The 246,131-nt window shown below is 40.4% G+C and overlaps 2 protein-coding genes and 1 long non-coding RNA gene across 12 annotated transcripts; 1 reads left to right on the forward strand and 2 right to left on the reverse strand.

Moving 5' to 3' along the window:
• Positions 1-30,599: 30,599 nt before the first annotated feature.
• On the reverse strand, positions 30,600-179,821 carry thoc2 (THO complex 2). 4 transcript variants are annotated; one of them, XM_043704869.2, is made up of 39 exons: positions 179,704-179,821; positions 168,664-168,722; positions 164,178-164,269; positions 158,412-158,463; positions 158,240-158,310; positions 144,566-144,687; positions 139,704-139,837; positions 138,933-139,099; positions 137,821-137,913; positions 130,455-130,610; positions 127,922-128,094; positions 119,467-119,662; positions 112,287-112,328; positions 109,888-110,018; positions 109,696-109,797; positions 106,391-106,475; positions 99,570-99,663; positions 96,717-96,797; positions 96,258-96,354; positions 95,794-95,911; positions 94,902-95,081; positions 90,975-91,139; positions 75,889-76,164; positions 75,301-75,442; positions 73,830-73,987; positions 73,609-73,737; positions 73,338-73,469; positions 70,774-70,958; positions 66,249-66,433; positions 65,138-65,243; positions 62,648-63,090; positions 60,604-60,662; positions 59,151-59,186; positions 48,369-48,518; positions 47,992-48,058; positions 45,652-45,815; positions 43,527-43,597; positions 42,994-43,042; positions 30,600-31,313 (listed from the first exon to the last, which is right to left on the reverse strand). In XM_043704869.2, exons 1-38 carry the CDS (start codon positions 179,793-179,795, stop codon positions 43,015-43,017), a joined length of 4,833 nt encoding a protein of 1,610 aa, XP_043560804.2. In that variant the 5' UTR covers positions 179,796-179,821; the 3' UTR covers positions 30,600-31,313; positions 42,994-43,014. The 4 variants fall into 4 exon arrangements, 3 of the variants coding, with proteins under 3 accessions (XP_043560804.2, XP_043560805.2, XP_043560806.2); XM_043704870.2 differs by lacking the exon at positions 179,704-179,821 and adding an exon at positions 179,172-179,248; XR_015758635.1 differs by lacking the exons at positions 30,600-31,313; positions 42,994-43,042; positions 43,527-43,597; positions 45,652-45,815; positions 47,992-48,058 and having other exon boundaries at positions 48,414-48,518; positions 59,789-60,662.
• Positions 179,822-195,265: 15,444 nt separating this feature from the next.
• Positions 195,266-206,335, reverse strand: LOC122557311 (uncharacterized). Its single transcript, XR_006313794.2, has 4 exons — positions 205,053-206,335; positions 200,272-200,367; positions 197,967-198,052; positions 195,266-195,399 (listed from the first exon to the last, which is right to left on the reverse strand). It is a non-coding gene; the product is annotated as an uncharacterized LOC122557311 (long non-coding RNA).
• Positions 206,336-206,547: 212 nt separating this feature from the next.
• Positions 206,548-241,207, forward strand: xiap (X-linked inhibitor of apoptosis). 7 transcript variants are annotated; one of them, XR_015758636.1, is made up of 8 exons: positions 206,555-206,673; positions 220,498-221,558; positions 227,261-227,360; positions 232,181-232,259; positions 237,430-237,478; positions 237,660-237,850; positions 239,562-239,672; positions 240,436-241,207. XR_015758636.1 is itself a non-coding variant. In XM_087991969.1 (8 exons), coding segments are annotated over exons 2-8 (1,431 nt in total). In that variant the 5' UTR covers positions 206,556-206,673; positions 220,498-220,663; the 3' UTR covers positions 240,438-241,207. The 7 variants fall into 7 exon arrangements, 6 of the variants coding, with proteins under 6 accessions (XP_043560808.2, XP_087848096.1, XP_043560811.2 ...); XM_087991969.1 differs by having other exon boundaries at positions 206,556-206,673; positions 237,660-237,854; XM_043704880.2 differs by adding an exon at positions 212,996-213,057 and having other exon boundaries at positions 206,566-206,673; positions 220,546-221,558; positions 237,660-237,854; positions 239,562-241,207.
• The last annotated feature ends 4,924 nt before the right edge of the window (positions 241,208-246,131 follow it).

The raw sequence follows: 246,131 nt of genomic DNA on the forward strand, positions 1-246,131 counted from the left end.
CAAACTGTGCTGTTTTGGTCTCCTTATTTCAGGAAGGGTGTATATGCTTTGGAGGCAGTCCAGAGGACATATATGAGACACTTCAAAAGAGTGAGCTGCTTTTTGAGAAGAGGTTGCATAAATGGGGTTTGGTCCCACTAGAATTTAGATTGAGGGAAAGTTGACTTGAATGAAGTATATAAGACCCCAAATGTTTGCCAATATGAATGTGGAAAGCATGTTTCCTCTTGTGGGTGAGTCCAGAACTAGGGGTCACTGTTTAATAATTACAGGTTGCCCTTGAAGACACAGATGTTTTTTTCCTACTAGACTGTTGTGTGATTTGGTACTCTCTGCCTCAGAATGCAGGGAAACTTGGTTAGTGAATATTCTTAAAGCAGGGTAGATAGATTCATTTTAGATATGAAAATCAAAGGTTATCAGATTAATAACCTCCAAACATTCTTGGTGGTTTGATCCAATTTGGAGTTATGCACCTCATTTTCTCTGGGTAGCTTTTGTGCTGGCAGCTTGTAATTGTTGTTGTATGTCATTGATGGGGTCAGTGACATAAATAGAGAGATTCACCTCCTTTGTTATCATCTTCAACAACAGTGCATCTCTTCAAAACAGTACAAAAACATTTTGATCATTGACCTTTGAGTTAATGTAGTAAGATCTAAAATCATTGAATCATTGTGTCATACAGCATGGATACAGACCTTTTGGTCCAATCAGTCAATGCCAACCATAATCCCAAACTAATCCCACCTGCCTGCACTTGGCCTATATCCTTCCAAACATTTCTTATTCACATTCCTTAAATTTTATGAGGGTTTTTGCCTCTACCATTCTTGCAGGCAGTGAGTTTCAGATTCCCATCACCCCTTGAGTGAAAAATCTTCTGCCCTTACCTTAAATTTATGCCCCATCATCACTGTTCCTTCCATTAATTGGAAATGTTTCTTCATGTCTATACTATCTATGCCCCTCATAATTTCATACCTCTCAATCTTCTCTTCTCTAAGGAAAATAACCCCAGTCAGTCCGACCTCTCTTCATAACTGAAACTCTCCAGCCAAGGCAATTCTCTTCTGCACCCACTTCGGTGCAATCACATCCCTACAATAATGCCTCTTCTTCCATCAGATTATCTGCCTCTGTGACAGCTTCATTCTCTTTCACTCTTTGCTGAAAGAACAAATTAAGATCTATACCATCTTCTGATCGTTATTCTTGTTGCATTCTGTTCCTGCTCCTTCTAATAATTCCTTGAGGAGAAGGGAAAGACCTGCAATATCCTCCTGTGGTTGCAGAAATCGTGCTACTTTAATGATAACTGGTTCACAGTAACTACTGAATTTCAAGCAGCGGTTTTTGAAGAAAACAGATTCAAAGCTACACAAATATCTCTGTTTAATAAAGAACAATATGGATTTGGAATGATTTGAAGAGTATCAATTATGTTTCTCCCATTATAGCAAAGTATAGTCTGGACCACCATTTACATTCTGTAATGTTACATCCTGTAATCTAAAGACGGCTGGAGAAATTGGGGTGTCAATTATGGTTTGTAATATGAAAGAGTAGATATGCCTGTGCCCAATTTAAAATCAGCTATTTTGCCATTAACAATGTCTTCAGTAGCATCTACTTCTTGGATATTTGCAGTTCAGAATGGTATCTTTGGACATGAAGGAAAAATCTCTTGCTGCTGCTTTGGTGCATCATCTTAAAACAATATCTCTTTTGGCATACCTGACACTCGACAGTACTCGCTGGAAGAGTTGGTGCCAATGTGGAACTTTCATATCACAAGGAGAAATAACAGGGGCTACACCCCTGTGTCTATTGTCTTACTGACCCATTGTTAAGTACTCTGATTAACAAACTGGACTGAGTCAGTCAATGGTCTGGCCCCAGAAAAGTTTTCTCCCCACAAATAAAAGCCTCTTTTGCTTATAAAATTCCACCTATCTGGTGAACTGCACTATATGAAATATTATAACGTGGGAATGTAGATTCTAAACTATTAGCCAATGGTTTGGTTTTACTTCTGTGAAGGGGATATCTTTTTCAACAGCAAGTTCAAATCAGCCTCCCCTAGAAAGCACATGATTTAAGTGATTGGCAGGGTACCTGGGAAGTTTGTTGAAGAGTTGTTTACAAAATTGTGACAATAGAAAAGTAGATGGCTGGAATAACAGTTAGAAGAAATGATTAATAGTAGCAGAATGTAGTTTCATTTGTGGAAGGCTCCAGGATAACCTAGTTGGAAAGAACTTGTCAAAATTTCAGAGGTTGAAAGAAGTCTCAAACCGTTTTAGCTGTTTAAGTCTATAGGCTTCTTCCATTGCAGAATAGGGAATATAGTCATTTCTGATCATGCGGCAGTGTACATGGAGGTCAAGACCGGTGGTGGAGGGATAGGTTCTCGGCACTGGTGCATGGACCCTTTCCTCCTGAAAGGTAGCAAGTTGAAAGAGTATTTCTTGTGGGAGTTTAAGATTTTTTGGGATATCAATTCAGGTGTGGCCAGCAACCCAGCGGTGCTGTGGGAGACTTCCAAGGCCTATGCACAGGGTTTGATTATTTCTTACTCTGCGACCTGGAAGTGGCAGAGGGGAGAACAACAATGTTTGCTTGAGGCTCGCCTGAAGGTGGCTGAGTTAGCATACTTTCATTGGCCGTCTATAACTAAATTACAGAGGACTACAGCCTTCAAGGCTACTTTGAATGCTGCACTTACCCAAACAGCAAAGAGGGAAATCTCTTTTGCGAAACAGAGATTATTTGAGTATGGTGATAAGTTGGATAGGTATTTAGTGTACTTGGCCAGAAAGTAGAATACCCCCCAATCTATTACATCCATCAGAGAGATTGCGGGTACTCTTACTTGCAATGCTAAAACGATTAATGCAGCATTTAGAAAGTTTTATTTTGAGCTGTATCAGTCGGACGGCTCTGAGGATAAAATGATGATAATGGAGTCCTTTTTTAAAACCTTGGACTTTTTGGGTGTAACCTCAGAGCTTCTGGAAGTGTAGGATATGGTGAGGCTGCTCCAGAGTGGTAAAGCATCTGGACCAGATGGATTTCAAAGTGAGTTTTATAAGGAGTTGAAAGACAAGCTGGCCGGGCCACTCTTGGATATGTACAATTACTCACTCAGTCAGGGTTGCCTCCCATCTTCTTTGAGAGAAGCAAATATTTCTCTTATTCTTGAGAAAGGAAAAGTCCCAGAAGGTTGCACTTCGTACAGGCCTATTTCCATTACTGAATGTGGATTTTAAAGTCCTGCCGAAAATGCTAGCGTTAAGGCTGGAGAGGGTATTGCCTTTTATTGTAAAGGAGGACCAGACAGGCTTTATTAAGTGTCGTAGGTCACAATAATATTAGAAGCATATTAAATATGGTCCAAATATGTCAGCAAAGAGCGATCCCGGGTTTGGTAGTCTCCCTGGATGCAGAGAAAGCATTTGATTGGGTGGAGTGGTCAGACCTCTTTTATGTCATGGAACGGTTTGGTCTTGGAGAGGTTTTTACCAAATGGGTGGCAGTACTATATAGTGATCCAAAAGCAGCGGTGCTCACTAATGGTATAAGGTCAGATAGTTTTAGCGTCGGCAGAGGCTGCCGTCAAAGGTGTCCTCTCTCGCCACTATTATTTACAGTGGTGATCAAGCTGCTAGCAAATGCCATCCAGACGGATGTCAATATAACTGCCCTAGAGGTAGGGTAAGGCAGGCATAAAATTACCCTCTATGCAGATGGTGGCCTTCTCTTTTTAATCCAATGGCATCTGTGCCCTGCTTAATACTAATGATTAATGTATTTAGTTTCTTTTCAGGGTATAAAATTAATTTCATAAAATCAGAGGCCATGCCTGTGGGGGCTATTACTAGTATATCCAATTTTGGGAATGGAACCTGTTTCCCTTCCGCTGGTCACAGGGAGGTTTTCTTTATTTAGGCATCTTTATTACCCCGGTTTTCGATCAATTTTATAAAGCCAATTATGGGCGATTGCTAGAGAATATAAGGCAGGATCTGCAGTGCTGTGAAGATCTTCCGATATCTTGGTTGGGCAGAATAGCTCTGGTTGAGATGAATGTTCTTCCTCACCCATTATATCCTATGAGAGTGCTCCCTTTGCTGTCAAGGTAAGCACTGCGCAAGCTTTACAGTTGGCTTGGATTTTTATTTGGCATCATAGGCGGCCTCTTATTAAGCTGGATAAATTGCAGGTTCTGCAAGAGGGGGCAAGGTCTAGATTTTCAAGACTTTAGGAAATACCAATTGAGTTCTTTGTTATCCTCTGTGACTGAATGGGCTTGTCACAATCTGCAATCAATCTGCCTAGACATTGAGGCCTCCCAGACAAAATGCCCTCTCATTAATTTGTTGTTAATGGACAAGATGAGAACTGTTATGGATCTCTGTAAAAACCCAATTGTCCTAAACACAGTTAAAACATGGAGAATGATGCGGCAGGGCAAGGGCAATTTACAAAAACTTCCACTTTTATTCCCATAGTGGGAATGTTGGGATTCCAGCCGGGTTCAATGGACTCTGGCTTTAAGCTTTGGGAGTCCAGAGGAATCTCCTGCTTGGGAGATCTATTTGATGGGGAGGTCATGATGTCTGTTGAACAGCTGAGTTAGAAGTTCGAGCTACCCAGGAAAGATCTCTTTTGTTACTCCCAGATTACAGACTTCCAGGTTACCAAAAAAAGACTACATTGATCGGATGTCCTATAAATCGGACATGGAGAGGAGAGTGCTCCAGTCTACGGGCACCCTCTTGGTTAGCACTCTCTATCACTTGTTAGGTAGTAATGTTTCGAAGGGCATTGAATGGCTATATAAAACCTGGACTCAAGAATTAGAGGTGGAAATCTCCTCAGAGATGAGGAAGGATATCTGGGAAAATGTTGGAAAGATCTCAATTTGTAATAAGACCCAGGCTATTCACTGAAGGTATTGCTTAGGGCTCACTTGGCACCAGAACGGCTTGCGAAATTTAAGACAGGAGTGTCCCCAATGTGCCCCAAGTGTAAAATGGAGGTTGGCACTCTTACTCACTGCTTGTGGTCATGCCACAAGCTCTGCAAGAATTGGGATGACATAGCGAGTGTTTTGGCGAAGATTTTTGGGACTGATGTTAAGTTGAATCCGGTGTCCCTCCTTTTGGGTCTTCCAAATCTTCCCTCCCTGGATGTGCATGGGAGGAAATTGTTTAACATTCTTTCTGTGTGAGGAAGAACACTCTAATGAGCTGGGTGTCAGAGAATCCCCTAGGACTCTCAAGTTGATGGAGGATAGTTATGGAACACATCCCCTTGGATTTCCTTACGAGTATGGTGCACCAGAAAACGGAAATGTTTTACAGAACATGGCAGCCCTTTTTAAATTATATTAATGCAGACATATCGGCTATATTATCGAAGGCCATTGGGTAGCTGTGACAGTTGTGTCTGTCGGTCTGGGGGCCCCTTGGGGGAAGAATTCTGAACATGTATGGGTTTACTTACTATTGCTCCCAGTGGTAGGGAAGCTTTGATGAGATTGTACTGAGTGCAGTAATTTAATTGAATATAATTAAAGTTGCCTTGTTATAATGTGGTTTAATTTTATTTTGTTTGTTTATTTATTTTTCTTCTTGGATATTTATTGAATTGTAGTTTTGATAGTTTTTTTTCATGTTTTGGTAGTCTGTGGAATAGAGTAGTAGTTTGTTTTCTATTATTGCTATTATACTATAAAGTTGTCATACTATTTTGTACTAGTTTTGCAATTTTGTAAAAAACCTAAAATCTTTTTCAATAAAAATATTTATTAAAAAAGTACATAGGGCTCTTCCTAAATTTCAGTTAGCTAGGTTAGTGAGTTAGTATGTGCCTTAATATCTCAGGGAGAGCTACTAACATTGGGAATCACATCCAGTGAATATGCAGAGTTTGAAAGGAAGTACTTTCAACCTTGTCAGTTGAGGAAGAAATTAAAGAGTTAAGGTAGGAATGATACTTCACTGAAAAGGTATTGAATCATTCTTTCTTGCACTTTTTGATAAGATCTGTCTGATTGTCCCCTATTTTATCTACCAACCCTTGACATTCAATGGCGTAAGAGAAAATGAAGACTGCAGATGCTGGAGATCAGAGATGGAAATGTGTTGCTGGAGAAGCGCAGCAGGTCAGGCAGCATCTAGGGAACAGGAGAATCGACGTTTCGGGCATTAGCCCTTCTTCAGGAATGAGGAAAGTTTGTCCAGCAGGCTAAGATGGCGTAACCCTTACTTTATCCCCCACTATCATGTCAGAGGCTAGGAATACAGTAGCAAATAACTCACCTCCTGATTCCTCAAAGTCTGTCCATCATTTACAAGGCTCAAGTCAGGAGTGTAGAATAATCCCCACTTATCTGGATGAGTGCAGCTCCAACAACCATCAAAGCTTGACGCCATCGAGGACAAAGCAGCGGGCTTGATTGGCACCACATAAACTAACGTTCACTCCCTCCTTGACTGATGGTCAGTTACAGAATTATCTACAAGATGCACTGCAGAAATTCACCAAAGATCTTAAGACAGCAACTTCCAATCCAATCACCACTTTAGTCTAGAAGGACAAGCAGCACATAGCAACACCACCACTTGCAAGTGCCCCTACAAAAAACTCACCATCATGATTTGGAAATATATCACTATTCCTTCAATGTCACTGGATCAAATTCCCTGAATTCTCATCCTAAGGGTATTTAAAATTTACCCACAGCCCATGGACTGCGGTGGTTTAAGGTGACAGCCCACCACCATCTTGTCAAGGGCAACAAGAGACAGACAGTAAATGCTGGCCAGCCAGTGATGCACATAATCCCACAACTCAATCCTAAAATTAAATATCTACTTTTGAAAGATTTTGTGCAAAAAATTTGTTTTTTCGGTTAAAAACATACTAACAACTTCACATGAATACATTCAGTAACCAAATTGCTAAAACAAAAATGATAATCTATCAAGCCAGATTTCACTCTGGGATCTGAATTGTCTAGAATTACTATCAGATGGAATCATAACAATGGCATTTGTCAATGTTAGTAGTTTTTACACTGCAAAAAATTATTTTAAAACTTCCATCCTGTATCTCCCTACGACCCTCAGCTCCTCCCATGATGCTACCCTTCATAAGCTCCATATTGATGATTATCAGGCTAGGCTGTACAAGTCATTAACAAAAGAATCAATCATTTTCACTGGCTCCTCGTTGTGGCAATTAAACTTCATCTGGGGTCTATAATGAGGCTATTAAAGTAAGAATCAAAGGCCTAATGACATTGTCATTGTGGTGGTTTCTTCATCTATCCCCTGTGCAATGAGAACTACATCATAACTGCTGCTGAGTGCATATAACTATGCATCCACCTGACCCCTCCATGTTTTTTGAGAGCAGAATCAATCCAATATGTGCCAAAACATTGGCACCAGTTGGTCCAATCCACAATCTCAGTGCCCTGGTTGTATCATCGATTGTCAGAGGTGAGATGTCAGAAGGCTGGAGGTTGGCTAATGTGGTGCCACTGTTTAAGAAGGGTGGTAAGGACAAGACAGAGAACTATAGACCAGTGAGCCTGACATCAGTGGTGGGCAAATTGTTGGAAGGAATCCTCAAAGACAGGATGTACATGTATTTGGAAAGGCAAGGACTGATTAGGGATAGTCAACATGGCTTTGTGCGTGGGAAACCATGTCTCACAAACTTGATTGAGTTTTTTGAAGAAGTAACAAAGAGGATTGATGAGGGCAGAGTGATAGATGTGATCTATATGGACTTCAGTAAGACATTTGACAAGGTTCCCCATGGGAGACTGATTAGCAAGGTTAGATGTCACGGAATACAGGGAGAACTAGCCATTTGGATACAGAACTGGCTCAAAGGTAGAAGATAGATGGTGGTGGTGGAGGGTTGTTTTTCAGACTGGAGGCCTGTGACCAGTGGAGTGCCACAAGCGTCAGTGCTGGGCTCTCTATGTTTTGTCATATACATAAATGATTTGGATGCGAGCATTGAGGTACAGTTAGTAAGTTTTGCAGATGACACCAAAATTGGAGGTGTAGTGGAGAGCGAAGAGGGTTACCTCAGATTACAACAGGATCTTGATCAGATGGGCCAATGGGCTGAGAAGTGGCAGATGGAGTTTACTTCAGGTAAATACGAGGTCCTCCATTTTGGGTAAGCAAATCTTAGTAGGACTTATATACCTTAATGGTAAGGTCCGAGGGAATGTTGCTGAACAAAGAGACCTTGGAGTGCAGGTTCATAGCTCCTTGAAAGTGGAGTCGCAGTAGATAGGATAGTGAAGAAGGCGTTTGGTACGCTTTCCTTTATTGGTCAGAGTATTGAGTACAGGAGTTGGGAGGTCATGTGGCTGTGCAGGTCATTGAATAGGCCACTGTTGGAATATTACTCGCAGTTCTGGTCTCCTTCCTATCGAAAAGATGTTGTGAAACTTGAAAGGGTTCAGAAAAGATTTACAAGGATGTTACCAGGGCTGGAGGATTTGAGCTATAGGGAGAGGTTGAACAGGCTGGGGCTGTTTTCCCTGGAGCGTCAGAGGCTGAGGGGTGACCTTATAGAAGTTTACAAAATTATGAAGGCATGGATACGGTAAATAGACAAAGTCTTTTACCTGGGGTCAGGGAGTCCAGAACTAGAGGACATAGGTTTAGAGTGAGAGGGGAAAGATATAAAAGGGACCTAAGGGGCAACATTTTCACACAGAGGGTGGTACGTGTATGGAATGAGTTACCAGAGGAACTGGTGGAGGCTGGTACAATTGCAACATTTAAGAGGCATTTGGATGGGTAAGGGATATGGGCCGGGTGCTGGCAGGTGGGACTAGATTGGGTTGGGTTATCTAGTCGGTATGGACACGTTGGACCTAAGGGTCTTTTTCCATGCTGTACGTCGTTATGACTGGTAAATACAAGGTATTTTCCATTATTGGTCTTGCTATCATCAGCACGGGTAATGGCAAATTGGTCTGGTGACTGCTTGTTCTGGCTGACATCTGGTAGTCAAAATCTTTTTGCTTTCCTGCTCTTTGTCAATGTTGTTTGCATTTTACTTTTTTGTGTTTGTTTGCTGGTCTGGCCTTGAAGAGCCTCACCTGCTGTTCTCCAGTGATGCTAGGCTTCTTTTCAGGCTTCACTCCCTCTGTGTTGTTTGATCGTTGGGGTGCCTTTTGAAATAGGCCAATTGTTGCTTTCCATTGTTGCTAGGTTTCTCTTTAGGCTTTTCCTGGCCACTTTCTACTGTCTTTGTGGATCCAGTCACCACTATCCACCTTGTAAGAATATTGTTACAACTTCTTGGTGCACATTAGATATCTGGGCTGAACACAAACCTAAAGTGCACAATTAGCATTTATTACCAAAAAAATGATGTATATAAATAAATATAGTTCAGTAAGGCTCTGTCATCGGGCCTCAGTTTTTTTTAGAATCCCTACATCATGGAAACAGGCCCTTTGGTCTAACAAGTCCACAACAACCCTCCAAAGAGTATCCCACCCAAACCCATTTCACATTTACCCCTGACTAATGCATCTAACCTACACATCCCTGAATGCTGGGCAATTTAGCTTGGTTGATTCACCTAACCTGCACATCTTTGGATTGTGGGAGGAACCCCATACAGACACAGGGAGAATGTACAAACTCCACACAATCACTCAAGGCTGGAATTGAACCTAGGTCTCTGGTGCTGTGAGGCAGCAGTGCTAACCACTAAGCCACCAGGTGATTTAATATTATGACAACAAATTCCTTGTGCAATTGCTCAGCTATTGCCAGAGAGTTATGGTGAACCATTTATTCCAAGCACTTAAAGAACACAAAACCTACAGAGCTGAGAGAATCAAATGGAAGGATGGGAATAACTGCTTTGCTTTGTAGAACACTGGCATGAATTTCTTGGGTTGAATAGCCTGATGCAGCATAAATGACTCTGTATGGATTTTCAGGGCAATATTTAGAAGTTTCTAAATTACAACATCAGCTTTAAAATAGGAACATATCTGCTATTAAATGGAAACCAATTCTTACCCTTTCATTGTGTGCCCATTTGTGTAGAATCATAATATTAATAACTAATTAAGGTTTTCAATAATTCTCCTTTATCAGCAATTCAACATAAGAACTGAAGGAATAATGGTTCTGTCTCTGTCCAGTGTTGGACAAGGGAAAGCATAATTATTTTATTTAAACTAACATTACAATTAAATTTTGGAGTGTAACTATCAGTCAAGGTTGAAAGTTGAATAATTTACCAGTCAAGAATCTCTTAATTTTTTAAAAACTTCTTTCATGTTCTAATTCTGCCTGTCATGCAGCAGGGCCACCTCTCTATTCAGCATCACTTCCCTCTGTCTCTTTTTCTCTTATCTACTACACCTGCTCCTCCACCCTTTCCAGGGCCTCATAACTGTCAAGGTCCACACTTCTCAGAGGTCATACGATGGATAGCACAGGAGTCATGACTGAGACTCTTGCAGCAGTGTATTGTGAGTGACCACCTGACCAGTCAAGACATTTGACCCAGTACTGTCTGAGTCTGTGATGGCTCTCTGACTGTGAAGCTGCTGTGTTCTCCAGTCTTAGCAAAGAAGGCTTGCTGAGTGATACCCCATTGTGCAATTACCTGCTGACATTCCACACTATTGAGGATATAAGATGTCTGCAACTATTTTCCTAGACAGTGGCAGTTCCATTGGCACTAATTCTCAGTCATCTCTGGGTACCTTCATCACTGCCAGCAGATCCTGTGCTCAGTTAATGTCTCCTTTTTTGGCATCCTAGACCCTCTCCACTAGCTTCCACATGCCCAGCACTCTGTCCTGCTTCTGCATACCTGTGCCCCTCATCTTCTATATCCTCAATTTCTAACAGTGCAGCTTCCATTTCTAGTTGTGTGGGTGCATGGGCAGAAACCAAATAACCTTGCTCACTGCTTTGAGGTTTAAATGATGCCAAAAGGGGGACAATCCCTCAACTGATATGGTGCTTAACAATGGCTCCTCCCCTGACCTGTGATGAATTACTGTCACCTTAACTTCAAAGCATTCAGTCCTTCAAACCAGTGGAAAGTATGAGTACTTATCTGTTAAAAGTTTATGCATCTCTGATTTTTTTTTTTCCCAGTCTTGCCTGCCTTGAGCTTACCTTGGAAAGACAGGCCCAAAATGCTAGCTGTTCTTTGGAAATATCATTCTTTATTACGGAAATTAATGGATTCATAAAGTGAATACATCTGGAATTATGTAACACTTCATTCTCTGAGAGTAGTAGCCACACACAGAACTTGAAACAAAGTAGAAGGTAATGTCATTAATTTTTAAAAGTGCTTGACCATTTTATCTGGATTTCTACCATTGCTTTCTGAACAATCTTTCAGCAAACTGCAACAATTGAAATCGAGGCCCCAGTATTATCTGCCAGTAACTCACTGTGAAAAGATTTACTGCCCACATTCAAAGAGATGGCTAGCTTTGAATGATCAATGCCAGTCAAAGGATTAAAGAGTTGCCAGCTGGTCAGGATAAAACATGTTAGAGATGTGAATATATCCCAGTTTTCTTTACAGTCTCTCTACCAAAACACTGTCATATTATGGATGTAGGTTTGTGCGCTGAGCTTGAAGGTTCCTTTCCAGACGTTTTGTCATCCTACTCGGTAACATCTTCAGTGGGCCTCAGGCGAAGCGCTGTTGAAAATTCTTGCTTTCTATTTATATGTTTGGGTTTCTTTGAGTTAGTGATGTCATTTCCCATGGTGATGTTATTTCCTGTGGTGAAGTCACTTCCTGCTCTTTTTCTCAGGGGATGGTAAATGGACTCTAACTCGATGTGTTTGTTAATAGAAAGCAGGAATTTTCAGTAGTGAGGCCCACTGAAGATGTTACCTAGTAGGGTGATGAAATGAACCTTCAAGCCCAGCGGGCAAACATACATCCAAAACCTCAACCTGAGTTACAAATCTTCTCAAAACTTGCTACTGTCTTATTATCCTCTTTTTTTTTGTACCACTTTATGGCTCTTAAATAGGGCAGACTGATGATTGTCCAATGAATCTGTATTTTCCTGTCACTTTGCTTTTTGGGATTAAATTCTACCACATTGTCCCTTTACATCTTATTTTAAATTTTATCATTGAAATGTTCTTTTGCAAGAAAAATATCAAAACAGCTAAAATGACTCTTCTTATTAAAAAAATATAAATTCCCTATTAATGACCATTTCATTAGCTTAGTCAGACTTCAGGAATGTACCTTTGCACAAATGTTTTTTTGCCTAAATCTCAGACCACAAATACACACACATATTTAATTCTTGTTACATGTAATTTCCTGTAGTAAATTATTTTTCCTGAAGAGAGAGGTGTATATACTGTTACAATCTCAGATGAGAATGCCAAATTGTTTGGTCCCAGCTCTTTGAAGGCTGGACATCAGATTCTTGTTTTGATATGGTTTGGGATGGTTTGATAGGCAATAATCTTTTCAGAATGCATTAAAGAACCAAGAGTAATAAAAGTAGTGACAGGATTTCAAGATGCATCCCAAATGCGAAAAAATGTTTTTCTATTTAGCCTTTATTGTTTTATTTTTGTTCAAGCTGTTAAATAATAAACAGGTAAGATAATGATTCTAAATCATAGCGCAGATTTCCTTCCCTCAATGACATCAGTGAACCAGATGGGCTTTTCTCAACGGTCAGCAATGGTTCTGTGGTCATCATTAGACTCTTAATCCCTGATTTCTTTTAGTTTAACTTCAAATTCCACCATCTACCATTGTGGGATGCAAATCTGGGTCCCCAGAACATTATTAGGTCTATGGATTAACAGTCCAGTGATAACATCATGAAGGTGTCGCCTCCCTTGAACATCCAATTAGTGACACAATTTCAGCTTTTACCAGATAGGTTCACTGAAACGTCACTAATTTCTCTATGCTCCATTTTTCACCCCACTCACAGCTGTACTGATTTCTTTTCCACAATACTGAAGCCACCACTCCCAAGGACTTCTCATGAGCCCTACGTACCTGGCGTCTGCTAACAGTAGCATGTGAGCTACCTAGGCACTTCTTTGAGTTAAGCAGTCTTCCCAGTTTCAAACCGCAGCCAACTTCTTGCAAAAGAGACCCACGCTAATAAAATACAACCAGATAATTTTGTTAAACTTCACTCATCTCCATGAGCATTTAGTCTGTTCAGAAATATTACCTTTAAATGCAAAACAAAAATATCTCTCTAGATGTCATTATTGCAAGCACTGTGTTTCCATCTCAGCAAACCCACCTGCTGTTTCTGATCCTACCTTTCTAGTTGTTAATCTCAAAACAACATGAATCCAACCTTTTACATATACTAGAATTCAAAGTGCTTCATTTGAGGTTATTCAATTTTCTACTATTGAACATTTATTTCTAAAGTTAAATATTACATATTAAGGTACCTTTATCACAAATTAGATATTTGCAACAATATATAATGTTTTAAGCAGTTTATCATTGCATTTACAGAAATGTTGCTGAAGGCAGTCCCTCCTTAGACGGTAGGCCAAGCAGACATTACCTTCAATCTACAAGAATCATGATGCTTTTCATGTGGCTCAAACCTTCCAGGGTACCTGTTTGAAGTACAAGCGTCTTTTATCATTCTACTGCCAATGATGCAGCTGGATATAATAAGCAATACGAAGAGACTGAGAAATTTTAAAATGATTGACATGTGTAGGGATTACTGATGCAATAGGTTGAAATTACTGAAAACTAGAGCTGTAAGCATGGATCAGCCATTTAACACACTCTAAATAAAACCTGTTATACATGGAGATATGACTGTGACCTCTGCATACGTCCAGGATAATCAATATACAGGGCAAACATTCCATCCAGTTTAATCATGTCTGGTGTTGCACTGCTGAATATTGAAACTGAGTGTCCAAAGTGGACATTCTTGTAGCCTTAGCACTAAATCAGAATTAGATTTTATTGTCATGTGTACACAAGTATAAGAACACAAGGGTGCCATGAAAAGAGTACAAAGTCACCATTCTCTGGCTCCATCTTTGTTACAAAAGCAGAATTAGTAAAACAGAAGAAGAAAAATAAATAAAAGCAAAAAGGTAAAAGCAACAGTCTCAAAAAGCAAATTATTAGATTCCCTACAGTGTGGAAACAGGCCCTGCGGCTCAACAAGTCCACACCGACTCTCCAAAAAGTAACCCACTTAGACCCATTTCCCTCCAACTAATACACCTCACATTATGGGCAATTTAGGACAGCTAATTCACCTGACCTGCACATCTTTGGAGTGTGGGAGAAAACTGAAACACCTGGAGGAAATACACATAGACACAGGGAGAATGTGCAAACTCCACACAGACAGTCACCCGAGGCTGGAATCAAACCTGGGTCCCTGGCACTGTGCGGCAGCAGTGCGAACACTGAGCCACCATGCCACCCCAATGCTCAAAACAGTTTTCCCAGAATCAGAGGAGATAAAGCATGCAGCAATGGTTGGAGCTCCAGTTATGTGAATTTTTTTACAAATTAAATGTAGATGCAAACACAATGAAAAGAAGGTAAATTACATAACTTGTTCTTTCAACTTTTCCATTATCTGGGAAGAACACTGGATATAAAGGCTCCATGAAAAAATGCTTTGGCTTCTAAAAACATAAGGTGAAAACTTTTATATATTTCCAAAATGAAACTATCACATGCATCACATTATTTTACATCTAAAAAGCCAATACTTCTGTGGAACCTCATACTGGTAAAATAACACTTACTTATCATTACACCCATGGAATAATCAAATGTAATTATTCTCACTCCCACCCAACTTCACTATATTGAGTGGACAAATGCATCAGTTTAAATTTGCAAAATTAACCTAAACCAGTAATAAAGAGTATAATGATGGACATAGTCTTCCTTCCTTGGAATGCTCTCATGATTGCCACACAAATGGATAATAATTGCAAAATAAAGTTGCTGGGAAAAATACATTGTATGTTGGAGAATAGAATGTAGCTAGGAATATCTAACAACTACAGATGGACTGGACATTTTGTCATTTTGGTATCTTGGCACCTCACAGGAGTAACATTTATTTAATTTGTAGACAATAACTGGAACTAACCCAAAAGAACCTTGGGAGTAAAAAAGATAATATTCCGCACTATACCAACTGGAAAAAATATTGCACAAGAACCATCAGTTCAAAGAAATTCTCAAAATGTTGACTTTTGTAAATCCCACCTACTAGCTAAATGCCATCAATTCTGTGATTAAAGCACAATACCTCAGAAATATCTAGTTTTGAATTATTTTATTCAATTGACATGCACGCTCAAGTTTAGTACAATAATCACAAGCAGCACGGTGGCACAGTGGTTAGCACTGCTGCCTCACAGCGCCAGAGACCCAGGTTCAATTCCCGACTCAGGCGACTGACTGTGTGGAGTTTGCACATTCTCCCCGTGTCTGCGTGGGTTTCCTCCGGGTGCTCCGATTTCCTCCCACAGTCACAAAGATGTGCGGGTCAGGTGAATTGGCTATGCTAAATTGCCCGTAGTGTTGGGGTAAATGTAGGGGTATGGGTGGGTTGCACTTCGGCGGGTCGGTATGGACTTGTTGGGCCGAAGGGCCTGTTTCCACACTGTAAGTAATCTAATCAAAAGCAATGCAGCAGCTACTCAGCATTTTATGACTTTTTTCAATTTAAATTGTAAAGCGCTTTGTCCTTCAGGAGCTTAGCAGCATTTAATACATACTTCACTGACTGTAAAACTTGCACTTTGTCCTCCAAGTACAATACATTTAACACTTGTTTTCCACAAGATGTCCTCAACTGTATCTCCTCTGTTTTATCCATACTCAAAAACAACTGTGCTTAGTCCTTTCAGGAAATCTATGAAGTAAATAAGGATTCTAAATCTAGATCAGTTGGAGTTAAAGAAAATCTGCAGTTTCATATGACTACATTTCATTGATTAACCACTACATTACCCCAAATTTTAAAATGTATGTGATGTGTAGTGCCAGATTTCATTCTGGGTTTGACTTGCATGTAATACCATGAGCTGAGACCATAACAGAGGAGAATGGTTGTTTGAGATCAATCATCTCAGCTCCAGAACATCTCTGCAAGAGTTCATCAATATAATGTCCGAAGTCCAAACACCTTCATTTGCTTCATCAATGACTTTCCTTCCATCGTAAGGTCAGAGGTGAGGATGTTCGCTAATGACTGCAGAAATTCAAAACCATATACTAGTCCACAAATACTGAAACTGTCCGTCCAAACAGACCTGGTCAAAATTCAAGCTTTGACTAATATGTCTCCAAAAACAAGGGTGCAGATATGTGGGAATACCACATCTGCAAGATCCCTTCAAGCCAAATGTATCATTGTTCTTCAGTATCGCTGAGTCAAAATCCTGTTTTGAGAATATCTTTTCCTGGATCTTTCATACAATTGAGCACTATCAGCTTCAAATAACCCCTTTCAATTTTTTTAACAGAACACTTTTGGTCTGGAAATTTTGCTGAACTCCTGACGCTGCAATGATCTAATTCTTAAGAATTGTAACCAAGACCCTTTCTCAAGAATAAGTGCTCTATTCATCCAGTTTTCCAAAACCATGCAAAACTGTTCAAACTTGAACTAAACAAAAAAATCTTTTCTCCATCTATGGATGTTTTTCCTAAGGAAAAGAAATAAAGAATCAATCCCAGACTTCTAAATTGAAGCTTAATGCACAATTGTTTACATTGATTGCAAAAATTCTTCTAGTGTAAACTAAAACCCTTTCCTTTCCAAGATGTTTTTCCCTCACATTGTGTTTTTAAAAGGATCACCATGACTACAAAAAATACTTACAAGTTAGTAATTCAAACACACACAACTTTCATATGCTGCTAATTCAAAAAACAAAACTTAAATATGAATATTAGCTTTTATATTATTCACACACCTTTATAGCTCACAACAGTTGTTTCATGACATGTCCTTGGCAGTAACAGAACTTGTAGGTACCTTTTGAGGGCTCATTGAAGAGATGTTTCTCTAATTTGCTTTTTACCAGACATTGTGTTCTGAGAGGAAAACATGCGGGGTTAGGGGGCGGGGGTGGCGAGGCAGTGGGTGGGGTGACAGTCTTCCAGTTCTCGTGTAAAAATTCATTTTTCCTCTCTCTGCCTCTTTCTTTCATTTGTTCATTTGTGTATCCCCATGTCTGATATTTTTTACACAGCTGTATAATCTGTGGGTAGCTTATATCTGCAGTATGCGAAACAAATCCAGAAAGGTGCAAATCAAATTGGAGGTACAGATCTGAGTTTCAATGTCTTTTCATAGCAATGGTAATTTCAGCTGAGACTGATTCTTGTTTATTAAAGGTTTCACAAAATTTGGCACACCCTAATCAGATGATTACCACAGCATTCTTAATGTTATGCTTAAGCAGGTAAATGGGAAACCTGGAATATTGGTCTCTATTTCAAAGAGAATAGAGTATAAAAATAGGGAAGTCTTACTTTTTAAAAACAATTTTAGTCTATGAAAGATTCCAGGAATTAAAAATAAAATGGTGGAAATCAAAAATTAATAGTCCATTTTTAATACTATCACATCTAGGGTATCACTGTTGTTTTATGTTATATCGTTTAAAAGTATGCAAGAGATTCTGGGTTCGAGTACCAGACAAGGCCTCATTTGACCCAGTGGGTTTCATTTGATGTCTCTCAGCCTCTGCAATTATTCAACAGTTACAAGGTTCTTGCAAGTTATGTGCACGTCAGTGGAAACTACAGGAAGGATGTGTACACTGATGTGATTGAATGAATTAACTTCTCCAGTTGGACAGCTATTACAGAGTGATTTAGGAATAATGATTTTCTTAAAGAAATCGAGTCACCATTTTGTTCATGATAAACAGACTGTATTTTAAGATTTTTGTCCTGCAGATCCACTTATTTGCTGAACAAAATGAAGGGATGGTGTAATTTGGGGAATAGATGCTGTTCTCTGCAACTGAGAGCAAAATTATTGAACAGTTTGTTGTCTGCTCAGTCCCAGGGTTAAGAACATCACCTCAGGGTTGGTGAATAACTTAGAATAGGAGGGGAATCCAGTCGACATAGAACATTGAGTAGAGAGTTGGGATGTCAAGTTGCAGCTGAACAGAACATTGACATTTACAAGGATGTTGCCGGTACTGGAGGATTTGAGTTATAGGAAGAGGCTGAATAGGCTCGGGTTTTTTTCTCCTGGAGTATCGGAAGCTGGGGAGTGACCTTTTTTAGACATTTATAAAATCATGAGGAATTTGGACATGATGAATAACCAAGATCTTTTTCCTAGCAATTTAATAAGGACCTTAGGGGTAACCTTTTCACACAGAGGGTGGTGTGTGCATGGAAGGAGCTTCCAGAAGAAGTGGTAGAGGCTGGTACAACTATAATATTTTTAAAACCATCTGGATGAGAATATGAACAAGAAGGAGTTGAAGGAATATGGGTCAAATGCTGGCAAATGGGACTTGGTCATATTGGGATGTCTGGTCAGCCAGACAAACTGGACCGAAAGGTCTATTTGTTTCTGTGCTATATGGTTGATTTATTGTCATGTGTACCAAAGTACAGTGGAAAGCTTTGTTATGAGCAGTACTGGCTGATCAGAGTAAGCAACAACATAAGGTGAAAAAACAACTTAGAGGCACACAGGTGACATTGCACAACTCGTGCACCAGGTGAGATCAACATTAACACAATCAGCATTATTTGAGGCTCGAGAGTCCAATCATAAGTCTAATAATAGTCGGAAAGTAGCTGTTCCTGAACCTGCTGGTGCATGTGTTCAAGCTTCTGTACCTTCTGCCTGTCAGAAGAGGTTGTAGGAGATCATTACCAGGGTGCAATTTGTGTTCGATGATGTTGGCAACCTTTCTGTGGCAATGATTTGTGTAAAAGGAATCCATGGATAGAAGGTTGGCTTCCATGATGGCCTGGGCTGTGCACACCACCTTCTGGAGTTTCTTACAGTTCTGGACAGCGCAATTGCCATACCATGCCATTGTGCACCCAGACAGATGCTTTCTATGGTGCAGCTGTAGAAGTTGGTTAAAGTCTTCTATGGACATGTCAAATTTCCTATGCCTTCTTGCCCATTGCATCTATGTGGGAAGTCCAAGACAGCTTGTAGGTTAGCGTCACTCCAAGTAACTCGATACTCTCTACCCTTGCAACCTCATTTCCATTGATGTAGATGGGGGCATGTTCTCCTCCTTTCTTCCTGAAGTCAATGATCAGGTTTTTGGTTTTGCCAACATTGAGAGAGAGGTTGTTCTTCCTGCATCATGTCACCAAGCCCTCTACCCCGCTTTTGTATTTTGACTCATCATTGTTAGACATCTGTCCCACTATGATGGTGTCATCACCAAACTTGTAAATGGCATTCATTCAGAATTTGGCAATACAGTTGGGTGAACAGGATGTACATTAGGGTGCTGATGATGCATCCCTGGAAGGATCCAGTATTGAGTGTTATTGTGGACGAGGTGCAATTACCTATCTTCACTGATTGCAATCTGTAGGTCAGGAAGCTGAGGATCCATTGCAGAGGGCAGAGCTGCGACCAAGGGCTCAGAGTTTGAAGATCAGTCTGGCGGAAATAATAGTGTTGAAGATGGAGCTGTAGTCAAAAAGCAAGAGTTTGATGTAGGTGGCCTTGATATCACCCATGTTGATGCCAATGCTAATGAGGGTGAATTGAGGAGCTGAGTATTACTTAAATGGAGAAAGATTGCAGAAAGCTATAGCACAGAGGGATTTGGGAGTCCTTATGCATAAATTACAAAACACTAGCATACAAATTCAGCAGGTAATAGGGAAAGCACAATGAAATGTTGGTCATTAGTTCAAAGAGAATGGAGCAATAGGGAAGTCTTACTAAACAATACAATGCACTGTCTTTTACATCTTGCACTTGTTTCCTTCCACAATTTACCTTTGCTGTTTTTATTGCTTTTGTTCAAAATTTTCTTTGCTATTGAAAGCTTCCCAATCTTCTAGCCCGCCATTGGGCCTGGGACTCAGGTTCAATTCCAGCCTTGGTCAACTGTCTGTGTGTACTTTGCATGTTCTTTCTCTGTCTACATGGATTTCCTCCCAGTCTGAAGATGTCCAGGTTAGATAGATTGGTCATGCTAAATTGCCCTATAGAGTTCAGGGATGTGCAGACTAGGAAGGTTAACAATGGAAAATGTGGGTTACCAGGACAGGGTGCAATGATCTTCATAGGATCGGTGCAGATTAGATGGGCTGAAAGGCTTCTGTGCACTGCAAGGTTCTATGATTCTATGAATATGGTCAACCTTAGTTTTTGTTCTTAATGTCCTTACTTGACCATAGATATTTTTCTTCCCACTTTTACAATATTGCTTCCTTTCTGGAATAAATTTTAGCTCATGGGAATTAAACGCCCCCTTAAGCATCTCACCACTGCTCAACTGTTGTACCTTTTAGTCTTCCCTCCCGAGCACACAGGGCCATTGAGATTGAGTCATTAAGAATCTGCCTACCGCAGCCTTGAATCAGCAAGTGAATCAAGAGTTCTGGGGGAAAAGGTACAAAATTAGACAGAAGTCATGTTCTCATTGAAAGGCAGAAGTGTTCTGCTTCTATGTTATGTATTATAACAAAATTTTAAATGTTATCATTCACTTTTGTAACATTATAAGTACAAGTTTTCTTTATTATTTTTCTTTTGTAAGGTTATCCTATCTAACTACAGCAACACATATGAAATCGTTTTGGTCTTCTGGTCAGAGGAAGGACATTCTTGCTATCGAGTGAGTCCAGCAATGGTTCACCGGACTGATTCCTGGGAAGACAGGACTGACATACGAGGAAAGACTGGATCACCTGGACTTGTACTCGCTGGAATTTAGAAGAATGAGGGGGTTCTCATAGAAACATGTAAAATCCTAATGAGACTAAACAGGCGAGATGCAGGAAAGATGTTCCCAATGTTGGGCAAGTCCAGATCTAGGAGTTGAAACTTATTGCTGGAACAGCACAGCAGGTCAGGCAGCATCCAGGGAACAGGAGATTCGACGTTTCGGGCACAGGCCCTTCTTCAGGAATGAGCAGAGAGTGTTCAGCAGGAGAAGATAAAAGGTAGGGAGGAGGGACTTGGAGGAGGGGCGTTGGAAATGTGATAGGTGGAAAGAGGTCAAGGTGAGGGTGATAGGTCGGAGTAGGATGGAGGCGGAGAGGTCAAGAAGAAGACTGCAGGTCAGGAAGGCGGTGCCGGGCTGGAGGGATTCGGCTGAGACAAGGTGGGGGGAGGGGGGATGAAGAAACTGGTGAAGTCCAAGTTCATCCCCTGTGGTTGGAGGGTTCCCAGTCGGAAGATAAGACGCTCCTCCTCCGACCATCGCGTTGTTGTGGTTTGGCGATGGATGAGTCCAATGACCTGCATATCCTCGGTGGAGTGGGAGGGGGAGTTGAAATGCTGTGCTACAGGGTGGTTGGGTTGGTTCGTCCGGGTGGCCCAGAGGTGCTCTCTGAATCGCTCCGCAAGTAGGCGGCCTGTCTCCCCAATATAGAGGAGGCCACACCGGCTGCAGCGGATGCAGTAGATGATGTGGGTGGAGGTGCAGGTGAATCTGTGGCGGATATGGAAGTTTCCTTTGGGGCCTTGGAGAGAAGTGAGGGGGGAGGTGTGGGCGCAAGTGTTGCACCTCCTGCAGTTGCAAGGGAAGGTGCCGGGAGTGGAGGTTGGGTCGGTGGGGGGTGTGGATCTGACAAGGGAGTCGCGGAGGGAGTGGTCTCTACGGAAAGCTGATAGGGGAGGGGAGGGAAATATATCCTTGGTGCTGGAGGTGGCGGAAGTGACGGCGGATGATGCGCTGTACATGGAGATTGGTGGGGTGGTAGGTGAGGACCAGTGGGGTTCTGTCCTGGTGGCGGTTGGAGGGGCGCGGCTCAAGGGCGGAGGAGCGGGAAGTGGAGGAGATGCGGTGGAGGGCACCGTCGACCACGTCGGGGGGGAAATTGCGGTCCTTGAAGAAGGAGGCCATCTGTGTTGTACGTATTTTGAACTGGTCCTCCTGGGAGCAGATGCGGCGGAGACGAAGGAATTGGGAGAATGGGATGGCGTTTTTACAGGGGGCAGGATGGGAGGAGGTGTAGTCCAGGTAGCTGTGGGAGTCGGTTGGTTTGTAGTAGATGTCCGTGTTGATTCGGTCGCCTGAGATAGAAACAGAAAGGTCTAGGAAGGGGAGGGAGGAGTCCGAGACTGATCTAGGAGTCACAGGCTAAGAATAAGAGGGAAGCTATTCAGGACAGAGATAATGAAGAATTTCCTCACTCAGAGTTGTGAACCTTTGGAATTCTCTCTCACTGGAAGCTGTTGGGGCTAGCTCATTAGACGTAGCCCTTGCGGTGAAAGAGATCAAAGGCTATGAGAAGAGGATGGAAATGAGATACTGTGATTACATGATCAGCCATGATTATATTGAATGGCAGTACTGGCTCAAAGGGTGATATGGTCTACTCCTGCAACAATTTTCTATGTTTCTATGACTAGCAACTGAACAAATCTGCACTGTTTAGCAGTATCAACAGTCTATTCAGAAATCAAGTAAGATGCTTACATAATATTGATACTGTTCAACTAAATGCAGCTTTTAGTAAATTAATTGATAACTATTTCACCTGCAAACACATTTTCTTTTGCTATAATGTTTATATTTTAAAATCCTGCTCCACTAGCCACCTGACGAAGGAGCAGTGCTCCTAACACTTGTACTTCCAAATAAACCTGTTGGGACTATAATCTGGTGTTGTATGATTTTTAACTTATACAAGGGTTTATGTAAAATTTGTGAAAAATCTGAACTGTAATAGACACTTGTATATTGGGACACCAAAATACCCCAAGATATGTATCTAGTAACAGATGACAGGAAGTGCATCTGAAATCAGTAGAATTAATTAGACAGAAAGTAGAAATGCGCGAGATAGTTCTATTGACTAATTTCCAAATAGCATACTTGTACAAGAATTATTGTAAATGCCCTTAGTCAATATCAAATATTGATATTTGATATTGATATTGATATTGAAATCAAGGCAACAGTGGTGAAAGAGGATAATCATGGCATTCAGGAGACTTTGCTTTTGATTTTGTTGAAAAATGTGTTGCTGGAAAAGCACAGTAGGTCAGACAGCATCCAAGGAGCAGGAGAATCGACGTTTCGGGCATAAGCCTTTCTTCAGGAATGATTTTGATTTTGTTTCGTTAGGTGGGGTGACTAATTGAGTAGAACTAATCAGCAATGTGTTACTTTCCATACCATAGACGCAACTCTGATGTCAGATGTACTTCCCACCATTTGTTTCTTTGTTGATGTCTTTGGCTATTTTGTCACCCCTATTCATCTGTAATAATTTAGATTTTTCCCAAATATTTTTGGTTCGGGGGCTTTTAACTAACAACTTGACACTAATGTTTAGGCGAAGCAAATTGCAGGTGGGAGAAGGCATGCACAAAATGATGAAGTTACCTGGTTAGAATTAGCTTGTGCAATATTGCACCAATGTCCAAGGGCACTGATAACTGAATTACATTTTCTATGTAGAACAAAACACTTAAATAGTGCACAAAGTTCTATAAACAACAATAAGTTACAAAATGAAAATGTTATTTGCAATTGGGAGATTTGTATTTACTAGTTTATCTTATGTTTTCTAATTTGTATCATCTTCTTTAGTTGTTTTAATATATGTCAAAGGAGTAAATCTGTAAGGAATATGCAGAACAATTTGTCCATGTAAATTAGGCATTTTAACAGATCCCAGAGAAGAAATCTTGAAGTTACTAATGTTCCTATGCTCTAAATGATTGTTGGTAAAACCTTTGCTCATTCTTCAGAGGGTCGAAGTAGTCCTTCAAGAACAGACAAACAATGTTAAGAGTAAAACTGGAAAATTTAAGAACTGTAAATTGGTTTAGTTTGTTTCTGAACTCTTGCGGGCAAATAACAAAAGGTTACAGAGGGAACAGAAACTAGTAACTTAAAGTTCAGGCAAAATGGCAACAAACTGACTCAAAGAGAAAGAAAATAGCCAGATGTTCCGAGATGCCAAGCATTTCAGAGGATGGTCCAAGTGCCCAAAATAACAATAAACCAGGACTCAAAAGACTTCTTTTTTCCAGACGGCTCACCTTGGAATTTGTTGAGGGCTACATTTTGATTTTTAAAGTCGGTCAGTTTTCAGGGCCTTCTTTTTCAGTCTTATTTACTTCCTTTGTTAAGTTATGTCATCAGTCACTTCGTAACAGTCTATTTGTAATTGAGTTCATGTATTTGCCATTTGGAGGCATGCAGAAGCAGAATTCAGGGGAAAAACACATCCCCAATAATTTCACTGCTCTATTGAACTACAAGGCAAAACACAAGGAAATGATTGATTTCCTACAATGCAACAGTATTTAAATCAACATGGGACAAGAGGCACAAGATAGCAATAAATGCCCTTGTTTTTTTAAAAAAAATATCACACCACCAATGTTCAAAATACATGGAGGTAGTAGACAGAACCAACCTGAAAATCTTCACATCACATGTGCAGATTCAATCCTAGAGATCCACAGCACAGGAAAAAAACCCTTCAGTTATCCATATAATGCCAGCAAAAACAACACCAAACTATTTTAATCCCACGTTCCATCACTTGGCACATAGTTTTGCATCGTGACCGTGGTGCTTGAAAAGCACAGCAGGTCAAGCAGCATCAGAGGAGCTGGAGAATTAACATTTCGGATAAAAGCCCTTCATCAAGAATAAGGCTGAGCAGAGGAAGCAGAGAAATAAGTGGGATGTGGGTGGGGCTAGGGGGAAGGGGAGGTAACTGAGAGTGTGATAGGTAGGAGGAGGTGGGGCACCTGCACTAACCACCCAACTACCGCATGGCTGAACACTTCAACTCCCCCTCCCACTCCACCAAAGACATGCAGGTCCTGGGCCGCCTCCTTCGCCATACCCTAACCACCTGACGCTTGGAGGAAAAACGCCTCATCTTCCACCTCGGGACCCTCCAACCACATGGCATCAACGTGAATTTCACCAGTTTCCTCATTTCCCCTCCCCCCACCTCATCCCAGTTCCAACATCTCCACTTGGCACCACCCTCATGACCTATTCATCTTCCTTTCTACCTATCCACTCCACCCACCTCTCCGACTTATCACCACCTCCATCTACCTATCACACTCTCAGCTACCTTATCCTTCAGCCCCACACCCCCCCCCCCCCTCACATTTATCTCCCCACCCCCTCCACTCACAGCCTCATTCCCGATGAAGGGCTTTTGTCCTCAGATGCTGCCTGGCTTGCTGTGCTTTTCCAGCACCACACTCTTGACTCTAATCCTCAGCATCTGCAGTTCTCACTTTCACAAAGCTTCAAAAGACATACAAAACTTAGATATACGTGTGATGTAACGTTAAGGGTCTCTGTGCTTCTCACCTTTACAGGCAATGAGTTTCAGAACCTTACTACCCTCTGAATGTAGTAGTATTTTTCACATTCCCTTTAAATCTCCTGCCCCTTACCATAAATCTATGCCACCCAGTTATTGATCCATCGACCAAAGGGAAAACTTCCTTCCTGTCTGTGCCCCTCATAATTGCATACACCTCAATCAGAAACCCCCCACTTAGTTTTCCTCTGATCCAAGGAAATCAACTCTAGTCTATTCAATCTCTCCTCATAACTGAAACCATCAGACCAGGAAACATCCCAGTAAATCTGCTCCGCACCCTTGCCAATTCAATTACATCCCTCCTATGATGTGAATTCCAGAACAGCACACAATACTCTAATGATGACCTAACCAACTTTTTATATAGTCCCAGCAAAACCTCCACGCTCTTAAATTCAATGCATTGGCGAACAAAGGCAAGTATATCATTTTGATTTCTTAACTACTATCTACCTGTCCTATCACCCGAAGGGATCAGTGTAAGTCACACCAAGGTCCCCCCAATCCTTGGTGATTCCAAAGGTTGTACTGTTCACCATGCATTGCCTTGCCTTACCTTACGCATCCAGATTAAAAGCCACTTGTCACTGATCAGCCCATCCATATCTTCCTGTAATCTAAGACTATCTTCCTTATTACTTACCACCAATTTTCATATCATCCACAAACTTACTGATCAACCCTCCTAACTCATTTATATATAGCTCAAATAGCAAGGGCCCAGCACTGATTCCTTTGCAACCTCACTGGATACAGGTTTCCAATTACAAGAACACCCCTTGACCATCACCCTCTGCTTCTTGCCACTCAAATCTAGATCCAATTAGGCAAATTTCCTTGGATCCCATGGTCTCTTATCCATACTAGCAGTCTCCCAGCTTTGCTGAAATCCAAGTTGATGACTGAATGCATGCCCACATATAAGATTATTAAAGGATTGGACACTCTGGAGGCAGGAAACATGTTTCCGCTAATGGGTGAGTGCCGAACCAGATAACACAGCTTAAATATACAGGGTAGACCATTTAGGACAGAGATGAGGAGAAACTTCTTCACCCAGAGAGTGGTGGCTGTGTGGAATGCTCTGCCCCAGAGGGCAGTGGAGGCCCAGTCTCTGGATTAATTTAAGAAAGAGTTGGATAGAGCTCTCAAAGATAGTGGAATCAAGGGTTATGGAGATAAGGCAGGAACAGGATACTGATTAAGGATGATCAGCCATGATCATATTGAATGGTGGTGCAGGCTCGAAGGGCAGAACGGCCTACTCCTGCACCTATTGTCTATTATCTGCATACCTGATCATCTCTGAAAAATTTAATCAAGTTGGTCAGACATGACATTCTGTTCTTGATTAATCTCTACTTCAAATGCAGATTAATTCTGTCCCTAAGAATTGCTTCCATTGTTTAATCTACCACTGAAATTTAATTAACTGACCTATAGTTTCCTGGCTACCCCTTTCTTTGAATAAGGATACCGTATTGGTTGCCCTCCAGTCCTTTGGCATCTCTTCTGTGGCTGGATATGAATTGAAAGTTTATGTCTACATTCCAGCCTACACTTCAGTCAACAGTCTATGATACATTTCATCTGGCCCTGGAGGTTTATCTACTTTTACGCCTGCCAGACCACACAGATCCTAGTCTCTAGGCTAACTTCTTTAAATTTATCACACTCCTCCCTGACTTCTATACCTACATTGTGTCAATACTCACGAGAGGGACAAAGGATTAATTTAGAACCCCACCTATGTCCTCTGACTCTATGCACAAATTACTACTGTAGTCCTTCAGTCTTTCTCTCTAGATACTTGTAAATTAACTTAGGAATTTCCTTTATTTTACCTTCTATCATTCTTCCATGTCCCCTTTTTGCTCTCCTAATTTCCTTGTTAAATTTCCCCTTATGCATTCTGTACTCCTCTGGGGCTTCTGCAGTTGAACCCTCAGTATTTGCCATAAGTCTCCCTTCTCTTTATCCAATTCTGTATACGCCTTGATATTCAGGGTTTACTGGATTGTTGGTCCCATCTTTTTTTCTTAATTGGAACATTTTGTCTCTTTTCTTTCCATATTTGTTTCTTGAATGAATCCCATCGTTTGGAGATTGATTTACATCTTCCAGTCCCTCAAATTAAATCATGCAATTTTATGAAAACCAGCCTTCCCCCAGTTTAGAACTTCCATTTCAGGCCCATTCTTGTCCTTTCCCAGAACAATTTTGAATCTAACAGTTATGCATCCCCACTGATACCTGAACCAATTGGCTACCTTCATTACATAGGACACAACCTCCCTTTAGGATCATCTACATATTGTCAGTAAAAAAAAGTCCTGGATGCATTTTAAGGATTCTACTCCCTTTAAACCTTTAATACCATGACCACTCCAGTTAATGTTGAAGAAACTGAAGTCCCATCATTACCCCATTAGCTTTACACTTCTCTGAAAGTTGCCTCCATATCTCATTAAAGTGACCAATCTGTACAAATCCCTTCCCCCAAGTAGAACAGAAATACAAATACGGCAAATGTGAAATGGGAGCAGAAAACAGTGAATCAAGCAATGGCTGGTACAGAGGTAGATGCCAGCCTTTTCCTGTGGGACAGGGAATAAGAGCCAAGTTCAGAAGTCTGAGAACCAGGGTTCCAGATGGCCAAGAGGTGAAAGCTGTAAGTGGGTTTCCTGAGCTGGTGGGGAGTGGAGTGAGAACAATGAGATCCAGGGGTTGAAGCCAAGACAGAGTAAACAAGCAAGGTGGATCTGGGGGAGAGAAATGTCATGACTCAGTGAGGTAGCATGCTATGAATCAAGTCTCGCTATTCACAGAGTCATCATAAAAGCTGGTTTGCAAGAGGTACGTGGTGGCTGGTTCACTTATGAAAGGCTTCCAAATTATCCAATTCAAAATCACAGCATCTGCTGAAGTTAATTTTACTTCTGGCTTAAAGTGGTTTACTGCAGATATCTAAGAGCATTTTTGGCTGTTGCAGACCTAGTTTCTCTTCTGGACCAACTAGCTTCTCAATGTCTTACTTACAGCCCAAGCTATTCAGCTACCTGACAAGCAAGCACATGGTTGATGGCAGATGACCTCTGAAATTGATAGGTAGCCGTAGGTTGCACCAATCAGCATCACATTGTTGCAAAGGGAGATGGGAGTTAAAGGATGCTACAAGGAGATGGGGGAGAAAAGGTTGCAATGGGTTGGGATATAAGGAGGCTGCAAGAGATTGAAGAGGGCGAAGGCGGCAGCTGCAATAAAGAGGAGATAAAATGGGCCGCAAGGAGGCTGTGAGGGAAGATGACGACTGCAAGGACAAGTTAGAATAATTTAAACAAGTCAACAAAGGAATATAGTTGACTTCAACATTGTCTGGACCCCCACGGTGGTTTATTTGATCTTTGGCTGAACGGCTGATTTGTGAAAGAAAGTGACACCAATAATGCCGATTCAATTCCTGCTCTGGCTGATGTTACTAAGAAGATCCCACCTTCTCAACCTCACCCCTTGCCAGAGGCATGGTGACCCTCATGTTAAACTCACCTTAAACAGTCTCATTCTCATGAGTAAGCAGCCTTATGACCTCAAACAATGGCAACTTTACTTCTGGGCCACATAAAGTCGCATGACATCATGTCAAAAATAGGGAAGGAAACCTCCTGATTATTAGATTAGATTAGATTACATTACAGTGTAGAAACAGGCCCTTCGGCCCAACAAGTCCACACCGACCCGCCGAAGCGAAACCCACCCATACCCCTACATTTACCCCTTACCTAACACTACGGGCAATTTAGCATGGCCAATTCACCTGACCCTGCACATCTTTTGGACTGTGGGAGGAAACCAGAGCACCCGGAGGAAACCCACGCAGACACGGGGAGAACGTGCAAACTCCACACAGTCATTACTTATCATCTCCTGTACCAGCTAACAAAACAATTCATTGCCATGTTGAACACCACTTGGGTTGGGAAGGGCACTTAAGTGTGCATTCAGGTCTTCAATATCCATCACTGAAAATAGTTCAGTAGCACCACTGACTGAGATGACAAGGTGGCCAGATCCCTAAGGATACAGCTGCTAGATCAGGTGTGTATCTGAGGGAACAAGAGGGAAATATCTATCTGACCTGATTCTCACCAATGTACCTGTCTTAGATGCATCTGTCCACAACATGGTAAGAATGACTGCTGCAGAGTACTTGTGGAGACAAAATCAAAACTTCACACTCTGGAGATTATCTTTTGTGTTGTTTAATATTGTGACCATGCTGAATGGGAAAGGTCTGAACAGATATAGCAACTCAAGTCTGGACAGCCATGGGGCAGTGTGGGCCATGAGCAGCAGCAGACTGATATACACCCAAGATCACTGCATATTGCCCACTTTCCAACAAACAAGGACAACACAAGGAAAGGTAGTTGTTGTTAAAGATCAATCAACTCAACCATAGGACATCATTGCAGATATTCCTAAGGGTAGTATTCTAGGTCCAACTATCTTCAGCTGAAAATTAATGACATCCTCTCTACCAGAGAAGTCAAAAGAGGGGATATTCACTGATGTTTGCACAATGTTCATCACCATTCACAACTCTTCAGATACTGAAGCAGTCTGTGTCAAGTAACAGTCACACCAGATAAGTGCCAGTCAATGGCATACAAGTGCCAGGTCAGTCAAGAGAGAATAAAATTGGATGAAGGTCAGCATGTGAGATTCTGGGGATTTCAGGAAGAGGCCAAGATAGAGTATCCATGGCATTTCATTTCAAACAAAAATAGTATTTTCACATCAATAAATAAAGCTTTCTAATTCTAAATAGTTTTACAGTATGTCTAAACTTTTAAAAACAAACATTAGAACAATGAAGCAGTTAGGACAATTTGCACTTCATTTGCACACCATCTCCAAATGAGCCAAGAGAAAAATACTTCAAATTGAAAACCATAATATCAAAAGAATGAGCAAAACCCCCATCACAACAGATGACCGACTGAGAAAACTATCCATTTATTTAGAAAAAGATTACACTGGTAGAATACAGCAGATAAAAAATTCAAATGCAATCTTGAAAATTTATGACGAAACATAGGTATTCATGGAAATAGAAATCTCCTGTAGTTGTACAATTTAAACCTAATTTAATCTTTTAAAGGACAACTCTTGCAATTCATTTTCTTCAATGGCAATTCATGGAATAAACACAAGATGCTGCACAGGATAGTTTTAATCAGTAAATTAAACAATGGCTGATTTTAATTACACACAATCACTATACTAGTGTATACATAATATACAAATATCTTCATTGCCATAAAGGTGAAGACAAAAGGTTGTAGACAGTCTGTAGCAGACGCCAGTCCGTTCTCAAAGTGACTACAAAATATACTCTGTGGTTTTGCTGTGTACAGCACATTGTGCTTATATTAAAGAGCAAACCACTTGCTAGTATTATACTGAAAATGACATGCATACAGACAAAACATCAAGTTAAAAGACAACACAACTCAACTTTTAAACGATGGCCAACAGAAATGGAGTGAAAGGAATTCAACAAAATATTTTAATAGGCTTCGGTTAGGTCCTCTGTCGTGATTTGCCATCCTTACAAATGAAGTCCAAGTATCCAAAATTCAGTAGCACAAATAAATCCATGGCAGCAGCTTGTAATCCAATGGGGATAAGGTGGGTGAGGGACGGGGAACCTGTAATAGGATAAAGAAACGTAACTTGGAAGATTAAAAAGCATCACAAGTGCATGCTCCTGGACGATTTTACAATTTTGGATTGGAATTTAAAAAGTACCAGTATATCAACATTACAAACTGGGGGTTCATATTCATTTTGCCACATCGTGAGTTGCCAGTGTCAAGTGAATCTTCAGAGAAAGGCCAAAGCAGAGGTAAAGTTCTTCCTCAAAGGGGCAAAAGGAAAACTGAAGAGGCAGTAATCCTGATCTGCAATTACAGATGAGGCTATAACAAGCTTTTAACATGCAATTAATTTTACTCAATGAATTTTAGTATACGATGAAATCCATTTGTAGCCTTCAAGAAAAGGCTACCAACTTCCATCACAACACCACCAAATTTGGCCCACACTCATTTCCAATGCTTGCCACAGAGTCATGACGACCAGATATCCCAACCTAATCTAGTCACACCTGCCAGCATCCAACCCATATCCCTCCAAACCCCTCCTGTTCATATACCCCTCCAAATGCCTTTGAAAGGTCGCGATTGTACAAGCCTCCACCACTTCCTCTGGCAGCTCATTCCATACAAGTAGCACTGTGTGCAAAAGTTGCCCTTCGGTTTCTTTTAAATCTTTCCCCTCTTACCCTAAACCTTTGCCCTCTAGTTCTGGACTCCTCCACCCCAGGGAAAAGACTTTGTCTATTTATCCTATGATGCCCCTCATGATTTTGCAAACCTCTGTAAGGTCACCCCTCAGCCTCCGACGCTCCAGGGAAAACAGCCCTAGCCTATTCCACCTCTCCCTATAGCTCAAATCCTCCAAGCCTGGCAACATCCTTGTAAATCCTTTCTGAATGCTTTCAAGTTTCACAACATCTTTCCAATAGGAAGGAGACCAGAACTGCATGCAATATTAAAACAGTGGCCTAACCAATGTCCTGTACAGCGCAACATGACCTCCCAACTCCTGTACTCAATACTCTGACCAATATAGGAAAGCATAACAAACACCTTCTTCATTATCCTATCTACCTGCGACTCCACTTTCAAGGAGCTGTGAACCTGCACTCCAAGCTCTCTTTGTTCAGCAATACTCCCGAGGTCCTTACTACTAAGCGTATAAGTCCTGCTAAAATTTGCTTTCCCAAAATGCAGCCCCCCACATTTATCGAAATTAAACTCCATCTTGCCACTTCTCAGCACACAGGCCTATCTGATCAAGATCCAGTTGTAATCTGAGATAACCTTCTTCGCTGTCAACTTCACCTCCAATTTTGGGGTCATCTGCAAACTTACTAACTGTACCTCTTATGCTCGCATCCAAATCATTTATGTAAATGACAAAAAGTAGAGGGCCCAGCACCGATCTTTGTGGCACTCCACTGGTCACAGGCCTCCAGTCTGAAAAATAACCCTCCACCACCAACCTCTGTCTTCTACCTTTGAACCAGTTCTGTATCCAAATTACTAGTTCTCACTGTATTCCGTGAGATCTTACCTTGCTAACCAGTTTCCCATGGGAAACCTCGTCAAATGCCTTACTGAAGTTCATACAGACCACGTCCACCGCTCTGCCCTCATCAATACTCTGTTACTTCAGAAAACTTAATCAAGTTTGTGAGACATGATTTCCCATGCACAAAGCCATGTTGACTATCCTTAATCAAATGCATGTAGTTCCTGTCCCTCAGGATTCCCTCCAACAACTTGCCCACCACTCACGTTACGCTCACTGGTCTATCATGAGGAGAAAGTGAGGTCTGCAGATGCTGGAGATCAGAGATGGAAATGTGTTGCTGGAAAAGCGCAGCAGGTCAGGCAGCATCTAGGGAACATCCAGATTCCTGAAGGGCTAATGCCCGAAACGTCGATTCTCCTGTTCCCTAGATGCTGCCTGACCTGCTGCACTTTTCCAGCAACACATTTCCATCACTGGTCTATCATTCCCTGGCTTGTCCTTACCACCTTTCTTAAACAGTGGCACCACGTTAGCCAACCTCCAGTCTTCCGGCACCTCACGTGTGACTATCAATGATACAAATATCTTAGTAAGAAGCCCAGCAATCACTTCCCTAGCTTCCCACCGAGTTCTAGGGTACACCTGATCAGGTCCTGGGGATTTATCCACTTTTATGCGTTTCAAAACATGTCTTGCGCATAAAAAATTCTTGAAACACATAAAAATGTATTGAAAATCATAAAAGTGGATAAATTAATGTATTGAAACGCTTGTATTCCACTTTACATAAAGTTGCACTCTTGTGTGACATCTTGTGAAACTTCACTAGTTCCATGTGTATACCATTTCAAAAATCCTGGCCTCATCTAAAATAGGCAAACTTCTGGAATATTTTCCAACCTTAAACTGAGCTTGCTTCTTTTCTTCCAGTTCTAGTCTGCAACTTCCCTTCAGTTTTTTTTTGCTGACGGAAGAACCTTCAAGCATCCTGCATTCACATTATGGAAGGCTTTCCAGAAATGGTTGCACTCTATTATGCATCCTATCACCTTCAGAGGTCCAATCTAGAACTCCCTCTGATATCAACAATCTCTAATTTTTCTTGCTTGGTCATGACTGTTACCCAAGAAACATCAGGGGATATTTTATGTTAAATCAATTAAGTGAAAGCTGTTGGTGTCCAAAATTCTGAACCCCACTTATTAACCACTAGTGCAACATAAAAACATACAAATAAGGAGCACAAATAGGCCATTCAACCTCCCCTCTGTCATTTGATAAGATCATGGCTGATCTGACTGGAGCCTGAAATCCATATGCTCACCTATCCCTGTAAATCTTTCACAACCTTGCTTCTCCATGCTTGCCTTACATATTCAAAGATTATGCTTTCACCAGCTTTTCAGGAAAAGTATTCCAAAGACTCATGGTCGCTGGGGAAAAAGAAAATTCTCATCTCCGAGGGATCATCCATTTAAAGCAATTTTAAACAGTGACCACTGATTCTCGATTCTCTCATAATAGGAATCATCCGCTCGACATACAACATTTCAAATTCCCTCAGCATATCTGATGTTTCAATAAAGTCATCTTACTCTTCTGAACTCCAGCAGATATCGACCTAGCCTGTTCAACCTATCCACTCCAGCTATCTTACGACTGTTAAGTATTATCTGAACTGCTTCCAATGCATTTCCATTCTTCCTTGAACATGGTGACCAATAATGTGTGCAGTACTCCAGATCTCATCTCACCAATGTCCTGCCCCTAAGCAATGAGCAGCAGATTCAGAACTGTTCAGCCAAGGTTTACTATACGTATGAGTGGTAAGATTGGATGTTTTATGCAGAACGATCAGACAGACTAGGCTTGCATCCATTAGAGTTTAACATAGCAAAAGTAACTTGATTGGAATATTTAAAGATCCAGGGAGGCCTTGTCAGGGTGGATGTGGTGAGGATGTTTATTCCTGTGGGTGACTCTCGAACTAGGGTCCACAACTTCAAAGTGTCATTCATTTAAGGCAGAAGCAAAAAGTATTTTCCCATAGAGGGTCATGTGATTTTTGAACTCTATCTTCCTCAAAAGACAGCGGTAGCAGTATACTTGAAGGTTTTCAACACAGATTTTTGAGAAGTAAGCTCGTGAAAAGGGGAGACAGGAATGTGAAGGAATCAAATCACCATGTTGCTATTGAATGATGGAGCAGACTCAACTGGCTGAATCACCTACTCCTATGCATGTCCCTAAGCAGAGCTCAACTTTTTGGCACTAACGATGGGGAAAAACCCAGTCATTAACGATGGGGAAAAAATTGTGGCTGTAAGAGCTGCTCCTTTTCTGAGATATTTTAGGTGTTGGAGGTCCTTGAATTCCAGGAGCAGCAATTACTTTTTATACATCATTGCATTGTTGTGGAACCTTGGGGACAAAAGATCAAAACAATGGCACTTCAAAAAGGAGGAAGACAGTTAAAAGACACTGACTACATGGTCAGAGAAAGAAACCCATACTACTGTCTGACACAGGAGTCAATCTGCACATTTACTGTCTTTGCTGTTTGAGTTCAAGTATTTCTGGACATCAGATTCATCTAGGAAAAATTAACGAACACTTAATTTCACAGCTGATCTTGAAGGAACCTGTGTGGGAGAGCTCACAGCACAGGAAGAGATAAGTGCATAGTTTTTTAAGTGAAAACTTGCTATTAATCTACAATAATGAGTACTGTGGGTAGGGGGTGTGATAAATGGCATTATAGGAAGGGAGAAAAGCATAGATACAGTCAAGTAGATGCGTTAACTCGAAGAAAGGTAGGAAGGTTGGGTAGATAATGTCGGAGTCTCCTGTTGCTATCCCTTTCTGAGACAAGTATGCTGATTTGGAAAATGAATGGGGTGATGGACTCTCAGGGGAATATAGCACATACAGCCAAGTTTCTGTTATGGAGAGCGGCTCTAATGTAATGAGGGGTACACCAGGTTCCAAGAAATCGATTGTGATAGGGGTCGCTCTAGTCAGAGGCAGCCGGTGCTGAAAAATCAGAATGGGCCAAGATCAAGGGTTTCTCGGAGAGGGTGCAGAATGTTCGAAAGCAGAAAGGGACCAGCAGGAGATCATTGTACACATTGGAACCAAAGACATAGGAAGGGAAAAAGAAGTGATTCTGAAGAGACAATATAGAAAGTTAGGCAGAAATTTAAAAAGGAGGTCTGCAAGGGTAGTAATATTTGGATTACTCTCGGTGCTATGAGCTAGTGAGGGTAGGAATAGGAGGATAGAGCAGATGAACGTGTGGCTGAGGAGCTGGTGCAGGTGTGAACGGTTTACATTTTTGGATCATTGGAATCTCTTCTGGAATGGAAGTGACCTGTACAAGAAGGACAGATTGGACCTGAATTATTGGAAGGGGAGTAATATACCGGCAGGGAGATTTGCTCAAGCTGCTCTGGATTTAAACTAGAAAGTGATTCCTGGGGGGGGGGGGGGGGGGGGGGGGGGGGGTGGAAGAGTGATGGGCTACAGGGAAATAGGGAGGCAAGAGATCAACCTGATACTGATATTGTTGGGAAAAGGAGCGATACAAACAGTCAGGGCAGGCAGGAACAAAGCAGAGAACAAGGTAGGACTGATAAATTGAACTGCATTTATTTCAATGCAAAAGGCCCAACAGGGAAGGCAGATGAACTCAAGGTGTGGTTAGGAACATGGGACTGGGATATCGTAGCAATTACAGAAACATGGCTCAGGGATTGTCAGAACTGGCAGCTTAATGCCCCAGGATACAAATGCTATAGGAAGGCGGGAAAGAGGGGCAACAGAGGAGGGGGAATAGCATTTTTGATAAGGGATAGCATTACAGCTGTACTTAGGGAGGATATTCCTGGGAATGCATCCAGGGAAGTTATTTGGGTGGAACTGAGAAATAGGATGATCATCTTATTGGGATTGTATTATAGAGCCCCTAATAGTCAGCGGCAAATTGAGACACAAATTTGTAAGGAGATCTCAGTTACCTGTACGAATAATAGGGTGGTTGTGGTAGAAGATTTTAACTTTCCAAACATTGACCGGGACTGCCAGTGTTAAGGGTTTAGATGGAGAGGAGTTTGTTAAGTGCGTGCATGAAAAGTTTCAAGTATGTAGATATACCTATGAGAAAAGGTGCAAAACTTGACCTACTCTTGGGAAATAAGGCAGGGCAGGTGACTGAGGTGTCAGTAGGGAAGCACTTTGGGCCCAGCGACCATAATTCGGTTAGTGTTAACATAGTGATGAAAAAGAATAGACCAGATCTAAAAGTTCATGTTCTAAATTGGAGGAAGGCCAATTTTTACGGTATTAGGCAAGAACTTTCAAAAGTTTATTGGGGGCAGATGTTCGCAGGCAAAGGGACTGCTGGAAAATAGGAAGCCTTAAAAAATGAGATAACCGAGGGTGCAGAGACAGTGTACTCCTGTTGGGGTGAAAGGCAAGGCTGGTAGGTATAGGGAATGCTGGATGACTAGAGAAATTGAGTTTTGGTTAAGAAAAAGAAGGAAACATATGTCAGGTATAGACAACAGAGATACAGTGAATCCGTCCATAGAAGAGTATAACGACAGTAGGAGTATACTTAAGAGGGAAATCAGGAGGGCAAAAAGGGAAATGAGATAGCTTTGGCAAATAGGGTTAAGGAGAATCCCAAGGACAAAAGGGTAACTAGGGAGAGAATATGGCCCCTCAAAGATCAGCAAGGCAGCCTATTATGGAACCACAGGAGATGTGGAGATACTAAATGAGTATTTTGCAGTGTTTACTGTTGAGAAGGACATGGAAGATATAGAACGTAGGGAAGTAGATGCTGACATCTTGAAAAATGTCCATACTACAGAGGTGGTGGTGCTGGATGTCTTAGAGCGCATATAAGTGGATAAATCCCCAGGACCTGATCAGGTGTACCCGAGAACTCTGTAGGAAGTTAGGAAAGTGATTCCTGGGCTCCTTGCTGAGATATATGTATCACTGATAGTCACAGCTGAGGGTCCAGAAGATTGGAGGTTGATTAATGTGGTGCCACTATTTAAGAAAAGGTGGTAAGGAAAAACCAGGAAACAATACACCAATGAGCCTGACATTAGTGGTGCGTAGGATAGAGGGAATCCTGAGGCTCAGGATTTATATGGATTTGGAAAGGTAAGGACTGATTAGGGATAGTCAACATGGCTTTGTGCATGAGAAATCATGTCTCATGCACTTGATTGAGTTTTTTTTGAAGAAACAAGGGCAGAGTGGTGGACGTGATCTATATGAACTTCAGCAAGGTGTTCAACAAGGTTGTTTATGGTAGACTGGTTAGCAAGGTTAGAGCTCATGGAATACAGGGAGAACTAGCCACTTGGATACAGAACTGGCTCAAAGGTAGAAGACAGAGAGTGGTGGTTGAGGGTTGCTTTACAGACTGGAGGCCTGTGACTAGTGGTGTGCCACAAGGATCGGTGCTGGATCCATGCTTTTCATCATTTATATAAATGATTTGGCTGTGAATATTGGAGGTGTAGTTTGTAAGTTTGCAGAAGACACCAAAATTGGAAGTGTAGTGGACAGTGAAGAAGGTTACCTCCAAGTACAACGGGATCTTGATCAGATGGACCAATGGACTAAGGAGTGGCAGATGGAGTTTAATTTCGATAAATGTGAGGGGCTGCATTTTGGAAAGTCAAAATCAGAGCAGGACTTATATACTTAATGGTAAGGTCCTGGCCAGTGTAGCTGAACAAAGAGACCTTGGAGTGCTGGTTCATAATTCCTTGAAAGTGGAGTCGTAGGTAGATAGGACAGTGAAGAAGGCATTTGGTATGCTTTCCTTTATTGGACAGGGTATTGAGTACAGGAGTTGGGAGGTCATGTTGCGGCTGTACAGGACATTGGTTAGGCCAATTTTGGAATATTGCATGCAATTCTGGTCCCTTTCCTATCAAAAGAATGTTGTGAAACTTGAAAGGGTTCAGATAACATTGACAAAAATGTTGCCAGGGTTGGTGGGTTTGAGCTATAGGGTGAGGCTGAGTAGATTGGGGTTGTTTTCCCTGCAGTATCAGAGGCTGAGGGGTGACCTTACGGAGGTTTATAAAATCACAAAGGGCATGGATAGGGTAAATTGAAAAGGTCTTTTCCTTAGAATGGGAGAGTCCAAAACTAGAGGGTACAGGTTTAGGGTGAGAGGGGAAAGCTTTATAAAGGGATCTAAGGGCGAACCTTTTCACGCAGAGGGTGGTGCGTGTACAGAATGAGCTGCCAGAGGAAGTGGTGAAGTTGGTACATTTACAATATTTAAAAGGCATCTAGATGGGTATATGAATAGGAAGGATTTCGAGGGACATGGGCTAAGTGTTGGTAAATGGGTCTAGATAAGGCATAGTCGAGTTGGACGGAAGCTTCCGTTTCTGTGTTGTACATCTCTATGACTCTAATCCTTGTGAACATTTTGCTATCTACCTGCCTAAAGACTGTTCCACCAAACCTCAACTGTTCGTCAAGCCACCCACTGAAGCCAACTTACAGAAATTCATCTATCCACAACAAAATATTCTGCACCCATTCAGTGATGTCATTTATCCTGGCATCAGAAGGGAGGCAACATTGTTTGCCAAACTGTTCAACAGTTAAAAAAAAGCCTGAGAGTCCCCCATGACTATTACATTTCTACACATTTACTGTGATGCAATATTTTCTTCATTGTGGTAAGGCAGAGCTCTGCATCTTCATCAAAATTCGATACTGAAAATCAGTTTGAAAATGCTACTTCCAGTCACACTGGCTGCCTCTTCCTGTTAGCCACCAATTTACTGTGCCCAGGGCTCTACTATTGTAGGTTTGGTTGTTGGAAAATTCACCACAGGAAATTCACAGCATAGCATTGTTCCTCAAAGTTTCCAGTTAGTTATGACCAGAAACCTTGAGCTCAGGTTTGAGAAACTGAAGCACACATGGTTACATATTTTGTCTCTTACTCTGCAAAATTCCAGCGAATACAAACAGAGTTCGACCAATCTTAGAACAAAGAACAAAGGAAATTACAGAACAGGAACAGGCACTTCGGCCCTGCAAGCCTGCACCAATCCAGATCCTCTATCTAAACCTCTTGTCTGCTTTCTAAGGCTCTGAGTCCCTCTGCTCCCTATCCATTCACATATTTGTCTTGATACAGCTTAAATGACGCTATCATGCCCAGCTCTGCTGGCAATGCATTCCAGGCACCCACCATCCTCTGCGTAAAGAACTTTCCACACATATCTCCCTTAAACATTTCCCCTTTCATCTTCAACTCATGAACCCTAGTATTTGAGTCCCCCACTCTGGGAAAAAGCTTCTCGCTATCCACTTATCTATACCTCTCATGATTTTGTAGACCTCAAATCAGGTTCTCCCCCTCCCAACCTCAGTCTTTCTAATGAAAATAATCCTAATCTACTTAACCTCTCTTCCCTAGCTAGTGCCCGCCATACCAGGCAACATCGTGGTGAACCTCCTGTGCACCCTCTCCAAAGCATCCACATCCTTTTGGAAATGTGGCAACCAGAACTGTATGCAGTATTCCAAATGTGGTTGAACCAAAGCGTTATATAACTGTAGCATAACTGCCAACTTTTGTACTCAATATCCCATCCGATGAAGGAAAGCATGCCGTATGCCTTCTTGACCACTCTATCAACCGGTGTTGCCATCTTCATGGTACAATGCCCTGAACACCAAGATCTCTCCATACATCAATTTTCCCCAGGGCTTTTCCATTTACCGTATAGTTTGCTCTTGAATGAGATCTTCCAAAATGCATCACCTTGCAATTGCCCGGATTCAAAACCATCTGCCATTTTTCTGCCCAACTCTCCAATTTACTCAAGGGTGGCACAGTGGTTAGCACTGCTGCCTCACAGCGCCAGAGACCCGGGTTCAATTCCCGGCTCAGGCGACTGACTGTGTGGAGTTTTCATATTCTCCCCGTGTCTGCATGGGTTTCCTCCGGATGCTCCGGTTTCCTCCCATAATCCAAAAATGTGCAGGTTAGGTGAATTGGCCATGCTAAATTGCCCGTAGTGTTAGGTGAAGGGGTAAATGTAGCGGAATGGGTCTGGGTGGGTTACGCTTCGGTGGGTCGGTGTGGACTTGTTGGACCAAAGGGCTTGTTTCCACACTGTAAGTAATCTAATCTAATCTAATCTATCTATATTCTGCTGCATTCTCTGACATCTCCCTTCACTATCTACTACTCCATCAACCCTAGTGTCATCTGCAAACTCGCTAATCAGACCACGCACACCTTCCTTAAGATCATTTATGTGTATCACAAACAGTGGTCCCAATACGGATCCCTGTGGAACACCACTGGTCACAGTTCTCCATTTTTAGAAATTCCCTTCTGCTACTACTCTCAGTTTCCTGCTGTCCAGCCTGTTCTCTATCCATCTAGCTAAAACATCCTGGAGCCCATGTGACTTCACTTTCTCCCTCAGCCTACCATGGGGAACCTTATCAAATGTCTTACTGATGTCCATGTATATGACATCTACAGCCCTTCCCTCATCAATCAACTTTGTCACTTCCTCAAATAATTCTATCAATTTAGTAATACATGACCTACTGTCCAGAAAACCATGCTGCTTATTGCTGATAAGCCAATTTTCTGCCAAATTTAAATAGATCCTATCCCTTAGTATCTTCTCCAGCAGCTTCCCTACCATTGATGTCAGGTTCACCAGTCTAAAATTACCTGGATCATCCCTGCTACCCTTCTTAAATAAGGGGACAACATTAGCAATTCTCCAGTTCTCTGGAATTTCATCCATGTTCAAGGATGTCGCAAACGTATCTGTTAAAGCTCCAGCTATTTCCTCTCTCGCTTCCCTCAGTAATCTGGAATAGATCCCATCTGAACCTGAGGACTTGTCCACCTTAATGCCTTCTAGAATACCCCATACTTCCTCCCTCCTTATGCCGACTTGACGGAGAGTAATCCATCCCAATCTCAAAATCCGTCATGTCCCTCTCCTTGGTGAATACCGACACAAAGTGCTCATTAAGAATCTCACCCATTTTCTGACTCCACTCATAACTTCCCCCCTTTGTCACTGAGTGGGCCAACCCTTTCTCTAGTTACCCTCTTGCTCCTCATATATGAATAAAAGGCTTTGGGATTTTCCTTAATCCTGTTTGCTAAAGATATTTCATGATCTCTTTAAGCCCTCTTAATTCCTCGTTTCAGAAGGATCCTACTTTCCTAATATTCTTCCAAAGCTTCGGCTGTTTTCAGTTGCTTAGACCTTATGTATGCTTCCCTTCTCCTCTTAGCTAGTCTCACAATTTAGCTGGCCTGTGATCCATGGTCCCCTAATCTTGTCATTTCTATCCCTCATTTTCACAAGGACATGTCTGTCCTGCACTCCAATCAACGTCTCTTTAAAAGCATCCCACATATCAAATGTGGACTAACTCAAACAGCTGCTCCTAATATCCCAACATTCCCCAGTTGCTGCTGAATTTTGCTATAGTTGGCCTCCCCTCAAGTAACCACTCGGACCAGTCTCATCTTTGTCCGGGAGTACTCTAACACTTACGGAATTGTGATCACTATTCCCAAATCTTTCTTAAAAGACAAGCTATCTTTTCCATGTATTAGTTAAGTAAACTTGTGCAAATTGCTTTAATAAGGAGGCCAAATCTGAACAAGGTACTTCACAGCATGATCTCACCAAGGCACATGAAGCATTCCAGAATTCCCACATAACACAGGAACTGCAGGCAACAGGTTCTACGATATCTCACTGTTTTACTCAAACTTACATTTGTTTTCAGTTTTGCCTCATTTCCAATTATTGTTAAATTACTGATTTGCTTAACAAATACAAACTGGATCCCTTTATCATTGGAAAGTGCACCCCAAGAAAATAAATTTCAATTGATCTCCTTTTATCTCAGAATTATGATTATATATTTACTGTTGCTCCCTTACTTTAAAATACTTAGCACCTCCTTTGCTATGTGCCTTACATTGCCCAATTCACTAAATTCCTGTCATCACTCTGTTTAGCAAATTGATCGAACAGCCTTCAAGTTGAGTGCACATCACGAGGAAAGAAACAGGGAAATAACAAAGCAAACTCCAAATGAACTAGATTCCGAGATAAGTACTGAAACAAGAATTGATACGTTACATTAAACTGATTTTAGTCTTAAATCGAATCACAAACTTACCATGAGTTGTGTCATTCTTTATTATCTATGTTTTTCTGATGATTTATGAGTATGATTGTTAAGAAAAATCACAATTATACATCCCTTATGTTGTGAATTTTAAGGCAGAATTTTATTCACTAACAGAAGTTGTTTTAGGGGCCTAAATTGGTCAAACCAGACTGAGAACATCAATGTTGAGAGAGTGGTGCTGGAAAAGCACAGCAGGTCAGGCAGCATCCAAGGAGCAGGAAAATCGACGTTTTGGCAAAAGCTCTTCATCAGGATGAAGGGGTTTTGCCCAAAATGTCGATTCGCCTGCTCCTCAGATGCTGCCTGACACGTGGTGCTTTTCCAGCACCACATTCTCGATTCTAATCTCCAGCAGTCCTCACTTTCGCCGAGAACATCAATGTTTTATTCAGCTACTTGACAGTTCAAATCTGGACATATCTAAAATAGCATAAATTTTAATCGACGGAGAAACTTCAATAAATCTATTTTTTATTAGGAGTCAATTTATTTCAATTGTCAAAGGGTCAATAAAAGGATATTGTTTTTTGTCTTCTTTCAAACCTCCACTCTCACGCTTCTCTTTTTTGTCTCCTTTATCATGTCTAGATTCCTGTAAAATATGATAAGGAAAAGTGTTACAAACTTTAAATGTGTTGTACAGATCTAGGTCGCATTAATTGCATTGCCTAAGGGAGAAACAAAAAATATTATGACTGACAAAAACATGCTGTACACACAAACACGTCCAACAATACCACCTGGGCATTTTTTTTTGCTAGCTCATTTCTTTCAAATCTTGCTCATCTACTGAAACATTGCTTTTCTGTCTAATTATCAAAGTTACTCATCTTCAAGATACTATTCTGCTTTATCCTTATTATTCAGTACAGCCATAAGATTTCACAATAGTGACAGCTCTGTTTCCTCCATGTCAGCGCTTCCCTTATGCTGAATGTAATGTTAGAACCCACTTTCCTTCTGCTTCCTCCCTCAAGGTAAATTATAATGATCTGCAAATACAAGAAGCAATGCCCAGAAAATTAGTTAACTTGCCAATATAGCAGCAGAATAAAGTTGTCCTTTCAGTATGAGGCAATACCCCACGTCAACATCCAGACTTGGCAAGTGGCTCTAGAGTAGAATCATAGAGATATACAGCACAGAAACAGACCCTTTCATCCAATTCATCCATGCTGACCTGATATCCTAAATAAATCTAATCCGATTTGCCAGCATTTGGTCCATGTCCCTCTAAGTCCTTCCTATTCATATACCCACTCAGATGCCTTTTCAATGTTGCAATTAATTGTACCAGCCACCACCACTTCCTCTCCTAGCTCATTCCATACACGCATCACCCTCTGCATGAAAAAGTTGCCCCTTAGGTCCCTTTTAAATCTTTCCCTTCTCACCTTAAACCTATACCCTCTAGTCTTGGACTCCCTCACCCCCGGGAAAAGACCTTGTCTATTTAGCCTATCCATGTCCCTCATAATTTTATAAACGTCTATAAGGTCACCCCTCAGCCTCCGATGCACCAGGGAAAATAGCCCCAATCTATTCAGCCTCTCCTTATAGCTCAAACCCTGCAAATCTGCCAACATCCTTGTAAATCTTAAGAATGACAGATAACTCATTTGCGAAGGTGCAATAAGCTGGAACACTGAGTAGGATTTGATAAACTGGAGAAACTGGAGCTAAAGTTAATGCTCAGTAGGGCAGAAAAAACAGATCTGGAAAATACAATGAGACAAGGGAGACAAAAGAGGATCATGCCCACTACTCAAACTTGGTTTCAGTTTAATTCCCTTTCCAATATTTATTTGACTCACAATAAAGCAGTGAACCAATCAACTGAACAGATAAATTCATTAAGAAATTTATGTTGGTAGATTTCATAAGTTGAACTTGTATGACCACTTTCATCAGATACAACCTTAGCTTATGTATTATGCATGCGACATAAACGACAGTTGAAGAGGTGGCCATGACTGTGAGTAATTTAATGAAATACCAGTTTTTTTTGGGGTTAATAATCACGCAACACCAGGTTGTAGTCCAACAGGTTTCGAAGCGCTGCTCCTTTATCACCTAATGAAGGAGCAGCGGCTCCGAAAGCTAATGCTTCCAGTTAAACTTGGACTATAACCTGGGGTTGTGTGATTTTTAACTTTGTACAGCCCAGTCCAACATTGGGATCTGCAGATCAGTTTTTCTTTTGGATATTGGAGGATCTATCATCTGTTCTTAGCATTTTCTGCTTTTACTTCATTTCTGAGAATTGGAGCTATATCAAATTTCACCTCTGGAGAAGAGAAGCAATCCCTCAGAAAAGTTGGCAATTCTGTCAATGCTTCAGGCCAATCATGTGCAAGTGACAATAAAGTTAAGTCCAATATGCATTTTAACATATTAAAATTTCTTAATTTTGCAGATGCTTGCTAAAACACATACTTTTTAGCAAAGTGTCCACTGTGCAATAAAATTACACATAGTAAGTTCATTTTAACAAAATATATATTTTGACATTAACGTTGGATCAGAAATGATCAGCTACTTTGAAAAGATTTTGTAGATTTCTTAGGCATACATTAAATTGCATACTTAATTCTATCCTATAACCAATTATCAAGGATGCACACATTCATATTTACAAGACTATACCTTCTTGCTTGTTGTTGAACTCTTTTCTAGTTTTTCTAGTTTGATGGAATCATTTTTATCCCTGTCTTTACCAGAGCTAGATTTTGAACTCTTATTTTTCTCCTTTTCAGTTGAACGTGGGGAATCTGCAGGACTTGCACTTTTACTCCTTTTTCCAGAGCCACCTGTTAAGTAAACATTGAATCCTCATTTCTCTGGTAGTTAACTACAAAATTTTACAAAAGAGGTAGTCTAATGTTAGACTTGCTTCAATTGTAACATTCTTGCCTTAAGAATCACAAGGTTCCCGATTCAAATCCCATTCAAGACATGAACACACAACATAGGACAACATTTCTATATGATACAGATGGACCATTGCACTGTTGGAGATGTTAATAAACTGATGAATTTTCTCCTGCAGGTGCACATTATAGCTCTCAAGTAATTGTTTTTGTTTCTGTTTCAAAACAGTTCTTTTTCAGAAATTGCTGAAACACTTCAGCAGATTTGGCAGCATCTCTGGTGAGAAAGCACGTTTTGAGTCCAGTGACTCTTCTTCAGAACTGTGTTTCTGTTTTTTTGTTTCTGATTTCCAGTATCTGCAGTTCTTTTGATTCTTTGTTAAGAGCTGTTTTGGGTTCGCCGAATATCTCAAACACCATCATAAAACAATATCTGCTCATATATTCCATGCTGTCACATTTCCTTGCCTTACAACAGTAATGGCATTTACCAGTTTAATCTACTGATTTAGCACTTTCATTTCAATGTATTTCTTATGATTGCTGGCATAGCTGAGGAAGAGCAATATATATCAGTTATCACATTTGAGGAGACTGTGTATCATAAATCATAACTATACATATGCACAATTCACCTTCCATTTCTCTGAATGCTAATTTTGAAACAAAAGTCGGCGAGGTCTACTGGACAAACGTTTTAAGACATTTTTTTTAAAACATGTCCATTGCATTTTGTTTAAAAGGGAAACTGCTGTTCAGATTAAAACAAAATGTGGATTATAAGAAACAATTTGGGCACAAATTGCTGAATGCTTGCGAGTAGGTATTTTATTCAAGCAATGACATTATCTGCAAGAAATTTAATGTCTAATCTCTGTACATAATTCACATTCACACAAAGCTAAATCACTTTGGAAGTGATTCTGAAAGATAAGATTTATATGCATTTGGACAGGCAAGGAATGACTAGGGATAGCATAGTTTTGTGCAAGGGAAATCATATTTTGCAAACTCGATTGAGTTTTTGAGGAGGTAACCACAAAGATTGATGAGGGCAGAGATATGAGTGCTATCCCTTCTCCTCACAGGCACAGACCAAAGAATTTACCCAATTAGTCAGCCAGAATCAATACTGCATAAACAGAGATATAAACCACAACTTAACCAATAATTCACTCGCTAGCTCTGCTTTCTCTGATCTACACAGAGTTCGCCCAAACCTTGCAGCAACCAAATTTCAAAACATTTAGAAATTCATTCCTGGACTTGACCCACTATACAGTTCTTCATTCTTCTTTGCACCCCTTAACAATACTATACTGGATGTGAATCTCTCATTCTCTTTTATCATTCATCATAAATATCTAATGAACAAGTTCCTGTGAACTAAGATTGATTATACACTATGTCTTTGAATCTACCCTAAAAAGCCTCCAAAAGTTCTATTCATTGAATAAACTGAGAATGTGACACTTGCTGTTTTGCACATGTAGAAGATAAACATGGTCAAGAGCAAGGATCAATAATAATCAGATAGATTACAACGGCTACATAAGTTTAATGTAAACTCACTATTCATATTGTTGCTATCACCTATTCACTGTGGGAGTTGATGGGAATGAATGAAGCATCAATGTCATTATTCTAGGATGTTCAACCTGTTTTTCAGTTCAGAACTTTACATCATGGAATAAATCCTCCCAGCCATTTGTTTAATGACATCTTAGTACTCGATATTCCAACTCACTTTACATTGCTCTAAGATTCATTTTGGTCAGGGCAAATACAAATTTTAATGGACGAATCTTTTAAAAAGGAATCTTGACCAACAAGATTTCTCTTAACTCTGACAGGGAGCTGGTTCAAGCTATCAACAGTAACTCCCTCCCATCCAATCCATTTAAACACCTTCAGAAAAATTATTAGACCATGCCTTCAATCAATTCTTCTTATTCTCCTGGTTAAGTAGTCCTTATTTTTATTTCATTGTTCTGTACTCTGGTCATGTTCAGCATTCAAATAATAGTTTGATGTACTCCACTGTTGCAGCATTCAGACAGCTTGGATTTGTCAAGTTGCGCTCAGAATTTAAATAACAACATATATTAAAGCTAACCTGTCCCATTTTCATCTTTACGCCTTTTTGATTCTTGTATGTTCTCTCGGTCACTGTTTGAATGATCCTGAAAGAACAAGACGAAATTCAAATTGAGAATAACAAAGGAAATTCATTCCAAGTATTGTTTGCAGGTGCCACATTATTCAAACAAATCAGTCAGCTATTCCTAACCCAAGCTTCTTCAAATACCAAGACGAACATCAGATAAGTTAAAAAGCAGAAATAGAAAGAAAAATACTCAGCACAGTAAGTAACATTTCAACATAATAAGCAATATAACCGATTCACCAATTTAGTTTGAGCAGACTCACAACTGACAAAATATGTATCGGTCAATCTTTCATTTGCTTTATTTTCATGTTTTTATGTCTTACCCTTTTGCGATCTTTTCTTTCTTTGTCTTCTTTCTTTTCTCGCTCTCTTGAGCGATCCCTCAACTTCTCCACCTCTTTCTTCTCCACCTCCCTTTCTTTGCTCTTTGACTGTGTGCCTGTACTATGGTTGGTGTGATGCGGGCTATGGTGCTGTTAAAAATGATGTAATGCACACTTATGATCATAACATTTCAACTGAACTAAATGGTTTCCATTAACGTCAATGTCCTACAATGACAATCTAAATGCAGAACACATTTGCCTGTTAGTTGGCTTTTAATTAAAAACATACATCTGTATACAAGAGCAATTCCATTCAGGATGATATTGAAAAACTTTTATAAAAATGAAGACTGATCAGAAGTGGTTTAAAACCATTTTTGTGATTGAAGATTACTGTAAAATAGATTTAGTAAGAATACCGAAATTGTGTTTAATTGGTGATAATTGGCAAAGTTAATATTAAACCAATTTCTAAGTTCCCCATTCCCAGAACCAAATCTCTAGATATTCCAAATGATCGATAGTAAAACTTATTTTAAACATAAAGCTTTAAATCATATTCCATCAATTCACCATGACTTTTGTCAGCAAAATTTTTATAATTTTTATTTGTCCCCATATCCCAAACTCACTCTCAGAGGTGCTACTTTATATGGTAAGTAATTAATCAAAACATCATTTAACAACTATCTCAGGAAATTTCTGATTAACTATCCATAATTGAAGGGAACAGCATAATATTTAACTTCCAGGGCCATTGGCATCCACCAAACCAAAGTCAAGTAGAATTTTTATTATATGGTGCTCCCAGAAATTTTATTTCCTCTGAAGATTCCGTTGGAATTCATTTTTGTGAAAACAATGACCTTGATAAATTCTAAACACGGAAATGCTAAACTCCCTCCCTGCCAGGACTTGTCACATGTTCATGATGTTAATCTATCAATGGAGGCCACAATGCTTCTTTTACATTTTGTTGCACATTTCAAAACACAAAACTATGTATTGTCCAATTGTTTAGAAGTAGTAAATTGCAGCACAAATAAAGCCACAATGCTTAAGCAACTGCACACTAATGAAAAACAAACTTAACTCTGTTAGCCTTCTTTCAGAGCTTCGACAATGTTGGTAGGCTACCTGACTATGAAAATCATTGCAGCTAAGTCAGGTTCAATCCTCTCCCCCAAGAGTACTACTTAAGGTTGCCTTTCTTAGCAGGGTCGGGGTGATGGAGGAATGAACAGTACAGACAGGGAATGGAAACTGAAATCTTACAACCATCATGGTTTAACACCACAATATCTGATGGCTTTTGAAATTAGATCTGGATGACCATACGGACTACTTATATAATCACCGTCTGTCCTATTTGAGCTTTAATCTTTAAATGATTATTTATGAAGTCATAGAGATGTACAGCATGGAAAGAGATCCATTGGTCCAACTCATCCATGCTGAGTTTAATTTGGATAAATGCAAGGGGCTTAATGCAGCCAGCTCAAAGTCAGTCCACGGATTGAGGAGGCCTTCTGAATCTTCTGTTTATAACTGCCAACCCAATCAAGGATCTGAGTCAATGAGCTCCACCTGGCCCTGGTTCCAAACATCACACTCTTTATCTTGGTCTTAAGTAAGGCTGTGCGCTCAAGTAAGAGGCTCTCCTACATGTTCTCCACGTACACTCTAACTAAACCTTTCAGTATTCTCTAAGTTTCAATCAAATAACCCCTCATCCTTCTGAAGTCCAAGTACAGACACAGAGTCCTCAACAGCCCCTCAAATGACAAGTCTTTCATCCCTGCCATCAATCTTGCAAATGTCCTGTGGACCTCCTCCAAGGCCAGATAAGCCTGGAGTTTCTCTCAACATTCTAAATGCAGTCTGACCAAAGCCTTAACCTAAGCAGTACATCCGTGCTCTAGTATTCTAGCTCCCTTTATCTCGACTCTCTGCCTTCTGCAAATCAACCAACCCTCTATCCATGACATTATCTTGCCCGAACACCACTGGCTCTTATCTCATCTAGCAGTCTCTTGTGCGTCACCTTGTCAAAAACCTTCCGGAAATCCAAAGAGATCATGACCACTAGTTATCCTTTGTCTTGTTGGCTCCTCAAAGAATTCTAAGATTCATCAGGCATAACCTCCACTGAACGAAACTGTGCTGACTCAGCCTTATTTTACTACACACTTCCAAGTACTCTGCAATCTCATCCTTAATAATGGGCTCTAAACTCTGACCAATGGCAGAGGTCAGGCTATGTGGCCTATCATTTCCAATCTTCTGCCTCCCTCCCTACTGAGATAGGGATTTTACATTCACCATTTTTCCATTCTCCGAGACCCTCCTTGACTCCAGTGATTGCTGAAAGATCACCAACAATGCCTCCACAATCTCCTCAGCTGTCTCCTTCAGATCTCTGGGGACTGGTCTATCTATTCAAGTTTATTTATTCACCTTCAGACCTTTCAGCATTCTCAGTACCTTCTCCTTGGTGATGGCCACCGCATTCACTCCTACCCTCTGACTCTTGAAGTTCTGTTATGCTGCTAGTATCTTCCACTATAAAGACTGATGGAAAGTCCCACCATTTCTTTGCTTCTCAACTTCACTGTCCAGTGGTCCAATACCCACTCTTACCTTTTAGCTATCTAAAACAACTCTTGAAACCCTCTTTTATATTACTGACTGGCTTTCCCTCATATTTCATCTTCTCCACCCCTAAATACATATCGAGTTAACTTCTGCTACATTTTAAAGGCTTCTCAATCCTCTGGTTTCCCACTAATCCTCACTACATTGTATGTTTTCCCTTTATGCTGTCCCTAACTTCCCTTGGCAACTATGGTTGCCATGGCCTCCCGTGAGTATGTTTCTTCTTCCTTTCTGCTGTGCCTCCCAACTTAGCACCAGAAACTCCTGCCATTGCTGCTCCAACATCTTTCCTGCTGGGCTCCCCTTCCAATCAGCTCTGCCCTATAGCGGTTCCTTCACCTTAAGCTCCCGAATCAAGTTGCAATATACATCACCAAATCCAGAACTGCTGGCACCCTCGTGGGATCCATCACAAGCTGCTCAAAAAAACCCAACTCATCAACATTCCATGAATTCCCGTTCTTGAGATCCACAACTGTAATTTTGCCAGACCATCTATATATTGAAGTGCCCAAATGATTACTGTAATATTGCCTTTTCTATCTCTTGATTTATTTTCTGTCCCACATACTGACTATTGCTAGGTGGTTTGTATTTCACTTTAGTGAGGATTTCTTTTCCATTGTAGTTCTTCATCTTTACCTACACAAATTCTATGCCTTCTGACCCTAAATCGATTGCAAGTTATATAATTTTATTCTTACTACCAAGGCAATCTGACCACCCTCTGCCTGTCCTTGCGATAGGATGTGTATGCTTGGATATTTAGTTCCCAGCTCCAATCCCCTTGCAGCCATGTCTCTATCATACCCATCAAACTGCACTAAAAGCTCAAGTATGTTGCTCTTACGTTGCACACATTTAAGTACAACAGCCTGAGGTGACCAACCCCTTTCTCATCGCTGTTCCTTTATCTGCTGTGCTCTAAGTTAGATCTGTGGCCCTTTCCAAACTCTCTAATTATTTGTTCTAGAAACTTCAATACCCTGTCCAGAGTCCTCCTGCCCTTTAACTTTTTCCATAATTTTCCATGCAACTGAAGCTTCCCATCCACCCCCCCCACCCCAAGAAAAATTAGAAGAATTAAAGCCTACTTTAAATCCTGTTTAATAAGTAACCTGACACCTTTGACTCCACCAAACCTAGATATCTGACTTGAGTCCATCTTGAACATTTGGCCTGATCACCTTTAGCTGTCCCAATTCGCTAACAGCCAAATCCCAAAAGACAGCCACCTTATTTCCAACAGAAAACACCCTTTCGTGGGTTGTGTGGACACTGTCAGTGCAGACTACCTGTAATTGGCTTTGAATCGAGGGCTATTCGGACTTGACCCCATTGGTGCCTGCAGTTGCATGTAGGCCCAGACTGGGCGAGGGGCAGCAGATTTCTTTCCCATGTCGGTGAATCCTGATGGGGCGTTTTTAAAAACCACAATCAATGATGGTTGCCTTGGTCACCATCCCCAGGACTGGTTTCCAGTTCCAGATTTAATTCACTGAATTGAAACTCCACCATGGGTCATAGTGGGATTTGAACCAGTGTCCCAGATCATTAGTTTCTAGGATTACAAACACCATCTCACTCTGCTACCATCTGCTTTAGCAAGGGGTCAGGTGTACAGCCAGTAACATATTACTGCTGCAGGAAAGATACTATTAAATTGGAGAGAGTGCAGAAAAGATTTACCATGATGTTACCAGGATGCTGGTTTAGTTACAAGGACAAGCTTAATAGGCTAGGACTTTTTTCCTCAGTGGTGGAGGTGGTTGAGGGGTGACCATATTGAGTTTATAAAATCATGAAGGGCTTATGTAAGGTGAACAGCAAAAGGTCTTCTCCTCAGGGTAGGGGAGTCAAAATTAGAGATCATAGGTATAAGGTAACAGGGGAAAGATTTTAAAAGGGACCCAAGAGGCAACCTTTTCAAAAAGTGGTACATGGAATGAGATGCCAGAGAAAGTGGTGCAACGAGTACAGTTAAAACATTTAAAAGACATTGAGACAGGGACATGAACAGGAAAGATTTATAGGGATATGGGCAAAGTACAGGCAAATATGACTAATTTAGTTGGGAAATTTGGTCGGCATAGATGAGTTGGGCAGAAGGGTCTGTTTCATGCTATATGATTCTATGACTTGTCCCACCTCACCTCAATCAAACTCAAATTCCATACCAATAATCTCTACCCCATACAGACAGATGACTTATTCCTTTCCACTCCCAACAGAAACTCTGAAACCTCCCCTCACCCCCAGATCCAATCTTCTGCTCATCCTCCAACCAGACCTCAAAACTGCCTGCTATTCTGCATCAAAGCTTAAAGGACAGGCCGCAATGGAAGCAGCCAGACTCCAAAAACAGAAGAATAATAAGTGGACATTGTGCAATGTGATGACTGCCAGATGGATCTGTTCAGATGATAATCAGAAGTTCTGCTTCAATATATTTACTTTTGTTAAAGGAAAAGTTACGCTTCAGCGCACCAGTATAAAGCTGATACACTTCCTCTGCAAGTAGATAAAGATCCCAAACAACAGCTCAGAGAACTTAATTTGAACTATTTGTAACTCATACTGTGACCAGTATTGGGAAAGAATGTGTCAAATAAGATGCCAATGATAACTGTCATTAATTAAGCATCAGCAAAACAGCAGATTCAGAGTTAAATGTTAATATCCAAAAGTTGCTGAATGTGCTGGGATGACGGTTAAACCATTATTTTTGAGAAAATGACACAGTCGCAATGCAATGGACGGCGTTAAGTTGCTGTATTTGCACACTGGATATATACTAAACCCACTATATGCATTTCAGGAGAGAAATTACAAGCATATGTCTCCTATTAACAATGTGATGTGTTAATGACTGTCAATTAGGCTCTTTGGCACCAAACATGAGGAAAAAGTATGTGATAACATCCTAGGTTTTCAAATCAGCAATATTTGAATAAATGTGATTTTTGAATAGCTTTTCCTTTGATTCCTCTTTGCTCTTTCTTTACATGATTGGATATTATACTCAACTCCTTTAATTCATGTTTCTCTTCATACCTCTGCTGTTTATTTCCCAATTATTAAACTTCATTGATTAAAGGGATAATGTCTGGAGTTGTCTATTCATTTAAGCCTCAGATGCCCTGTTTCCCTCTCTGATCATTAACAGCTCATTTATTTAATAACTTGTCAAGGAATAAACCTTCAAGTTTAAGAGTATAGAGGGTGTTTTACAAATGCCCATCCATATGAAAGTACAGTCCATTGTGTTTATCGAACTATACAACAGTCAAGGCCCAATATTTTGATAGAAAAGGAGAATATCAACAGTAAACACCCACAATCATTGTCTTTTTTATTTAAAGCTTGTTGCGACAGAAAACTAACCAGTGCTACCTCTAGCTTGGAAAGGAAAATAACGAGGTGAAAGATCTCACCCCATATTGATTGACAACCATTAGAGTCCAAGACCTGGCTCAATTCGCCTGTTGGTCAAAGTCAAAGTAATCACCTTTAAATTATAAGAAAAATAACCAACATTTTTGAATAGCACTTCTTATGGATTCTCAATTGTACAGCAGCTCTTTGACAGGACACACAAAAGCAATAATGTGTGCTCCCTTTTTGGCATAAGTTTTTTTTAATACTTGGGGAAAGGGGAGGAGAGTGGGATGGGAAGAGAGGGAGGGAGGGGTTGGGGAGAATGGGATAAAAAAGGGTGGGATGATTAGGAGAAAGGGACAGAGACAGAGACAGAGGAAGAGAAGAAAAAGACCGAGAAAGAAAATAAAGGTGAAAAAGAAAGCAGAAGAAGAAAAGGAAACAGAAGTATGCAAGCTAAGAAGAAACAGGAAATCAAATAAAGAAACAGGAAAATTGGTTTTTGAGGGTATATTCATTTTTTTAGCAAAATTCTAAGTAGGAACTAAACTAACCAAGCAGGGTATAATGTTAAATCAAATCTAAAAGTAGAAATACTGCTCCTCCTTTTCAAATAACAACATAATGTATTCCTCAGAACAATCAGCTAGAAGCAACTCAAAAATAAGTGCCACATCAGTCACCCCCATACTAAGTGTAATCTGAAATTTGAATGCATAGTTGATCCCTCTTAGAAAGAGTTATGACCACAATCTGAGGATAACGACAATGTCAAAATTATTTAAGGATCTCAGAGTTTTGATGAGGTTCTCGCAGATTCTATGAGTGCAACAGTCAGAAGAAGTGAAAACACCATGCAACCTGCACAATGCTCAAGTGAGGAAACTATCAGGTCTCCTTCTGAAACACCATAATTTCAAACTTCAGTTGAAAAAAGCATCAGCATTTCATAAGTTTGCTAACTGTTCATTCACTACAGCATATACATTAGAATTTCCCACTCTCAGATTTATAACTTTAACTATAGAATGTGGGAAATCAAATTAAGAAAAATATTCCATCATTGGAATGAGCCAAATCATCAGTTTAAAAGATTATGTCCATCCAATCTAATGGTCGGTGCAGTGTTTAAGTATGTATTATACTTTAGAAATTAGACTTTGAATAAAATAATGTTCAACAACTGCACTTATCTACTGATCTTTCAATAAGCCAGTTTGAATTGGCTGAATAGCAGCTCTTTCAAAAAATAAGTGACTGGGGCAAATGTATGGTACACAAAATTAAGCCGCAAAGAATGGAGAATCACGTTTGCCCTATCTGTGCAAATAAACCAGAAAAGCTCATGGTGCAGGTGGCAATAGATTGGCCTGAATAAAAGACTGCTTCCTGTTAGCCAGCCAGAGAACAGGCCTAAACAGGTTAGCTTCAGATTAGTAATATTGAATGATTGGTGTGCCACAGACTTCAGAAGTCTCCATTTTTTTTTTAAACCAACGGACAGAAGTTATAGGTGCTAAACTTGATGATGAGTCAAGGACAGGTAAGATAACCACCAAATGAAGGAGCAGCGCTGCGAAATCTAACGCTTCTAAATAAACCAGTTGGACTATAACCTGGTATTGTGTGATTTTTTAACCTTGTACACACCAGTCCAACACTGGCACCTCCAAATCAAGAGGTAAGAAAATAAGTTGTGAGGAAGCAAATATAAAAAGATACTGAGTGGACAAGTATGTGGCAAAAGCAGTATACTGTGGGAAACTGGTACAGTTTGGCAAAAGAATGAAAAATATTATCAAAGTCATGAGGGATTGCAGAGCTCTAAGATACAGAGTATTTGGGAATCTTAGCACACGAATTGTAAAAGTCGTTACAAACCAAAGTAGGAAAGCTAACATGATGTTATCCTGAATGAAAATTTTAAGAACTGCTGATGCTGGAAATCTCAAACAAAAACAGAAGGAAATTCTCTAACTTCCCACAACATCCTAGAATACACTTGATCAGGTGCCGGAGATTTATCCACCCTTATGTTTTAAAACCTCCAATACTTGCTCTTCTCTCATGTGAATATTTATTCCTCCCCACACCCACTGAGTTCTCTAGCCTTCCATTTCTTTCGCCACAGTAAAAACTGTCACAAAATAGTCATTTAATATCTCTCCCATTTCCCAAGGCTCAACACAAAGACATCCTTATTGATCTTTAAAGGGTCTGATTTTCTCTCTAGTTGCCCTTTTGTTCTTTATGTACTTGTAGAATCTCTTTTGATTATCCTTAATTTTATCTGCCAGGGCTCTCATATCTCCACTTTGCCTTCCTGAAGTCTCTCTTAAGAATCCCTCTACACTCTTTGTACCCTTCAAGAGATTCATTTGGTCCCAGCTGTCTATATCTAATGTACGATTCTTCGTTATTCTTGACTAGAACTTCATATCTTTATTCATCCATTGTTCCCTAATCTTACCATCCTTACCTTTTACTGTAACAGAAAGATCCTTTCACAGACATTATCACTATGACATTATCCCAACACCCCCCCCCAGCTAAACTAAAATAATTAGAGATACATAATATCTGCAAAAGTATTTTATGTAACTATTTTCTGTCAAACCATACACATACAACTAAAAAAGATTGTTTGCTACATGTTAAGTTCTTCTACTGATCTAGATTGTTTAAGTAGATGGTTGAAGGAAGAAAAATTACCTTGGGCTTTGCAAGTCAGTAATTAATTTGAGTGACAATTTTGCCCTATCAAACTCACAAAATCAATGTTTCACAAAGGTGTACAATAATAGTCAATATATTTAGAAGACTAAAAGGGCATACAATAGATATCTGTCAACTAAAAATGAACATCACCCCTATTGACTTACTGATCCGGTGAAACCCAGTTCTGACGGCTTACTTAAAGACACTTACCATTGGAAAACTGGGTTGTATTTTCAAAGATTATTATGGTGTGCTTTAAATGCCAACTCAAGCTAACAAGCTAGTGTAGTTTATCATAAGAAACACTTAATACATAATTAGAAGTGTGTTATTTCCAGAATTATCAATCATATTTATAAAGTCAACCTTGCACTTTGCAAGGGTATTTGTAAACTTTTGCAACTAAAACATTTTAGCAAAAGAGCCATAATTTAAGCTTGTTCAGTATTTGTGCAAAACTGCATCAAAATCAACAGAAGATTCCTTTCAATTTGTGCACTTCTCAGGTTACTTTTAGTTACTTGCAAATATCATTGTAGTGCAAATCGACAAAGAACAAACGCAAAAGTTGCTGGAAGAATTCAAGTCAGGCAACACCTATGGACAGAAACCGAGTTAATGTTTTCATTGGAGCTTGATTTGAAAGTGCTGATGAAAAGTAATTGATTTAAAATGTTAACTTTGTTGTTGTTCAGATGTTGCCTATCTTGTTGAGTTTTCCAACATTATGTTCTTGTTTCTTATTTCAGATTTTCAGCACTTGCAGCATTTTGCTTTTATGCAAAGATCAAAGTTCAATTTTGAACACAAGTTGTAAAGCCAGCTAATTGCTGAGAGTTTTCACAAATCCAATTTCTTACATTGCTTATTGCCCCCACTACTTGTACATCCTGAGTTTTCTCCTTTTAGTTTTGATGGGACTGATTTGTAATAGTATTTAATTTGCCTGACACTGGTCGTAACACATCCTCACCTCCTTTGCTGACATCCTACCCTCCCAGTAACCGATCCATAGGCTATTCCTCACAAATGAATCTAACCATACTGCATTGGTCAGCAATTCAAATGCGAAGGGCACCACAATCAAGCCTGAACTAATCTTCATGTTACATTCATATTTTTGCAGACATTCCTGAACAGTAATGAAGATTCAAAATATGTTTTTATCCCCTTCACATAAAGTGGAATACACATGCAGCTAAATTTTGGGGCGGCACGGTGGCTAGCACTGCTGCCTCACAGCACCAGGGTCCCCAGTTCGATTCCGGCCTTGGGTGACTGTCTGCGTGGAGTTTGCTCATTCTCCCAGTGTCTGTGTGGGTTTCCTCCGGGTGCTCCGGTTTCCTTCCACAGTCCAAAGATGTGCAGGTCGGGTGAATTGGCCATGCTAAACTGCCCATAGTGTTAGGTGCATTGGTTAGAGTGAAATGGGTCTGGGTGGGTTACTCTTCGGAGGGTCGGTGTGGACAGGTTGGGCCGAAGGGCCTGTTTCCACACTGTAGGGAGTCTAATCTAAATTGCCCAGAGTGTTCAGCGATATATAGGTTAGGTGCATTAGTCATGGAAATGCAGGGTTAAAGGAATGCGGTAGGGGGATGGGTATGCGTTGGATGCTCTTTAGATGGTTAGCGTGGACTCGTTGGGCCGAATGTCTTGTTTCCATACTATAGGGATTTTATGGAATCTATCATCTGATCTAAACCAAGAATACATGTTTCTGCTCAGTGTGTACCACTTTAAAAAAGCTGATGCTATCAACATTTTGAGACCTTTGCTCAGTTTAACAGAAGCAAATAATATTTCAAGTAGAAACATAAAATTAAGAAAACACAACTTAGCTGAAGTATTTTGGGAACTGCCAGGAAAAAACTCTGCTAAATAGTTGTAAAATGCAAAGCAGCAAAATACTTGCAAAAATTACAGCAAATGAAAGTATTACAAATGCAGTGTTTCTCACAGAAGTTTACCAACAAAAGTAACATGGTTAAAATAAGGCTCAAGTCTCAAAATAAAGCTCAAATATCAAACCTTTGCTGAAGATTCCTTGTGATCTCCGAGACCATCCTGTAGGAATGAATGGAGATGACAGATGAGCTGCGGCGCTTCTCAGACACCAGAGGACTTTGGGATGCAAGTTGACGACCTGTGTAATGTCTTGCTTCTGACATGCAGTTACACCTTTAGGAACTAGGCTTTAAGAACTGTTATGCTTACTGGGCAAGACAGAAAGCTTGACAATAATGCATTTAAAAATCTGTGTACCAGGAAACAGTTTGATATGAGAGAAATGGTTTTTCTAACTCGTGTAGGTATATCATTTAAATCTAAGTCTGATCTTGTTATTCATGACTGTGGTGCATATATTAACTATATTGCTAATTTACATTAATGTACAAACCAATTACAGAAGAAACCCCCCAGAAATGCAGCATAATAAAATTTAAAGTAAAAATGTTTGTATTAACAAATATGCACAACTTCAAGTAAGTTAACTATATGTTTAAATTTGATTACATTATAGAACACTGTTTCCCATGTAAGTATACTAAGTGAACAATTAACTTCAATGCAAAAAATGTTAATTTTGTAAATAGGTGCAGCTCAACAAACCACAATGGCCTCTTTAACCTCCCTCCAGTGCACTGCATCCAGGAATTGGAACTTACAGCTCGAAGTTTCAACCCACTGCAAATTCAAGGATTCGTGGGGGTTCATCTACATTAAAATAAATACAGCAAACGAAGCAAGGAAGCATCTGCCCTGATTCTTCTATTAGGATACACCCAGGTTTCGTGCTGCGTAGAATGCCATCGGCCCTCTTGGTTGGAAGGCGGGATTTGCTGCCATATCTGCTTTTCCTAAGGCAGGTTTCAAAAGGCTGGCACCCCCAAGGGAAAATAAACCCACGAAGGGAAGATACTAACAACAGCTGCATGCTGACAGAATTTACACAACTACAGGAGATCTGATCACCAAGGAGATATTAAGACTTTAATGGAATCCCCTCCATTACTTCCTTCCTAGAAGGTACGAATTGGTAGAATGCTCATCAGCAGGCCTCATGAATCCAGAGGTATCCGGTAATTCTGAACAACTCCAAGATTCTTCAGCGCTGAAACACTCTTCACTCTCAGTGCTGACACCTCGTTTGCGACTCCACTTTGAAGCTATTTTGCTTGTAGCATTATTGCTCTCCAAAAACTGACCACTTAATACAATTTTGAGGCACTTCGGAGAAAAATATTCTTGCATTTTCCTCTTACTATTTACAATTTTCGCTAGGTCCTTGAAGCCTTTTATATAAAATTTGCTTATTAAAAAGTCCAATAAAGAAAATGAATGCATTTTCTATTTAAAAGAAACCTCCAGAGGCTCCACTGTGCACCTTGTATCACTTGAAGGAAGACGAATATTTCCAGAAAATCGGTATTCCAAATAGGACAGCCTAATATTGACGGTGCCTTCCTTAGGCTATACTAACCTTTACAGTAGTGGAATGTGACGGTGAAGAGTGGGAATCAAGCTTGCGTCGTTTTTGTTCTGAAACAGAAGAATTATTACAGTCATTATGTTGCTACATTCTAGTTGCTGATTCCAGCACATTGCAAATGTAAAAAAGTTACTTAAAAAAACTACTCTTTACACAGTTCTCCTTAGCTATATTCTAAATACATTTTTTAATTGGTATCAATATTTATTGTTTACAAACAAAATACAGAGCCGATAGATATTTTCCACATGTCATGAAACATCACAATAGGAATGAGACAACTAAGAAAATTATAGATGCCTCAGTGATTGTGTAGGTTCTTGTGGAAATTCGCTGTCAAGAAGTTATCTGAAGACGTGAGTTAATTTTTCTTTTAAAAAATTCTGAAGAGAACTGTAAACCAAGTCTCATCAAATCTGGTTCAGACTCAATACTTCAATTCTGTCTCATGGTCATCAAGTCAAAATTTTGTTTTGTCCAAATTTCAAATACAATAGACATGACTCAATTGTCTGAATCTTTACAGCAAGACCAAGAAAAGGGCAATATTGAAAGGATTTAGAAGTCCGTCAAGAGTTTGCACTTTGTTCTCATATTTTACCTCATTGCGGATTAGATTGAGCATCACCCACTTGCAGCATAATAACTGTAACACCCATGAGATGGTCCTATTACACAATTTACAGCCATCACTCATTTGTCCTTGTTTGTTATCAAACTTTAATGAGTTGTTTGCACACTTGGTGGTAATGATGGGTGGTACTTGTACACTTGTGAATGGGTTAAGACTGCTAAATATTGACTTTGAAGAAATGCACACTCTTGAAAATTACAACACGTTTTTTACAACAAAATGGACAAAATAGACAGTGACAGAACCACCATGGTGACATGCAGACAGTTTGGTGTTTTTAGACAAGTTGAATACCAAACAGTCAGATACTTCACCCTCTGAAATAGGCTTCTGACAAATGTACTAAATTTAAATAAGTTATAAATCTTTTTAGAAGGGATGTACCTGGGTAAAGAGGACATCTTGCCATATTGAGAAGTGGAGTAGGGTATAAATAGAAACATCTAAATGAGGCAGATCATAGTCAATCTCAGCCTCCTGGGATTTGCTCGGTCTCATCAATTTGAGGATGATTCTGTTACCACATACTTGTGTTTGAATCAAATCACCATGAGTTTGATTCCCACTTCAAAAAGGTGAGCATTTCATATTGTTTAGTAATTTCAGTGAAGATCCAAGAGATGTGTTCCAAATGAGACATTAAATAAATGAAACCCTATCTATCCTGATTGATACTTGTGCAGCGTCACATAATAAACCAAAGGATTTGCATCAGATCTGGCTAATGTTTATTCTTTCCCCAATATTATTACAAAGAGATATCTGGACTAAATTAGTTTATACCTGCTGCTTCAATTTTTCTGTTCATTCTGGTTGCTGAGTTTTCCTCTATGTTAGCAAAGTCAGGTTGCCATGTTGTATATGTTAGAACAGTAATCACATTTTAAAAGTATTTAATTGGCTGTGATTTGCTTTTTGATATTACAAGGTTGTAAAAGTTACAGTATAAAGACACATTCCTTTCCTAGTTCAAGAGCATAGAGTCTGATTGCACCATCTCATGGATGAAGAGTTTCTGACTTATCACCATTCTCACTGCTGGATTTGCATTTTCACATTTCAACAAATTCAGCACAGTCTTCCAGTGAAAGGTATTATGTTTTCATGATTTTACCTATCAACATATTGCTTTATTTTTGATAATGTCAAAAATGACATATTGTAAGTTTCTTAGAAGCACTGGCAAAATTCATCAAACGAAGTAACTCACTTCTGCCAAATCCTATGAATGTTGTTTGCATGACAGGCAAAAGCCCACAGCAAGTCATGAAACAGCCATGTTACAAAACAAGAACTGTGGATACTTTGCTGTTGGAATCAGTACGACATCAATCTTATTACTTGCTTAAGATCTTTAAACAGTTTTAAAATAAAGTAGAAGGCAGTATCATTTCAACTTACCCCTCTCAGACTCTGAAGATTCTGAACGTGGAACTGGGGACTTCAAGGACCCAGCAGCTGCTTTTTCTCCTTTAGTGCCTGTGTGACTTTCTTTGGATTTGGCTTCCTTTAGTGCATCTCTCTCCTTGGATGGTTCCTTTTCTTTCTCCTTTTCCGAGTGTGGCTTTGTTTCAGGACAACTGGATGTCGACCTGGATTTATCATCCTTTGCTGTCTTCTCTTCCTTCCTGATTTTCTCTTTCTCCTTCTCTTTTTCAGCTTTTGGTGTTTTCTCCTTGGTCTCCCGTACTTTTTCCTCTTTGTTTGCCCGTTCTTCTTTCAATTTCTCCTTTGAATCTTTAACTGTTGTTTTTGCCTCTGGAGGGACAGCTGGAATTGTCTTCTCCTTGTCTCTTTCTTTCCCACTTTTTTCTTTTTCTTCCTTCTCTTTTGTTACTTTGTTGCTGGAAAAAAAACGTAAGGTACATCAAAATAGTTCCCACATTATATACTGGTTAATGCACTATGCACGAGTGGATGACTCTATCTTTTGTGAAAACTCAGTTTCGCCTGGAACACAGAAGATAGCAGTAGGCCATTCAGCTCACCAAGGCCACCAATATGCAACAGGATCACAGCAGATCCTCTATCTCAACATTAGACTTCTGTTTTCTTCCCATGACACCTTTAGTTTGACAGTGATTTTTGAGAAGATTTGTTTCTCCGTGGCAAACTACTGGAGAAAGTGAAGTCACATTGTGTTCTAGCTAGGTGGATGAAGAACTAGTTGAGCAACAGGAGACAGAGTAGTTGAAGGGAATTTCTTGAAATGGAGTAAGGCGACCAGTGGTGTTCCACAGGGATCTGTGCTGGGGCCACTCTTATTTGTGAGATACATAAATGATCTGGAAGAGTGCATTGTTGGTCTGATCAGTAAGTTGGCAGATGGCATGAAGATTGGTGGAATAACAGAAAGCATAGGGGACTGTTAAAGAATACAGGAGAATATAAATAGCCTGGAGAGTTAGGTGGAGAGTACTTGTTGGGCTGAAGGGCCTGTTTCCACACTGTAAATAATCTAATCAAAAAAAAAAGTGGCAGATGGAGTTCAATCCAGGCAAATGTGAGGTAATGCATTTTGGCAAGTCCAATTCTGGAGCGAACTATACTGTAAGCGGAAGAGCCTTGGGAAAAGTTAATGAGCAGAGAGGTCTGGGAGTTCAGGTCCATGTACCCTGAAGGTGGCTGCACAGTTAGATAGAGTGACCAAGAAGGCATATGGTATGCTTACCTTCATTGGACGGAGTATTGAGTATAAGAGCTGGCAGGTCATGTTAAAATTGTACAAGACTTTGGTTTGGCCGCATTTAGAATACTGTGTATCGTTTTGATCGCCACATTACTAAAAGGATGTAGACGCTTTGGAGAGGGTGCAAAGAAGGTTTACGAGGATGTTGCCTGGTATGGAAGGTGCTAGCTATGAAGAGAGGTTGAGTAGGTTAGGATTGATTTCATTAGAAAAAAGGAGATTGAGGGGGGACCTGATTGAGGTCTACAAAATCATGAAGGGTGCAGACAGGGTGGAGAGAGATAAGCTTTTTCCCAGGGTGAGGGATTCAATAACGAGAGATCATGCATTCAAGGTGAGAGGTGAAAAGTTTAAGGGGGATACACGCGCAAAGTACTTTACACAAAGGGTGGTAGGTGCCTGGAACGTGTTACCTGCAGAGGTAGTAGAGGCAGGTACAGTAGATTCGTTTAAGTTGCGTCTGGACAGATGCATGAGTAGGTGAGGAGGAGAGGGATACAGATGTTTAGGAATTAGGCGATAGGTTTAGACAGTGGATTTGGATCAGTTCAGGCTTGGAAGGGCGAAGAGCCTGTTTCTGGGCATAAATTTTCTTTGTTCTTTGATGTTGCGTGGAGTGGAGGGGTTGAGCTATAAAAATATACTGAAAAGGCTAGGATTTTTTCCACTGGAGCGTGAGAGGTGGAGGACTAACCTTATTGAGTTTATAAAATCATGAAGGGCATAGATTAGGTGGATGACAAGTGTCTTTTTTGAGGGTGGGGGATTTCAAAATTAGGGGGCATTTTTTAAGTTGAGAGGACAAAGATTTAGAAAGGATAGATGGGGAAACTTCTTTTTAAAAAAACAAGAGTGATTCGTTTGTGGAAAGAACTGCTAGACAAAGTGGTGGATGCAGATACCGTTACAACATTTCAGTGACATTTGGATAAGTTTATGAAAAGGAAAAGATTTGGAGGGATATGGGCCGAGCGTCGGCAGGTGAGACTAGTATGGGAACATGGTTGGACCAAAGTGTCTGTTTCCATGCTTATTGACTCTATAACTCTAAATCCCAATCTAGAAATTTCTCTTTAATTCAATCCTAAATGATAGCTTACTTCAAAAATAATTTATAACAGGGAGCACATTGAGATTCCTACGTGATGAGCTATCATTAAATAAAAAGTATCAGCAATTCCAGTGTAAAGTCAAATTCTCACCTATTTACAGCATTACTTCCATTGCTGGCTGTGACTTTGGGTGTTGCATTAGCAGCTTTGTTAGTAACTTTAATGGCACTCTGAGATTTCTCCTTCAGTTTATCTGCTAAAAGAATAAAATAGAACAGACATTTCAGTTCATTCCATTCAAGATGGGAGTCTTGTTTTGCAAGCTCATACAAGTATACGAAGAATTTTTAAAAGGCAAAACTCAAACATATATATACTCCATATCTATATTTAATCAGAAGTTATTCCCAAACAATCAATTTATCTTGATACGTGAAGATGAAGTCTTTAAAGAAAAGAAACAAATAGCCTCAGCAGCTGGACAATCACTGTGGACTAAGGGCATTGACCCTGCGACAGGGTGACCTGCTGCTGCTTCTTCAGATGGGTATGGACACCTCTAAGCTTGTTTGAAATCCTGGGCCCAAATGTCTTCCATCTCCAGGAAGTTAATCTGGCTCCCAGTATCTCCAAGAAATCCAGTCTCCTTCAAATGTCCCCAAAAGCTTGACTCATCACTATACAAATCAATTTGGATCTGAAACAAAATGAGCAGAAGGCCATTTCACCTCATCAGCCTATTCGCCATTCAATGGGTTTATGACTAATCTGCGATTTAAATTCTTTAACTGCCTTCATTTCATATCAGATACTCAGGATTCACACAAAGAATTTACAACTTAGCTCAAGTTAAAGATAAATTACTGTTAATTTTCCCCTCCACTTCTCTCCTGAAGGCACCACAGAATTTGGCTGCAGTCATCAATTGTCCCATAAAGCCCTGATAAGCTGCATTTAACATTGTAAAACTGCTTTGCCAAGGGTACTTAATCACAGTGGACCTCACTGTGAACCTTTATCCGATCTTTATCCAATATCCATAAATATGTGCTGTTTGATAGGAAAGACTGGCTTTTGACCACTAAGCATATATGCAACAAAAGAAGCTCATAAGACTGAGGTCACCAAACTCAAGGTAGATGAAGAATGATACTAGCCCCATAAATATTTTTCCTGAATTACAAATCTGATGAAATCTTGAACAAAGATGATTAGTTGGTTGAGTTTTAATTGGCATAATCAGTCAAGCAATTGTAAATACCAGTCTCCTCATTTGTGCCTTCTTCTGCTTTAGCTGCATTGGTAGTTGCTGCAGCAGGTTGTGTGACTGTGCCTGGTCCATTTTGAACTGTTGCAGGCGTTGCACTCCTTGCTGGGGGATCTTTGTGGTGGAATTCATTTTCAGGAACCATGTATGGTTTCCTACTTTTCAACTGGCCAGAATAGCTGCAAGTCGCACAAAGTGTTAAACAAGCAAAGAAAAAGTATCTTGACAGACAACCATCAATGGAGTTACAAAATAACAACTATTCAATTTGCATGCTCTAAAATAAAAGCATTAATTGTTGAATGGAAATCTCATACGCAATGTGGAGCTTCTCAAAGCACTTTAAAGAATCATATCCGATACCCAAACATAGCTCATTTTGAATGAGAATGGCAGAATGGCATAGCTTTCAACTTTTCTAGAATTCCCAGAGGCATCGTGAAGCAGCCGCTCCAGTACTGTCTACATTCTGAATGATTTGACTTAGGTCACTCATCTCAGCTAAGTCTTCAAAAGTAGCTGAATTTGAACAAGTCTTATCTCTGAAAGATTTTATAATCCCATTTGCGAAAGGGTACAAAACACTCACTATATTCTTCAAACCAAACAAAAACCTAAAACGCTCTGAATTTTTGTATAATAGAAATTTAAATGTACAATACACATTAAATTTGCTGTATTTGTTCTCGATTTATAACCCTTTAAATGCATCAAGATTTGGCTTAGCAAAAATCTAAATTAAGTCCAGATGCTGACTCAAAATTCTCCAAGATGGCTAGGTCAGGTTTGGTCACTGTGCAAATAGACAGATTGAAAATATTGTAACCAATTAGGCTGCTGGAAAGCAAACTGCACTGTTCTTCCATTAATTGCCCAAAGTTAAATATCACTCAGAAATAATTGAAAGAAATAAGAGACTGCTGAAGGGGAACCAACAAAACAAAAATCAAAACCGTATAAGCCATTTGATTGAGGATCAAATAATAAAAAGCCACAAGTATTTGAAACATACTGAAAGTACACATAATTGCAATTTTTTTGGCAAAATATGATTTTATCGACCAATTTTCTGTCACTGAGTGAATACTAAATATTGAAAATACTATTTAACATCTTTACATGGAATAACAGAGCCACCTAGTGTTAAACATACACAGGATCGTTTCTCCCTCCAGGATTTTCTTCCCTTCCTTCTCCTAAAACGACAAATATACAAGAACACAGATCTAACAATTTGCAGCATACTTCCAGGAATCATCTACATGACCATTCTTTGCATTTGAGATGAGCTAATACCAGAAAACTTTATCATGATCAATGGTCAAACTTGATCTCAACAAATCTAGCACACCAAGCCTGACTTAATTTTCTCCTTGCACCTCGCTGCTGAAAGGCTGAGATGAGTTAGATCAACATTAACCAGTAAAAAAAAACCACGAGCCCATCTGGTTTGAACGACCTAGTACCAAGCAGTTCGGTTACCCATGACACCAAAGGGCATTCCAGACACATAGTTAACAGAAAGCTGCGCATTCAGAACATGTATCAAATCAAATTTCAACAATTCTTACTGTTATGAGGCTTATGCTCAGGTAAGAAGATACAAGTCCGTAAATGACAGTATTGATGACACCTCAACATAACTGTAATGGCTGGGAAGTACTATGGGACAGCTCAAGTTACGAAAGGGGCTATTTAAAGATAATACTTTAACATCAGGTTTTCAGTTTTCTCTGGATCACAGTGACTGTTTGCTTTTATAGTTATTCCGAGACTAAAGCTCAGATAAACATTGCAATGATCAAAAATTTCATATAGGCCAAACTAACTAAAAAACTGCATTAAAATGCAATTTTAGCCTCTTAGACATAAAAACGACAAGGTATATGATATTACAAAAGGCTTAAAAAATTAAAAGACAAAATATGCCAAGAAAAAGTAAGACACTTTTGCCCTTTTGAATTTGGATTGGGACAGAACAGCTTCATGCACATGGATTTTTATATAGATAATCCACCACTCTTTTACCAATAGAAGACTTATTGAATTATGAGAACAGGCTTCACATTTAATCCTTGGCTTGCGCCAAGTTGACAAATTTCAAGTTTTGTTTAAAAAGTGGGCTTGCTACCCCTGGAATATAAAAAGGCAATTTACAAAAGTACATTCTCATCCTTGCAGGTGCTAAGAAATATGATCTTTATAATGGCTTTACTTGACTCACCCAGGTTAAGCTGCAGTTTCACATTTAGAAGTTTTATTTCAAATCTAAACTGCCTGGTTCATTGCAGCAAATTCAACTCACTCAGTAATTCAATAACCATTAATGCAACACATATATTTGCTCAGTGACCTGGAAACTTCATACCAATGATTTCAAAAAGATAAATTGTATTTAGTTTTTTTTTAAACTGGATTGTTCAGCAAAATTTTCAAACAATTACTTTCTACCTCAGCAGGAAGTGCATGCAGTCACAAACTCTGGAACTTAGAGTCTTAATTTCAAATTAAATTTTACTAAGACTCAATAAAGATAATGGCCCAAAAATTACAGTAAGAAGCCAACAAGCTGCACACATTGTTTGTTGATCATGCCATTCCAGTTTATGTTAGGTGTACATAAATGTAAGGTGGAAGATGCATTCCATCCTCTCCAGGGCATTCATGACTGGAATGAATAAGGAAAGAAACTTGGTATGACTTTCACCAATCAAATTTCACTACAAGGTTCAGAATCCTTCAAACTTAGGGGAAGTGATGGCCTAGTAATATTATCGGCAGACTGTTAAAATTCAGAGACCCAGGTAACGTTCTCAGAGCTCAGATTAAAATCTGCCATGAGGTGGCGGTGGAGGGGGGGGGGGGGGGGGTTTGGAGGAGGGATCTGAATTCAATAAAATAATGGCGGAATTTCAGTTCTATTAAAATCTGGAATTAAGAGTTTATTGATGACCATGAAACTGTTGCTGATCATCACAAAACCTATCTTGTTCACTAATGTCCTTGAGAGAAGGGAACTGCTATCCTTACCTGGTCTGGCCAACATGTGACTCCAGACCCATAGCAATGTGGTTGACTCTTACTAGCTCACCACCACTTTTTCCAAGGGCAATTGAGATGGGCAATAAATGCTGTCTTAGCTCATCAATGAATTAAACAAAATTGAGAAATCAGTGTAAATTGGTAGCAAAGACATTGTAATCTAGAACCCGGGTTTGAATCCCACTATAGAAGATAGTGAAATCTGAATTCAACAAAAAATCTGAAATAAAAAGCATGTCTCATGGTGAACTTGAAACTACTGTTTACCGTCTACCAACACAGCCAGTTCACTAATATCCATCCAGGAAGGAACAGAAATTCAGTCAACTTTGATTGTTCCTTCAGCAGTTAGGGTGGGGCAACACAATGCTCGCCTTGGGAGTAATAGGTGTATCCCATTAATAAACATTAAAAATCCAGAGTCAAATGTCATACAGAATTAAACAAAGGGGATGAAAGTTTGGACAATAAAAAAAACTTGAAAAATTTTCTTCTATTCATTAGTGGGATGTTTGCATTGCTCGTGGAACCAGGATTTATTGCCCGTTCCTAGTTACCCTTGAGAAGGTGGTGGTGAGCGGTCTTCTATAACCACTGCAGTGCATTTGGTGCAGCAATACACACAATGGTGGACAGGAGGGAATGCCAGTGACCCTGACAGAACAACCAAATATGATCAGTTGCTTGGATGGGAACCTTCAGTTGCCACAGTCCTTCTTGACGATACTGGTTGTGGGTTTGATAGGTGCTATCTAAGCAATCTTGGTGAATTGCTGCAGTGCTTCATGTAGATGGTGCAAGTTACTACTCACAAATGGTGGAGGGATTAAATGTTTTTGGAAGTGGTGGCAATCAACCAGCCAGCTTTGTCCTGTATGGTTTCAAGTTTCTTCAGTTGTATTAGAGCTGCACTCATCAAGAGAAATGCCTTATTTGTACCTTGTTGATTGTGGATAGGCTTAGATCAAAATATTCCAAGGAATGACACTTCACATTTACAATAATGAATTTTCAGTGACATGGGGCTCATTAGCAGTAATGAAATGATCATCACATCATAACTTGCTGCAATGAATTTACTTTGCTTCTGCAGTGCAAGTACAGGAACTTTATGCCACTCAATGCATGAGGATTCAGAGGGTAAAACACTATTGTTATCAGATAGCAAAGGAAAGATGCTTTCTGACAGCAATCAGTTAATTTCAGTGTTGAGCTGCAGCCTTTCCTGAACCTGAACTCACTGTGGCACTTGGTCAGAAACAACAAGCAACATGAGACTCCCCTTAATTTTTCGCAATTTTTAGGTCATTAATTTAGATTTTCTCAGTTACTTTAATGCTGGTATTAATCCATGCATGGCAAAAACTAATTCAATTCTAAGCTAACACAGCTGAGAACTCGTGTTTAAACATGAAACAGATCTCTTTCATTGAACTACTTTGTATTAATTCACATTCATTTGATTTCACTTTGTTACCCCATAGCTAGAGCATAGAGATCAGGCCTTTTCTCCTTTTCTTCTTGACAAATTTTATGCACTCTTCGCTCCAATGCTTGACCTAGATTCAATACTTTGGGATACCAAGGGAGGACTTTAGTCAACACGATCAATATGTTCCGGATATGAACATACTCGCCAGTTTCAAGGCAGTGCACAGATGCCTAAAATAAGAAAAACAATAGTTGGACAACAGCTTCTATATCTGGCTTACATTATCTGTATATATAACATATGCAGTATTTAAATATATTTACTCCTAGAGCCAGAGTTAATTTTTGTTGAGCAAGCAGAAAGCAACCTGTATGGCCAGATGCAATATGTATAATCTCCCCAGCTCAGATTCATCCAATTTAAAAAAAAAGCCAGATCTTTGCAATGGATAATATTAAGTAGAGATTTGAGTCAACAATAAAAAGGACAAACAAGGTGTTGCATTATGGTAGGGCAAACCAAGGCACGACTTATACAAGTAATGGTGGGGCTGGAGGCCAGGGGTGGGGGCGTTGTTATAGAACAAAGAGATCTAGGGGTACAGGTTTACGCTCCTTGAAAGTAGAGTCACATGGAGACTGGGTGGTGAGGTGACTTTTGGAATGCTAGCTTTCATCTGTCATAGAACTGAGTACAAGAGTTGGGACATCTTACTGCAGCTGTATAAGACATTGATAAGGTCACATTTGGAGTACTGCATGCAGTTCTTGGTCACCCTAGTGTTGAAAGGATAAAATTAAACTAGAAAGAGTGCAGAAAAGATTTACTAGGATGCTATTTGGACTGGAAGGTTTGATATATCAAAAAGTGAGAGGCACACTGAACCTCAACCTCTTCAAAACCCCACTAATTAAATAAAATTGAAGAAACACCTCATTCTTTCTGCTAATAATAAAACTGGCATGAAATAAAGCGACAGTTTATCTGAATTCAAGAAAATCTAATGTTTGTTCAACAAATTTTCCCACAAGCAATAAAATTTCAAATAAGAAAAACTCACTACATTATTCTCTAATAAAACTTTTTTGTCAATCACACAAACACAAATCACTACATACCAAAAGTCACACTTCAGATCTCAACAAGAATACAATTCAAAGTCCCAAAATAAAAACTTTGCCCTTTATTCTGAGACTTTGCCTTCTGGTCCTAGACTCTCCTATGAAGAAAAACATCCCCTTCGCATTTACCCTGTCGAGCTCTTTAAAACTCCACAAGTTTCAACGAGATCACCTCTCATTCTTCTAAATTCCAGTGATTAAAGTCCCAACCTGTTTAATTTTTGCTCAGAAAATAATCCCTCCATATCAGGGATCAGCCTATTGAACTTTTTTTCTGAACTGCTTCCAATGAAATGACATATTTTAATACATAAGGGGACTAAACTGCTCACAACACCCCAAATGTGGTCTCAAAAGCACCTTGTACACCTGCAGCAAGACCTGCACACTCATATTTTACAACCCCTTCAAATAAGGTCAATATCCCATGAGCCTTCCTGATGACCGCTGCACCTGTGTGCTAGCTTTCTGAGTTTTGACTTTTTTATTTTAAAAGGAATCAAAGGTTGGGAACATACATACAGAATCACTGCAAAAGGTGAAGTAGCAAACTGCTTCTATGGAAAATCTATCAACATTTATCAAAGAAGAAATCCAATATTCCACCAATGCAAAATTCATTTTTCATGGTCAAAGAATTACGACTAAGAAGTTGAATTGGAAAGTCTCACTGATTTAAAAAAAGAGAGAGAAACACTGTTGAAACTTGGCATGTTAAACTCATTAGGACAAATGCATGAATGCCAACTTTCAAAGAGAGCAACACTTATCCCCACAGAAAAAGGGTACCAAATGGTTGGAAGATCGATTTCAATTAGTCAAGATGTTGCCATGGAAAACGCAAAATATTATTGAATTCTAAGCATTTGTTTATTTCAAGAATGGCATGATCCCAGGACAATTTCCTTTTTCTTGAAGGAATCATGTCCCTCTGCATAAATATATGCAACTTCTAAAAACAGTGAGGAAGCCCATTGTGAGCTTGACTGAGATCTTAAGTTGTTCATGAATGTAATTCTTAGCACACATGGGACTATTCAGCAATTGCAGTATCATACCGCACGTCAGACATAATATCTTGAGTTTTGTAAGTATGGGCTAGTTGAGTACAGTCATTATTCTATCTACTGTGAGCAGCAAAGTAATGTGCAGTTAAAATGATCAGTCAGTCATAACAACATACAGTCTACATCCTTGCATCATACCAGCATTGAAATTCATATCGACATGACTCATTTCTGTGGGAGACAAAATCATTTTGGCTTGACAACATTTCGTTAGTGAAAAGACTCATCTCTGCACAACAGCTCTTCCAGAATTACTGGATGTTGACTGGGCATTTCTATCATTTGCAATTTTCAAAACAAGGTGCAGAATATAATCCACTTTTTCACCATCTGCTACCAACCTATCCCAAACTCAACTAATGTCAGCAGTGGCATATATTTGATTCATTCTAGGTGAACATTTATAAGAGGCAAAGCTTACTTTGGTTAATTTGTAATGCCATTTATGTACAACGTGTCTGAAATTTTCATAATCTAATTGGTCAGCCTTGTTTCCTCCATCAAATCCACTTGCTCGTAATATTGTGAGAAACCCTGGGTAATTTCCACATTCCTAGAAAAGAGAAGAGAAAAAGAGCATAGAAGCTTAAAGCCGAGACAAAATGACAGATGGTTACATTGAAAACTCTTTGTTCACTAAGTGAGATGGGAACAAAGAAATAAACCACATCTAAAACATCATAAAAGATTACCTTATCATATATTGTTCTATCACTGTGCCATTTGGTGACCGTCTCCAACATGCTACAGAGAAACCTTCCATACCGACTGGCCTCATTTTCTGTGCAACTTGCAACAGTATAAATAATGTCCGAAAAGACCTAAGCACAAGAAAATATGCCTTATAATTTGCAACACTTCAAAAGTAACAAAATTGATTTTTTTTTTTAAAGTTTTATTAAAGCTTTGTTACCCGATCATAACACAGAAGTGTTGAAAAGTTAGGTGTCTTCAGCTGATGAACTAATTCTACAAACTTAGCGCAGTAAACTGCATCTATAGCTGAGAAAATACACCTTGGGAAGATGCACAATTGGAGGAATTTTGTGATGGTCTCATTTTTGGTTGATTCTGAGGGAAAATATAAAACAAATATCATTAAACGGATGTCTTATAAATGAAGAAAATAACATGACAATCAAGAATTTGCACCCGCCTGAGAAAAATGACCATTTTCATATTAAATCTTATGTTAAATTTAATCAAGTGGAGAAAATTCAACTCTAAATATACCAAAAATATAACAGTACAATCAAGTCAAATTAAAATCCCAGTCAATATGAAATCAAATGGTTTTGGCAATGGCTTGAAGATCTCTAAACTATAAAGGGGAAGGGCAGCCTTGCAGAGTGATAAAAGCATTCAAAACTCTGCCACTCATGTTCAAATTTGTGCCAAACCCCATTCTATACCTGGATCTACACTATGTTCTGCTAAAACACCAGAGTTAAGATGAATCATCAATAACAACACATGCAGATGCACTACTTGGAAAAGCTAAATTAAAAAATAGTCAGCAATGAAATATATTCATCACATCTTTCAGCCATGGATCAGAAGATAAAGATGGAAATACTTTTTACCAAGCGTAAGGAGCCAATATTATCTGAGCATTTTGAACCTTAGCAGGTAAAAGTCTCATGGCTATATTTATTGTCTACATGCACGAGATCATAAAATAACTGATGTGAGAACTGCCAACGATGCATTGCTGCAGTGTACTGATTTATCATGAAAGATTAAAACGGATTGTTATGTTAAAACTAGCATGCAGACACTGGTCATCAATGGCACCTTCCCAAACGACTAGCATTTTACTCAAAGATGAAGAAAGGTGACCATAAATGTGTCAAACTATATTGCAACCTCTTCTGGAAGAATGGTGAAAAAAGGATGCAAAAATCATACAAGATTCAATTAGCTGTCAGAGTCTGCATATCCAGGTTACTCTAAATATTGCTTCGCAACTGAATGCTGCAAGCTGGCTTTGAGATCCACGAAATTAAACACTGGAAGCTCCAAGCAAGACTTGTGTAACGCAATCACCCGCAAGCTCCCCTCATCATCTTGACTTGGAAATATATTGCCATTCTTTCACTCAGGCTGGATAAAAATCCTGGAATTCCCTCCATAATGGCATTAAACCCATAGCAAATGGATTACAGCAGTTCAAGAAGGTAGCTCACCACCCTCTCTCAATAAATGCAATAAATGCTGGCCAGCCACAATGAATAAAAAACTGTGCATGATTCTGCACCAAATCTATTCAAACGCATGGAACACTAGCTATTTATAAGTATTATGCTAACCATTCAGCTACTCATTTTTATTAATTTTTCATTTCTCAAACATACTGAGTTATTTAAACCTCTGTTACTACTCACTAGCAAGTAGCCAGTTGTCCTTTTCAAGCTTTAATCTCTGCAGAATTCTATGGGCATGCTCTAACTGCTTCTTTTCTTCTTCTTGGAGTTTGTCTTGTAAAGCCGTGCAGCGTTCTTTTTCTTTCTTTTTCTTATTTAGTGGCTGGTTGAGAAAAAATATTAAAAGCTGTCAATGCAGCACTGCAAGGGATAAAAATTTAAACTAGAACCTCTAAAATGTAGTTTCTACTTGTTAAAATTTAACATTTGAACTTCAAAATACTTATCTATGTAATGTTGTTTATATTCAGTTGAACATAAGTAATATTAGGCCCTGTGAATTTGTTTTACTTAAAATAGCAATTCTAAGAAATTAAACTGTTTCAGTCATGTGCTCCAACAATGATCTGCTCCTCAAAACCATAAGGCAGAACAATAATGACAATAACCAATTGTAATGAATATTCTAAACATTTAATTAAACAGTGATGAAAAACTTTACAACAGAAATTACAAGCCTTTGACCAATAACTGTTTTAAGGCAGTTGACAGAAAACATTGAAATCAAATAGAAGCATTTCACAGAAAATATATTTTTTGTATACTTACCATTTCCTGATTGTCATCAATTGCTTTCATTTGGACCTTCAATTTGTTTACTTCTCGGTCATAACTTGAGCTGGGGACAGCAAGGTCATACATGGAAAGAGACCAAAATGTGGCATAGAACTGAGGGCTGATATCATCCCATACTTTGGGAGGGTGAAGGGAGACCACAGCATCGTGCACAGGTGCCATCACTAATTCACATGCATTGATATACTTGTGAACTTTTTGTTGTTGTTTGTTCCCCTTTTCAGCTTTCTTCAGTTCATCATATTTGGACTAGAAAGAAGGAGGCAAACACATTTTTGTTTTTCAGATACAGTAAACTTGCTGTAGAAACAACCAACATGGTTTACTACATTTTCCCCTTACTATAGTTATCTACTCATACTCCCTCTTTCTGGTGCTTCTTCGCACATGGAACGTGTTGATTTTAACAGCGGCCTTTGGGCGGGGGGGGGGGGGGGGGGGTTAGGTGGGGAACTGTGATTAAATCTTATACATTCCTTCATGTGATCAGTAGTGAATGTCTCCACTTTACCACAGCTCATCAGCTCTGAGCCAATAAATTCACATTTACTCAAAGTTCCAGTAAAGGGCCAGAAATGCTGATCTCCAGCATATAAGGTTGGATACAAACTTAAGATCTTGACACTTGCTTTCAGACAGATGGTACAGGCATCTTTAGAATTATGCAATGTATTTCAAATAAATGTATTTCATAACTTACAAATACACCACTAGAATAAAGAAACACAGGCTAAAGCTTATGAAAGGGCATCTTTGGGCTGATGTCAGAAGAAAGTTTTCATATCAGCACTGATCAGCATCTAGGGTTAAGGCAGCATGTTTCAAAACTTAGTCAATAGTAGTAAATAACGTAATCTAGTATTTGCATGTATCTCCACTGGTTACCCACCACCGTTGACCCTTAAGTTTTAGTTCCAACTCCCACTTAAATATTATTTTACTCGTTTTCAAGTATTTTGGAAAAGTTGTAAATGCAAAGTGAAACAATTTTTTGTGCACAAGTAATTAAGACCTGGAAAGCATTGCCTGGAAGCATGTAGAGAGGTACAATTGAGGCATTGAAGAGGACATTAGGTGATTATGCAAACAAAAACACATATAGGATTATGGCAAAAAAAATAAGTTACAATGCACAGACAGCTAATGCAGACAACTGGTTAAAGGAGATCAAGTTTAGCTTTGTCCTTCAGATTGATCAGAGTACTGGATGCCTTTGGTTGTCAAATTTGAAACCTAATAGGCAAACTAAATCAGGAGAACACATTAACACAAGTTTGCGCCTTTTGAAATGGAACAAACAACATGGTCCATTTAGGAGACTGGCAAAGAAAGGTACAAAAAGAAACACTACTTGCAAAGGGTGCTATACGTTTGCAAGTCAATTTTGTGAACAGTGTTTGCTAGATCATTTATTAATTTTAAACCTGAAGTTGACTGATTTTTGTGACTCAAGTGCAAACTTAGCTGTATAGAATTACATTACAGATCAGTCTTGGCACTGGTAATACAAACACAGGTTTTATTAAATAAGCTAGATGAAAATAGTTCTGTAAGAAAGTAAAAATTTTTCTTTAGTTCTAACACAATACTATCCTGAAGAAGCTTGAAAAAAGGATTTCCTGGAAATAATTGCTTGTTATGTTGTAATTACACGTTAAGCTTTTAATCTGTAATGGTCATTTTCGAGAGACAGAACTTTCACTATAAATCTTTTAGCTAATTTCCACTATACAGACAAAAATTGGAAAATTAGTCTGGAAATTCCAAGGTTTATTCTTTTGACAAAAGATGACTTTCCTCGTTAATCAAGATTTTCACTAATATTTTATTTCTGTATAAAATTAATTAAATATTCTCAAGGTACCTTGAATCACCTCAATTCTAAAAGCATTTCCTATCCAGGGTATAGACTGTGCTTAAGAGGGCTCTTGTTGCACAGAGATAATGTCCCTACCTCTAAGCCAGAAGACCTGGGTTCAGGTCCAACTTGTTCCAAAGGTGCATAATAACATTGTTTAACAAGTTATTAGAAAATATCTAAATTGTGCTTAAGCAGATTCACATAATGTGAGCAATGTTCAGAAGAATATTTGCTTTGACTCCTTAAAAGAGAAGTTACAAAAAAAATGAGTTGATCACAGTATATTTAAAGTAGGAGTGAAATACTTTCATACAATCACGGAAGCACTACAGCATGTAAGGATGCCACTCAGTCTAGCATATCTGGTCCAATTATCCATTACGACTTACTGTAAATCACCTGTCTTTCTCCATATCCTTGAACACAAAAGATCATTCCACTCAAATAATACCAATGCCCTCTTTAATGCCTTAATTGAATCGGTCTTCACCACACTTTCAGAAAACATTGTGTGAAAAAGCTTGTTCTCACTTCACATTTGTGACACTGATCCCTGGGGAAATCTACTATAAATTTTGCTCCAGCCACCAAAGTGTTCACTGGGCACTTCAACCTTGTTTTTTTTATTACTCAGCCAATTTTGTATCCATGTTGCTATTGTACCCTTTACTCCATTAGCTATATCTTTTATCACAAATCTATTTGTGGCACTGTATCAAATGCCTTCTGGAAGACTATGTACATCAATCTACATCAACAGCATTACCCTCTTCAAGCTCTTGTTTCCTTTCCGAAAACACCTCGTTAGGAAAACATTATTTACCCTTCAGAAATCCATCAACCCTTAAGGTTCTTCCTAACCAAGCTACCTTTTCCACACAACTATTAATTCTATCTTGAATAATTATTTTGAGACACTTCCTGCCACTGAAGTTAAACTGATTGCTTTGCAATGTTTGGCAAACACTCTTGATCAAGGGCATAATACCTGCAATTCTTTAATCTTATGATACCTCCCCATAGTCACATGAGCACTGAACGATTGGAGCCAATGCACCTGCAATTTTCACACACCTCCTTCAATGTCCTTGACAGCATCTCATCAAGTCTTAGTGCCTTGTCAGTTTTAAGTATTGTTAGCGTCCTTGTGACTTGCTCCACATCATTTTTCGACTCTTCCAGAGACAGAACTTCCAAGTGGTCACGGCCTGGTAGCATCTAACTCCTTGAGAAAATCAGGTGCTAACTATTTATTTCACATCTCAAGCATCCACGTTGAAAATTTTTCTATAATCCCCATTCAGCCGTGTTCTTCATTTTACCACCCTTTTATTACTGATGCGCCTATAGAAATTTTGCAATTCTCCTAAATGTTGGCTGCCAGTCTTTTCTCTTTGCTTCTCACATTTGCTTTCTCACCTCCCTCAGAACTTTTAGATTCCACTTGAATCTCAACTGTACTCTTTAACCAACACTGTCATAAGTATGCTTTTCCTTCTTAATTTTATTTTTATCTCCTTTTCTATCCACAGAGTTTTGGATTTGTTTACTCTCCCTTTTTTTTGATGAAATACATCTTGATTGTAGCCAAACCGTCTCCTCTTTGAAGAGACCCTGCCCTCCTCTTATTCCACTCTTTCCAGTTCAGCCTCTCTCTCCATCTGGCAGAATCTAGAATTCGGGTCACTGTATAAAAATCAGGAATGCTCATCTACAGCACAGATTGTACAAAATATTTTCTCTGAGAGTGTTGAATCTCTTTGGAACTTTCTTCCTGAAAAAATGACAGAAGCAGAATTCTAGACTATTTTTAAGGCAGAGGTAGACACAACAGGTGAGAATGTGAATTTGATTTTGCAATCAAATTAGCCATGATCTCATTGAATGGCGGAGCAGATTCAAGGAGCTGAATGGCCTCCACCTAAGTCATATTTTCATATTCTAAATCTTACAAGACAATGATCACTGTCTCCAAAATATCCATCCACTGACATCTGATTTACTTGGTTCATCAAATTTTCAAGAACCAGATTCAACAGTGCACGTTGTGTTGGATTGGGCACATACTTCTGCAGGAAAGTTTCAAGAACACAAACAAGAAACACTTACCCCTCTCCACTTTCTACATAATCGCTGTCTCAGTCTACATTAAAGTAGTTAAAATGCTCCGTTATAACTGCTCAGTCGGATCGGCATCTCTCTGTAATTTCCCTGCAGATTTCTTTTTCCATATCTTCCCCAGAAGGTTAGCTGTCTAAGGCCACAGCAAGCAATGTAACCACAGCCTTTTTTGACCCTTAGCTCGTGCTAGATTGATTCTGTCCTTAAACACTGGGACAGCCATTATCTCGAGAACTGCAATGCTCTACTTAACCAATTCCAGCACACCGCTTCCTTTCTTTACATTCCTGCTTCTCACTGCTTTTGAGGAAAGAGTGGTGGAACAGTTCAGGGAAGATAAGGATTACTGCCGTGGTGGTAGGGAGACAGCAACGGTTCATCAACCCATAAAGCAACATCGTGCTCTGATATTTTCAGATGATCACCAATATTAGCACTTTGTTCCTAATGGGTTTTTCTGCACATTCTCTAACAAATAACCTGTTCCTTTAATTGAGGCACAAGTGTCACCTAGGAATGTGCATCCAGGAAAAGGCCAGAGCCTGAACACCCCATTACTTGCACCTCCTCTGAAAAGGAAGTATGCGAAACATCAAAGAAAGCATTGGCAAGATGTTCATATGCATCATCCACCAACACAATCAGCTTAACATATACTTCATTTAGATAAGAGTTGGAGGGACATTTTGGTGATGGTCCCATAACAGATGTGGAAAAAATGCCAGATGTCTATGACACTCTGATGACTGTCAGAGACCAAGCACAAAAGAAATGCCTTTGTACCCACTCTTAAGTGGTATGGCCAAGCTACAGAATCAGGCCCGAGACCATCAGGCAGGTTTGCCAGATGCCCATGGTAAACTGGAAAGAATAAGAAGTCCTTCCACATTGTCAGGACTTCAGTGACTCTCGCAATAGGCACATGACTGTCCCTATGGGAAGGACAGCATTTTCGGCAGAGACCCAGGGCCAGCACAATGCTCAGCATTTATTTGAGTCAATTTGGGCATGTATTGCATCACTCCTTCGGTGATCAGCACCATTAGACTTCTAACTCACTCCACGTGTCCTTTCCATTAGGATACTGAATGGACTCAAACTCTTAACATTCGCCTGGACCTGCGTTTTTGTTTTTGCCACAGTTTACCTATTATTTACTATCTATGCTATTTAACCATGTGATCTGCCTGTATTGCTCGCAAGACAAAGCTTTTCACTGTGCCTCGGTACACATGACAAAAAATTCAATTCAATTCAATAAAAAAGTGTTGTGAACAGCCACGCAAACAGAGCACACAAAGAGGCAATCCACCAGCTGTTTCTTAGGACCTTACAGAAATCCCTTACTCCTCTACCTCCCCATATTGGCTAGTACACATAAATCACTTGGTAAATAAACCACTTATTAGTATATATTCAACCTGAATTGGTATAAAATGTGCTGTAATCTTATGGAACCTATAAGATTGGCATACATTCCACCATCTAAAAGATGTGCAGCATCTTAAAGCAATAAAAGCATGTGATACTTTTGTTAATCTCAAACACTAGCAATTCTTTCATAGCAACAAATTGGATGATTTCAGACAGCCTATACCATAAGATAAGTACATACCTAGAAGTTCAGATTTGCAAGCAAGGCACTCCAGCTAAATCTCACAAACACAAAAAAACAAAGTATGGTGAAGGACAGGAGCCAGGATCTGGCTTTTCTAAATAGGTCATATCTTAACACTCACCTTATGGGAGAGATGGTGGTATGTGCGATGGTTCCATACATTTCAGATGGGAAAGCTTTGTCCTGTATCTAACCTTCTCAAAGGAATGTTGTTACATTTAAGTCTTGAGAGTTGGCTAATGCACATGCTCATTTTTGTAATGGCAGACTACTTTGTACAAGTTTACAAATTGCATTTCATTACATTAGAAGCACAAACAGATAGAATACTGAAGCATAATAAGGGTGCAGCCTCATTTCAATGTGAATTATTAAAGGGCTCATTATGGACAATTTTTTACAACAAACAATTTCAGGGTGACAACTTGATAGCCCTTTTAAGGAGTGGCCTCGCTGAAAGCACTCATAAGTTTCAGGAACTAAGATTCTGAAGTGTCAGGTATGACTCCAACCAATGAAGAGATTTCCCCGAGACCCACTGATTCCAGTTTTGCTAGGGCTCCTTGACAGCACGCACCGAGTCAAATGCAGCCCTGATGTCAAGACCAGTTACTCTCACCTTGTGTCTGGAATTCAGCTCTTTTATCCATATTTGAACAAGTTGATGAAAAATTTACTTTCTTTAAATAATCAAATTCATACACATACTCACAAAGAACATTTTGCTCACTAACTAAAAGATTTACCAGGTTTAACAGGACTAGAAGGCTGGAGTTAAAAGGAGAGGCTGGATAGGCTGGAACTATTTTCACTGGAGTGCAGAAGTTGACTGGTGATCTTATAGAGGTTTATAAAATCATCAGGGGCATAAATTTGTTGTTTGTCATGAAAGATTGTCCATAATGAGCCCTTTAATACCTCACATTGAAATGAGGCTGCACCCTTCAGTATTCTGTCTGACAGTGCTTCAAATACAATGAAATGCAATTTGTAAACTTGTGCAAAGTAGTGTGCCATTACAAAAATTAGCATATGCATTAGCCTATTCTCAAGAGGGGCATAAATAAGGTGAATAGCAAGGGTCTTATCCCAAGGGTGAGGGAGTTCAAAATTATTTTTAAGGTAGAGAGAAGAAAGATTTAAAAAGAATCTGAGAGGCAACGTTTTCACACAGAGAAGGTGGTTCGTATATGGAATAATTTGCCAGAGGAAGTGATAGACACAGGTACAGTTACAACACTTAAAAGACATTTGGAGGGGGATCCAAGTTGGCGGCGACCCAGCAAGTCTGAGTCTACAGTGCTCCTCCCAAGACTTGGGCAAAGTGGGCCACCCACCCCCACCACACACACCAAATCATTTAACATAGCGGTTTAATTTAATTAGTTGCTTAGTATTAAATTTAAACAATCTAATCTTTAGTAAAAATGACTAAAGGGAAGGGAGCCCGCAGCTTTCAGCAAGAAGGAACCCCTCCCACACCCTCTCCAGCTGCAGCAGAGGCGTCCACAGCCGCCTCGGGGGACTTACCTACAGTGGCAAGCCTTGTGGAAATCATCTCCAAACTGGTTGCGAAGATCGACGCTTTCATTGAAGAATCCCGAAGTCGATGGGACTCACTCTCGGCCGCGCTGCACAAGCACGACCGAGACATTAAAGAAATCGAGCACCGAGTCGGAGGGGCAGAGCTAAAGGCCGCGACCTCCGAAACCACAGCGCAATCGGCCGTGGATCAGGTCCGGACTCTCGAACAGCGAGTCCGGACCTGAGAGAATCATACTGATGACCTCGATAATCGAGATCGCCGAAGAAATATTCGTTTGCTGGGCCTTCCCAAATGGGAAGAGGAAGGCCAGCTTACAGCGTTTCTCGAGCAGTGGCTGCCACAGCTTTTAAATCTGGAGATTGGATCAGGCCAGGTAAGGGTGGAATGGGCCTACCGGGTTGCAATACGCGGGCCCGGCTCGAACCAGTGCCCTCGCCCGGTCCTGTTCCGGCTGCAGAGCTATAGAGAGAGGCAGATACTCCTAGAAGCCTCGAGAAATCTTGGAAAAGATTCCCAAGCCATGATCTATAAAGGATCCAAGATCATGTTATTCCAGGACTTTTCCCCAGCTCTGGTCCGAAAGAGGAAGGCATTCGATGAGGCGAAGAAGTGTTTAAGGGACTTAAATATCCAGTACTCCTTACGCTACCCAGCGACGCTACACTTTAACCATGAAGGATCCGTGTATAACTTTGGATCGCCAGAAAAGGCTAAGGAATTTTTGGACACTCTTAGATAAATTGTAAGAGACAATGGATGTTGCCTTTCCCCCACTCCGGTTTATATCCCCCCCCCTTTTTCTTTTTTCTTACCTTACTGTTTAATATTATCTTGGGGGGGTGGGGAGAGGAATTTATTTATTTGTTTTCTATTTAACGATTTTCTCCCCCCATTGGGGTTGTTTTTTTTATTATTCTATATATGTATGTGTGTACGTATATATATATATATATATATATATATGTATATATATATAAGCCGGGGGGTTTAGTTAATGTTGGTGGGGGAAGGTGGTTACCTTATTCGATTTTACCTCTGTCTCGAGGAATGGGGTTGTTTTCCCTTGCTATTTTGTATTATTATATTTAATTATTATTTGTTGAGGTTGTAATTTTATACTTATATATATGTTTATACATGGTATTAACATTACCAAATATATCCAGGTGTGGGTGGGGGTGGGGGGTGGAGGTAGGGTGCTCACTGTTAACTCTAGCTTTGTATTATATCTGAATTCTTCTCATCCTATTGAGGAGCGCCTGGGTCAAGGGTGGGGCATTGGTTGGGAGAGGATACGATGGACCTTTGGAAAGGAAGTGATAACCCCTGGGAACAAGGGGGAAAATCTCCATTTAAATACGTTTTTTTTTTTTTATTATTTAGAAATAGTTTTTTATTATACTGTTGAGAGTGTATTAGAGAGCTTTTATTTTTGTGAATTTTATATGCTCTATGCTTGGGATGTTTTGGATAGGATTTCCCCTCCCGAGGGGTCTCGGATTTGCCCGGATGATTATGGTTGATCAGTCGGTTAAGTGGTGCACCTGGAATGTCAAGGGTAGTAATTCGCCAGTCAAAAGGAAGAAAATATTATCAAATCTTAAGAAAGAAAGAGTTGATATAGCTCTCCTACAGGAGACACATCTGTTAGATAAAGAACACTTGAAATTACGACAGGGTGGATTTGATCAGGCCTTTTTTTCTTCTTTTAGCTCAAAAAGTAGGGGAGTTATTATTCTTGTTCGGAAGAATGTCCCTTTCAAAATCCTAAATCAGATAAAAGACGAATCTGGACAGTATATTCTGATTAAAGCCCTTATAAATGGAGAGGAATATGGGATTTTAAATTTGTACTGCCCCCCCGGCACACCCCTTTAAATTTATAATGGAAGCCTTCTCAAAATTGATGGCTCTTGGTGCCCGTCATACAATTATAGGGGGAGACTTTAATTGAATTATGGATCTGGAAATAGATAGTACTGCAGGAGTATCTCCCAGATCGAGACAATTGGTGGATCTGAACAAAGAATTAGGATTAGTAGATGTATAGAGATGTCTTCATCCACAGGGCAGAGATTTTTCTTTTTACTCCAATCCACATAAATGCCATACCAGAATCGATATGTTTTTTGCCCCCTTGATTTTTTTAAATTCCATATCATCCTGTAAAATAGGTAGTATAGCAATTTTGACCACGCTGCTGTATATATGGCGAGGAACAATGGGACATTCCCGCGGCATTGGCGTATGGACCCCTTCCTAATGAAAGACAGTAAATTTGTAAAGTACTTCTCTCAAGAATTTAAAACTTGTTTAGAAATTAATTTAGGTACGGCAAGCAACCCATCAATGATGTGGGAGACCATCAAAGCTTACGCACAAGGTTTGATCACCTCATACTCAGCGACCCAGAAAAAAATTAAAGGGAGAACAACAGCGTCTGTTCGAAGCACGTTTAAAAGCAGCTGAAACTGCATACGCTGATAGACCTTCTACTATTATATTGCAAAGGATTACAGCCCTTAGGACAGCTCTAAACACCATGCTTACCCAAACGGCTAAGAGGGAAATATTATTTGCAAAACAAAGGTTATATGAATTTGGTGACAAACTGGGTAGATACTTAGTATTTCTTGCAAAGAAAAAAAGGCCCCTCAAACTATCACGTCTATCAAGGAAAGTACGGGTATTTTGACTCATGATCAGAAAAAGATTAATGCAATCTTTAGAAAATTTTATTCTGATTTATATAAATCGCAGGATTGTGAAGACAGGACTAGGAGGATGCAATCATTTTTTAAAAATTTGACCTTTCCGGGCCTAACTCCTAACAGTCCAAGAAATACTTGACGCAATCAGGCAACTTCAGAGCGGTAAGACACCTGGCCCAGATGGTTTTCAAGTTGAATTCTATAAAGAATTTACAGAAATATTGGCTGGTCCACTTATGGACATGTATAACTATGCATATAGTCAGGGCTGTCTCCTGCCTTCGCTGAAAGAGGCAAATATCTCTCTTATCCTTAAAAAAGGAAAGGATCCAGAAGATTGTACATCATACAGACCAATATCCTTGCTAAATGTAGATTTTAAAATCCTTTCTAAAACGTTAGCATTGAGACTAGAAAGGGTACTGCCACATATCATAAAGGAGGATCAGACAGGGTTCATTAAGGGCCGTAGATCATCCAATAATATTAGAAGGGTTTTGAATATGATTCAAGCCTGCCATCAGGGAAAGATACCAGGAGTAGTAGTTTCATCAGACGTGGAACAGGCATTTGATAGGGTTGAATGGTCATATTTGTTTTACACATTGGAAAGGTTAGGCATTGGAAAGGTGTTTACAAATGGGTCTCAACGCTGTATAGTGATCCCAAAGCAGTTGTGGTTACCAATGGATTAGGTTCGGATAGCTTCAGTGTGGGTAGGGGCTGCCGTCAGGGATGTCCTCTCTCGCCATTGTTATTCACGCTAATAATTGAACCACGAGCAGAAGCTATACGGGCTGATCCTAATATAACGGCCCCGAGGATTGGTACAGGTAAACATAAAATTACCCTGTATGCAGATGATGTTTTTCTATTCCTCAGTAATCCTCTGATATCCGTACCTCGCTTAATCCAAGTTATTAATACATTTAGCGCATTCTCAGGCTATAAAATTAATTTCTCAAAATCGGAGGCTATGTCAATGGGTGGCCTTGCTATGATACCCCACTTAGTGGACGGATCCCATTTTCCCTTTCGTTGGTCCCTGGAGGGTTTCTTATATTTAGGCATTTTTATTACCCCAGTATTTGGTCAGTTGTACAAGGCGAACTTTGTGCATTTACTGGAAAGGATAAGGCAGGACCTCCAGCGATGGGGAGACCTTCAAATTTCCTGGCTGGGTAGAATAGCACTAATTAAAATGAATGTCCTGCCCCGTCTCCTATACCCTATGAAAATGCTTCCGGTGATGCTGCCGAGGCTGGCACTACGTAAATTATACGGCTGGTTGGGTTCCTTTATCTGGAATCATAGACGGCCCCTCATTAAGCTGAAGAAGCTACAGCTTCCACAGGCAAGGGGAGGATCAGACTTCCCAGATTTTAGGAAATATCAGTTAAGTTCCTTATTAAGTTACATAGCTGATTGGGTCTTGTTTGATCCACAATCAATCTGGTTGGACATCGAAGCTTCTCAAGTAAAATGCCCACTTATTAACCTTTTATTTTCAGACAAGAGGAAAATCATTACGGATCACTGTAAAAACCCTATAATACTAAACACAATTAAAGCTTGGAATATAATGCGACAAAATGAGGGCAACTCACATAAAACATCCTCCTATGCGCGAATAGTGGGAGCATGGGGATTCCAACTGGGGTTTACAGATGCCACTTTTAAACTCTGGAGATCCAGGGGTATCTCATGTCTAGGGGACCTATTTGAAGATTGGGTCCTGATGTCTTTTGAACAGCTGCGTCAGAAATTCGGATTAGCTAATGGAGACCTCTATCGATACTTCCAAATTCGAGACTATATACAGAAGAAGACTACGTTATTAGATAGTCTTTATAAATCAGATAGAGAATGTACAGTACTATGACCAATTGGGGTATCCTCCATCAGTACTATTTATCATTTACGACATGATGAAGTATCGGGAGATATGGACAATCTGCTTAAACATGGGATCAGGAATTGGGACTAGAAATCTCTATAGAAACGTGGAATGACATTTGGGAAAACGCCAGAAGAATCACCATCTGTAACAGAACTCATGCTATCCAGCTGAAGATACTTCATAGGGCCCATATAGCACCGGACCGATTGGCAAAATTTAAGGCAGGGGCATCCCCAATGTGTCCCAAATGTAAAATAGAGATGGGCACTCTTGTACATTGTCTATGGACCTGTCATAAGATCCGTAGATACTAGACTAAAGTAGCAAGTGCCCTGACAGAAATTTTAGGAACGGAAATTAAAGTGGACCCCGTATCTCTCCTTTTGGGCTTTTCGAACTTATCCTCCCTGGACATGCATGGGAAGAGACTATTTTCTATTCTCTCGTTCTGTGCAAGGAAAAATATTTTGGTAAGCTGGGTGGCTGAGGGCCCCCTGGACTTTCAAATTGGCACAGATTAATTATGGAATGTATTTCCCCTGACATCCTTACAAATATGGCGCACCGAAAGACTGAATTATTTTATAAAATATGGCAGCCCTTCTTGACTTATATGAATACAGATATTTCGGCTATCCTAACAAGGGCTTTTATTTAATTGAGATTGCGAACCTGACTGGTCCGGGGCCCCTTGGGAGAGGAATTCCGCACGAATACGGGTTTGCTACATTTGATGTTAACACATTCCGAGCATGTATCTCGCTACCCAATTTCTATGTTATCTGCTGTTTTTTTTTTCTCTTTCTCTTATTTGAATAATGTAAGAGACTTAAATATACACTCTGGTTAGTTGTAGGTTAGATTAGTAGTTAGTTGAGTTTTGTTTTTTTTTCCTCGGTATTTTTCTTTTGTTAAATTTTGGTTATTGTATATTTAAGGTTTAATTGTATATCAATGTTTGTACTTGAGAGTTTTGTTTATTTTTGTAAACTTGTAAAATGTTAAATTTCTAATAAAAATATCTATTAAAAAAAAAGACATTTGGAGAGGTACACAAACAGGAAAGGCTTAGAGGGTTATGGGCCCTTTGTAGACAAGTGAGAAGAGTTTAGTTTGGGAAATTGGTCAGCATGGATGAGTGGACCATATCTGTGAACTCACCTGGAATTGATGCTAAGGTGAGAACTAAAGACAAATCAGCGTTTTTTTTAAATCAAAGTTTTTTGAAGTGTTGAGTTTTTTGACTGGGGAAGTTAATGGAGAAGGGTGAGTTAATCGGGTGTGTATTGAATAAAATGCAAATTCATGGCAACCCCTTTACTACCAAATGGCAAAAAATTGATCACGCCATCTGAGAAGGGAGAACTTAATATCGAGTGTTTTTCTCAGTGGCAAGAATACAGCATTGTAATCTAATGGAAGTATTTGGTGTTTAATCACTGCTTTATTGTTAACATTATTGCCATGGAAATGGCACACAGGCACTTCAACATTCAGCAGAGGTGTGGATATCAGAGATAAAATGAAACCAACCATTGTTGTTTTTACTGACTAGAGGGTTATGAACACCACAAACTCAAACCACTGGAAATGAGTAAGTTAAAAAGCAGAGGGATGAATTCCACTGAGGTCATGACATCAAAAATTGGAAATGGAAAATCTCCACCCTTAATGATCCTGGAAGCGGTCAGTTATGAGGATGCCTCTGGCCTCTTGCACTCAATCGGTCCTTTCCCCATCTTCCTCCTGAGAGCATTTCTGTTTCTCCTGCATTTCTTCCTCCTTCAACTCATTCACCCTTCTGTGAATCAAACTGTTGTGGACTCATCACACCATTATCATGCCAGCTTTAAGCCAGCAGTTGATGTTTTGGACTGCTCAGAGAAACTCCCTCTTTGCCTGAGCCTGCCAGACTGACAGCAACCCAAGGTTCTGAGGGTCATCTTTTTCCACTGCACAATTGTGGGGATAGTGTGTCTAGGGAGACCAATGCTATCGACTATGAAGGTACCTGCTGCAATTCACAAAGTTGAGAAAAGGAAAGTGGCTGGCATAGCTGTGAACTCACCTGGACTTGATGCTGAGGAGCGAACTAAACACATATCAGCGTTTTTTTTTAATCAAAGTTTTTTGAAGTGTTGAGTTTTTTGACTGGGGAAGTTAATGGAGAAGGGTGAGTTAATAGGGTGTGTACTGAAGAAAATGCAAATTCATGGCAATGAATTTTGGACTGTCACCTGATTAGGTTATCAGACTCACACTACTCTTACGCTTAAGGGAGGAGAAAATCAACCTATGTTTTTCCTTGCCCCATACATTATACAGAGTTGAAATCAGCCAAAGGATAGAGCATGAAGACAGAATAATGCAATGGACTTTATCATTCCAGACACAAACACTGACTATAACATGTTAACAGCGGTGTCTAACATTTGAAATATTGATGACTATTTCTGCTTCATGATTACTGCCATTGAGCAGAAAATAAAAACAAAATATTGGCCTCAGACAACAGAAGTCCAAGAAACAGTTAAAACAATTAATCACAAAATAAACCCAAGTCCAAAATTTGGAAGACAAATGAAAAAAATTACTTTTTTTTGTCTGCTGTAACATACCTGGAAGTATGTAAATATTTCATAAAAGCATACTTCTGATCTAGCCCCTCAGCTGAACCCAATTTTCTTCCATATTTCAACAAGTCTAATTGTGCACCTTGGAGTGAAAGTGACAGGATTCCAAGCATATTCCTTTAACAACAAGTATTAAGTTGTTGATAGTGAACAGTTGATTCAGAATTGCCTAATGGACGCTGTTTCTGTGACTTTACCTTCCTCCCAGTACCCATGCTGCATTTCCTCTGCCAAAAGCACCAGGCATTATCAAAGATCCAAACTCTAATCACAACTGTCTCAAAAAACTGAACTTTCTTGGTTCAGGTTCTGAGTTTTGTTTTCAGAGGCTTCATATAATGTTGGCCTCGACCAGGTTGTCACTTAAAAAACTCAACTGGAAGGGTGCTACAGAAAGGAAAATGGGAATGGAGGGCAATAGCTAATTCATCACCTTCAAAACCAAACTCGTACTTTATTAGAAATAAAGCTGGATAAAAGACAAGTTGAACGTTGGCTGAAAGAAATAATTTTATGATTTCATCAAATTATTAGTCAGCAACCATTTAAAGACTCATTCCCTGACTTGAATTGTTGAATATCCTTCTGAAAAGCAGAAAGAAGTGTCGCCAAAATAGTAACCTTCCACATCAAGTGCAAAGCAGCTGTCAATTAAAAGAGTGCACTTACCGAAATGTGGTGCGCATACATTGGACGGGACAAGAAAAACGCAGCATCATGTGGTGTGTGAAACTGATTACAAAGGACATCAATTGAAGGCACTCGTTTGATGTAGTCTTCTGTACTTAGATTTGAAGCTAAAAATCCTCCAAATTGCACCAGGGTATCATGGCACTAGCAAAAAAAAAAAGTAGGGAGCATTTAGATTGGCCTCCAAGTTCGATTTCCAGGTATTGTGCACCTTATTTCATAAATCTGAGTGGACTATCTTCAAGATTAAAAGTATGACCCACCAATCATTTCGCACTTCTACATCTGCACTTCTGTAACAAGTTTCAATAGTTAAAATGCACAGACAGAAAAGAGAAGTAAAACAAAAAAATACTTACAGATTAACATCCTTATTTTTCACTATCATTACAGAAGCAATTTCTAAGTGATATCAGTAATGTGATATCATGCTTTGCCACAGTACCAAGGTAGGTTTTGCTGTGGTCAAATGAGCTCAAAAATAAAATTCCCTAATCATAGAGTTCTGGCAGCCGGTGCTAGCATACACCAAATGTCATCTTATCATATCTGTCCCAATCCTAACCACAAATGACTGCTATCATAAAGCAACAAATTTCTCCAATGATAAAGATTGCCAAATTCTGTCTCTATCTCTAAGTGCCTCGGTGTTGCAGTTCTGATGATGCAGAACAGATATGAAAGCAGACAAACTTCTTTACTAAATGGAATTCCTGCAGCTGGTAGAAATTGATTTGCTACAGAAAGCAGTCAATGCCAAAACCTTGAACATTTCAAGGAAGAGTTCGATATAGTTCTTAGCACTAAAGGGACCAAAAGAGTGCAGGGAGAAAGTGAGAACACAATACAGTGTTGGATGTTCAGCCATGCTCAGGCTGAATGGGGGACAGCAGTCTTGCAGGGACTCCTCCTGCTGGCCTTTTATGTTTTTGTTGAATTTTCTCTTTTTATTGGTCAAAAATATGTTCGTTATTCCCAAAGTGCCGAAACAGCACAATATCTACATCAGTGATCACTGCATCTCTTGCCCCACACAGCAAGCTCCCAACCCAACAAGTTATTGTGGTCGATCTTTTGAATTTTACTTATTCTGCTTTAAAAATCTGCTTCTTGAATAGAAACCTGTCACAATATTAAAAGTAATAGTTTCGCACAGGCTTTAGTTGCTTTGTAACCAACATTATTTTGATCAATTCCACTTGAGGCATTTCCCAAAGTTATGAGGTATCAGGGTGTTTCATCAAGGACAAAGAAGGGGAAATAAAATTTAAAACCAACTAAATGCAGGATATTTTCCACATAAATTTTGTATGACCAGGAGACAAAGGGTGAACCGATCCCTTCTTTTCAGCCTCCTTGATTGGCCACAAAGTTTAAGTGTTGATTACCCATGAATGTTATCTCCCTCCAATAAAAAAAGTTAAGTAGCTTTATATGGAAGCAAAAAGAAGCCAATCACAAGGTTTTCTGCTAAATTTGAGAAAAATAATAAAGATGAAACTTCAAGCATGCTGACTTCAAGGGGTCACTTAACTTTGTAGATCCTGAACAGCCTTTGGACAGTCAGAAAACTTCAGAACTCAGCCTCTGACCTACCCTGGCAGCCACAGGATTTAAATGTTGATCCATGACTGTTGTTGATCAATGCTCACACCCAAGATGTTATGATGCGGAAGTGCCAGTGTTGGACAAGGTCAAAAAATCACAGGACACCAGGTTATTGTCCAACGGATTTATTTGGACTATAACCTGGTGTCGTGTGACCCAATGTCGATAGTGGGGAAATTCAGTGATAATGTTACTGAATATCTAAGGGCGAATTTAAGATTCTCTCTTGTTGGATTTGGTCACTCCCTGGCATTTGGCATGAATGTTTCTTGCCATCATCAGTCCCCCAAGCCTGAATGTTGCCCAAGTATTTCTGTATCTGGATACAAACTGTTTCGATAGCTGAAGAGTTTGGAATAGTACTATTTTGACATTGTGACAGAGGGAAGATCATGGAATCAGTGGAAGATTGTTGGGCTGAGGACACTACTTGGAGGAACTCCTGTAACAACATCCTTAGGCTGAGATGATTCTTCTCCAAAAACGATAATAATCATCACATGGTTAGTTATGTCAAGACTTTTATTGCCATACTCTGTCAAATGTTGGCTTCATTTCATGGTCAGTTATTCTCAGTTCACTCGAATTCAGTTCTTCATACACTTGGAGCAACACTGCATTGCATTGAATAGCTGCATGTCCCCAGCATTTTCTGCTTTTAATTCAGATTTACAGCCTCTGCAGTATTTTGCCTTTGTATTAATCTGAAAATCAGTTGTCCAAGGCTGGAGTCTGGCCCAGGAGGTCATCGCTTCCAGGAAACCCTGCCATGTATGCAGATGGAAGATTGAACTGAACCAAGATGGGCACAAAACCTTAAAGCTACAGCAGAAGGCAGTAACAAAATAGTACAAAACTTCTAAATTGGGGGGGAAGCCAAGCTAATCTCGATCAATGTGTTTTTTTTGTCAGGTGATTAAATAAGGAAAATAAAAACAAATCAGATATGTCTTTGACACAATCCATATAAAATTACTGGCTCTAAAATCATCTATTAGAGAAACAAAATAAATAAATTGAAAATCAGGCTTAAAATCTGATATAACGCAGGCAACATCAAGACTTACGGAACAAAATTTAGTGAATGCTGGTGTTGATACTTCTTGGATGCTTTTAGTCTTAACAAGCAAAAGGATTATGAAATCAGCCGATATGCTGATGCTGGCATTAAACCAAATCAACTGGATAACAAATCAAGCCCAATCTGTCCAGTGATATCACAATGTACCTCTGTATTCCTATTTGCAGTCCAGAGTTCAAATGTAAAGTGCAACAAGAATAGAGTTTACCAGTTGCAATGTAACAGAATCAGGACAGAAACATATGTAGAATGGACTCTGAAACAGTCCACTGTTTATCCTATTGAGTAACTGCACACTTTTGCTCACTGGAATACTAACATATTTTTGGCTGAGAAAGACAAATTATGAATTGGGTGTATGATTTTAAAATGTATTCAGCATTAAACTGTATTTTTCCAAGATACTGCATGATTATTATGAACAGGTAAAAAGTGATGTACCGAGGAGATGTTTAATGCTGTAATGCGATGTGATTGGAGAGAACATCTTTTGCAGCATAAAACTGGGCAGAATTACTTGGGAAGACATTGAGGAGGTGTTTTTGCAACTTGAAAAGAGTACTAATACTACAAAATAATCAATCCTTCAGCAGACAAATAAAGATACAATTCTGGAATGAAATAAATATACCCATATCAGAAATAATACCCAATATTTGCATTGCAAGTACAAGAAATATTTCGACAAATAATTTGTGTTTTATCGGGTTGCAGACTAACGAAATAAAAGGTAGATCCTTTAAATCAGTAGACTAAATGCTGAAAGCACTCCTGCGATGTTCTCAAATCACAAACTTGATTTTTTTTAACCAAACATGAAGAGATAACAATATATAAACAAATAAGTAGACTATGAGAGTTGGAAGAGATGTAAGTGATTGCATTCTCACGTACTTCCGTCCCTTGCCCATATAGCTGTAGAGGATTTGGAAGGTGCTGCGAAAGAAGAACTTGGCAACTAACTGCAGTGCATTCTTTCCACTGTACATTTTACAATCATAGCTTGTTTACGATGCAGAGGGCTTTTTTTGCATTAATGTATGTGGTGCTGAGCAATCAGACTGATTTGTCTGAAACAGACAGTACTTTTCAAATATGAATCAACAACCTGAGAAACAGGATTTCTTAAGTAACTGTCGAGGAATTTTAGTTCCATTGTCAACAAAATATGTTATAAAAATTATTAATCTAATTCCTCGCATATGTGTAATGCTTACTTGGTCATATAATTTTCCAACTAATTTGAGGTGCTTCTCACCCCCTTCCTGAAAGATAACACCATTTCTCTGCTGTGCCATGAGGAGACAAAGAGGAAGTGCCAGGTCATGGTCCAACAATGCATCTTTTAGCCGTTGCGATGACTTTTTTGTGTTCCTAATCTGTCCAAAGTAACCACCCTGAAAACAGAAGCAAAAATATTCCATGATGATACATAAGTTACTCTTTCCCCAATCAACATTTTAAAACATGGTTTCTAATTTTAAAATTGCAGATTTTTATTTAACATAATTGCTTTTACCAAGTCAAAAACCCAAATTTAATCACAAATTTAAATGTCTGTACCAAATAATAAAATATCAAGTAATGTAAACAGGAATGTTCAACCTCTGCCTCACAATAAGCTATACATCCAAACCCAATCCAAAATAATAATTAAAATTTGTTGTGACAATTAATGTTCTAGCTTTCATGAGGTACAAGTCGAAAAATTAATAAGCACGGATCTGATAACCTATTATGCATCACAAATTAAATTTATTTATTCAAACAGTGCAAAAATGAAGTTGTTGCCTCACATCTAAGTCACAAATAAAACGTAAATTAGCTAACATAACAATCCACCCAAGGTTTATAAAATTTTGCAACCTAGATAAATACAAAAGAACAGGCATTATTCGAACCACTAAGTTCAACACTTGGAATATTCCATTATATTTCTAAACTTGGTATTTGTGCTTTCTATTTATTTCAGTGCAGAGGCAAGCATACTCGAATCTACACATCTTAATGAATGATTTTTATCACAGCTCAAATTTCCGCAGTTCTGAAACTATCAATGTTTGGTATTGTCACCATTCACAAAACTTTTAGCATATAAAAATGCCTTGCCTCCGCTTTTAACTGCTCTCCACCAGTCATGGCTTCCAATTGCTCTGTTGTCATTTCCTCTGTAATTTCAATACCAGCCATCTTCTGCACCACTTCTTTTAGAATCAGCAAATCAAAACTACATTGAACAAATTGAAGAATAAGTTAAATATAAAATAGCAATAATATCAGGAGCAAGAGATGTTTATGCTACCCATAAATCTATAAAACATGACTATTTCTTCATTGTATATTAATTAAAGCTGCAGAATTGTAGTTATTCATGCAATGTGAAAGACGTTAAAATTATTACTAATTAAGATTCAGACACAGTTGAGGATGCAGATAGGTGTCTCAGCTTTCTAACCTCAAATTTCTTTTCATGTAGAGATAACCAAAAGACATAAACGTCATGCCAATTATCAAACCAGATACATATATCATCAAATAAAAACCCATGCCTCCTTTGCATATAGGAACTTTACCTTTTCCCAGCTTTTAGTTGGTTTGCAACATACTGCAGAAGACCAGTAAGTTCTATTGGATATTTTCTGAAAATGGCACCACAAAAACTTGCCAGACCTGCTCAAAAATATAAATTCACATTTTCCTTAAGCCATTTCAAAATAAAACAGAGATTGTTGTGTATTAATACGATTTTTAAAAAGTTAAAGAGCCTATAAATCTTCAAAGTTTGAATGAAGAAAATATTTTGCATAAAATGTAACCACGTGAACTTACAAAGAACCATTTTACATCTAAATTTATGCTGGAAGGGGGCTCTCAACTCCAGCTTTTTATATTAAGATAATCATTTATTTGTAACATAGGGACCTAGTAATCCTCAACTTTATTGAATTCTAGATGCAGACATTAAACATAAATTGTTAGTTATGTAAACTATTGCAAAATAGTAACAATGCTAAAATAGAAATTCCACTGACTCTGCAACCAGGTAGAGATGGTGGTGTCATCATGCTTCATTCTCTCTTTCTCAGGATTGGCGAGAGCTTCAATGATGCAATCTTACCAAGAAGTTAAAAGAAAACCACAAACTTGAAATAAAGCAATAACTTACTGATGATTTTAAGCAACTGCATGCAATACTGAAATCTGTGAGGTCAAAGCATTTCTTCACATTCAAACACAGAAAGCCCAACAGTTTGGAATTTATCTCAGAACTATATATTTGGTCTCATAAGGTGGATTTATTTTTTCATTATGGATAGCAATTTTAAAATTGTTAGATTTCAACTGAAAGGGCAAAACAGTAAACCACTCTAGTTTCAGATACAAGGAATAATTATTTTCCTTATTTCAGAACACAAATGGAAAAAGCCTTAAGCTGTCAAAATATTCTCGTTTCATCATTGGAACACAATGATGGGTTGTCAATTTCTTTGCCCAACATACTACCAAAATGAATCGAAGGACAGTTGCACACCTTCATATGGTTTTTGCCTGCATGTCTGCTAGGTCTATCATTTCTACCGTCACCTTCAAATAATTGCTGAACTTATTTTTTTATTGCCCAAGGATATAAGGTGATATGTTTCTTTTTAATTGGTAAATATCTATTTACTCTCACTTTACATAAAATATTTCTTGTATTCTATCAACACTTAACACTTCATCAATCCAACTCAATGGCCCGTAAGTATTTTCACCAACTTTAAAAAAAACCTTAACTTGAACCTTTCCCTCCTCCCACTGTGAAACTTAACGTTTTCTTCTTTCCAACGTTACTTTTGCTTCAAAGGAAACTAAAATGACATCAAATGCAAGTTGAATGTGTAAACTGGACTTTATTTTAACTTTTGGAGGCATACCTTAGTCCACAGGCATGCTTGACTACATAAATCTGATAGGTGACAGGGAGACTGGAAAACAGGACAAACTGATACTACACATTGGAGAACACAATGAACAAACAAGAATGGATCCCATAAATTCTCACCGTTTAAAATATGTTCCAAAAATCTCATACCAAATGTGTTTTAAATATATTGCAGAAGTAAGCTTAACTAAAATAAAGTATTTTTCTGAGTTACCAGGGAGAATTCAAACAAAACTAATTCAGAACTAGCCAGAAATTTTGGACATTATTTTTTCCAACTGACAAATATAATTCAACATATGAAATATTATGACTCAGATTTTCAGAACCAAGACAAAAAAGGTAAAAGTCCCTCAAAATCAGCAACTCTTCCCTGAAATGAATCACTAATGACTTTTTTGGGGCAGGTGTGGGGACAGCATGGGCCTCACACAAGTGGGATTCACAGAGATGGCTGGTCAGTTAAGTGGTCAGCTGCGATAACAGGAATGGCTGGTAAAACTCAGCAGGCCTGGCAGCATCTGTGGGGAAAAGAAAATCAGAGTTAACATTTCTGACTGTGCTCTGAGGAAGGGTCACTGGATCCGAAACGTTACCTCTGATTTCTCTACACAGATGCTGCCAGACGGGCTGAGCCTTTCCAACAATTTGTATTTGTTCCTGATTTACAGCATCTCCGCAGTTCTTTCAGTTTTATTAAGTGGTCAGCTGTTTCCACTTAAAATTCATTTTGGTATCCCCACTGTTTGGAACCCAGAGTGCGCAGGTTAGAGCAAAAATTAGAATTAGAATTCCAACAATGTGAAAACAGGCCCTTCAGCCGAGCAAGTCCACATCAACCCTCCGAAGAGTAACCCACCCAGACCCATTACCCCCTTACTCTACAATCTCCCCTGACTAATGCACCTAACCTACACATCCCTGACACTATGGGCAATTTAGCATGGTCAATTCACCTAACCTGCACATCTTTGGACTGTGGGAGGAAACCGAAGCACCTGGAGGAAACCCACGCAGACACAGGAGAATGGGGAAACTCCACTCAGCCGCCCGAACCTGGAATCGAACCCGGATCCCTGGCACTGTGAGGTAACAGTGCTAACTACTGAGTCTGGATAATGATGACAACCCTTTAGAGAAATTAGATACTTTTATGGATATGGTCACCAGACTACCTGGGACAGGGATTAGGATATCCTTTGGCATTACAACAAGTACACAAGAATATATCTCAAACATGTACAATCCCCAAGAGCTAAGAATACAAATGTTCATATTCATGTGAGATTATATGAAGGAAATTCAATGTGTTGAACATTTTTCCAAAATCACTGAGGACACGTTCCCTAAATCATGATGTCATCTTTATTTAATGTCAGATCAGAGGAGATTTGACAGTGGAGGTGGAAGGGCAAAGGGTGGTGCTTGGAGGTTGATACTGTTTGCATAAGAAATATAAAGTACCATGGCGATGGTCCATGGTTACAGGTTGGCATGGGGGTATTAAGTGCCACAGGGATGCGACTAGAGGGACATGTGGTACTAAGTGCCTTAGCAAGTGTAGATGGGGACAGGGTATGAAATGGCATAGGTTCACAATGGATGGTGAGTGAGAGGGGTGGGCAGGTGCACTGAATGAGAGGCAAATAATGGAGGGATTTACTTTGTTTTTTTTTAATTAAACTAGTGAAGTACTGGTGCAGACAGGCAGGCCTGTGACGCAGCCCACATTAGCAGCCAGCCACTTCCGCTGTTGCTCTGGGTCCTGCCTCCCAAGAACTCTGCCATTATGGAATGTAAATCACACCTCTTTAGGCATATTTGAGGCACAATCAAACTTACAGAACCAGGAAATCACTCATCATTTCATTCGTAATCAGAAGCTGAAATTGCAGTCCATGTTATAACTGATTATCTTAAATCATTAACACATAGCTTTTTTTTTAATAAAAAAGGATACATGCCAAGACGTCATAGTTCAAAGAAGTGAGGTATTTCAAAGAATCCACAACAGGTGTTATTAGGTTGTCATACTTCTGAATCTGGGATAAAATCTGTTAAGACACAGATGCAAAATGAGCATTCAAAATGGTTAGTGGAATAAGAACTTGGCTATTACGAGATAAACCATTATAGACCGTAAAAGGTAGTCTGTATTTACTTCTTTGCTTTGTTTCTTATATCCCTGACGTGCAGAGACTTCAAAACATTGGATACATAGAGTCACAGAATACGGGAATAGACCCTTCGGTCCAACCTGTCCACGTTGACCAAGTTTTTCAAACTAAACTTGTCCCATTTGCCAGCATTAGGCCCATATCCCTCAAAACCTTTGCTATCCATGCACCTGTCTCAATGTCTTTTTCCTGTTTTAACTGTATCTGCATCTACCAATTCCTTTGGTAGTTCATTACACATTTGAACCACTCTCTCTGGAAAAAGGTACCCCGTGGGTGCCTTGTAAATATTTTTCCTCTTAAACTAAAAATATGCCTCTTAGTTTTGGACTCCCATACCCTGGGGAGAAGACCTTGACTTATTCATCCGATGCATATCCCTCATGATTTTATAAACTTCTAAGGTCACCCCCTCAGCCTCTGACGCTCCAGGAAAGACAACCCAGGCCTACTCAGCCTCTCTCTTTCGCTCAAACTCTTCAACCCTGGCAACATCCTTGTAATTCTTTGCTGTAACTTTTCAAGTTTGACCTCATCTCTTCAAATCCCCTCCCTGTCCTCACAGTCACCTTACTCCCTGTCACCTTCAGTCCTACCAGACTTCTGGTACTGCTTGGATTGAGGCCTTTTTTGCAACTCTGCCACATTTTCTTGGTCTTACCTGCCTGGGCCCTATGCTCGGCAAATTCTCTCTCTCAACCTCCCTTCAAAAGGTTTTGAAAAGACCATTTTTTTGACCGGATGATTGGGTGCGTGTTATAATATCTTGCAAGTGGCCTCTATCAGATTTTTCAGTCAGTCAGTCAGTATGCTCACGTAGCACATCAGATGATGTGGAGGTGCTTGGCAAACTTCAAGTAGTTATATGGGACTCACCATGGCATTCTTCCAATGAGCTTGACTTCCCCCTGATCAGAATGGCAAAAGGACAGCAGCTATTCTCAAAACGGTGCCAGACAAAAGTCACATTGCAAAAGTGCCTGTGAATGCCATGAGGCACATAAACGCTTCACTAAAGAAGGATGTGATGAAATGACTCTTGTTCTTAAAAGCAAAGAGTAACGTTTACACGATTTGAGCTAAGAGAGAGTATCTAGCCAGCCGCTGGGGTTGCTGTGCCAGTATTTACATGTCTGAAAGTAGATGAAAGAGATGGCTTCCTCGATAAAGGTGATGTACCAGAAGTCTGAAGATCTGCAAAAATTATTCAAAAATGGGGACGTGGGATACGTCAAATGACGATAGGCCAGCCATTCTGACCTCAATGGCGGGCAAATAATTGGAAAAAATATTGATAAATAGCATTAACTATTCCTTGGAAGAGCACAGATAAGTCTGTAACGTGGTTTTGTTAAGGGAATATCACATCTTGCTAACTTAAATGAATTTTGAACTAAGAAACAAGAAATTCTGATGATCGTCAGGTCGCGCATGTTTTCTCCATGGATTTTAGTAAAGAACTTGACAAACTGTTCAGATAAATTAAACCCCATGGGATACAGGGAAAAGTGGCGAGTTGGATCCAAATTGGCTCAGAGACAAGAAACAAAAAGGATAACGTTCGACAAGATGATTTTACGAATGGAAAGCAGTTTCCAGTGGTGTTCCACAGGGCTTAACGTTGGGTCCCTTGCTATTTGTGGTGTTCATTAAATGAAGTAGACTCAGGTTTGCTAGGCTTGATTGGGAAATTTGAAGGTAACACTAAAATTTTCCAGCTACTTGATAGTGAAGAGGATGGCTGTCGACTGCAGAATTATATCAATGGCTTGGTGGAGTGGGCACAAAAGTGGTGAAGGGATTTCAACCCAGAGAAGTACAAGGCTATGCATTTGGGAGAGCAAAAAAGGCAAGGGAATGCATAATAAACATAAAAGTAGTGAGAGTGTTAAGCAAGAGACTTTGAAATGCATGTCCACAGGTCGGGAAAAGTACAAGTCAAATACTTAATGTGGGAAAGAAGGGATGTTTTCTTCCAGTAAGCGAGCTACTGAATACAAGACCAGGGATGCAACATTGGAACAAGATAAGACATTTATTCAGCCACAGGTGGCAGAAGCGGTGTACAATTCTGGTCACCACATTACAGGAAGTTGCTTAAGAGAGTGGACAGACGAGATATACAAAAATGTAATCAGAGCTTGCAAACTGCAACTATGAAGAAAGGTTGGAAGGTTGTTTCCTTCGAATAAAGAGGCTGAGGGGTGATGTGCAAAATTATGAAGAACTTGGATAGAGTAGACAAAGATGACTTGTTTCGCTTATTGTAGAGATCAATACCATGCTGGAGAGACTTAATCAGACATGAAGAAACACTTTTCTGCTCAAAGGTGGTGGGTATCTGGAATTCAATGTCCAGTTTGGCGGTTGAGGCAGAAACCTTCAACTCATTTAAAAGAAAACTGCATCTAACCTGAAGCAGTGTAAACTGCAAAGCTATAGATCAGGTGCCAGTAAATTGGATTAGAATGATTGTGAGTTTATTCAGCCCATGCAAACACAACGAACCGAATAGTTTCTTTCTGTCAAGTAACATTTCCATGGTTCTCTTATAATTAAATTTATGTGAGGGTAAAAGGCGATGAATTAAGAAAATGAATTTGGAAGCATACAAACGTCAAACACAAACACAGGAATAAAAATTATCCTTCCATTTAGGACTTTAACATCCTCAATATCTTAAAGCATGTCTCACACAAAACAGTATTTTTGGAGGGGATCAATACGATAACGTAGACAAATGTTGCAGCTAAATAGCATGGAGGAAATTCTCAAAAACGACATAAGAACAAACAAAAAGTATTTGATTTGTGTTGTCAGTTCGACAAATATTGGAGAGTAATCCCCTGCTGTGACATGATCAACTACACCAAAACGTTTAGACTGGGACACGGAGGTTGATGGTTTGGGTTTGATGTATCACCAAAAATAAAATGTACCTTTTCTAGTCCAAAACTTGCTGAGCACTCCAAACAGTTCATAAACGTTCTGTGCTCAATTCTCTGGATTGGTAATTGAACCCATAACTTCTGACTTAATGATAACTGTGCTACTCCAAGTCAAACCTTGGAAAGTAGACATGAAAAAGTGAATTAAAAATGTATTGGACACAGGATCTTAAAAGAAGTGGCCATTGAGATAGTTGATAGTTTTGCTAAATTCAAACCAATCTCGATTCAGGGAAGGTCTGCATTTCCAAAAAGGGAAGAAAGTAGAAAACTGAAAACTACAGGCCAGTTTTCTTAACATCTATCATTAGGAAAATATTGGAAACTATGATTAAAGAAGCTACAACCGGGTCTAAGACAGTTTCAAGGTACTTGGGCTGAATTAACATAGTTTTATGGAAGCAAAAGGATATTTAACAAATCTGTTGGAGTTTTATTACATGTGCTTTGGAAAAAGAGAAACTGGTGATGACCTCCATTTAGATTTCCAGAAAGCATTTAATAAGATGCCACACCTCTATCAACAAATACATCGAGTTCGACCCCATCTACCACCCCTTGAGAAAAGGAACAGGAAGTGACTTCACCACAGGAAATGACATCACCAACCCAAAGAACCCCAAACATAGAAATAGAAAGCAGGAATTTCAGCATTACCTCACCTGAGCCCACTGAAGATGTTATCTAGTAGGGTAATGAAAAGTCTGGAAATGAACTTTCCAGCTCAGCGAGCAGATCTACATCGATAAAGATTTATAGTGCAGGATATAGTATGTTGGTATGGAGATTGGCTGGCTAACAGGGAGCAGAGACTCAGCTTCAATGTTTTTCTTTCAAGTTGGTATGGTATAACATGGCGCGTCACTGGGATCAGCGCTGCAGCCTCAAATATTTACAATTTATACGAATGGAAATGAAGGATGAACGGAATGTATACTAACATGGTACATACCAAAGGCTACAAAGATAGCAAGGAAATTAAGTTTTGAAGAGAACAATAAGGAGGCTACAAAAGGATACAGTTAAGTTGAGAGTAGGCAAAGATCTGGAAAAAGGAGTATTCCATGGGAAAATGGGAAATTATCCATTTTTTGCAGGAAGAATAAAAGAGAAATATCATCTCACAGTTGAGATTGCAGAGCCCTGACATTCAAAGCGTGTTCTCAAACACAAATTGTGAAAAGTTATTACGCAGGTTCAGCAAGTAGGCAGGAAATAGCGCATGATCACTTATTACAGGGGGAATCGAATATAACAGTCAGGAAGTTATGGATCAGTTGTACAGGACATGAATGACACCACATTTGGAGAACTGTGTATATTCTGCACATGTTAAAATATTCACCTTCTTTCTCTCTCACTGCAGATACTGCCTGACCTGCTGAGTTATTCCAACATAACTGTTTTTTTTTCCCCTGATTTCAGCTGCTGCAGTATTTTACTGTTATTTATAGCATTAGTCATGTGATTGAAGAATGTAAATAAACTGGAAGCAGTTCATAAAAGGTGTTTATTACTCTAACCTTAGAATGGGTATGAAGGGTGTGATGTTTTTTCAGGAAAGGTTAGACAGCCTAGACTTCTATCCACTGGAGTACAAAAGAGTCAGAGGCAACTTGAATGAAACACAAAATCCTGAACGGGTTTTGACAAGGTAGATGTGGGGATGTTTCTTCTTACTGGAAAGGAATGAACCAGGGGTCACTGTCAAAAGATAACGTGCTGTTTATCTCAAACAGAAATGAAGCAAATTTGTATCTGACAGTCATGAATCTTTGCAACTCACTTCCTGAAAAGGCAGTGAAATACAGTTCATGAATATTCTTCTGGCAGAAATGGACACATGATTATTAAGCATGGTCATCATAGGTGGGCAGGACTGAGCATTTCAGGTTACAATCACATCAGTCATGTTTATCGATTGGCAGAGCATGCCTCCTCGATCTTATTCTTGTTCGGTTCTTCATTCAAGGAAGAGAGGCATCACATTTTGGGCAGCATTTATTGTCTACTCCTCCCAAGTGCCCTTGATAAGGTGGTGGTGAGTTGCCTTCATGACAGTGACAGGAACCTCAGTTATCCGGCATTCGATTATCTGAATTTCAGATTATCCGCACAAGATTACAAGGTCCCGATGCTTGACTAAACTGGTGTTATCTGGCATTCGATTATCCAAACAAAACACACTCTGCCGTGTCATTCGGATAATACAGGTTCCTCTGTCTTGGATGTTGGTGGACACATAATGGCATTAGGGATGCAATTCCAGAATTGTAACCCAGTTATACTGCAAGTCAAGATGGTGAGTGGCTTGGAGGGGGAACTTTCAGGATGGTGCTTCCAAGAAAGGTTATAGTGGTCTATAGCAAAGAAAAAGGCCCTTCAGCCCATTGAATCTGCACCAGTCAAAAACAACAATATAACTACTCTAATTCCATTTTCCAGTACTTGGTCCATAGCCTTGCATTCCTTAGCATTGCAAATACAGATGCAAATACCTCTTTAATGTTATAAGGTTTCTTCCCCACCGACCCTTACATCCCCTCTAAACCTCCTGCTCCTTATGTTCAATCTCTGCACCCTGAGCACCGATCCCGTCATCCAATGAAAAATAAAGTTTCTTCCTGCCTCTCATCCTCAATTTCAGGAATCTCAATCAAGTTGCTTCTCTCAGAATGCTCCTCTCCAAGGAAAACAACCCCAGTCTATCCAATCACTCTTCATGGCTAAAACATAACACCTCAGGCAACATTCTGTTAGAATCTTCTGACCATCCCCTCCAATGCAATCACATTCCACCTATAATATGGATTCTGTGGTATTGTTTTATACAGTTCTCCTCTGCCTTTGGCCTTCTAAATAGTAGTGATCATAGGTATAGACCGAGGGATTATTGGGGAAATCTGCAGTACCTTTTACAGATGGCACATACTTCTGCCAATGAGTGTTGGGAGTGAATGTTTGTGGATATGGTGGGCTGCTTTGCCTTGGAGGGTGTTAGGTTTCTTCAGTGTTTTTGAAGGACTCACCCAGACAAGTCCAAATTACTCCATTACATTAATGACTTGAGCTTTGTTGATGACAGCAACTTTGGGGACACAGGAGGGGAGTTGTTTAGTGCACGATTATTAGCCTCCAAACTGCTCTTACGAGTAATTGTATGTCTCCAGCTAAACCCACTCAGTTTCTGGTCTGTGGTTAACACCTAGGTCATCCCTCTCAGGCAAGTGGAGAATATTCCACCACATTCCTGAGATATGCTTTTCAACACTTGCTCAGTTTAAATATAAAAATCAAGCTAACTGCAGTGTCAATGACCAGTGGGTGCTTTGAATGCAGGAGTAAATTCTCTGATGGCAAGTTAAGCCACTGCCAGTGTTGAATTCTGAGTCCAGATAAATACAGGGCAAGGATCTTTCCACCATGGAACTATTAGGAATTGGACCAAGTCTTTCCAAACTGACTGAGGACAACCAGAAGGGTTGGGACTTCTTACATCAGATGGATCTGGCCATCATTCAAATCTAAATTCCAGAATGCTCCTAAGAGTTAGCTAAAATGCACATTGCTGACCCAAGAGCAGTCATTACATTTTGGCATTCACCTTAACAATTGAAATTTCTCTTGTATATTAGTGATTATAGAAGAACACATACATAATCAAACAAGATAGTTGGATTACTGTGACTCAGCTTTCCAATTTGTCTTCCAGAAGGCTTTACATTTTCCTTAGTCAATCGCCTGAAAAAATAAACAGCAAAAACATGAAATAGGGAATGTACTTTTTTTTGGATTTAAAGCTTGTGAACTTATGTTAAAAGTCATCAACTAAGCACTATGTTTTATTCAATGAAGGGTTCCACATTATGAAAACAGTGGCTTGAACCACTGGCTATTGGCTCAATCAAAGTGAGAAAGACTACAAAAGAAACCACAGCTTTTTGGTGGCAGTGAATGGGAAATTTATCAATCTACCAGACTAACTATCAAAGTTGCATTTATCTAAAACAAGGAAAGCAATTAAACTTGGAACTTATCAACACATAAATAGAATGATAAATCCATTCTTAACTTTGTGTTCATGCAGAACAATTCTGGATGTTTCACATCACTATCAAAAGGTGCATCCTTAAAATCAGATTTTTGCAATAAAAGTTCTCTATATGGATTGTGCCTAATGACTTATTCTCTCTTTCTGTAAACTCTCAGAATATAAAATCTTACAAAGCTAAAATATCTTGTACAAAGAAATATTTCCTCTACACCGCTTATCAAATCCAAAACGAGAACATTATACTGCATCACTTATTCAATATATTCAGCCAGAAACAATGACCAGTGGGTACAAAAACCACTGACTTATTTTTCTTGCACATCTAGAAACCACCATTAAAACTGTCTACAGTCCAAATTCTCAATTTTGCCAATGAGATTGCAGAAGTGCTTCAGTACCAGCACTTTCTGTCATTCTGATCTGCCCTTTCAACTGCCTTACCACCACATAGCCTCAAGTCTCCTCAAGACAAAACAAAGGTTTTCAGCTCTTATGGCAGGTGAGAGTGGGTACCATCAAAAAGGTAATAATACCCTGCAGGACCATGTGCTCATTCTTTAAAAAGGGCTGAATAACATTCTACCAAGTTCTAATAATAAAAGTGCAACCTGTGCATTCAGTGTTGTCAGAGATGCAATCCAATTATGTAAAATTGGCTGCCGAGAAGAATAGAAAAATAGACTGCTTCAAAAATCTCACTGGCCTTGCCAAGACATCTTATACTCTAATGATAATTTTAGGTCTCCAATAACTCTTGAAAATTGTACTTAATAATATCACAAAAGTTAATTTCAAACATCAAGTTAAGCAACATTAAACTTCAGTTTTAGTTATAGAGCACGAAGTTAGGGTGTGGAAATAGTAAACTTAATCAGAAAATGTCAGTGTACTGAAGAAATCTCACATCCAGCAAGGCAGTAAATTTTTTATACCTTGACAGATTAACATGGTTAAACGGTACTTCTAATTTCCTGTGCAGCAAGTCAAAATTTTTAATATCAACAGTGTACAATCCAAATGAAGCCACCATGTCTGAAGCTTCATTTCTACTTCAGTAAACAATGTGAGACTACAGCAATAGTTCAGGTAAGTAACATTTTCTTTTTATTTTGCTTTCTATTTTGGAAGAAGTTTTAAGTGCTTAAAAGTGGTTGCTTGAAATTTAACAAAATAATTTAACTAAATTCAGATAATGTTTCTCAACACATCTCAAAAAGCTTTCACTCTAGTTTTATCACGAGATGATTAACATTATTGTTGCAGTTGATTGTTTCTCAAAATCTATTACTAACCACTGCAAAACAAACAACAGTATTTCAACTCATCCATAAACTTTGACAAACTAAAGTAGAACCAGAAATAAGAATTTACATGTCATTACAGCCTTGCACATTATTGGGCTATGATAAAGACAATGACAAATAAATTGCTTTCACAGTTATGTACGCTTATAGAGAGAAACTATCATGCTTCACAAACAGGAATTTAATCTGTTTCAGCTGTGTTGAGTGAAGAGGACAGGTTTTCTTGGACAACAGGAAACTCCTCCAATTTTACTCATTCTGCATCTTGGCCTTTAAACACCACTGAACATTCCTAGACGTCACAGTAGAGCGAACAGCTAATGGGAAACTGCAAACCAGTGTCTACAGGAAAACAACACATACGGACCAAATATTGAACTACAGAAGCAATCATCCCAACATTCACAAACGAAGCTGCATCAAAACATTCAACGAGCCACCACACACTGCAGCACAGAGGAACTACGCAAAGCAGAGGAAAATCAGTGTATTCAAAAAGAATGAGTACCCAATGAATACAGTCTGCCAATTTCTCAGCAACAAACCCAAACACGCAGACGAAACGTGTTCCAGAAATCCTAGCCACTCTTCCCTACACCAAAGACATCCCAGAAATGACTGCCAGACTACTCAGAACCCTTGGCATCATGGTAGCCCACAAACCCACTAACATACTACAACAGCAGCTAATGAACTTATACAAACAATAAAAACTCATGTCATTTTCAAAGTACTGTGCAAGAACTGTAACAAACACTACGTTAGACAAACAGGCAGAAAACTGGCCACCAGGATACGTGAACATCAGCGAGCCACAAAACTACATGACCCACTCTCGCTGGTATCCTTACATACAGATAAGAAAGGACATCACTTCGACTGGCACAACACATCCATCCGAGGACAAGCCAAACAGACATGCACGAGAATTCCTAGATGTATGGCATTCCAACTGGAACTCTATCAACAAACACAGTGACTTGGATCCCATTTTCCACCCCCTGAGAAAAAGAACAGGAAATGGCATCACCACAGGAAATGACATCACCAACTCAAGGAAACCCAAACATATAAACAGAAAGCAGGAAACACTAGCATTGCTTCATCCGGAGGCTCACTGAAGGTGTTACCTAGTATAGTGACGAAGCTTCTGAAAATGAACCTTCCAGCTCAGCAAGCAAAGATACATCCGGAACCTGAGATCCAAATCTTCTCAAAACTCGCTACCACTGAACATTTTAAGTGTTCTGCCAAGACATTATTCTTGCACAAACAGAACACAATTGGTCTTTCAAGTCAGAAAGAAATTTTGAAAGAAGGCTGTTCATAAGTCTTAGAATGTGTCAGGGAAAATCCAAACATTTTAATCAGAGTTTTACTAATCTTGTCATAAAGCAAAGCAGACTGATCTCGGTCATCTGGTAAATTAGCATATAAGAAAGAAGAAGGTATCATTTGTTCCTAAGAAAGGCTGTGCAAAAATCTGTTAAATTAAACATGATTTGATATTAACAAATAAATGCTAACATTTTTCACACAGATATGATTAGAATAGTCAATCTTGTCCATAACATGTCTTTGCATAGGAATTACATGAACTTACTTCATAATATACTTGGCCCTGTCAATAGTCTGAGCTTTGACTTTGACCAGTAGAGGATGGCTACTGTAGGTGTCATTTTTCCACTGTCCATATAAACGGTACCTTAAAGTAACAAATTTAAGCATTAAGCAGCCATAGTGTCACTACACATGACTAAATCAATATATTTAAATGCTTCTGCATGACATTCACCTATATTGGTATGGGAATGTTTTCAACATTCCCCAAAGCTCTTCTGACATACATGCATTGGAGTCCATTAATGTAAGGGATGGCAGCAACACTTGATCTGTAATACTGAGGAAACAACTCACAAGTGAATCCTGCAGAGTTAAAGAACAATTATCTGGTTAGTGTTTCAGAATATTTCATTTAAAATCAATCCCACATGCAATCTGCCCATTATTATCAAGTGGCCTATTTAACAGTGGATCAGCTAAATTTAACAATTTGACAATGTTTAATCTGTCTTCAGGTATAAGACATTTCCCTAAATTAAAAGTTAACTCTTTCAATGAGGGAGATGTGAACTAGCAATTCATAATTATTATAAAGATCACTACAAACAAAATATCCAAGTAGTACTGACACGCAATAAATTTAATATTCAACATGATAAAAATAGCATTTGCCTTTAAGACCTTCTTCATTTCGAGGTCAGCTTATTCTAAGAATGTAATCAAAAGAAATAAATCTTAGGACTAAAATTAAACTCAAGCTCAATCTTCAATTCGATTCTTTGACATAAGATACAAAATGTTCTATGTTCAATTTCCAAGATTCTGTGCCAATGTACAATTAAACTGTCATTAACATTTTTGAAACATACCGAAGTACAACGGAAGTAAGCTGAACCAAGAAACTACACTAAAGATCTGCAAACATTACATTGCTGACACGTCAAATGAGAATTCTTGCAAAATTTGAATTAAAACATGAGGTGGCACTCACACAACCTCATAGCTGACATAAGAGAAAATGAACGTGGAATTAGTGTATCAGTGTCTTGGATTACAAATGCTCTGAGGTTGATTTTTGAAAAGGTGACAAGTTTAAAACAAAATGGTGACAGACAGTAAATGAGTTATGAACAGGATCAAGAGTATAACTGGAAAATGCTCTGAATATTTCTACCTTTTCAAATTACAATCTGTCCAAGAGGACCTTTTCCTCTTAAAGTGCCCACTTTGCAGATCAAGCAATTGCAAGTAGTTTACTAAGACAACCGATTCAATAGCACAATTTTGGCTAATTCAGAGTTTGGTATATCACAGGCATTTTTAAATTGGATTTGATATTCTGTCAATGGGACTATTTGATGACTTCAACACGATTAGAATTCTCAGTTATCTGACGTTGACATAGCACAACATCACTGTACATATTTGTAAAACGCTACTTTAAAAGGACGTCAAATTATTAACTAATTTATTTAAAACACATTCAAGTTTGCAGTAAAAAAGGAGACCAGAAAAATTTATTCAAAAACATTAGTAATTTAGATTTTTTTTTTAGATTAGATTACAGTGTGGAAACAGGCCCTTCGGCCCAACAAGTCCACACCGACCCGCCGAAGCGAAACCCACCCATACCCCTACATTTACCCCTTACCTAACACTACGGGCAATTTAGTATGGCCAATTCACCTGACCCTGCACATCTTTGGACTGTGGGAGGAAACCGGAGCACCCGGAGGAAACCCACGCAGACACGGGGAGAACGTGCAAACTCCACACAGTCAGTCGCCTGAGGCGGGAATTGAACCCGGGTCTCTGGCGCTGTGAGGCAGCAGTGCTAACCACTGTGCCACCGTGCCGCCCGTAAATTTAGTCTAAACTTAACTTAGATATCATACTATAAACTAGTTACAAAAATTCCCACGTCACCTGTTTCAAACAATCTTAAACTTATTTTTCGAACATGCATTTATTTTTGTTTCAGCCAATCCGAACCAAGAAACTCAACAGGAAAATGATGGAGCCATGATCATGGTATCATGTGTGGCAGTATTCAACGAAAAGAATGGAAACTTTACCCCCATGTCCAAGCCAAAATCATGAACAAAAAATCCTACTGCTGATTGTGGATTTTTGCTACCATTATTAACAACATTGCAACAGTGACTGCCCTTCAAAAGTAATTTTGGAACTTAAAATCAGATGCCAAATAAGATACTAGATAAATAGGTGTTATCTCCTTTGACATTAAAAATTTTGAACGCAGCTGTCCAACATTAATTTCTCACGGTCAAAAAGGAGTCAAAGCAAAGGCAAAGAAGTTGTAGTCCCTGGCAGTCCACATCATACAACTGTTGGTATTTTTAGTAGTTACAAATTTTTACCGCATAATTAGCTATTGTTTACTGTTAATATAAGACGTATAACAACAATATTTGCCAGACCAACTAAGCTTGATATAGGTTACCCAAAAAGATATTTAAGTGGTCAAGTTAAAAAAAAAGACATTCTAGTCAGACTTTTTTCTCAGAAACCTAATATAATATATTGAATGGATTATTTAACAACATTCCTACACAATGTAGGAGCAAGAAATATGCACAATCTGATCTTCAATGAAATATGAGAACTTACCATTTTTTCCTTGTCATCCGGTTTACTGCCATCTGATGAATGCTACAAATGAATGATAAAATGTGTTAACTCCATTGTTTAACAAAGAGCTAACACAATGACTAGGTTTGTACCACTTTTGTCATTTCAATTGTTGGTTTTTCATATCTAATCAGAAGCACTACAACATAACGATATAACAATAACAAATATAAAACATTCAAGCTAGTCTTTCGGATAGTTTTTAATTAATTATTTCACTGTTTAGAGCAACTATACATTCCTTCAAGGCACAAAAAAACAACAAAAACATCCTAACCATGGCTAACAAAAGCAAATTAAATATTTTACAAAATTCAAAGAAAAGTGCTACGATCCTGCCAGAATAAATTATAAATTTGAGCATTCAGAGAAATTTTGAGCACAGCAAATGCGAATCAAGAAGCTGAGGGAGACAGATTAGAATAGAGTATGATGTTAAGTAACAAAAGACGTAAAAACACGCTGAAAAAGCTCTATTAGTATGTAAAAAGAAAATGGTGGCTGATTCCCATTTGCGGTGTTCAAATTTCCTCCCAATGCTCAAATTTATGATTTATTCTGGCAACATTTTACTTTACTTTTAATTTTGTAAAAATTCTATCATATAATGGTCACACATCCCTGAAGGTTGAGGCAAAAGAGACTTAATTACTGTTTTTTCTTCATTTATAAAAGTCGAGATCTAAAGTAGCCTATGCTGTAATTGGTAACTGAAAAATACTGCTGTAGAAAATCCATTCCTAACATTTCAGAAACTCCTCATTCACAGCACTATGCTCGTTATGTTTATCAATTTACATACATGTTGAAGATCCCATGATCATCATATCATCGATTCTACATGCTTCCCTAATCTCCTGATTAATACTGTGATCCACAATATTGGTGGCCTATAAACAACTCCTACTGGTATTTGCTGCCTCTTGTTTTTTCTCGTCTACACCCATACAGATTCCACATTTTGTTCTTCCGTTCTGAGATCCTTCCTTACTAATCCACTGATCCCACCCCTTATTATCATTATAACATCATCTCCTTGTCCTTTTGGCGTATTCTTCCAAAATGTCAATATTCCTGAATATTCAGTTCCCACTCTTGGTCATAAACAGCTGTGTTTCTGTCACAGTAGTTAAATTATATCCATTTGCTCAATATGTGCCTTGAAACCTTTCACCTCCTTGAAAATACTGTGTGAATTCAAGCAGAGTGCTCTTAACTTTGTATTTTTAACATTATTCCTCATTCTCAGCCTAGCTAATGCTAGCCTTTGTTTTGTTTTGCTTCTCTTCTTAATTCACTTATTTCTGCTTCATGTTAGCAACATTACTCCCATCAAATTTGAGCTCCTCCTGAGGTTTCCATCCCAACACCAGGCTCGTTTCAAACTTTCAGCACCACTAAATTTCTCTCTGAAGGTATCAGTCTCAGTCCTGTTAAGATGTAAATGGTTTAGCTTGTCCAGATCCCAGAAACCATCCAAATGCTTCTGATGCCTTCTCTCAAAGGGTGGCAGGGCCCTCAAGGATTAAAGCATGTGAGGAGCAAAAGCACAAAGACAGTTCGGAAAGAATCTAGCAAAGATGGCAAAGGATTGCAAGCAGAAACAGGTGAGTTGAGTGATTGGGTTAAAAAGCTGTCAGATGGAGTATAAAGTAGGAAAATATGAACTGTTCACTATGGATGAATTGAAAAGCAGAGTATTACTTAAACAGAATCAATGTAGAAATCTATGGTGCACAGGGTTTTGAGCATTTTTATTCTCCATTCCCTACAGCCCTTGAGATGGTGATGGTAAGCTGCCTTCTTGATCTACTGCAATCCATTTGGTGTAGATACACCAATGATGTCATCGGGAAGGGAGTTCTGAGATTTTAATGCAGTGACACTAAAGGCATTATGATATAGTTTCAAACCACAACAGTGTGCAGCTTGGAGTGGAACTTGCAGGTGGTGGTCCTCCTATGTTTCTGCTTGACCTTGTCATTCCAGATGATATTGGTTGTGGGTTTGGCAAGTGCTGTCTAAAGACCTTGGATGAATTTATGGAGGGTATCTTGTAAACCATAAGCATGGCTGCGACTGTGCATCAATGGTGGAGTGAGTGGCTCTTCAAGAATGTGTGCCAAACAAGTAGACTGCTTTCTTCTGTTTAATGTTAAGTTTCTTGAGTGCTGTTGAAAGTGCACTTATCCAGGGTAATGGGTTGCTATCCTTTATTCCAAGAGGAATTGAAATTAAAAGTAACAGTTATGCTTCAGTCATCCACTACTGAGACAACATCTTTAATAAATATGTCGTTTTGCACTCCTAATCGGAGGAAGGTCACTAGTGTATGAAGGTAATTTAAAAGAGATATATTGGAATGATACCTGGAAGAAGTCAGCTGTCTGAGGACAGATTAGGTAGTTTGGCGAGTTGTGAAGAGTAAAGTCAATGGCTTAACTCACAGGTATATGATCAAGAATGGTTTTGACAAGGTGCAGACAGAAAGAATGTCCCTTCATGAGTCTCGGGACATGGCTTTAAAATCAGCAGTTGCCCTTAATAGGACAGGGAAGAATGATTTTGTTTTTTTCTCAGAAGGCTGTGCAGCTTTGGAGTGGTGGTAGAAGCACTGAACAGTTTTAAGACAGAGAATTGGTGATATGACTGGTGAAGGAGGTTATCTAAGATTACACAGGGATCTTGATCAATTGGGCTAATGGGCTGAAGAATGGCAGATGGAGTTCAATTTGGATAAATGCGAGGTGTTATATTTTGGTAAGACGAACAAGGGCAGGACTTAGAAAGTTAATGGTAGGGTCCTAGGTAGTGTTGCTGAGCATCAATACCTAGGTATTCAGGGACATAATTCTTTGAAAGTTGCATCACAGATTGTCAAGGTGGTGAAGGCGGCAACTGGCATGTTTAACGTCATTGTTCAGACCATTGAACAATGGTCGTTACGTAGTGATTGTTCAGGACACTTTTTTCAGTACTGTGTAGAGTTCTGGACTCCTTCTATAGGAAGGATATTATTAAATTGGACAGGGTTCAGGAAAGAATGCTACCAGGACTGGAGGATTTGAGTTATAAAAAGAAGCTGGATAGGTGTGGATTTTTTTCACTGGAGCATAGGAGGTTGAGGGGTGATCTTAAGCGCGTTTATAAAATCTTGAGGGGAATAGAAAAGGTAAATGGCAAAGATCTTTTCCCTTGGGTAGGTGAGTTCAAAACTGCAGGCCATAGTATTAAGGTGAGAGGAGAGGTTCAAAGGGACCTGGGGGCAGCAATGTTGTCACACAGAGGGTGGTTCAAACGTGGAATGAACTGCCAGAGGAATTGTAGATGCAGATATAGTTACAACCTTTAGAAGACATTTGAACAGATACATGAATAGGAGAGGTTTAGAAGGAATGGGCCAAACACAGGCAAGTGGGACTAATTTTGGTTTGGGAAACTTGGTCGGCATGGACAATTTGGACCAAAAGATTTGCTCCCATGCTATATGACTCTATGACTCCCCTGCCTCATAAGAAACAAAGTTTGTCAGAAATGTACGGGATTGCGGAATTCGAACTGACAAAGATCAGCTATAAACTAATCAGCCATGAATGGGCAGGATGGTCGACTTTCGCTCCTGCTTTCCAAATTCAAATGTAACATTCAAGTCACGTGTTCAATTGATCAAACTTCCTAATCTTACATTCACTTTACTATGACACTGGGAATAATCCCAAGGTTACTGCTCTCAAGATTGTGCTTTTTAGTTTCCTTCCCATCTCCTAAAATTCTGAAAAATGACCCTCAAGTATTCAAAGCATTCTCTTGTGGCGCAATAGTAGTGTCTCTATCTGTGAGCCACAAGGACCAGGTTCAAGTCTCATTTGCTCAAGGGATGTGTAATAACATCTCTGAACAGGACGAAGGAGCAGCACTCCGAAAGCTTGTGATTTCAAGTAAACCTGTTGAGACTATAACCTGGTGTCGTGTGACTTCTTACTTTTTCTGAACATGATGATCATAAACTAAAACATTACCAATGCATTCAGAACAAAAGTATCAGCAGCACGTTTTGCTACAAACAGGTTCAATTACTGCACTGATAATTAAGAATATTAGAACACCAGCAACTTTCATTCCATAAATATGATTCAGGACAACAAATTATTCATCAGATATAGTCATAGAGTCATAAAGATGTACAGCACGGAAACAGACCCTTCAGTCCAACTTGTCCATGCTGACCAGATAGCCCTATGCAATCTAGTCCCACATGCCAGCATCCGGCCCACATCCCTCCAAACCCTTCCTATTCATATACCCATCCAAATGCCTCTTAAATGTTGCAATTGTACTAGCCTCCACACCTCCTCTGGCAGCTCATTCCATTCACATACCACCTCTGCATGAAAAAGTTGCCCCTTTGGTCTCTTTTATATCTTTCCCATCTCATCCTAAACCTATGCCCTCAAGTTCTGAACTCCCCTGGGGAGTTTAACATTTAAGAGTAGGCTTAAATTTTAGTGAAAACACTCAACCTGCACTAATGACAGCAAGTAGCCAAAGTCAGCTTTAGGTATACTTTTCTGATGTAATCTGTGAGATAGCTTCACAGGTGACAGTGCCTGAGGAGTTGGTTTATTTAAGGCCAAACAAGGGGGACTTGGAGCGACACATACAGAGTTGCAAAATCCACTACAACATAATGAAACTATACCACAAACTGCAAAGAATGAGTACACCAGCTAAATATTTTTTCCAAAAACAATTAGACTCCAAAGTGAAAATCCTCTGCTGTTGTTCGTCTGTCTCCATGCATGTTGACAGAAACTCAGAATGCCTCTCCTTTGTTCATTACTGATCATGCAACAATAAAATGTCTGATTCCCTCAGTTCAATCTAAGTGGCTATTCTACAAATAAACTACATTGTATATTCTGCAATCTGTCAAAACTGTAATCTGTTTTCCTCGATTTCACATTTTAACAAGGTACTGCTGAATTGACCTAAAGATAGTGGCATGACCAAAGTAATTACAGCAATTACTCTTGTATTTATTGTCAATTCTAATAGTTTACTCTTGTTTAATGTTTAATATTGATTCAGCCTTGCCCTATTAAGTACTCACATTTGAAAAGCTGCACGGAAATAGAACCTCTCGGTGTGTGTGTGTCATGGCTTATAGATTGAGTTGGTATAAAATCACTAAGGAAGAAGTTAATTCGAGTAAACCGAAAGTAGCCATAATGTTCACTACCTCTCCAAAAGCTAGACTTCACATTTCACACTCAAAGTAATTGCTATGTCATTACGAACGTACTGCAACAGTCTCTATGATCTTCCATTGCTAGTTTGCATTCCACACGCTTTTGGCTTCACCCTCAATTTGATTTCTAAGTATTTGACATAAACTGCCCATACTCCCAAAGTTTTATACTGAAGTTAGATTAAGAGTTCTTGAATGACACATTTATTTTTAGCTTTATTCAGTTTAGAATGTGAAAATTTGTACATATTTTTGTCATCATCTCGGTCATTAATAGACCCAATCTTGCTTTTTCGAAGAGCATAGAGGGGTAATTCTGTCTCTTGCATGTATTAGCTCCTGCAAGAGCCATTTAGCTTGCCAAACTCCCCTGCTCTGCAAACCTTCTGTCCTCAGGAAATTAACTAATTTCCTCTAGAAAGCAATGATAAAATCATCTGCAACCACATACTTAGGCAGTGCATTTCAGATGCTAATCACTCATGGTGTAACATGATACTCGAGGAGCTAAAACAAAATCCAGGTGCTTGATTAGCACCCCATCCAACACCTTCAACATTCACTCCTTCCACTAACAATACATACTAATAGTATTCTCTACGGTGATAACTCAGTTCCTGAGACAGCAGTAACCAAGCCCACAAATTTGACCTCTTGTTGGGAGGGGCATCAGATATATGGAATCATTATCCAGCATGAAATAATGTTGGATAATTATTGGGGAAAATAATTGGGGACGTGGTAAACAATGAGGAGGTTAGCTTTAGATTATAGAAGGATAGTATGGGCTAGCCAGATGGGCTAATCAGTGGCAAAAGGAATTCAATCCTGTTAAGTGTTAGTACACACTTGAACAGGACAAAGGCGGCAAGAGAATCCATTATGAATGGTAGGACCCAGGGGACAGCAAGGGTCAGGGGTATACTGCTGTACATTTCTACTGGCTAGCAGGACAGATAAATAAAATGGTTACGAAGGCATAAGGGATACTTGCCTTTTTTAGCTGAGACACAGAGTTGAGGAAAAGGGGGAGGTTATGCTAGAAATGTATAAAATGTCGGTTAGGCCACAATTAGAGTGTCGTGTGGAGTTCCCGAATCCATATTGTAGAAGGGATATGATTGCACTGAAGACATTGCAGAGGAGATTTACCAGGACATTGCCTGGGCCCGAGAATTTTAAGTATGAAGAGAGATTGGAGAAACGTGGGGCATTTTCCTTGAAGTAGAGGAGACTGAGGGGGGAACATAATTGAGACATAAATTTATGGAGGTAATGAAAGGGAAGGAAGCAAAAAACTGATCCTTTCACCAAAGGGAAAAAAGACCAGGGCTTATAGATTTAAGTTAAAGGACAAGAGGTTCAGATGGAATAGGAGGAAAATCTTTTTCACAAAGTGGTGGTGGGAATCTGGAACTCACTGCCTGAAAGGGTGGTAGGTGCAGAAATCCTCAATGTGCAAGAGGTCTTCAGATGTGCAGGTGCTATGTCATGGTGTACAAATCCATAGGCAAATGCTAGAAAATGAGATATGTAGATTGTTATTTTTGATTGATAGATCAACCTTCTTCTGTGCAGTAGTCCTCTATGACATTATGACCATAACCTGCAAATTCTTGCCCCTTGCCTTCCAAGTTATACATCTTGACTTTACGTTATATAGCTGTGCCTCCATTGTTACAGAATAAAAATCCTCAAATACGCACCCTAACATGCTGCCAGTAATTATTTAAGTCATCATGAAAGATTCAAAACTCCTGATGAAATATTAAAAGCTTCTGGTCAGATTACAAAAATGTTATTCCTCAAGATTTAAAGAACATTAAAGCAGATGTAAATTGCAACATGCACAAAGGATTTTAGAATAATGATGTAGAAGTCAACTAGGATTTGTATATAGCTCACACCAACCTCTTTCATGAATGCTTTGCCTATACGAACCACTTTAGCAAACAAGATAGGATCATGCCATAGGTGAGGTCCAAGGTAGCATAGCATACTGAAAACTTCTTTTCTTAAGTCTTCAAAAGTTTCTACTGGTTTTGGAGCCCTTTCATTTTTAAGTGATGGAATTACTGCTCCCTTGGCACCCTTTGGTACACCAACCCTGCAAACAAAATATCAAGTTTTGTACAAATATAAGCCAAATTGATTAAAAGAACTGATAAAATATTTGAAATTTATGAAATGGACAGAAAGATAAGAACACATGTGAACTTGTGCAAACATCAGGATAGAGCTGATATCAATCTTTTATTCCTCCACCCCCAGCCAAGTGTTCAGTGAACATTCCGACTTGGAACATCAACATTTTATTTTACCTTAGATTCTGCCTTAACCAGAATTATTTCAAGAAAGTTAGATAATTGTTTTGAACACAAAGATAATGGGAAACAAACACAAGAATTATACTAATGTAGGAGGAGAAAACTCAACAATAAAATCCAGTTCCTGTCCAATAATACTCTACAGTTACAAGGTGCACAGAATTCCACGGTTAATTGCTTGGATTCCATGCATTTTAGTTTGAGTCCAGTATTTCAAGTGTTGCGTAGAGAACTAATTTATATTTAACTATTAAAATTTTAAGACTTCTGACTAATAAATATGAAATTAATCAATTCTTCTTCAAAAATGGAATAAAGTAGTGAAAGTTTCTTGCATTTCAACATAAATATTTGATTTTAGATGACTAATTTATGGGATACTTTCCAATGCCAAATATCAGTTTAAGTTTTTAAAGCAAACTAACACTGCCCATTTTAGTTTTGGAAGACTTGTTCGAATCCTCTGAACTCCTAGGATATCAGAGGAATAGAAAGGCAAAAATAAATAGTTGGTGCTACTCCAACACGGACATGGAAAAAGATACTCAGTCAGAGGTTCCAAATTTTTTTTAAATGTTGTGCAGGAAACAAAGAGCTCTACATTAACGATCTGTGCCTCGAAATACATGACAGATGAGATTTTAGTGAGAAAGTATACTTTCCTCTGCTAATGCTTGGTTGTCAGTTCATGAGAACTTCCATCCAGGTTTAATTAGAACTTGGAGACAGCTGCTATTTCCTAACAAATTTAAGATTGCTACTGACACAGCTACAAGATATTGTACTTGTGGATGACAAAGTTATAAAAGTTCAAAAAAACTATTTGCAGTCAGCTTTAAAGAGTTATTAAAACTTATTGGTTTTCAAAGATATTTTCATACCATAAAGTTTATCTGCATTCACAGACTGCTGTTAAAAGTAAATGTGTACTTTTTCCAAGATTTTTTTTTGAATACCAAGTCAGAATATACACCATAATGTTATGCGTATTGGAGCACACAATGTACAATATAACAAAGATCACAGAAATCTATGGTTTTGGTCAACTGGTGAGCCATCTCATGGGTCAATGTGAAAGAAAACAAAAGAGAAGTTAAACATCCTGAGACTGATTAAGGCTGGAGGTCTGATTGCAAGTTTATTTTCCTGCCAACTGCAGGCAGGTTTACCTGGGGACTGAAAACCAGGCAGCCCTTAAGACTCTATACTTTCTTGAAACATGATGAAATAAATGCAACTGGTGGCACCATCGCATAGCAGCTTGGTATGACCAGGCGAATACTATTTATCTGCGTGTTCGATCAATTTCGGTTCCTTCAACTGTATCAAAAATTTGCAATTACATACTTATTAACATATTTCCCACCTTTAGTATATTATGCTGTTATTTACAGCAATAAACCACTTTGTTCATTTGGATACAAGAGGCTCATAAACTTTGTACAGAAAATCACCAAAACACTTCAGAAAAGCACGAGTGAATAAATATAGCTGGCACGTAAAAAGAAGAGTCATCAGAAAAAAAAAGAAAACTTTGGAAAAATGGAAACAGACCCTTTGGTTCAACTAGTTCATACTGACCACGTTCCCAAACTAAACTAGTCCCACTTGCCTGCATTTGCCCACATCCTTCCTAACCTTTGCTATTCATAGACTTTTCCAAATGTCTGTTAAATATTGTACTTCTGCCTGCATCCACCACTTCCTCTGGCTGCTCGTTCCACACACGAATCACTGTGAAAAAAGCAGTTGCCCCCTTTTAAACTTTCCTCCCCTCACCATAGTTTTGAACTCCCCACCCTACGGAAAAGGCCTTTGCTGCTCATCTGTGTCCCTCATGATTTTATAAACCTCGATAAGACCACCGTTCAACCTCCTCTGCTCCAGTGAAAAAAAGGTTTCGGCCTATCTACCCTCCCCAATAACTCAAACCTTCCATTCCTACCAACATTCTAGTAAATCTTTTTGAAATTAATAATATCCTTTGGAGAGCAGGACAACTAAAACTGCACACAATTCTGCCCACTCCAGAACAGGCCACACCAACATCCTGTATAACATCAATATGACATCCTAATTCCTGTACTCCAAAGGTCCGAGCAATGACAGCAAGCATTCGAAACACTTTAATCCCCCTGTCTACCTGTGACGCAAATTTCAAAGAATTATGCACCTAAACCGATAGGTCTCTGTTCTACAACAGTACTCAGGGTCCTGCTCTTTTTTTGTTTTACCAAAAAGTAATATCTCACGTTTATCCAAATTAAACTCCATCTACCACTCTTCAGCCCATGGACCCAATTGATCAAAATTTCTCTGTCATCTTCACTGTCCATGATACCACCAATTTTGGTGTCACCCACAAACTTACGAACTATGCCTCCTAAGTCCTTATCCAGATCATTTATATAAATGACAAAAAGCAGTGGACCTAACACCAATCCCTGTGGAACACTGCTGGTCATAGGTCTCAAGTCCAAAAAAAACAACTCTCCACCATCACTCCCTTCCGTCTTGTACCATCAAGCCTACTTTCCAATTGGAAAGCTCATCCTGAACCCCATGTAACCTAACTTTATAAATTAGCTCATCATGTGGAACCATGTCAAAGGAGTCCGTGTAAACAATGTCTATCACTCTGCTCTCATCGGTCTTTTTAGTTACTTCCTTAAAAAGCTCAATCACATTTGAGAGACATAATTTCCCTCAGCCACAACCATGCTAACGATCCCTAATCATCCTTGCCTCTCAAAATGCATGTAAATCCAACCTTAGAGAATTGCAGAAAGTTTAAAGAAGGTCTAACAGCAGAGGCAAATTTAAGATAGTGGGATTTGAACACGGAAATTCCAAAGGGTGGGCAGGACAGCTACATATACAGTTGATAACAGTGAAACATGGAGAGGGATCACAGTCAAAAGAATTTCAGGGTCTCACTGGGCTGTCGAGAATAGATAAAGTTGCAGATAGATGGAAAAACAAGGCTGTGAAGGGAATAAAATATGAAGAAGATGATGGCTCCCATTCAAGAGGCTGCATGTCATGAGCATACACATGGAAACTGGCTCATGTCTGCATGATCACATATGAACACTGGACACAGGACTTCAGAACAGTGGTAGCCCGTTAAACTTTAAATCTGCACTGCTACTGAATTGGATCATGGCTGATTTGGTCTACTTTCCTGTCTGCCCCATAACCCAATCAGAAATCTGCCCAATTGGGCAATGAATAGAAGTCCCAGAATACAACACACCAAGGATTCTCATGGTTTTTGGGGGGGGGGGGGGGGGGGGGGGGGGAAAGAGAACAACACTCATTTCTATCTTAAAAGGGAGATCTCTAATTCTCTTCATTGTATCCACAAGTTTTAGTTTCACAAGAAGCAATATCCTCCCCTTGTCAAGCCTCCTCACGATCATACATGCTTCAGTAAGATCACCTCTCATTTTTGAATAGCATGGTCCCTGGCTGATGCTCTGTTTTGAATACTGTGTACAAATGCAGTGTCCAAGCTGCCTCTAAATATACTTGTTAACTGGGCAGATTGGTAAAGCTACCTGTACTGATTGTGATACTTTTTTCATATACCCGATTCTTGCAGGACACTGTCCAATACTGCAATTACTATTTGGAGATTTAGATAAATTACTCACATAATTGATCCTTTACATTTACTGTTATATTGACCAAGCAGATTCTACATTGCAACACGAGCTCAAAAAAACATTTACCAGTACTGTACTAATAACATCCTTGAACAGAATAGAATAACATCTTTTTTCAAAATGTCAAATACCCTTCAATATTCAAATCACAACACAATCATGTCTCTGTGAATGGCTACATGGGTGTACATGTTCAGTTTTAATTGCGCTCTCCCACCAAGAAGCAGTATCTTGAGGAGTATTAATGAGTATGAAGACAACATCACAATTAAGTAGGTTCTTACCTTATTAGGTAGTATTCAAATGCCTTCTGAAAATGCAAATAGAACATAGAACAGTACAGCACAGAACAGGCCCTTCAGCTCACCATGTTGTGCCGACCACTGATCCTCATGTACGCACCCTCAAATTTCTGTGACCATATGCATGTCCAGCAGTCTCTTAAATGTCCCCAATGACCTTGCTTCCACAACTGCTGCTGGCAACGCATTCCATGCTCTCATAACTCTCTGTGTAAAGAACCCGCCTCTGACATCCCCTCTATACTTTCCTCCAACCAGCTTAAAACTATGACACCTTGTGTTAGTCATTTCTGCCCTGGGAAATAGTCTCTGGCTATCGACTCTATCTATGCCTCTCATTATCTTGTATACCTCAATTAGGTCCCCTCTTCTCCTCCTTTTCTCCAATGAAACAAGTCCGAGCTCAGTCAAGATAAGGCCTCCAGTCCAGGCAGCATCCTGGTAAACCTCCTCTGAACCCTCTCCAAAGAATCCACATCTTTCCTATAATAGGGCGACCAGAACTGGACACAGTATTCCAAGTGCGGTCTAACCAAAGTTTTATAGAGCTGCAACAAGATCTCACAACTCTTAAACTCAATCCCCCTGTTAATGGAAGCCAAAACACCATATGCTTTCTTAACAACACTGTCCACTTGGGTGGCCATTTTAAGGGATCTATGTACCTGCACACCAAGATCCATCTGTTCCTCCACACTGCCAAGAATCCTATCCTTAATCCTGTACTCAGCTTTCATATTCGACCTTCCAAAATGCATCAGCTCGCATTTATCCAGGTTGAACTCCAAATGTATGGAGTCCTCTGCTTTCCCTTTATCTAATCTGCTTGTTACCTGCTAAAGAATTCTGGTGTATTTATCAGGTATAACTTCTGCTTTTGAAGTCTCGAGTCTCGTTTTGATCATGTTATCTATTTATAAAAGCTCTGCTATTACAACCTTCATAACAGACTCCATAATTTTCCAACCAACAGATGTCAAGCTAACTGGCATATAGTTAACTGTGTTTTCTTGATTCCTTTTTAAATAAAGGTGTTACATTAAAAGTTTTCCAGAATTTAAGAATTTTTCTCACATTACTACCAGTGCTTCATTAGCTCTGCAGCTATTTTGTTTAATATCCCAGGACGCATCCCATCACATCCAGTGGGCTTATCAACATTTAGCCCCATTAGTTTCCTTAGCACTTTCTCGATACTGACAGTTATTGTATTTATTTTCTGTCCTCCTTCTGTCCCTTTAATATGAATTAATTTTGGAATGCCATTCATGTCTTTTTTTGTGAAGGCTATTGCAATTATTTAAATTAATTCCTCTGCAATTTCCTGGTTCCCAATTATATGGCCCCAGCCTCATTCTCCAAGAACATAATGTTCACTTCAGCTTCTGTTTTCCTTTTTACATATTTCAAAAAGATTTTACTGCCTGATTATAAACTGTCAAAAGTAGAATCCAGTGATGCAACTCTGCTGAACAACAGAGAAACATTGGAGGAGGGTGGTATGCTCGGTTATGAGAAAGGTGGCAGAGACGTCTGGGGTGATAAAAGCTAATTGAGCATAACAAATCACAGTTAAAAATCACATAACACCAGGCTATAGTCCAACATGTTTAATTGGAAGCACACTAGCTTTCAGAGCGCCGCTCCTTCATCAGGTGGTTCATCAGGCGGTTCATCAGGTGCTCCGAAAGCTAGTGTGCCTCTAATTAAACCTGTTGGACTATAACCTGGTGTTGTGTGATTTTTAACTTTGTACACCCCAGTCCAACACCGGCATCCCCAAATCATAACTAATCACAGTCAGGAATTCTTTAGGAACAAAATAGGGGCTGTGTCAGTACTGTGGCAGGGTGCATTGAAGAACATGGAATTGAAGATTAGATTAGATTAGATTAATTACCTACAGCGTGGAAACAGGCCCTTCGGCCCAACAAGTCCACACCAACCCTCCGAAGAGAAACCCACCATCCTATATTTACCCCTGACTAATCCACCTAACACTACAGGCAATTTAGCATTGCCAATTCACCTAACCTGCACATCTTTGGACTGTGGGAGGAAACTGGAGCACCTGGAGGAAACCCACGCAGACCCGGGGAGAATGTGCAAACTCCGCACAGACAGTTGCCCGAGCGGGAATTAAACCCGGGTCCACGGCACTGTGAGGCAGCAGTGCTACCCACTGATCCACCATGCAGAAGGAAGGAAGGTTTTATATTTCAGAGGCCACAGCATTTTGAAAATTTTGCAGAGGGGATTGGAGTAGAAAATCAAAGGCAAATATGCAGGATTTTTAAAGTACGGAGCATCTATAATTGTTTGCCAAGTGAGAAGACAATACTCTTGGGAGGGTTAAACCATTTATCACCAAAGTACTCTTGAGGAACAGAAATAGAATAGAACTTTGGTGCTGACCAGTTTGAATAGCAATGCAACCAAAGAAACAATAGCTGCATCTAATGGACCAGCTTAATTTGAAGGGGTCATTACAAAACAGAAAAAGAGTTTTGCCAGGACAGAACAAGAGTTAATCAATAATTAATCAGTCAAGTCATTGCTGCTTAAAAAAAAGGAACATCAAAAGCTTTTGCAACCACTTAAGATACTGACTAGAGACAAATCTAACAGGCTAATAGAAAATTAATCCATAAAACCATAAGATATCGAAGCAGAGTTAGGTTATTTGACCAATGAATCTGCGTCGCCATTCAATTATGGCTGATAGCTTCCTCAGCCCCATTCTTCTGCCTTCTCCCCATAACACTTGATCCACTTACTCATCAAGAGCCTATCTCTGTCTTAAATACACTCAATAATTTGGCCTCAACAGTCCTCTATGACCATGAGTTCCAGAGTCATCACTTGAAGAATTTCCTCCTCATCTCAGTTCTAAGACAGTGCTCTCAAATCTCATTCTCTCCTCCTCGTGGAAATGTCTTCTCTACATCCACTCAATCCAGGCCTCTAAGTATTCTGTAAATGTCAATGAGATTGCCCCTCATCCTTCTCAACTTTATGGAGTACTGACCCAGATTCATCAACTGCACCACAAAAATAAGCCCTTCATTCCTGGGATCATATTTGGATAATTCCTCTGGATCCTCTCCAATGTCAGCACTTTCTTTCTTAGATACTGGACCCAAAACTGCTCAGAAATTCCTAATGCAGTCTGATCAGAAGCTCCGAAATATCACTTAGTGAACTAGAGATGCTCGTAACATTATCTATTAAGTAGTTCCTTATTTTCTCATTGCATAAATGCAAAGCCCTGGAACCAAGCCATAGCCTCCACTTAGCAGAGGGAACACTTCTCAGTAATGCATAGCATTATTTAACTCTCCCCACAAGTGGATAAGTGGTATCAAGACTTCAGTGCAAGTAACAATGAAAAAAAAAGTTAAAATCATGGCGTTCGCTATGACAGATGAATAAGACAGAAAATTATGTGAAAAATGGTCAGAGACAAAAGCAACATTTGTTGCAACAAACCAACATGTTGCAGAATTACTTAGATGGTCAATCAAAACAAGAACCTTTCTAACATTGTTTTATCTTAATCTGGTTGAGCAACAACAACCAAAGTAATAAAAACAAGTGTTCATACTCAGGGGTTGCATACTATCAGATGACTTTCAGTGACAGTGCACTGGGAGCGACGATTAATTGCAGACTTCAAATGACTTTGCAGGTCATGAAATAAAGTGAACTGTCAAATGCAACTTGGTACTTATTGTGAAGTTATTCATTTGATTCTTATCTCCACTAAAAACTCAGAAGTGTTTATGTTTCATTTACCTATGCAAACTTGTCATACTCTGCTACCCATGATCAAACAATGCATCAACACCATTTCGTATCACACAAAAAAAACTTAGAAAAGTTGTCAGACGGCAGCCAGCACCAGATAAATTTCACCACGTTACAACATGCCTGCAAATAATTACAGGGCTTCTTTCGAGAAAAAAAACATTGTTTTGTCCTCCGTTAAAAATGAAACTCATTAAAACAGTACAGAAAGTAAAATCAATTCCAGAACAAATTACACAATGAGCCCGACAAAGTGCCTCACCTTCTATATAAGGGTTCAGTAATGACATGAATCAATTGGCAGAGAGCAAGTGCTATAGATTTGTGAGCTGTGGCATAAAAAGGTGGTATTTGATCCATGATACACTGTGCATGATACCAATCACCAATCTTTAGAAGAGCTTCCAATAATCCAAGTTTCTGATTGTCAGGAGGCTGTAACGAGATGAAATGTTTCAATTTAATATTGAGAGAAAAGGCATGAAAAGCAATAAACTCACAATTATAATTAATCTCCAGCTTTGTTCATGAATGAGGAAAAACAACCACTGATCAAGTTATTGAGGTTCTCCAGTTGAGCAAATAAGGAGTTTACAGTTTCTACACTAAAAATCTTACTAAGGATCCCTGAAATAAAAATAACTTTAAATCGGCATGCATAACCTATACACATTGAAGCCCAAATTCAAGTACATCAGGAATATGAACGACATGAAGCTATTATGTCATAAAAAGTCAGAATCTTGAAGAATGTGTACATTTTTAGCTCTTAATTCTGAAATGTGGTTTTTCAGAAGAGGACTATTACAGAAACAACAACTGCACCTTCTGTGATCCACAAGTTCTAGAATCTGCCCTGGACTTATCATAATATGTCCAAAAAGACTGATCAAAATATTTTAAAACATTTTGTGTGAGAATGATGTGATGGAACATCTTAAAAAAAATGCCCAAGAAATGTCAAACAGACTGGACTGCAAACTCTTGTGAATATAAGGATGGTGAGGGCTGATGAGCCCCTGCTCATTTATAAGTCATCTCTGTGGATTGTACCCCAAACTGCAGACACGTTTTTGTGTTTTCTTCCTTTCAAAAATACACAAAGTCAGGGATTTAACAAAAACTTTTCAACTCAACTGGAGTGGACAAGTGAGATTCAATGCTTTCGTGGGTACGAAACTGCATTCAAGTGTTCGGGGACTGGGAAGGTTACAGTCAAAAAACTGAATCAATATGTGCTGCAGTTAAAGGCCATCCTCTCATTCCAAGTGCTGCAAACCAGTTAAAAATCAGGACAAAAGTAACTTAAATCAGCATTCAAAACTAAGAATCTTAAACATAAGTCTGTTCAACTCCCAATGTTAATGTGACCAGCGTAACCAAATAACATAATCTGCTCTTCATAAACAATTCAGAGACTGACCCATATAACCTTTCTTCCTGTTGATCTTTTGGACTCAGCTCTTAGTTCTAAGCTGCATGTCACATCAGTATTTCTTCACATGTGTAGGAATTAATGAGGAGGAGCAAATTACTACAGATGCTGGAATCTGTACTGAAAACAAAAAATGCTGGAAATCACAGTGGGTCAGGCAGCTTCCTTGGAGAGACAGCAAGCTAACATTTTGTGGCTGAATGACTCTCAGTGCCCTTATGAAGAGTCACCTGGACTCAAAATGTTAGCTTGCTCTCTTGTCATGGATGCTGCCTGACCTGCTGTGATTTCCACATATTTTGTTTTCAGTAGGAATGAATAAACTTGTGCTTTTCATTAATTCAAGAAAGCCTTTTAAAACCTAAGTTCATATGCATCTGGGAGAAAGGTATCCACAAGGAAAGACATCTTTTGTAAATTAACCTTGCTGCAACTAACCAAGTGGTGGGTGAAGCAAGAAGGGGAACAAGTTCATCCCTCCTGAGCTGGCAGCTTCACAGTTGGGGGTGTCCCGTCTAGAATTGTAAAGAATAGGGGAACCTCACCCAGTGGAGAAAGTGAGGACTGCAGATGCTGGAGATCAGAGCTGAAAATATGTTGCTGGAAAAGCGCAGGAGGTCAGGCAGCATCCAAGGAGCAGGAATATCGACGTTTCGGGCATGAGCCCTTCTTCAGGAAATCCTGAAGAAGGTTTCCTGAAGAAGGGCTCATGCCTGAAATTACGATTCTCCTGCTCCTTGGATGCTGCCGAACCTCACCCAGTGTCTGATCAAAACTAAAATCTCAAGTTTGGTAGATGTTGTGTAGCATGTATAGATGTCAAGCATTGCCCAACAAATTGATAGGATAGGAAAATAAAAAGTTCCTCAATCAGTTACCAATACCTAATTTACAGCTACTTGAAAGCAACATATCCAGTCCTGTTGCGTGCTGAGTTAAATGACCTGAACAACAACATCATATCCTGAACTCAAATTTTAATGAAGTTGCATATGAACTGAACTTGACTCTCCCGTGTAGCACGTGGTGACAGGTTTTTGGGTGAGTAAAATTACCTTTCAATCCAAAATTATGGGTAGGCTCAGTGTACCTTTATGAATCTGAGTAAACATTGAATAACTCTAAATCAAGAACACAACAGTGAACACCCCGAAAAGGTAAATGATGGCATTTTTAAAACACTATGAATTCTGATCACACCTTTTTACAGGTGATCAATCCATCATTTCAGACAAACTTTCTGAAAAATATTGACTTCTTCACACTTTCGGTGGCAAAATTGAGACAATAGGTCAGGTTAGCAAAGAAAGGTAAACATTTAATCACCATAGTATGTAGTTAATTTATAATCTCAACTCACTTTTTCATTCTTTTCTTCTTCTTTCTCCTTCTCCTTCTCTTTCTCATCTGGCTTATCTGCAGAGAGTACTACCAGAGTAAGCTTTCGTGCAATTTGCTTAGCTTCAACTATTTCACGTTTATGGTGTTCTAGAATATTGGCATCCAGTGGAAGGAGCTGGAAGAGCAGGGAAGACAGACAATTACAATGAGAGATGCTGACCTAGATTATAATACCTATTGATCTTCAACAATAAATTAGTCCTTTCACGCCGAATAAAAAACACCTCACTTAACAACTTAATCCCTGGGTTTATGCTCCCCCTTCCTGGTGATGTCTATTTTAATTTTCTACAAATCTTAATGCAGCTTTTAAATCAAGCCATTGGTCTGATTTTTCTGGATGGAAAGTGACAAATAACAAGTCACTGTTGAACTTTGTGCCCCAAGGAAATCCTGATGCATGCATGTGATGGTATCGAAGTGGAAAGTTTAAACTTCGAATTGTTGATTGAATGCTGTCTGGACTTATACACTATTCTGCATGACAGTGGGAGTGACAGTCATAACTCTCAGACTTGAACTGATTACTTTATGGTAGGCTGGTATTTTTATTATGATCTATTCAGATATATTTGAAGCATGTGCAATCTGCTCAAAGGAGACAATTCTAAGCAAAGCAGAAATCATCACTTTACTAATTCTCCCAACAATCTTCATTCCTGCCACTTGGCAGTGCTTTTACGAAATCCCCACCTTGACAGTGCTCACTGCAATCCGGTCACTGGCCCTCCAACAAGCCTGCTGGACACACTTTCCTCATTCCTGAAGAAGGGCTTATGCCCAAAACGTCGATTCTCCTGTTCCTTGGATGCTGCCTAACCTGCTGCGCTTTTCCAGCAACACATTTTCACCTCCAACAATCCTCACTAACATCCCACTTTACGGCAAATATTCCCTCTTTTTCCTGGCAATGTCATTCAGCCTCTCCCTGAATTCACCTTCTAGAAATTCTGGCTCGTGTCAGAGGTGTGAGAGCAGGAGGGGCAAATGAACAAGGTTTAGGACAAGGAGGGCAGATAAGGGAAAGCAGAAGTGGGAAGAACAATGTCAAGGTGTGAGGGAGGGGTATGCAATGTCAGGGTTAAAATACACGATGAGCAACGTCTGGATCAGATGGTGAGGGTTAACAATGTCAGGGACTGAGGGAAAAGTTGAAACATCCATTGCAGACCTAAAGAGGAATTTTTCTGCTCAGGATGAAAAAAAAGGGGACATGGCCTCATGGAAATTATGTTTACCGAAATGGAGTCTGAATTCAAACAGGAGCAAAAGGTACAAGCAGCAAAGTTTCCATGGTAAAAGGCTAAGTGGACAGTTTGAATCACAGCAATGGACACACCCACTCTGTCATTGACCAGAAGAATTGGGCAAGTCAATCATTTACAACACAGGAAGCAGCCATTCAAGCCACAGAATGCACTTCAATTCACCATAAAATCATGCAGTCAGTCCCATTCCCTACTCGATCTCTGTGTATTATTTTCCTTTAATACACATAGAACTACCTTTTGAATTAATTCATCACCTTGGTTTCCACCCAGGTCAGCAGCACCGCCTCGGCTAACAGTAAGGCAAGTTCCAGGTCAGTACCACTCACAGTGTAAAGAAGTGCTTCTCCAGGAGCTCCAAACTCAACCCCCATTTCTATTCTCCAGATTAGTTCACTGGTGTTCACTCGTCATTGCACGACCTACTAAAAGGAACAATTTTTCTTTGTCTACCTCATACAACTCTGTTGTAATCTTGTACACCATCTTCAAGTCCCTCCTTATAACTCCTTTTGCTTCAAAGGGAACAATCTAATCTTTTCCAATAAGTCTTGCATTTAAAATGCCTAATCCCTGAAATCATTCTGATATATTTCTCTGCACATTTTTAAGGACTCCCACATCCTTGCTGGAGAGTTGTGATGAGAACTGGATTCACTCAAGTACAGACAAATTCAGCTTAATATCTCGGCTTTTGTACTCAATGCCTCCATTCCTAAAGCCCAAGATCCAATAGGTTAACTCCTCCACATTCATAAAGTCATAGACATGCACAGCTTGGAAACAGACCCTTTGGTCCAACTTGTCCATGCCAACCAGATATCCTAACCTAATCTAGTCCCATTTGCCAGTAATTAGCCTATATCCCTCTAAACTCTTCTTATTAATATACCCATCCAGATGCCTTTCAAATGCTGTAATTGTACCAGCCTTCACCACTTCCTCTGGCAGTTCATTCCATATACACACCACCCTGTGTGAAAATGTTGCCCCTTAGGTCCCTTTTAGCATTCTCCCTTCTCATCCTAAACTTATGTTCTCTCGTTCTGGACTCCCCCACCCCAGGGAAAAGACCCTGCCTATTTATCCTATCCAAGCTCCTCATGATTTTATAAACCTCTATAAAGGTCACCCCTCAGCCTCCAGGGAAAACAGCCCCAGCCTGTTTCAGCCTCCCCTTATAAGTCAAATCCTCCAATCCTGGCAACATCCTTGTAAATCTTTTCTGAATCCTGTCAAATTTCACAACATCCTTCCAACAGGAAGGAGACAAGAACTGCACAATATTCCAAAAGTCGCCTAACCAATGTCCCGTACAGCCACAACACGACCTTCCAACTCCTAAACTCCGTGCTCTGACCAATAAAGGGAAGCATATTAAACACCTTCTTCACTATCCGACCTGCCTGCAACTCTACTTTCAAGGAACAATGAACCTGCACTCCAAGGTCTCTTTGTTCAGGAACACTCCCCAGGACTTTACCAGTAAGTGTAAGTTTTGCCTTGATTTACCATGCCAAAATGCAACACCTCATGTTTATCTAAATTAAACTTCATCTGCTTTTCCTTGGCCCACTGGCCCATCTCAAGATCCCTTTGTACTGAAATAGCCTTCTTCGCTGTCCACTACACCTGCAATTTTTGTGCCATATGCAAACTTACTAAATATACCTCTTAGGCTTACATCCAAATCATTTATATAAATGACAATGAGCAGTAAACCCAGCACTGATCACGTCCACTGCTCTGCCCTCAATCATCTTTGTTACTTCTTCAAAAGACTCAATTAATTTCGTGAGACATGATTTCCCACGCACAAAGCCATGCTGACTATCCCTAATCAGTCCATGCCTTTCCAAATACATGTGAATCTTGTCCCTCAGGATTTCGTCCAACAATTTGCCCACCACCATTGTAAGCCTCACATGTCTACAGTTTCCTGGCTTTTCCTTACCACCTTTCTTCAATGGTGGGACCTTGTTGGCCAACCTTCAGTCTTCTGGTACCTCATCTGTGACTATCAATGATCCAAATATCTCAGCAAAGGGCCCAGCAATCACTTCCCTAGTTACCAGAGCTTTCTGCTACATCTGATCTGGTCTTGGGGATTTATCCACCTTTATGCATTTTAAGAATCCAGCACATCCTCCTCTGTAGTGTTTCAAGATGTTATTTTTCAAGACGTCATCAGCTATTTCCCCACATTCTATCAAGGATGCATCTTCAGGAATCCTATGTCCGTCTGCTCTTGTACACATTCTAAGAGCTGTAATAGCAATATCAGCCACTGAGAAAACATTGCCATCTGATACCTCCTGCCAACTCATCAATTCTCACTTCTCTGCAGTAAATTTAACCACTCCCTGCCTGCTCATTCTTTAACTTTTGTCATATGCAGTGAACAGTCATTCCTACCTTGACAGGCAAGCTCTCAATCAATATTCTTGCCTTGCAAATTGCCTTGTACCTTGAAGCATATATACTCTTTGCAGTTAATAGGAACTGCTCCATTCCTCATTACCTATTTCACCTCCACTCCTAGATGTGCTGGCAGTAGACTTTTAGACCTGTATTTGCAAGTGATACTTGCTTAATTCATTTCTTTTTTCCTACATAAGCTGCTTTTTCTGACTCAACATTATGGACTCATTTACTGTGAACCATCAGCACCACCTGACTAACATGGCATTACAGCCTGCACACAGGAAACATTGAAATATCTTCCTGTGTCACAGCATGCTACTCAAAATGCTCTCAACTCCGTAAATTGATTGCAAAATTAATTAGGAGAAAGTGAGGACTGCAAATGCTGGAGGTCAGAAACAAGAGTGTGGTGCTGGAAAAGCACAGCAGGTCAGGCAGCATCGGAGGAGAATCGACGTTTCGGGCATCAGCCCTTCCTGATGAAGAGCTTATGCCTGAAACGTCAATTCGCCTGCTCCTCGGATGCTGCCTGACTTGCTGTGCTTTTCCAGCACCACACTCTTGACTACAAAATTAATTGTATTATTATGTTTTATGTGACATAACTGGAAGGAGGTACAAGAAGAGAAACAATTTAAAGTTGTAATCCTTACACAGTATACAGTCAAACTGAGACAATTTATAAATGGATTAATTTCAACTCTACGTAAAATATTCTACATGTAAAAGCAATAAGGAAAATGAATAAGTATAAATATTAATTCCAATCTGATTTCTTGGTACAGGATTATATCCCACCTCAAATCAAGTAATTTCCACATCTTCACAAATATTATGTGCATTTTATTTTGGATTAAATACTAAATCAAAGGCTTCAATAAATCTTGAGGCATTTAAGTTACTAAAATACAATTCAAATTATTAATTTATCCCTTAACAGCAACATTTCAAGTTGATTATTCAAATAAGTAAGAATAGCTGCCAGCACAACTTTAACATTTATTGTCACAAAGAAAGTACACCTCAATTTTGTGAAAGATTCAAGAGCAACAAACTTAGAAATGTCAAATCAAGGCCAATAGCCTAGTCCAGTGCCAAGAAAATGCAGCATTCTCGGATGTGCCATCTTTCAGATCAAACCATGTCTGCCTTTGCAAGTAAATGTGAAAGAGTCATGTGGCACTGTTTTTCAGAAGTGATCAGTTTATCCTGGTGTCCTGACTATTACTAATCCCTTAATATCATAAAATACATGATTACACTGCTGTATGTGGGCATCTGCTGTGCAAAGTTGACTACAGTTTACAATGTTATAAGAGTCATTAAGCTCAAAGAACAGTGCTTTTGTGGTACATGGTTTTCCCTATGGACATGAAGAAATTACATAAACATAAGAATGCCTTTTTCTTTTTGTCATGAAATCTGTATTATAAAATCTCACTTGGCTGGAATAGCTGAACACTAATTTTTGGAGACAAGACACAAAAATGGATTTCTCCCGTCTGGTGAAAAACGTCATATCTAATTTGAAAAATGTAGCAAAAATAAAAATATGGGCTGAACATCAAACTGCTTATGAAAATGTTTTAACCTGTGCAAAATGTACCTGACTAAACCCAAACTGAGAACTGGGTGAGCAGGCTAATGGTGACTAAACTCGACGTGATAACACATTTAATGACACCTTGCATCATTATGTTGATGGTAAAGAGTATGCTGATGGAGTGTTGTTGGTTGGAATGGATTATTCCATTTTTTTCTGGATAATCTTCACACATTATTAGATACTGTAGTTATACTGGAACAGATTAGCCAGAGGTGTCATTAGTTTTGAAGTGTATGACCTCAAAACCACACCTACAATGTGTCAACACTAGTGTCTTCAGCCAGTAATATCCCATGGAGTGAACAGAATTGGCTAAAGTCTGGCATCTATTATTTTAGGAACCTCAGGAAGTGGTTGTGATGGATTATCCAGTTAACATAAATATAAATAAATATAAATACTTCAGTCTTGCCTTTTTAACACAGAATCTTAGAATCCCTCCAGTGCAGGTGGAGGCCATTTAGTCCATTGAGGCTGCACTGACTTTCCAAAGAACATACACACCACCCCCAGTCTGATCAACGTAACCTTGCATTTACCATGACTAATCCACCTAACCTGCATATCTTTGGATTGTGGGAGGAAACCAGAGCATCCAGTGGAAACCCACACAGACAAGGGGAGAACATGAAAACGCCACACACAATCACCCAAGGTTGGCACCAAACCTGGGTCCCTGGCACTGTGAGGCAGCAGTGCTAACCATTGTGTCACCATGCTGCCCAAACATGTTGGGCTCATCTGTCGAGGACGGGGATCATATGCAGCCTTCTCTAGTTTCCACTACCACTCATAACTGTATCCAACACTGCAGAGCTTTAACCTGATGCACTGACTATGGGGTCATTTGCCCTGTCAGATGCTGCTTTTCTTCCTGACCATGTTGCTTCATCAGACTACTCGTCGGTTTTAGGTATTCCTGTTGTTTGTGGCATTTTCATTTGAAGTCCTTATTGGATCATTATTGATCCCCTGGCTGGAGTGGTTGAGTGAGATACATGACAGGCTTGGAAGTTAAAGATTGGGATTGAAAACTATTTGACTGCTGCTTATGGGTCATGGCTGTTCAAAAATACCCAGATTTGCACTCAAATTTGTTCTGAATTGTTCTCATTTTGAGAAGTGACAGTGCCATGCAACACAACCTTCTATGTCAAATCAGACTTCATCTCAAGACTTTATCTGGTCATCCTACCATTACTATCAAGACAAACACATCTGTGGCAGATAGGTACAGATAAATTCAAGTGGTGGCTTTTTTGAAGCTATTTGTTGCTTCCCTGATGACCTTCTGCAGACAATCTGCCAGATAGGTTCTTCAAGATTCAGACAGTTCAGTGATTAATGGAGCGACTGAGCTACTTCTAGTAAGGGACAATGAAGCTCCCTGCCCAAACTACATTCTGTGGCCTTGCAACACTCTGTAATTCTTGCCAATATAGTTCAAAATGGAGATGCAATAATTTATCAGTTGATGGAGGGCAATAGTTGGCGTTCTTAGATTTTCTTGCCCATGTTTTTTCTGTTGGTCCTTCATCGGAATGGGTCACTGGACTCAAACCAGTAACTTTGTTTCTCTCTCCACAGATGTTGCCAGACCTGAGTTTCTATAGCACTTATTATTTTTTATGTAATACTATGTTTGATTCCTTACTGAACAAACATCACTGTGTTATCTGTCAGAGACACAATTGCTGAACTGACAGCATATTGGATTTTGAACATGCTTAGAAACTCCTGGCAAGCAACATCCAGATTATTAACATTAATTACAGAACTACAAATATCTTGTGGTTTAAGCAACTTTAACCTCATTTATTTCCATTGCCACAGGTTTGCTGTTATAATACTGGAACAAAGAATTATGATTGTGGGTGGAACACCAAGGTATCACATTTCAACTGAATCTCATCATAATTTTAAGTGGCCTAACTATTTATGTTTCACACAAAATAAAACACCACTCCAAATTAGATTTCAAAAAATTGGCAAATATTCATCACAATCTCAAGCATGAGCTCACTTACGTGCACATAAAGATCATCAAGTTCTACCAAGTTGTTTTGTAGTAGAATTGCAGCTACCCGATAAAGTGAAGGTGGTGTTTCTCCATTTGGTTCCTTAAATTCAAAATGTAGCTTGATTAGGCACTCACATGTTCAAGCTTCACTGAACCATGCAAAATGTTTTATCGAATACTTCCTTTCCATTAACATGATCAAAACCAGTGAAAGCTCAATGTTTACAACCACTATTTTTCTATCGAGAACAAAACTCAAGAGATCTTGAAATTCCATATACACCAAATTTAAACATTCAACAAAAATGTCTATTTTAAAATGAAAGAATTGTGAACTGCAATATCATCTTCTCTGCAGAACAAGGCAGATGACTATTTCTGGTTAGATTTACTTTTCTTGATATTCACAACATGAATAAATAGAAATGTAGACATAAATCAAGCAGCATCATGTGTTATTAAACCCATGGTTTAAATTTAAGTAACATATTTAAAGTTCATGTTTTTTTAAGCAAACTAAATTAAGAAATTAACAAGAAAATAGGAATCGTTTAGGAGTATCATTGCCAATTTAAGGCAGATAACTGCACAACTAATGACCGTATAAACTATTAAACTCTGGTGATATTACATATTGTAGTTGTAAAGAGCAACAACTATTTCAAATGATAAGAACTGTGCTGAATAATTTAACAAATCAGAAAATTCAGATACATAACCTTTTAGCTAGACAAGTTTATATTGTTGAATGCAGGTACTTACCTCAGTTTTGAGAGGCTGTCTTCTCAACACCTTTTCCCACAGTCTAGAACTAAAAGGCATCAGCTGAGCAGTTCTACAGTGCAGGAGGGAGGTGAGAGAATATACCATCAAAACAATAAGTACCTCCAGTCAACATCATTCAAGTTTTTCAAAACTTAAATAGCCATAAAATACAAAAAGAACCATGCACAACAAACCAGTTCAAGTTCAAATGCTCACAGACAATGCCCGCTATCAGTACAGAGCGAATCATTACTCAACACTAACTCTCGCGAGCCATCAACTAACTCGATCTCAATATCATGATTATAGAACAAATGGAATTGCATTAAAAATGAAATACTTTTTCTACAGTACCTGATAAAATTTAAATTTGAATCCCAAGATATGACAAAGAGTCTGTAGTTCACACATGCACATGTAGGATTCTATCAAAGGTACAAAAAAGTCATCGTGTTCTGGCCTACATTCGTAAACTTCTAGGATAATATCCAAAACTCTGTTTGGATCCAGATTAAAGCAACCTTGAAAGCAAAGAGGGAAATTAAAATCATTCACTAAAGGTTTTGTAATACTTTGAATTCAATATGCTGATAATCAGGACAATTTTAATTTCTCGTAAACAGAACCTGCTGGAGTGTAAAAGCAATATCAAAGTTGAAAACCCCAAATTAAAACAAATCAAACCTACGTTCCAGCCTCAAGTGACTTATTTTTTTCTTCCTGTAGGACAGGTACATTATTTGCAAAGCTAGAACTATATTAGTTGAGCAAAACTAATGGCCTTAAAAGTCATGTCATCACATTTGAACAATCAGTTATGGACATAAAATAAGAGCTACAAGAGATTTTAAATTCATATTTGCAAAATTGTCTCAGCATTGGTTATAAACCAAACAAACGATTATATAATACATTTCACAACTGATCATCCATGGTCGGATATGATCTCGAGGTCCTATAAATGCTCCCAATCAAAAGGTCTCCCCAATTAGCCAAACACCCTAAATATGGGAGCAAAGACAAGTGCAATCTATACAGCAAAAATGTCACTTTCTGTATACTCAAATAAGCCACTGATTGGATATAACAATGAAGAATCTATTTCTTTTAATTGTGCTACTTTACCTATAAGTGATTTGATGTTTTCTAGTATTAGGTCACTTGTGAGGTTTCCAGATAAGTCTTGGCCCAGTTCAGTAAAAAGTTTTCCATACCCTTCATTTTCTTCTCGTAACAAATTAAACTTCTGTTGCTTATAACTAAGGATGAAAGCATGAATAAGTTTTGTAAAGTTTCATACATTACATACTTCATTTTCCTATAATTTGCAGTTTTACCCAGATGTATGAATGCACATAAATTCCTATCAAATTGAAGGTCTGAAGACTTTCGCTCATTAATTTCTAGAACCAGTTGTTGAATGATGTGCAACAACACCCAATTACCCTTTTTGAAACATGACAAGGAAAATGTGTAAGCTTCAACTTTGACATAACAGTGAGCCAAAATCAAAAACAGAGTCTATGGTCATAAAATAGTTATAGAATGTGAAGCACGGCAGGAGTGTGTTTCAAGTCAAATGTTAAGATAAATATTAAACTATGTGTAACAGTACCATTCAAAACGAAATTCAAGTGGCTAAGCAAATACCAATCACATTCCTCAAGTCATTAGATATGCAGTTTCAAGCACTATGAGTATTGAATTTAACAAATCTACTTTCATTCTGATTTTAGATTAGATTCCCTACAGTGTGGAAACAGACCCTTCGGCCTAACCAGTCCACAACAATCCAGCTAGACCCATTTCCCTCTGACTAATGCACCTGGAACTATGGCTAATTCACCTGACCTGCACATCTTTGGACTGTGGGAACACCCGGCTTACTCCCACAATCCAACATTTTGGACAATTCAAGATCTTAAATATGGGTTTTTTTGGCCAATTTTTCTTTCCCTGCATGAATTTGTGTAGTCAGACAGATGGATGTATGTTAACTGGTCCCAGTAATTGATGACTAACAAACCTCATACTTAAACATTGAGTGAATGCTGGAACAGTGACCTCATTCCTCATCTTGCAAAAATTTGAAATGGAATCATCATTTGTTTACATCTATTACACCAAACACAGTTATGCTGGGATTCAAACTGATAGGTCATTTTGAGGAATATATGTATGATTGAAGAACTTTATTAAGGAAGTATAATCAATATTATTTGGCACCCATGCTCCAAACAGGTTTCTCCCAGCTTATTTCAGTTGGTACTATGAAGTTTTTCAAATATATTACACTACTTTGCTTTTTGTCAATTGTCTCCATAAGGTTCAAACTCTGAACATATCAAATGTTGAATCTTCCTGCCCCTTCAATCCTTGAGCAACATCCTTATTATTCATTGGTACTAGTAAACTGATCTCTTATTATTTAAAAACTTCTAACCGCACTACAAACAGAATATGATGTAAGATTCTATTTATAGCATAATAGGTACTTCAATGAATTGTCATTTGGCTGTGCTGACAAATTTTCAATTAAATCGTATACTCTTGAAGAGCCATAAGGCCACAATGTATCGCAAGGCTGTACTGCTGAGACAGAACACAGGAGCAGCAAGGCAAAAGGTTATACAGGGCCAAGACAGACACATATGAAGGATTCAATGGGAGAGGCAAAAACAATTGTAGATTTGAGAGAGTCAAGAATGGGAGAACAACGATGGAGGCCAGAAATAAATGGAGTTTTAAGATCAGATTGGTTGGTGCAAGTGTGAGAGTGAAAGTATAACAAAGGACAGAGGGTACAAATAACCATTATGGCAATGGGAAGCATCTGCAAAGTTTGGGACAGATATAGATCAGCAGAATAAGAAGGCAGAGAAATAAAGGAAAAAGGGGGGGTGTCACTGACATAATGAGGCGAATGACTCATGAATGTGTAATAAGGACAGACATACAAAGCATGGGTATAATGGATGTTTGAATAAAGACAGATTGGAGAAAGGAGGAATAATGGGCACACTGTGGACAGAGGGTGGTGGGAGTGACGAAACAGAACCGTCAGGATATCAACAAAAATGTAATTAAATGTCCACTTTGTCCACTAAATCCAAGAACAGTTGACATCTGATGGGAGAGTAAGCATATGGAATGGAGCAAGAGGAATATGTCAGGGAATCACTTGGTAATGCTCAGTATTCTGATCAGAAACAGAAACATGGCCCATAGTGTATTATAGCATCCCGACCTCTATATCAGTCAAGATCAGGTTACATGCTGTAGATTAACTCATTGAACCCAGGAACCCCTCTATTATATTTGATTCAATTACCAACTGAGTAACTTGAACGTAAATTCATAAGCAAATTCTGAACTCATCAGTTTCTGACCCAGCTTGAATAGTCATGTCCATGTAATTGAACATTTAGTAGGCATGTTTCGAATACAAACCGAACATTGAAATTTCAAGCTTGCTGATGACACCAAAATTGGAGGTGTAGTGGACAGCGAAGAAGGCTACCTCAGATTACAACAGGATCTTGATCAGATGGGCCATGGGCTGGTAAGTGGCAGATAGGGTTTAGTTCAGATAAATGTGAGGTGCTGCATTTTGGGAAAACAAATCTTAACAGGACTTACACACTTCGTGGTAAGATCCTCAGGAGTGTTGCTGAACAAAGAGACCTTGGAGTGCAGGTTCATGTCTCCCTGAAAGTGGAGTCACAGGTAGATAGGAAAGTGAAGGCGGTGTTTGGTATGCTTTCCTTTACTGGTCAGAGTACAGAGTACAGGAGTTGGGAGGCCATGTTGCGGCTGTACAGGACATTGGTTAGGCCACTGTTGGCATATTGCGTGCAATTCTGGTCTCCTTCCTATCGGAAAGATGTTGTGAAATTTGAAAGGGTTCAGAAAAGATTTACAAGGATGTTGCCAGGGTTGGAGGATTTGAGCTATGGGGAGAGGCTGAACAGGCTAGGGCTGTTTTCTCTGCAGCATCGGAGACTGAGGGGTGACCTTATGGAGATTCATAAAATCATGAAGAGCATGGATAGGATAAATAGACAAAGTCTTTTCCCTGGGGTCGGGGAGTCCAGAACTAGAGGGCTTAGGTTTAGGGTGAGAGGGGAAAGATATAAAAGAGACCTAAGGGGCAACTTTTTCACGTAGAGGGTGGTACGTGTATGGAATGAGCTGCCAGAGGAAGTGGTGGAGGCTAGTACAATTGCAACATTTAAAAGGCACCTGGATGGGTTCATGAAAAGGAAGCATTTGGAGGGATATGGGCCAGGTACTGGCAAGTGAGACTAGATTGGGTTGGGATATCTGGTTGGTATGGACAAGTTGGACATACGATGACGCTATAATTGAACGTACGAACGGAAAAACAGGAAGATATAATGGCTACAAAAAAGGCAACACCATGATCTATAGCTGGTACCAACTCTTCAGTAGAATGATAACTTATTCAACCACTAACTTGTTTGAATGCTAAAGTTTAAAATGACCAATATTGAGGTTCAGGGCCACGGGATACTTGTCCAGAAGGATTCTAATAATTATACAAATTGGACATGATAAATGAAGTACCTTTTTGCAAATTTAAGTCAGACTGTGACATAGAAATTTCCAAAATAAGGCATAAGGAAAAGTGGAATAAGTTTGGATTTCGGTTGAAATACAAATGATTTTAACCCTTGTGCACTGTTCAAAAGAAAATCTTTCATGAATCCATTCAGACTAAAAATTAACATTCTACGTTGCAGTAAAAGGCAGCTCAAAGGCTGATTTAAACATGTCAATTCACCACTGACAACAATCAACATCCCCTTATTTTAGGCCATCCCATTAAAAGACCTCACCAGTTGCAAATTGAATAGCTGTTCTAAACTTGAAGGCTAATTTCTTGGAAATTAAAAGGTTGAAATTAAAACCTTTACTTTATATACAAAAAACGTACTTCAAATAGAATGTTCAACTTACATATTTACTTAAATGAATCCTACTGACCAAATACCCCTCCCATAATTAATATGGTGTTGAGGTGCCGGTGTTGGACTGGGGTGAACAAAGGTAAAAATCATACAACACCCAGGTTATAGTGCAAAAGATTTATTTGGAAGTGCAAGCTTTTGGAGCATTGCTCCTTCATTAGGTCACTCATGGAGTAGGATCATAAGAGACAGAATTTATAACAAAAGATCAAAGATAACAAAAGATATGCTGATGCAATATACAGAGGAACCTCGATTATCCTAATGAGACTGAGTCCCAATAGCAACTTTACATCAAAGACGTATTTCCAACACTGATCTCGTTTTATGATTACAATGATTAAAAGTAAACTTGGCTATAAATCTACGTGGTGAATTTGCATTTGCAGAATTATATTTGGAGATACATTCTATTTTGTTTAAAAAATACATAATCTGTCAGAGGTCAATATTGTTTATAATCCACGGGACATTTTGTAAACTCCCACTATGGAAATAGAACCAGTCTGATTCAAGATTGGAATACATACAGACTCTAACCTCACTTGAAATGCACTGTCTCAGCTGAGATGTCACTTATTTTTTATAAAACTTTAAATCATCTTAGGACTTGAAAGTAGTTCTGGGATTTACATATTAATGAGTCGAAATCTGCAACCCATTCTAAAAGATGAAAGACTTAACAGCAATCGAGGTTTGTTCAATATATCACATCAGTGTATGAACCTACGATCTTTTGTTATAAATTCTGTGTCATATGATCCAACTCCACTAGCTACCTGACTAAGGAGCAATGCTTCGAAAGCTTGCACTTCCAAATAAACCTGCTGGACGATAACCTGGTGTTGTGTTATTTTTAATTTCAGTAAAATGTCATGATAATAAATTCAAACCCCCTGAAGATTCCGTGACAGGAATATGTCTGTTAATACAATCACAGTTTAGACTTTTCAAACCACTGGGAAAAAAGAAAATAGATAAATAATGGTGACTCACAATAGTTTGGTTTTGATTTTGACAGATTTCTGGTTGAACTGCTGTGATTGCTTTACAAGTCCAAGAGATTCTAACGTCTCTGGATCAAGTCGTTCCTTCAGAACCGTATCCGAAACCAAACACTGCAAAGAACATTGAAGCAAAATTATTATTTTGGCACTTGAACTATTTATGTATGTTCGCTGCCTCTTGCACCACTGGTGAGTTAAAACAGTTTATGCTCAGAGTGCAAATGAACATTGCCAATACAAGTAAATAAGGTTTCATTATATGTAACAGTGTGCGAATACAAGTGAGAGAAATACTGCTTGAGCACAAGTAAACAACAAAACGTCGAAAAAAAAATTAAAGTCAGGGAGCAAGAGAAAAGATTTTCTCCACTTGCCCCCATAAATACTTTCTCTCCTGCTGACCATCAGTTTAGCAGAAGTCAATTCCAGACTAACGAAAACAATGAGTTTGCCAACCATATTACATAAATGGGTCATGTGGGATATGAAGTTCAGAATCCTAGAATGGAAGGAGCAGACACACAGTGTACCAGCAAATAACAACAGCAAGAAAACCCATCAAAAGGCACTTCAAGGCTCATTATCTGAATACATGCAACATTTGTAATAAGATCAAAGAATTGCTACCACATTTATAAATACAGCATGATATGACAGACTGGAAGTCTGTGACCAGTGGAGTAATGCAAGTGTCGGTGCTGGGTCCACCGCTTTTCGTCATTTACATAAATGATTTGGATGTGAGCATAAGAGGTATAGTTAGTAGGTTGGCAGATGACACCAAAATTGGAGGTTCAGTGGACAGCGAAGAAGGTTACTTCAGATTACAACCAGATCTTGATCAGATGGGCCAATGGGCTGAGGGGTGGTAGATGGAGTTTACTTTAGATAAATGCGAGGTGCTGCATGTTGGGAAAGGAAATCTAAGAAGGACTTATACAGTTAATGATAAGGTCCTGGTTGGTGTTGCTTAATAAAGAGACCTTGGAGTTGCAGGTTCATAGCTCCTTGAAAGTGGAGTCGTAGGTAGATAGAACAGTGGAGGCAGCATTTGGTATGCTTTGCTTTATGGGTCGGAGTATCGAGTACAGGGGTTGGGAGGTCATGTTGCAGCTGTACAGAGCATTGGTTAGGCCACTGTTGGAATATTGCATGCAATTCTGGTCTCCTTCCTATCAGAAGGATGTTGTGAAACTTGAAAGGGTTCAGAAAAGATTTACAAGGATGTTGCCAGGGTTGGAGGATTTGAGCTGTATGGAGAGGCTGAATAGGCTGGAGCAGTTTTCCCTGGAGCATCGGAGGCGGAGGGGTGACCTTATGGAGGTTTATAAAATTATGAGGGGCATGGATAGGATAAATAGACAACGTCTTTTCCCGGGAGTGGAGAACTCGAGGACGTAGGTTTATGGTGAGAGGGGAAAGATATAAAAGAAACCTACGGGGCAACATTTTCACGTAGAGGGTGGTGCTTGTGTGGAATGGGCTGCCAGAGGAAGTGGTGGAGGCTAGCGTAATTGCAACATTTAAAAGGCATCTGGATAGGTATATGAACAGGAAGGGTTTGGAGGGATATAGGCAGGGTGCTGGCAGGTTGGGATATCTGGTCAGCATGGACGAGTTGGGCCAAAGGGTCTGTTTCCATGCTGTACATCTCTATGACTCTAACAGAACTGAAGGCTGACAGGTCCTCTTAGCCCCAGTGGCCGAGATCCTCAAATCTTTAAGTTAGTGGCTGAATTAGTTGTAAGCTTCCAAAATGTTTGTGATTCCCAAAAGGTCCAAGTGCAATGGAAACAATTTCAAAAACACAATTCTAGAATGGAGGAAGACTGAAATCGGAAAGGTAATAAGGAAGTTCACCTTACATGTTATTGCGAAAATTCCAGGGTCTATTAATGAGGTGGTGGGATTCGGACATTTTTTAAAAAAATAATAATATAATCAGGCAGAGTCAACATGGTTTTGTCAATCAAATTATATCTGACAAATACATTAGGGTCCTGTGAGGATGTGACAAGCAGGGTAGATAGGAGCGATCATTTTATTCCATGTCTAAAAGAAAGTACATGAGATTGGTCATATCGGGAATTAGGTAAAACAAATGAAACTTGAGTTGTGACCCATGGGGTAAATGAGAAGAGAAAGTTCAATCCTCCCATTTCAGTCATAACAGAACCAAGTAGTGTATTAATTATATACTAGCCACAATACTAACAAAAACCAGTACGGAAAATCCTTATTTGAATTTGAAAGAACCATGCAGTACACGAGTGGCCCCTCTGTTCCCTTTTCTCTATTCCTTAGATCCTCCAAGACACAAATCTCCAACACTCCCATCCCATGATCATTATTAGCATGATCTGTTCCAAAAACATGTCTGTTGTTCTCTTAAGTGGTTACAAACATTTATGCCTCACCTACAATCTGCTCCAATATAGCTCTAATTCGACGAAGTTAACAGTGCATGACAGTCATCAATACATAGAGGACAATATTTTACAATCGCCATCCTCAAACATTGACATGATCTTTAAATAATTTATTAAAACCCCTCTTACCATTTCATGATTATGTGTACTCAGTATTTAAAATTCATCTTCATCAATGAATTTACACTTCAAAGCTCTTTGAAGCTTTGTGCGCAAACTACATCATTTACAACCTAATCACTTGAATTCAAGTTTATCACCTCAATGTTCTTGGATAGCACCTCTTTATAAAATATCATTCTCCCTTTTATTACTTTTATGTACCTGCAGTTTTACTTGCATGTGAAACTTTATATTCCTATGTTCATTGACATTACATTGTGTGAACTTTCCGTGAATGCTTTTCATTTCAAAGACATGTTACCTTTGCCTCCTTTAAACAGTATCTGAGCAAATTACCTGTGCCCTAACATGCTTTGAAATAAGAACACAACTTCACATATTCAGCTACTAAGCAATTTCTAAGGTAACACTGTGTCCCCTAATTCTAAGAACATTCATAAAACCCAAGGCTGTGTACTGAAAGATTTTCTATACCAATTTCAGAAAGGTGCATCCCGAACACTGATATAAATGTTCTTCCCAGAGCTCCCCTCTTCTAATCTATTTGCTTAAGCAAAGCTATTTCCACTGATTTCAAACAAAAACTCCAGAACTTTGATGCGACTTCACCACTATGTTTTTGTATGAACAACACGTTTATCCACAACAATCTTAGTTAAATAAAACTTCTTTGCAATGAAACAACTCGCACTGTTCACTACAGCGTCAGTTTCTGTAAATTGTCCTTCTCTCAAAATTAAAGTGGAATTCTGCATTGCAAATCTTAATCAGATACAAGTACAAAACATACACGGAGCAATTTCACACCCTCGTGGAGTCTTACCATTCAGTTCATTATAATTATTTAACAAACAATTTTAAAATGGCTTTGCAGATATCTTGGGTCTAAATCTGCTGAGCTCTGTGCATCTTCTAACTGTTTCTGGAACTTCAGTTCAAGAATGTTTTGCCCTATACAAACTGACAGTGATGTGCTGAGCCAGAAGACATCAGGGGCCTTGATAAATGATTGGACTAGCATATGTTACCTTACCCAATGAGAATTAATAGAGAGAATGCCAAAAATCCTGAAAAACTAAGGCAAAGAATAATTCAGAATGCATAAACTGTCAAATGAAGTACAAAAAAGAAAAATAAGGAAGGAAGGATTGAGAGAGAACGTGCACATCTTCATGAAAAACAGGCCGAAATGAAAAGAATAAAACAGCGGCACGGTGGCTCAATGGTTAGCACTGTTGCCTCACAGTACTAGGGTTCCGGGTTCGATTCCAACCTCGGGTGACTGTGTGGAGTTTGCACATTCTCCCCATGTCTGCGTGGGTTTCGTCCGGGTGCTCTGGTTTCCTCCCACAGTCCAAAGATGTGCAGGTTACGTGAATTGGCCATGCTTAAATTGTCAATTAGGTGCATTAGTCAGAGGGAAAAGGGGTTTAGGTTTCCACAAAAAAGTTGCTATTTTTCATATCCGAGCCAGGATGGTTTCTCGTACAGGATATTCAACAAGAGGATGCACACAGTTATAGAGTCAGAGAGATGTACAGCATGGAAACAGACCCTTCGAGCCAACCCGTCCATGCCGACCAGATATTCCAACCCAATCTAGTCCCACCTGCCAGCACCCGGCCCATATCCCACCAAACACTTCCTATTCATATACCCATCCAAATGCCTCTTAAATGTTGCAACTGTACCAGCCTCCACCACTTCCTCTGGCAGCTCTTTCCATACACGTACCACCCTCTGCATGAAAACGTTGCCCCTTAGGTCTCTTTTATATCTTTCCCCTCTCACCCTAAACCTATGCCCTCTAGTTCTGGACTTCCCCAACCCCAGGGAAAAGACTTTGCCTATTTATCCTATCTATGCCCTTCATAATTTTGTAAACCTCTATAAGGTCACCCCTCAGCCTCCGACGCTCAAGGGAAAACAGCCCTAGCCTGTTCAGCCTCTCCCTATAGCTCAAATCCTCCAACCATGGCAACATCCTTGTAAATCTTTCCTGAACCCTTTCAAGTTTCCCAATATCTTTCCAATAGGAAGGAGACCAGAATGACACACAATATTCCAACAGTGGCCTAACCAATGTCCTGTACAGCCACAACATGACCTTCCAATTCCTGGACTCAATACACTGACCAGTAAAGCATACCAAACGCCTTCTTCACCATCCTATCTACTGCGACTCCACTTTCAAGGAGCTATGAACCTACACTCCAAGGTCTCTTTGATCAGCAACACTCCCTAGGACATTATCATTAAGTGTATAAGTCCTGCTAAGATTTGCTTTCCCAAAACGCAGCAACTCGCATTTATCTGCATTAAACTCCATCTGCCACTTCTCAGCCCATTGGCCTATCTGGTTAAGATCCTGTTCTAATATGAGGTTACCCTCTTTGCTGTCTACTACACCTCCAATTTTGGTGTCATCTGCAAACTTACTAACTGTACCTCTATGCTCGCATCCAAATCATTTATGTAAATGACAAAAAGTAGAGAACCCAGCACCGATCCTTATGGCACTCCACTGGTCACAGGCCTCCAATCTGAAAAACAACCCTCCACCACCACCCTCTATCTTCTACCTTTGAGCCAGTTCTGCATTCTAAATGGCTAGTTCTCCCTGTATTCCATGAGATCTAACCTTGCTAATCAGTCTCCCATGGGGAACCTTGTCGAACGCCTTACTGAAGTCCATATAGATCACATCTACTGCTCTGCCCTCATCAATCTTCTTTGTTACTTCTTCAAAAAACTCAATCAAGTTTGTGAGACATGATTTCCCACGCACAAAGCCATATTGACTATCCCTAATCAGTCCTTGCCGTTTCAAATACATGTACATCCTGGCCCTCAGGATTCCCTCCAACAACTTGCCCACCACCGATGTCAGGCTCACTGGTCTATAGTTCCCTGGCTTGTCCTCACCACCCTTCTTAAACGGTGGCACCACGTTTGCAAACCTCCAGTCTTCCGGCACCTCACCTGTGACTATCGATGATACAAATATCTAAGCAAGAGGCCCAGCAATCACTTCTCTAGCTTCCCACAGAGTTCTTGGGTACACCTGATCAGGTCCTGGGGATTTATCCACCTTTAACCATTTCAAGACATCCAGCAGTTCCTCCTCTGTAATCTGGACATTTTGCAAGATGTCACCATCTATTTCCCTACAGTCTATATCTTCCATATCCTTTCCCACAGTAAATACTAATGCAAAATATTCATTTAGTATCTCCCCCATTTTCTGTGGCTCTACATAAAGGCCGCCTTGCTGATCTTTGAGGGAACCTATTCTCTCCCTAATTACCCTTTTGTCCTTAATATATTTGTAAAAACCCTTTGGATTCTCCTTAATTCTATTTGCCAACACTATCTCATGTCCCCTTTTTGCCCTCCTGATTTCCCTCTTCCTTTATACTCCTACTTCCTTTATACTTTAAGGATTCACTCAATCTCTCCTGTCGAGACCTGACATATGCTTCCTTCTTTTCCTTAACCAAACCCTCAATTTCTTTAGTCATCCAGCATTCCCTATACCTACCAGCCTTCCCTTTCACACTGACAGGAATATACGTTCTCTGGATTCTTGTTGTCTCATTTCTGAAGGCTTCACATTTTCTAGCTGTCCCTTTACCTGCGAACATCTGCCTTCAATCAGCTTTTGAAAGTTCTTGCCTAATACCGTCAAAATTTGCCTTGCTCCAATTTAGAACTTCAACTTTCAGATCTGGTCTATCCTTTTCCATCACTATTTTAAAACAAATAGAATTATGGTCGCTGGCCCCAAAGTGCTCCCCCACTGACACCTCAGTCACCTGCCCTGCCTTATTTCCAAAGAGTAGGTCAAGTTTTGCACCTTCTCTAGTAGGTACATCCACATACTGAATCAGAAAATTGTCTTGTACACACTTAACAAATCCTCTCCATCTAAACCTTTCACACTATGGCAGTCCCAGTTGATGTTTGGAAAGTTAAAATCCCCTACCATAACTACCGTATTATTCTTACGGATAGCTGAGATCTCCTTACAAATTTGTTTAGATCTCCTTACAAGTTTGTTTACTGTAACCCTATTCTCATTCAAAAGATGTTTTTCAGCAGGTGTCATTGTCAAGTGAGTGAAAACAACAATAACTAAGTCAATGCCAAAATGGCAAGTAGACCAGAGCTGGCATTCACTGATTAAGTTTTGAATTAAAATTCATTCATGGAGTGTGGACATTGACAATGAGACTATCATTAATACTGGTTGCTAGTTTCCTTTGAGAAGGTTGTCAAAAGTCTTCTTGAAGTGCTGCAGTCCTTGGGATGTCTCTCTACCCACAATCTAGAAAGGTGTTCAAGGATTTCCATGAGTCAACACTGTTGACAAACAGAGTTGTACCAGAAGTTAGAACTGGCAACGCAAACTCCAAGAACGAATGTACCTTTCAATTCTCATGTGTAAACCAATGAACACTAATATATAAGAACGAGGAGCAGGAATCAACAACTCATCTCCTCAAGCCTGCTCCGCCAGTTTATAAGACCATACATGATCTCACCTCGGCCTCAATCTGACATTCCTGGGTGCTCTCCATAACCGTTTCACCCTTTATAAAGTAAAAATATGTCCAATGCATCCTCAAATTTATTCAGTGTCCCAGCATCCACCCGACTCTAATAGTAAATTCCACACAACCCTTTGAAATCTAATTTCTCTTCATCTGCTTGAAATTTACCATCCCTCAACCTTAAGGTATAACCTTTCATTCTAGGTCACCCCAAAAAGGGGAACAACCACTCTGCACCTACTTTGTCAATCCCCTTTAGCATCCGCTTTACATTACAGGCTGACAAGTTATCAGGGCCTGATAGCCTACATCTTAGGTTCTTAAAAGAAGTAGGAGCAGAGATAGTAGATGCATTCTTTCTAATATCCCAAACTCTCTTGGAAAGAGTCACATAGATGTACAGCAAGAAAACAGACTCTTCAGTCCAACTCGTCCATGCTGACCTGATGTCCTAAATTAATGTAGTCCCATTTGCCAGCATTTGGCCCATATCCCTCTAATCCCTTCCTATTCATATATCCATTCAGATGCCTTTTAGATGTTGTAACTGTACCAGCCCCCAACACTTCTTGAGCTCAGTCCATACACGCACCACCATGTGTGGAAAAAGTTGTATTTTTAAATCTTTCTCCTCTCACCTTAAACCTCTGCCCTTAAGCTTTGCACCCCCCTCCCGACCCCAAGGGAGAAACCTCAGCTATTCACCCTATCCAGGCCTCTCATGATTTTATAAACCTCTATACAGGAGAAAGTGAGGTCTGCAGATGCTGGAGATCAGAGCTGGAAATGTGTTGCTGGAAAAGCGCAGCAGGTCAGGCAGCATCCAGGGAACAGGAGAATCGACATTTCGGGCATAAGCCCTTCTTCAGGAATGGGGAAAGTTTGTCCAGCAGGCTAAGATAAAAGGTAGGGAGGAGGGACTTGGGGGAGGGGCGTCGGAAATGTGATAGGTGGAAAGAGGTCAAGGTGAGGGTGATAGGTCAGACTGGGGTGGGGGCGGAGAGGTCGGGAAGAAGATCTCAGGTTAGGAAGGCGGTGCTGAATTTGATGGATTTGACTGAGACAGGGTGGGGGGAGGGGAAATGAGGAAACTGGTGAAATCCGAGTTCATCCCTTGTGGTTGGAGGGTTCCTAGCCGGAAGATGAGGCGTTCTTCCTCCAACCGTCGTTTTGTTGTGGTCTGACGATGGAGGAGTCCAAAGACCTGCATATCCTTGGTGGAGTGGGAGGGGGAATTGAAATGTTGAGCTACAGGGTGGTTGGGTTGGTTGGTCCGGGTGTCCCAGAGGTGTTCTCTGAAACGCTCCGCAAGTAGCCGGCCTGTCTCCCCAATATAGAGGAGGCCACATCGGGTGCAGAGGATGCAATAGATGATATGTGTGGAGGTGCAGGTGAATCTGTGGCGGATATGGAAGTTTCCTTTGGAGCCTTGGAGGGAGGTGAGGGGGGAGGTGTGGGCGCAAGCCTTGCACCTCCTGCGGTTGCAGGGGAAGGTGCCGGGAGTGGAGGTTGGGTTGGTGGGGGATGTGGATCTGACGAGGGAGTCACGGAGGGAGTGGTCTTTACCGAATGCTGATAGGGGAGGGGAGGGAAATATATCCTTGGTGGTGGGGTCCGTTTGGAGGTAGCGGAAATGACGGCGGATGATGCGCTGTACATGGAGATTTGTGGGGTGGTAGGTGAGGACCAGTGGGGTTCTGTCCTGGTGGCGGTTGGAGGGGCGGGGTTCAAGGGCGGAGGAGCGGGAAGTGGAAGAGATGCGGTGGAGGGCATCGTCGACCACGTCGGGGGGGGAAATTGCGGTCCTTGAAGAAGGAGGCCATCTGGGTTGTGCGTGTTTGGAACTGGTCCTCCTGGGAGCAGATGTGGCGGAGTCGAAGGAATTGGGAGAATGGGATGGCGTTTTTACAGGGGGCAGGATGGGAGGAGGTGTAGTCCAGGTAGCTGTGGGAGTCGGTCGGTTTGTAGTAGATGTCCGTGTTGATTCGGTCGCCTGAGATGGAAATAGAAAGGTCGAGGAAGGGGAAGGAGGAATCTGAGACTGTCCAGGTGAATTTGAGGTCGGGGTGGAAGGTGTTGGTGAAGTGGATGAACTGTTCATCTACTACAAACCGACCGACTCCCACAGCTACCTGGACTACACCTCCTCCCATCCTGCCCCCTGTAAAAACGCCATCCCATTCTCCCAATTCCTTCGACTCCGCCGCATCTGCTCCCAGGAGGACCAGTTCCAAACACGCACAACCCAGATGGCCTCCTTCTTCAAGGACCGCAATTTCCCCCCCGACGTGGTCGACGATGCCCTCCACCGCATCTCTTCCACTTCCCGCTCCTCCGCCCTTGAACCCCGCCCCTCCAACCGCCATCAGGACAGAACCCCACTGGTCCTCACCTACCACCCCACAAATCTCCATGTACAGCGCATCATCCGCCGTCATTTCCGGTACCTCCAAACGGACCCCACCACCAAGGATATATTTCCCTCCCCTCCCCTATCAGCATTCCGTAAAGACCACTCCCTCCGTGACTCCTTCGTCAGATCCACATCCCCCACCAACCCAACCTCCACTCCCGGCACCTTCCCCTGCAACCGCAGGAGGTGCAAGACTTGCGCCCACACCTCCCCCCTCACCTCTCTCCAAGGCCCCAAAGGAAACTTCCATATCCGCCACAGATTCACCTGCACCTCCACACATATCATCTATTGCATCTTCTGCACCCGATGTGGCCTCCTCTGTATTGGGGAGACAGGCCGGCTACTTGCGGAGCGTTTCAGAGAACACCTCTGGGACACCCGGACCAACCAACCCAACCACCCTGTAGCTCAACATTTCAATTCCCCCTCCCACTCCACCAAGGATATGCAGGTCTTTGGACTCCTCCATCGTCAGACCACAACAAAACGACGGTTGGAGGAAGAACGCCTCATCTTCCGGCTAGGAACCCTCCAACCACAAGGGATGAACTCGGATTTCACCAGTTTCCTCATTTCCCCTCCCCCCACCCTGTCTCAGTCAAATCCATCAAATTCAGCACTGCCTTCCTAACCTGAGATCTTCTTCCCGACCTCTCCACCCCCACCCCAGTCTGACCTATCACCCTCACCTTGACCTCTTTCCACCTATCACATTTCCGACGCCCCTCCCCCAAGTCCCTCCTCCCTACCTTTTATCTTAGCCTGCTGGACAAACTTTCCCCATTCCTGAAGAAGGGCTTATGCCCGAAACGTCGATTCTCCTGTTCCCTGGATGCTGCCTGACCTGCTGCGCTTTTCCAGCAACACATTTCCAGCTCTAAACCTCTATACAGTCAACCATCAGTCTCCAACTCTCCAGGAAAAAAAAGCCCCACCTATTCAGCCTCTCCCTATAAGTTATGGTGGATTGATAGGCTGCTACACTATTGCCTTTATTTAAAAAAAAGGAGAGGCGCACAAAGTAGGAACAATAGACATCTGTTACTGGAAAATGACTGGAATCCATTTCTAAGGGCATCTGAGATATTTGGATAAAGAAACACAATCTCTCAGAGACAGCAGGGTTTTATGAAGGAAAAATTGTGTTTGGCTAATTCCATGAGTTCTTCGAAGATGTAATAAGCGAAGAGGATAACAGAGGTCTGTAGTAGTAGTATATCTGGACTTCCAGAAGACATTTGTTAAAATGCCACATAAAAGGTTAATACAGAAGGTAAGATTACACATGGCGAGGGAGAATATATAGAGAACTGGCTAACCAAAAGAAAACAGAGAGTCGGGTTAAATGGATCTTTTCTGGTTGGCAGGATGTAACTAGTTGGTTGTCAGAATATTCATATGTTGGGTCCCAACTATTTACAATCTACATTCATGTTCTGGATGCACAGCTAGAATGCACACTCGCCAACTTTGCAGATGACACTAAAATAAGTGGAATAGCATGTTGTGAAGAAAAGTAATGCAGATAGGTGAGATGAATAGGCTGAAACCTGGCAGATGTGAATAAAAGTGAGATCATTGTTGACCCCCGCCAACCCCACTATTAGTTAAAAACATAACTACAGCCCCAGCTATCCATTTTGCCAGAACTTTGGTCCCAACATGATTAACATGGAGCCCATCCCAATGGAACAACTTCTTTCCCCAGTACAGGTGCCAAAGTCCCACTGATTCAAACCTATTTTTCCCACAGTCTTTGACAATGCATTTATCTCTTTAATCTGATTGACTCTGTGCCAATCAACTCATGGCTCAGGTAGTAATCTGGAGATTATTACCTTCATTGTTCTGTATTTTTTTATGTTTATTACATAGCTACCTGTATTCCTTCAACAGAATCTCTTTGTACAAGACGCTGTAATGTAAAACCGAACCGGCACCAACTGGAAAGAGCTCAATCAGTACCAAATAAATTCAAAGTCAAACAGTCCAGGAGCGCTTCACAGGAGGCAACACAGCACTAATGATGTCACCCAAAAAGTGGGCAATACATCTGCCGATAAACCTATCAGCTCAGTGAACAGATCAACAATGAATCCAACCAGCTACAGATCTTCATAAAAGTTTGACAAAATATGGTAACAAAAGTGGTAACTGTGTGGGCCATAATAAATGGATCTTTCCCCTCCAACCCCAAGTTTCTCTACAGTCTAGATGAGATTCCTTAACCCTGGCACCAGGTAGGCAATACAGTTTTTGGGAGTCTCAATCCTAATTGCAGAGAACGGTGTCCATTCCTCTTGCTATACTATCCTGATTATGATATTTCTTCTTCCTGTCCCGACTTAATGGCTCCATGCACCACAAGACTATGGTCAATTTGCTCATCCTCCCTACAGTCCCTGCCCTCGTCCACATAGGGAACAACAATCTCAAATCTGTTGGACAAGCTCAAGGGCTGAGGCTACTGTAGGGTGACCTCCTGGATCCCTCTACCTGTCTCACTCATAACCACACCCTAAATATATGCAAACATAAATGAGAAACTGTTCAGTGAGCAAATGTTGCTGAACTTTGAACAAAGTTTTTTTAAAAGTAAGATTGACTATTTAAGATCTAAAGAAATGGTAATCCAAACTGATAATTGTAATACTAGCCTAGACACTTGTGGTAGAGTGCTTACTGAAATAAACCAAATATCTCAAAGGTGACATCATCCACATTTCGCACATGTGAGTCCAATGCCTTCCACTAACATTCAAAATGCTCAACTTAACAGCTGATTTGGCTTTGGTTTAAATGGTAAGTCGAGCTCTCGGCATGACACTTTGGAAAGCAGTGAGAACAACTGAAGAGGGTGCACGATAAACTTAAAAACGGTACTTCCAAAGATGAAAAACTGCATTTCTAAGGATAGACGGGAAGCTAGCACTATTCTTATCAGAGAAGGCTTTGTGGTATTGATCTGTATGGGTGTATGAATAGCAAGAGCTTAGAGGGCTGTGGGTCAAATGCTGGCAAATGGGACTAGATTAGGTTAGAATATTTGTTGGACGAGTAGGACTGAAGAGTCTGTTACCATACTGTACATCTCTATAATTTAATGATAGGAACCAAGAAGGAAACTGAGAACCAGAGTTAACTTACATGAGGTAATGAGCAAACAAATCAAAAGCAACAAAGATTTATTATTCACACAGTGGGTAGCTCGGATCTGGCATACTCATAGGTGGGGAGAGCAGAGCTGGAGTGAGCGAGATGTGGGTCTTTCATGTGGACCTGGACATAGCAACCATGATGCAGTGTTTAGTACTTCGTACTTGCTAATATATTGCTGAGATCGAAATAGGTCTCAATAGGTGTGGATTCCAGGAGTCTTTCTTTTTGTCCACTCCCAGTGGGCCATTTATTGATGGTCTTACATCAGCCCCCAGATAAGCTTGGAATTTTTAATATCTTGCCTTGACTCAGTCAAAAAAGTTTTAAAAATCACATGCTCAAAAACAAATACATATATCTTTGTGACATTGATTCCAGGGGTTTGAATATGTGGCTTTATGCTGTTTGGAACAAATTGGGATTCCCAAACTTAACCTGCTTTAAACAAGAATATACTGACCCCCTAACCAGTTTTTACCCCAACTTGGGGTTCAGGTCCAAGACCATAACAACATGCATATGCCATTGTTACCATGATCGCTTTGCCTCTCAATTGCTTTGTGACAACATAACATTCTTCACATATCAGTTCGCTTTCCTATTCCTTTGACTTACATAACTTCTTGGTGGTAGGAATTAACAACAGGTGCACTGCAAGCCACTACATCATAACCAACTTTAGGATTCAATTTGTAAGCTTAATTGCGCTTATTTTCAAACAGTTAACCGCTGGCAGGACCAATGCACCTTGAAATCCACATCTAACATGGCTTTGATGATGACAGCAAATGTCTTCTTCAGCAATTAGAAACCATATTGCAAGTAAATGTATCATGCTTATTAATTGTTTGGATACATTGGGTACCAGTGATTTATGTTCCAGAACATGGCAGACATGATGTGACAATAATGCAAAAATAAATCCATTTTAAAACTAAAATATCCAAAGAATACAATCATTACATATATGTTAAGGTACTCACCAAACATGCTAAAACCAGTTGAGTAAAATGATCTCTTTTACTTTTCTCTTCCATGCAACTTGTTTCAATATCTGAAATTAACATTTTCTGTTATTATTCTTCTGAACTCTCAAGGTAATCAACAATAAGTTAACCAAAATTCACTGCTTCAAAGAACACTCATCTTTCTCACCAAGAACGCAGAAAACATCAGCCAGGATGGATGACATATCATCTCGAAGTTCCTGCAAAAAGAACAGGAAAAACAATCCATTATAACCAACGGTGGCTCATCCACGGAAAAGTCAATATTTTTCTGGGAAGAGGGTGAAGCAGTGGGAGGAAATCAGGTGTCACCTTGATTTATCCAAGCTCGTTTATAAAACTAGCGTATTACTAGACCGGCTGTGCTTTTCCAGCACCACTCTAATCTAGATTACAAAGTGCAAACTAGAGGCAAAGCAAGAAATATTGTGATAAAATGTAACACTAATTATCTCTCTCTCCTGAGCAACCACATGTGGTTTAATATGACAGCTCACGAACTTGTGCCAGGTTTGATGCTGAGAGAAAAGTTACCAACCAAACAACTGTACTAAGACCACCAATTTTGACCTTCACCCCTGCCTCAGCTCATCCGATGCCGAAATCTTATTTCACTCTTCGTTATTTCTGTTTACAATGTTCACCTCGCCGGCATCCATGCATAACCCACAAAGCTCTACTGCGCATGTCCTTGCATTAAGAATGGGCAGAATGTTTTTCTTTTCTGTGCTCTATGCCTCTTGCAGTGCATTTATATGCACCTACCATGACAGCCTTGGTTTAAATCTCACCCACCCACGTGTGTGATAACATTTCTGAACAGGTGCATTAGAAAAAAATCTACTCTGAGGAACTCCTGCAGAGATGCCCTGGAGCCGAGGTGACTGACTGCCAACCATGACAACTGTAAACTAGTGGAGTAAAACCAATGGAAAATTTCCACAGACTACCATTCACTCTTGTTTTCCTGGGACACCTTGATGCCACAATGAGTCAAATGCAGCCTGTGTGTCAGGGTGAGTCATAGAGTCATAGTGACTTACAACATGGAAACAGACTCTTCGGTCAAACTCGTCCATGCTGTCCAGATATCCCAACCTGCCAGCACCCAGCCCATATCCCTCCAAACCCTTCCTATTCATACACCCATCCAGATGCCTCTTAAATGTCGCAATTGTACCAGCCTCCACCACTTCCTCTGGCAGCTCTTTCCATACACGTACCACCCTCTGCTTGAAAAAGTTGCCCTGTAGGTCTCTTTTATATCTTTCCCCTCTCACCCTAAACCTATGCCCTTTAACTCTGGACTCCCCCACCCCAGGGAAAAGACTTTGTCTATTTACCCCCCCTATCCATGCCATTCATGATTTTATAAACCTCTTTAAGGTCACCCCTCAGCCTCCAATGCTCCAGGGAAAACAGCCCCAGCCTGTTCAGCCTCTCCCTATAGCTCAAATCCTCCAATACTGACAACATCCTCGTAAATCTTTTCTGAACCCTTTCAAGTTTCACAACATCTTTCCGAGAGGAAGGAGACCAGAAATGTACACAATATTCCAAAAGTAGCCGAACCAATGCCCTGTACAGCCGAAACATGACCTCCCAACTCCTGTACTCAATACTCTGACCAATAAAGGAAAGTACATCAAATGTGTTCTTCACTATCATATCTGCCTGCGACTCCACTTTCAAGGAGCTATGAACCTGCACTCCAAGATCTCTTTGTTCAGCAACACTCCCGAGGACCTTACAATTAAGTGTATAAGTCCTGCTAAGATTTGCTTTCCCAAAATGCAGCACCTTGCATTTCTCTGAATTAAACTCAATCTGCCACTTCTTAGCCCATTGGCCCATCTGAGCAAGATCCCGTTGTAATCTGAGGTAACCTTCTTCTCTGTCCACTGCACCACCAATTTTGGTGTCATCTGTAAACTTACTAACTATACCTCTTATGCTCATGCCCAAATCATTTATATAAATGATGAAAAGTAGGAGACCCAGCACTGATCCTTGTGGCACTGCACTGGTCACAGGCCTCCAGTCTGAAAAAACAACCTCCTCCACCACCACCAGGCAGTTCTGTCTCCAAATGGCTAGTTTTCCCTGTATTCCATGAGATCTAACCTTGCTAACCAATCTCCCATGGGGAACCTCGTCGAACGCCTTACTGAAGTCCATATAGATCACGTCCACCGGTCTACCCTCATCAATCCTCTCTATTACTTCTTCACAAAGCTCAATCAAGTTTGTGAAATATGATTTCCCACGGACAAAGACATGTTGACTATCCCTAATCAGTCCTTCCCTTTCCCAATAAATGTATATCCTTTCCTCAGGATTCCATCCAACAACTTGCCCACATCAGACTCACTGGTCTATAATTCCCTGGCTTGTCCTTCCCACCTTTCTTAAATAGTGGCACCACGTTAGCCAAGCGGCACCACGTTAGCCAACCTCCAGTCTCACGGCACCTCACCTGTGACTATCGATGATACAAATATCTCAGCAAGAGGCCCAGCAATCACTTCCCTCGCTTCCCACAGAGTTCTAGGGTACACTTGATTAGGTCCTGGGGATTTATCCACTTTTATGCGTTTCAAGACATCCAGCACTTCCTCCTCTGTAGTCTGGACATTTCTTCAAGATGTCACCATCTATTTCCCTACATTCTATATCTTCCATGTCCTTTCCCTCAATAAATACTTGTTTAGTACTTCCCCCATCTGATGCATCTTGCTGACCTCTGAGGGGCCCTATTCTCTCCCTCTTTGCCCTTTTGTCCTTAATGTATTTGTAAAAACCCTTTGGATTCTCCTTAATTCTATTTGTCAAAGCTACCTCATGTCCCCTTTTTGCCCTCCTGATTTCCCTCTTGAGTATACTCCTACTGCCTATATAGTCTTCGAAGCATTCACTTAATCTATCCTGACTATGCTTCCTTCTTTTTCTTAACCAAACCCTCAATTTCTTTAATCAAGAGGGCATAAGCCCTTTGTCAGGAAAGGCTGATGCTCAAAACATTGATTCTCCTCCTCCTCGGATGCTGCCTAACCTGCTGTGCTTCTCCAGCACTACACTCTCAACTCTGATCTTCAGCATCTGCAGTCGTCATTTTCTCCTCAATTTCTTTAGTCATCCAGTATTCTCTCCACCTACCAGCCTTTCCTTTCACCCTGTCTCTGCACTCTCATTACCTCATTTCTAAAGGTTTCCCATTTTCCAGGCATCCCTTTATCTGTGAACATCTGCCCCAATCAGCTTTTGAAAGTTCTTGCCTAATACCGTCACAATTGGCCTTTCTCCAAATTAGAACTTCAACTTTTAGACCTGGTATGTCCTTTTCCATCACTATTTTAAAACTAACAGAATTACGGTTGCTGGCCCCAAAATGCAGCCCCACTGACAACTCAGTCACCTGCTGTGCCTTATTTCCCAAGAGTAGGTCAAGTTTTGCACGTTCTCTCATACTGAATCAGAAAATTTTCTTGTACATGCTTAACAATTCCTGATCATCTAAACTCTTAACACATTGGTAGTCCCAGTCCATGTTTGGGAAGTTAAAATCCCCTATTGTAATCCCCCATTACTCTGACATATAACTGAAATTTCCTTACAAATACGCTTCTCAATTTCCCTCTGACTATTCGGGGTTCTATAATACAATCCCAATAAGGTGATCATCCCTTTCTTGATTCTCAGTTCCACCCAAATAACTTCCCTGGATATATTTCCAGGAATATTCTCCCACAGTATACCTGTATCAAAAACACCACTTCCCCCTCCTCTGTTGCCACCCTTTCTGCCTTTCCTGTAGCATTTGTATCCTGGAACATTAATCTGCCAGTCCTATCCATCCCTGAGTCATGTTTCTGTAATTGCTATGATATCCCAGTCCCATGTTCCTCACCATGCCCTGAGTTCATCTGCCTTCCCTGTTAGGCCCCTTGCCTTGAAATAAATCCAGTTTAATTAATCAGTCCTGCCTTGTTCTCTGCTTTGTGCCTGCCTGCCTGCCCTGACTGTTTGGCTTGCTCCTTTTCCCAACTGTACCAGTCTCAGATTGATCTCTTTCTCCCTGCTTCCCACCTAACTAGCTTAAATCTTCCTGAGCAGCTCTCGCAAACCTCCCTGCCAGTATATTAGTCCCCTTCCAGTTTAGGTGCAATCCATCCTTCTTGTACAGGTCACACCTATCCCAGAAGAGATTCCGATGATCCAAAAATGTGAATCCTTCTCCCATATACTAGCTCCTCAGCCATGCATTCATCTGCCCTATCCTCCATTCCTGCCCTCACTAGCTCGTAGCACCGGGAGTTAATCCAGATATTACTATCTTGAGATCCTCCTTTTTAAACTCCTGCCGAACTCTCTGTATTCTCCCTTCAGAATCTCAATCTTTTCCTTTCCTATGTTGTTGGTTCCAATGTGTACAATGACCTCTTGCTGGGTCCTCTCTCCCTTGAGAATATTCTGCACTCTGAGACATCCGTGATCCTGGCACCAGGGAAGCAACACACCATTCTGATGTTTCGCTGCTGGCCACAGAAACGTCTGTCTGTGCCTGACGAGAGAGTCCCCTAACACAATCAATCTCTTGGAACCGGGCGTACCCCTCTTTGCATTACAGCCCGTAGCAATTCCTGAAACTTGGCTGTTCGTGCTTCATTCCCCTGAGAATCTATCACTTCACAGCCAGTTTTTATTGCTGATATAATAACAGATTTTTTGGGCTTTGCGATAACAATTAAAAAAGAAACTCAGGGCAAACAAATTTACAATCAAAAAGCTGATGTAATTTTGGATAAAATCTTGGCTTTTGTTTTGAACACCAAACCTGAAGAAAACAACCAAGGAGTTGCATTATACAAAGATGATTATTAAATACTAAAACATTTTCAGCTTTGGATTTTCTGATATTGTATGTCACTAAGTCAATGTTGCAAGTCGAATCTCAGCACAAAAGTAAGGTTTCCTAATGAAGGAGCAAACTCTATGGGTCAGTGGCTGGCAGCATAACTGCTCACTTGGAAAGTTCTTCATTTTTGAGAACTCTGAAAGTTCCATTATTGACATAAGGAAAAAAAAATCCCTCGAATAATATCAAATAACTGAATTGAAATTGTTGCCTTCGAAATTTTGCTCTTTATGATGCGTTCACATATGTAAACACAACACTCACAAGATTGTATGGTGTTGATGGTGTGTTGTGCTTAATTAGTATTAACTGAGAGAAGAAAAGAGAAACAAGCAGAAACCAGATTTTCACAAATCCAAATGAGAAAAATAAAATATTGGTGCAAATTTAAAACAATACTCTGAAATTCTATTTGTAAGCTATTAATCACAATTCCAAGTGAATTGCTTAGTTTACTTAAACATCCAAGAATGCTTAGGTAATCAATAAGCTGGACATATAATAAATCAATGCTGAATGAGAAGAAACCAATTACTTCCAATTGTGAATGAAAAACTATACATGTCAATTCTGAACAAAGTTGATTTCACATGGAGAACACTAAAATGCTGTGACACAAGACTATTTGTTTTAAATGTATTATTCAAGACTTTTATCTGTGCCCCTCAAATCAGAGGCAAAGTATTACATATTGTATTTCGGGAGTCAATTTTGCCCAGATTCATCAGTCCAAACAAATTGCTCTGTTCAACACCCAAACCAGGAAGCTGCCACAAATCCACATTTGCTAAGCACAGGCCAGAATAGCTCTTTTGAGGGACTGACATGTTACTGACAAATTTAAGAGAGGTGCTATCTTCTGACTTTCAGCAATGAGCCCTTCTCGAGCAATATCAACAATCCTCTGCAAGGTTTAAATTTAAACTCATGTAAAGAACATAGAATGGGTGCACTCAATTACTGTGAATGCAAAAACATTTTCAGCAGTGAATCACTTACCATTACATCACTGAGAGCACTGGCAGCTTGTTCTTGTTTTAGATTGCCCTTTATAACATGCCACGCCAACTCGTATAAAACTTGTTGAATATCTGTTTTCCAATTATATTAAATCCATGTTAGTAAAAGGGTATTAAAACTGCAATACAAAGTTTTTGGAAACTCAGGAAATCAAAGAAATGAGACTGTCAGGATTAAATAAAAGGACAATTCACTGAAAAGCTAAAGCAAATTTCAATGATTAAAGAAATTTGGTCCCTTTTATACAAACACAGGACTCTTAGATTTATGAAATACTCTCTCCACCAGTGTGCAGTCTTTTTTTAAAATAAAGCTGCAGCATATATTCTCTACTGGAAGTACTGCAATAAGTCCCATATAAATCTCATTGTCCTCACAAGTCATGCGAACACCATCCTATTCATGTCACATATCACCCTGACGTGAACGTACAACTGTCATTCCTGAAGAAAGTGGCTCAGTAGTAGTGTCCCTACCTCTGAACTCAGAGGCTGGGGTTCATATTCCCACCTGCACCAGCAGTGTATAATAAAGTGTCCGAACAGAACGGTCAGAAAATATCTACAATCGTTATTCTTTCACCATGACTAGGTTAAAATCCTCAAGTCACTTAATTGACAGCATTGGGAGAATGCCATCAAGATACAGAATGCAACGGTTCAAGGTTGCCCCAAACCATTATTAAATCAAAACCAAAAAAGGAATGGAAAATAAATACTATCCTGTCAGTGACACCAAAATCCTAAGAATCAAAGAAAAATAAACAAAGATCGATGAGGCTTATGAAAATTTTAAGAATGTGTAAATTAAGGAGACATAATTAAAGTATTGAAACATCTTGTGACAGATGTTTATGGTTTACAGTTCAGTTCAGAGTTGACCAGAATTCAGAAGACTATACATCAACTTTGATCAAGAAATGTCAAATAATATGGGCCAACTTTGAGAGTAGTATTTCTGAGGGGGATGGGGGATTTGAGTGAAACAACTTGCAACCGTCACCAAGGAATCAACAATCCTACACAGTATTCCAACAGTGACAATAATTCAAAAATATTTCATTGCCTGTTAAGTGCTTTTGAACATGTGAAAGGTTGAAAAAAGTGATAAACAAAATGAAAGCTTTGTTTTTGTATTAACATATATACATACCTATTTAAGAACTACATGAATGGGGTTGGAATAGATAGTAGTTTTTGGAAGTTTTCCCAACTGTAAAAAAAACCTGTCATTTCTTAAAATTATGCTGACTGGAATGTAAACTACACCTTCTCATTACTTAACTTCTGATTTCAATGCGTGTCCTGAGCAACATTTTTCTGGAAATCAACTGATTTTGGAGGAGAGGTGGCTCAGTGGTTAGCACTGCTGCCTCACAGCACCAGGATCCCAGGTTTGATTCTAGCCTCAAGCGACTGTTTATGTGGAGTTTGCACATTCTCCACGTGTGTCTGCGTGGGTTTCCGCTGGGTGCTCCAGTTCCCTCCAACAATCCAAAGATGTGTAGGTTAGGTGAATTGACCATGCTAAATTGACCATAGTGTTAGATGCATTAGTCAGAGGGAAATGGGTCTGGGTGAGTTACTCTTAGGAGGGTTGGTGTGGACTTGGTGGGCCGAAGGGCCTGTTTCCACACTGTAGAGAACCTAATCTAAAATAAGAAATGGAATTTATTACTGGAATTATCAAATGGAAAACTGGCATGGAGGGGACTAAAGGCAATTAAAACGGTTGCTGAACAACCCTCTCCAATGTCAGAAGTCTATTTTGCAGCCCTAGCAGTCGTAACACAAAATTATGCCTGGACGCTGCAGTCTACTTCCTGAAATAAAGAGTTTCCAAACACAATTCTTTCTGTCTAACTTGTTAAATCTGAGCTGCGCCAAATTCTCAGGGTCACAAATTCAGCTTGATTGGAATCAGTATTGCATGTTTACCAGTACCACAAATTCATCTTTGACAACAGGACATTCTGCAGAAGTGAAAAGTTATCACATTATCTTTGGTTTCCAGACCTTGGCCCAAGGGAGACTTTTTTCCTTTTGCCCTTTTATTAAAAAAACTCATCTCTACAGAGACACGTTTTGTTTTTGTTATTCAAGTGTCTATGCATGTGGGATTCAAGAGATAGAGTTTTAATTCAAGATCATATCTCAGGTGTCTGCAAGAGTTCATCACTTGCTTTATGAATAGTTTTTGTTCATAATAAGCAGACTGTTTGAGCTCATGCAGGAACCTGGTGGACATTTAATTTATTTTTTGAAAGCAGCACTGGAAAGAAATTGGGCATTTGCCAATTGGACTAATGGTGCAACTGGAGGAGTGGTGGGGATCTTGATTATTAGCACATTCCTTCCATCACAGTTGTAACACAAGGTGTCCTCACAAAGTCTGAAAATCTCAACTTTAGCGAAGCATTCAGTCCTATAGGAAAACTAATATCAAATCTAAAATTAAAACTCAAGTTTGGCTCCATAAGGACGAATTCTCCAGAGATAAAACCTGGAAACTCCAAGTTGAACTACAGTACTGACTATACTTGGAATTGCTAAAATTCCTACACTGGTGAATGAAATGAAGTGTTAAAAATTATTTTAAAAATACAAAATAAAAATCTAATATTCTACAGTATTGTTTGACTATCCAGGTTCCATCTCGTGACAGAAGTTGACTGGTATAACTGGTCTCACAGGGCTACCTGCAATAATAGACATTGCCACAAGATGGAAGTCCAAGACCTCAGTTCAAATTAAACAGGGAACTTGGACCCAGGGGTTGAGCAAGCAGTAATGGTAAGAACACATTGGGAGCTGAAAGTTAAGAACATGACCAGGAAATTAGTCCAGGACAGGAAGTGAGGTGAGAAAACTTGAGGCCAAAGCAAAAATCCCTTACCCATAACAAAGACATAAGGGAGAAAGCACCTGAAAATGTAGATCATGCAGTACCAAACACGAACCTGCATTGGTAATGGACACCAAAACAGCCGGCAAATTCCGTCAAAATTAAAATAATGATGCATTACAAAAACCTTTTCCTAAGGAATGAATAATACTGAAACGAAACAAAATGGAAAACAGGGCAACACTAGGAGGACAATCTTGTACGCTTTTGGAAACTGAAGATAGACAGAGCCCTCCAAGAATAAAGGAAACTGAAGACGACAAAGCTATCAAGGAATAGAAAGATAACAGGGAAGATCTCAAACAGGGACTAAGGAGAGCAAAAAGGGCCATAAAATGTGTTTGGCAAACAGGATTGAGGAAAATCTCAAAGTGTTTAATACATATTTAAGGAGCAGGGGAGTAATGAAGGAAAGGGTGAGGTCCATTCAAGGGCAAAATAGGGACTTTATGCATGGAGCAGGAGGAAGTGGTTCAGGTCCTTAATCAATACTTTGCATTGCAGGTGTGTGGTGAGTCTCAGGAAGGGTATGTTGATATTCTGTCAATACATAAAAGGTGGTGCTGTTGGTTGTTTCCAAAAGCATAAGGAAGACATGTCCCCAGGATGCGATGGGATCTATCCCAAAATGCTGAGGGAGATAGGTGAGGAAATTGCTGGGCCTTACACAATATCTTTGGGCCCTCTTTAGTTACAGGAGAGGTCCCACAGGAATGGAGAATCGCCAACTTTGTTCCCTCATTTTACAAGGGGAATAGGGATAATCCGTGAAATTACACACCAGTGAGCCTTCGATTAATGGTAGGGAAATTAGTGGAGAACATTTTTTGGGATAGGATTTACTCATATTTGGAATAATACGGACTTATTAGTCATAGACAGCATGGCTTTATGCAGAGAAAGTAGTGTCTTACAAACTTGATTGAATTTTTTGAGGAAGTGACAAAGATGATTGATGAGGGCAGGTTGGTATAGACTTTACTAAGTCCTTTTACAAGGTCCCTCATGGTGAGTTGATATAAAAGGTGAAGTCTTAAAATACTCAAGGCCTCAGGTTCTCATTCCTACTCCTTACCCAACTGGGCCTTATATAATATCTTTGGACTCTCTTTAGTTACAGGAGAGGTCCCACAGGAATAGAGATAGGGGAAAGATATAAAAGAGACCTATGGGGCAACTTTTTCCACGCAGAGGATGATACGTGTATGGAATGAGCTGCCAGAGGATGTGGTGGAGGCTGATACAATTGCAACATTTAAGAGGCATTTGGATGGGTATATGAATAGGAGGGATATGGGCCGGGTGCCGGCAGGTGGGACTAGATTGGGTTGGAATATCTGGTCAGCATGGACGGGTTGGACCGAAGAGTCTGTTTCCATGTTGTACGTCTCTATGACTCTGTAACAGAGTCATTAACAGCACAGCAGGTGGCAGCCAATCAGCCCACACAGGCCATGCAAGCTCTCTGTGAAGTAATCCAGTTTCCAAATAAGTCCAAAAGTAAGTCAAGTCAGTCTAAAGTTAATCATCTGAATATATATTCACACCCCAAGAATCTTACCTTTAAATGTTACATCATTGTAGCCTCGATTTTCAGAAAGACTGCGACATAACTGTACACTGTAAAGTAAAATGGTTGTCAGTAATTTTAAAAGAACTGGCCAACAGTCAAAAACTGTATAATCACAAATCCATACATTTCTAAACACAATATGATTATGATCTAACAAAAGTATATTTTAGTTTCTTCGTTATTCGTTCATGGGATGTCGACATTGCTGGCTGGGCCACTATTTATTGCAAGCCAGTCACTGGCCTGGAAAAACTGATAGTGAACCGTCTTATTAAAATGCTGCAGTCTTTGGGTGAAGGGACACACACACACGAAGTCCTGTTTGGAAGGATGTTCCAGATATTGTTTCACTGACAGTGAATCAATGGCAATATAGTTCCAAATAAGGGTGGCATGTGGCTTGAGGAGAGCTTGCAGGTGGTGGTGTTCCCTTCCTAAAATTATACTATGGCTCTTTACTTTAAATATATTGCTCCACGGGCTGTGTTCCTATATACAGATATTTGTTCAGGCCAATATGAAACCAAAACTAATATATTTCTTGCACTGATAAGTATTTGTAAGAAAATGCACAACCAAATGACGCAGAACCAAAGGGGTGGCACAGTGGCTGTGTGGTTAGCACTGCTGCCTCACAGCACCAGTGTCCCAGGTTCACTTCCAGCTGTGGACAACTGTCTTTGTGGAGTTTGCACATTCTCCCAGTGTCTGCGTGGGTTTCTTCCGGGTACTCCGGTTTCCTCCCACATTCCAAAGGTGTGCAGGTCAGGTGAATTGGCCGTGCTAAATTGTCCATAGTTGTTAGGTGCATTAGTCAGGGAGTTGTGGACCTATTGGGCCGAAGGGCCTGTTTCCACATTGTAGGGAATCTCATCTAATCAGAACTGCCTGACGAACTGCCTCTGAAAAACGTTCTTCTGTTACACAAACTTCCTCTCACCAGTCAAAAATCATACAATACCAGGTTATAGTCCAAGAGGTTTATTTGGAAGCACTAGCTTTCGAAGCACTGCTCCTTGGACTATAACCTGGTGTTGTGTGATTTTTAACTTTGTCCACCACAGTCCAACACCAGCTCCTCCACGTCATTCCAAAAATTTTATAGTAGCAGACTCAGATTAAACCCTGGACATCGACATAACTGTCATAAGGAAATTCCTTATTTTTGATGTCACTGGAGATGTTTAAAATGAAAGAGACATTGGACTCAAACGCAAGCAAAGACTATGGAACCTGAGATGAAGAAAACCAAAGATTTTTTAAACCAGAGAAAAATCTGTCAAATTTATTTTCAAGGAAACATGTGAGCTACATCAATTTTATCATTTACACATTTGTCTTTCTCACAAAGCTGAAGTCAAAAAGATGATGGAATATTAGGGTGTTGTCACTCACAGGAAACAATGCAAGGAAAAAGCAAAAGCTGACCAGCTTACATTTCCAGACATCCAGTTAAAATCCAAGAATGCGATGAACTGTGACTTTAAAAAGTAATTGCAATGCAACTCTAAATACCGATGAAATAAAAGAAATCTTGAAACACAGAATTACAGACTACTGAGCAACAACTAGGAAATAGTTTAGTTTTGAGAGTTCATATTTTTCAAAAATGCTAAAAGCAGGTTAAAAGAAGCTGACGAGCAAGTCAATGGTTCTGATGAAACCATCCAGCAGTTACATGATTACATTCAAAGAAACAAGTTGAGAAGAAACTTAAGCCAGAACTGAAACAAGATGTACGCATCCACAGTGTATGCATCAGTTGGTAACACAGAGATAGTTTTCACATAAAAAGGCAGAGAGTGGCTGAGGTTTTCCAACACACATTGCTCAGGTAAACTACAATATAGGTCAGAGGTGTACAAAGGATCACAAAGTTTCCAGCACAAAAACAGCTTACTTAGTCCATCATATCTGTACCAACCAAAAGAGAAGCTGCCCAGCCTAATTCCACTTTCAAGCATAATAATAAATTCGAGAAGTGGGGATGCTGGTAATGTGAAATGAACCAAAAATGTTGTAGTTCTGGCCACATCCATGGCCAGAAAGCAGATCAAACATTTCAGGTCCAGTTACCCTTAATCAGCACAAGGTGTTCCAGCAAACCATCAAATGAGCTGAGCGTTTCAAGCAGTTAGTTCCAGATCTCTCCCACCCTTTTGGTGCAAAACTGTTTCTTCACCTCCCCTCTGATCATTCTACCAATCATAGTAAACCTATGCCACCCTGTCACTGACCTTACTTCATTCACTTTCCACTGTGGGTATCACTAACTCAGATAGCAATTATTTTCTGTTCCTTGTGCCCTTGAGGTGGTGTTGGTGGTGAGCTGCATTCTTTAATTGCTGCAGTCCATGTGCTATTTATAGACTACAATGCCTTCAGAAGGAATTCAAAGGATTTCAAATCAACGACACTGAAGTAATGGCGATACATTTCCAAGTCAGGGTGGTGACAGGCTTGGAGGAGTATTTGCAAGTAGTGTTGGTCCATGTATCTGTTGCCCATGCCCTTCTAGATGGAAGTGGTCGTGGTTTTGGAAAGAACTCACATTCTTTGGCAAATTTCTACAGTGCATCTTGATTGCACACTATTGCAACTTAGTGTCAGTGGTGGAGTGAGTGGTTGTGGATGCAGTGTCAAACAAACGGGCTACTTTGTCCGAGATGGTGTTAAGCTTCTTATGAGATATTGGAGCAGCATTTATCAAGGCAAGTGGGGAGTATTCCATATACTTGTGCCTAGTATATGTGGGCAGGCTTTGAGGAGTCATGAAACAAGTTATTTGCTGCAGTACCCTTAGCCTATTCTGACCCAAGGTATTTCCTGATGACAGTCATCACAATGTCGAAGACGTAATTGTGATGACCCACCCTTACAGCTGTTACAGAAAGGTCAAGAATTCAATGTCATATTAAAAACAAATTGAGACATTTTCTTCAGCGCACAGAGGACCTACTTTCCCATTTTATCGAGAGGCATGTAATCGATGTGATGTATAACGGAAGAATGTTTTCACAAATGGTTACTGAACAGAGGCAATTCTTTGAGTGAAACAGCCCTTCCTATTCACGCAAACCAGGCCCCTCATTATTTTGTATACCACAATTAACCTCTGTTTCAAAGAGAGCAATCATAGATTCTTCAGTTTTGCTTCAAAACTGCATTTATGCATTACTGACAACACCCTCATAAATCTCCTCAGCACCCATTCATTTTGCAAATACGTAATCAGAACTGTACACAATACTCAAGATGTGGCCAAATCAATGTTTTCTACAAATAGATCATAACTTCTCTTCCTGCTTTTATATTCTGCACCTCAGCTAATAAAGGGAAACATTCTATGTTTTCTTAATCACCTTACTGTTACACAGTGTAAACCCGTATGCCAATTTAAACCCGAAACACAGAGAAGCTCACCGCATGCCATAATCTGTTAAATTTTGAGAGGCAAAGAACTATCTCAGAGGTCACTATTTAAAGTAAAAATTAACTTTATTCTTTGAGTCCAACAGAGAACATTAAAAAAAAGAGTTGGTTTACAACTCCTTTCCCTTAAGCCTATCTTTTACCTCCCACTCGACAATACTGGCTGGAGATTACTACAAATGCTTCAGGCTTATTTTTGCACCTATGTAGAGGGCTGCCGCATCAGTGTGAATGGGGATACATGTAGAATCAAGATGAGTGTGGTGCTGGAACGGCACAGGTCAGGCAGCATCTAAGGAGCAGGAAAATTGACGTTTCAGGCAGAGGCCTTCATTGGATGCCTGATGAAGGGCTTTTGCCCGAAACGTTGATTTTGCTGCTCCTCGGATGCTGCCTGACTTGCTGTGCTTTTCCAGCACCACTCAAATCTTGACTCTGAGCTCCAGCATCTGCAGTACTCACTTTCCCCTATATATGTAGAGCCTCCTTCTCCACTGATTTCTTTAATTGTTCATCACTATTCATAATTGGATTTACTGCTTCCAAAAGATAAAAATGCTCTAACAAATAGTATGTTTGTGCATAATTAGTAAAGGGTCAAAGATTTTTCTGCAACAATGTTGATTTCACCACTTAGCCTTCTGCCTGTATTGTCAACAGCATTCGTCTGTCCAATAGTTATACAATGAGCACTGGGTCATATAATGATTGGTGTATCAAACTAATAATAATTATGCTTTCTCATCTTACTAGATAGCTTCAAATTAACTTGATATCTGTGTGGATGCAAGTATGTAAAAACTGTCTTGGCTACACTTAATTAACATGAACTGTTCCACATCCCAAAAGTTGTTTGCACAACTTTACTTACCATTAACATGAAACTAATTGGATGCAGTTGCTTGAAATGCCCTTTCACCCTTTCTTGAATAAAGGCGTCACATTTGTCATTTCCAATCCTCAAGGTCTGAGAACACGTCAGAAATCCCTCCTGTTCCTTCCTCTTGTTGATAACACTATCCCAATCAATATTTGGGATATTCAAATTTGCCAATATGACCACTTCACAGGTCGAGAGTCATAGTCATACAGTTCTTGCAGATTTCTAATTTCCCTTCAGAAATGCTCTTCCATATCTCTCTCTCTCTCTCTCAGTTTCAAGGCAGAGAGAACATCCCCGTTAGTGTGAACCTTTTTGACCTGAACTGTCTTCAAAAAAACTTGCTTCCTGTTCCCTCTTTCCAATGTCTTCTCTAATCAACGCTGTTATCCCATTAAAAGAACCAGATTCCAGTCCTTTCTTTTCTGAACTCTTCACATTCCTTCACCATTTTTAATATTCCAATATTGTCACCACATCCCCACACAGGTTACTCATGCTTATAATTCACCTACCTTATTTACCATAATATGGATTTACATATATGCATTGTATATCTGTGATATTGCTTATTTGTGATCCTTCTTAGTCTGCTATTTAATAATAAACTGCTCCTGTCCTACACTCTCACTTAATGTACCTTATTCATTTTTTCTACTTCTATATGCTGCTACACATTGCCCTGTGGATGTATTCAATCCTTCTTAATAACAGAAGTGAACCTCCCCACAAAGGCAATTGTCCCAGTTCCATCACGCTACAATTGTCTCCTTTAAATGGTTACCTCTTGCCCCAGTACAGATCCCAAAGTCTGAAGAATCTGAAGCCCCCTGTCCTGCACCACGTCTCAGGCCATGCACCGATCCTCTCTTTCTTTTCTTGCTTGGATTATGACAAGAAAGCTATTAATGCTAGACATTTAAGAGGAAAATATAAACTTGACAGATAGAACTACACAAGACAGAAAACAAAAAAAAACAAATCACTTCGGTAGTAATAGTACAACATGAATTTCAGGCCAGGAATGAACAATTGTTTATTGTAATAAATTCCACCACGGGCGGAATTTTCAAGTTATATTTTTCCCAAATTCTTTGTAAGACTGTTGCTAAACATTCTATCCTAGTTGATCATATTGTTTTATTCTTGCAACAGCAAAGTGAGAGAATATAGCCAAAATTTCTTGTCAGAAAAGTAATTTGCATGAAGCATACATCTACAGGCTTATTGTCCAATCCCAGTCTTCACAACAAGAAGCAGATTAATTCCTCTTTGATCTTCAGGGTTCAATTTCAAATCATGTTCCAATTAATATCTCAAGAATTATATCAACAAATCATCTTCTCTTCAGTTTAACACAACTTTTCTGTTGTGTTTGAGTAACAGAAGGCAACACAGGTCATGTTCGAAGGTGCAAACAAATGTAGGGTGGTCAGTATTGTTCTACTTTTAAAGGAGAAATAATAAATATAACACAAGATCACACTTGTTACAAAGTTCACTTCTCAATCACATTACTAATGGCTTTTACAAAGATAAAATCCATTTTTGTTTCATTTATGGATTTTCCCCATGATGAGACCAGGCCTCCCTTCACATCATATAGCCCAAAGATGCTGCACTGAACAGCAGGTTATCAGAACATTTTTGAGATTCAGGACACAAGAGTATCCATCTGAGGGCTTCAGTTAAAAAAAGCTTTCCCAATTTGCAAATGAAGTACTTTGAATAAAAAGTATTCACCACAATGCTTCACCTTTAAGGAACATGAATTATGTTGGGTGCTACTCAAAAATAACACCCAAAAGTTGAAGTAAAACCAACAGAGGACAAATTCTTTTAGTAATAACTTTGACATTATAAGCTAAACTTAAAGCCTTCAACTTAAAGGCTAGAAGATAATCCATTGACAACATAAACAATGCTAATTTGAAATTAAATGCAAATATTGATGAAACTGCAATTGTAATTTGTAATTAAATGCAGTCCAAGTTGTGGAGGCGAGGCGATTGGCCCTGCTAAATTGTCCATACAGGTGAAAACAGGGACTGCAGATGCTGGAAATCAGAGTCTAGATTAAAGTGGTGCTGGAAAAGCACAGCAGGTCAAGCAGCATCCGAGGAGCAGGAAAAATCAACGTTTCAGGTAAAAGCCCTTCATTAGGAATAGAGGATTGTCCATACAGCCCAGGGATGTGCAGGCTAGGCAGATTGGCCATGACAAGCGCAGGGTTACAGGGAGAGGGTGCATCTGGGTGGGATACTCTTTGGAGGGTCGGTGTGGACTCCATGGACGAAATAGCCCACTTCCACACCATACGTATTCTCCAATACTGTGAAGAACCTGCAGAATTATCTTGAAGACTAACTGATGTCTTAAGTGTTTTAATTTCGAACGTAACATTCGACATGTTGTTGAAAGACTTGGTCAAAGAACTCTTCATTATTAACTCTATCAGAAACAAAAATATTCAAATCTTGGTGATAAATTTTAAAACTATTCTGGCCATTTATAAATATATTGTCTTACTGACTGAGTTTACTTATTTCAGTGTTTCTCAAGTAGAGGATAGAGGGGCAATTTCCCAGAAAAGAGTGCCTTTGGAGTCTGCGGAGAGATTCAGCAAACAGGGATTTTTCCATGGTATCTGGTGCTACGGGAAGAACAGCATTTGTTGCCATTCCAAAACTTCACAAGAGATGGTCACAAGGCAATTATTGATTAGAACTAAGTAAGTTTTGGTGAGACATAATCTGAAGTAGTGTGTTTGATTTTGTTCTTGATAACTAAAGCAGCACATATTGTAATGAAGTTCATACAGCAAGGTTCACTCAATTAGTCCAAAGGAGGAGAGGCTTTCCCCTGATGATGGGCTGAGTAAATTGGGCCAATATTGTCTGGAGTTGAGAAGAAGAGGTGATTTCATTGAAACAAATCTGATTAGGCTTGTGGTCTCAAGAGTTTAGAAAAATAACAGGAGATCTAACTAAGGTACAGAAGATGCTGAAAGTACATGCAGGCAGGATGTTTCCTCTTGTGAGGCAATCTAGGACAAGAGATCATGGATTTCAGGCAAGGTGTAGCGGATTTAAAACAGAGATGAGCAATTTCTTCTCTCAAAGGGTCGTGAATCTGTGGAATTCACTACCACAGAGTGGTGGATGCTGGAATATTGAGTTAATTTTCAGGTGGAGATCCAACAGACTTTCAATGTCTAAGGTTTTGAAGGTTATAGATAGCATGCAGAAAAACAGACTTGAAACAGAGATGAAATCAGCCACGATCATAATAAACAGCAGTGCAGGCTTAAGAGGCTGAATTGTTGACTCCTGCTCCTAGTTTTCATGAAGGCACTCGACAAGGTAAGTACTGAGACATTGTCTCTCTTGCGAAAATCTAACAGTCAGTTACAGTTCCAAAACGAGGGCAATTATTTAAGACAGAAACAAAAAATTTCTTAATTCAAAGGATCCTCAACCTTTGAAATTCTCTGCCACAGAGTGGACATGGGACAGGATAGGAAAGTACAGCTAAAGATCAACCACTATCAGGGCATGATGGAGTGAACCTGGTGGGCTCCGTGGTCTTGGTCTGCTCTTTTCTTAATTCAGTAAAGAGTCATCTGGGGAAAGCATTGACCTAGTGTTATTATCGCTGGACTGTTAATCCAGAAACCCAGGTAATGTTGTGGGGACCTGGGTTCAAATTCTGCCACAGGAGATGTTGGAATTTGAATTTAATAAATATCTGGAATGAACAGTCTAATGGTGACCATAAATCCATTGTCAATTGTCAGAAAAACCCATCTGGTTCACAGATGTCCTTTAAGGAAAGAAGCTGCCATTCTTACCAGGTCTGACCAACATGTGACTCCAGACCCACAGCAATGTGGTTGGCTCTGAGAGATCGGAAATATATGTTGACTGAGCCAGCAACACCCTCATGCCATGAATGAATTAAAACAGTCAAATTGCTGTTGGTCTGAAAGCCATTCTTCAAGGACAACAGATTTTCTTCTCTGAAGATCAATTAACCATATTTTCCTTTGTGTCAATCTAGTAGCTTCATTGCCATTGTTATTGGTATATGTGTTTTAATGTTAGATAGTTTAAATTCAATTACTTAAATAATCTAAATGTCACTGTGGGATTGAGCTGTATCGGCATTATTTATCCAGGCACTTGAAAATTATAAGTTCAGTCAGTAACAACCACTCGACGACTGTAGATGCAGAGAAGGGAATGTTAATAGAGACAAGTTTGACAGCAAAAGACAGCAAGAAACTACTTCATTTGCTGCATGATTTAGTAACCAGAAGTCAGGTATTCAAAAAATTCATCCAAATAACAGGGTGGAAAAAAAAGGAGTTCTTTTAACCACACTGTGGATTGTAAAGCCTGTAACATACAAACTCAAAATGTGATAGAAATGGATTCCAAAATGGCTATCAGACATATTGTTAAAAAAAGATTAATTTGTAGGGTTGTGGAGAATAGTTGGGAGTGTGAGACTAAATTGGACTGATCTTTCAAAAAGGTCCAACATACTGAACAACCATTTTACCTCCTTTATTTGTTACAATAACAAAATAACTACAAAAATAAAAAATGCAATTGCTATAAAATGGATATATCATGACAATATTATTTTGGCAAAAAGACAGTGTAATAATCTTTACAGACCTCTTCGGTTTTACTTTAATGCCACTTGGTGGCCTGGCACTGAATACACATCTTCCAACAATTTCTCTTCTATTTTGCCTCACCCCCTCTCTGAATTCACCATGTCCATGAGACCCACCTCCTGTTGCCTTGATCCCATCCCCATGAAATTGATCACATAACTTCCCATCCTGGTCTCTCTATTCTCATACTGTCTCTGCCTCCATCTTATCTGCTGTTTCCTCAAAACTCAATATTAAAACCGACAGTCCTTGCAAACTGTCACAACTCACACTCCCTCACTCCCAAATCTACTGCCATCTTTTCCAGAATTCCACATATGAATCCTTCCAATTAAATTTTTTCCCTGTCACAGCACCAAAACGGCCATGACAAAGTCATAAATAATATCATATATGAATGTACCAAGATTTTTCATTTTTCAAATTCTGGATCCTTGCACATATTTAATCACATCCGTTCCACCTTTGGTAGCTGTACTTTCAGTTTGACGGCCCAGAGCTCTGAAATTGCCTCTCCATTCCTTTACAGCTATCTGTTTCTCTTTTTCAAGACACTTTTCAAAAACGAGTTCTTTGGTCAAGCTTTTGGCTTCTGATCTAACATCTCGTTTGGCTTTGTAGCACATTTTAATTTATAATGCTCATGTAAGAAACCTCAATGTTGTTGTTCATTAAAGGTGCTATACAAATATCAGTTGATCGTGTTATCATCATCATAACATAAGCTCTGTCAGGTAAAACTGTTGTATTTTTATTGTTTATAATTCAAAGGAAGCTTAAGTAAAGTCCAATTTTATTTTGTACCATTCAAAACTTCAAAGCTGTAAATTCTATTTGCACACAAACTTATTGAAGATGCAGGCAAGCAATGTAATATTAATGATAATCTACTTTTTATCAAATTGTTCCCAATTGGTTCAAAGATTTTGTGGCATTTTTCTTCTAAATTTCAGAACACTAGTGTTTCAGTTAACCATCTAATAAAGTTCCATAGCATGACAGATTTAGATCAAAGATTTATAAACAAAACCCATCATAGTTGTTCAATAACAACATTGATAAACTGAAGTATAAAAAGCATGCCGTAAAAAAAAACAGGATTTGCATGTTTATGGATTGTCACTTTGCAATAATCATGTCATTAGTGTAATCACAGATGCAATTTCAAGTCAGATAATGACTCAAAACAGATAACTTTCTGGAGGAAGACCTCTTTCCCCATATCATTCGAAGTCAGTTAAGACTCCACAGTCCAAGTTACATCAGACAAGTTTGGAAGATGCAGAAAAACATCATTTTTTTAGATAATATTTGTGTTAGTGTATCTTTTGATCTAAAATTGAGTTGTTTAATAACTTTCATCAAAATCCGACACATCACAACAAAACAGATTAAGTCATTATATATGTTGCCCTCTATCCTTAGTTTCCAACTAATCATAACCCTTTAAAGATCAGAATCAAAATAATACAACAACATAAGGACAATATAATTTAGTACCATATGCAATCTACTGTAAAACACTTTGCGGGAACCATTACTTGGACTGATGAATTTGTCATGAACTGAATTGTGGGAACGACGTAGTCTTGTCACTTTCAACCTAAATTTAGATTTCAATATTTGCCTGAGGATGAACAAATCAACGACATAATTAACATTTTTTTGAAAGTTAAAAGTCCTGAAATCAGAAACCTATTTACTACGTAAAACAGTATATTTGTCTGGTTACTTTTAAAACAAAACAAAATATTAGAAGCAAGACATTGTACAAGAGACCCAAATATTTTCATTTTACGGACAAGAAACGGTCAAGTTTGTTATTAAACCTTTTCTGGATTAAAAGCAATTAGGCCACCACCGAACTAAACGCCACCACGTTTTACATTATGTAAAATTACACAAAGCTCAAACACAAGGGATTACGCGATTTTCTTCTGTAGCCCGATCGCGTTCTGCACTCTATCTGTTCTAAAATAAAAATAATCAGCTCCGATTACACACTCAGGGAGATTATTTCCGCCCCACTTACAAATCCGTTTTGCCCCCTTTCTCCCAATTCTTCAACCAGTCGCCATGGAACACCATCACCGCCATCTTAGCTGCACACCATTCTGCACTCATAGCCCGGATGTATCGCCCGGTGAGCTGAGGGGTCACAGGTCAATGTTACCCATTGCATGCTGGGATACTAAGGGCAAGCCAATTGTTGGTGGAGGAGGCTCTTTGAATTCTGGATGTACCTTGTTCCTAGGCTTTTACCGAGGGCAAACCAGTAGTGAGACAAGACCATCTTTTCACTTCTCCTGGTATTTGTTGAGAGAGGAACCTCTTGGATCTTGCAAGGGCTGGGAAAATTGGAAAATGTGTTCAACTGCCCCTTGAATCATGTACTTTCTGTGGGGAAAGAATCCTTGGGAGGTACTTTCTGGGGTGAATCAGATTTATTGCTCAGGAAAGGTTTTGTGTTTCCCCAACTCCTGTTATTGTTCAAAGTTGACAGAATCAAGATCACACCTTTTTTTTCCATATTGCGAAATAAACTTTAGATCAGCAAATTAATTACACTACTCACTTCAAAGTTGAAAAAGTATGTCACAAGCAGAATTAGAGGCACAGTGTTGTACAGCACGGACACAGACCCTTTCGTCCAATTCGATCATGCTGACCAGATATTCGAAATTATTCTAGTCCCATTTGAAAATATCTGGCCGCTATCTCTCTGAACCCTAAATTTAAAAAAAAAACAACTGCAGATTTTGTAAATCAAAAACAAAACTCGGAAATTGCTGGAAAAGCTCAGCAGGTTTGACATCATCTGTGAAGAGAAATCAGAGTGATCTGACCTCAGAACCCTCATCTCTCTAAACCCTGTGTATTCATATGTCCATCCTGATGCCTTTTAAATGTTATAATTGTACCAGCCTTCATCACTTCCTCTGGCAGTTCATTCACACTCTTTTCTCCCTTCTAAAGATTTTTTTAAGAGTTCCAGAAACAAACCAAAAACTTATAACAACAGTAATTACTAATCCAAGAAATCAAGGAAATCAGCTACAGCAGTGAAAAAAAATCTCAAAAAAGGAGTAACTCTTACATTGTGTCATTGGGGGAGCACTTTGGGGCCAGCAACAATTACACGATTAGTTTTAAAATAGTGATGGAAAAGGATACACCGGATCTAAAAGTTGAAGTTCTAAATTGGAGGAAGGCCAATTTTTTTGGTATGAGGTAAAAACTTTCAAACGTTCATTGAGGGTAGATGTTTACAGGTAAAGGGAAGCTGGAAACTGGGAAGCCTCCAAACATGAGATAATGAGAGTCGAAAGACAGTATATTCCTATCAGGGTGAAAGGCAAAGCTTGTAGGTGTAGGGAATGCTGGATGACGAGAGAAATTGAGGTTTTGGTAAAGAAAAATAAGGAAGCATATGTCAGGTTTGGACAGCAGGTTGGGCGAATCCTTAGAAGAGTATAAAGGCAGGGAAATCAGGAGTTAAAAAGAGTACACAAGATATCTTTGGCAAGTAGGGTTAAAGAGAGAGTTTGAAGAAGATTTGTAGCTCAGGTTGAGGTCCTGGATGTAAGTTTGCTTTCAAACATTTCACCACCACACTAGGTAACATCCAGTGAGTCTCCACAATGAAGCACTCGTGTTATGACCTGCTTTCCATTTATGTGTTTAGGTTTCCTTGGTTTGGTGATGTCATTTCCTGTGGTGATGTCATTTTCTGTTCTTTTTCTCAGAGGGTGGGAAATAGGGTCCAAGTGGATGTGTTTGTTGATAGAGTTCCTGTTGGAATGCCATGCTTCTAGGAATTCTCATGCATGTCTTTGTTTGACTTGTCCGAGGATGGATGTGTTGTCTGAGTCGAAGTGGTGTCCTTCCTGACCTGTATGTAAAGATACTAGTGATAGTGAGTCATGTATTTTGTGGCTAGTTGATGTTCTTGTATCCTGATGGCTAGTTTTCTGCCAGTTTGTCCAATGTAGTGTTTGTTACAGTTCTTGCAAGGTATTTTGTAAATGACATTTATTTTGCTTGTTGTCTGGATAGGATCTTTTAAGTTCATAAGCTTTGTTTTAGTGTGTTGTGGGTTTGTGGGCGACCATGATGCCAAGGAATAGTTTGACAGTCATTTCTGAGACATCTTTGATGTAGGATAAAAGTAACTAGGGTTTCTGAGCGCATTTTGTCTGCTTGTTTGGGCTTCTTGCTGAGAAATTGGCAGACTGTTTTCATTGGGTACCCATTCTTTTTGAATATGCTGTGTAGGTGATTTTCCTCTGCTCTTCATAGTTCCTCTGTGCTACAGTGTGCGGTGGCACGTTGAATTAATGTTCTCATGCAGCTTAATTTGTGGGTGTTGGGATGCTTGCTTCTGCAGTTCAGTATTTGGTCCATATGTGTTGTTTTCCTATAGTCGCTGGTTTGAAGTTCCCCATTGGCTGTTCGCTGTACTGTGACATATAGGAATAGCAGCTGAAAATGTGTTGCTGGAAAAGCGCAGCAGGTCAGGCAGCATCCAAGGAGCAGGAGAATCGACGTTTTGGGCATGAGCCCTTCTTCAGGAATTCGGGCTCATGCCCAAAACGTCGATTCTCCTGCTCCTTCGATGCTGCCTGACCTGCTGTGCTTTTCCAGCAACACATTTTCGGCTCTGATCTCCAGCATCTGCAGTCCTCACTTTCTCCATATAGGAATGGCAGTTGTTGTTCTTTTCCTTCTCTTTTGTGAATTTTATGCCACAAAAGATATTGTTGATGGTCTTGAAGGTTTCCTCTAATTTGTTTCATTTAGTGACGACAAAGATGTCATCCACGTAGCGGCCCCAAAGTTGGGGTTGGATGGTTGGCAGAGCAGTTTTTCCGGGTCTCTGCATTACTGCATCTGCTAAGAACCCTGATATTGGAGATCCCATGGATGTTCCATTGGTTTGTCTGTAGGTTTTATTATTGAAAGTGAAGTGAGTGGTAAGGCATAGGGTCCACTAGCTTGATGATGTTATCGTTGCTTCTTTTGATAGTGTAGTCAGTGTTTCTTTGGCCAGGTTGATGTTGATGGCTGTGAACACGGTTTTTACATCAAAGGAGACCATTTTTCATCCTCTTCTATCTTGGTGTCTTTGGTGGACAAGCCAAACAGAGACATGCATGAGAATTCCGAGAAGCATGGCATTCCAACCAGAACTCTATCAACAAACACATCGACTTGGACACCATTTACCACCCTCTGACAAAAAGAAAAGGATATGACATCGCCACAAGAAATAACATCATTAACCCAAGGAAACCAAAACACATAAATAGAAAGCAGGTCATAACACCAGTGCTTCACCGGAGGCTCACTGATGATGTTACCTAGTATGGTGACAAAACGTCTGAAAACGAGCCTTCAGGCTCAGCAAGGAACATTACATCCAGTGTTAAAGAAAATCCAAAGGGATTTTATAAATATATCAGAGACAAAAAGGTAACGAGGGAGAGAATAGAGCCACTCAAAGATAAGCAAAGCAGCTGATGTGGAACCACAGGAGTTGGGGAAGATACTAAACGAGCATTTAGCATCAGTGATTACTGTGGAGAAGGACATGGAAGATATACAATGTGGGGAAATAGATTGTGACATCTTGAAAAATGTCCATATTTCAGAGGAGAAGGTGTTGGATGTCTTAAAACACATTAAAGTAGATAAATCCCCAGAACCTGATTCTGGGTAATCCAAGATGGAGGAGGGGAAAAATTTCTGCTGTAACAGCTGCACCTTTTTTGAGGTATTTTAGGTGTTGGCGGTGATTTCCTCAAATTCCATGAGCAGCAATTACTGTTTTTAATTTGCTGTTGCATTGTTTTGGAACTTTGAAAAAAAAGTCTAAACAACACCAGTTTTAAAAGGGAGAAGTACAGACAAAGGAAGCATAAGGTAAGGTCAGTGCAGGAGAGAGATAGAGAAAGAAACTGACAACTGAGTGAACCTGCACAGTTACTTCCTTTGCTGTTTGAATTTATGTATCGCTGGACGCTGGAGTGTGTCTGGGAAAATTAACAAAGATTGAAATTCACAACTGATTTTGGAGGAAATGTTTGGGAGAATCAGATAAATTAATTGCTTTAAGTGGCAGGAATATCAGTTAGGAAACGTCCAAGTTAGGATTTATGGAGGCATGTCAATTACATCCCCACATGTAAATTACTAATTAGTGATATGGAGCTCATTTGAACTCCCCCTTTTCGTTACCAAATGTTTCAAGATGAAAGTAACTGGCAGCACAGAGTTATGCTCGAAACAAGATAAAAGGTTAGTTTATTCAATAACTTTAAGCAATAGTTATGCTATTTAATGTGTTAAAGGTATTCGCTAAAATACAGATAAAAGGATTTGTATGAAGGGATAAGTTATGAATGAAGATGAAAGAGAGGTCAATCGCTACTATTGTAGCAGGTCAAGCTTGCTTGAAAATGCTCCTCGTTTCAATCCTTACTGAAAAGATTACACCACTGATTTTAGTTTCATACTCTGAATTAGATACATTTGAAAGATACTTATCACATGGCCATTCTCTATTGTAGTAGTGGTTCCCAATCTTTTAAGTAACACGTCACTATAAAAAGAAGCAAACAATTCTAATGGCACACACACTTTTAGAAGTCATGATTTGGAGATGCCGGTGTTGGACTGGGGTGTACAAAGTTAAAAATCACACAACACCAGGTTAGAGTCCAATAGGTTTAATTGGAAACACACTAGCTTTCGGAGCGTCGCTCCTTCATCAGGTGGTACCACCTGATGAAGGAGCGACGCTCTGAAAGTTAGTGCTTCCAATTAAACCTGTTGGACTATAACCTGATGTTGTGTGATTTTTAACTTTGTACACTTTTAGTATGTCATCTCAATTTTTCCCTTTAGCCAAACGCATTTAGAATATTCACATTTTAGAACTAAAAGACTGATATTGCACCTTTAATTTGATAATTTAACAAGTTTTGAGATGTAATTTTGATTGAATAGAATATTGTTTGAGATGAAACGTTGTTTTATATTGCGTGAGGATAACGAAAATTAAAATTGTATGGCACACTCGAACACTTCTCACGGCAACTGGTTAAAAACCAATTCAGTTATTTCCACAACGTCCTCTTCTAATGTTAATATTCATGTCTTTCACATGAATCTTAATTCATATTTATCTTCTTTCGTGTTTCCTATCTTTTCCCCATTTATTTTTTGCTCAATTCCTGTGCAAGCATGCTTCCATCTGTGACCATGACTCGGTTGTCAGCCCTGTCTGATAGGCAGTATTCCCATCCAATCCAGCTTGCCCAATTTAAGTAATTTTCAATGACTGAGTCACAATTGATGGATCATTCGGTATCCTGCTCAAAGGCAGACAAAGCTATGATGAGCAGATGGGATTCTTCTGATTCAAGTCAGACAACCATGCAAGTCAATGCCTGAATGGAGAATACAGCATCAGGAAGAGTAACTGTGGAAAACCTGCCAGCACTTTTAAAGAGAATCATCTATACTTGTACAGTAGTCTCCCAGTACCCATAGGGCTTACATTCCAAGACCTACCACAGAAGCCCGAAACCGCACATAGCCGCAAACCAATTCTTTTAAATGGAAAATTTACCTTCCCGGCAGCCTTCTGTTCCCTGGTTCTGGAATGCACCCTGTAATAAGTTCGAGGCCGCGGTAAACCGCGTGTAAGTGAAACCATGGAAACCAGACACACGGATATGGTGGTCGGCCTGTAATTTATTATACTTTAAAAGGATGCTAAGAGCTACTGTTGCTCTTACCTAGGTCTTGGCTTGGTCAACCTGCTTGTCATCTTTCTGACTGAGGCAAAGTTAAATTGTGGTGGAAACTCTGCTTTTTATAGTGGCTAAACAAAACCAGACATCCAAGACAAATTTTCTTATCAGTCTTAAATTGGATCTTCTGAAACAAAATGATAAACATATGGTCTTAACTCTCTCTGTCTGGACAGAAGTCACTGCTGATCTTCTGTTACATAAAAGTGGATGTATCCACTTTTTCACTGCTGTTATTCCTTCCCTAAAATGGGGTAATTAAAATACACATTGCAAAATGCGGCCTAATTGAGCTCAGGTGTAAGTCCAACTTGACTTTTCGCTTAGGTGCCCTATACCTTCAGATGCAGTACCCTTGATTACCATTATGTTTATATCAATGTATAGTAGTAATTTTAACCTGGACACCAAGGTTCTGATATTTATCTATGCTATTACATATATAAATATGTATTTGAAAGATTTCCAGCATTTTATTTTTAAGATTTTCAGTATTTTGCTTTTGCATTTACACAATGTCTTTAATGTTGTAAAATAATCCAAGATGAGCTTTAGGGAAGGGATTCAGAGATTAGGGACGAAGCAGATGATGGTATTGTTGTCTAAGACAATGGTTATAAAAGGGTTAATGTTGAAGTTACATACTTTCTGTCTCACGTGATAATGTCACAGAGTCTTTTGGTGGAGAAAGTTTACTTTGCTTCAGGTACATTGGAGACAGGTATGACACACTTAGCCCCTTATAGTTGTCATAATGTGTAATTAGAAGATGTTAGTTAAACCTATTACTGTTTCACAAAAATCTCGATCTAAACTATACCTCTCGTGGTCTATCCTCCACCACTGATAGGCAAGCCCTGAGCCCCAAAAACAGAATGGTGGGAATGAATATCTCAACGATCAGCTGTGAGATGTTAGTCAGATGGGGGAAAGTGAGGACTGCAAATGCTGGAGATCAGAGTCAAGATTAGAGGAATCCTCATGAAGGGCTCCTGCCCGAAACGTCGATTTTCCTGCTCCTCGGATGCTGCCTGACCTGCTGTATTTTTCCAGCACCACTCTAATCTTGACTGCGAGTTGTTAGTGCCTAGAGACCAATGTTACCTTATGATCAGCAGTAACAAGGGTGAAGAAAATCCATTCAATGGAAAAGAGGAACACATATCAAGACAAGTGACTTTATCACTTCAAGAATCTCACTGTTTTAAGAAGGTAGAGTGTGGGACAACATATTTTTCCCTTTTGACGAGAAAATGGAATGGAAGTTGGACACCACAATGGAACTGAAATGCCAAGAGAGTTTTTCAACCTGAAAAATCAAGTGGTGCACATATTAAAGTTGTACAAGATTATGTTGCTTTTGGACCAGTGAGACTGTTACATTTTTGAGGCCAAGTGGGACAAGGAGTATGAGATTAGAAAAATTGATGACATCCCTCAGTTTGGCCAACCTGCAGTTTGCTACAGGCTTGTAAGAGCAGTATGCATAGAAACATCCAGAAAACATCTATCTCCTTTCTCTCTGTGTGAGACCACAAAGCAAGAAACAGAAAGAATTCTAATTCAAGAAAATACCTAGATCCAAGACATCAACTATTGAACCAAAGAACGGCTATCACTCTACAAGTGACACCTTGTTATTGCGAAAATCAAGTTATTTTCTGGGCCTGTAGATTGTGAAGGAGCAAAAATGGTCTTTGGAAGAGTGATATGCGCTGCTTGTCAGATACAAATGCTACAGGAAGGATAGAAAGCAAGGCAAGAGAGGAGGGGGAGTGGCACTTTTGATAAGGGATAGCACTACAGCTATACTGAGGGAAGATATTCCCAGAAATACATCCAGGGAAGTTATTTAGGTGGAACTGAGAAATAAGAAAGGGATGATCACCTTCTTGGGATTGTATTACAGACCCCCTAATGGTCAGAGGGAAATTGAGAAACAAACTTGAAAGGAGATCGCAGCTCTTTTAAGGAGATCTCAGCTATCTGTAAGAATAATAGGGTGGTTATGGTAGGAGATTTTAACTTTCCAAATATAGACTGGGACTGCCATAGCGTTAAGGGTTTAGATGGACAGGAATCTGTTAAGTGTGTACAAGAAAATTTTCTGATCAGTATGTGGCTATACCTACTATACCTACTAGGTGCAAAACTTGACCTACTCTTGGGAAATAAGGCAGGGCAGGGGACTGAGATGTCAGTGGGGGAGCACTTTGGGGCCAGCGACCATAATGTTATTAGTTTTAAAATAGTGATAGTAAAGGATAGACTAGATCTAAAAGTTGAAGTTCTAAATTGGAGAAAGGCCAATTTTGACAGTTTTAGGCAAGAATTGGTGGGCGGCACGGTGGCACAGTGGTTAGCACTGCTGCCTCACAGTGCCAGAGACCCGGGTTCAATTCCCGCCTCAGGCGACTGTCTGTGTGGAGTTTGCACATTCTCCCCGTGTCTGCGTGGGTTTCCTCCGGGTGCTCCGGTTTCCTCCCACAAGTCCAAAAATGTGCAGGTTCGGTGAACTGGCCGTGCTAAATTGTCCGTAGTGTTAGGTCAAGGGGTAAATGTAGGGGAGTGGGTCTGGGTGGGTTGCGCATCGGCGGGTCAGTGTGGACTTGTTGGGCCGAAGGGCCTGTTTCCACACTGTAAGTAATCTAATCTAACTTTCAAAAGCTGTTTGGGGGCAGATGTTCGCAGGTAAAGGGACGGCTGGAAAATGGGAAGCCTTCAGAAATGAGATAACAAAAATCCAGAGAAAGTATATTCCTGTTAGGGTGAAAGGAAAGGCTGGTTGGTAAAGGGAATGCTGGATGACTAAAGAAATTGGGGTTTGGTCAAGAAAAATAAGGAAGCATATGTAAGATATAGACAGGATAGATCGAGTGAATCCTGAGAAGAGTATAAAGGCAGTAGGAGTATACTTAAGAGGGAAATCAAGGGCAAAAAGGTAGCTTTAGCAAATAGAATTAAGGAGAATCCAAAGGGTTTTTACAAATACATTAAGGATAAAAGGGTAACGAGGGAGAGAGTAGGGCCCCTCAAAGATCAGCAAGGCGGCCTTTGTGTGGAGCCGCAGGAGATGGGCAGATATTAAACGAGTATTTTGCATCAGTGTTTACTGTGAAAAAGGACATGCAAGATATAGAATGTAGAGAAATAGATGGTGAAATCTTGAAAAATGTCCAGATTACAGAGGAGGAAGTACTGGATGTCTTGAAATACATAAAGGTGGATAAATCGCCAGGGATGGATTCCGGTATCTGGATAACTGGGGTTCTTTCTGGGGAAGGTGGGACCTCTATAAACAGGATGGTCTACACCTGAACCTGAGGGACACCAGTATCCTTGGGGGGAGGTTTGCTAGTGCTCTTGGGGGGGTTTAAACTAACTGCAGGGGCATGGGAACCTAGACTGTAGCTTTAGGGTGCAGGACCTGGAGTGTAGGGAGGTTAGGAACATGGCATCAATCTCAAAGGAGGGTGCCTGTAAACAGGAAAGTGTCTTGAAGTGTGTATACTTCAATGCAAGAAGTATACGAAATAAGGTAGGTGAACTTGCAGCGTGGGTTGGTACCTGGGATTTCGATGTTGTGGCTATTACAGAGACATGGGTAGAACAGGGACAGGATTGGCTGTTGCAGGTTCCAGGGTTGAAATGTTTTAGTAGAGTCAGAGGTGGGGGTAAAAGAGGGAGAAGTGTGGCATTGCTTGTCAAAGATAGTATTACAGCGGTGGAAAGGACGATGGATGAAGACTCGCCATCTGAGGTAGTTTGGGCTGAGGTTAGGAATAGGAAAGGTGAGGTCACCCTATCAGGAGTTTTCTACAGGCCTCCTAATAGGAGGGATAGGCCTCCTAGAGACGTAGAAGAAAGGATTGCGAGGATGATTCAGGACAGGAGTGAAAGTAATAGGGTGGTTATTATGGGGGACTTTAACTTTCCAGATATTGACTGGGAAAGCTATAGCTCGAGTTCGTTAGATGGGTCAGTGTTTGTCCAATGTGTGCAGGAGAGTTTCCTGACACAATATAGACAGGCCAACAAGAGGTGAGGCCATACTGTATTTGGTTCTGGGTAACGAACCAGGCCAGGTATTAGAATTGGAGGTAGGTGAGCACTTTGGGGACAGTGACCACAATTCAGTGACTTTTACTCTAGTGATGGAGAGGGATAAGTGTGCATTGCAGGGCAAGAGTTATAGCTGGGGGCAGGGAAATTATGATGCAGTGAGGCACGACTAAGGATGCGTGGCTTGGAAAAGTAGGCTTAAAGGCATGGGCACAATTGATATGTGGAGCTTGTTCAAGGAGCAACTATTGAGTGTCCTTGATAAGTATGTATCTGTCAGGCAGGGAGGAAAGGGTCGTGTGAGGGAGCCGTGGTTTAATAAGAAATTGGAATCCCTTGTTAAATGGAAGAGGGCAGCCTATGTAAAGATGAGACGCGAAGGTTCAATTGGGGCGATTGAGAGTTATAAGGTAGCCAGGAAGGATCTGAAGAGAGAGCTAAGAGCAGCAAGGAGGGGACATGAAAGGTCCTTAGTTGGTAGGATTAGGGAAAACCCTAAGGCTTTCTATAGGTATGTCAGGAATAAAAGAATGACGAGGGTAGGAATAGGTCCAATCAAGGATAGTAGTGGGAAGTTGCGTGTGGAGGCTGAAGAGATTGGGGAGACACTGAATGAATACTTTTCATCAGTATTCACTCAGGAACAGGACATTGTTGCCGATGTGAATACTGAGTCACAATTAATTAGAATGGACGGCTTTGCGGTATGTAGGGAAGAGATGTTGGAAATTCTGGAAAGGGTGAAAATAGATAAGTCCCCTGGGCCTGATGGCATTTATCTTAGGATTCTCTGGGAAGCAAGGGAGGAGATTGCAGAGCCATTGGCCTTGATTTTTATGTCCTCGTTGTCTACAGGAATAGTGCCAGAAGACTGCAGGATAGCAAATGTGGTTCCCTTGTTCAAGAAGGGGAGTAGGGATAACCCTAGTAACTATAGGCCGGTGAGTCTCACTTCTGTTGTGGGCAAAGTCTTAGAGAGAATTGTAAGGGATAGGATTTATGAACATCTGGATAGGAATAATGTGATCAAGGATAGTCAGCATGATTTTGTGAAGGGCAGGTCGTGCCTCACAAACCTTATTGAATTCTTTGAGAAGGTGACTAAGGAGGTAGACGAGGGTAAAGCGGTAGATGTGGTGTATATGGATTTTAGTAAGGCGTTTGATAAGGTTCCCCATGGTAGGCTACTGCAAAAAATATGGAGGTATGGCATTGAGGGTGAGTTGGAGGTTTGGATTAGGAATTGGCTGGCTGGAAGAAGACAGAGGGTAGTAGTTGATGGTAAAGGTTAATCTTGGAGTGCAGTTACTAGTGGTGTTCAGCAAGGATCTGTTTTTGGACCATTGCTGTTTGTCATTTTTATAAATGACCTGGAGGAGGGACTAGAAGGTTGGGTGAGCAAGTTTGCGGATGATGCGAAAGTCGGAGGAGTTGTTGACAGTGAGGAAGGATGTGTCAGGTTACAGCGGGATATAGATAAGTTGCAGAGCTGGGCAGAAAGGTGGCAAATGGAGTTCAATGTAGGGAAGTGTGAGGTGATTCACTTTGGTAAGAGTAACAAAAAGATGGGGTACTGGGCTAATGGGCAGATACTTGGTAGTGTGGATGAGCAGAGGGATCTTGGTGTCCATGTACACAGATCTCTGAAAGTTGCCACCCAGGTAAATAGTGCGGTGAAGAAGGCATATGGTGTACTGGCTTTTATTGGTAGAGGAATTGAGTTCCGGAGCCCTGAGGTCATGTTGCAGTTGTATAAGACTCTGGTGCGGCCGCATCTGGAGTATTGTGTGCAGTTTTGGTCGCCATACTATAGGAAGGATGTGGAGGCACTGCAACGGATGCAAAGGAGGTTTACCAGGATGTTGCCTGGTAAGGTAGGAAGATCGTACGAGGAAAGGCTGAGGCACTTGAGGCTGTTTTCTTTGGAGAAAAGAAGGTTTATGGGTGACTCGATAGAGGTGTACAAGATGATTAGGGGTTTTGATAGGGTTGACCATGAGAACCTTTTTCCACGTATGGAGTCAGCTATTACGAGGGGGCATAGCTTTAAATTAACGGGTGGTAGGTATAGGACAGATGTTCGGGTTAGATTCTTTACTCAGCGAGTCGTGAGTTCATGGAATGCCCTGTCAGTAGCAGTGGTGGACTCTCCCTCTTTATGGGCATTTAAACGGGCGTTGGATAGGCATATGGAGGATAGTGGGCTAATGTAGGTTAGGTGGGCTTGGATCGGCGCAACATCGAGGGCCAAAGGGCCTGTACTGCGCTGTATTTTTCTGTGTTCTGTGTGTTCTAAGTACCCGAGAACTCTGTGGGAAGCTAGAGAAGTGATTGCTGGGCCTCTTGCTGCGATTTTATATGATGGATAGTCATAGGTGAGGTGCCAGAAGACTGGAGGTTGGCTAATGTGGTATCACTATTTAAGAAAGGTGGTAAAGACAAAAACTATAGACCAGTGAGCCTGACGTCAGTGTTGGACAAGTTGTTGGAGGGACCGGATGTACATGTATTTGGAAAGGCAAGGACTGATTAGGGATAGTCAATATGGCTTTGTGCATGGTATATTATGTCTCTCAAATTTGATTGGGATTTTTGAAGAAGTAACAAAGAGGGTTGATGAGTGCAGAGCAGTAGATGTGATCTATATGGACTTCAGTAAGGCGTTCGACAAGTTTCCCCATGGGAGACTGGTTAGCAAGGTTAGATCTCCTGGAATACAGAGAGAACTAGCCATTTGGATACAGAACTGGCTCAAAGGTAGAAGACAAAGGGTAGTGGTCAAGAGTTGTTTTTCAGACTGGAGGCCTGTGACCAGTGGAGTGCCACAAGGATCGGTGCTAGATCCAATGCTTTTTGTCATTTATATAAATGATTTGGATGTGAGCATAAAAGGTATAGTTAGTAAGTTTGCAGATGACACCAAAATTGGAGGTGTAGTGGACAGCGAAGAAGGTTATATCAGATTACAACAGGATCTTGATCATGTGGGCCAATGGACTGAGAAGTGGCAGAAGGAGTTTAATTCAGATAAATGCGAAGTGCTGCATTTTGGGAAAGCAACTCCGAGCAGGACTTATACACTTAATGGTAAGGTCCTAGGGTGTGTTGCTGAACAAAGAGACCTTGGAATGCAGGTTCATAGCTCCTTGAAAATGGATTTGCAGGTAGATAGGATCGTGAAGAAGGTGTTTGATATGCTTTCGTTTATTGGTCAGAGTATTGAGTACTGGAGTTGGGAGGTTGTTGCAGCTGTATGGGGCATTGGTTAGGCCACTGTTGGAATATTGCGTGCAGTTCTGGTCTCCTTCCTATCGGAAAGATGTTGTGAAACTTGAAAGGGTTCAGAAATGATTTACAAGGGTGTTGCCAGGGTTGGAGGATTTGAACTGTAGGGAGATGCTGAACAGGCTGGGTCTGTTTTCCCTGGAGCGTCGTGGGCTGAGGGGTGACCTTATAAAGGTTTACAAAATTATGAGGGGCATGAATAGGATAAATAGGCAAAGTCTTTTCCCTGGGGTGAGGGAGTCCAGATCGAGAGGGCATAGGTTTAGGGTGAGAGGGGAAAGATATAAAAGAGATTTAAGGTACAACTTTTTCACACAGAGGGTGGTACGTGTATGGAATGAGCTGCCAGAGGAAGTGGTGGAGGCTAGTACAATTGCAACATTTAAAAGGCATTTGGATGGGTATATGAAATGGAAGGGTTTGGAGGGATATGGGCCAGGTGCTGACAGATGGGACTAGATTGGGTTGGGATATCTGGTCGGTATGAACGTGTTGGATCGAAGGGTCTGTTTCCATGCTGTATATCTCTATGACTCTAAGTGAACTGTGAGAGACAACCAACCTTTGTGATTTGGATTTTGATCTTCAGAACTGTATTCCTTATATTTTTTCATCCATATCATTGTCAAACTTTATGCCTTTTGTTTGTCTTAATAGTGAATGAATGTACATGGATTTGTGGTTTGTGTCTTTGGGGTTTGAAAGGACGATTGTTTAAGTTGCATAGTGGTCGATTGTTAATCCATTCTTTCTCTGCTATTTCTTACAGAATAAGAGTGTTTACAATAAATAGTTTTTTTTCCTGTTGATGATGCAACTTCGAGTGAATTGCTTTTGTCATGAGTAACAGTCAGTTAAGCAAATTAAATGTCTGGGTGGTTTAAATTGATGTTTACACATTTATGATGGCTCGTGCAATAGCAATGCTTGATTATACATGCTCATGTCCCAATTAATTTGAAACATCAGCCATTAATCAGCAGCTGAAACACAAAAAAAAGCCAAACAATTAGCAGCACTTGTGGGAGCAGCAACAGGGAACAGTGGCATAAGACCATAAGATATCGGAGCAGAATTAGGTCATTCGGCCCATCAAGTCTGTTCCACCATTCATGGCTGATAAATTTCTAACTCGCATTCTCCCACTGTCTTCCTGTAACCTTTGAACCTGTCATAAATACACTCCATGACTTGGTTTCTACAGCCTTCTATGGTAATGAGTTCCACAGATGCACCACCCTCTGGCTGAAGAAATTTCTCCTCATTTCAGGTTTAAATGGTTGTCCCTGCATTCTGAGGCTGTGTCCTCATAATCTTGGTTTCTCCTACCATTGGAAACATCTTTGTCGCGTCCACTCAATCTAGTTCTCTTCATGTTTTGTAACTTTCAGTGATATCTCTTCCCTCATGCATCAAGCACAGAACCAATGTGCTCAACAACTCCTCATATGACAAGCTGTTACCCTGGGATCATTTTTGTAAACTTTCGGTGGACCTCCTCCAATACCAGTATGTCCTTCCTTAGATAAAGAACTCAAAACTGCTCACAATATTCCAAATATGGTCTGATCAGAGTCTGCCCCAGTCCTTCCAAGACCTCCCTGCTCCCTCAATACTATCTGTCCCTCTACCTATCTTTGTGTAATCTGCAAACCGAGTAACAATGCCCTCAGTTCCTTCACCTCAATCGTTAATGTATAACATGATTAGGTATACTGTCAGCAACGAGCCTTGCAGAATTCCATTCATCACTGGCTGCCATCCTGAAAAAGACCCCTTTATGTGGACTCGACAAAGATGTTTCCAATGATAGGAGAGACCAGGATTATGAGGACACAGCCTCAGAATGCAGGGACAACCGTTTTGAACTGAAATGAGGAGGAATTTCCTCAGCCAGAGGGTGGTGCATCTGTGGAACTCATTGCCATACAAGGCTGTAGAGAAGGCTCCCTGCTTTCTGCCAGTCAGCCAATTCTCCATCCATGCCTCTATGTTGACCCTAACACAGTGGGCTCTTATCTTATTTTGGAACCTCCTGTGTGGCACTTTGTCAAAGGCCTTCTGAAAATCCAAATAGGTCACATCCACTGGCTCTCCATTGTTTAACTTGCTTGTTCCTCCTCAAAGAAATCTAACAGATTTATCAGACATGACCACCCCTTGACAAAGCTGTGCTGTCTTAGCACTATTTCACCATGCATTTTGAAGTACTCCATAATCTCATCATTAATAATTTTCTCCAAAATCTGACCAATAACCAAAGTCAGGCCGATAGTTTCCTGACCTCTGCCTCCTCCCTTCTTAAAGAGCCATGTTATATTGGCCATTTTCCAATCTCCGGGCATCCTTCTTGACTCCAGTCATTTCTGAAAGATCACCACCAATGCCTCTACAATCTTCTCAGCTATCTCTTCAGAACTCTGGAGTGTAATCTATCCGGTCTGGGTGATTGACACACTTTTGGACAATTCAACTTCCTCAGCACCTCCTCTTTAGTGATGACCACGACACTCACCTTTACCCCCGACTCTCTTGGAGTTCTGGTAGGCTGCTGGTGTCTTCCCCTGTGAAAATTGATGTAAGTTCCATTTCAGTTCCTTTGCTATTTCTTTGTTCTTATTACGACTTCTCCAGCCTTATTTTCTCGTGGTCCACTATTGCCTCTCTCCTGTTTTTTATATATCTTTAAAAAGGCTTCTGTCTTACTGCAGGAGAAAATCTTCAAGAATGCAGGAGCCACAAGAAATGGTGGTAAACCCTAGTCAGAGTAGAAATACACCATTGCTATCTCACAGAATTTAGAAGTCTAAAGGAAGTATGGTAGTAAGGTGTTGTGGTTCTGTTCGCCAAGCTGGGAATTTGTGTTGCAGACGTTTCGTCCCCTGTCGAGTGACATCCTCAGTGGCTTGGGAGCCTCCTGTGAAGCGCTTCTGTGATCTTTCCTCCAGCATTTGTAGTGGTTTGAATCTGCCGCTTACGGTTGTCAGTTCCAGCTGTCCGTTGCAGTGGCCAGTATATTGGGTCCAGATCGATGTGCTTATTGATTGAATCTGTGGATGAGTGCCATGTCTCTAGGAATTCCCCGGCTGTTCTCTGTTTGGCTTGTCCTATAAAAGTAGTGTTGTCCCTGTCGAATTCTTGTTGCTTGTCATCTGGGTTCCAGCGATCCGCTTCCATGAACACCAACTAGCCACGAAACAACATGACCAACTATCCTTAGTAGCCACACACGCAGATGACAAGCAACATGAATTTGACTGGGACAACACTACTATTATAGGACAAGCCAAACAGAGAACAGCCAGGGAATTCCTAGAGGCATGGCACTAGGAAGCGGCAGATTCAAACCACTACAAATGCCGGAGGAAAGATCACAGAAGTGCTTCACAGGAGGCTCCCAAGCACTGAGGATGTCACCTAGACAGGGGACGAAACGTCTGCAACACAAATTCCCAGCTCGGCGAATAGAACCACAACAACGAGCACCCGAGCTACAAATCTTCTCACAAACTTTGAATAGTTGTAAGGTCCGGGGGAATGTTGCTGAACAAAGAGACTTTGGAGTGCAAGTTCATAGCTTCTTGAAAGTGGAGTCGCAGGTGGATAAGATAGTGAAGAAACATTTGGTATGCTTTCCTTCATTGGATACAGCATTGACTACAGGAGTTGGGAAGAAAGTGAGGTCTGCAGATGCTGGAGATCAGAGCTGGAAATGTGTTGCTGGAAAAGCGCAGCAGGTCAGACAGCATCCAGGGAACAGGAGAATCGACGTTTCGGGCATAAGCCCTTCTTCAGGAATGGGGAAAGTTTGTCCAGCAGGCTAAGATAAAAGGTAGGGAGGAGGGACTTGGGGGAGGGGCGTCGGAAATGTGATAGGTGGAAAGAGGTCAAGGTGAGGGTGATAGGTCAGACTGGGGTGGGGGCGGAGAGGTCGGGAAGAAGATCTCAGGTTAGGAAGGCGGTGCTGAATTGGATGGATTTGACTGAGACAGGGAGGGGAAATGAGGAAACTGGTGAAATCCGAGTTCATCCCTTGTGGTTGGAGGGTTCCTAGCCGGAAGATGAGGCGTTCTTCCTCCAACCATCGTTTTGTTGTGGTCTGACGATGGAGGAGTCCAAAGACCTGCATATCCTTGGTGGAGTGGGAGGGGGAATTGAAACGTTGAGCTACAGGGTGGTTGGGTTGGTTGGTCCGGGTGTCCCAGAGGTGTTCTCTGAAACGCTCCGCAAGTAGCCGGCCTGTCTCCCCAATATAGAGGAGTTGGGAGGTCATGTTGCAGCTGTCCAGGATATTGGTTGGGCCACTTTTGGAATGTTGTGTGCAATTCTGGTGTCCCTCCTATTGGAAGGATGTTGTGACACTTGAAAGGATTCAGGAAAGATTTACAAGGATGTTGTCAGGGTTGGAGGGTTTGAGCGATAGGGAGAGGCTGAATCAGCAGGGGCTGTTTTCCATGGAATGTTGGAGGCTGAGGGGTGACCTTTTCATGGTTTATAAAATCATGAGGAGCATGGATAAGGTAAGTAGAGAAGGTCTTTTCCCTGGGGTGTAGAAGTCCAGAACTAGACAGCATATGTTTTGGGTGAGAGGGGTAAAATTTGAAAGGGACCAGAGGGTCAACTTTTTCATACAGAGGATGGCGTGTGCATGGAATGAGTTCCAAAGGCAGGGTGGAAACTGGTACAATTACAACATTTAAAAGGCACCTGGATGGGTATATGATTGTGAGGGGTTTAGAAGGATATGGGCCAAGTGCTGGCAAATGGGATTAAATTTATTTAGGATATCTGGTCAGCATGACCGAAGTGATTATTTCCATGCTGTACATCTCTATAACTCTATGTATAGAACAGACTTTCAGAACAACAAAATGCTAAATATTCTTACAAAGAGATTAATGAGATCACAGCAACCCCTCCCCGCCATTAGAAAAGATACTCACATTAGACAGTCAACCTTAATTAGAAAAGATAGCAGAGGTTTTGTTCTGGGAAATTAGTCCTTCAAATAATGACTCAACTAATTTAACAGTTTAACAACTGTATTTGATACAGTGGTCACCTTTTTGATTTTAAGATGATTAGAGGAATAAGTATCATATCCATGTCAAATCTGATATTGTTAAAGTACCTATTCAAGGTGGCTCAGGGAATCCCTGATGGACTCGATCTGTAAGCCTCTCTTGGCTCGTCCCGGAGATCGTGCTCTGTGATAGTCTGGAATATAAAACTCTTACAGTTATTTACCAGTGTCACACTATAACATAGGTACCAAGAAAGCAGGCTTGACTAAGGTTCTAATACCATTAGCAGAGTAGCGGCACCAGCTCTTGTCATTAACAGCTCTCTCAGGCGACTTCCCTTATTGCTGCAAACAGTTTTTATACAGATTTTGGTATTAAAATTACAAAAATGCCACATGTCCTTAATCAGATAAGCAGCAATAAAATGGCAAAAGTTTTCAGAGGAAGAGAAACTCATTGACAGGTCTAAGTATGCTTGACTAATTAAGTTATGTGCACATTGAAGTGGGAAACCTTGATCAAGCCAGGCCAAATGGTCATTGCTTTGGCTAGTACATCATAACAAGAGACTAGTCTAAACAATATGGAAAAGGTCATGAGGTAACCTTGCACAGCTAATATGCCCAGTAGCATTGTCCTACAAAATGGCTTTTTCTTTTAAAATCATCTTAGATTCCCAGAATGCAAATTAAATTCATAACATTCCCAGATCTTGAGCTCTAGGGAACAACACACAAACATTCAATCCATGACAAGCCAGTGTTCACTCAAATCAGATCACAAAGAATTAATCTTTCCACCAGTTTCTGTCCTGTCTCTCTCTATCTCTCAATGTCGCTTGAACTTTCAGTCAGTAAATGTATTTTACGGAAGAATGTTTTCTCTCTCTCACTCACATATGAACATCTTCCTTTCTTACTATATCAGTTTCAGCCATCGTGTTTTCCGAGCTGGTATGGGTAATGAGACATTCACCTTCCAGAACAATCAAGATGAGGGAGCTGAGCTTCATAAATTCAAATCTGCTCAGTGTGGTATACATGAAAATGTATCAGGATTGCTCTATTGCGTGCATATTCCACTCAGCTTATTAAATTATAAGTTTGTTTCCTATTGAGAATAAGTTTTGTTAAGAGTCTTTAATATAAACCAGAAATTTAGTTATCTGACATCCAACTGTGAAATATGCACACCTCCAGCCCCCGAGAAGGAAGTACTGCCACACAATCCACAAGTGAACAAATATTATCAACTTATTTACACCGATCCATTGACACTAAGAACAGATGTCCCTTAATTCTTAAAAACAAATGGGCCCCTTGTTGTGGTCAAGCGCTTTCCTGCATCTCCTGAGCAGAACTGTAAAGCTTTCTCAATATATTTGCTGAAGAAACTGATGAAACAATATTGTCCAGGTGGAACAACCTCGATGTGAAAGGTATGCTACAATAACATAGTAATGCAGTTGTGATAAACAGTCACCGGACTCAAAATGTTAGCTCTTCACACAGATGTGGCCAGATGTGTTGAATTTTGCCGGTTGTTTCTGTTTTTGTTTCAGATCTCCAGCATCACAGTTCTTTGTTTTATTTTAACACAAATAGCATACAAGAGCTGAAAATGGATATGTGGCTCAGAACCCATATTGCTCATTTTTTTAGCCTGTGTGCATGTCTTGGCCATAGCATGCTTTCAGGAGCAGAAGGAGTTCAACTAGTTCCCTGAGTACAACTGATTGAAAAACAAACCATTGTCATCAATCAAGGAACAGTCGATAAAAAGTTCCTTGATTCATGTTGGAGCTCAAACGTGAGAATGAGATTTGAGATTAACTGGCATAAATGAATTGCTTCAGACTGTCAACAGGAAGAAGATCACAAATTTCATGGGACCGATGGAAATGTTTTTCATTCCTGTTCTCACTGATGAACATTGCAATCCATTATCTCTCAAACCAGCATTGTCAATGCAAATGACAAAGATACTGCTGAATGAGCAGCAAGCCTCCAGTACAATTGAAGATGTGAAAATATTTAGATCATGAGAGAAAAAAACTTCCACAGCATCAAACACAATTGACAGGTTGAAGATCTTACATACTTCAAGTCAGACGTATCAGAAGATTGAGAAAAAATAATAACTTGAACACAGTCATCTTGAGCTGCACACAACTACATGGAAGCCAGACAAATGTTCATTAATTCAGGACACAGCACAAAATTCATATTCAGAAGAAACTGCCGTGTTTGAACATGCAAGGTACCTCATCAAATCAAAGAGCAAAGCCTGGTCCAGAAATCTCGGATTCTGCACAAAAGGAAGTACTTGTTTCAATAGATAATCAGCATTTTCTATATAACATTATGAGATTAAAAGCCCCTGATGAAGTTCTGGGGCAACTGCTTGAGTTACCTGGGAAATGTTCAACTGCAAAGGACATTTCGGGGTAATTGGGGTTCCTCCAGATACGATAATGGGCCAATTACCAGGTTCAGAAGGAATAATATCCTGTGTGAAGGAATGAGATAAAAGATCATCCAGCAGAGAAAGTGGTTTACTGCTAATCAACATCAACAGTCCTCAAGGTAATTAGATTAGATTTGATTCGATTCCCTACAATGTGGAAACAGACCCTTTGGCCCAAACTGTCCGCACTGATCCTCCAAAAGTAACTTACATAGACCCATTTCCCTCTGACTAATGCACTTGACACTGTGTGTAATTTAGTATGGTTAATTCGCATGACCTGCACATCTTTGGACTGTGGGAGGAAACCGGAGCACCCGGAGGAAACCCATACAGACACGGGGAAAATGTGCAAACTTTGGCAGCAATGCTAACCACTGTGCAACCCCATGTAATAGCATGCCAATCTTCCAAATCAAAGGAAATGCTGAACATACATTTGTGAAGTCAGAGACTTGGAAGGAGACAGGGTACTTTGGATATTAACAGCAGACTCTTGAAGGAGCTTACGTTTATTTAAGAATAGATATTGGAAATTTCCCAAGAAGACATTGAAATTGCAAGTATAGATGATAACGAAGAAGGTCATATTGTGCACTGGTTGTGTCCCTACATCTTTACCAGCTTTAGGCTCAAGTCAACCTCAAGTCTTGATGGCTACAGATTGTTAATTATCATACTGTAAATCCTTCCAAAAAACCTATAACAAGATTATCAGTGAGAGAATTTCGTTGTCAGCCAGAACTATGAGATAGTTACAGAATAACAGACTCCTCATGTTGAAAGATCGCAAGGCGCAGCTTCTTGCCTTGAGCAAGCGTCATTCCTATTCTGAGGGTCCAACACACATGTAGAGGTAACAAAGATATGGGATGAAGGTTTCAGCAGGAGTTGAACTTAGTTAGGCACAGTGTTGGGCAATGCCCTGAGGTAGAAATACACACAGAGGTGGGAGAAGTGGACATGATAGTATCATTTAAGATGTACCCAGACAGATACATGAATGGGCAGGGAGCAAAGGGATACAGATCCTTAGTAAACAGGTGACAGGTTTAGATAGAGGATCTGGAAGGCTGAAGTGCAGGCTTGGAAGGCCAAAGCACCTGTTCCTGTGCTTAATTTTCTTTCTTCTTTTGGTTCTGGCTTCCCAATATTTGTTGGAGAAAATTTCTGACTTGGATTTTTGGCAAGCAATACAAGAAATCAGAAATAGTGTGGAGGTCAAGAGCAGCAATGGAAAGGTAGGTGGGTGCCATCATGTCGAACCTGATCTACTTTTGGATCACATCATGAAGAGGAAGTCCTTAACAAATAGGATAGAAAAATGGTAGATCTTTGGAATATTTTAGAACCAATGCAAAAAGAGATGCCATGAGAAGTGATTCGCTAGCTGTGCCTGAATAGATAAAAGTGGAACTAAGCAAATAGTTCAACTCAGTAATGGCTTGTGTTATGAAAGTGTAGGCGTATACTGTACCTTTAAGAAAGAGAGAAAGCTGGCAAGGACTTAACAAGCACAAAGTGTGCTGAAATAAAAATGGAAAATGTAACATTTGGCAGAGAAACAAATAGCTGAGCTGTTGCTATGGTACACAACAAATTCGAATTTGGCCAGTTTAAATTATGCCCCAATATGTCAAAATCCAATCAAATTTAAATTTTACTGTTTTGACAACATCAAACCAATGAGATGATCCGATGTTTTGGGGTGTAAAAATCGGGCATTTTGAACAGTTAGTCAGAGCGGCAAAGAGCACCTACAAATACAGACTGCCCACAGAATCTCTCTCTGAAAGGTACCTGTTCATGTGAAATCTGTGCAGCAGAATACTGAAGAAAAGACCTAGAGAAATCTACAGAGGAAGATACAGAGGAGAATCGATACAGCTGATTTGTTTTGAAATTTGAATTTTTTGTTCTGAAGAAGAATCATACTGGACGCAAAATATTAACATTGATTCCCTCTCCACAAATACTGCCAGACTTGTTGAGTTTCTCCAGCATTCTCTGTTTATTTCAGGCTTCCAGCATTCACATTATTTTGTTTTTATTTAAAATATTTAATTAACAGACACTTCTATTCCAGGTATGTCTGTCTTTTAAGATGTTTTGCTCTTTTCTGACAGGATTTCCACTTTAATCTTCCTGCTTGTACACTTTCATTGTTTTCTCACTCCCAGTTCTGAAGAAGAATCATACCAGACACGAACAGTAGCTCTAGTTCTCTCTTTACAGATGCTACCAGACCTGCTGAGTCTTATCAGCTTTCTCTGTGTATGGTTCATTATAGTCCGGTAATTTCTGTAGCTACACTTCATTCTGGAATTAATTGTGTTCATCCAGTTTTTACAGCTTTGTTTCATCTATTAGAGTCATAGAGATGTACAGCACAGGAAACAGACCATTCAGTCCAACTTATCCAGGCCGATCAGATATCCTCACCGAATCTAGTCTGATTTGCCAGCACTTGGCCCATATCGTTCTAAACCCTTTCTATTCATATATCCATCCAGATGCCTTTTCAATGTTGTAATTGTACCAACATTCACCACTTCCTCTGGTAGATCATTCCAGACACACACCACCCTTCAATGTGAAAATGTTGCCCCTTAGGTCCCTTTTAAATTTTTCCCCTCTCACCCCAAACCTTTTTGTGCTAGTTCTGAACACCCCAACCCTAGGGAAAAGACCCTGCCAATTTACCCTATCCATGCCCTTCATGATTTTATAAACCTCAAAAAGGTCATCCCTCAGCCTCCAACAGTCCCGGGAAAACAGCCCCAGCCTGTTCAGCCTCTCCCTATAGCTCAAACCCTCCAACCCAGGCAGCATTCTTATAAATCTTTTCTGAACCCTTTCATGTTTCACAACATCCTTTCGATAGGAAGGAGAGCAGAATTGCTCACAATATTCCAAAAGTGGCCTAACCAATATCCTGTACAGCCACAATGTGACCTCCCAATTCCAATACTCAATTCTCCGACCAATAAAGGAAAGCATATCAAATGCCTTCTTCTCAATCCTTTCTATCTGCGACTCCTTTCAAAGAACTATGATCCTGCAATTCAAGGTCTCTGTTCAGTAACACTCCCCAGAACTTTACCATTTTTGATGATATTAAAAATCACAACACCAGGTTATAGTCCAAAGGTTAATTTGGAAGCACTAGCTTTCAGACCGCTGCTCTGTCATCAGGTGGCTGTGACACAACTATCTGACGAAGGAGCAGCACTCCGAAAGCTAGTACTTCCAAATAAACCTATTGGACTATAACCTGATGTTGAGTGACTTTTAACTTTGTACACCCCAGTCCAACACCAGCACCTCCAAATTATTTCTGACGATGCAACCTTCTATACCAGGGGTTCAATCACGTCTTTTCTTTTCCTCAAATTTGAGGATTTTTTCCCATTGTGGTCGTAGGACCCTTGACTGTGACAGTCCTGTTTGCAGAACTTCTGCTGTCATTGCTTCCTCTTGTTCTTACCTCCGACCCCACCAGTCTCTGTGTCCAATCTCTTATACCATTTCTGGCAGCTCCAATTAGATACCAGTGTCAAACAATATCCTTTTCAGCACCCCAAAGAGATTGTTCTCTCAGTGGCAACCTAGGTCATGCCTGAATTATCCCCAACATACTCTCCTTCCTCCATGGTAACTTTCCATATGTGTTGGAAATGCAAAACCAAAGCTTTTGCTTCCTCTCTGTTGTCACTGACCAAAGCACTTAAAATTCAAACAGCAACTACTTGCTCTTCTTTAAATATAATCTATATCATGTGTACTTAATGATTTTCTCTACATGAGAGATTTGATGGCTCTTTTGTGGAACATCTCTAGTTCTGAACTTCTTCATTTTAATTCTCGACCTTGCAGTCACACTGACCTCTCTGTCCCTGCCACCTGGAATATTCCAATGAGGATCAACATAAGCTTGAGAGGCAGCTGATCTTTCACTCAGTCCTTACTCAACACTTTTCCACTGACACAATTTTAACATTTCAAAATTGTCATGACTCCAGAGTTGTGTGTGTGTGTGTGTGTGTGTGCGCACGCACGCATATGTGGTGGTGTTGGGGAGGAGGGAAGACTGGAGGGATAAAGGATGTTATTTGAGAAGAACAGGGAGGAGGGAGAGTTATTAGAGTGGGGCAGTGGGGAGTTGGAGAGCAATGGCTTTTTCAGTAATCACTATCAAAGTACTGATGGGGCTTCAGAAAAAATTCTGTTAGAACTTGCCATTTGAATTACGGACAGAACTGTCCCACCAGAGTCCACTGTGTGGTTGCCCTTTTACCTGGAGCATGGAATTTCTTGTTCTATGACTCCATTGGAATTTCTGACTGTGACTTTGGACCCTCTGCTCCACAATTTTCGATAGTCAACACTGAATTCAAGCTACTTGCCATCCTGACTTGGAAATATATTCCAATTCCTTCACTACCATTTGTTCAAAATCCTGGAATATCCCCCCCCCCCAAAGGTATTGTGGGTCAACCTCCAGCACATGGAGTGCAGTGGTACAAGAAGACAATCACCACCTTCTGTAGGATCACTAGAAATGGGCAATAAATGTTGGACACTTAGTGATGCCCATGTCCCATGAGTGATTCCAAGAATTCAATAATTTCCTATCTTAATCTCTATCTACTCTCTGTTTGTTTCAATTTTTTGGCCTCGTATTTCCCATTTTGCTCTCAGATAACCACAGTTCCTCATCCTCCTACCTTTTCTGAACCTCTTAGGCAGTCCTTCATAATTGTTTCCATTCTGGTTCAGCAGATTCTGAGCTAGCTGATAGGTCCCATGTGCAATGTGCAGTCTCCTTCACATGCCAGGCAGACAATGTTTGAATGTTTAAATAGATAGGAAGTTTAGATGTTTGTGCACACTCTCTCTGACTTCTTTACTTCACATTTGCATCCTTTTGATGATGGTTTCACAAATAAGCGAACTACTTTTGGCCAGTCACAATGCAGGGTCTCCTATGAGTTGATGCATATGTTTGCCTTTTTTCGGGATGATTTGAAGATAGCCGAAAAGATTTCCACAGTCCTTCTGCAACTGAGCACCAAGTACAGCAGTTGGTTTCGGAAAAAAAACAAAATGCTGGACAACCTCAGCAGGTCTGGTAACATCAACAGAGAGAGAGAGAAAGCGTTAATGTTTCCAGTCCGATATGACTCTTCCCCAGAACAGTTGAAAAGGTATCATGGACTTAAAATGTTTATCATATTTCTCGCTCCACAAATTTTGCTAGATCTTCTGAGGTTCTCCAGTGCTTTTTTTTTTATTTCCAACATCCATGTTTTTGTTGCTTCAAGTGAGTGGTGTCAAGCAGAGGAATGGCATGTCCAATGGATTTGCTTTTGAGTGGACCCGTCCATTGTTCTTTCCTTTCCCATGATGAAATTTGGTTAACACCACCAACTCTTTTGTCATTTAATCTCTGTTGTCTGCCACACAATTAGAGTCTTTTCTTTTTGCACCTTCCTACCTCCTCTCAATTGTTTAGTATGAGATGATTGTTGCATTTTTAACTTTTTGAAAGGTCACCAACACGAAGTGACCCTAAAGCTTATCACCAGCGTTTTCTGCTTCTATTCCGGATTTCCAGCATTTCTGGAATTTTGCTTTATTCTCTTCTGGCAGTCGGCAGACAGTTAAAGCCTTTAATGCAGCACGAGAAGCATTGAATCCCCAAATAGCACGAGCTGAATGAGCTATTTGGTGGTTATTGATGGAAGAATCATTTTAAACAAGACGGTGGGATAAACAGTCATATTCCTGAAATATTAAATGTTTCCCTTCCACACGCTGATGCTGGATTTGTTGGGTTTTCGAAAAATATTGTATATTAGAAGAAGAGGTGCTCTTCAGAGTCTCGGCTAAAATTGATCCTTCAATCAACTTTAATTGTAATAAATCGTTCAATTTATCGTTAATTGCAGATTCAGTTGGGTGTAAATCACATATTATGAATAGCGGTGAAAGATCCGGGGAAAGGACACTCTGCAAAACGTAATTTCCTTCCATCACGAATACCAGTCAATCAAAGGAGGACGCGTGCTCGGAATGTATCCCTTTCTGCTATAACCAATCAACTTGCGGCCACCCTGAGCTGCAGCCAATCACCACCGTACTCGCAATGATTGACAAAGGGATTTCTCGCTACAGTGAGAGTTTCCATTTGGTTCGTGTGACGCAGGCAGGAGTTGCAGACTTTGGGTGTGGACAACGAGCCAGGCTGGGTTTATTACCCGGACTCTGGGCCATATGGGCAGCATTGACATCTCGGTTCCAGCTGCGCGTCACTGACTTAAACGTGCAGAAAGTCTTCAAGCTGAGGTAAAACCCTTTGCTTTTCTACTGACGTCAGTGGTATCCCGTGGCATTTAAATCATTCCTTCCACCTAAATTACAGACAGAAACGCATCAAAGCTGAATAGTGCATTGAGTTGCCCCTCGAGCAAATATTTCACAAGCTATTGGTATGGCAGAAGGCCGTTCCTCTGATTACCTGGGATATGAGTCCGTTTATGGATTAAGAGCAATGAAATAATGTAAATGAATGTCAAACTTCATTTACGCTCTGCATTCTAGGCGCTGTGTACTCAGTTTTGCTTCAAGAAGAAGCTGTTGTAATTTTTAAAATTGTTTGTTCCAATTATTGTTAATTAGTAAATCACGCCATAGATATGGGCTTTTGTTTATATTACAACTAAAATGATACTTTGAGGTATCAGGCTTCCAGCTTTCTGATATGTGAATGTTACCTGGTGGAAACTGTTTATTTGACTCTTTATTTGTGAACTTCTTTGGTATAAATTTCTTTACACCCTGAAAATATAGACTTAATGTGTTTTATGACTTATAGATGAATGTTTGTGGTATGTTTACACTAATTTGAGTTGTTTAGGTGTTAAGTGTTTGAGAATGGTAGTAGAAAATTTATTCACCATTGATATGGTACCTGAATTTATACTGCTTAAAATATTTGTTTTAATTTGAAGTCCTGACTTGGCACTTAAGTGTCTTGTGGTCTCAAATTTTAGCAAATGATACTATACAAGTGAATAGATCTATCATCACTGGCTTCCTCAACAGAATAGTGTTCTTCTCGTCAATCTCATTTTGACATTCTGAAGTGACTCCATTGGTTGAACTTTCTCCTTTTTTAGTTTTCCATATCTGGCTTCATTCAGTTTTTAAAAAGAAATAACCAGTGGGTTGATAGAGGGCAAGTGTTGATGGTTCAATTTTGTAACCTTTTCATCTGCAGTACTTGATTGACCGTTTTATTCATTCCAATCTGTTCTTCATGCTGAGTGGTGTTCATAGCACGTTTCCTCTTTATTTTTTGTTACAGTGCAACAAAACAATGCACTGTATTTCAACTGTTCTAACCTATGTTTTGAATAACTTTATCTTTGTGGAGTCAACATTTCTGTTGCTTTTTTAAAAAAAAATCTTGTCTTTGGAGAAATGAAGGGGTGATGGCTTTTGTAATTCCCAAATCTGGGGACCTGGGTTGAAATTCTGCTATGGCAGATCGTGGAATTTGAATTCGCCTAAATAACTGGAATTACAAATCTAATGACCATGAAACCATTGTCAGAAAAAAAACATCTAGTTCACTAATGCTTTCCTTTTAGGGAAGGAAGTTTCCCATCCTTAGCTGGTCTGGCCTACATGTGATTTCAGATCCACAGCAATGTGGTTGATTCAACTGTCCAATGGGCAATAAAGTCCAACTAGTCAAAGACCTAAATAGAGGCAATGCCATACTATGGATTAAATAAGTGGTGGTCAAATTCCTTTCGACCCAATTCTGCCTCTGAATCAAGTGCATTTTTTCGTATGTTCTGATGTGTGTTACAGGAACTTAATACTTTCTGAAAATGATTTACTTACTGTCCATTCCAATTTGTGAAGGTAAAAGGCTGGGGCTCATCTCACTGGAGACTGAGGGGTTGATGTTTCATTGATGTTTGAAATCATGCTGGGCATGGATAGGGTGAGCAACCAAGTTCTTCTCCTTGGGTTAGGGCAGCCCAGAACTAGAGTCCATAGGTTTAGGGTGAGGGGGGAAAAATGAGATGTAAGGAGCAACCTTTTCACTCAAAGGTGGTGCGTGTCTGGAATGAACTGCCAGAGGCAATGGTGGAAGCTGGTACAATTACAACATTGAAAATAGCATCTGGATGGGTATATGAATAGGAAGTGTTTAGAGGGTGATGGGCCAAATGCTAGTAAATGGACTCGATTTGTTCAAGACAGCTGGTTGGCATTAAGCTGGATCAAAGGGTCTGTTTCTATGCTGTAAATCGGACTCTAATTCAGTTATGCCGCCACTGAGTGTTTAAGGTTTGTTTTAATAGCATCAAGTGAAAATCAAATTTAGGAAGTGATTATCTAAGTTTCCTCTCTATTGCTTTGTTTCAGCTTGCATTGCATGTTTCTAATAACAAATGGTTACAGGTGCCCTGTTTTCCTTTTTTAAGTGTACATAACTCCAGTTTTTATCTGTGATTCATCCTTCCTGGTAATCCGAGGGTAAAAAGAGAAAAATGATCTATTTAGTAATCACCAAATTCTGCAATTCTCAACTCCTTGTACTGACCCCTCTATCATGAGTTAAAATGACTTGAGCTGTCTGCTGTAATCTCCCAATTCTTATGGGGAAGCATAATTTGATATGCAATGGTTATTTGCTGAGGCTCATCCCTGCTTTCATGTCCTGAACTCCCTAAGGGATAGAAATCTGGAATTGGCACAACCAGCAAATCTATAAAGATTTACAGTACTCAACGTAAGCTGTCCTGCTCTCCCCATGCACTGAACTTCTCCAGCATTTTGTGGTTTTTGTTTACAATCTCCAACCTCTGCAATACTTGGCATTGCATGGTTTTATCATGGTGATTTCTGGGCCATCTCTTCACTGAACTGGTTTTCTTGTCTTTGGATTACCCAGAATTCGAAAGCTCACCTTTTTTATTTCATTCATTGTCTCCTTAGCCTTTTGGCTCTCAAACTCAGTGGATGAAACTTGTCTCTTGAAGTGCTCTGTCTTTTGTAGTGCAGTTGGATAAGTGAGAACTTGCACCACGTTACCATTTTTTTTTAATTGTGTTACCTCCCCCTCAATTCATGGCATGTTTGTTAATCTGAAGCACTTTGTGACTGTTAGTGTTACGTCTGTCAATCCATTAGTTTCCGTTCTTCCTCTGTGAACATACACTCCATTCACTATTTTCACTTAAGCTTTGTTGAATCAACTATCTAGTTTCCTTTCTTTTTAAATTACGTAAGCAAAATTGAAGGGGTTTCCCAGTTGAAGACAGGAAATTTTTAAAACTTTTTCTTCTTGCTAACCAGTTTCTCATCTCTTCCAACTGACTAATTGACCAATAGAATAAATGTGTCTTGGAATACTAAATGTGACAGCCCTCTGTCACGATTGTGCCTGTTGGAATGAACAGAGTCCTGTGTATCAAGCTGTAATACATCACTTGATGGTATTTTTACAACTCATAACTTTTTATTCACTTCCTTCCTATAATTGTTTAAGAATTGTATGTTCTTCAACTTTTAGTGTCTCTGATAGCGTCATGGAGATGTACAGCACAGAAACAGACCCTTCAGTCCAACCCATCCATACCGACCAGATATCCCAACCCAATCTAGTCCCACCTGCCAGCACCTTGCAAATATCCCTCCAAACCCTTCCAAGTCATATATCCATTCAGATGCCTTTTAAATGTTGCAATTGTACTAGCCTCCACCACTTCCTCTGGCAGCTCATTCCATACACTCTCCACCCTCTATGTGGAAAAAGTCGCTCCTTGGGTCTTTTATATCTTCCCCTCCCACTCTAAACCTATGCCCTGTGGTCCTGGACTCCCCCACCCCGGGGAAAAGACTTTACCTATTTATCCTATCCATGCCCCTCAATTTTGTAAGCCTCTGCTCCAGGGAAAACAGCCCCAACCTGTTCAGCGCCTCAACATTAGCTCCTATCCTCCAACCTTGGCAACATCCTTAAGTCTTTTCTGAACCCTTTCAAATTTCACAACATCCTTCCGATAGGAAGGAGACCAGAATTGCACGCAATATTCCGACAGTGGCCTAACCAATGTCCTGTACAGCCGCAACATGACCTCCCAACTATCCTGTACTCAATACTCTGACCAATAAAGGAAAGCATACCAAACGCCGCCTTCACTATCCTATCTACCTGCGACTCCACTTTCAAGGAGCTATGAAACTGCACTCCCTAGGGCCTTACCATTCAGTGTATACATCCTGCTAAGATTTGCTTTCCCAAAATGCAGCACCTTGGTTTTTTTTTCTGAATTAAACTCCATCTGCCACTCAGCCCATTGACCCATCTGATCATCTTAGAGAAGAATACCCCTCACCTTGTCTACTCTGCTTTGTCTTTTATGCCTCAAGATAAATATGTATTTGGACGTCTTGCTTTTGTTGGAGGGCTTCATTTTGGTTCTGCTGTAAGTAGCATGATGCATCCAAGGAAGTCAGCTTTCCTTTAGATTTTTGTACTTAACTGCTTTTGATTTATTTCTGATCTCTTGGATTCTGGTAAAGGCTGCCTTGTCTGACACCAATTTAAGTCCTATTAAAGGTTTCTGTCCTCGTTCTCCTTGTCCTTATCTGCGTTGCCTAATTGTTGTCATTGCCAAATATTTAGTTTTAGTTTGCTATCCTTCACTAACTCGAAACAGATACCATTATTGAAGCTAACATAGCAACATTATCGCTATGCTATTCTGTGTTGAACCAAGAGTTGAGTTTAAGTCTCATGTGATTCAGTGATATTGTTACTCACCACTGCATGACATGACACTGAAGCGCAACTCTTGGCTCAGCACATAGTAATACTATCACTGAACAGCTTGATTAGAACATGTCTACAATTGGATCCAGGTAAAAGTCGGGGAATCTAGAAGGTTGAGAGGCTACCTTTTAGAGAAGTTCATAAAATAATGAGGTATAGATAGTTAATGTTGCCTTTTTTGACAGGAAGGGGAATTTTCAGATGAGACTTTTTGAAATTGAGAGGAGAGGGTTTTTAAAGAAGGCATTGGTCATTTTTTTTTTTTGGTTTGTGTGGAATGAACTTCCTGAGGAAGTGGTGGATGTGGGTACATTTAGGCCACTTAAAATACACTTGGTATATGAATGGGTGAGATTTGGAGGGATATGGGCCAGAGCAGGCAGGTGGGACTAGTTTAGTTTGGGATGATGGTCAGCATGGACTAGTTAGACTGAAGGGTCTGTTTCCATGTTGTATGACTATTTTGTACATATGGACAATTGGAGTATATGATTGAGTCAGGCACAGTTGCACCAGCTGACTTTACTCCTGTAAAACTGCCAAGTGGAATGTAGAAGTAAGTTATAGTTTGAAACCCTAACGGTTGAGGCCTTAGTGAAAGTAAATGTATTAGTAGCGCAGTTCCATTTGTGAAAGCAGAACTACAGTTTTTTTTCTTGACCTGTACAAAGCACCTTTGTTAGCTGTGTCCAATTTTTATATCATGCACGTAGACCAATGGCCTTGGAAACGAAGCATAGAATACCTACCATTTGAATTGGGTGTCAGACTTACATTTGAGCTAACTGTTGTTTTTTTGGTTAAACTGTAGTGCTGACTTTGTGGAAAGTTGGGTTTTTTTAGTGCAAATACTGAACAACTTGGGTTCTGTTCATAGGACTTAATGGTAAGGTCCAAGGGAGTGTTGATTAACAAAGAGACCTTGGAGTGCAGGTTCATAGCCCCTTGAAAGTGAAGTCGCAGGGAGATAGGATAGTGAAGGTGGTGTTTGGTATGCTTTCGTTTATTGGTCAGAGTATTGAATACAGGAATTGGGAGGTCATGTTGCGGCTGTACAGGACATTGGTTAGGCCACTGTTGGAATATTGCATGCAATTCTCGTCTCCTTCCTATCGGAAAGATGTTGTGAAACATGACAGGGTTCAGAAAAGATTTACAAGGATGTTGCCAGGGTTGGAGGATTTGAGCTTTCGGGAGAGGCTGAACAGGCTGGGATGGTTTTCCCTGGAGTGTCGGAGGCTGAGGGGTGACCTTATAGAGGCTTACAAAATTGAGGGGCATAGATAGGATAAATAGGCAAAGTCTTTTCCCTGGGGTGGTAGGAGTCCAGAACGAGAGGGCATAAGTTTAGGGTGAGAGGGGAAAGATATAAAAGAGACCTATGGGGCAACTTTTTCAGAGGATGGTAAGTGTATGGAATGAGCTGCCAGAGGATGTGGTGGAGGCTGGTACAATTGCAATATTTAAGAGGCAGTTGGATGGGTATATGAATAGGAAGGGTTTGGAGGGATATTGGCCAGGTGCTGGCAGGTGGGACGAGTTTGGGTTGGGATATCTGGTCGGCATGGACGGGTTGCACCAAAGGGTCTGTTTCCGTGCAGTTCATCTGACTCTATATAAACTTAATTGATAGAGACTGACAGGCCTTGATGTGGATGCTCATACGCTGTACAAAAAAAAAACTGCAGGTTAAATACCTGAAATGGTCTGTCCAAAGGAGTCAACCTCATGGAGTAGGTTTTTAATTTGTGTAAATTTGCTGTTGGCTTTCAATGAACCTGAAGCAGTTAAACCAATGTCTTGACTTCACAGGGGACAGTGTTGGTTCTTCATTTATCCGGCCTATGGAGCAAGTTTGCTTGACTGCCAGAAAGGTCAGTATAGGCAGTTAAAGGGAACCTTTTTCCCCCAAACTGACTTGTGGTGTTTTTCGAAGATGCTATTTTGGAGTGGGATAGGAAGAGTTGGTGGAACAACATATATTGCAAATTCTTAGTAACTTTTCACATTCAAGTACTGTAATGAGTGGATAGGAGATTTTGTTCATCTGTTTTGAACTAGGGTTTTTAGTGAACTTTCAGCAAGAACCCTTGCATTTGAATGTGTTTTGGATTGACAATTTGGACAGTGGTAAAAACAATGACTGCAGATGCTGGAAACCAGATTCTGGATCAGTGGTGCTGGAAGAGCACAGCAATTCAGGCAGCATCCGAGAACAGGCAAAATCGACGTTTCGGGCAAAAGCCCTTCATCAGGAATAAAGGCAGAGAGCCTGAAGCGTGGAGAGATAAGCTAGAGGAGGGTGGGGGTGGGGAGAGAGTGGCATAGAGTACAATAGGTCAGTGGGGAAGGAGATGAAGGTGATAGGTCAGGGAGGAGAGGGTGGAGTGGATAGGTGGAAAAGGAGCTGGGCAGGTCGGACAAGTCCGGACAGGTCAGGGGATCGAGTTGCTGGATGAAGTGGGGGAAGGGGAAATGAGGAAACTGTTGAAATCCACATTGATGCCCTGGGGTTGAAGTGTTCCGAGGCAGAAGATGAGGCGTTCTTCCTCCAGGCGTCTGGTGGTGAGGGAGCGGCGGTGGAGGAGGCCCAGCACCTCCATATCCTCGGCAGAGTGGGAGGGGGAGTTGAAATGTTGAGCCACTGGGCGATTTGGTTGATTGGTGCGGGTGTCTCGGAGATGTTCCCTAAAGCGCTCTGCTAGGAGGTGCCCAGTCTCCCCAATGTAGAGGAGACCGCATTGGGAGCAACGGATACAATAGATGATATTAGTGGATGTGCAGGTAAAACTTTGGATGTGGAAAGCTCCATTGGGGCCTTGGATAGAGGTGAGGGAGGAGGTGTGGGCGCAGGTTTTACAGTTCTTGCGGTGGCAGGGGAAAGTGCCAGGATGGGAGGGTGGGTCGTAGGGGGGCGTGGACCTGACCAGGTAGTCACGGAGGGAACGGTCTTTGCGGAAGGCGGAGAGAGGTGGGGAGGGAAATATATCCCTGGTGGTGGGGTCTGTTTGGAGGTGGCAGAAATGTCGGCGGATCATTTGGTTTATGCGAAGGTTGGTAGGGTGGAAGGTGAGCACCAGGGGCGTTCTGTCCTTGTTGCAGTTGGAGGGGTTGGGTCTGAGGGCGGAGGTGCGGGATGTGGATGAGATGCATTGGAGGGCATCTTTAACCACGTGGGAAGGGAAATTGCGGTCTCTAAAGAAGGAGGCCATCAGGTGTGTTCTATGGTGGAACCGCTCCTGGGAGCAGATACGGCAGAGGCGGAGGAATTGGGAATACGGGATGGCATTTTTGCAAGAGGTAGGGTGGGAAGAGGTGTAATCCAGGTAGCTGTGGGAGTCGGTGGGTTTGTAGAAGATGTCAGTGTCAAGTCGGTCGTCACTGATGGAGATGGAGAGGTCCAGGAAGGGGAGGGAGGTGTCAGAGATGGTCCAGGTAAATTTAAGGTCAGGGTGGAATGTGTTGGTGAAGTTGATGAATTGCTCAACCTCCTCGCGGGAGCACGAGGTGGCGCCAATGCAGTCATCAATGTAGCGGAGGAAGAGGTGGGGAGTGGTGCCGGTGTAATTACGGAAGATCAACTGTTCTACGTAGCCAACAAAAAGACAGGCATAGCTGGGGCCCATACGTGTGCCCATGGCTACCCCTTTGGTCTGGAGGAAGTGGGAGGATTCAAAGGAGAAATTAAGGGTCAGGACCAGTTCGGCCAAACGAATGAGAGTGTCGGTGGAGGGGTACTGTTGGGAACGTCTGGAGAGGAAAAAACCGAGGGCTTGGAGGCCCTGGTCATGGCAGATGGAGGTGTAGAGGGATTGGATATCCATGGTGAAGATGAGGCGTTGGGGGCCGGGGAAACGGAAGTCTTGGAGGAGGTGGAGGGCGTGGGTGGTGTCTCGAACGTATGTGGGGAGTTCCTGGACGAGGGGGGAAATAGGACAGTGTCGAGGTAGGTAGAGATGAGTTCAGTGGGGCAGGAGCATGCTGAGACAATGGGTCGGCCAGGGTGGTCAGGCTTGTGGATCTTGGGAAGGAGGTAGAACCGGGCAGTGCGGGGTTCCCGGACGATGAGGTTGGAAGCTGTGGGTGGGAGATCTCCTGAGGTGATAAGGTTCTGTATGGTCTGGGAGATGATGGTTTGGTGATGGGGGGTGGGGTCAGGGTCAAGGCGGCGGTAGGAAGAGGTGTCCTCGAGTTGGCGTTTGGCTTCAGCGATGTAGAGGTCAGTGCGCCAGACTACCACTGCGCCCCCTTTGTCCGCTGGCTTGATGGTGAGGTCAGGATTGGAGCAGAGGGATTGGAGGGCTGCACGTTGAGGGTGAGAGGTTGGAGTGGGGGAGCGGGGTCAACAGGTTGAGGCGGTTAATGTCCCGGCGGCAGTTGGAAATGAAGAGGTCGAGGGCAGGTAATAGGCCAGCGCGGGGTGTCCAGGTGGATGCAGTGTGTTGGAGGTGGGCGATGGGGTCCTCAGAAGGTGGGCGGGAGTCCTGATTGTGAAAGTAAGCTCGGAGGCGGAGGCGACGGAAGAATTGTTCGATGTCACGGCGTGTATTAAATTCATTGATGCGTGGACGGAGGGGGACGAAGGCGAGTCCTTTGCTGAGGACTGATCGTTCGTCCTCAGTGAGGGGGAGGTCTGGGGGGGATGGTGAAAACTCGGCAGGGCTGGGAGCTGGTGTGGGTGTGGAGCTGGGAGTGGGGTCGGAGCCAGTACCTGGAATGGATGTGATGGTGGGGGCAATGGGGGTGGAGTCGTGAGCAGGGGTAGTGTTCCCCTTGGGGTTCTGGGGGGTGGGGATAGTGACAGTGGGGTCTGTGGGGGGCGTGTCAGCAGAATGCAGGTGAGTGGCGCTGGTGGGGTCGGAAGTGGCGGCAGACATGGCAGTAGGGGTGGCGGAAGTCACTGAGCGTGTGGCATCGGCAATGATGTGAGGGCCGGAAGTGGCTGTGGGAGTGGCCATGATGGTGGCAGAAGTGACATCATCAATCAGCGTGGGGGTGGTAGCTGCATCAGCCGCATGGCTAATGGTGTTTCCGAGGCCAGGGGAATCTTCTGGAATGTTCGAGGAGCGCTGGTTATGGAGGTGGGTGGATAAAAGTTTGTTGTACTTACAGTTTTTGATGTTTGAGATGGAATTGAAATACTGTTTGTTGAGAGTATCCCTCCAATCCCTCTGCTCCAATCCTGACCTCACCATCAAGCCAGCGGACAAAGGGGGCGCAGTGGTAGTCTGGCGCACTGACCTCTACATCGCTGAAGCCAAACGCCAACTCGAGGACACCTCTTCCTACCACCCCCTTGACCCTGACCCCACCCCCCATCACCAAACCATCATCTCCCAGACCATACAGAACCTCATCACCTCAGGAGATCTCCCACCCACAGCTTCCAACCTCATAGTCTGGGAACCCCGCACTGCCCGGTTCTACCTCCTTCCCAAGATCCACAAGCCTGACCACCCTGGCCGACCCATTGTCTCAGCATGCTCCTGCCCCACTGAACTCATCGCTACCTACCTCGACACTGTCCTATTTCCCCCCTCGTCCAGGAACACCCCACATACGTTCGAGACACCACCCACGCCCTCCACCTCCTCCAAGACTTCCGTTTCCCCGGCCCCCAACACCTCATCTTCACCATGGATATCCAATCCCTCTACACCTCCATCTGCCATGACCAGGGCCTCCAAGCCCTCGGTTTTTTCCTCTCCAGACGTTCCCAACAGTACCCCTCCACCGACACACTCATTCGTTTGGCCGAACTGGTCCTGACCCTTAATTTCTCCTTTGAATCCTCCCACTTCCTCCAGATCAAAGGGGTAGCCATGGGCACACGTATGGGCCCCAGCTATGCCTGTCTTTTTGTTGGCTACGTAGAACAGTTGATCTTCCGTAATTACACCGGCACCACTCCCCACCTCTTCCTCCGCTACATTGATGACTGCATTGGCGCCACCTCGTGCTCCCGCGAGGAGGTTGAGCAATTCATCAACTTCACCAACACATTCCACCCTGACCTTAAATTTACCTGGACCATCTCTGACACCTCCCTCCCCTTCCTGGACCTCTCCATTTCCATCAGTGACGACCGACTTGACACTGACATCTTCTACAAACCCACCGACTCCCACAGCTACCTGGATTACACCTCTTCCCACCCAACCTCTTGCAAAAATGCCATCCCGTATTCCCAATTCCTCCTCCTCCGCCGTATCTGCTCCCAGGAGGAGCAGTTCCACCATAGAACACACCAGATGGCCTCCTTCTTTAGAGACCGCAATTTCCCTTCCCACTTGGTTAAAGATGCCCTCCAACGCATCTCATCCACATCCTGCACCTCCGCCCTCAGACCCAACCCCTCCAACCGCAACAAGGACAGAATGCCCCTGGTGCTCACCTTCCACCCTACCAACCTTTGCATAAACCAAATCATCCGCCGACATTTCCGCCACCTCCAAACAGACCCCACCACCAGGGATATATTTCCCTCCCCACACCTCTCCGCCTTCCGCAAAGACCGTTCCCTCCGTGACTACCTGGTCAGGTCCACGCCCCCCCCTACGACCCACCCTCCCATCCTGGCACTTTCCCCTGCCACCGCAGGAACTGTAAAACCTGCACCCACACCTCCTCCCTCACCTCGATCCAAGGCCCCAAAGGAGCTTTCCACATCCATCAAAGTTTTACCTGCACATCCACTAATATCATCTATTGTATCCGTTGCTCCCGATGCGGTCTCCTCTACATTGGGGAGACTGGGTGCCTCCTAGCAGAGCGCTTTAGGGAACATCTCCGAGACACCCGCACCAATCAACCAAATCGCCCAGTGGCTCAACATTTCAACTCCCCCTCCCACTCTGCCGAGGATATGGAGGTGCTGGGCCTCCTCCACCGCCGCTCCCTCACCACCAGACGCCTGGAGGAAGAACGCCTCATCTTCCGCCTCGGAACACTTCAACCCCAGGGCATCAATGTGGATTTCAACAGTTTCCTCACTTCCCCTTCCCCCACCTCATCCTAGCTTCTAACCTCCAGCAACTCGATCCCCTGACCTGTCCGGACTTGTCCGACCTGCCCAGCTCCTTTTCCACCTATCCACTCCACCCCCTCCTCACTGACCTATCACCTTCATCTCCTTCCCCACTGACCTATTGTACTCTATGCCACCCTCTCCCCACCCCCACCCTTCTCTAGCTTATCTCTCCACGCTTCAGGCTCTCTGCCTTTATTCCTGATGAAGGGCTTTTGCCCGAAACGTCAATTTTGCCTGTCCTCGGATGCTGCCTGAATTGCTGTGCTCTTCCAGCACCACTGATCCAGAATTTGGACAGTGCCACACTTTAGTCACCATGACAAGCGAGCGCCACATGAGGAGAAATTCTAAGCAGGCCAAAGAGCTACTTAGTTTTAAATACTTAACTTGAGTGCACTTCTCAGGAATCTTGTGGGTAGCCTCATTGATATGCCAAAGTGATTCTTGACAGTGATCCCAATATGAAACCCTACACCATTTTCTTGTGATTTCCCACTTTCCATTCTGAGCTCTTGACCAGCTACTGAATTGCAAAGAAGGTCCACTGATTCCAACATCAAGGCTTTTTCCATTTTCAGTCAGTTCCAAATGACTTTTTAAAATCCTGCTCTATAATTAAACTCTCCGACTATTTGGATCAGGCAGGACCTCCTTTTTTTTTTTCTCTCGATTAATTAGGCTGGGTTTATCTGAAATACAGAAGTCTGGGAGATCTCCATATTTGTTGGAGAAGCAGTGTGTCAAGTCAGTTTGCAGTTGAACAGTTTTTTTCCCAATTTTGAGGTTGACAGCACAGGTAGAATATTAAGTTTACCCAAATGGTGAGGGAGCCTTATGCAACAAATAAAAACAACACCTGGAGATGAAGGGCCAGAAATCAGTGGAAAGAGTTCAAGTACTTAACTGAGAGCTGGGAAATTGGGAGGTGAGGAAATTGGTAGCCTCAGGAGGGCAGAACAGACTTGCTGAACGTGAAGTATAACAGTGGTGCTTCAATGTGTGCAAAAGGCTCAAACCAAATGTTTTGTCTTATTCATTGAACAGAGTCATACGCAGAGATGTACAGCTTGGAAACAGACCTTCATTTCAACTTGTCCATGCAGACCACATATCTTTAATAAATCTAGTTCCATTTGCCAGCACTTGGCCCATATCCCTCTGAACCCTTCCTATTCATGTACCCATCCTGATGCCATTTAAAATTCTGTACCAGCATCCTCCACTTCCTCTGGCAGCTCATATTTCATACACAAGATCTGGCAAAATAGAGCTTGTGGACCAATGTGATAAGGGCTCATCTGATGTGAACTTATTAAATGGTTGTTTGGCTTCTTCTGTGCTTTTTCAATTGAAATCTATATCTGGTCAAGTCTGTTTTTAGAAATTGTTCTGAATCTTAATTTGGAAGAAGAGAATTCCTTAATGTGACATATTTCAAAGTAGCCCTGATCAGTTGATGCATGCATATCTAATGAACAGGTGCCCCCTTGTGACAAAGAGCTTATCAGTCCACTGTGACAGTTGTGAATTCTTGAAGTAAGCATGAAGTAAAAAAATTTTTCCTGCAAGTTTTGTTGCTCAAAGGAAATTGACTAAATCAAATTGATCAGATTGTAATATCACATATCAACTGGTCTTGAGTGAAATGAGGAATTGTAATACTACTCACTTTCTGTATCATTACTAGCTTGTGATTGGAGTTGTTCTGAAGAGCTATCAGTATGATTTGGATGAAACCAGTGCATATTGACTCTCTTGATAAGAGATTACAGTTGTATGTTCTGATGAAGAGCTTGGTCTTGAAATGTCAACTTTCCTGCTCCCTGGATGCTGCCTGACTGGCTGTGCTTTTCCAGGACCATGCTTTCTGACTCTGATCTCCAGCATCTGCATTCCTCACTTTCTCCTCTTTGTATGTTCTGTTGAAAATAGTTTGTTGCTTTCACTTACCTGGGTACTCTATAATGAAAGTGTTTTTGTGAGTACTGTTTGTTCACATATCTCAATTGCTGTCCTGAAAATTGCACTGATCAGTAGAATTTGACTTTGAATCCCTTTGCATATTAACAGTCAGATTGTCCAGTCTGTACCATCTCTGGTAGATTTTTGAGCTATTGCTCATTTTCTCGTCAATGTTACCCAATCGGTATGAGCATTGGGAGTACTTGGTCTTCTATGTTTAATTTAAAACCAAATATTTCTGTTTCTAATTCACTGCCAAGTGTTTGTAAGTACAATAAAAAGTTTGCATGGTTTAATCAGTTTTCTGTTTTTGATGTTGCAGCAGATTCTGGGGAAGAAATGATTTGTAATGATTGCTTAAATTTGACAGTGAAATCTCTGCAGAAGAAGTTGACTATTTGAGCCACGTTGGAAAGACACCAGAACATAGAAAATATTAAGAACCTTTTGGCTTCCAGCACTTGAGTGGAGTTTTTTGTTCTCCCAACATGGATATTACAACTGATTGTAAACAAGATCTCTCAAATGAAATCTATCGGCTTGGAACATTTATCAACTTTCCATCTGATTCCCCAGTATCAGAAGCAACATTAGCCAGAGCAGGTTTCTTCTACACAGGTATCAAAGACCAGGTTAGGTGTTTCAGCTGTAATGGTGCAGTAGACAACTGGCAGCATGGAGATTCTGCTGTACGAAAACACAGGCAGCTATTTCCAGCTTGTCCATTTATTAATGGTTCAAGCCTGAATGAACAAACTGCAAGCTCCAGTTTTTCAGGCACATCTCATGACCCTGCAAATTCCGATCAAGCAGTTGCAACTAGTCCTCATGCTTCAGAAAATGGCCCTTGCAACCATTTGAATGTTGTCCACCAATATTGTAATCAAGTTCTCAGCAATCCTGTGAAAAGTAAGAGTATTGAAGACCTGTCCCATCTACGACCCAAAAATCCTGCAATGTGCAGTGAAGAAGCCAGACTTTCTACCTTTGCCAAATGGCCTAGTTATGCAATTGTAACACCAAAAGACCTTGCTAAAGCAGGACTTTATTACACGTGCAAAGATGATCAAGTACAGTGCTTTTGTTGTGGTGGGTTAATGAAAAACTGGGAACCTGGAGATCGAGCAATGACTGAACACAAGAGACATTTCCCCATGTGTGCGTTTGTTTCAGGGCGTTTTATTGGAAATATACCAATTGATCCAAATTGCAGTGAAACAACAGCTGCTGATCAGTCTGTAAATGAACCTAAAGCAAATGCTTTTCACTTACCTAAACATCAAGACAAGCAGACATTAGATTCACGCCTTCAAACCTTCAAATGTCAAGTGCATTTTCCACTTAATATTGCTGACCTTGCAAGAGCTGGATTTTACAGTACAGGTATGGTACATTTCTTTAAATTTTGATACATTGGAGTTTTAGTCAGTCCACTTTGAAAATTTTGATGTTCCTGTCAGTTTGTTTTTGCAACTCAAGTAGTTATTATACTTCTTCATCAAACAATGTCAGACATGCTGAATAACTTTATTGACTTTTGTAATTGAGCAAGAGGTGAGCATACCAGACCTAAGGAAATGAACTAATCGGGAGTGGAGTTCACTAAATATCAGATCAAAGAAAATATAGTATCTAATTCCCCAGAGGAGGTGGTTTCTATCTCTGTCAAAACTAAAAGGAGAAGATAATATATCAACTTGATAACAAATTCCCTTGTTTCAGCAACTTAGATTTTAATTTCTTAAATTTCTCCTCCTTCAAACCAGCTAGCCAACTTTTGAATTTTTCTGTAACTTACCATTGAGTATAATATGGCAGTTTTTTTTTTAGTTGCGAACTTTAAATGGGGTAGATTGGGCTTCTGAGTATTTATTTATTTTCAAATGAACAGTTAAGAAAAAACATTTCAATATTTGTTAAAAAGGACTTCCTGAGGGTATCAGAATCCCCCACAAATAGCATCAACTCAGTTCATGTTCATGTTGAGGTGCACAGAGCAACAATTTAATGTCAATTCTGTGTGGGGAAATGGAGTTGGAACAATGGGCAGTGGACTGTAAATGACCAGGAAATCAGTGGTGTCCCATTGTACACAGATTCAAACAAATGATCTCCATTTAAAATGTGCATCATTATGTTAAATATGGTCACAGAATCATGACCAAATCTGTGGCATCTCCAATCTTGGTCCTAAAACAGAAATTGTATAAACAATTAGCTAGCAACATTCCACTAACTTGTAATGTGCTTTACTTTTTTAAAATTAAACAAACCCACCATGTTAATCCCTGATGAGCAATTGATTATAAGACCATTCTCCTTTTAACAGCCAAACTATTGCATGTGTAGTCATTAATTGTAATAAAATTGTAGACTGTGTTACAAGTCCTTAGAACAAAGTCTAGCATGCCACTTACCTGTTTAACTGATCATTCAACATTTTACAGAAGTCAGCATTCAAATGTGAGTCCTCTTTAAAAATAAATGTTGCAACTAGATGCCTCTTAAAACGTGCTTTCTACTCCCTCAACTGAAGTGAATAATCTTTTGCTATCCCACGTTAGTCTATCTGCAACCTTGTTTGTTTCTTAGGCTGACAGAACAACAATCTATACACTTTTTTTTTGGTTTGGTTGTCTACCACTTTTGAAATAATAGATATTTGAATTTTATTTCTTTTTAAGCAATCACTAAATTTCCTGTAGCTATCAGAATGGTAGCTGAAGAGCAGAATATTGTGCCTACTGTCACCATTTAACAATCTTGAATTTCACAAAGCAAGCAAAGATGTTCTAATGGGTCTAGACATGCTGAAGTCCAGCAACTTAGCAGCAATTTCTGATCTGTACTCGAGTTTGAGTGGAATCATCAGTTTGGACACAAATGACATGAGAAGTTCTGTTTCATCTTTCTTTTATTTTCTTATGTTTAATTCTCATTGCGAGGGAAATGAGAACCTTCTGCACATTTTAAATGCACTGCCTGTTGCCAAAGTTGCGTGCTAGCCATTTAATTGCTCAGTGACTGCACTTCCACTCTTGTGGAAAAATTACTTGAGGGGAAAATCTATCTCCAGTATCACATTCCTCCTTTCATAGAGATTTTAGCCAGTGTAATGCTACTTTGGAAGAAAAGTTCATCCTGTACTGCCTCCAGGGTTTTGCAATTCCAGACATGGAGTAGTGCAACCTACTTTTTAGTTTTTAAAAAACAAAAAAAAATTCCCTTTCATGTATGAAGTGATTATCACCAATCCCTAATGCACCTTGAATGATTGAACTGCTGCACTCCTGGCTCTAGTATCACCCATGGGGAGGGGGGTTCTGATTTTTCAACCTAACCCCATTTGAAGGAATGGCAACATTACTTAAATTGGAATTGTGTGGCTTGGAGGTAGACTATGGCCTACCTGATCATCTAAGTGACAGAGGTAACTAATTTGGAAGGTGCAGTTGAAAGTTGTAGTGAATTTTTCAGTGGTAGAAACTCCTGCGACTGAAGGTGGAGAGAGTAAATGCTTGTCGATGTGGAACTAGTCAAGTCAGATGATGATGAGATGTTAACGGGTTAATTTGCTCTGACTTGTAAGAAATTGGATGTCCTGGGAGTAGGGTGGTATGTTTCTCTATCTTGCTGGTACAATGCCAAAGAATTTACTGTCATCTCCTCCTATTCAGAATCAATAAGAACATTTGCAATTACAATTCTCACCACATACTCAAGTGATTTACAATAGATCTTGCTATTAAGTGGTGATTTTGCACAACATTGTTTCTGGAAATGGTCAAGTCACTGCATTGTCTTGAGTGGTATGTGACTGTGGGGGAGTGGCTGGAGGTAGTCTTGTGGGCATTACTGACTGAGAGATTTTGTCAGAATGAAGCACTGGTTCCTTTGTTCAAGGAGCTTCTCTTGACATGCTTTGCAAGCATTGCGAAAAGTGTTAAGTGATCCTCCAAAACTTGGGCTTAATAAATTTTGACTGTTCACAGAAGTTAGCATATTGCAGTTGCATCAAGTGTCCTGGAATTTCACGAGAAAGAACCGAACAGTGTGAGCTCTGTTGGAGCTGCACTCATTCAGGCAATTAGAGTATTTCATCTCAGACTGTTGTCTTGAGCATTGTAAATGGTGAGTGAGGTTTAGGGACTCGGGTGAGTCATTATTTCATAATTCCAAACCTCTGACCTGTGCTTGTAGCCACTGAATTTATGGCTGGGGCAGTTCAATTTTTGGTCAGCGATAACTAACTACTGAGAATAATAGGTTCTGCAATCACTGTCAAGGGCCAATTTGGTTAGATTGTTGTCTTGGTAGTTCTATGGCTTTAAATATTAATTGCCACTAATCAGTTCAAGCTTGAATTATCCTGATCTTGCTGCATTTGGATAGAAGCAGTTTGAGAGCTTGCAAATGGTGTTGCACATAGCCATTATGTTCCTGTTTGTGTGAAGGACAAGGCTGGTTGGTGTAGGGAATACTGGATGACAGGACAAACTAAGACTGCGCTCAAGAGAAAGGAGAAGGCAGATATCTGGTATTGCCGATGAGGATGAAGTGAATCCCGAGGACGACAAGAGCAGGAGGAGTATGCTGAAGGGAAATCGGGAGGGCAAAAATGGGACATAATGTTTTGGCAAATAGTTAAGGGGAGTCCAAAGGGATTCTACAAATACATTTAAAATAATGGTAACTAGGCAGAGAACAGGACTTCTTTTTATAGATCAATATGACGGTCTCCATGTGGAACCGCAGGAGATGGGTGAGACAGTAAACATATTTCACATCTGTATTTTACTAAGGAGAAGAACATGGAAACTAGGGAGTGAATACTGATGTCCTGAAATGTATCCATATTACAGGAGAGGAGGTGCTGGATGTCTGAAAAATGCATAAAGGTAGATAAATCTCTGGGACCTCATGAGTGTATTGCAGAAGATTGGGAAGCCAGGGAAGATGTTTCAGGATCCTCTTGTTGAGATTAAAATCATTGACAGCCACAGGCGAGGTGCTGGAAGACCAAGGTGCTCTTATTTAAGAAGGACTGAGGAAAGCTAGGGAATCATAGTGGTAAACTTTGACATCAGTGGTGGGCAAGTTCTTCACTGTAATCCTGAGGGACTGAATTTACATGCATTTGGAAAGGCAAGGATTGATTTAGGGTTAGTTAATATGGCTTTGCATGGGAAATTGTCTCTAACTTGCCTTTTTTTTTTTGTCACTTGCTCAAAGAGCAGTGGACATGGTCTGTATGGACATGAGCAAAGCATTTGACAAGGTTACACATGGTAGACTAGTTAGTAAGGTTAAATCACACAAAATACAGGAACAACTAGCCATTTGGATGTTCAACTTTCTCAAAGGTAGAAGACCGAGGATGGTGGTGTAGGATTGATTTTCAAACTGGAGGCCTGCGACCAGTGGTGTGCCATAAGGATCAGTGCCAGGTTCACTGCTCTTCTTACATCCCAATCATTTTTTTGGAATTGAACGCAGGAGATATAATTAACAAGTTTGCAGATTACACCAACATTGGAGGTGTAGTGGACAGTGAAGAAGGTGACCTCTGGTTACAGCGGTATCTTGATCAGCAGTCGGCCAATGGGCTGAGGAGTGGCAGATGGAGTTTAATTTAGATAAATGTGAGGTGCTGCATTTTGGAAAGGCAAATCCGAGCAGGACTTATACACTTAATGGTAAGGTCCTGGCAAGTGTTGCTGAACAAAGACCTTTGGGTACAGGTTCATTGCTCCTTGGAAGTAGAGTCACAGGTAGATAGGATAGTGAAGATAAGTATGCTTTACTTTTATTGGGCAGAGCATTGAGTACAGGAGTTGGAAGGTCATGTTGCGGCTGAACAGTTAATTGATTAGGCCACTTTTGTGTGCCATTTTGGCCTTCCTCCTATCAGAAGGATGTTAAACTTGCAAGGGTTCAGAAAAGATTTACAAGGATGGTGGCAGCATTGGAGGAGTTGAGGTTAAATAGGCTAGGGCTGTTTTCCCTTTAGTATTGGTGGCTGAGGGGTGGTCTTTGAGGCACATAAAACCATGAGGCATGGATAGAGTAATTAGACACCCTGGGCAGGGGAGTCTGGAATTAGAGGGCATAGGTTTGGGGCAATGTTTTTCATGCAGAGGGTGGTGAATGTATGGAATGAACTGCCAGAGGAAGTGGTGGAGGCTGATACAATTACAGGAATTAAAAGGCATCTGGATGGGTATATTGAAAAGGAAGGGTTTCAAGGGATATGGGCCAAGTGCTGGTAAATGGGACTGGATTATGTTAGGCTATCTGGTCAGTATGGACAGGTTGGATGGAAGGGTCCATTTTCATGCTGGGCATCTGACTCCAGTAAACTTAAATGGCTGGATGGCTCTTGTGATGCAGTAGTGGTGTCCTTGTTTCTGGACCAGGAGCCTGGGTTGAATCTTAGCTCATCCAGAGATGTACAATAACATCTCTGTACAAGGTGATTGCAAGATATTTAAATTGGTGGACAACTGGCATTGATATTGCCACCACTGGAGGAGGCAGAGTGAAATCATCTATTACTTGTGGCTGAAGATGGTCTCGAGCCATTGGTCTACAGATCAAGCAATTAACTTATATCTTGGTAGTCTCTATATGATTGAATTATTCACAACTTGGTGTACTTTTTAAAATAATATCTTTGAAACTGTGGATACATGGGATGCCACCTGCCAGTTCCCAACAAGACCTGCTCCTTGCATCTTGGCTTGAAAGATTGGTAATGCAGTTTCCATGTCAAAATCCTGGAAATGCTTTCCCAATTCTGTGTTCCTCGATCTCTGACTGTGGCAGTGCAGGAGGTTGGCTAAGCATTGTCATTATTTTGTGGGCAGTAATGGATAGGCAACTATTACTTGCCAAGCCAGTGACCCCAACACTGCATAAACAAACTTTTCTGAAAGGGAAGCTAACTTCTATTAGTGAGAAAGGCAAATTGTATTAAAAATAGGCTTTGCCAAAACTCTCTTGCATTTGGAAGACATTGTATACAACATTTTACTGGTTTCATTCAAGGTTTTTAAAAATAAAAGCTGTGTTTTGATAACTTTCAGGCGAAGACGACAATGTTAAGTGTTTTCACTGTGATGGAGGCCTGAGGAATTGGGAGTCTTCTGATGAAGCTTGGGAGCAACATGCAAAATGGTTCCCAGGGTAAAATGCATAATGTTTTCCGCTAAGTAGAAGTTAGTGTCATCTAAATGATTTGCTCTTGATTTTTGATATCAAGCTTTTTTAAATGTCCTTTTTTAAATGAGTAGAATTCCATGGAGCTTGATAGAGGGGCTGATGCTTTTTCAGTCCAAATTCAATGTCTTAAACAAATTAGCAGTATTTGAATTACAATTTAGGATCATGCTGTTTTCAGCTGCTAAATTTTGAGGATTTTGATGACAGCTATCATGACTGAAATAAAATGTGTGTAAACTCAGAACAGAGTCCTGGAATTTAGTGTGTGCTTGCAAACTCCCTGAATCACTTGGAGTTACGGTTCCTGGTTTTTTTTTTTGTTCCCTCATGGCTAACCATTTTATTTTACCATGCGCTGGTGACTGATCTTGGGCCTTAACTGAGAATCTTCTTCCATACACTTTAGGATTCAATTCCAGCCTTCAGCGACTGTTTTTGTGGGTTTTGCATGTTCTCCATGTCAATGCCGAGTTTTCTCTTGGATTTTCCACCATGTCAAAAAATCCAAGTAATGTGGATTGGCCATGCTAAATTACCCATAGTTTTCAGGGATGTGCAGATGCTGTGGATTGGTCGTTGTAACTTTGCACTGACAGGGATAGGATGAAGGGCTGGGATGTTCTTCAGAAGGTCCGTGCAGACTTGATGGTCCAAGTGGCCTCCATTCTGCATGGTAGGTATTCTGTGAATATTCGTTAGCGCTCTGGATATTGAGTAAAACATCTCGGCTCAGGCTTTCAAGGTTCCCTGTAAGGGACTGTTAGTGCAGTGTATGTCAGGTTATAATTGATCACTCCGTGAAGGTTTATACCATTTCACTGTTGCATTTTTAAGCTATTATCCATTCTGTTCTGCATCATAGCAGAAAGGAAATGTGCAGACATACCTGCAGGTTAAATATGTAATTACCCTACAACCTGCACCTTTTGAGGTGTAGAATTTCCAACTTGCACAGATTCCAGTTAAATGCTTCTCTTCAGACCTGAAAGGACACCAGCTAAAGATCTCTTCAGAGTCTTCTAATTCCATGAATTTACCCCTTTCAGCCCTCATTCCTCAACTTCCAGTAGAAATTAGCTTAACCTATCCAAGTAATCCTCCCAAGATAATCTACTCCTTTTTCATTAAGGAGACCAACTCTGAACTGTTTGCAATGCAATTACATGGTTAAAGTGACCAGAAAAGCACTCAATAGTCAATATGTTGACTTGACAATACCAAGTACAGCTAAAGCATTACTTTTTTTTTTCAATTCCCTTCAAAGTCTAGCATTTTGTGAGTCACCTTCTGTTTTCCTGTTCTATTCCTTATTAATTAAGCCTTGGATCTTATATTTTTGTAATCATTCCATCTGTTCTGTTATGATTGCATTCCAACACCCTCCTTTTACGGTTGTACCCTTCGTTTCTGCAAAGAAAAATGCAATGTTCACTGCTCTTCACTGTATGAAATATCATTGGTCACTTCTCTGCACATTGCACCAGTGCATCTCCTCTTAATTCATAGAACATAGAACATAGAACATAGAAGAATACAGCGCAGTACAGGCCCTTGGGCCCTCGATGTTGCGCCGATCCAAGCCCACCTAAACTACACTAACCCACTATCCTCCATATACCTATCCAATGCCCTCTTAAATGCCCATAAAGAGGGAGAGTCCACCACTGTTACTGGCAGGGCATTCCATGAACTAACGACTCGCTGAGTGAAGAACCTACCCCTAACATCAGTCCTATATCTACCCCCCCCTTAATTTAAAGCTATGCCCCCTTGTAATACCCGACTCCATACGCGGGAAAAGGTTCATACTGTCTACCCTATCTAACCCCCTAATCATCTTGTACACCTCAATCAAGTCACCCCTAAACCTTCTTTTCTCGAGTGAAAAACAGCCCCAAGTGCCTCAGTCTTTCCTCATACGATTTTCCTTCCATACCAGGCAACATCCTGGTAAACCTCCTCTGCACCCGTTCCAATGCCTCCACATCCTTCCTATAGTATGGCGACCAAAACTGCACACAATATTCCAGATGCGGCCGTACCAGAGTCTTATACAACTGCATCATGACCTCAGGACTCCGGAACTCAATTCCTCTACCAATAAAAGCCAGTACGCCATATGCCTTCCTCACCGCACTATTTACCTGGGTGGCAACTTTCAGAGATCTGTGTACATGGACACCAAGATCCCTCTGTTCATCCACACTACCAAGTATCCGACCATTAGCCCAGTACCCCATCTTTTTGTTATTCTTCCCAAAGTGAATCACCTCGCACTTAGCTACATTGAATTCCATCTGCCACCTTTCTGCCCAGCTCTGCAGCTTCTCTATATCCTGCTGTAACCTGCCACATGCTTCCTCACTGTCAACAACTCCTCCGACTTTAGTATCATCCGCAAACTTGCTCACCCAACCTTCTAACCCCTCTTCCAGGTCATTTATAAAAATGACAAACAGCAATGGTCCCAAAACAGATCCTTGCGGAACACCGCTAGTGACGGCACTCCATGAAGAAACTTTGCCATCTGTCTTCTTCCATCCAGCCAATTCCTAATCCAAACCTCCAATTCACCCTCAATGCCATATCTCCGTATTTTCTGCAGTAGCCTACCATGGGGAACCTTATCAAACGCCTTACTAAAATCCATATATACCACATCTACCGCTTTCCCCTCATCAACCTCCTTCGTCACCTTTTCAAAGAATTCAATAAGGTTTGTGAGGCACGACTTGCCCTTCACAAAACCATGCTGACTATCCTTGATCACATTATTCCTATCCAGATGTGCATAAATCCTATCCCTTACAATTCTCTCTAAGACTTTGCCCACAACAGAAGTGAGACTCACCGGCCTATAGTTACTAGGGCTATCCCTACTCCCCTTTTTGAACAAGGGAACCACATTTGCTATCCTCCAGTCTTCTGGGACTACTCCTGTAGACAAAGAGGACATAAAAATCAAGGCCAATGGCTCTGCAATCTCCTCCCTTGCTTCCCAGAGAATCCTAGGATAAATGCCATCAGGCCCAGGGGACTTATCAATTTTCACCTTTTCCAGGATTTCCAACACCTCTTCTCTACATACCTCAAAGCCATCCATTCTACTTATTTGTGACTCAGTATTCTCATCTACAACAATGCCCTGTTCCTGAGTAAATACTGAAGAAAAGTAATCATTCAGTGTCTCCCCAATCTCTTCCGCCTCCACCCGCAACTTCCCACTACTATCTTTGACTGGACCTATTCCTACCCGAGTCATTCTTTTATTCCTAACATACCTATAGAAAGCCTTAGGGTTTTCCCTAATCCTATCGACTAAGGACCTTTCATGTCCCCTCCTTGCTGCTTTTAGCTCTCTCTTCAGGTCCTTCCTGGCTACCCTATAACTCTCAATCGCCCCAATTGAACCTTCACGTCTCATCTTGAGATAGGCCGCCCTCTTCCATTTAACAAGGGATTCCAATTCCTTATTAAACCACGGCTCCCTCGCACGACCCTTTCCTTCCTGCCTGACAGGTACATAATTATCAAGGACACTCAATAGTTGCCCCTTGAACAAGTTCCACATATCCTTTACACTCTTGCCTTGGAGTCTACTTTTCCAAGCCACACATCCTAAGTCATGCCTCACCGCATCATAATTTCCCTTACCCCAACTATAACTCTTGCCCTGTAGTACACACTTATCCCTCTCCGAATTATGGTCACTATCCCCAAAGTGCTCACCTACCTTTAATTCTAACACCTGGCCTGGTTCGTTACCCAGAACCAAATCCAGTATGGCCTCACCTCTTGTTGGCCTGTCTACATATTGTGTCAGGAAACTCTCCTGCACACATTGAACAAACACTGACCCATCTAACGAACTTGAGCTATAGCTTTCCCAATCAATATCAGGAAAGTTAAAGTCCCCCATAACAACCACCCTATTACTGTCACTCATCTCCTGAATCACTGCTGTCATTCCCTGCCTTCGCAGACTTCAAAGTGGTGTTTTGTTAGCAGACTTTTGAAATTGTACCCTCTGCACAAAGACCTGGATTATTAATGAAAATGAAGAGCAGAGGTCTCAAAACTCTGGGTAATTCCACTTCAAGCCTTCCTCCAATCTGAGAACCTATTTGTGAACTACTATGGTTGACTGTCACTCAGCTGCCTTTATATCTGTTGACGTTGTCTCTATATGCATCTATTGACAGTAAGTAATTTAAGGCACATGTCTGAGCTCCAATACCAATGAGTAGAAGCTGTGTTACACCTGTCTGACTCTGGAGTAATATTTCTTTTTGCCCAATATATCTCAAGGTGAGAGCTCTCACCTATCATCCTGAGGGCTTTGGAATCGGCAACAGTTCTTAGTCTGAACACTGAGCAATCAGTGTTGTATTTTCATTAGGTAATGACTATGATGAGCCTGTACCTGTGACAATTGTTATCATTTTGCCCCTCTTGATTTACAAATCAACTTGTCATAATGCAAAAGTAGGCAATTCTGAAGTCTAACTTTATGCTATCTCTAGAGTTATCTTCAATGGAAATTTTCCCTGCAAGGCTTTTTTCAGGAGAATCCAGTTGTACACTGCACTTTAAAATAAAGTTAGTCTCTGACCTGTTTTGAGATTGGTAATGTACCGATTCGAGGCTTCAAGAGATGGTGTATTTTTTTCCAAGCTTCTATTCAAGTAATGATGAAAAGACTTGATATGTCCAGTGTAATTTTAATTGTAATATAACCGTGTGGAAAGGAATTGCTAGAAAATAACAGGTATTATCCAAAATAGGTGTGCTTTCCTGATAGAACAGAAAGGCCGTGACTTTGTCAATGACGTTCAGTTGAGGAAATTGTACTCCAACTCGACAGTAAGTTCCATTCCTGAGATTTTACTCTTATTAAATGTGGTATCAATGCAATTTAATAATTAACTTTATTTTAATGTGAACTTTTTTTTAAGCAGGTATCTGGCTAATGAACCAACTGTTAAGGCTGTTATTTTCCAAGATCTTAATCTGGTTAATAGCTGTTTTGAGAACCAAATCTTAGTGTAGATGAGTGTTCTTGATGCATCAATGATGTATCCTCAGTGGTTGTGAATAATAATTGAAACTCAAATTAATTCCAGCTTGGATTTTGCTGGGTATTTAAAATTCTGTCTCAAACCAGGAACTCTGGACAATGTCAGGAGAACAGGCAGTGGCAAATGAGGACGGTGCGCTACACATGAACAGTCAGTTCTGTCTTATCTGGGCTCTGTTCTGCCTGACACACCCATCTAACATGCATGTTAAACCCTTGTAAGAAGTTGTTTTACAACCTATGGAACTTTTTTTTGAATGATGGTCATTCTCTATATAAATAGAACTGAAAATTAAGTGAAGAATGTTGTCGACCAATTTTTCTTGCATTTCTGCAGTACTTAAGCTTTTAGCTTTTTATCATTCTGTGCATTTGCACCAGTTTTTAATATGCTCTACATAATGTTACTGGTCAACTGAAATTATAGCCAAATAAAAGATAACAGTAAGACTGGCCAAGTCTGATGACAGTGAAACCTAACTTGATAGACGCAAGTTTTTTGTTCTGTGCAATTTATTTAACATGGTCAGTCACTGGCAGCCCAGCTCAATGTATTTCAAGAGAAAAGCAAGATTTAACTTTGTCCAGCAATATCCTTTTTACTGACACAGACGAGTGAAGTTTTTTGTTTTAAAAACTGAACTGAAGAGGTTGCACACCTTGCTTCTGTCTGCAATTTTCTGTACATTGATCATGTAATTTTCCCCATGTGTTGTCCTTCAGCTGGCTTCCTTTCTCAGCCTTTTTTAAATGCTGACTAAGCTCCCCAGACTATATTAATCCAGCAACTTTGGTCATGTTCAACAAAAATCAAATTTTACAACCTAATGCTGACCATGAAACCATTTGCATGTTTGTCTTTATCGACTCCTGCCAACCAACCCAACCCCCCCCAAAAAACAATCTGGTTGACTAATTTCCTTTCTAGGTAAGGTCTTGTTGGGCTTACATGTGACTCTACATCCTTTGCAATGTGGCTAACACTCTTTACCCTCTCAAATGGCTGAGCAAGCCACATTATTATAAGTTCTGGAAGAAATGACATCAGACAGAGCCCCTGGCATTGTCCTCTGCACCGGAAGCAACAGCCTTGTTTTCCATGCCATGTCCTCCTCACCAACAAAACAAGTACCAAAAATTCACTACTCTGTGTAATCATCATAACATGGTTATACTCTATTGTACCTTGCAGTGCCCCAGACAGTGGTGTCATTATCCCTGCATATGTCCTGTCACACCAGTCAGACAAACCCAGTAGAGCTGACATTATGGAGGGGTTGTCAGAAGTCCTCAACATGCACTCTGTGCCATGAAATCTCAAGGCATTAGGGCAAGTAAACCACTTGCTGATTACCACAATGTCCTCCCTAATCTGATGAATCCGTGCCCTTTCATGTCTAACACCAGTTTGAGGAAACTGTGTGGCAAGTGTGCTAAACATACTCCCAATTTGGGGAGTTCAATATCTGTCAGGAGTGGCTCATATTCTAATCGAATTGTGAAGGACACAGCTGCTAGAGTGGATTTGTTGCATGGTGAGGGAACCAGCAAGTGTTCCAATCCTCTTCCATCTGCCTGTTGTGCCTGCATCTCTCCATGACAGTATTAGTCAGCATTGCTGCCACACTACTTTGATCAAGTCTTTGGGATTGAAAATTGACTCTCAGGCACAATCACATTACATTATTACATTTTACATTACATTACAGTGTGGAAACAGGCCCTTCAGCCCAACAAGTCCACACTGCCCCGCCAAAGCGCAACCCACCTATGCCTCTACATTTACCCCTTACCTGACACTATGGGCAATTTAGCATGGCCAATTCACCTGACCTGCACATCTTTGGACTGTGGGAGGAAACCGGAGAGAACATGCAAACTCCACACTCAGTCGCCTGAGGCAGGAATTGAACCTGGGTCTTGGGCGCTGTGAGGCAACAGTGCTAACCACTGTGCCACCGTGCCGCGCACATGCTAAGTAGGAAATTTTTAAACCATTCTCAGTTTGTGTGCATCCATGAGTTGCTCTGGACTGTCAGAGAACCATATTGTAACACAATCTGCACCCTCATGGTATATCTCCTACTCGGCAGCAAGCCAGGGAATTGAACCAGGATTGAGTGCACGAGGGCATGCCAGATGCAGCACTAGGCATCTGTGGTGTCAACCTAGTGAAGCTACCAAACAGACAGTTACATACTAAATCGCATTAGCGGTAAGTGAAAGACCGAGCCAAGTGATCTCCCAACTAATAGATTCGATCTAACCCCTGCAGTCCTGCATTATCATGCCATGAATGGTGTTGGACAATTCAACACTAACTGGAAAAGTCGGCTCCAAGTATCCCCACTCTTCATGATGGTGCAAAAGATGATGCTGAAGCATTTGCAAAAATCTTTAGTTGGAAGTGCCAAGTGAATGCGCATGCTCATCTTGCCAAGAGCTACAGCATTATAGTGTTAGACTTCAACCAATTCTACACCCTTCATGACATCAAGAAATGGTTGGAGGCACTGGATAGTGCCAAGCTTATGGGCCCTGACAACTTTAGTCCTAGAACTGCACAGTATGGAAACAGACTCTTTTTGGTCCAACTCCATGCCCTTGTGATTTTTTTTAAACCTGTGTAAGGTCACCTCTCAGCCTCTGCTAAAGGGAAAACAGCCCTGGACTAGTCAGCCTCTCCCTATAGCTCAAATCCTCCTACCCTGCCAACATCCTTGTAAATCTTTTCTGAACCCTTTCAAGTTTCACAACATCTTTCCGATAGGAAAGAGACCAGAACTGCATGCAATATTCCACCAGTGGCCTAACTAATGTTCTGTACAGCTGCAACATGTCCTCCCAACTCCTACTCAGTGCATGTACCAAATGCTGCTTTGCAGGCAAAATTTCTGAAGATCTATGTTCCAGTACAGCTACAACACTCCAATTTCCCTCACCCCCAGAATATTATCCAGCCTGCAACTGCCCCATCTGCCTACTCACTTGTAAAGTCAGCAACAGCACTATCGTGCAGCACCTGCTTATCAGTAATCTCATTAATGCCCTGGTTAGGTCCTGCCAGGGCCACTCACCTCCTGACCACATTGCAAATTTGACTCCAACATGGGCAAAAGGGGTGATTAAGGGTTCCTGCCAGAAACATCAACTCACCTGCTCCTTGACTTGCAGTGCTATTTTCAGTTCCACATTTTATTGACTCTGATTTTCCAGCACCTGGAGTTCCTAGTATTTCTGGGAAGGTGAAATATTCAGTCTGACAAAGCTACAATTGTGTGTATGGCAAAATTTGGAATTGAGAATCAGAGTGCAAACTTCTGGAACCGGGAGTAGGCCATTCAGCCCCTTGAACTTGTCCTGGTATTCCATGAGATCATGGCTGATCTGTGGATGTTTGCCCCAGATCCTTTAATGCCTTTATTTTAGAAAGTTTAAAGTTAGCAACGGATTCTACATCCACTGCTGTTTCTGGAAGCAAGTTCCTTACGTCTGCCATCCTCTTGTGTGGAAGTGTATCCTAGTATCTCTCCTGAATGGTCTTAGATTGTGCCCCATAGTTTGAGAATTGCCTACCATAGCAAGCTCAAGGGACTGAATAGCCTACACCCAACTTCTAAGTCATGCTTATTTGTTTCTTTTAATACTCTACTGCATTAGGATTTTGGTGTGAACTTTTACGTTCTTGTAATCTGCATCTTGAATGAAACCATTTAACTATGATGGTTTAAAAGGTTGTCTGTGCATCCAAAACTTGTGCAGTGAAGTCTCACTGCAAAATCTTGAATTTAACTGGATGTTCACTGCAGTTTTGACATGTTACTTCAGTGTTAAACTGAAGCTGGCAATTGTTTGGGATATTTTATTCAATTAAAAAGGTCCTTGCACTCTGAGTACAAGTTAGGGTGTCAAGGATAACTGAATACAGAACAGATTAGAGTCACTGTCACCATACCGGTTTGTGGGGTTTGCTGTGTGCAAATAGGTTTCTATATTTCCTACTTGAGAAATGATTTTACTTTAAGTGCTTGAATTGACAGTGAAGTGCCTAGAGTCATACTGCAAGGAAACAGATGCTCCAGTCCAACTCCTCCATAGCAATCATGTTTCCCAATGGGTAGACCAGTCCCATTTGCCTGTGTTTGGCCCATATCCTTCTCTCTCTCTTCTTTTCTTGTACCTGTCCAAATATCTTTTTAAATGTTGTAACTGTACCTGCATCTACTGCTACCAATGGCAGCTTATTCCATAAACTAACCACCCTCTGTATGAATTCACCCTATCTAATCTAGTGAGCCTGCTCATGATTAAAACCTTGCAGCAGATCTCCTCCTTTCTGCTTCCTTCTCTAAGGAAAACAGCCCAACTTCTTTAACCTATCCTTTATTTGCCTGAGCAATGATGAAAATAATTGCTGAAATTCCTGTTAGTTAAGAAATCATTTAGTGCTTGAACATGTTCAGATTCATTTTAAAAATGAGAAGTCAGAGCAATGATAACTGAATTCCAGATCCTCTTTACTACTTCTGTGCCTGCTTTGAACGTCGTCCAGAATTTGCCAAAAACTTTGAACAAATAGGATTCCTTATGCTGTCCATCAATATAATCTATTCCTTTTCATGCTGTCAAGCATTTTTATTTTTTAATGGTTCTATTTGTGTGGACTAGCTAATGTAGTCATTTAGCAATTATCTTGTAATTTTTGGGACATTTTCCAAATAGGTTGTAAACCTGAAGACCTGAATTTATATTGCACATCCAATGGAATGGAGTTTGCTCTTTAATTGACAAGTTCGAGATGTCAGTCCAATTAAATCCTACTGTTTTACACTTATTTGCCAGGTTTACTGTAAAATCAGACATTAGTCTCTGTTACTTGCCAGTTCTGTTATGTAAAAAATTAGCTTTTCTAGAATGAAAATTTAACATACAAAGTGTTTCGCTGTGTTGTTTCAGACTGAAACTTTGCCTCAAGATGACCTTTCTACACATCTACCAGAAACTGGTTAGTCCCTTTTTGCTAATGTATGGCTTTTACTAAATGTGTTGGAAGCATACAGCTATTGATCATGCATTGAAAACACTCTTCCATTATATGCAATATAATCCTGATGGCTTTTTTTTTCTCTGGTTGTGATTTGGTATTTCATTGCAATATTCCTGTCTTGTCTTTTGAATATTTTCAGAGAGCTACTTGAATCAATCTCCTGTAGTTCAGGGTGCTCTTGAGATGGGATTTGACAAATCTCTAATTATACAACTCATGAAAAAGAAACTGCAATCAACTGGTGATACCTATAAGTCTGTCGAAATGTTGGTTACAGATATTCTGGCAGTTGAAAGAGATGCACCAGAAAAGGAACATGAGGATCAGCAGGCAGGTACTTGCACTAATGCTTTATCTTGCTTCTCTAAATTCCAACAAGATTTTTTTGCATGTTGAGGAACCAGTGCTTCATTGAACTTTAAAATGCACTTTCGAGAGCACATAGCATAGATGTAATTCAGTCTGGCTAATAGATTTGATGTTTCTGCTCAAATGGGGCGCTCTTTCGCATGTGCTCTCTCGCCCCAGGGTAATCTATTCCTCTAACTGCTAATATGTAGCTAATTGTGTGGGATTGGCATACCTGGTTGGCATGGACAGGTTGGACCAAAGGGTCTGTTTCCATGCTGTACATCTGACTCTGGCTAATATAGTCATCTAGTAATTGTCAGGTAACTTTTTTTTTTTGTTTTGGACATCTTCCAAATGGATTGTAAACTGAAGACAGAATTTCTATTGTGTACAAATTTTTGTTTGACTGCTTTTGTGTATTCCATGCAAATTCTTGCAGGTCTTGGCAGACATAATGGGCTGGATGGCCTTCCTTGTGCTTAAATTTCATGTGACTCCAAATGACCTTTAACACTAATTCACTAACGTAGCCCCAGTCATGTAGCCTGAGTAAAATGTTAATAAGCAGTCATTGGGATGGGTGACATTCATCTCTGGTAGTTTACTAAAGGATAGAGTGAGTTCCTCTGATCCATGGTTAGAAGGAATATGTACCCTGAATGGGTGAAATTTTGTTTCACCTGGGATAGGGCTATGGAACCTGGCCCATACTCGGGCTATGATTCCTGAAGAAGGGCTTATGCCCGAAACGTTGATTCTCCTGATCCTTGGATGCTGCCTGACCTGCGCTTTTCCAGCAATGCATTTTTCAGCTATGGAAGACCGTCTCACTATTTCTGGAGTTGTCATCAAAACTTCAAAATTTTAGCTAATTGCGCAATTCCCCAATTTACCTGTTTTTTTTTTTTTTTTTGGGCTCTGACTGAAAGTACGGGCCTGGTTCCATACTTAGAAAGAATTAGTTATTACAGCGTAATAGGTACAAAAGGTGAAGTTACGACAGTCTTAGGAGACCATAGTGCTGGTCTCATTAGAGAGACAACTAATGATGGCTTAACCTGAGGGTTAGTGCAACTCATGAGGTTGAGAAAAAGAATTCTTTCATGGTAACCTGAGCCAGTGCAGGAGTTGAATCCACTCTGGTGTCACTTTCCGCATAGCAACTGAACCAAAATGACATATCAGCAAAAAGTACACAGCTATGAACTGCTAGCTTGAAACTCTTAACTCCCTCAAGCTCCCCCCTACACACCTACAGATAAGGGGGGAGAAAAATATGGGGATTATGCATGTAGAGAAAGTGGAAAGGTAGTTTCGAGATCCCTGTCAGCAGCATGTGCTGAGACTTTTTAGTTTCCAAAACTTTCCTAGTTGATGCTTTGTGGTGTCTGTTTTGCCAGCCTTCACAGCCAAGTTCACAAACTCCATTGCTCAGTTAGACCAAAACAAATCAAAATACTATCTTCTGTATTAGTATAACATCAAATGCCTGATGCCTTTTTGGAAAAAAAAACAGTTGTATGTTGTATAACTTTAACTGTATGCTTTGAACTTGTTTGTAAATCTAGATTTCCTTTTTGGAATGTAGTGTTGGCAATCAGTTGCAAACAGCTCTTTTTTTTTTTTGAGTCTATTTTTGGAATTATATAACTTTTTTAAACCTGTATCATTTTTTTGTTTCTCTTCATAGAAACAAGTGTGGAGGAGCAGTTGAGAAAACTGAAGGAAGAGAAGTGTTGCAAGATTTGCTGGGATCGAGATGTTTGCATTGCCTTTGTACCCTGTGGTCATATAGTCACATGTAAGGAATGTTCTGCTGTGCAGAAATGTCCTATATGCTGCTCTCAAATTCGTGACCGAGTTAGAATATACTTGTCTTAAATAATGGAATAGAATTCTTCTTTACCCAAGTTTTGCAGTAAAAAATGATTGGTTGATATTGTAAAATAAGTACTATTATTTAATTGTATATTTACTGAAATAATTGTAGATTCTATAGTATGCCAATTAACAATCAACATGCAAAACACAACTGTCAAAGCAATGTTGTATACAAATTTTCAAGAATAATGTTAGACTATAACCTTGTCAATCAAGTAGTATATCAGCATAACCTGTTTAATCAATGTGAGATTTTAAAAAAAAAAACAAACTCCTAACCTTGGGCTTCAGTGCAATTCCTGCTCTAGAATGGAATACTCCCTGTCTCTTAAAGGATTCTCTTACAACTAGCGGTGTAATGGAGTGTTTGGTTGAGCAAATAAAACCTTTTTTGGTTAAGTATGCAATTTTAATTAGTAACTCAGCAAAAAAAATTGCAGCTCTTAATTCTAAGAATTGCATGTAATTTAACACTTTGACGACAGCCCTTGCAACACTTTAAGTGTGGACAGTTATTCTATTTTTTTTCTCTCTTTGGTATGCTTTCTTCCAAAAGACCAGTTGCCAATGAATATTTCTATTTCTGGGAGGGTGGGGTGGAAAATTGGTGAATTATGGTTTTATGGAATTGGAAATCTGTCATGAACTGTACATTAATCAAAAATCTAATTTTTAAATTACAGGAAGAAGGCAAATGACTTAGGAAAAGTAGTAGTCTGCCTAGACTACTTGAAGTTCTTAATTTATCTTGCACTGCAATCCCAAAATAAGTGTCTTACGACTGAGTTGTAGCTGGAAATGCTAAACTAAAATGTTCAACTTAGAAGCTGAACACTCCAGTCAGCTGGTGGTGTGTAGCTACATCATTACTACTGAAAATTAAATATGACGTTCAGTGGTGGGCTACATAAATAAATCCTGAGCCAAGATCATAATGTTCAAAAAAATTGACAGCATCATTTGCTGTGATCGGAGTCTCTACTTACCTGGTAAATAATGATCCAACATGAACAACAATATTGAATCCATGAAGTAATGATGTTGAATACAGTATTCCTTAGTTTTTAAGTTTTCAATTTCTGTTTTATACACTTGCATAAAATAAATTTTTTGGAAAATGTTCAAACTACCTTTTTTTTAATTTGGCCACTTCCCATATTTGTGATCAAAATGAAACCTTTGTGCACTGGTTAAATTATACACTGACCTGACATACATATATTCCAGAGAAGTTACATATCTTCCTTTATCTGAAACTTTGACCATGTACTTTTGTACAGACCAAATTTAAAAATACTGTTCAAACTGTACTTCATCCCTGTCCCTTGAATTGACATGACATGGTTCTTGATTTTGTTTTCAATTGAAGATTGATTTTAAAGCTTGAACACGTATTTTATTTACAGTCTTGCAATGTTGAGAACTGATTTCTAATAAAGGTTTTATTTTCCCAAATTGTCTGCCTGAAGCGTTAAGTACAAATAATGCAGAAAACAAAAATCACAACCAGTTCAAAAGGCATTATTTGGCATGTTTATGTATCAATCATATTCCACATTTTGGTCTTGGTTTTTCTTTATTCATATGATCTGAAATCTCCAGTGGAATATTTGTGGAGCTGTTGCTTAGTTGTCCTCTGCCATTCGCAATTGGATGTGGCAGGACTATGGTGTCTTGATCTGATCTGCTTAAGGCATTGGCAAAAACCAGTTTGGTTTAAGCAATATATAATCCTATTTTGTGGTTTCACCACACTGGGATCTCACCTCGGTATACCTGGTGCTGCACCTTGCATCTCTTACGCTTTGTCATTTGAACAAGAGCTGATCTCCTGGCTCGGTAGCAATGGTAACATGACATGAGGCTATAGATTTGTGGTTGAGTACATTGTGGCCCACCGGCAGTATACATGAAAGATGTCCTGTTTTTGAGATGCTAAATTTGTGCTGAATGTTTCACAGCACAGTTGTGAAGGTGGGTCTTTTGCAAGGATTGCACTGGAATTTGAGTGCTTCTTGGGATATTTATCCAGCAAACATTGCTACTTTACTATTGTACTCCCTACACTACAACTTTTTTGGTGCTGGACAGGTCTTCATTCATTGAAGACATTACCTATTTTTTTGGCGTCATTTTTAACAGGACTCTTTAATGCCTCACTTGAAAGTGTTACTTTGATGTTTAGCGTAGTTAGTTTCACCTCATCATGTAATTTTGTTTTTTATGCTCATGTTTAGTTAATGGCTTTAATTAATAAGCAAAAGAGTCTTCACAGAACCAAACATCAGGAAGCAGATTATTAAGGAGTAACTTCTTATTGATACACTTTGAAAACTTGCCACCTCTTTGCAAGAGTCCAGGTAAACTGCATGATTTGGATTTGTTTTGTCCTTTTGTGGACCGGCTTATCGAGACAATTGTGGATAATGTCAATTAGATTTAATTGAATTCGCTTTTATTGTTATGTCCTCTAATGAGGATGAAGAAGAGAATTTATAAGACTCTGGGCACATTCCCCTGCCACCGCAGGAATTGCAAAACCTGCGCCCACACTTTCCCTCTCCCCCCCCCCCCCCCCCCCCCAATCCCAAAGGAGTCTTCCACATCCAAAGTTTCATCTGCATGTGTCATTTACTGTATCCATTGCTCCCGGTACAGTCTCCTGTACGTTGGAGAGACAGGATGCCTGCTTTCAGAGAACATTTTTCCAGGACACCCACACTAACCAACCCCACTGCCCTGTGACCAAACACTTTAACTCCCCCTCCCACTCTGCTGAGGACATGCAGGTCCTGGGCTGCTTCCATCGCCACTCCCTTACCACCTGACACCTGGAAGAAGAGTGCTTCATCTTCCACCTTGGGACCCTCCAACCCGTGGCATTAATAATGTAGATTTCACCAGTTTCCTCATTTTCTTCTCTTCCCCTCTTCCCTCTTTCCACCCCATTCCAGTTCCAACCTTCCAGTTCAGCAACGTCTTCGTGACCTGTCCATCTTCCTTCCCACCTATCTGCTTCACCCTCCCCTCCGACCTATCGCCATTGCCTCCACCTGTCGCACTCAGCTGCCCCCTCCCTCCATTTATCTCTCCCAGCCTGAGGGGGACCCTCATTCCTGAAGAGCTTTTGTCAGAAATGTCAATTTTCCTCCCCTCTGATACTGCCTGACCTGTTGTGCTCTTCCAGCACCACTCTTGACTGTAATCTCACGTTGCTGTAGGGAGAAGTCCATGATTTTCAACCATGGTTTTGCAAGAATTTTAGTTATTTGTAAGTGAAGGTAGTGTTTGCTTTTGGAGGAGGGGCATTTGTAGGTGGTTATGCCCAGCCATCTTTTGACCTTGGGTTGTTTTATTCAGAAAAGTCATGCTTTTTGGCTGTTGAAACAGCCTTGACTTGCTATAGTGTCTAGTGAAAAGTATACACTGGCAATATGTGTCATGGAGAAAATGAATGTTCAGTTGGTGGTAGGGTGTCAGTCAAGTCTGCTGTCTTACATGACAACTTTTTGTGAATCTTCATGCTGCAGTTGTCCACGAAAGTGTAGTTTTTTTTTGTGTTCACCTTCTACTTGTCCACACGGCGGATGAAGTTCTGTTATTACACCAATTCTTATTAAATTTTGTCTCCACACTGCTACTATTCTTTCACAATGTAAGCTTTAACTTGGCTATAGTCTATGTAGAACTGTGTCAAACACCTTTTTCAAAGATTGTGGACACAACAGCTAATCAATCCTTCAATAAAAAACCGCAGGTTACACAAACTGCTAAGAAGTCCATGCTTCCAACTTTATCTGAAGCATTGCTTATGCAAGTTTCCCCACTACAAAACCTAAACTGAGACTAATTTACTGCACCTGCTGGGTTTAACCTTACATCCACATTCAAAATAAAAGGTGTAATATTTGCAACACACCAATCCTATGGCATGATATGAATGAAAGGCAGGTTGAAAACAACATTATGGCCAGTATCTCTGCACAATTTCCATAATTCCTTCTGTGTCTTTGGATTAATTTCCTCTAACCCTGGCACCACAGGAACTTAATATACTGTGTGTACTTAATACCTCAGCAATTTGGAGCCTTTCAAGTGATTGAATTTCTTCCTGTCACCAGCACTATTTGGAATTAGGATGCTACTATTTAAATTTGAGCCATACCCCTATTTCCATGTCTAAATGCTCTTTCTTGCTCCCTAATCAGCTGATGTTTCTTTGCGAGTTTTTACTGCTCTGGATTGAAATACAACTTTGGAAATCTGAATGTTCTTGTACACTGTTTCAAAATTAACTCATTCAGCGATGTCATTGTGCATCTCTAGAGCAGGAAACACCTGAAGCGGAGACATTACTGATGTGCCACAAGAGGTCCAAAACTTGGAAATCATCTAAATTGAATTATTAGAAACATGGGTGATTTAATGGTGGTTGATCGGTGAATATTTCTACAGGTTATGTAGAAAACCATTGCACAGTGAGAGACAGCCTCGGTGGACATTTTTTTTAAAAAAAGGAAAAGTTTGACAATCCCTTTCAGGGCAACAGTCTTTATTTTTTCAGAATCCTACTACTAGTTATTTGGCTTTTCACTTCAGTTGTGTACTCAGTCAGTCTGGTTCTTAACTTGGTTTACACCTAACACTAGTCACAAATACATTGTTATTTAACTTACAAAAAAAAAAGTAGACCTGCAAGCAACTGTGACTTTGTTGCCCTACGTTTCTCTGGAGAATACGTTTTAATTGGGTAATCAGATGATTCATGCACATTGCTCAGCCATAGTGCTTCCCTATCCTTGATTTCCTACAAAGAGGTTGAACAGTTCATCAACTTCGCAAACACCTTCCACCCTAACCTCCAGTTCAGCTGGACTATCTCGGACACCACCTACCCCTTGCTGGACATCTCCATCTCCTGTGACTGACTCAACAGTGACATCTAATTCACACCACCGACTCCCACAACTACCTGGATTACACCTCCTCCCACGCAGACGTCCTGTTAATAATAATAACATTATCCCTTCATCCCAATTCCTCTTCCTTTGCTGTATTTGCTCCCAGAAGAAGCAATTTCCCTCCAGAACATCCCAGATGGCCTCTTATTGCAATTTACCCTCCCATTTGATCAACAATGCCCTTCTGCATATCTCCTCCACTTCCCACCCCACCCCTCCAACCGCAACAAGGATAGAACCCTCTGGTCCTCCCCTTCCATCCCACCAATCTCCAGATACAACCGATCATTCTCCACCTACATTTCTGCCACCTACAGTCAGACCCCACCACCACCACTGATATATTTCCCTTCCCACCCCAATCTCCATTTCGCAGAGGCAATTCCCTCTATGACTCCTTTGTTAGGTCCACCCCAACCAACCCACCTTCTACTCCCGACACCTTCCCTTGCCATTGCAAGAGGTGTAAAATGTGTCCTCCATCCAAGGCCCCAAAGGATTCTTCCACATTCATCAGAGATTCTCCTGCACATCCAAACACCACATCTACTATGTCCATTGCTCTTGATGTCTTCTCTACATGGGAAGACAGGACGCCAACTGGCGGAATGGTTCAGGGAACATCTCTAGGACGCATGCACTAAACAACCCCACCGCCCTGTGGCCAAACACTTCAACTCCCACTCTGTCAAGTCCTGGGCCGCCTCCACCACCAAATCCAAGTAACCTGACATCTGGAGGAAGAACACTTCATCTTCCCTTTAGGAACCCTCCAATCTCATGGTGTTAATATCGACTTGACCAGTTTACTCATCTTCCCTCTGCCCACCTCAGCCCAGATCCAACTGTTCCACACAGCACCACCCTCGTGAACTGCCCTACTTGTTCATCATCCTTCCCATCTATCTGCTCCCTTCTGCCCCTTAGCTGTCACTATCACCCTCCACCTGCATCTGCGTATCACCTTCCCAGCTACATCACCCCCACCCTCCCCCTTCTATTTATCACTTAGCCCCTTTCTTCCCCCACCCCCATATTCATGATGAAGGGCTTATGCCTGAAATGCTGATTCTCCTGATCCTTGGAACATGCCTGACCTGCTGTGCTTTTCCAGGACCACACTTTTTGACTCTGGTCTCCAGCATCTATAAGTTTCTTCTAAGTGTAAGGTGGCAGAACAGGTGGAGCTGGCAATTAACAAAGCATGCAATATTCGAGAGTTTATTTAATAGGACGTAGAGTGCAAAGGCATAGTGCTGAAATGTTTAGTCACTCGTTCGACTTTGCTTGGAGTATTATCTAATGTTCTGGGTGCCACCATTTAAGAAGATGTGAATATGTTGGAACAAAAATACAGGAAATGGTCCAGGGATGCAAATGGAATTGTAAGATTGGAGAAGTGGGACTGTTTTCTTTGG

Source organism: Chiloscyllium plagiosum, unplaced genomic scaffold (genome assembly GCF_037043375.1).
Source record: "Chiloscyllium plagiosum isolate Xiang-an unplaced genomic scaffold, Cpla_swu_hap1 HiC_scaffold_11, whole genome shotgun sequence".
Lineage (NCBI taxonomy): Eukaryota > Metazoa > Chordata > Chondrichthyes > Orectolobiformes > Hemiscylliidae > Chiloscyllium > Chiloscyllium plagiosum.

Coding starts and splice junctions, on each gene's coding strand:
- thoc2 (XM_043704869.2), bottom strand. CDS start 179,795: ATGAGTGCAGAATGGTGTGCAGCTAAGATGGCGGTGATGGTGTTCCAT. Junction 168,723..179,703: donor AAAGGGGGCAAAACGGATTT/GTAAGTGGGGCG, acceptor TTTACTTTACAG/TGTACAGTTATGTCGCAGTC. Junction 139,100..139,703: donor AAACATCAAATCACTTATAG/GTAAAGTAGCAC, acceptor TTTGCTTTCAAG/GTTGCTTTAATCTGGATCCA.
- xiap (XM_043704873.2), top strand. CDS start 220,664: ATGGATATTACAACTGATTGTAAACAAGATCTCTCAAATGAAATCTAT. Junction 237,479..237,659: donor TACACATCTACCAGAAACTG/GTTAGTCCCTTT, acceptor GAATATTTTCAG/AGAGCTACTTGAATCAATCT. Junction 237,855..239,561: donor ACATGAGGATCAGCAGGCAG/GTACTTGCACTA, acceptor TTCTCTTCATAG/AAACAAGTGTGGAGGAGCAG.